This window comes from Catharus ustulatus, chromosome 9, assembly GCF_009819885.2.
Source record: "Catharus ustulatus isolate bCatUst1 chromosome 9, bCatUst1.pri.v2, whole genome shotgun sequence".
NCBI lineage: Eukaryota > Metazoa > Chordata > Aves > Passeriformes > Turdidae > Catharus > Catharus ustulatus.
This window is the reverse complement of record NC_046229.1, coordinates 832,415-1,059,880: the sequence shown is the minus strand read 5'-3', so window position 1 is coordinate 1,059,880 and position 227,466 is coordinate 832,415. Positions and strand designations below refer to the sequence as shown.

General features: G+C 48.4%; 4 protein-coding genes across 14 annotated transcripts; 2 read left to right on the top strand and 2 right to left on the bottom strand.

The window, feature by feature from the left end:
- Window positions 1-3,087: 3,087 nt before the first annotated feature.
- SRSF11 (serine and arginine rich splicing factor 11) lies at window positions 3,088-19,618 on the bottom strand. Its single transcript, XM_033067440.1, is given in 15 exon segments — window positions 3,088-4,263; window positions 4,366-4,504; window positions 5,322-5,417; window positions 5,918-6,007; window positions 6,163-6,294; window positions 6,491-6,572; window positions 7,635-7,731; window positions 7,733-7,762; window positions 8,512-8,562; window positions 10,024-10,116; window positions 11,162-11,203; window positions 11,205-11,272; window positions 15,076-15,209; window positions 19,265-19,417; window positions 19,560-19,618. Coding segments are annotated over 15 exon segments (1,461 nt in total). The 5' UTR covers window positions 19,616-19,618; the 3' UTR covers window positions 3,088-4,065.
- Window positions 19,619-21,722: 2,104 nt separating this feature from the next.
- On the top strand, window positions 21,723-36,531 carry LRRC40 (leucine rich repeat containing 40). The gene is made up of 16 exons (XM_033067556.1): window positions 21,723-21,882; window positions 22,734-22,915; window positions 23,122-23,195; window positions 23,851-23,980; window positions 24,747-24,870; window positions 25,120-25,262; window positions 25,762-25,934; window positions 26,722-26,812; window positions 29,621-29,666; window positions 30,357-30,465; window positions 31,021-31,128; window positions 33,349-33,459; window positions 34,163-34,240; window positions 34,417-34,602; window positions 35,127-35,281; window positions 35,529-36,531. The coding sequence occupies exons 1-15, from the start codon at window positions 21,723-21,725 to the stop codon at window positions 35,230-35,232; spliced, it is 1,821 nt and encodes a 606-aa protein (XP_032923447.1). The 3' UTR covers window positions 35,233-35,281; window positions 35,529-36,531.
- A 6,898-nt stretch (window positions 36,532-43,429) lies between these two features.
- LRRC7 (leucine rich repeat containing 7) lies at window positions 43,430-148,731 on the bottom strand. 11 transcript variants are annotated; one of them, XM_033067555.1, is made up of 26 exons: window positions 148,674-148,731; window positions 101,434-101,636; window positions 97,535-97,652; window positions 96,468-96,546; window positions 94,991-95,080; window positions 94,030-94,086; window positions 90,204-90,267; window positions 84,994-85,068; window positions 84,388-84,532; window positions 83,141-83,213; window positions 80,352-80,481; window positions 79,761-79,876; window positions 73,365-73,434; window positions 71,023-71,122; window positions 70,142-70,266; window positions 65,846-66,048; window positions 62,022-62,118; window positions 60,377-60,488; window positions 60,003-60,183; window positions 57,497-59,177; window positions 55,135-55,284; window positions 51,661-51,780; window positions 48,569-48,787; window positions 47,333-47,425; window positions 46,137-46,211; window positions 43,430-43,905 (listed from the first exon to the last, which is right to left on the bottom strand). In XM_033067555.1, the coding sequence occupies exons 1-26, from the start codon at window positions 148,696-148,698 to the stop codon at window positions 43,798-43,800; spliced, it is 4,509 nt and encodes a 1,502-aa protein (XP_032923446.1). In that variant the 5' UTR covers window positions 148,699-148,731; the 3' UTR covers window positions 43,430-43,797. The 11 variants fall into 11 exon arrangements, 10 of the variants coding, with proteins under 10 accessions (XP_032923446.1, XP_032923437.1, XP_032923438.1 ...); XM_033067546.1 differs by lacking the exon at window positions 62,022-62,118 and having other exon boundaries at window positions 65,848-66,048; XM_033067548.1 differs by lacking the exon at window positions 62,022-62,118 and having other exon boundaries at window positions 43,823-43,905; window positions 46,137-46,194; window positions 65,848-66,048.
- A 69,204-nt stretch (window positions 148,732-217,935) lies between these two features.
- On the top strand, window positions 217,936-226,211 carry LOC117000178 (cystathionine gamma-lyase-like). Its single transcript, XM_033067606.1, has 11 exons — window positions 217,936-218,123; window positions 219,179-219,278; window positions 219,610-219,705; window positions 221,347-221,456; window positions 222,154-222,288; window positions 222,644-222,701; window positions 222,932-223,009; window positions 223,579-223,731; window positions 223,905-224,026; window positions 224,891-224,943; window positions 225,928-226,211. Exons 1-11 carry the CDS (start codon window positions 217,962-217,964, stop codon window positions 226,121-226,123), a joined length of 1,263 nt encoding a protein of 420 aa, XP_032923497.1. The 5' UTR covers window positions 217,936-217,961; the 3' UTR covers window positions 226,124-226,211.
- Window positions 226,212-227,466: the final 1,255 nt, after the last annotated feature.

Genomic DNA, 227,466 nt, shown 5'->3' with positions numbered 1-227,466 from the left:
GGATGTGTGGGAATGGGGAATTACTGGGACAGGGGAGCACTGGGATGTGTGGGAATGGGGAATCTCTGGGACAGGGAGCTCTGGGATGTGTGGGAATAGGGAATCACTGGGGCAGGGGAGCACTGGGACAGGGCAGCTTTGTTGTTAATTCAAACTCAACTCCAAAATAAAACTTTAGGGAAAACAAGCAAAGGGAAATTGCTGCAGTGCTGTGTCAGGGCAGGTGTGGAGCATCCTCTGGGAATGATGGAACTTGTTCTCCCAAGTAATGATGAATTCCTGACATTTTCCACACCTCTGGCATGAGCTGACACTGTCTGTGCTGCTCCTGGGAGCCAGGTGGGACCTCTGGGACAGACTGGGAATGTCCCTGGGGCTGAGCTGGGCTTGGATCAGTGCCTATGGGGCAGCACAGGGCCCTGTCCCCTCCCAGGGGTGCCCTGTCCCTCCCAGGGTCCCTTCAGGATGTTTCATGGAGCTGCAGGACCTGTGCCAGGTGTGGAGCTGGCACCACACAGGCTCCCATCCCTTGGGAATTGCAGTGAAGGGAAGAGCTTCCTCCCCAGGTGAATGTCAGAGCTCCCTTTGCTCAGTGCTCCAGGCAGCATCCATGGGTTTGTGTTTCTTGGCATTTTTGGTTATCCCAAATTCATCCCTGGCTCCGTGGAAGTGTCACTGGGGGCACTGCTGGGTCCCAGGGTGGATCCTGGGCTTGCAACTGGAAAACAAAAAGGGTTTGGGGTGGCCTGCTGTGGGATTGGGGCTCCTGTGGCTCCATCCCCTCTGGCCCAGCCCTGCCCAGAGCCCAGGGCAGATCCTGGGAGTGTTCCTGTGGTTCCTGTGGCCTCTGGCTGCACATCTGGGGGATTTTAACCCCCCAGGACACAGCTGCTCCCTGGGACACTTCTGGGTCTGCTCCTGAGGCTCCTTGTGCCTTGGAATGTGGGCACAGCTTTGGGACTGTCCTTGCTCTGCTTTATCCCAGAAATCCTGGCTGCTCTTCCTGTGGAGCTGAGGGTGGGAATTCCCTGGGTTGTTCCCCAGCTCCCAGGGCAGCCCTGGGGGCCCCTGGAGCTGCTCTCAGGACTTTCCCCTCCTCCTGGGATGTGTTTTTTGCTGTGTGAACATTCCAGGTGAGGAGTTCCCACATGTGGGGACACCTGGGCAGGTTTCCTGATGGAGGCAGTGCAGGAATTGTGTCAGAGGGACCCTGGGCTGAGCCTGTGGATCCCCAGGGGCTGCCCACCTTGAGATCCGTGTTTATCTCCATGTTCTCTCCACTAAGGCTGCTCTTGTCACTGGCTTGTGTTGCATGGACACAGGGAATGTTTGTCCAGGGTGTTCCCAGCCCTGTGTGGAGCAGGGGCTCTGGGAAATTCCTTTTCCAAGCAGGATTGATCCAGCAGAGCCTCACCTCAGCTTTCCCCATTTTCGTGAAGGCCAGGCTGGTGTTGCAGGGTTTGGAGTGAGCACAGATCCATGGGTTGTGTTTGTGCAGCAGCTCCAGCTCATCCCTGGGAATGTTGGGGGGAGCAGGAGCAGGCTCAGCCTGGTGGGGATCACAGCCCAGCCTGGGGCTCCCCTCACACCACATCTTTTTGGTTTTTTTTTTTCTGAGGTTTTTTGTAGCTCTTAAAAGACAACCAGGAATTTTGGTCAACCCAGTTGTCCAAAGGATCCCGTGGGTTGTTTCTGAACCAAACTGTTCCTCTGGTCTTCCACACTCCTGCTCTGCCCTGGCAAAGGGAACTCCCAGGATTTCCTGTCCTGGAGCTGCTGCCCAGCCTCTGCTCTCCCCCCTGCAGTTCCCAGCTCCTGCCTCCAGTCCCTTCATCCCCCAGATGTGTTTGTGCTGGAATCCCAGGGATTCCATTGAGATCTCAACCCCTCTGTTCTTTTTCTGTCTCTGCTCCTGAGTTGTGATTCCTGCCAGGAGAACTGCGTTATTTAATCCGGATTAACCAATTCCTGTAATGCTGCAGTTTCACTTTTCTGTTCCTGACAGTTTGTAACTCCCATGGAAAACAAGCACCTCTCTTGGTTTTCCTGTTGTCTGCTCCCTGGTTTTCTCTCCCCTTCACTCATAGTCACTTTGGGTTGTATCATTTGTTAGAATAAAGACCAAACTATGCTGTTGGATTTGGAAACTGCTCCACCTGTGCAATCCAGGCTTCCCTCTCCTGTCCTGGCACTTCCCAGGACTCGGAGGGGAGGGAGTGAGCTCCTGCTGCTGCGTTCTGCAAGGGCATTTTCTTGGTCATTTTTTAAATAAAATCCTGCATTTTCATTACAGCCTCTTCTCTGCCCTCTGTGAATCCCAGGGTTGGTGGGGAAAGGGAGGGGAGCAGCTCCAGCCTCACCTGGAGCTCAGGGAGCAGCTTGGGAGCAGCTGCTGGGGAGGGAGAGGGGAAAGGAGCCTGGAATTCACGGAGCTGTGTTCAGTCCTTGCAGGGATTTCAGCTCCTCCAGCCAGGAATCCCTTGGAACGAGGGCAGGAGAGTTCTGGGATGGGCACAGAGGTTTGGCCTTGCAGGAGGGTGGGGGGATTTTTGGTTTGGGATTTTCTGTTGGCTTTGAGGGAAACTGTTTGGGTTTTTGGGGTTCTTTTGGGTTTTTGGTTCTTTGGAGGGAGGGCTGGGGACTCTTTGTGGTCGGGGGGAGTTTGGGTTTTTACTTTTTAAACTCAGCCTTGCTCTCCTGCCCCCAGATCAGCCCCTGAGCTCAGAGAGGGAGCAGGGCCCCCTCTGCAGGTGAAGGATTTGCTGATTGAAAATCTGATTCTAAAGGGGCAGGAAAACTTCCAGGAAAGGCTTCAGCCACTGCCAGCTAAAACAAAGATTCCCATAAGTGCAGCTGTGGCCCTGATCTGCTCCAGCTCCAGGCAGGGTCTCCCCAGAGCCTGCTCTTGCTTTTCATCCAGCAGCGCTCCCACAAACCCCCCCACAGGAATTTTAACCCCTTTCTCCCCCAAAAATAAAATAATTCCTTCTTGGCTGTGACATGGAGATGGAAAAGTCCCCTGTAAGGAATGAGGTCAAGTTTTCCAGCAGTGGAAATAAGAGCCAGGAGTTTTCTAGGAAGAGGAGGTGAAGTTTCAGGGTTTTATTATCAAAGTTTTGTAAAACATTTTCCGAAACTGTACATCGACATGGCACAGACTGTCGGCTACTTTTGTCTCTTTACCTGCACAAAAGTAAAAGCTCTGGAGCTGCTGGAACTAAGGAACAGCTTTGGGTAACTACTCTGCAAATACCATGGGATCACCGAGTGCGGGAGGGAGGGGACGGCCGGGACAGGAACACAAATTTATCCGTTTGTACAACTTGAGATCAAGTAAAAAGTACATTATCAATGGACTCGCTTTAAAAACAGACCAAGGTCATTTTAAAATGCACTCCCTGCTGCAGTGGGTGAGCTCCTGAGCCCCCAGCCCTGGCTGAGGCTGCTCCCCCAGCCCTCCCTCACTGGGCACGGGCAGGATTCCCCTCCTGGGCTCAGATCAGACAGAGCCCTCAGGAAGGGCAGGGCACAGAACCCGGGCACAGAACCCTGGGCACAGAACCCTGGGACAGCCAAACAAAACCCCCTGGGAATCCAAACCCAGCACCTGGCTTAAAACCAGAACTAAAGCCAAGAGCACAAAGAGCTGGTGTGATCCAAGGCTGACTCTGGGAGCTGTGCCACCCTCCTGGGGCATTCCCTCAGGACAGAGGGGCTGTGCCACCCTCCTGGGGCAGTCCCTCAGGACAGAGGGGCTGTGCCACCCTCCCCACACTGCCGGGACACTGCTGGCCCTGCTGGCTCAGCCCGGGACGCTCCGGAGGGAGGGAGGGAAGCAGGGAGGGAAGCAGGGAGGGAGGGCCGGCCCCGCCCAGGCTGTGGGAGGGCCGTGGGGCCCGGCCCGGCCCCAGCTGGGCCCCCGGAGCAGGGGAGCCCTGGCTCAAGCTTTGGGTGTGAGTTAGTATCGGGATGGACAGACCATGGAGAGCTCGGAGCTGGATACATCTAGGTTGAGGATTAACAAGTACAGCATAAAGGATCACACTGGAGGGGCTGTGGGTGGGCTCAGTCGCTCATGTCCATGTCCTCCTCGTGGTGGTCATCCCCGTTCACCTTGGACTCCCTGCCCGGATCCCCACTGCCCTTCTCGGCCACGGGCTCCTTCCCTTTGGGGGAGGGAGCATCCGCCACCTTCTTCTCCTCCTTCTTCTCCTTCTCGCTGTCGTAGCCCTGTTCCTCCTCATCGTAGTCCCTTGTGACCTGCTTTGCCAGGGAAAGGGACACGTTAGCACCTCCCCGAGGCCAGGGCAGGGGCAGGGGATGTGGGCAGGGCTGGGAGCAGCTCCGGGGCCCTTTGGAACATACTTTCACATCCTTGTCGCTCTCGGATTTCCGCTCTCGATCCTTCTCCTTGTCTTTGCTCTTCTTTTTCTTGCTCGTTGACCGTTCCCTCTCGTCTCTGCTCCTCTCCTTGTCTTTATCCTTCTTCTTTTCCTTTTTATGCCTATGAGGATCAGCAGGAGGAGGGTGAGGCCCATCACCATCACCCCATTCCAGGGCTGGAACTGTGTCCAGAGCTCACAGCACACCCAAAGGAAAAGGGAAGAGTGCAAGTGGGAAAATTCCCAAAACCCCAACTCAGCTCTGGCTCAAGGACAAAGCCAAGGCTGAGGCAAACAGAGCCCTGGGATCTCCTGAGCTGAAGGGCCCACAGGGAGCATGGACTCCAAACCCTGGACAGCAAGAACAGCTCCAGGGTTTTACAGAGGAGCACCTCGAGTTACCCATCCTGGGACAGGGACACAAAACACCCAGGCCACCCAAAATCAGCTGATTCCTGCTGGGCAGAGCCCAAGGGACTGGAATTGTGGCACATCCTGCCCCTATCACCCCTGGAATTGTGGCACATCCTGCTCCGACCACCACTGGAATTGTGGCACATCCTGGGATTGTGGCACATCCTGCCCCTATTACCCTGGGACCCCTGGAATTGTGGCACATCCTGCCCCTATTACCCTGGGACCCCTGGAATTGTGGCACATCCTGCTCCTGGCACCCCTGGAATTGTGGCACATCCTGCCCCTATTACCCTGGGACCCCTGGAATTGTGGCACATCCTGCTCCTGGCACCCCTGGAATTGTGGCACATCCTGCTCCTACCACCCCTGGCCCTTGGAGCTCCCAGCCAAGCCCAGAGCAGCTCCATCAAAGCAGCAACGATTCCCCCCAAGCAGAATCCCCTGGGAGCCTCCCTGGAGGTCACAATTTGGGAATTTCCCAACCCAGACTCCCATTTTTTATCAGCCAAGTGTTTCCCTGACCTTCTGGGCGACGGGGAGCGGGACATTTTCCGTTTGGGAGACCTTGGCTTTTTCGGGGACCGCGTCCCGCTCCGGCTCCGCCTGCGCCGCCGTTCCCTGCAGGGAGACACAGCAGCTTGGGAAATCACAATTGACTTTTTTAAAGCTACAAATGCATCCCTAACTCCAGCCCCAGCCCTGCTCACAGGGCACTAAAGAGTTGTTAAAACTGCAAGTTAAATTTGATGAAGCTTTTGCCTGGATTTATTCCCTATATCAGGTGGCAGTGACCCTGGAGCATCAAACTGTGACACAGAGCAGGAGAAACTGTTCTGAGCTCAAAGAATTCACCCCAGACACTGCAGAAAAATGCAAATATAGACACAGGTGGTACAGGTGCTGCTGCTGTGCCTGTACCAGATCCATCCACATTGGAATCATGATCCAATGGGATCCAGGCAGGGTTTGGTTGGAAGGGACCTCAAAGCCCAGCTCCTGCCACGGGCAGGGACACCTTCCACAGAGCAGCTGCTCCACCACAACAACATTTTTAATATTTAATACTGAAATGTATCAAACTCTGGGAACAGAGAGCAAGGAAAATCCCATTTCTGTACCTGCTTGTGCTTCTGGATCTTCTGGTTGTGCTGTAGCTTTTGGGGGGAGTTTTAGAACGTTTCTTTTCTTTCTCTTCCTTCTTTTTATCCCTTTTGGTAGAAGAGAGATTGAGTTTAAATCACTCTCAAGCAGCACTTCCTCACCTGCTGTGCAGGGAAGGGATGCAGAGCTGGGAGGGACAGGGGTGGCAGCACAGGGTGGGTGGCAGCACAGGGACAATCCCTGCCCTGCTCAGAGTCAGTACCTGCTCTTGGATGTGCTCCGAGACCTCCTGCTCCTCTCTCTGGAATGGGATCTCCTCCTCCTGGGACTTTTGGATCTCCTCCTGCTCCTGGATTTGGAATGGGACCTTCTCCTTGATCTGCTCCTGGAGCGTCTGAGGGACACAGAGGACATTATGGGATGTTCCCAGGCTGAAAATCCGAGCACAGCTCCACCCACAGCTCCCTGTGCTGCACAGGGGCTCTGCACACCCACAGAATCTTTAAAGCCCCAATTCAAACCCAAGTGTCTTCCCAAGGATGATTTCTGCAGCAGTTTTGGGAGGTGCTTTTGAGGAATTGCCCTCTCACCTGTGTCTGGATGAGGAAGGAGTCCTCCTCCTCCTCGAGCGCGACCTCGACCTCGAATGTCTTCGTTTTTCATCTTTTTTGTCTGAAAAAGGAAAAGTAGAATAAAAACCAATGGTTTGTTTTTGGTTTTTTTTTTTAATATTCAAAAAGATTTTCTAAAGGAAAGGACCTGGGGTTTCATGTAATTGGTATAAATCAACCTGATTTTGCTGTTTGAAATGAAGGCTCATCTCTGATTTTCTTCACAAGACCAAAAGAACCAACAGAGGAACATTTTTGTGACATGAAATAACACTTTTATGCAAAATTGGAGAAGTCAAAATTCAGAAAAAAATTTGAGTCAGTGAAAAGCTGATGGTTGCAGGGCAATGGAAAATCCTGTGAAAATCCCAGAATCTGCCACTTTGTAAGGTCTGAAGAACCTCTCAAATGATTGTTTTGAATTTCCCACACAAAAGCCTCAAGCTAAGCAAGAACCAGAACAGGATCTCTGTTCTTCCCTAGAAATCATCAGGAGGCTCCAGAACTGATGGATATTCTCTATTTTCAGTGTTCAAGCTTCTGCCTCTCAGATGTAGTGGCTCTGACATTTGTGAGAGAGCTGCTGGAGCTGGTTCTGAATTCAAAGCTGCTGAAAGAAGCTCCAGAAAAGAGAATTATTCACAAACTCGCCCAGATGAGAAATGGAGATAAAGGAAAGAATCCTTGAGAAACATCAGCAGGGTGCCAAGTGGTGAGGCCAGGAAATCCAGGAATCTGAGACAGCAGCAGCAACTTCCCTCAGGGAAGCTTGGCTGTTTTACAGCCTTCAAACCTGTGAATTTTGGGCAAATCAACAGATTGATTCCAGCACATTCCTGCAGCACCCACGGAGAATCCACTGCAGGGTGATTAAAAACCAAATAAATGAATTCCCTGCAGACCCCAGGCACCAAGGCAGCACTCTGCAGACCATCAGCTTTTATCATGGGCTGTGTCCAAGCCCCATCCTGGCTGGAATTACCTGGATCCATTCCAGGATGAATGAATTACCTGGCTCATTCCAGGCTGAATTCATTACCTGGCTCATTCCAGGCTGGATTCATTACCTGGCTCATTCCAGGCTGAATGAATTACCTGGCTCATTCCAGGCTGGATTCATTACCTGGCTCTATAGCAGCAGAAATTAAGGACTGTGCTTCTCTGACTCTCTTCATGGCCTCTTCTATTTCTTTACTGGAGGTATCTGATTTCAGACTGGGGGGACACAAGTCCTGCAGCCACATGGTTTCAACCTGGCAAGGCAAAATTCCAGGAGTTCAGGACTGAGGAATCCAAGGGATGCACTGTCACACTGAGCCAGTTCAGGGGCTCAGGGACTCCTGGAATGACTGAGGTTTGGAGGGACATGGAGCCCATCTCATCCAGCCCTGCCATGGGCAGGGAACTTCCCCAGCCCAGGCTGCCCCAAGGCCCTTCCAGGCTGGCAGCAGCTCCAGCAGGACAGGAATTGGGCAATGAACCCCCAGGGATACTCCCATGGACATTCCCAATGGACACTCCCATGGATATTCACAGGGATATCCCCAGGGATACTCCCATGGACATTCCCAATGGATACTCCCATGGATATTCACAGGGATATCCTCATGGATACTCCCAGGGATATTCAGAGGGATATTCCCAGGGATATTCCCCATGGATATTTTCCCCATGGACACTCCCATGGATATTCCCCCCATGGATATTCCCCATGCATATTCCCCATAGATACTCCCAAGGATATCTTCCCCATGAATATCCCCATGGACACTCCCTATGGATATTTTCCCCATGGATATTTTCCCCATGGACACTCCCATGGATACTCCCCATGGATATTTTCCCCATGGACACTCCCATGATTTTCCCCATGGATATTTTCCCCATGGATATTTTCCCCACGGATATTCCCCCTGGATATTCCCCATATTTCCCATGGATATTCCCCCCATGGATTCCCCCCAGCAGTGCCATACAAGGTTTGGGAACACTGGTGCTTACTTTGGATCCACTGTGCTCATCAGTTTTAGGAGCTGATCTGCTGCAAGAGACTGGGAGGGAAAAGTAAAGTTAAAAGAAGGGAGATGGGAGAGCCTTCCCTGGAATGTCCCTCCCAGCTGGAACAGCAGGCAGAGGAAACCCCAGCCACACTGGGATGGAGCTGGGAACATCCCACACTGGGAACATCCCACACTGGGAGGGAACATCCCACACTGGGGGCTCAGGGCTTCCAGTTCCACTGCAGCCAAACCCACCCTGCCCTGGGCAGGACCAGCAGGAAAAACACAAATGGGGAAAACAGAAATGGGGGAAAAACAGAAATGGGGGAAAAACAGAAATGGGGCAAAAAACCACAAATGGGGCAAAAACCACAAATGGGGGGAAAAACACAAACGGGGTAAAACAAAAAAAGAGTAAAAACACAAATGGATAAAACCACAAAATAGATAAAACCACAAAACAGATAAAAATACAAATGGATAAAACTACAAAATGGATTAAAACACAAATGGATAAAGTCAAATAAGGGTAAAAAATACAAATGGATAAAAATAAATCTGGATAAAAAACATAAACAGATAAAAATACAAATGGATAAAAACACTGCTGGGGGTGTGTTGTATCTCTAATTATGCACCAATAAATTTTGTGCACAGGTTATTCCTGTCACTGCAAGAGGGCAGAGCTCTCTCTAAGCTGTCTGTCCACTGAAGACCTCAGCTGGCAACTTATAAACATTTAAATATTCCATGACAAAATGCATTTACAGCTCTTAGGATAATCCAAGTGTTATTGTCATCAGTCACTTCCTGCACCAAGAAAATGTTTAATTCTCACTCATTTTTTTAATAATGAACATAAAGTTCATTTTTAAAATGTTTGTTACAATTGATGGTTGAATGTGCAAAAAATCCTCCATCACCCCAAATTTTACATTTTTCTGATTTGCATTTAAAATTATTTTTTAAAATTTGTTTATTAATTTAACCATCATTTGCTTGTTCTTCCACATGGGAATACATTAAAAAAATTGAAATTATGCAGTAGCAATGCATTAAATTATTGCTGCTTCAAAAGAACATTTGGTTCTTCCCTCTTAATATTTCATCTAGATAAATATAATAAATATATTTATATTTATGTTGCTGTATTTTTATTGATATAAATATACTCAATATTCTATTACTTAGTACTTAAAAGCTTTTTTATTCAGCTGTAACAACTCATGAAGTTTCCTCACATTTTTGACACCTCCAAAATTAAAAATTCAAACTAATTTTATTTGAAGAGCAAGGCAGGTTCATGGCCTGATAATGACACATATTTGAAATATTTCATTGCTATTCCCAAATTATTCCAACACTGAATTTGATATTCAAGCAGATATTTTGTTATTCCAAGCAGAAACAAATCCTGGAGCTTCCAGGCAGTGGCTGTGAACTGACAGAAATGAAACCAATTTTGGAGCAGGGAGGGAGGGCAATAAAGAATATTTTGGGGTCAGGACGTACCTGGGAGTTCAGGTTTGCTCCAGGAAGCCCAAGAGCAGCAAGGGCAGGGTCGAGAGCAGGAGCTCCTAGAGCAGCTAAAGGGACAGCACCAATCTGTGACAGACAAAAACAGTCAGGACACAGGGGCAGGGGAGAGAAAGGAGTAAAGCACTGCAGAAATGGAAGGGAGAGTTGAAAATGAAGTTATTTTCCAGTGCTAAAATGGAAATTCATGCTAAGTTTTTGTGGCTATTTCCCCATTTCTAATTCATTTCAGGGCTGAGGTGGCTGTGGTTTGTGTGAAAAGGCAATTTAACAATATTGCATCCCTGTCCCAAATGTGGTTCAAAAGCTACTGGAGAGCAGAAGGCTCCCTAAAGCTGCTCATTTTGGGCCATTCCAAAAGAGAGGATTGAGGCACACCCCAAACCCAGCACACACTGTTAAATGTGCCAGAAACCCTGAAATGTGTGTGCTGGACACAACAACATTTCCAGCATTTAGAGAGGCAGTTTTTCCAGTGAATGAAATCTTTTGGGTTGCACTTGGTTCTCCCAGCCCCTTCCCTGGGTTTCAAAGGTTAAATTCAGACTTTTCCCTCCTGAGCAGCTCCATGGCCAGGGGCTCCTCCAGCTCAGCAGGAGCTCAGGTGGGTTGGAGTGCAGAATTCGTGAGGCTTTATTGTCATTAATTTGCCTCCTGCACTTTGCTTCTGTGCCCTGGTAAGAGCTGAGCTGTGACTCCAGCTTCTCCCACAATGTGCAATTCTCACTGTTCATCTTCCACATGAATTCCTGTGGGGTCACACAACCAGGCTCCAACTTTCCCCTCAGCTGGAGGATTACTGAAGGGGATCTCACAGCAGCTCCTTGGACTTGAGGAATTTAAAATCTCTGAGATCTCTACTGCTTGTCACATCTGTAAAGCACAGTGGGTCAGAGGGGTGGGAGGCACAGAGGGCCCTGAGAAGCCAGGAAATCAGGAATAGGGAAAGGAGGATATTCCATCCAGTGATTTGTCACTGCTGTGCCCAGCTCCCAGCAGAGCTGTCCCAATCCATCAGGATCCACACACACCACTTCAGAGCTGGGATGAACAGTCAGTGCTGAGAGCAGCAGCAGGAATGGAGTGGGAATGCAGCACAGGACACCCAGCCTACCTGAGAGAGGGGGTTGGGGGTGGGCAGCAGGCCCCCCCCCGGGCAGCAGCCCTGCCACGGCATTAGCTGGGGCCAAGAGAGACAAAGCCTTAGTCTCATCAGGAATGACTCCTGCAGGAAAACAGCCTGGCATTAGAGAGCATCCCAGCCCAGAGGCACCAAATACACAAATACACCCAGCAAAGTCTCCCTGATACACCACCTGAGTTTGTTGAAAGTACTTATGTTGGCTAAAATACAAAGCTTGATGGCTATTAATATTTAGCATTAACTTTTTTTGTCAGAATGCAACTTCAATGGGTGACAATTTGACTGTTCCTTTTTCTCTACAAAAGGTTAAGTTTCTAGAGCAAAAAAAAAATAGCACAATACACACTACTTTGTTGTTAACACTGCCAAGGTTTCATCACCTGTACTCGATTTTTAAGTCATGAACCAAACGTAAGCAAGCACAGTCGGTTCTCCAGGGGTGAGAGTGCTCTCAACTTTCAAAAGCTGTTTTATGAACAACGACTCGTGTCGGCTGCTTCACTACAAAGCACACAGAAAAATCAAGATACACAAGACAAAAAAAGTTGGATTTAGGGGTTAATAATATGGTACAGTTCACTATTGTTTTTTTTTTTTTTTTTTTCTTTTACACCTACCATACAAATTTTGGCAAACTTAAAGAGAAGGGATGGGTGTTTTTGGGTAGGGCTTTTGCTGACGTGGCACATGGAATGCGGTCCCTGCGGCTCTCCGGGAATGCTGGGGGTGTGTCTGTGGCTGGGATACACACAGGGATGCTGGCACATTCCTTACCTGTGCAGTAAAATGCATTTGTTCCAACATGTGCCAGCCTAGAGCACCAACAATGCTGCTGCCACCTGCAGTGGCACAGGGGACTCGTGGCCCAGAGTGTGGCAGCCAGCTGAGCCCAGGGGTGAGTGCGCTGCCTGCTCTGCACACACAGTGCTCAGGACACTGAGGTGTGGAGGGAGTTTTACTCTATCCAACAGCAAAAGCCCTATACAGATGGATTAATTTGTTAATGTGCCCAAGCCCCCAAAATGAGAGTTCAATAAAACAATTTTACTATATAGTTGCAAATACCAGTAGTGTTTCTGTGATACATATTAAGAAACTGCATCTCATCATAAAACATACAATATGTACAGGGCACTTAAGAGAAACTGGATAAGCTGCAGAAGAAAACTGTTGGGTGGTATTTTCAGCAGGGCCTGGTATATAGTTCAGGCTGAACCAGGGAAAAGAACTGTAAAACACAACAACAAAAAAGAAAAACCACTGTTAAATAAAGGTAATGGTTCCTCCCACCTATACTGAGAAGTGCCGATAATCTACACAAATGTACAATACACAGCACTGATATCTGGCTCGTGGCACTGAGCTGGCAGCACTTTAGATACCCAAAGTTATGGAGGGACAGGGGAAAAAGGTCATGGAGGCAAAGGGCAGGAATGCATAAATATATCAACATACCTACAGAGAGATTATGGGGTCATTTGGCATGCAAAATTATGTCTCAAGAGGATATTTATCAATTACAGCTAAACATTTCAAATTAGTGCAACTACAACATTTCTGGCATCTAAATACAAATCCTCAGACTTAGCTCGAGACACCTCATAGAAGATCTGCATCCATTAAAAAAAAATTCATGCATCTGATCCTCTAATTGTTTCTTTAAAAGGTATTTAAATAAACTACAATTTTAAAAAAAGCAATGAGGCCCCTCACCAGTTAATTTTCATGCTTCAAGAGCTTTTTTTACTGCTGCTTTGTTAGAACCATGAAATACTGCATGAATGTGTAGAAATGAAAGAAAAAGAAACAGACAAAAGAAACAAACATTAACCAAAGAACCTACACACCCCCCCCAGCCATCTTTAACCTTAAGAGTTCCTTCCAAATCTAGGAATTAGCCCAGAGAAAATGACAAATACTAAACCTTACCGTAGCCTTTGTGTATAGTTCTATAACACAAAGCAACAGCCAACACCAAAGTGTCTGTGTGAGCTAAAACTTGGGACAGGGGGGGAATGATTGCACTAAACAGATAATAAACATTTGCTTTAGTGACAGGCAATAATCACACAGGTTCATTAGCACAGCAGAAACCAGAGAGGCCCCACTCAGCACAGGCCTGGCTTTAAGCACATCAGCAGTGGCACTGTGGGCTGGGGAAATGCTGCTTCTTGTTGAATTGGCACCCTGGCAGGCTGAATTTTGGGGGGAATGACTCCAGCACAGGGCAGAAATGTGGGATTATCAACCCAGGGGTTGAACATCTCTCTTGTGATGTGCCAAGGCCATCAAATGCTCAACTGTTAAACAACACAAGGTACAGCCCAGGAGTGACTCCTTAAGAGGCCCAGTAAAATATTCTGCTTTAATAATAATTAGATTTTTCTGAAGCACAGCTGCTGGGCAGGTCTCTCTATGTGCCAGGTTTATCCACAGTGGGCAAAGTCAGAGTGACAGAGAGAAAAGTGGGTTTATCCTTGTAGGAAGAGTTAAACACTGGCATTGTCCCCATGGGCCTGGGGAATGTTCCAGCACAATGTCACTGGGCTGGGGCTGTGCTCAGTACCCACACAGGGACAGGAAGCCTTCAGCTCTCTCAAGCAGGGGCAGCAGGAGCAGTAACTCCTCTGCAGAAGGGGTTCTGTGCCCTCAGGAAGCAGCAGGGCTCAGTCACTGCACATTCCTACACTCCAGCAATTAGGTCAAACAGCTTTTTAAGTTTAAGTTTTGTATCTTTTGAGCTTAAGGAATACAAAGATAAGGTAAGACAGCTCCAGCATGACAGATTACAGGTGTGACCCCAGGCCTTGTACCAAACTTAGCACTGTAGTATGACTTAATCTGCAAGATTTTATTCAATTCAACCTTTCCCAGAAGTAAATCAAGAAATGCACAAGTACAATGGAAATCAGTTACTTCTAAAGCAAGTCTAGAAGAGTTTAATAAGACTTCTGTAAGAAGAGGTGTCTTCTCAGCACTTTGCTTTTAAGGTAAGTTCCAAAAACCCTGCTCATTGCCTTTCAAATTACTGTAACACCCTAAAATGTAAAAATAAAAAGAAGAAGAGAAAATGTAGTTAACAAGTGGTTACACCAGGAAAACACTTGGGGACTTGAGTGCTTGCTGGCCTTTAGTTAATGGCTAGAATCCCCTGTAGCTGCAGAGGACCCACTGTTTTTCAGTCATCTGGAAGGGCTTTGCATTTGCCTTCTCCACTACAAAAATCACACACACAAATAACAGAGAGAAGAGTTTATTATTTAGTGAAATTCTATTAAATATATCAAGGATGAACAAGAAAACTTGGAATTAAAAACTAGGACCAGTGCCCATGTGGCACCTCTTGGAAGTTGTCACTTTTGAATTAAAGCAGAATTACTGAAACCCTTGGTATACTGGACTCCACAAGGAGAGTGAGGGCCTTTTTTGGGGATGTTCCCAAATAAATGCAGGGGCAGCATATCCCAAAGGAATGGGAATTCCTCTCCCATGCACTCTCAGGGAGGGAGAAACCATTCTCATGAAGAGAGTGAAAGTGGCAAGCAATTCTTAAGGTGAAATTTCCTTCAAATCTCAACCTGTTTGCATGACAGTCTGGTTGGGAAAACGTCTCCTTGAGACCGACACAGAGCAAAATTTGCGTAGAATTCTGCCTAAAAACGTTCTCATTCTACACTTGCAGACACACAAAACTCTCCTCTTCGATTTGGTGCCACTATGGAAACAAAGGGATCAAATCCAGGGGCCAAAGGCAATATACCAAGGGTTTCCCAATGGCAATCTCTGACAGGTTTGACATAGGACTACTGATAAATTCTGAGCACTAGACAGGAACCAACCACCACCCAAGGGTGGCCCCATAGAACATCAAACAAGTTACAAACCTTCAGCATAGGGAACCACAATGAGGGCTCTGTCAACGAACACAGTGTTTGTCAGGTGCTGGGCCACCACGGCCGAGTCGGGGTCGTGGAACTTTACAAAGCACACGCGCGACGACACCGGCAAGGGGGAGTCACTGCAAGACACAGAGGCAGCACTCAGGGACAGCAGGCAGCCACAGCCAGCCCAAAATCACACCCACTGCTCTGGAGCTGAGCATTAGCTCTGTTATGCACAATAAATAAAAATAAACGAAGGTTGTGTTACGCGCGATAAAGCCGCGAGCGGCCGCCCGAGTGGAAAATCTGCCCTGGCTGGGAGGAAAGCTTGGCTGGAAAAAGAGAAAATGTTACCAAGTGTTTGTCTGTGGTTTCACACTCCCTGCTCCAGGCCCCAAGTGACTGGTGAAGGCAGACTGTGAAATGAGGAGGGTGATGATTACAGGGTTGCTGTGACTGGGGACAGGGGCAGGTAGGGGCAGGGTGTGCTGTGATGCCTGTGCCTGGCAGAGGACAGGGAAAGTTGGGATCCTGGGAAGGAATCCTGGCTGGGATGGTGATGAGGCCCTGGAATAGAATTCCCACAGCAGCTGGGGCTGTCCCTGGATCCCTGCAGTGCCCAAGGCCAGGCTGGAGCAGTGGCACAGTGCAAGGTGTCCCTGCCATGGTGGCACTAAGGGACGAGCTCTGAGGTCACTCCCAACCCAAACCAGTCTGAGATTCTGTTTTGCTTTCAACCCAATCCCACTCTAGCTTCCAGACTAAACTTCTCCATGCTCCCACATCCTGAGGGATGCCCAGTGCTGAGCCCCTGCCTGTCCTGCAGCAGGGAATTTAGGGAGCTCAGGAAGGAATGACAAGCTGAGCACAATAAAGCAGAACTCTCCCCAAGGGAGGTCTGTGCCTGCTCCCAGCTCACAGTAAGTGTCTGTCAATCCACAAACCCAAAACTGACAAGTTTTGAGTCACTTCAAAGAAAAAACCAACCCAGAAATATCTACTTCCTACAACAGGAAAGAATTGTAGAACCACAGCTGCAACTTCCCTAAACCAAACCAAAGTGAAAACCAGGTGCAGTCAACCCAGGCAAGGTTTTCAAGAGCCCCCTGTCCTGGAAGTGGGGCAGATTTTGCTGTAATTGGATGTACAAAGTGAAGGACAGGAAGAAAAACTGTTCTGCAGACAGAACTGGGGACAGAGGAGTTAAAAGCTGCCTGCAGAAGGCCCAGGCAGGGAGTGGAAGCAGCAGCAGGTCCTAAACCCCTTGTTCCTAAGGCAGGCAGGAGGTCCAGACCAGCCAGGGGAGCTCTGAAAACATCACTGATCCTGACTAAAATCTCATTTTCCCACCTGGATTCCAAAGCATAACTCCAAAACATCCCACTTCAAAGGCATGCCAGGTGCAGAGCAGTTTGATCTGGGCTGATCAAGCCTTTCAGCACTGGGGGTTGTCAGAACTCAGGAACAGCTCTGACACAACCACAGATCCAGGCTCTATTTTGGGCACTGCAAATGCCAACAGCTCCCTCACCTTGAGCCCACTGAGCCAAACACACACAACTGCCCCCAGTGTCTGGCAGGCCACACTTAATAACCTTACATTCACCTGATGTGGAAAACTAAACTGGAGCCAGCACATTGCAGCTCCTGAAGCATTAAAATTAGAAACAGCCACTTGCTCCCACAGATTGCAGGCTGAATAAATTGGGAAGTTACTGCAGTGATAAATAAGAAAAAAAAATTGAATCTGTTGGTTCTTTTGTGCCCAGGAATCCACAGCAGGTTGCCAAAATGGTGCCTTTTTTACCCACAAGTAATAATTAATAATAATAAATAAAAAATAATATCAAACCCAAAGAAGTGTTATATAGAAGGTGTTTAACAAAATCACAGTGAAATTGTAAAGGAAAGTAAATCAAGGGGTGATGGCAGAGCTGAAGGAGTTCCTCACCTAAACTGTATAAAAATTACACAGTTCATTACAGAAAAATCAGCATTTTGAAAATGCCAGTGATAACACAGGAATGTGAAGCAGGGCAGATCCTACAGACTCCTCAGCAGATCCTGTTTGCAGCCAGGAGTGCCACTGGGAAAGCTTTGGGATAGATGAGCTTTCCCCCAAAATAATGAACCTAAAATAACAACTGAAAATGTCTTAGGCAATGCTTCTGCAGCCTGACATTTAATTTACATCTGTGCATTGCACTTTTAAAAATGCTATTTCCACTCACTCTCAAATCCAACAAGAACTGGATGTTCTCAACAGCTCCCAAAAAAAAAAACCCCAACAAACCATCATCCATCATTATTCTAATTCACCCAAGACTGAAACATTCAGGAATTGTCTCTCAGCCATGGAATGCTGGGACACACCAGGATTTCCTGGGGCTGGAATACAGGAAACTCAGCAATCCATTCCCTCCACTCTGCAGTTTTATGGAACATAATAAAGATGAGAAGCAGGCAATGGAGGATGGGAAAAGCAGGAGGAGGAGGGGGAGGAAAACTGGAAGAAGTCCCAAATCTGGTTGTGCATTAAAGATGAAGCTGGGATGCACAATAAATGGGAATTAAATAAACTGGGAAAAGGAGGTGGATGAGGGGAGAGAAAGAAAAACAGGAATTTAGAGAAGCTCAGGAGGTCACACAGGATCTGAAGTGCAGGAGAACAAGGAAGTTCTGGAGCAGAGCCAGAGGGACACAGATCAAACACGGAGGTGGAGCAAGGGAAATGGGATTGGTTCCTCCAGTCCAACACCCAAGGAAGAATCCCAGCAGGATCCAGGGTAGAGAGGAACCCAGACCATGGGGAGCATTCACAGGTTAGATTTTATACCCCACATCCCTCCAAAAATGGACACTGTGGGCAGGGAAAAGTCAGGAGCTGGAATGTGAAGGAGAAGGAACAGAAAGAGAACGTGGCACTGCCAGAAAATGTCCCTGTCTTTGGGGTGAGGTGGAACTGGGGGCCCTGCTCACCCCAGGGCAAGGGCAGGAGGCACCAAACGATCTCTGAACACATTAGTTAATGTGTATCTACAGCTACAAAGTTTCACAGGCACAAACCACAGCCAACAACTCCCTGAAAAATGAGACAAAGTGTTCACAGACAGAGCAGGCCAGGAAAGGACTGCACCTGTCCCTGTGAGCTCCTCAGGTCACTCATCCCAGCTGGGAACAAGGAAATCCCTCTGGAACTCTCTCTGGTTTGTGCTAGCAGGGATGGAAGCCTCAATGAGGAAAAAACAAATGTTTTGTCAGAGCTTTTTCCCCTAAAATAAAAAATCCGAGTAATTTTGGGTATTATTGAGTGTGCTCTTGTTTGATTAATCTTCATTGTGGCAGAAAGAAAACCTTTAGCTTATATCAGGAATATGCAAAACACCAAGATATAATGGCAGCAGGTTCTGTAAATCAATCAAACTGAAACCATCAGCACTGCTAACACCCAAGTTTGACAACGTATCACAAAGTATTCTGAAAGCACTATTTGTCTTCATTAGAACTCAACTGTAAGTGAAGATATAAAAACTGGCTTATATTTTTGTTTGTTTGTGGCTATTTGTAAACTGCCAGGGTACCTGAAACTTTATTTTCAGTTATTTACACATTTGAAATGCGCATTATTTGGTTTAAATTGCACAGAATTCCTTGTAAGATGTGCAAATGAGAAATGTGTATTTGTCTCAGTGGTTACCTTGCTGCTCAGCACAGATTTGTTCGCAAGGAACACAAATATTAAATATTAAATATTAAGCGCATTCTTTGTAAATTAGGGGTAAGATGTAACTCTGGCACAAAATTCTTTGTAACAAATGCATTTCCGTACATCTAAAAGTGCTGATCCTGTGGAGGTGGCGCAGACAGCCCAAGCTCAGCGGGCACAACCCTGAACAAACAACTCCGGGAGATAAACGCGAATTCGAGCGGAGCCGCACGTGTCGCTCCACGCCCCGCAGTAATCCCGCAATCCCGTGACCGAGCGGAGCCGCGCACGGAGCAGCAGCTCCGGGGGCCGCAGCCAGAGCCGCCCCCGCAGCCCCGGGCGGGCCGAGCGCGGAGCCGCGGCCGGGCGGATCCGGGGAGCGGCGGCGGGGGCGGCCCGGGCCCGAGAGCCGGGGGGGCGGCGCTGGGCCGCGGGCAGGCCGCGGGGGGAGGGACTGTGGGGAGGCCGGGCCCGGCCCGCACTCACTCGGGGGGGAAGAGGCGCAGCTCCTCGATCTTGCCCAGGAAGCCGAAGAGGGTCCGCATCTGCTCCGAGCTGGCGCTGGGCGAGACGTTGGTGACCTGGATCACGTCGGTGCCGCTGCTGGAGGCCATCGCGCCGCCGCCCGCTCCGCCGGTGCTGCAGCAGACACAGCGGGGGGAGAGGAGCGCGGTGAGGCGCGGGTGGGGCGCTGCGCTACGCCCGGCCCGGTTCGGTTCGGTTCGCTCCCACCCCGCTTGGCCGCCCCCGGCCCGGCCCGGCCCCGCGCGCGCCGCCTCACCAGCCTGCCCGGGCCGCAGTATCCCACAGTGCACCGCGGCGCGCGGCCCCGCGCATGCGCAGCGCCGCCGGACACGCACGGGGACAGAGACGCCCGCGCGCGGGGGCGGCGCCTGCGCAGACGGGGCGCGCTCAGCCCCCCCCCCCCCCCCTCACAGCCCGCGCGCGGGAAACCTGAGGGGGCTCTGAGGGGCCTCCCTCATAATTTTATTATAAATATCGTTTATATTGTTATTTTTAGCAAAATAAATCTTTATAACCACGTAAATATAGCGCTTTCTCATTTATGTATTAGCTTTCGCAAGTTATTAATCATAACGATTTGGATATAGTTCAATTTGTATTCCCTTTAGACTGGTTTTTGATAGAGTATGACCTGTCAGTACTGGAAACTCTCTTTTATCCATTATTAAACTTTAAAAATTTTAAAGCTTTGTTTTTCACAATTTCACAGACCAAAGTCTCATAAAATACACTGTCCAAGTGATTTCTTAGGATTCTAGCTTTTCTATTTTTCATGTATTTGTGTAGTTTCTTAAACTCCCTGTACAGTTTTAGCTGCTGCTTTCCCATTTTGGTCAGATACAACAATTCCTCTGCAGGCCTCACTGCCCCAGGCCTTGAGAAATGTAAATAAAAGTGAGTTGGGAGCAGCAAACTTGGGGTAAATTACTTCATTACCTGAAGCTGTAATTGGGAGATTAACCCTTAATTTTATTCTCACTTTTAATCTTTCATTTTACCGCTTTTTATTCTCTTAGTTTTGTCTGGTCTCTGTTTTCAGGTAGCCCCGGAAAAGGCATCACAAGCAGTGCAATGCTTGGGGTGGGAATTTCTCATTAATTTTATAGAGGGAAAAAAAAATGCTGTTAACATAGCATGAGTCACATTATTTCCCGATTAGTTTGTTGCTCTGTTAATGCTTTTCCCCATAAATGCTCCTGAATGTAAATAAAATAAGCCACATTTATTAATCAAACTGAAGTTCTACTGTATCTGATTCATAAAGTGGGAAGTGCTCACTGTTCTGCATTACCAGATATCACATTTCCACTTACAAAATATCACAGATGCCGTATCTGAATTGCCAAAACCTTATTAAAATTCCAAATTTGGATTTGTCAGCAATGTTCCACGTGGAACTTAGTTCACTTCCAGCAGCACTGAAAGGGAATGAGATAAAACTGACAGTGTTGTTCAGCAGGGCCCTGAGGCACAGAGCACCCTCTGAAGTCCTTAAAACCCATTTTTAAGCACCAGTGTTTTTTTAAATAATCAGTTTAAACACCCAGTATTTTCTGAGTGTTTCTGCCTCCACTGAGAGAGGAGGAAAAAAGAAGAGGGGGAATTAAAGAACACTGCTAAAACTAATGAGGCCAATATCCCCAGTGAAGAGCAAGTGCCTGAAGTGAGTTTCCTGAATCACACACTTGACAAATGTATTTAAACCTCCACTAATTACTTTTCATTCCAATGAAACTGCTCGTAGAAACACTTTTCAGAGAGGGGAGCGTTTGAAACACAACTGTGCTGTTTCAGAGCGAAAGGAGCTAAAATTCAACATCATTTTTCATCGTTTTCCTGTCGCTGGTGCGATGTGCTGATTCCATGCGCTGGTTTAGATGGGATATTGGGAAGGAATTGATGTAAGGCCCTGGAATAAAATTCCCAGAGAAGCTGTGGCTGCCCCTGGATCCCTGGAAGTGCCCAAGGCCAGGCTGGGAGCTGTCTGGGATAGCAGAAAGTGTCCCTGCCATGGCAGGGTTGGAACGAGATGCGCTGTAAAGTCCTCCCAACCCCAAACACCCTGAGATTCTGATCACACTGAAGACCCCCGAGCCCCCCACCAGGCTGCGCACTGGGCTGAGAAGGAAGGAAAAAACAATAAACTGATGGAAAATAAAAACGCCTTTCACTGCTGTTCCTCGCACAGGCCGGGGCTCAGCGCTGCCCCTCAGCGCGGCTCCATTTCGGCAGCGCGGGGCGGGAAATGGCGGCGCCGGGGCTGGGCCGGGCCCGCCCGCGAGCCCCGCCTGTGAGGCGGCACCAGCCCCGCTCCCGGCTCCAGCGGGGCCGCGCCTCGGAACCGATCCCGGCTGGGAACCGGCCCCGACTTGGAACCGATCCCGGCTCGGAACCGATCCCGGCTCGGGCAGTGCCGGGGATGGCGGCGGCTCGGCGGGCTCGGGCGGGCGGTGGCGGTGGCGGTTCGGGGCCGCGGTTCGGGCGGGCGGCGGAGCCGGAGCCGGCGGTGCCGCAGGGGCTGCTGCGGCTGGCGCGGCGCAGCGGGCAGCTCAACCTGGCGGGACGCGGCCTCACCCACGGTGCGTGAGCCCCAGCCCGGGCAGCTCCATCCGCTCGCTATCGACTCGCTCCTGTCTGTTTCTGGCGTGTTTCTGTGGGGTGCTTGTTGTTACCGCTGCAAAAATGTCTCTAGAGCACAGTGGGCTACAGGGATGTGTGTATTTTGTATATATGTAAATATATATATATATATGTCTGTGTGTGTGTGTGTGTATGTATGTATCTATATATATCTATATCTATATCATCTATATATGTAAATATACATATATATTTATGTGTGTGTGTATATGTATGTATCTATATCTATATATCTATATCTATATCTATATATGTAAATATACATATATATATATCTCTGTGTGTGTGTGTATATGTATGTATCTATATCTATATATCTATATCTATATCATCTATATCTATATATGTAAATATACATATATATATCTCTGTGTGTGTATGTATATGTATGTATCTATATATCTATATCTATGTATACATGTGTGTGTATACATATATATGTATATGTATCTATATGTGTGTGTATGTATGCATATATGTATCTATATCTAATATATCTATATCTATAACTATATTTCTATGTGTGTATGTATGCATATATGTATCTATATATCTATATCTGTATTATCTATATCGATATGCATGCTTTTATCTATGCACACACCCATGCCTATTCCTGTATGCACCCTATATATTTACTATATATTTATGTATATACGTGTCACCCCCTAACACAGAAGGGTTGGAGCTAGACCATCCCTCCCCACCCCACTCCATGATTTTATGCCCATTGTCAGCACGCTTGGAGCAAACCCCTGCAGGGTCGAGCTGGGCTGTGTTTGTGCTGCAGTGCCCGAGCACGTGTGGAGGATCAACCTGGACACTCCGGAGGAAGCGCAGCAGAACCTGTCCTTCGGAGCTGCCGATCGCTGGTGGGAGCAGACCGACCTGACCAAGCTGATCCTGGCCTCCAACAAGCTGCAGAGCCTCTCGGAGGACGTGCAGCTGCTGCCTGCCCTCACCGTGCTGGATGTGAGTGCAGGGATCCCTCCGTGCTCTCGTGGTGCTTGTCCTGGATCTTTGTTTTCTGGTTTCCCTGGTGCCTGCAGTGCCAGCACACAGGGGATGGCTTCCCTCTGCCAGAGGGCAGGGATGGATGGCACAGTGGGGAGGAATTCCTGGAAAAACCCCTCCGAGGTACAAATGAGGAGCTCAGTTCTCAAACTTCTCTTTCCCAGGTGCATGACAATCAGCTGACATCACTGCCTTCTGCTTTAGGGCAGCTTGAAAACCTCCAGAAACTCGATGTCAGGTAAGGCCACGTTACAGAACAAACGTGAGAAATGCTGCAGTGACTTCCAGGTGTGAGTGAGAGATGGCAGGATATCAACCCTTCTGTCAAAAAATTAATTCCAGATTACTCACTGTAGAGTATTATTATATATTGCCAGTTTTGGATCAGAACTGGGTTTATTGGAATTGTTTCCACTGATATTCAAAGTCACAATTGCTTGCAAAATGCAAACAGTGATGTTCTGAATAATCATACACAAAATATTTATTTGCATTTATTTGCTTCAGTCAGGCAGTTCTGAGGATAAGACATTTTCAGTCATGAATAATGCACACTGTAAATAACTGTGCAGATCTTGTTTGTGCTGGAAGGTTCAGAATCTTCTCTTTACTGGGGTAATTTTGTAAATTTGTGCACAAGGAGAGGTTATGCCACCACTGTGTGTGTGAAGTACACACACAAAAAACCCTGGGATGTTGTAAATTCAGAGTAGGATTAAAGTCAAATAAATTGAACAAATAAATAAAGATGATTAACCATTCCCAAGTTTTCCTAAGGGGTGGCAGTGTCCTGACCAGCAGGCTGTGTGACACAAACATTCTATGTGCAGTTACATTCCTAACAACTCCTGAGTGTTTTTCCTTTCCCTTTGTGTTCCAAATTTCCACCCCAGCCACAACCAACTGCGGAGCCTTCCCGAGGAGCTGCTGCAGCTGCCGCGGCTGAGGAGCCTCCTGCTGCAGCACAACCAGCTGAGCCAGCTGCCCGAGGGGCTGGGGCAGCTCCTGAGCTTGGAGGAGCTGGTAAAGCACCGATCCAGCCCTGTCTCCTGCTTTGGGAACGAATTTCTCCCTCTTTTCCCACTGCTGCTTCCAAATCCCTGGGGTTCCCTCTGCCAGCCTCGGTGGCAGGGCTTGGTGAATGTTCCACTGTGCTGACAGCAGTTTGTGCATGGTGGGGTTTGGTTTTAGTTTGTGCTGTGTTGGAAAAGACAAGGATTTGACAGGAAGGTTTTACAGATATATAACAGAAAGGTCTTTGAGTGTAGAAGTTGAAGAAGAAATAGAAATGATAGCAAGGTTTGATATGGAAGAAAAGAATTGCTGAGCTGTTTTGCTGGGTAACTAGAGGGCAAAGTGTATGTTAGCATGTGAGTTAGAAAGAGTTTTTGTAACTTAGAACAAAAAATAAATCCACCTCAAACAAATGAATGTTTTTACCAAGCAAAAAAATTTTCACAAGCAAACAGAAATACCTTGTTACAAGTAAAAAAAAAAAATCTCAAAACTTTCCACTACAAAGAAACTAAAGAACAACTTCTAACTTAAACTGTAACATAATAACATTTTATACTTATAAAAAAATAACAACATACAGATAGTAATGTTAACAGTTACAATAAGCTATAAATAGTAGTAAAAGTAATAATTAGTTGCCATGTTTTAAAATACTCTGCAAAAAAACCCAAACAAACAAACAAAACAACAAAAAAACATTGTAACCAAAACTTGCACCAGCAGCGCTCTGGGATGGTTCTGACCCCTCTCATGTCTCTGTTTTATCCTGCAGGATGTGTCCAACAATCAGCTCACAGCCATCCCCAGCAGCTTTGCTCTGCTGGTGAACGTGGTGAGGCTCAGCCTGGCCGGGAACCAGCTCAGGGAGCTGCCTGCAGACCTCAGTGCCATGAGAAGTAATTCACTTTCCTCGGGTTATTAAATGCCAGACAGCCACTGCTGGGCTGATGTTTAGCAGGGTTTTAAAATAGATCTTTAAAGAGTTACTGTTTCCTCAGGAAAATCAGAGTTGTAATTTCTGGAATCTGTTTGGCAAAATGTTGTTGTGTTTGTTTTAAATTAAACCCCAGGGTGATTATGCTGCTGTAGAAAGGAATTTTTATCTTCTCCTCTTTCTGTTTATCACTGGACATTGATTTCCACAGGCTTGAGGCAACTGGATTGTACCAAAAATTACCTGGAAACGGTGCCTCCTAAATTAGCAAGCATGGCATCCCTGGAGCAGCTGTACCTGAGGAAGAACAAACTGCGCTCCTTGCCCGAGTTCCCCTCCTGCAAGCTACTGAAGGTGAGCTTGGGATGGAAATGTGTTTGCTGTCAGCTTTGAAATGATGGCAGCTGCTTTAAACACAAGCTTCTGTGAGGTGCTGTGATCAAAACCAGACAGCTCTGTGTTTAGAACTCTGCTTAATGCATCCCCACGTGCAACTTCTCTTACTGCCCTCATTATTCAACCTTCTGAAAGATGAGTTTGCACATTTGGAAAATAAAAAGTGTTTAGGAGAGGAATGACTGAAAGCTGGATCTAATAATGTTATTTTTTATCTCTGGAAACATTTTCTGGAAAAAATTCACTTTGTATATTACCATTTTTTCTTCATAACTACAGAGCAAACACACTGTTTTTCCTTTTAACATAATCAGGTTATATTTTGTAAGCAGATGGAAGGGAATTTAAGAAGTCCATAATTCTCCACATCATCACACTGATGGCTGCTGATGTCATGATTTAGGAGATAAGTCACAAAGTAATTTCTCCACAGTTGTGGTGCTCTTTGTTCCCTTAGGAATTACACGCTGGGGAGAATCAGATTGAAATGCTGAATGCAGAGAATCTGAAGCAGCTGAGCTCCCTGTGTGTGCTGGAGCTCAGGGACAACAAGATCAAGGCAGTGCCCGAGGAGATCACCCTGCTGCAGAAGCTGGAGAGACTCGACCTGGCCAACAATGACATCAGTAGGTAATAGTGGCACCTGGGCTGGGCTGGGGGTGGCAGCTCCTTCCCCTCCTCCTGGGGGAAGGGAGGGACTCAGTCATGGAAGGGAGGAGCCCTCTGTGTGTTCTGGGATTGCTGTGATCAAAGTGGGGCTTGTGAAATGTTCTGTGTTCTGTGAGGAGCAACTGAAGGGGCTGGAGAATCCCTGAGGGAGCTGGGAAGGGGCTGGAGAATCCCTGAGGGAGCTGGGAAGGGGCTGGAGAATCCCTGAGGGAGCTGGGAAGGGGCTGGAGAATCCCTGAGGGAGCTGCGAAGGGGCTGGAGAATCCCTGAGGGAGCTGGGAAGGGGCTGGAGAATCCCTGAGGGAGCTGGGAAGGCTCAGCCTGGAGAAAAGGAGGCTCAGGGGGGCCCTTGTGGCTCTGCACAAGTCCCTGCCAGGAGGGGACACCGGGGGGATTTGGGATCTGGGGACAGGGACAGGAGCAGAGGGAGCAGCTCAGGGTGGGCAGGGCAGGCTCAGGGTGGGCACAGCAGGAATTTCCCCATGGAAAGGGGGATCAGGGATTGGAAGTGCCCAGGGAGGGTTGGATCCCATCCCTGGAGTGTCCCAGGAATCCCTGGAGGTGGCCCTGAGACAAGGTGAGGATCAAGCACAGCTTGGACTGGATGGTCTGGGGGAGCTTTTCCAACTTCAGTTAATTTGGGAATCTTTTCCCTTGAACCTGAGCTTCAGGATCCTCTCTGAGCAGGCATTGCACATTCTGTAGCAGTTGTTTGGAGCTGCTGTGGGATGTTGTTTCCCCTCTGCAGGTTGCCTTACACCCTGGGGAACCTCCCTCAGCTGAAGTTCCTGGCACTGGAGGGAAATCCTTTGAGAACCATTCGGAGAGACCTGCTGCAAGTGAGCCCTGGGGCTTGGGGGGGTGTGTGTGAACATCTGCACAGGAGGGAGCTGGAGCTGCTGCAGAGGGGCCAGAGGAGGCACCTGGATGAGCAGAGGATGGAGCAGCTCTGCTGGGAGAGCTGGGAATGTTCACCTGGAGAGGAGAAGTTTGGGGTGTGGCCTTGCAGGGCCTGAAGGAGCTGCAGGGAAGATGGAGAGAGACAATTCCCAAGGGATGGAGGGACAGGACACAGGGAATGGCTCCCACTGCCAGAGGGCAGGGCTGGATGGGATCTTGGGCAGGAATTGTCCCCTGGGAGGTGGCACAGGGTGCCCAGAGCAGCTGGGGCTGCCCCTGGATCCCAGGCCAGGCTGGAAATTGGGGTTGGGATCCCTGGGACAGTGGGAGGTGTCCCTGCCATGGCAGGGGTGGAATGAGATGGGATTTAAGGTCTTGTCTTAATTAAGGATCTAGGATTCAGTTGTCCTGTAGGGAGGCAGCAGAGGGAGGGTGTGAGTGGTTCCCAGGAGGAGTCCTTAGGGCAGCAGGGGGGCTGGAGCCTGGGCACCACTCCTGCTGCACAATTCCTGGTGTTTTTTCCTTGGCAGGCCCCTCTCCTACTCTCTGTGCCTTTGCCAGGGTTGTAAAATCAATGTTCCCAGCGTGCTGGGATGCTCCAAAAATAAGCAGGACTGACAGGAGTGTGTTGGAATGCAATGTGTAACATCTGTCAGGAGAGGGAACCCCTCTGTGCCTGGCTGAGGGAGCAGAGTGTGCCCTGAGTTAATGAGCCCTTTGTCCAGAGTGCTCCTGGGAAGAGCCTGAGTCAGGGCTGCAGGAGTTCTGCTCCTCCTGGATTGCTGAGGGTTTGCTGCTTCAGCTGCAATTGTCACTCCTGGGCTGCATTTCCAGCTGGAGCAGAGGGCAGGCACAGGAGCCCAGCAGGCCATGCTCTGTTTGTGCTGCCTGGATCCATCACCAGCACTGTAAATTCATGTGCCTGCAATTTTCTCTGCCTGGCTGGATTTTTTCCACTTGATTTAGAGGAGCAATTGGTGGAGGAGCTTTAGGGCTCCCCAGGCACTGCTTGGAGCAGGTGGATATTGAGATAAAGGGCTGGGCTGAGTGGAGAGGAGCAGCAGATTCTTTTCCTCTCTCCTCCAGCCCTGCCCAGCTCACCTTCTCTTCCCCAGGCCTCTCATTCCAGTCCCAACCTCTTTCCTGGTTCTTGATGAATTTCCAGTTGATTTTCTGGTAAATCCTGGTCTGTTTTTATTAACTTCTGTGCCATTACTGGGCTCTGGATCTTTGCCTTGCTCTCTGCTTTCCTCCCCACATCTGTTACTGACGTTTCAGTTTGACCTTCACCTTCCCCCTTCCCAGCTTGGCTTCCCTTGCCATGCTCAGCCCAGCCCTCTCCCTGCCTGTTTTCTTGGGACAATTCCTTCCTTTCCAGCATCCCCATTCCCTTTTTCCCTCTGTCTTCATCCAGTCTCTCAGGTTGTGTCAGCTGGAATGAGAAATGTTCATTGACATCCAGCACTTTGGGTCAGTCCTTGGTTCTGAAACGTGCAAAATGGGACCCCAAACCTGCAAAATCACACCCCAAACCTGCAAAATCATCTCCCAAACCTACCAAATCACACTCCAAACCTCTAAAATGGTACCACAAACCTGCAAAATCACCCCCCAAACCTGCAAAACCACCCCCAAACCTGAAAAATCATCCCTCAAACCTGCAGAATCACCCCCCAAACCTGCAAAATGGTACCCCAAACCTGCAAAATCATCCCTCAAACCTGCAAAATGGTACCCCAGACCTGCAAAACCACGCCCAAACCTGCAAAATCCCACCCCAAACCTGCCAAATCCCACCCCAAACCTGCCAAATCCCACCCCAAACCTGCCAAATCCTACCCCAAACCTGTAAAATCATCCCCCAAACCTGTAAAACCATCCCTCAAACCTGCAAAATCATCTCCCAAACCTGCAAAATCATCCCTCAAACCTGCTAAATCATCTCTCCAACCTGCAAAGTCATCCCCCAAACCTGCAAAATCCCACCCCAAACCTGCAAAATGGTACCCCAAACCTGCAAAACCCCACCCCAAACCTGCTAAATCATCACCAAACCTCCAAAATCCCACCCCAAACCTGCAAAATCATCTCTCAAACCTGCAGAATCCCGCCCCAAACCTGTAAAACCATCCCCCAAACCTGCAAACCCCCACCCCAAACCTGCAGAATCATCTCTCAAACCTGCAAAATCCCACCCCAAAGCTGCAAACCCCCACCCCAAACCCGCCTTTCCCCCAAAACAAAGAGTGCAGAGGAGATTTGGCTTCACTGCTCCCAGGTTTGTGCAGGTGGCAGCTGTGAGTGACCCCTGCAAGTTGCTGTGAAAGGGCTGAGGGGAATTTTTGGAGCTGTTAAAAACCCTGCAAACTGCCAGGATTTTCCCAGAGTTTATGGTTTGGGCCATAAAAAAAGAAGCAGAACAGTGAGCAGTGAGCTTCAGTGACAAGCTGTGAATGTGTTTCTGCAGCAAATTGGGCTGGAGCTTTTTAAAAGCAAAGTTAAGCTCATTGGAGCTTCTTTACTTGCAAAAAATCTTCACATAAGGAGCTGCAAAAGTGGAGCCTGAGGCTGTGATTGAGGATCAGAAAAATAAAATAAATAATAAAATAAATAAAATGATGAATTACTGAATAAGTTCCCAAGCTGCTGTGGGATTTTCAGTGGGATTTTTAGTCAGGATTGGCATTGTCCCCCCAGCTGCACAAACACTGCTCAGTGACTTAGGCTTTGTTTCTTTTTTTTTAAAGAAAGGCACCCAAGAGCTGCTGAAATATCTGAGAAGCAAAATCCAAGGTATGTTGCTTCCTTCCACTTCATTTTAAGGAGAATATTCTAAGAAATTAAAGGAAATTGGAATATAGACAGGATGGGTGTTTAAATGCAGGTCCCCCAGTTATCCTGCAGTAATAATTTCCTTTACTCAACAGTTTGCTGTGGTGTTTCTGTTTCTTGTTCTAATCCTAAATAGCTAATACTGAATAATAAACATTCTGAATTGAGCTTATTTACAAAACCAGACTCACCCTGCTGAGCTGGATGGGAATTCCCATTCCAGGTGTGCAGCAGCTTTTGGGGAGAAATCAGAAGGGACTTCATAGAGGAGGGTTTGTAAATATTAATGCTTTAACTGGAATTGTGGTCAGATGTGCTGGTGTGGATAAAGCTGCTCTAGGTCATAATTTCCAGTCAGAATTCCTTTTTTTTTGTAGTTGCAGCTGCCACCAGCACATCTCAGTGCTCCCTCCCCTGCTTCACAAAGCCCAGGTCAACCCTTCTCCCTCCTTCACCCTGAAAAACCCAAATCCAAGATGGTGAAAAAGCTTTATCAGGAAATGAGTGAAATAATCTGAAATAGTCTGAAATAATCTGCAATAATCTGATGGTTTTGAGTTGAGGCAGAGCAGGACTGGAGGGGGGTGGTGGCACCTCAGGGTCCCCCCAGAGCAGCTCAGCTGTGTCCCTGCACCCCTCTGGTGTCCCCAGATGAAGCCCCTGGCCCCAATGAGGAACCTCCTGTGACAGCCATGACTCTCCCCAGCCAGTCCAAGGTCAACATCCACGCCATAACCACCCTGAAATTATTGGAGTACAGGTATTTGGGACTTTTATCCATTCCTGGGGTTGTTTTATTTTATTTTATTTTATTTTATTTTATTTTATTTTATTTTATTTTATTTTATTTTATTTTATTTTATCCTATTTTATCCTATTTTATTTTATTTTACTTTATTTTATCCTATTTTATTTTATTTTATCTTATTTTATCCTATTTTATGCTTGTGGGTTTTTCATTTTCCACCAAACCCTGCTGCACGTGGGCATTTCCCCCTTTAATTCCTGGGATGGGCAGGTTTACATTGTGGGGTTTGAATTATTTTTTTTTCTATTATCAGATATTCTGCAGTAGCTCACTGAAGCGCTTTTGGTACCTTTGAAACTCTTGATGATTTTCACTAAATCCCTGTCTGCTCAGTTATTCCTTAAACGAACCTGGAAGGGCTGGGAAAGGGGAAAAAAAATCCAATTTAGTGACAGTGTGGGCATGGGAGCTTTGTGCAGCTGTTAGCTGTGTTCTGCTCGTTATCTCTCCGAAAGAAGGTGGAAATGCTTTGTTAATTAGCCGTTAATTGGTGTCACTCTGTCCCAGTGACAAGCAGGCTGCAGAGATCCCCGAGGCCGTGTTCGATGCCGTGGGCTCCAACCCCGTGGCCACCGTGAACTTCAGCAAGAACCAGCTCAGGGAGATCCCCCCGAGGTGCTGCAGGGAGGGGATTCTGCTGGGATGGGGGGGAATTACAGCTGGGATGGGGGGGAATTCCTGCTGGGATGGGAGGGGATTCCTGCTGGGATGGGAGGGGATTACAGCTGGGATGGGAGGAAATTTCTGCTGGGATGAGAGGGAATTCCCAACTGGGATGGGAGGGAATTCCCAACTGGGATTTGGTACTGCTAGGAGGGAATTCCTGCTGGGATGGGAGGGGATTCCTGCTGGGATGGGAAGGAGTTACAGCTGGGATGGGAGGGAATTCCCAAGTGGGATGGGAGGGGATTCCAACTGGGATTTGGTGCTGCTGGGAGGGCAATTCCTGCTGGGATGAGAGGGCAATTCCAACTGGGATGGGAGGCAAGTCCCAGCTGGGATGGGAGGGCAATTCCAACTGGGATTTGGAACTGCTAGGAGGGAATTCCTGCTGAGATGGGGGGGAATTCCTGCTGGGATGGGAGGGGATTCCAACTGGGATTTGGTACTGCTAGGAGGGAATTCCAACTGGAATGGGAGGGAATTCCCAACTGGGATGGGAGGGAATTCCAGCTGGGATTTGGTACTGCTAGGAGGGAAATCCAACTGGGATGGGAGGAAATTCCAGCTGGGATGGGAGGGCAATTCCAACTGGGATCTGGCACTGCTGGGAGGGAATTCCCAGCTGGGATTTGTTTTCAGCCTTTGTTTTCAGCATCCCTGAGCTGTCTGTGACACAAATCCCAGTGGGAGAGGCACCAGCCCCAGGCAGGGAAAAGCTTTCCCTGGCACTGCTGGGAACAAGCAATCCCTGTGTGGCAGGAGGAAGGTTCCTGTGTCTCTGGGAGCCCCACAACATCACCCACACTGGGTTCTGACAGCTGAGTTTATTCCCAGCTGTGCTGAACAGACAGTGTGGCACACACAGCTCGGAGAGGTGCAATCCCAGAGGGACAGAAAGGTTTCTAGAGACTCAGATTTGGGAAATGCTGCTTGTGCATCCCCTGCTTTGTCACTGTGAGAGGCTGCTGGATTCCCTGGGACGGCTCTGGGGGAGGGTGCAGCTGCTCAGAGCTCAGTGCAGACACGAGTGTTTCTCATTTAATTGCCTTTTGGTTTAGAGATTCTGTTTGAGGGCTTCAGCAGGGAACTTCTGGAGCTGTTAAAAGCTTTTCACCAAAGCAAGTCAGCACAACAAATTACCTTCCACAAGTCAGCACAGCAAATAACCTTCCACAAGTCAGCACAACAAATAACCTTCCACAAGTCAGCACAGCAAATAACCTTCCACAAGTCAGCACAACAAATAACCTTCCACAAGTCAGCACAGATACTCCCAGAGTTTGTAACAGCACTACAGGAGAGCAGAAACAAAAGATGGGGGAAAAAATGGGATTTTTTGTCAGGTTTTTTGGCTGCAGAAGAAGGTGGGTAAGTCTGTGGTGAAACATCTCCAGGGCAGGAGGTGGCAGTGATGTCACCTGTGCTGTGGTCCCTGAAAAAGCTCCTGAGTGCATTTGCTTTGGTAGCAATATTTGTGAGAGGAAATGCAGTCTGATCACTGTGGATAACTGATCTGAGCTTTGCCTTACCCCACTGATTTTCCCAGGGATTATTCCTGGGATTTTCACACAATTTTCCCCGGATTTTCCAGGGATTTCCCCAGGATTTTTCCAGGGATTTTCCCTGGGATTTTTCCAGGGATTTTCCATAGATTTTTTCCAAGGATTTTCCCGGGATTTTCCAGGGATTTTTTGTGGAATTTTCCCCGGAATATTCCATAGATTTATCCCAGGATTTTCCCAGGGATTTTCCCAGGATTATTCTAAGGATTTTCCATAGATTTTCCAAGGATTTTCCATAGATTTTCCCAGGGATTATTCCAGGACTGTTCCGGGGATTTTCCCAGGATTATTCCAAGGATTTTCCAGGGATTTTCCCAGAGATTATTCCAGGGGTTTTCTGAGGATTTTTCCATGGATTTTCCCAGGATTATTCCAGGGATTTTCCATAGATTTTCCCAGGGATTCTCCCAGAATTTTCCAGGGATTTTCCCAGGGATTTTTCCTGGGAAGTGTGAGGCTGGAGGAGCAGCAGCTCTCCCAGGTGACACCCCGTAATCTCCCCAAAACCCCTGCAGAAAAAACACAACATGTCCTTGATTTGTGGAATAAACCAGGTTTTGGATAATTTACAAATCAACCATGGTGAGAGCATCTTCCTTTTGTGCTTCAGGCTCGTGGAGCTGAAGGACTCAGTTTGTGATGTCAGCCTGGGCTTCAACAAAATCTCCTCCATTTCCTCAGGGCTGTGCCTGCTCCAAAAGCTGACCCATCTGGATCTCAGGTTGGTGGTGGTTTTTGCATTTCCTTGCCTTGCCTCCCTAAAAGCAGCCATCTGTTCCAGTGGGATGGCAGCACTGAAATCATCCCTCACTCCCAAAATCCCTCCGTGGCAGAGCTGGAATAGGACAGGGCCTAAATTTGGGCCTTGCTTAAAGAAGACACAAAAAGAAATGGATCAGTTCTGAGCCTTGTGGAGGAGGGATCCTTCTTCAGTCAGAGAAGGGTTTGAGATGTTGCTATTTCAAAACACCCCCCAGAAGGAAACCACACCAAAAAATGCTGGGAATTAGCACAGGGGAGGTGCAGATTTTGCACTGCCAGAAAGAGAGGCAAGAGATGGTTCCTTGTTGTCACTGTGCCTCCTGTGATTCCCCAGAAATGCTCCTGGCATTGTTTAGATCAGGATGAACTCAACTCATTGATTTTGGGGAGCTTTAGAGTGACCTGAGTGATTCACTTTTGGCTCCAGGGTCTGGGCACTTTGGTTTTCTCTGGAAACAAGGAGCTCAATTTCCAGGCAGCTTTGTGCAGCTGGTGGGGGCTTGGGAATCCTTGAGTGTCCTGGCAGAAATGGGGATCCCTGGCACATTCCTGTCCTTGTCATGAGGCAGTGAAGTGGCCTCAGACTTTGAATTGATCTGGGAATTCCCAACCAAAGCCCTGAGTAAGTTTGGTTCTTGTTGTTTGTCTCTCTGTGCTAACAGAAACAACCTTCTGACAGCCTTGCCTGAGGAGATGGAGGCACTGAAAAGGCTGCACACAATAAATCTTGCTTTTAATAGGTGAGCAACTCTTCTGGTTTTTTTTTTAATACAACAATAAAAAGAGCTGGGCTGAATTTGACACAATTTTCCTGTGATGTGAGAGCAAGGAGCCACTTGAAGGAGCTGGGAGCCCCCATGAATGCTCCTCTTTGGAATTCCCTGTTCCTGACTGTCCCTCCTTTCTCCTCCTGAAGGTTTAAGGTGTTCCCCAGTGTCCTGTATCAGCTCCCAGCCCTGGAGACCATCCTGCTCAGCAACAACCAGGTGGGATCCATCGACCCTGTGCAGCTGAAGGGTTTGGACAAGCTGGGAACTCTGGACCTGCAGAACAACGACCTCCTGCAGGTGCCCCCAGAGCTGGGCAACTGTGAGAGCCTCAGGTGGGGGTTTGATGTGTTGGGAACACACTGTCTGTCTCAGTTCTCCAGGGAGTGTTAGCCAGAGGAAAAAGCACCCATGGTTTTTCTCCCTTTTGGGTTTTTCTCTCTGTGGAGCAGCAGTTTTTTCCATAATCTCTTCCCTAATTTCTCAGCATTGCAGGGAGCTGTGGGAGTTGTTTCATCAGTCAGAGCTGGTGTTGAGGGTCTGTGGGCTGTGTGAAGCTCGTGGTGGAGCCCTGGGGGTGCTCCCAGGGAGGCTGGACCAGCCTGAGCCACTCTGCAATTCTGCTTCTGTATTGCAGAAGTTCTCTTCTTGCTCCTGCTGAAGGGGTGGGCTGTGTGCTGCACCCCCACTGATTCCTCAGCACTAACTAAAATTCAGCTGCTGAGAACCAGGGAAGCAAAATCCCAAACTCCTTTAGCAGGACAGAAGAGGAATTTCAGAGGCCTCAGAAATCTGTGTGCAGTGGGTGAGTGTGTGGGTGCAAGGAGTTTTGATCCCAGTAACTAATCCCTGTTTGCAGGAGCCTGCTGCTGGAGGGGAACCCGTTCCGCACGCCCCGCGCCGCCGTGCTGGCCAAGGGCACGGCTGCAGTGCTGGAATACCTGAGGAGCCGCATCCCCTCCTGAGCCTGGGCACCCCTCAGAGCCCTGGGCACCCCTCAGAGCCCTGGGCATCCTTCCTGAGCCCTCCTGAGCCTGGGCATCCCCTCCTGAGCCTGGCCTGGCCAAGGGCACGGCTGCAGTGCTGGAATACCTGAGGAGCCGCATCCCTTCCTGAGCCTGGGCATCCCCTCCTGAGCCTGGGCATCCCCTCCTGAGCCTGGGCATCCCCTCCTGAGCCTGGGCATCCCCTCTGAGCCCTCCTGAGCCTGGCCTGGCCAAGGGCACGGCTGCAGTGCTGGAATACCTGAGGAGCCGCATCCCCTCCTGAGCCTGGGCACCCCTCAGAGCCCTGGGCATCCTTCCTGAGCCCTCCTGAGCCCTGGGCATCCCCTCTGAGCCCTCCTGAGCCTGGCCTGGCCAAGGGCACGGCTGCAGTGCTGGAATACCTGAGGAGCCGCATCCCCTCCTGAGCCTGGGCACCCTTCCTGAGCCCTGGGCATCCCTCAGAGCTCTGGGCATCCTTCCTGAGCCCTGGGCATCCTTCCTGAGCCCTGGGCATTCCTCCTGAGCCTGGGCACCCTTCCTGAGCCCTCCTGAGCCTGGGCATCCTTCCAGAGCCTGGGCATCCCCTCAGAGCCCTGGGCATCCCTCAGAGCCCTGGGCATCCCCTCCTGAGCCCTGGGCATCCCCTCAGAGCCCTGGGCATCCCTCCTGAGCCTGGCCTGGCCTGGGGCATGGCTGCAGTGCTGGAATCCCTGCAGAGCCACATTCCAGCCCCACAGGAGCAGCCAGGTCCCCCCCTGTCCCCCCAGCACCGCTGGCTCCACTGCCTGCATCCTTCTGCTCCTGGCTGGGGCTCTGCCCAGCCTCCAGCCTTTGTTGCAGTGCTCAGAACCCAGCTGGGAAACATTCCCTGCCCTCTGCATGTTCCAGCAGGGATTTGTGCATCCCACACTCTGTTTACACTGCCTGTGACAGGGCAGCAAGGAGAGCTGCCTTCAGCACAGCCAGCTGTTCCCTGCAGCTGGGCTGGCCTTTGGGGACTTGTGGCCATCAAAAATTGGGGCCAAAGGCAGAGGGAACACTTCTGTGCTTTTTGTATCCCTGTTTGGTCTTGTCTCACCCTGGAGTGGCTGTGGTGGAGTGTTTGAGGTGTGAGAGGTGCCCCAGGTGTGTGCAGGGCTCAGCTGAGAGGGGATGGGGCTGGTGCTGCACCCACACAATAAATGTTCCTTGGATTTCTGCCTTGGCTCCTTCGAGCTGTAACTGAGCTTTGGAGATGGGAACAGTGAGAACTTCTCTTGATAAAAACTCTTCCAAATGCTCTGCAGGTCGTGCCTTTAGTGGTAACAGTGCTGTGGGTGGGGAATGTCTCCTTTCCATGGGGAAATTCCTGCCCTGCCCACCCTGAGCTGTTCCCTCTGCTCCTGTCCCTGTCCCCAGATCCCAAATCCCCCCGGTGTCCCCTCCTGGCAGGGACTTGTGCAGAGCCACAAATTCCCCCTGAGCCTCCTTTTCTCCAGGCTGAGCCCCCCCAGCTCCCTCAGGGATTCTCCAGCCCCTTCCCAGCTCCCTCAGGGATTCTCCAGCCCCTTCCCAGCTCCCTCAGGGATTCTCCAGCCCCTTCCCAGCTCCTCAGGGATTCTCCAGCCCCTTTCCAGCTCCCTCAGGGATTCTCCAGCCCCTTCCCAGCTCCATTCTCTGCCCTGGACATGCTCCAGCACCTCAGGGTCTCTCATGGCCACAGTCCTGGAGGTTCTGTAGCACAGCAGGATTTAAAAGAGTTCCACATTAAAATTCCCAGCTTTTCAACGTGTCCAGATGAAATAAAACTCTCTGAGCTCTCCCTCAGCTCTCCAGGTGTGGGAATTCCCTTCCAGCTGGAGCAGGGATGGCTCAGGGGGCTCAGGAGGGGACCAGAACCTCTGGGAAGGAAAATGTGGGGCACTGACCTGTCTGGGAAAGGGGTTTGGGGTGTGGGAATGGGAAGGGAGGATCTGTCCTGTGGGAAGAGGGTGGCAGTGCCTGTGTGCAGTGACAGCAGGGGACAGCAGCTCCAGGGGCACTTGTGCAGCTCCAGGGACACTTGTGCAGCTCCTTGCATGATGGAACTGCTGCCCTCTTTTGTTTCCATAATTTTGTCCTTCCTGCATTTGTCCTTTCATCCATTTATTCCCTGCATTTTCCTTCCATACATTTTGTCCTTCCATCCATTTATTCCATGCTTTTCTCCTTCCATACACTTTGTCCTTTCATCCATTTATTCCCTGCATTTTCCTTCCATACACTTTGTCCTTTCATCCATTTCTTCCATGCATTTTCCTTCCATACACTTTGTCCTTTCATCCATTTTCCATGCTTTTCTCCTTCCCTACATTTGTCCTTCCACACATTTTGTCCTTCCATCCATTTCTTTCATGCCTTTATCCTTCCCTACATTTGTCCTTCTGCTCATTTGCCCCTGAAGTCACCAAACCTGAGTTTCCTTCCCCAAAACCACCAAACCTGAGTTTCCTTCCCCATTCCCATCACTCCTTTTCCACATTTGATGGCTGCAGCTGGGTCAGGGCTCTCCAGTTGGGAATTACCCAATTTTTCCAGGCTCCTTCCCCACCCTCTGAAACCTTCCTGCCAGGAAAAAAAACCCCAAACACCCAAAAGCTTTACAATAAGGTGACGTTTTTATTATTTATACAATAAAGAGACTTTTTAATGTTATTCAAAACACTTTTTTTTTTTTGGAAATACTGAAAAAGGTGGGTACAGCAAAGCCGAAAATGGCTCTGCTGCACTGCACAGCAAAGGTTCAGTCCCTGGGCTCCCTCTGCACAGGAGCTTCTGCAAAATGCAAAATGCAAAATGCAAAATGCAGCAGCCCCCAAATGCACGGGCCAGGCCCTCCAGGGCACGGGGAGGGGACAACCTGCATGTGCCAAGGGACAGGAGCTGATTGCACTCAATCAATAGATTTAAAATAGAATTTTTGAAGTAACCTTTTTGCACATAAAATGAAGCAGCTTTCAAGTTCAGTAAGTCTTTATACTGCAAAAAACATGAAGTACATTCACAATCTATGTTAATAAAGTAGTAAATATTTTCCTCATTCAGCTTTATTTACATGGATACTGGAATTCAACTGAAAAGTACAGTCATCTGGAATATAGCAATCTTTGAACACATACAAAAATGACCATTTCTGTATATAATTTAAGCTCAAAATCACAATTATCTCAAAATATTAATTACAATACAGCCATCTCCATCATAATTAAACATGTCTTTTATAAAATGGTAAAATCTTTACTAAAGGAAGCTGTTGGTTCTGAACTGGATACAGTACTCACAGGTAGAAAACCGAAGTGATGAGCGAGTGCCCTGCCCAGGGAGGGGGAGAGGGAGGGAGGGGACACAGCAAGGTCCCAGTGCCACCTCCTGTGCCACAGGGGTGCCCAGAACCCCGGGAATCCTGACCCATGCCAGGTGTCAGCCAGTCACTTCCACTAAATCAGCTGGAGAGCATTGGCAAAAAGCTTTTTTTTTTTGGGTTTTTATTTTTTTATTTTTTATTTTTTTGGTTAGACATTCCATGATTTGCAAACGGTGCCTTTTGGGATTGGGTGGTGGTGCCACCACAGCTGGGCCTGCCCGTGGCTCCAGGGCCAGGCCAGCTCCCCATGGATCCGTGGATCCCTGTCCTGTCCAAACTGCTGCCCAAAAAGTTGTGGGGCAGGGGATGGGGCTGCCCAGAAAGTTGTGGGGCAGGGGATGGGGCTGCCCAAAAAGCTGTGGGGCAGGGGATGGGGCTGTCCTGCCTGCCCCAGAGGGAAAGGGGAGGGGAGGGCCATGGGCAGGGAGCTCCAGCTGCACAAATATCCCCATTCCCTTTGGGAATTCCAGCTGTGACATCCCACAGGTCACAGAGGCAGCTCTGGGCATCCTCCAGCCCAGCCTGGAGCAGGGAATGTGCCCAGGTGGGGTTGGGATGGCTCCAGAACCTGCTCTGGGCAGGGCCAGGCTCTGCCACCTCCAGGGAAAGAAATCCCAACCCATGCTGAGGTGGGACCGGCTGTGTTTGTTCAAGTCCAGATCCTGCCAGCTGGGTGGTGTCCCCACAGCTCTGTCACCCCCTGTGCCACTGTGGGACCTGTCCCCAAGCCTGTGGGACAGGCTGTGCCTGGCCAGGGGGTCACAGAGCCCCCATTCCCACCCCTCACTGCTGGGAATTAACCCCTGAACCCCCCATTCCCACCCCTCATTGCTGGGAATTAACCCCTGACCCCCTGGGACCCTCCCTGAGCCCTGCCCACAGCTGATCCCTGAGCCCTGCCCACAGCTCATCCACGGCTGGGGCTCCTTCCCCTGGCTTTGCTTTCCCTGTCCTTGCACTGAGCTCTGTGCACACAGGGGCATTGCTGATTGCTGATTTATGTATTGGGAGCATTCCTGATTGCTGATTTCTGTATGGGAGCATTTCTGATTTCTGCACAGGGGCATTTCTGATTGCTGATTTCTGTACTGGCAGCATTTCTGATTTCTGTACAGGGGTATTTCTGATTGCTGATTTATATCCAGGGGTATTTCTGATTGCTGATTGCTGATTTATGTATGGGAGCATTTCTGATTGATCATTTCTGTACTGGCAGCATTGCTGATTTCTGCACAGGGGCATCTCTGATTGCTGATTTCTGTATTGGGAGCATTGCTAATTTATATCCAGGGGTATTTCTGATTGCTGATTTCTGTACAGGGGCATTTCTGATTTCTGTACAGGAGCATTTCTGATTGCTGTACAGGAACATTTCTGATTGCTGTACAGGAACATTTCTGATTGCTGATTTCTGCACAGGGGCATTTCTGATTGCTGATTTCTGCACAGGAACATTTCTGATTGCTGATTTCTGCACAGGGGCATTTCTGATTTCTGACAGGAGCATTTCTGATTTCTGTACAGGATCATTTCTGATTGCTGATTTCTGCACAGGAGCATTTCTGATTTCTGTACAGGATCATTTCTGATTGCTGATTTCTGTCAGGAGCATTTCTGATTGCTGATTTCTGCACAGGAGCATTTCTGATTTCTGTACAGGATCATTTCTGATTGCTGATTTCTGTCAGGAGCATTTCTGATTGCTGATTTCTGTACAGGGGCATTTCTGATTTCTGTACAGGGGCATTTCTGATTTCTGACAAGAGCATTTCTGATTGCTGATTTATGTACAGGAATACTTCTGATTTCTGTCAGGAGCATTTCTGATTGCTGATTTATGTACAGGAATACTTCTGATTTCTGTCAGGAGCATTTCTGATTGCTGATTTCTGTACAGGAATATTTCTGATTTCTGTACAGGATCATTTCTGATTGCTGATTTCTGCACAGGAGCATTTCTGATTTCTGTACAGGATCATTTCTGATTGCTGATTTCTGTCAGGAGCATTTCTGATTGCTGATTTCTGCACAGGAGCATTTCTGATTTCTGTACAGGATCATTTCTGATTGCTGATTTCTGTCAGGAGCATTTCTGATTGCTATTTTCTGTACAGGAGCATTTCTGATTTCTGTACAGGAGCATTTCTGATTACATCAGGTAATTCAATGCTCAATTCCAGCAGGGAGAGGTCACAGCATCCCAGAATGGTTTGGGTGGGAAGGGACCTCAGAGCCCAGCCAGTGCCACTCCTGCCATGGCAGGGACACCTCCCTGTCCCAGCCCCAGTGTCCAGCCTGGCCTTGGGCACTGCAGGGATCCAGGGGCAGCCACAGCTGCTCTGGGAATTCCATCCCAGCCTCTCTCCACCCTCCCAGGGAACAATTCCTGCCCAAAATCCCACCCACCCCTGCCCTCTGGGAATCCATTCCCTGTGTCCTGTCCCTCCATCCTTGTCCCCAGTCCCTCTCCAGCTCTCCTGGATCCCTTCAGGCCCTGGAAGGGTTTTAACCAAGCAACATCTTTACACTCCAAGTGCTCACTACCAAGAGCAAACCAACCCCCTGCACATTTCCTACTCAGATTTTCCCTGGATTTCCTTGGCTCTGCTCTCAGCTGCCCCATTCACCCTCAGCTTTGTCCTGCCTGCTCCCTGTGTGGAGCCCCCTGTCCCCTCCCAGGGCTGGCACTGCCACCAAACACAGATGTGGATGTGTTAAAAAATACCTTGGAAAAGGTGAAACCGGGATTTGAGGATGTTGGGAACAACTGGCTGAGAACTTTCCTGGTTTGCCATCACCTGGGTAGGAGCTGTGAGCTGGCACTGGGAAAATGGGGAATTATTGGGGTGGAGGTTTCCCTGGTGTGCAGCTCCCCAGTCCCACAGCCAGAGAGGGAAAAGGTTTGGGAATTGTTGGAGCATCCCTGGCTGTGCCCGTGGGCTGTGGGGTTTTGGGTGGGAATGGTGCAGGTGCCCCTTGAGCTGCCCCTCAGCCCCTGGCCATGGCTCAAGGGCACTGGGATCCCCTGGAAGGCTTTCCCTGTGTTTTCCCATTTTGCTGGACCCTGGCACCCGCCCTGGGCACAGTCTGGGCTTTGGGATTCTCTGTGGGGAGCAGCCCCAGGATTGGGACATTCCCTGTGCTGGGAATTCCCAACCTGCTGCTCCCTGGGATGTGCCCGCTCTGCACCCAGCCCTTTCCAGGACTCAATCAAGGATCCCAGAGAGCCTCACCCATGGGAAAATCCCGAGCAGAGGGGGGGAATACACAACAATGTCAATGGGGAATCTGAAATGAGAAATCAAAGAGTGAAATTAGCAGCAACAAAAGGAGTTTTACTGCCACCATCACAACCTTCCTCCATCCGTGAGCCAAACCTGCCTGTCCTCGGTGTTCTCCTGCAGTGTGTGCACATGGAATCGAGGGAAGAGCCAAAGCAGAGGGAGCTCACCCACTCCAGAGGGAGTTCATCCACTCCAGAGGGAGCTCACCCACTCCAGAGGGAGTTTTATCCCATTCCAGAAGGAATTCACCCATTCCAGAAGGAGTTTTTATCCCACTCCAGATGGGAGTTCACGCACTCCAGATGGGAATTCACCCTTTCCAGAGGGAATTCACCCATTCTAGATGGGGATTTACCCACTGCAGAGGGAGTTCTCCTATTCCAGAGGGAATTCTCCCATTCCAGATGGGAATTCATCCATTCCAGAAGGAGTTTACCCATTCCAGATGGGAATTCACCCACTCCAGAGGGAGTTTTTACCCCATTCCAGATGGAGTTCACCCGTTCTAGATGGGAATTCACCCTTTCCAGAGGGAATTTACCCATTCCAGAGGGAGTTTTTATCCCACTCCAGAGGGAATTTTTACCCCATTCCAGAGGGAATTCTCCCATTCCAGAAGGAGTTTTTACCTCACTCCAGAGGGAGTACTCCCATTCCAGAGGGAATTCTCCCATTCCAGATGGGAATCCACCCATTCCAGAAGGAGTTTTTACCCCACTGCAGAGGGAGTTTTTATCCCATTCCAGAGGGAGTTTTTATCCCATTCCAGAGGGAGTTTTTACCCCATTCCAGAGTGAGTTCTCCCATTCCAGAGGGAATTCTCCTATTCCAGAGTGAGTTCTCCCATTCCAGAGTGAGTTATCCCATTCCAGAGGGAGTTCTCCCATTCCAGAAGGAATTTTTATCGCACTCAAGAGTGAGTTTTTACCCCATTCCAGAAGGAATTCACCCATTCCAGAGGGAGTTTTTATCCCATTCCAGAGGATTTTTTACCCCACTCCAGAGGGATTTTTAACCCCATTCCAGAGTGAGTTCTCCCATTCCAGAGGGAATTCTCCCATTCCAGAAGGAGTTTTTATCCCCCTCAAGAGTGAGTTTTTACCCCATTCCAGAAGGAGTTTTTATCCCATTCCAGAGGGATTTTTTTACCCCATTCCAGAGGGATTTTTTACCCCACTCCAGAGGGATTTTTTACCCCACTCCAGAGGGAGTTCTCCCTTTCCCACGTGGGTTCCTTGTCCCGAGGTCCCAGAGTTCCAGCTGGAGAAGTCTCTCACCCTGTTCAGTGAATTGTTCCTGATCCCTACGGAGCCAGCTATACACACGGCATATGTACAGGTATTTTCATAAGGCATAGAATATCTTTGCATTGAAAATAAATGAACATTATTAAATTTAATTTAATATATACTTTCTTTGAGGTGTTTATGAAAATATTTTTCTTCTCTATACTTTCGTATGCGACATGATAGAAATATTTCATGGGAAGTACAGGTTAATATATTTCATCTTTATAAAGGCATATACAACTTTGAGGCAGTGTTTCTGATGGACAGCAGAATTCCTAAAGGATTTGTATGTGCTTCTGTGTTCTGAAATCATATGAAATCGACTTTTAAGAAGGAACTTGGTTAAAAAAACGCACCAATGCACAGCCAGAGGCTGACAAGTAAAACTAATACGGAGCCACATGAACAATATATTTATAGAGTTAATTCTTATATTTTCTCCCGATGATTGGTACTAACATAGAGTATTATACATTTGGCACTACTGTTTGCCATTGGTCCAGCAATTGGCAAAAAATTGGTTTCCTATGTATAAATCTGTTTGAACATTAGATCTGGCTAGACATATTTACTATTTATAAAAAAATATTTAGACAGTAAGCTCACGTTGGATAACTAAGTCTACTGTGTTCTGGAAACTCTTCAGTAGGAGCACAGCCTTCTCGTGTTCCAGGTGTACAAAGCTGTGTCCATTGGCCTGCAGCAGGGAAAACACAAGGGAACAACATTTAGTGGCTTTTTTTTTTTTGGGAAAAAAGGGATATTTGGCAATAAAAAAGAGATATGAGGATTTCTGAAGGTTTCTCTCGTCCTCTGTGGGGTGGCTGAAGCTGGGCTGGCTGCTCCAAGGAATGGTTTCATTCCCTCTGGAATAATTCTGTGACTCTGGGGTCTGACCAGGATCTGCTTAAAGCTTGAACACAATAAAATCTCTTCCCTCTGGGAAAGAGGAATTCAAATTCCAGGCAAGGAAAATTCCCAATGCATCAACAGCTGTGCCAGAAGGAGGCAAAAAGGGAACCCTGGAATTCTGCACTGCAGGCTGGGAGGGATCTCAAGGATTTGGAAAATGCAGAAGGAGATCCTGGGTGGGAGATGGAGCAGCTGTGGAAAAGGAGAGCAGGGGACAGGCTCCAGAGAGGAGGATCTGGCTGGAAAATCTGCAGTGAGGAGCTGGGGGCACAAAGGGGGAATGGCCAGGACTGGTCAGCATCTCTGGGAACGACTGGGAGGGAAAAGAAGGAGAAACTTGGTACCCCAAGAATCCACAGAGTTTGACCACCCTGAGGGAAAAATTCCTCCAGCCAGACCCTGCCCTGCCCACCCTGAGCTGTTCCCTCTGCTCCTGTCCCTGTTCCCAGATCCCAAATCCCCCCGGTGTCCCCTCCTGGCAGGGACTTGTGCAGAGCCACAAATTCCCCCTGAGCCTCCTTTTCTCCAGGCTGAGCCCCCCCAGCTCCCTCAGGGATTCTCCAGCCCCTTCCCAGCTCCATTCCCTGCCCTGGACACCCTCCAGCCCCTCAGGTTCAGGTCTGGGGGTGCCCAGCAGTGACCACAGGGGACAATCCCTGCCCTGGCCACTGCCCACCAGCTCTGATCCAAACCAGGCACCCGTGGCCACCAGGGCAAGAAGTTTTTTGGGATAAGAGCTGGAAATCAATATGTAAGTGCCCTAAAGTCACAGCTGGAAATCAGGATGAAAATGTCCTAAACCCACAGCTGGAAATCAGTATGGAAGTGCCCTAAAGCCACAGCTGGAAATCAATATGAAAGTGCCCACAACCCACAGCTGGAAATCAATATCAAAGGCCCATAACCCACAGCTGGAAATCGATATGAAAGTGCCCTAAAGCCACAGCTGGAAATCAATATGGAAGTGCCCTAAACCACAGCTGGAAATGAATATGAAAGTGCCCTAAACCACAGCTGGAAATCAATATGGAAGTGCCCTAAACCACAGCTGGAAATCAATATGGAAGTGCCCTAAACCACAGCTGGAAATCAATATGAAAGTGCCCTAAACCCAGAGCTGGAAATCAATATGAAAGTACCCTAAAGCCACAGCTGGAAATCAATATGAAAGTCCCATAACCCACAGCTGGAAATCAATATGAAAGTGCCCTAAAGCCACAGCTGGAAATCTATATGAAAGTCCCCATAACCCACAGCTGGAAATCCATATGAAAGTGTCCATAACCCACAGCTGGAAATCAATATGAAAGTGCCCTAAACCACAGCTGGAGATCAGTATAAAAGTCCCCATAACCCACAGCTGGAAATCAATATGAGAGTGCCCTAAACCCACAGCTGGAAATCAATATCAAAGCCCCATAACCCACAGCTGGAAATCAATATGAAAGTGTCCATAACCCAGAGCTGGAAATCAATATGGAAGTGCCCTAAACCCACAGCTGGAAATCAATATCAAAGGCCCATAATCCACAGCTGGAAATCAATATGAAAGTGCCCATAACCCACGGCTGGAAGTCAATATGACAGTCCCATAACCCAGAGCTGGAAATCAATATGGAAGCGCCCTAAAGTCACAGCTGGAAATCAATATGGAAGTGCCCATAACCCAGAGCTGGAAATCAATATGAAAATGTCCTAAACCCACAGCTGGAAATCAATATGAAAGTGCCCTAAACCACAGCTGGAAATCAATATGGAAGTGTCTATAACCCACATCTGGAAATCAATATGTAAGTGCCCTAAACCACAGCTGGAAATCAAGATCAAAGCCCCATAACCCACAGCTGGAAATCAATATGAAAATGCTCTAAACCCAGAGCTGGAAATCAATATGAAAGCCCCATAACCCACAGCTGGAAATCAATATGAAAGCCCCATAACCCACATCTGGCATTTCAGTGCTGCTCAAACCCCACCCCTGTGTGCTGAGGCCCCAGGAGCCCCAGGCATCCCTACCTGCAGGATTTTGTCTCCGGGCTGGAGCAGGCTGGAGGCAGGGCCGTCAGGCTGAACCCTAGTAACAAAGATACCCTATAAGTCAGAAGTAACACAGGTTAGGATGCTTGCTCCAAGAACTACATCCCAAAAATCTCCCTACCTGGGGGCTCTGGCTACCCTGGAGGTTTGGGTTAGCACCAAAGTGTTTTATTCTGTTTGCTGTTTGGGGCTGGAGCAGCTTTTCAGCACTCAGCAATAATTGTGGGGCATTTTGAACTAAAATCCCACACAGCAAAGGAAGTCCAGTGTGAACAGGGCAGGAGTGACAGGTAATTAAAGTGGAGCAAGTGTTAATTATTGGAATGATGTGTATCATAATCTGCACAGCAATCTTTGCTTCCTCTAGGAAACACAGCTTTAATTTCCAAATTAATTTCCAAATTGATTTGCCAAACGTTCTCCATATTTATGGAAGCTCTCACTGAAACAGGAACCCGGTATTATCCAAGAACATCAGCTCCAGGAATGTGCCCAAGGCCTCATTTTCCAACAAACTCCATCCATTCCATGGCACCAAACACAAATCCATGGGTGCAAGAGTCCCCTTCCCAATCCTACAGCCCTGGGAGCTGGGACTCACCCCATGCTGGAGTTTTTGAGGCCTCCCTCTATTGCAAATCAATTTATTTTAGATGTGCAGTTCCCAAAATGAAACCTGAGTGTCCCTGCCCACCACCAGGTGTCAGTTTTAGCAGCTGCTGCCATGGGCTCTGGAAGGATCCAGGTATTTCCAGGCTGGTTTTATTTGGCACAGCAGCTGCAAACTCTGGAATTTCAGCCTCCAGGGATGATATTGTACTTCAGGGTTCCCTCTAATTCATTTAGTAAAAGTTTAATTGGGGTCTGAGGCGACTCTCAAATAATCAGAGAGACAATTCTCCAGAAAGCAGCTCCAAAAAATTCTCTTATCCAAGGAAAATGGCCTGACACTCATGGGATTGATTCCCTCATCTTCTTTAACTGGGAAAAAAAAAAAAAAGCAAACAACACTCTGCTAAAACAAACAAACAACAACAACAAAAAACCCAAAAACAAATCCAAGTATGGGGAAAAAAAATCTTTCAATTACACCACCAAGAGGCACAAACATCCCCTCATGTTCTCCACTGTGACCTCTAAAACAAGGAGCAGGGAGAGAGGAATTCCAAACTTACCTTGTCAGAAGGTTTGAATGGATTTCCTTGCCCACTTATTCCACCACTGATACTGAACCCAAGGCCAGGATTCTTCTCTATCCTCACACAAAACTAGGTAGGAAAAAGAGGAATGTCAGCAGATTTTTGCACTGATTTTAATGCTCTCCTTCCAAGCAGGAAGAAACTCTAAAAGATTTGTGAAAGAGAAGTTCAGCCTGGCCAAGCTCTTCACTTGAACATTGGGATAAACCCATCAGTGAGGCTTCATCTGGTGCAATTTTATTTTTCCCAGGAGGAGCCAGATGTGCAGCACCCCTGGGACCAAGGGATAAAATACTCTGGGATCTCTGGAGCAGTGCTGGGATCTGCACTGAGCTCCCACAGGAATCTGTGCTGAGCCTCCTCCTTCAGTCAGAGAGGCCTCAAAGAGCATTGGGGAATTGGATATAAAATAAAAATGAGCTCAGAGAGATTCCTGGCCGTGCCCTGAGCTGGGCTGAGCACATCCTCCCCCAGCAGGTTCTGAACATCAGGGATGTGGGACAGGAGCTGCTCCTGGGGCTCCACCACAGGAGGAAGGGTGAGGGATGGCTCTGCACCTCATGGTCCTCCAGTCCAGCCAGAGCTCTCCCAGTCCAACCAGAGCTCTCCCAAATTCAGCCAGAGCTCTCCCAGTCCAGCCAGAGCTCTCCCAAATTCAGCCAGAGCTCCTCCAGTCCAACCAGAGCTCTCCAGTCAAACCAGAGCTCCCCCAGTCCACCTTATGCTCTCCCAGTCCAACCAGAGCTCCCCCAGTCAAACCAGAGCTCCCCCAGTCAAACCAGAGCTCCCCCAGTCAAACCAGAGCTCTTCCAGTCCAGCCAGAGCTCTCCAATCAAGCCAGAACTCTCCAGTCCAGCCAGAGCTCCTCCAGTCCAGCCAGAGCACTCCCAGTCCACCTCATGCTCCTCCAGTCCAACTAGAGCTCTCCCAGTCCAACCAGAGCTCTTCCAATCTAGCCAAAGCTCCCAGAGTCCAACCACAGCTCTCCAGTCCAAACAGAGCCCTGCCAATCAAACCAGAGTTCTTCCAGTCCAACCAGAGCTCTTCCAAATCCAACCAGAGCTCTTCCAGTCAAACCAGAGCTCTCCCAGTCCAACCAGAGCTCTCCCAGTCCCATCTCCCCTGGGCTGCCCACTGCTCCCCGAGGTTCCCTGTCCCATTTGGCCACTGTGGCAATGTCGGTGTCCGAGCTGCGGTGTCCCCGTGCCTCACCTGCTCCTGGTAGGCGTCGGTGCTGCGCTGGCCCTTGGTCTGGATGAGGCAGCGCTGGGGCTGGGGGGCCCGGGAGCCCTGGGAGGCCGGGATCTGGATGGGCAGGGGGGGCTGGTACTGCTGGATGGTGACTTTGTTCATGCTGCCCTCGTACTGCTGCTCCCGGCTGCGGTGCTGCAGGCTCTGCGACCCCATCAGCGTCTGGATGTGGCTGCCTGCCTGTGGGCGAGCATCCCGTCAGGGACAGCATCCCTGCAGCCTCCAGAGCTGCTGCAGAGCCCCCCTGCCCCAGCACAGCCTCTGGAGCTGGGAAAAGCACCATCCTGACACTTCCCATCACAGCTCCTTGCAGATCAGACCCACACCTTCAGCCTCCCCTTCTCCTCCTCCTCCTCCCCCTGCTGTGCCTGGAGACATCTCTGGGAGCAATGGCTTTTGTTTCCCGTTCTCCAGCAATTCTCCTGCACTCAGGGATCTCTGGCTGCATTTCCAGGAATCCAGGGGCTGCTGCTTCAGCCTTGGAGAAAAGCTGGGAGCAGCAGGAGATCCTTGGGACCACTGCACTCAGCAGGTGCTAGCATGCACTCGTGACTCCCACCTGGTGTCACTCGCTCTGGGACTTCAGGGACAGGCAGGATGGATCTGACCATGAGCCCTGTGATTATCCTGGCTCATCCTGCAGCTCCTCCTCCACCACAGCTTGTCAGGATTCTCCATTCTCCAGCTCTGTGCCCAGAGCAGCCCAGCCCAGCAGCTCCTGACCCACGAGCAGAGCTGGGGCTGGGAGGGGCAGCCAGGAGCTCCAAGGACTGGAATTCAATATCCACCACCACAGAACCACCAGGAATGAGGCACCTTCCCAGGGAGCTCATCAGTGAAAAGCTGGGCCTGTGCAGGGCTGGGCTGGAGCTCAGTCATCCCAGCTTTTTATGACCTGAACATCACTGGGATGAAACTTTAGGATGAAACTCTCCAGAAAAAGGGCAGGAACACCCCAGCCATCCCAGCACTCTGTGCTTTTTATGTTCTGAACATCATTGGGATAAAACCTTGGGATTAAACTTTCCAGGACCAGGACAGGAGCAGTCCAGCCATCCCAGCACTTTGTGCTTTTTATGACCTGAACATCACTGGGATAAAACCTTGGGATGAGACTCTCCAGAAAAAGGGCATGAAGACCCCAGCCATCCCAGCACTTGTGTTTTTTATGTTCTGAACATCACTGGGATGAAATTTGGGATGAGACTCTGCAGGATCAGGGTAGGAGCAGCCCAGCAATCCCAGCACTCGTGCTTTTTATGTTCTGAACATCACTGGGATGAAACTTTAGGATGAAACTCTCCAGAAAAAGGGCATGAAGACCCCAGCCAACCCAGCACTTTGTACTTTTTATGTCCTGAACATCACTGGGATAAAACCTTGAAAACCTTGGGATGAGACTCTGCAGGATCAGGGTAGGAGCAGCCCAGCCATCCCAGCACTTGTGTTTTTTATGTCCTGAACATCACTGGGATAAAACCTTGGGATGAAACTCTCCAGGACCAGGACAGGAGCAGCCCTCCCAGCCCTCTGTGCCCACTGCCCACAGCAGAGGCAGAGCACACAAAGGGGCACCATGAAAACACCGCTCTCAACTCACAGCAATTCCTGCTTCATGCTTTGAAGCACCCCCAGCTGTTGGAACCCAGGTCACTGAGAATTTCAGACTTTCTGTGCTGCCAGGCACTGACCCCCAGGAGAATTCTGCACTTGACCTGAGGAGCTTCCAAAATTAAATTATAGATCTGGGATTGTGGGTGTGCAGCTTGAATAGAAGTGTGTAATATCACATGGTGGAAAACTTAGAGTTTAAAGTTTTAGAAGATAATAATATATTCTAAATATATTCTCATATTCTATATTCTATATAATATTAGAATATAATATTAGAATATCTATTCTATATTATAATATATATACATAGCAATATATATAAAAATCAAGATGGAGGTTTTAGGGCAGAGGTTTGTCCTTCTTCACCTTCCTCTTCATGGGTTTGGGTGATATTTTGTAATTGAACAGAAAATTCTGCATTGCAGGCAGGTGGTTGGTTATTGGGTTAAAAGTAAAAATAATTTAGGTGGCATTTCTTAACTGGCCAGTTTATCCTTAAAGGGCCTTGCAGAGAGAGATGGGCTCCATTTTTAGTTTGTTGGCTTGAAGTGCTGTAGAACTGATGGTTTGTAATAGAGATAAGAGCTAATAAACATCTGAGACTGAACAAGAAATACTGTCTTGAGCATTTAATCTTCTCTGAGAAGAAGAAAATGGAGCTTGACACCCAGGTGTTGCCCAAAGCTGTCCTGCTGCATCAGGGCTGGGCTGGAGCTGTGCCTGGGTCTTGGGTTGCAATACAGGATGTGCCCAAAAGTTTGTATTCTATCACCATGTGTAAAACCAGGTGGGGCAGTGATCCTGATCTCTGTGGATATCTCCTGTTAATGGGCAGCTGTTAAACCAGCTGGGGCAGTGTTCTTTATCTTCTCACAGCCCATCCTCCCTCCAGGAGATCTCTCCTGTTCATGGCCATTGGGTCCCAGTGCATGGCTGATAAAATTCCATCATCCCATGGGGAGATGCTCCAGCCAGGGGAGGAGCCAAGCATTTCCTACCCTGATAAAAACTGAGATTTGGAACATCAGAGCAGCCTTTCCCACTGGATTCCAGAGGAAAACCAGACCCTTCCACATCACCACTGGAGCTCCGGAGGGAAACTGCACCTTGTACAGGAGCACTGCTCCAGCTGAGCCACATCTGTCACTGCAGGAGGATGCAGCCACCATGGGATGGGACTGCTGCCAACACCCTGCCTGACGGGTGTCAGGCTGTACTCTGACTGTGTCAGGGTTTGGGGTTTGTTCTTTGTAGTGCTGTATTTCTATTTTAATTTCCCTAGTAAAGAACTGTTATTCCTATTCCCATATCTTCGCCTGAGAGCCCCTTGATTTCAAAACTATAATAATTTGGAGGGAGGGGGCTTAGATTTCCCATTTCAGTTTTCCTTCCTCAGCAGACAGCTGTCTGTCACACCAGGCCAGCCTGGCCCCCCTTACCTTCTTGGTGACGGTGTCGGGGGGCACGTCCCGCCTGCCCAGCGGGTACGGGGTCCAGGGGCTGCCCACGGCCACCTCGTCCTGCCCGTTGTCCAGGAGGCTGCTCTGCTGCGACGGGGTCTGTTCACAAAGGCAGGGCAGCCTTTAGAAACCAGCACAAACCCTCCATGCTCACGTCACAACAACCCAGCAACTGCACTGCGCTGCGGCACTGCACTGCTGCAATGCGCTGCTGCAATGCGCTGCTGCAATGCACTGCTGCACTGCGCTGCTGCAATGCACTGCTGCACCACCACGCCCTGCCTGCCCCACCCTGGGGCTCTCTGCAAGCAGGAGAGCTCCAGAGGTTTGGGTAGAAATAATGAGAATAATGAATGATGAGAGAGGAGAGAAAATTCATCCAACGGGGCTCGTTACTTTCGGAGAAACGAATTTTGGCGAAATTCCGATATTTAAACAGCCTGGGGGTAATTCTGGCGTTGGGGCTTTCTCACTGCTCATTCCAGCAGCAGGAACTTTTGTAGGAAGGGTTTTTTAGGAAGGATTTCCACCAAGAAATCTGTGTTTTCTGCAGCAAACATCCCCTGCTGGCAGTGCCGAGGTTGTGCTGGCTCCATGTGAACATCCTGGGTCGTGCCAGGGACAATTTTTGGTACAATATTAACCTGGAATTCAATGTTTGCCTCAACATGAATGGTTACAACACACAGGCAAAGTTTCCTCAATGTTCATAATTCACTTTCTGCTCCTGTTCCGTGTTTCTTCCCTGTCATTTTCCCCCTGGTTGTTTCGTTCCTGATTTCAGGATTTTTCCTGCCCCAACCTGAGTTTCCATTATGTGTCTCTCTATTTTCTTGACCATCACTGGGAATTTTGTAAACACCTTTTGGGTGTCAGACTTCCCAAAATTCCAGCATTGTCCTGCCACTGACAGCACCTGGTACAGTGTATTACTGATTAATGGGAATCTGCAAAGGAACAAAAAATATCTGTTCTTTCTCCTGCCATTCCAGGAATTTCTTCTCCAGCTTCAACTAAAAAAAATTTTGGATACACTTCTCTGGATGGATGAAGAATTAATCAAATTTGCTTTGAAATGTGAAAGCTGGTAATTTTTCTATTAAAAACTATTTTTTAAACAGAAGTTAAAAAGTAAATAGAAGGAAATTATGATTTAAATCACCTCTCTGAGGTGAAGTGAAGTGATAAAAGTCCAACCCTGATTATTTGAAAGGAAAGCAAACTTCCATTATAATTATTTCATTATTCAATAAATCTTCCAGTAAAACCATGGAATTTGTGATTTTCCTTCTATTAAAAACCACTAGGAAAAAAATTCCCCTGTTTAAAGCCCAGGATCTTCTTGCAGAGCTTTCTTTATCCCCAATAAAATGGAAAAATGAGCTGTTCCCTGCAGAGCTGTCCTGGGATCCATTTGTGGAGCCCTCTGGGTGCCCTCCCCAGCACATTCCAAAGGGAATCTCTGCTCCCTCCTCGCTGTTCTTCCCAAGGAAAGTGGGAATTCCCTTTCTGGGAATGGGTTGCACCAAACCATGAACTTTTAAAAACTTTTCACTGGGAGCCAGAAGTGGAAAGGATCCCTCTGGAGAGTGCTGAGGGATCTGCAGAGGGGACTTTACACTCCAGAGGGAAAAGGGAAAATGCAGAGAGTGCTCCCAGCTTCCTCCAGAAACAGGGAAATCCTGGGATTGCATTTGCTGCAGCAAAGGGAATTTTTTCCCTTGTAATATTGGGCATTTTCTGAGCTGGGCCAGGCTGCAACCCAGCTCCACTTCCATGAGATCTGGGGAACAGAGGGAAAGCAGCACTTCCCACGTTTTCTACAGGGAGTAGATCGATGTCATGAACATTTTCAAGTAATTAATTGTTAAAGTTGATTTCCTGACAGCCAGAGCTCACTCATTACTCTCTTGAATCCAGGCCACGGGAAGGAGGGAAGAGGAGAGGCAAGGATTAAACTGCTGTGGCCTGGATTCTTTAGGAAACACAAATTCTGTGGAAGGTGTGAAGCAATAAAATTAAACAACACTAAATATACACAGTCATTTTCCAACAGTCATTTCCCCCTGCAGTGATCTTTCCCAACAATCATTTCCCAAACAGTACAGCAAGAGAACAACCCCCCAGTGCAGTTCAGCATCACAGTTTCTATGGATATGGAGCAATGGAATGCTGGTGAAATAGAAAAGCAGAATAAATCCACATCAGACCACACCCCAAAATATATCACAGAGCAGATTCCTGAATTTCCCCAGACATCACCATTTAACATCCACATTCCCCTACAGCCTGAAATCCTGGAAGTGCCATAAAACACCTCACTCCTGACGTGTGGGGGGAACCAGCACCACTCTTTGGGGTTGACACCCAATGGATTTTTCCAGGGACTCGTGACAAGCAGACAAACGAGTTCTTGGGAAGCAAAGACAACACTGGGGTGTCCCTGCCCAGCACACACATCCAGGGGGATCCTCCCACCCCAAAACAGAGCAGCACAGACCGAGAGCAGGACAGGAGCCTGGGGAGACATGGCATGGAGGTGACAGTGGCAAAGGGCTGGCACTGCTCCCTGGGCGCTGCCATCCTGCCCTGCATTCCTGAATTCCAGCAGCAGGAGGAGCAGGGCTGAGCTCTGGGCCAGCTCCTGCTGCTCAGTCATCCTGCTCTCCTCAAATCCTTGGAGCTCTGAAGCTTTGGAAGGCTCCTTTGGGCATTGCTGGCCTGGCTGCTCCAGCCTGGGCGGGTGCCAGGGCCCAGCCTGGCCATTCCCAGCACAGATGATCCCGTTGGGATCTGGGCTCTGCTGCCCTTTAATTACTCACAGAGCTGATTTGTCCCCTCAGCTCCTGTGCCTCCCTGAGAAAGGTCTCAGCATCCCTCCCTGGCACTGGGAATCCTGCAGGAATGGCCCTCTCTGCCTTGTCCTGTGTGCCTGTCCCTTCAAACATTCCTTGGGAATACAGAGTTTGGTATGTCTGTGCTAGTCAATAATATATTGATAATAAATATATGATAAGTAAATAAATAAGGAAAATATTATCTTTTTTTTTAGGTGTTTCTCAAAGTTTAAAAATGGGTTTGGCTGTGGTTACATGACCAAAACCCATCAGGAATTACAGCACACCCAATTAACGCTCAAATATTAAAATCCCTGTCTCCTGCAGCCTGTTTAACATCCCCACACCCGTTTCTCCAGGATCAAACAGCCCCAAGAGCAAATCCCCCACTGAGCAAATGACAGCCCTGGCGTGTGTGAGGAGAGCAGGGGAGCAGGAATGACAGCCAGGGAGCTCCGGAATCCAGAAAGCAAGGCCAGCAAGGGGCAAAGCTGCGCCCCTGCCAGCCCTGCCTTGCGGACTGGGCACGGCAAAAGCACGAGGAAGAGGCAGAAGCTAAACCAGGAGGAAGCAAGGATCATTAATGAACCGGCAGTGCTGGCTAGCCCATACTTACTTTCGGTAGAGGTAGCTCTTGAAGCATTTGGTTTTCAAATTTAGATTTAGGCTGCAAGTTTAAAGTCATGCTTCGGCCGGCATGCATGGCTGAAACCCCTCCAGAGTGCAGCATGCCAAGGCTAACTGTGTGGTGTTTGTAAGCAGCGCTCTGAGTAGAGGAAACAACCACGGGACACATATGAACACACATGCTCAGAATTAAGTCTCACACATACATGGTTAAGTTCACAGAGTTTTAGTTTAAGCCAACAAACAGTACCGAGTATCAATAGCTCCTCCAGGCATGCACTGGTCACACAAAGCGAGTACATTGCTCCTCGTACAGAAATGGGCACCAGAGAGGACTTTCCACGCTGACAGCACATGGGGGGTGGTGGCATCTGCAGTTCACGTGGTACGAGTCTCGCTTTGGCCAAAAAACGGCCGAATTTGGGGTCGGCTGTGCAGCCACAGGTGTGCCTGGCATGGAGGAGCAACCCCTGGGGAAGTCCTGCACCCTCAACACCTGGCTGCCCGCGTGGGACACGGCTCCTGTGTCACCCAGGGGACAGGGACACAACTCCTGTGCTACCCAGGACACAGGGACACGGCTCCTGTGCCACCCAGGGGACAGGGATATGGCTCCTGTGACACCCAGGGGACAGGGACACGGCTCCTGTGTCACCCAGGGGACAGGGACACGGCTCCTGTGCCACCCAGGGACAGGGACATGGCTCCTGTGACACCCAGGGGACAGGGACATGGCTCCTGTGCCACCCAGGACACAGGGACACGGCTCCTGTGCCACCCAGGGGACAGGGACACGGCTCCTGTGCCCACCCAGGGGACAGGGACACGGCTCCTGTGACACCCAGGGGACAGAGACACAGCTCCTGTGCCACCCAGGGGACAGGGACACGGCTCCTGTGTCACCCAGGGGACAGGGACACGGCTCCTGTGCCACCCAGGGACAGGGACATGGCTCCTGTGCCACCCAGGGGACAGGGATATGGCTCCTGTGACACCCAGGGGACAGGGACACGGCTCCTGTGCCACCCAGGGGACAGAGACATGGCTCCTGTGCCCACCCAGGGGACAGGGACACGGCTCCTGTGCCACCCAGGGACAGGGACACTGCTCCTGTGCCCACCTGAGGGACAGGGACACGGCTCCTGTGCCACCCAGGACACAGGGACACGGCTCCTGTGACACCCAGGGGACAGGGGCTGCTCCCACCCCCCCAGCCCAGCTCCTTGGAGCTCTGCACCCAGCAGGAACTGCCTGGCAGGGATCAGGGACCAGTGCCAGCTTTCCAGGGTTAAAACTCCCTTTGTACACGTTGTAAACTGAGTGTAAAGACATTCCTTAAACCATCTGGCAAGGGCTGTTGGCACCAGAAAGGGCACTGGTTTCCCTGGTAGGAGGCAGCTTCCAGTGGGTTTACACAGCACAAGGAGAAGAGCTGAGGGAGGAAAACAGCCTTGGAGTCCCTTTTTAAAGTTTCCCCACTTGATCTTTAAGGATAATTTGATATCATCACATCCGAGCAACTGGAAGGTAAGGAGAATATTAACACCAAACTCAGGAGGCTCTAGCATAAAGCAGTATATGGACACATTTGGCAATGACTTCTTATGCATTTCACCACAGGAATTTGTCACAACCACTTCAGATCACGGAGGAAATCGGACTCATGGATTAGGTCATTAAATAGGCAATGACTGAATCATGCACTAAAGCACCCTTTGGATAGAAGGCAGACCAGCATAACTTCCTACAGCTAAAAGGAGTAATGACCACATTCCCATCAGAACAGAGGATACCCAGGGATATTTCTCAGTTATAGACACTTTTAAACCCCCTGCGCTGACAGTGACACCAGAGCTAAAATACATTTTATTGCTTGTTCTCTTTTTCCTTTATTCCCTTTTACTGCCAAGACACGGCCAGCACCTCTTGGTCATTACTGACCTGGTGGCTCCAGCAGCAATTCCACGAGCAGGGAGAACCTCAGGGTTCTTCCCAATTTTGGGCAGAGCTGCAGGAGCCACCAGTGAGAGGCACTGGGGCAGAGCCTCTGGATTTACCCAGGTTTCAGAATCACCACCCCAGTGACTGCCCCAGGGAATGTCGCCAGTGTGAAGCCTCTGGATCCAGCCAGGAGCCGGAGCCACCACGCTGGTGACCATCCCAAGGGGCATCGCCAGTGAGGAGCCTCTGGATTCGCTGGGATCCCTCGCTCCAGCGGGATCGGTCCCTCTGACACCACGGCAGGAATTTCATCCCTGGGAATTCTGGTGGTCACCACTGCACGTGCAAATCGTTTGACAGAGCGAAACACACAACTAAAGGCATTAATTGCAGAGAAATGCCAAACATACCCTGTCTAACCTTCTAGCTTCTATATGTCTAAGTAGCTGTTGTCTCCAGTCAGCGGGCATTTTAGCACAGCTCTCATTTCCCTTCCCAGGGGGAGGCCTCGGCTTTATATCACTGCTATCGGAAGGCTTGTCGCCATAGTTACCCAAGTTATAGTCTGACGGAATCTTTTCCAGCAGAGCTGCCATGGTGGGCCTCGCTGAGACCGGCCGCGTTTGGGCCGTGCCGTAGCTCTCTGTGCTGTAGCTTCGTGCCGACAGGGGCCTCCTTTGCGTGAGGTTTTTAACTGGGAAGCTCCCAGTCTGGGCTTTCACTTCCTGGTAGGAAGGGTGCTCGTCTTCGTAGCGCCCGTTGCGCTTGAGGAACTGGGCCTCGGGCACGGCCATGCTGCCCTGGCGCTCCGGGGCGCCGCGGAACGGGGCCCGGCCGTACCTGTCCGCCGGGGGCAGCTCCTGGGGCTCGCCCACCCTGCGGAACACGGACATCTCCGCCGAGCTGACCAGCGAGTCCGCCCTGCGCAGGAAGCCAGGCCGCGTGGCCGGGCCGGGGAACGGGGCGGCCGCCGGCTCCTCGCTGACCGAGGGCTGCGAGAAGGAGAACATGGGCTCCACGGGCGCGTAGCCGCGGTAGCCCCGCGGGCTCACCAGCTCCTGGGGCAGGCTCTTGGCCGGCTGGGGCAGGTACTCGGCGTTGAGCTGGAAGGGCGGCAGGAGCCGCTTGTCGGCCGGGAGCTCCACGGCGCCCTGGGGGTTGAAGCTTTGGTCGAACTGATAAACTTTCTTGGTGACCGACGACGCCTTGTGCTGCGGCTGCACCTTGACGCTGCCGTAGGTCAGCAGCTCGTCGTCCAGCATGGGCACGGACTGGCTGCGGGACATGCTGAGCACGCCGTGCTCCGGGCCCAGCAGCTTGTCCACCCTCTCGTGGGGGCCCACGGTGTCGTTCCCGGATGCATAGTTTTCCAGGGGGATGTTGTACACCTTGTACGCACCGATGTCGATCTCGTCGATGCTCTGCGACTTCTTAAACTTGTTCGTTTTTAAATCCCTCATCATCGGGGAGAGCCGCTCCGTGCTCTTGCTGATGGAGATGACGTTTTTGGAAGGGTCGGGGCGACAGTGCATGTGGGAAAAGACGTTTGTGAGGCTCCTGTTAGCGGTGGAGTCGTGATATTCCCACGGAATTCCTGGAGTGAAAGTGCTCGTCATTTCGGGAGACTCCTTGGCGTGATCTTTCCGCTCGGGCAAAGGGCTGGTGTTGGGGGTGCTTTCCAGTTTGGAAGGAAAAGCTGTCCTGTCTTCAAAAGGACTGGGGGTTCTGGTCCAATTTTGCCAAGGGTTGGGAGGAGGCACTTCAGAGTCGTGTGTGTTTCTGAGCGCGGGCTGCTCCAGCTCCAGGGGGATCCCCACGATCCTGTCCTGCCGGATCAGCGGCCGGCGCCCGTGCGCGGAGGAGCTCCTGGATTTGGTGCTCAGCAGGGGGTTGGTGCTGGCGTTCTCTGCCGCGCTCTCCTCGGCCACGAACCCCGTGTTGTCGTAGTGGGAGCTGTCGTTCCAGCTGTCGGCGAAGGCCTCGCTCAGCGGGCGCCGCTCCGGGCGCGCCGGGACGTTCCCGGCCGGAGCCGCTTCCCGCTGGCTCAGCAATGGCTTGGTCTCCAAGGGCTGTGGGAACGACTGGGCCAGCCTGTAAGGACAAGAGAAGGGAACAAGATAAAATGTCCTCTGTCCCAGCACGCCAGCGCTCATCGTCCTTGGGAAGCGGTTCGGCCTTCTCCCGTCTACGCTCTGGGATCGCACTGGGACACTGCAGGGGTTCTCAGCGCTCCATATTCCCACTTGGAATGGCCCCACAAGGATCAGTGAATCCAACCTGCCCCCTCGGTGTTTTTAACACCCACTGAGCTACTCTCAAGCTGTTGGATGCTGTGCCACTGGCACGGGAATGGTGGCAGCAGGTTTCTGCCCTGGAGCACAGACTCCAGCACGACACACACGGAGAAGCTAAGAAGTCACTCAAAGGCCTGGCTGGCTCCATGCTGTGCTCCCAGAAATCCTGCTGGACAGATTTTCCTGCTGTAAAAATAATGGATGAGTGCAGCAGAAGGTTCCCCCCACTTTTTAACCAGAGACACCAGCGGCAGTTTTTGCCCGTTCTCATCCACCATTAACAGGGCAGAGCTGTGCATGGAACGATGAGAGGGCATTTAGGGCAGGCACAGACAGGACAGGCTGGTCCTGGAATGTTTCCAGGGCAGGTTAAGGCTTTCCAAGAACCTTTTGGGAGGTCCAGGGCAGAGGGATCTGGGACAGCTATAATGGGGCACTGGAGGTGGCACAGAGCTGAACCACCAGCTGTGGGATCGTGGAACATGAAGGACAGCCAGCTCTGCACGGCCAACATGAGATAAAAACATGGATTTTTTTTAACCCAAACACCCTAACAGGGTGGCTCTGAGGGCCCAGACAGGATGACAGGGAAGCAGAAGCTGTGTCAGGAAAGATGTCACACCTGTTCCCCCACAAAGAGTTATTCACTGCTTCTTTAGCCGTGGTCTGCAGGGAGCCCATTTTTACGTGCGCGTTGGAGGACCCTGAGGAAGCCTGGGAAGGGGAATAGTCTGAGTAAGTGCCTGAGGAAACGCTGTTATTCAGACAATGGATCTTATCTGCTTCAGACTCATCTGTCGACTCTGAAACAAAACACAGCAAACGCTTTCAGGGGGCGGCACTGGGGAACCAAACACCAGAAAAACACATTTTAAAGTCAAAGCTGTTACTGGCTTGGGTTGGGTTGATGCGTGCACAAATGTCCCTGGTTTACAAGCAGAGGTGGAACGCCCCCATGTCATGATTCCATCTCAAAGGCTGCGAACCCATCAGTACCTTTCTTGTCTTTACCCAGCAGGACGAGTTTGGGGGGGTACAGCGGCGTCTCGGGCATGGAAGGACGGAGCTCCCCTATCCTCATCTCACTGCCAGGATGTCCAAAGGCATCCTGAGGGACACAACAAGGCAGAGTGAGCACAGGGAGCAGGAACACTTCACGCTGCAGCACACAAACCGCTCACAGCCCTCTCCTGGCGATCATTCCAACGCCCCAAACCCGCCAGACGGGCAGTGCAGGAAGTTCTGATTTGTCAGCACAAAGCTCTCATTAATCCTACACAAATCCTCCTCGAAATTAGGGTGATGTGCTCGTTCTGGAAATGTGGACAAACCAGATGGAACTCGCAAGATACGTTCAGGGCCGTGTAAACATTTTTGATGAAGTCAAAATGCTGCCAGTAGGAAGAAATAAACAGGAACTGAGTGTAAACAATTGGTATTTCAGGAGGGAGGACTCCTCGCTCAGTTATTTCTGGTGAGTCCTTCCAGAGATTCAGCTGTCCCTGGAGCTGTACTTAATTAAAATGGCTTTGTCCCTAAGGAGTTTGTGGCTAAATTAAAATGATTTGGACTTAATAAACTTCTTCCTGAGAGTTCAGCACAGCTGACCTTCACACAGGACGTGGGCTGAAAATAACCCCGGTTAAACTGGGGGAGGAAAGTGAGACTCATTCTTAGAAAGAGAAAATTTAAATTAGGACATTTAGGCCCCTAGGGTGGTTAGGAGGGAATGAAGGCACCAGTGGGGATTTTGGGGCTGTCTGATCCCTGCAGAAAGCTCAGAGATGAGGAGGATGAGTGTCTGGGGAGGCAGGGGTGGGTGGCACGGGGGGTCTCTGTACCCTGGCAGGTTTTAAAGGCTCTCCAGTGAGAGGGAAGGCAATAATCAGAGAAACAATTTAATCTGGAGTACCCAAACCAAATCCACATTGCTGGAACGTGTGATGCTACAATGACTTAAAATTTTCCTGTTTTTACTTACAAGGAGGAAACTTTCAAAGGTTTACTGCCCTTAACGACTTTCTGTGGTAACAGAGATTCGCAGAAGCATTTGCCATGTGATTTATCCTTGGAGAATTTAATTCTGTTCACACCAGAGCTGTTTCAAACCCTTTGCATCTGATGTTCTCCTGAAGGCAGGACCTTCCCAGAAGAGGCATCCTCAGTTTAATCAGTTTAATCAGTTTAACTCCTCAGGGCTCAGAGCCAAGGCAGTTCCATGGTGGTTCCCACATGGAGTGACCCCTTCCCCATGCAGAGGATTTCCCTGGTGCTCCACAGGTGCCCAGTGACCCCACAGCCCTCTCCAGTGTGGTGGGACAAACTGGTGGGACAAACTGGTGAACAAGCTGGTGGGACAAACTGGTGGGACAAACTGGTGGGACAAACTGGTGGGACAAGCTGGTGGGACAAGCTGGTGGGACAAACTGGTGAAAAAGCTGGTGGGACAAACTGGTGGGACAAGCTGGTGGGACAAACTGGTGGGACAAGCTGGTGGGACAAACTGGTGAAAAAGCTGGTGGGACAAACTGGTGGGACAAGCTGGTGGGACAAACTGGTGGGACAAACTGGTGCAGCCCCATTGCTGTGGGCAGGGCACAGGGTGAAGTTCTCCACCTGAGCAGCCCAGGTCTGGCTGTACCTCTGAGCTTTGGGCTTTGTCCTCCCTGCCTGGGCCTTCCAGAGGGGATTTCAGGCTGTTCTCAGGGTCAGGCAGGGGCTTCCTGGGGGATTCTTTGGTTTCTTTATCTTGCATCTGGAATCCCAATATTGTGCCATGAAATTTCCAGGAGTTTTAAGCTTTAAGTTCCTCCCTTGCTGGAGGAGAGGGAGACCCAGCAGTTCCATTTTGGACAAGATGGTGAACTTCAGGTGCACAAAGTTCTCTTTTTATAGTATTTTCCTTTTCTTTTCATCCCCCAGCCCAGCTATTAAAAAAAAACCCAATGCACTTTCAAAAGAACTACTCTGGCATTTGTAAATCTGCCATGAATAGTGAAATACGCTGTAAAAACCTCAAATCATGTTCCATTTAATTCCACTCTCTCTAAGAGAACCTTTTTCTTACAAGCTGAACAAGAAAAAGGTCACCAACAGGAAGAAAATTGCAAGGAGAAAGGGAAGAGATAAATGCAATTGTGTTGAGTTGGTGCCTGGAGATTATTCCTCAGGATTTATCCCTCATGATTAGCTGGGGAAGGATGCAGGAAGAGGGCAGAGGTGAGGAGAAAATACCTGCTACAAACCATTAAAACCACTGGCAAGAGAAAAATCACCAAATATTCAGGCTGAGAACACAAGAACATTGCATTATAACCAAGAGGGACAGAATGTTTGGAATGACCACACTCCAGGGCTCAGGGAAGGGATGAGGCAGAGGAATTGTGGAAAAGCAGCACAACTCCCTAAATAATCCTCTGTGGCCAAAACTTCCATCTTTCCAAAAGAGTTAGAATGATGAAGAGGTTTGTTTTAATGGGTGATTCATCAGGACATTGTTTGCTTGTTGTGAGAGGAGGTGAAGGATGGGTTTTACAGTGGATTTGACACTCAGCTCCTCATTCAGCTCCTCATTCCAGATGCTCCTTTCATTATTTAGAAACAGTTTCTGAAGAGACACGTGAGCATTAATTGCAGGGAAAGCCAGAAGAGATCAGAAACCAGTTTATCTGAGGCTGAAAAGTGAGCACTGCACCTGAAATTCAATTACCTGGGATCACAAACTGCCTCCAGCCCTGACATCACAACACACCTGCAACTTCAAAGTGCACTTTAACTCCAGCTTCAGCTCGTCTGCTAATTATCTGCAGAGCAAACGGAGCTTAATTATGTTTTATTTAATGGGTTACAACTGAAATCAGGCCAATATTGTTCACAGACCCATTCACACTTTGCCTGCACTTCCCCTGTGTTTTATCCTGGTGCAGGAAGCCAAGGAGAGGGAAATGGATCTGCACCACCCTGATGGGAGCCAAAAATCCCTCCTGCAGTCTGCAAGGATGAGAACATCCCTTTCCTCTTCTTCAGCTGCTGGAAGAGTTGTGTGGAGCCTTGGGAAATTAAAATCTCAAAAAGTTCCCCCATCTCCAGCACTACAGGAGATGAAATTTTGCTTTTTCTGGGGGGGAATGAGGAGGAAACTGCAGTGCCATTGTTTGGTGGGATTCCTGGTGCTGTAAGGGCATGGCATAGTGTTGGCTTTTTGCAAATATTAGGATAAATGCCATATATAATGTTAAAATAGCTTTTCTGTAGGAATATAAGCTTTTTTTCTTTTCTTCTCATAACAAAAGTTAGACAAAAGTTTTTTTGAAAAGTAGTATGCTTAAACTACCCACTTAATTACAATAACAGCTTGTGAATGTGTGATAAGAACCCTACAAGTGACACAACAATTATCAACACTCACCAGCCACACAAGGCTGGGACCACCACCCAAATTAAAATAATTTAAAAAAAAAAAAAATTGAAAGCACAAGCCAAAAAACACACATGCTCTAAAAAAAGCAGACCAAGGAGTGGTCATGCTGAACAATTCCCAAACAAAGTTTGATTATGCATGAAAAACCATGAATATGCAACAGGTTGATGGATTGTAAAATGTATTTAAGAGAGTGTTCCCTGCAGGCCACAGCCACAAAACACCTGAAACCTCTGCCAGGCCACAGGGATCAAATTCCAGATGGAAACACGAAGGGATAATTAAAACCCACAGGGATAATTGAAACTCACAGGGATAATTAAAACCCACAGAAAGCTGTTGAGAATATTGAAGTTCAAACGATAGATAATACAAAATAAATTCTGTGTGTTCAGCAACAAGAGCAGAATGTCAGGACTCGTGGCCTGAGTCACCAGCTGGTTCAAGGACCAGATTTACACACTGAGAATTTAATGGACAAAAAGGGAACAATGGTGGAATTGGAGATTTCAGATTTAGATGAAAACATGAGCGATTTAACTATTCTAGCTGAAATTAAATATTTAACTTCGATATTTTAGTCCTTCTGAAGCCACTTTGAAGAGAAAGCTTTGGGGGGGGATTTTTTAAGGAATGAAAATGTTTAACTGCAATTAAAACACAGCACTGAGAGAGCAGCCACAGCTGGATGTGCAATATTTGTGCCAAAACCATGGAAAATGAAGGGAGAACAATTCCTGCACACAGGACTGGCCACAGCCAGGGAGATTTCAAGGACAAGAAGTTCATCACAATGTTCAGATAAAGGAGTGAAAAAAAAAGGAAAATATTTTTCTTCATTTATTTCTTTTCAGCATTAAATTCCTGCAGACTTCTCCAAGATTTTAAACTCCCAAAGGGATTTCCCTCATTCCTCAATGGTCTGGTGGGGTAGAGAGACCAAGCCCAGCAGGACTGCAGGATTTAGGAATTCTCCTTTTGGGGGTTAATTTAGGGTGGGATTTGTCCATTCCAGGGAGGAGCTCTCCTGCTGCCTTCATTAACTCATTAAGGGTTAATTGGATTCCTGCTCCCAACAGCAATGCCAGGGGCAGGACAGCAGGGCAGGACAGAGCCCAGTGGTTTTTAACAGATTAAATGGGATGGAAATGGAGCCTGGGTCCATCCTCCTGTCCCCAACCTCACAGGGATAAACCCACAGCAAAATTCCCATCTAGGGAGATTTCAACCCAAAAATTCAGCAGCATTGGGAAAAAAAAAAACCAGCAACTCAGTCTCAACCTAAACCTGAATGCACCCCAATATAAAACCTGATGGGTGAGATGAGGGTCTGAGCTTCCCAGCCCTAAACATCCTTTGGGGGTTCAAAACCACAAAAAACGAGCCTGGAATTTTGGAGAGCAGTGAGAATCCTTTGCAGTACCTCTGTAGGAGGGATGGTGGGCAGGAGGGTCAGGACAGAGATCTCTAAAGCCAGGTCTGGAACTTGTGTTTATTGCAAAGGGCCCTGCCTGGGGCTGCAGCCACAGCTCGGAGCAGGGCAGGGAGAAAACAAAGAGAAATAAAGGAAGGGGTAGGAGGGTGGTGAGAGGAAAAACTGAGTAAGAACTAAGAGCTAAGAGCAAGAACTAAGAGCTCAGAGAGTGAGGTTCCCGTTCCAATACAAGATTTTTTTTTCTGTGTGAATATTCTAATTTCCACTCACCAATCTAACACAAGACACAAATCCTACAGCATTTACACACAGCCTATAAGAATCATTACAATGCCATGCTGTGTTACACTTTAAACCCTAAAAACTTCTCTTCTGCCAAGCCAGCAGGGTCTTCTCTGCCCCTTGGGCTGTCTGCAAGCAGAGGGAATTGTTCACTCCAGAGGGAATAACTTTCATCCACCCATTCTATTGTTTTATTTTATTCAGTAACTAAGGTTTGGTATCTCAGAGATGGCTTTCATTCCAATCTCACTTATAGTTCCCATATTCCCAAAATCTTTTGCCAGGCCATCCTATTTACAAGGTTTTCCTGATCCATCCTTGGCAGCATACCTCCACTGAGATCTCCTTGGGGGTCAGGGGCCACTTGTGCTCGTACTTGTCCTTGCCCGTGGGGTCGCTGTTGGCGGCCGGGGCCGAGTTCTCGGGGCGCACGCCCAGGCTGGGTTTGCTCACCAGGTTCTGCACAGATTTCACCATGTTCTTCAGATCCTCGGGGTAGGGAGTGGGGTAACGCTTGAGGTTGATCTCAACCTGAGCAGCCAGAAAGGGATGGGTTAAAATTATGGGGTAATTGATAAAACATTCGTGTCAGTCGTAAAAGTATTGGATAAACCAAAATACAAAGGTGTGAAGTGAAGCATGGAGGAGAAAATGTGGCTAAATCATCCTGTTTTAAATCTTATGTTATGTTATATGTTATGTTATGTTATGTTATGTATGTTATGTTATGTTATCCCCTGTTATGTTTCTAAATAATTTGTATCTGCTACCAGTTTGTAAAATCACACTTTCCAACAGTCCCATAGATTTTGCAAACTCAGATTCCTGCCTTTGTTCTAGCAATGCTGCCTCTCCACAAAAACCAGAACTTCCCAAATTCTGCCGGTTTTATCTGCCCAGACCAGATGGTATCTGTGGGACTGACTCCCAGGGACTTTACAGATGTTTATTCACCACCACTGCTTGCCTGGCAAAATTATGACAGCAAAAACCCAAAAATTATTGATTACAACAAGAAACCATGCTGTAGGGAGAAGCTGCAAACCAAGGCTGGAGGAGCCTGGAGTGGGCAGTGACCCCTCACATTGTATAAAATAAAACAATTTAATTGTGCTGAATATTGAGAGTTTATGTTTCTCCTTTATAACAATTAGGAGTGGAAGCAGAAATGCAGAATGGAAACAGAATAATCCTGGTTGTGGTACGGGGCTGAGAGCGCTTTCCTCATGGTTTGGGTGATCTGTTTGGGGGAATTTGGAGCTCAGGACTGGAATTTGCTCATCCCCTCTTTGTCAGCACCAAATGTAATCCCAGTGACACAAAAGGGACGGGAATTTATCCCTGCAAGCCCATCTCACCCTGGCAGGGCGTGGGTAGCTCTGCACTTCTGCTGACACATTCCATCAGGCTTTCCCCAGCAATCCTGCTGTAAATGCTGAATTCATTCAGCCACGCTCCGTGCACCCAATTAATCTGAATTATGGATGGCAGCTGAGAGCAGGATCTGATCCTCTGGGAGCCATTTGCTCCTGGAGATGGATAATGCTCACACACAGCCGGGTGTCTGTGACACTTGTGGCACAGGGAAACAGACCCAGAGCTCTCCAGAGAACCCCCAAAACCTGGCTGAGCTTTCCCTGACTGCCAGACCCACAGATTTCCTGGAAAAACCCCACACCTGAACTTCCCAAGTTTCCCAGAAACTTCAAATTCCTGCTGGTGATGAAGGATCTGGAATTTACCACCCAGCAGCTTTTACCTCGTGGTGTAAGGTGAGCTGAGTTTAACAGCTCCCTGCCAGAGCTGCTGGATTTAAATTCCCAACGAGTAGGAAAAATGTAATTTTGGATTCAGCTGGAAATGGTCTGTTCTGCAGGAATATTTCAGAGGCAAAAAGCATGATTGATTTGGTAAATAAAACTGCATCAAGTGCTGGCATCCAGATCCGAAGCAGGAGAGAATAAACATCAGGGAGTAGAACAGAAAATGTTGAAATCTATGAGTGGGACGTCACTTTTAATAAAGAATTCCAACAGAAAGAGATAGATCAAGCCTGGAAGGCAGCACTAAAGCTCTGCTTCAGTCATGGTTGAATTAAATGGTGTTTAGGGGTGATCCTGATCTTCATATTCTGCTAATGGGCATCCATTGAAACCAGGCAGGACATTGTTCTTTATCTCATGGGATATTTCCTGTTAATGGCCATGGTTTATAAACCAGCTGGGGCAGTGTTCTTTATCTCATGGGATATCTCCTGTTCATGGCCATGGTTTATAAACCAGCTGGGGCAGTGTTCTTTATCTCATGGGATATCTCCTGTTCATGGCCATGTTTATAAACCAGGCAGGGCAGTGTTCTTTATCTCATGGGATATCTCCTGTTCATGGCCATGTTTATAAACCAGCTGGGGCAGTGTTCTTTATCTTTTCACAACCCATCCTTCCTCCAGCCAGTCATTTTCTGCTCATGGCCATTGAGTCCCACTGTGGCACTGATAAAATTACTGCATCCCATTGGGAGTTGCTCCAGCCAGGGGGAAGAGCCCAACATTTCTTACCAAGATAAAAACAGAGGTTTTGGGACACTAAGGGAGCCCCTTTCTCCACTGGACTCCAGAGGAAAACCGGATTTCTCCACATCCCCACTGGAGCTCCGGAGGGAAACTGCACCTTGTACAGGAGCACTGCTCCAGCTGAGCCACATCTGTCACTGCAGGAGGATGCAGCCACCATGGGATGGGACTGCTGCCAACACCCTGCCTGACGGGTGTCAGGCTGTGCTCTGACTGTGTCAGGGTTTGGGGTTTGTTCTTTGTAGTGCTGTATTTCTATTTTAATTTCCCTAGTAAAGAACTGTTATTCCTAATTCCCATATCTTTGCCTGAGAGCCCCTTGATTTCAAAATTATAATAATTTGGAGGGAGGGGGTTTACATTCTCCATTTCAAAGAGAAGCTCCTGCCTTTCTCAGCAGACACCTGTCCTCCAAACTTGGACACTCATCCACATCCACCATCCCAGAGGAATTCTGGATTCCCTGCCAATCCCATTCCAGGGCTGCAGCAAAAGCAGCCTGACCCCAAAGAGAGAATTTTCAAAGTTCAAAATCCTCCATGGAAAAAAGCTATTGGACAATGCCAATTATTAAATCTAGTTTAACATTTATCTGGCTGAAAGTTCAGTTTGGTGAGAGATAAAAAGTGAAAACTTCTTCTGCTCATATAAAATGCTGCAGTGTTGGTGGCTGCTGTCTGTTGAGGATTTAAATTTATTTAAATTTGTCCCTTAAAGCCTGGTGAAAAATGTTAAAAAATGTTCCTGTTGAAACCTCCAGCCATGTCACCCCCAGGGAAAATTCTGATAAAAGTTGTGGAACAATAGAAACTTTCCCAGATGTTGTTTTCCATGCATGACCCATAAACCTGCAATTAATGCAGGGTAAAATTCCACTTTAATCTATTTATTGTGAGGTGAAGGCTGCTTTTGGCTTCATTTTCTGTTTCCCTAAAGCAGAAGAGTCCTCTGGGAACAGGAGCTGGAGAGAAATTCCCACCTGGGAAAAATATTGGAAAGAAAAATCGAGAATTTCCACCAAGTTTTCAATGGAATGTTGACTTGCTGTTGACAAGAGAGCTGTTAATTTGAGAAGTAAAATCTGATTTAAATCTCCTCAGATGATTTTCTCTCTGACCCCACATTTTACTTTGGGTGTTCTACCCCAGTCAGAGATTTGCAGGGTTCAGGTGTGGGATAATTCCTTTCTATTATTCAAGACAGAGACATTTCCATGCCCTGCAGAGGTGTCAGGTGTGAAAATCCCCTCCTGACAATGCAGCTGATTGAGGGACTGATGCAGAACTCTGCAGTCACATTCATTTCATAAAACTGGGGGAGGAAATTCATGCTTTGAACTTCATTTTTCACAAGTGATGCCCTCTCCACTGCACATTCCATAAGGCTGCAAAGCCTTTGTTGACTTCTGCTTTGAGAGGAACATGAGACCCCTTGGGGGATTCAGATATTCCTAAAAGATATTTGGTTGGACAATGAAAAAAAAAAAAAAGAAATATAATAAAAAACAAAATAAAAACTAATAAAATTTAATAAAAAGAATAATATATAATAATATATAGTAATATATAATAATATATAATATATAATATATAATATATAATATATAATATATAATATATAATATATAATATATAATATATAATATATAATACATAATACATAATACATAATATATAATACATAATATACTATCTATTATCTATTATATATACTATATAATAGATAATAATATGTAATAATATATAATATAATAATATATAATAATGCATAATAAAATATAATAACATATATAATGTATAATATAATAATACAGTAATAGTAATAGTAATAATAATAATGACAATGATGATGATGATGATGATGATGATGATAATAATAATAATAATAATAATAATAATAATAATAATAATATAAGCTGGACAGTAATTCTGTCTCACTTCCCTTTGGGACAGAGCAGCAATCTGACACAATTAAAACACAAACCCATTTTAAACCTCCAGTTGAACCCTGTCTAAAATAACTGAGTGCCAAAATAAATCCAGCAGTTCTCACCTTGACTTTCCCTGGATTTTCCTCCTCTTCCTTCTTGTCTTCGAACTCAAAGGCCACAGTCATCCTCTGCTGCCTCTGCTCCTCCCACAGGGTGGGGTTGAAGCTGTCACTGTCTGACTGGAAATCTGCAGGGAATGGGGAAGGGAGATGGGGATCACCCAAACTGACTTTTCCTTCTTGGGTGACTGTTAAAAAATGGGAGGGGGGCAATGGGGACATGGAAACCATCCCAGAGTTAGGAATAAAATGGGATGGGAGTGGTGGGGAAGCACCAGCAGGGTTTGGGGCAGCCCTGGAGCAGTGAAAATTTGGGTTTAGTGGAGCTGTGGAGGAGCAAAGTCTCAATCCAGCCAAATTTGGGAGCCCTGAGCCCCCACACCATGGGGGACATCCCCAGCTCAGTTAGTTAGGTGTAAGGTGTGAGTTAGGTTCAGTAAGGTGTTAGTAAGGTGTCAGTAAGGTGTTAGTAAGGTGTCAGTAAGGTGTTAGTAAGGTGTCAGTAAGGTATTAGTGAGGTGTTAGTGAGTTCTCTTCACAGAGTGGTTGGACAAACAATTCCTTCTCAGCTGCAGAATCGAGGACAATTTTTGGTACCCAAAAATCATAAACAGCAGTGAAAGGAAGGGGACAAACAGGAGCTGAGACTTCACAGCCTGGGGCTGTGCTTGGACAATTAACCCAACACATAAATGACCCAAAACTTCTATAAGTGTAAAACACGTGCCCAGGATCCATCCTGGATTTGATCTGGGTGCAGCCCCAGCACTGCCCAAGGTGAATCCTCCCAACAAACACCGAAACCTTCCAATAAACATTACATTGGATACAATAAACCTGTTTTATGCCTTTTGCTGAGCCTGGTGGCTGTGCTGGGGCTTTACCTTCGTCGCTGCGGGGCTGCTGGGGGAACATGTAGTTGGTGAGGACGCGCTGCTTGGTCTCGGGATGCGCCTCGGTCTGCAGCGGGATCAGAGCCTTGGACTGCAGGGATGGAGCACACAGTTACTGGGGTGAACTGGGATTAACTGGGCCCAGCTTCCCCTGCACAGGGAATGCGAGGCTGGCTGTGTTCTGCAGGGAAACAAAAGCTCCCTGTGCTCGCTCCTGGCATTTCCAGGTTGGATTGCGAATCCTGCCTGGGTGTTCCAAAGGGAAAGGGATGCAATGGGGAATGGATGATGCCATTCCCCCAAATCCATCTGCCCCTGGAATGTGCTTTAATAGACAAGGTCTCCTAGACACCAAGGTTGAATGAATTCCTTAGGAATTCTTTCACTCTCCTATCACTTCAGAAGATAATTGGCTAGAAATTAGTTTGTGTAATTGGTCAGTTCACCTTCAGAACTTCTGACTTAGATTGGATGCTGTTCTCTGTATAAATTTCTATTGGTTGTAATTTCAATCCTCCTTGAACCTGTAAATATGACTGTCCCCCTTTGTCTGGGAGATTCCTGCCTGACACCCTTCGCAGGAGATAAAATTCTTGTGGAAAAAGTGGATTAACTGGGTCCAGCTTCCCCTGCACAGGGAATGCGAGGCTGGCTGTGTTCTGCAGGGAAACAAAAGCTCCTGTGCTCGCTCCTGGCATCCCCAGGTTGGACTGGGAATCCTGCCTGGGTGCTCCAAGGGGAAAGGGATGCAATGGGGAATGGATGATGCAATTCCCTCCAAGCTGTCTGCCCCTGGAATGTGCTTTAATGGACAAGGCCTCCCAGACACCAAGGTTGAATGAATTCCTTGGGAATTTGTTCACTCTCCCAACACTTTGGAAGATAATTGGCTAGAAATTAGTTTGTGTAATTGGTCAGTTCACCTTTAGAGCTTCTGACTTAGATTGGATGCTGTTCTCTGTGTAACTTTCTATTGGTTGTAATTTCAATCCTCCTTGAACCTGTAAATATGACTGTCCCCCTTTGTCTGGGGGATTCCAGCCTGACACCCTTCACAGGAAATAAAATTCTTGTGGAAAAAGTGGAAAAACCTGCTGAGAGGTCACTGATGGATATCAGCACTCTCCAGATCTGGTAAAAAACCCACCGGAGACACAAACACAGTTCACAGCCTGGCACTGCACAGTTAAACACCCCTGGGATGCACTTAAACCAGGCCTAACAAAGAGTTAATTAACCATGAGGAGCAAATTCCTGGTGGTTTTCAGTTCACCTGGGAGCAAACCTGCCCAGTGGAGCATTCCCTGAGGATTCCTGCTGGGTTTGGCTTTGCTGGGGATGTTTTGTCTTTGCTTTGCTCTGCCCTGACCCAGGAGCAACTCACAGCCCAGAGAATGGGAATCAACCACAGGAAAATCAAAATGCTGGGAATTATTGTGTATTTAAAGGGCTGGAGGTGTTCTGTGCCTGGCAATGCTGATTTTAAAAATGCAAATCAGAGGGAGGAAAAAAACCCCCAAGAATCCTCATTTAACATTAAAATTTAATAATAATTTTATATTTCCCCCCTCCCCTTTCAGCTTCCACATTTTTGGCTTTGCTCTAAAACTAAATGTACATCTCAGATTATTTTAGGGCTCAGCTGCTGCTGGAGCCGTTGCATTTCTCAGGGTTCCTGTTGCATAATTCGGTTTAAAATAGAATCCCAAAGAATATCTGCTATAAAACAGAGTTTATAAGGAACAAAGAAAGGCACAGAAGGGAATTTTCTCCAAAGCAAGACCCAAAGTCCTCGTGCATCTTTGACTTGTTTGAACTCTCCCTGACTACAGTGAGTTTAAAATGTGCAGGGGTGGGAGAATGAGGGAAAAGGGAAGAGGAGCAGATGGAGCAAAGGGTGGGAAAATAAAGCAGGATAAAAACGAGTTTGGGAACAAACATCCTGAATTTCTACTTCAAAAATACTCCCGTGCTACTTTTGATTTTTATTTACTACTTTGGTGAGGAGGCAGAAGCTGATCCTGGTAAAATAAATCCTGAAAAGGTGAATTTTCCATGGTAAAAAAATGACACCCAGCAGGATTTATGGCTGGATATGGAAACCTGCAGCTGGGCTGGGAGCAAGCCCTTCCAAAATTTCTCTAAATCCTGCATTGAGTGTCAGGGTTCATGGGCAGCCCCTTTCCTAAGGGAAATGAGAATATTTTAATATAAATATATATATGTATTTTTATATATATATAAAATATAATATATTTTTATAATATAATATATATTATTTATATATGATTTATATATTATATATAAAATGGGAATATTTTTAAAGACATTACCTGGTTGTCAGAAAGCCACAAAGCTGCCAGTTCTTTGAGTTTGGTGAAAGTGAAGGGCAAATTCTTCAGTCTGCAAAGGAGAATATTGGGACAAGGTGAATCCTTCATTTCCAAAATAATTTATATAAAGATTTATATGCAGCATGTGTATCACCCTGAAACAGCTAAAATTTTACTGCTTTTTAAAGTCAATTTTACTGAAATGCAATATTTTATCAATATTCCTGTTGTTATTATTACTATTATTATTGTTGTTCCTATTATTTTTTATTTTTATTTTTATTTTTATTTTTATTGCTGTTGTTCCTATTATTATTATTATTCCTGTGATTAATATTCCTCATTAAGAGTTTTATCTGGAAAGTAGAGCTGCTGACATCACATCCTTTGATACTGGGCAGAGACTGAGATATTTTCCTTTGTTTACAGTGTAATAAAATTACACATATAAGACAGAAAAAAGATAAATTCTTGGTCCCAGGGAGGTTCAGAGGAACCTCAGTGTCACTCACAGAGCTCCCCTTATTGGACACTGGAAGTTTGGAATAGAAATATTCCAAGATGACAGAGAATTCATTTTTGTTGGAATGTCAGACCAAAGATTAAAATATTATAAATATTCATAGTGAACCTAAATGACAAAATTAAATGGAGCAGGGGGAAAAAAAAATCAGTATTTTAATGAGACATTTAAACACAATTTCCTAAAAGGGATCTGGGAGTGGGAATGGGAATGGATGGCAGGGTATTTGTGGAATCCTCATTGATGTTTTTCCCATAACTCCTTCTGAACAGGGAGTTGTTATAGAATCATAAATCCAGCATGGGTTGGGTTGGGAGAGAACTTAAATCCCATCCCATGATCCCATGATCCCATGATCCCAATCCCCATCCCATCCCATAAATCCCATCCCATAAATCCCATCCCATAAATCCCATCCCATAAATCCCATCCCATAAATCCCATCCCATCCCATCCCATCCCATTATCCCATCCCATAAATCCCATTATCCCATTATCCCACCCCACTGTTCCTTCCCCCATCCCAGGCTGCTCCATCCTGGCCTTGGACACTTCCAGGGATCCAGGAGCAGCCTCAGCAAATCTGGGAATTCTATTCCAGAGCCTCCCCACCCTCCCACCCCGGAATTCCTGCCCCATTTCCCACCCAACCCTGCTCTTCCCCCTGGCCCAGCCATGGGCTGGGGCTCTCCCAGATTTTGGGAGTTGAAGGAGCTGGGAAGAACCAGAGGAGAACCAGCAAACCCAAATCCTAAACCAGATTTGGGAAAAAATCTGGAGGAAAAGCCCTTTTGAGCCAGACTCAGAGCTGCATCCCAGGGAAGCGATTCCCACGTTCCTGGGCACACAAAAGTCAGGAGTGGGCTGGAATTTGTGTCTGGGAGGGCTGGGATGCTCTGGGAGGGAATCAGAGGGAGCAGAACGTGCCCTGCATTTTTCATTTGCTTTGCCAAGACCCCTGGGTACAACTTTTAAACATCAGACAAAGCCTGGTTTTAAAGAGCCTTTGGGAGGAAAAACCTCAAATTCTGGATTAAAGATGGGGAGCACCCAAAATCATTCTGGGCTTTGAATATTTCCAGCCAAGACAAGCCCCAGCCTCTTTTTTCTAATAGAATTTTCTTGCTTTTAAATTGTGTAGTGCAGGGAAAATTCTTCATCTGTAGCATCTAAATCCCAATTCCTGAGCAGGACAAGGAGGAAACTAAATCCTAATTCCTGATCAGGAGAAGGAGGAAACTAAATCCTAATTCCTGATCAGGAGAAGGAAGGGACTAAATCCTAATTCCTGAGCAGGACAAGGAGGGGACTAAATCCTAATTCCTGAGCAGGACAAGGAGGGGACTAAATCCTAATTCCTGAGCAGGACAGGAAGGAACTAAATCCTAATTCCTGATCAGGACAAGGAAGGGACTAAATCCTAATTCCTGAGCAGGACAAGGAGGGGACTAAATCCTAATTCCTGAGCAGGACAAGGGATGCAGGGTTTGGGGTTTGTGTGGGTTGGTGAGGTCTGAGGAACTTTCCTGACTTCTGTGGGAGTGACAAATTGGGACCCCAGAAGCACAGGCAGAAATGGGGGATTCTCTCAGCTTTTTTAGGGCAGAAATGGGAGGATTCTCTCAGTTCTTTTAAGGCAGAAATGGGGGATTCTCTCAGCTCTTTTAGGACAGAAAGGGGGGATTCTCTCAGTTATTTTAGGGCAGAAATGGGGGGATTCTCTTAGCTTTTTTAGGACAGAAATGGGAGGATTCTCTCAGTTCTTTTAGGACAGAAAGAGAGGTTTCTGTCAGCCCTTTTAGGGACAGAAAGAGGAGGATTCTCTCAGCCCTGTAAGATCAGTAAGGGGGAATTCTCTCGGTTGTTTAGGAACAGAAAGAGGGGATTTTCTCAGCCCTTTAAGAATAGAAATGGGGGGTTCTCTCAGCTCTTAAAAACAGAGAGAAGGGATTCTCTCAGCCCTTTTAAAAACAGAAAGAAGGGATTCTCTCAGATTTTTTAAAAACAGAAAGGGAGGTTTCTCTTGGCTCTTTTAGGAACAGAAAGAAGGGTTTCTCTCAGCCCTTTAAGAATAGAAAGGGGAGTTCCCTCAGCCCTTTTAGGAACAGAAAGAGAGGGATTCTCTCATCCCTTTAAGATCAGAAAGGGAGAATTCTCTCAGCTCTTTAGGAACAGAAAGAGGGGATTTTCTCTGCTCTTTTAGGAGCAGAAAGAGGAGATTCAGCCCTTTCAAGAACGGGATGGGGGGGGCTCTCTCAGCTCTTTAAGAACAAGCTGGAACTAAAAGAAAGGTGACTTACCAGTAACTGAGGCTCTGGGGAAGTGTAGCCCAAAGGGACTTTCTAACAATTCTACCTCTCAATCACAGGGCTCAGACCTGGGAGGACTCTGAGGAGAGAGGAGAAGCAGATGGGAGACAAGGCGTTTGCTGAGGAATTTGGGATTTCCAGACTCCCAAAGGCTGAGCAGACACCCCTGGGAGAAATTTGGGATGAGCTGGAGCTCCCAGAGCTGCTTCTGCACAAAAACCTCACCACATCTGGATCCAGAGCCAAGAGAATCCCACATTCCCTTTGGGAAGGTTTGGAGTTGGGAAGATGAAGGGAGAGAGGAGTCCCAGGGGTGGAGATGAGAATTTTGGGTTCAGTTTGAAGGAATTGCCTTGGGTTAAGTGGAATTCCACCATGGAAGTCTGAAGGAAATCCTGGAATTCTGAGGGCTTCTGGCCAGGTAAGGTCAGCAAGTCCCAACATCCAGGGATGAGGAGAAGACACGGAACAGAGTGAAGGTTTGTAGTGGCAGAGATCAGAGATAAAAATGCACCAGAGAGGGGCTCAGACACTGATTTCCCCTGAGCAGAATGGAATCTGGGATGCCCAACAGCCCCAGCTCCAAAATGCACCAGAAAGGGACTCAGATGCTGATTCCCCCTGAGCAAAACTTTCAAATGCCTGGAGGGAAAGAGCTCTTGGGATCTGCCCCCTCTGCCAGATGCAGGGAAGAGCAGAGAGCCAAAAACTGCTGTGGGAGCACGGGAATGTTCCAGCAGCAAGTGGAGCCCCAGCTCTCTTTAGTGTGGACTCGTCCAAAGGAACAACAGGGATTGCTGGGATGGTGATGAAAGGGAAGCTGGGACCTCAGAAAGTAAAAAAAAAAAAATCATTAAAAAATCTAACATTAAGAAGGTGTCTGAACTTAATCCAAGCTCTTTGGTGCAGAATGTTGGGATCTTTTGGTTTTCATTAAGGTGGGAAGTTCCATGGCAAGAGAATTATCCCAAGGTCTCAGCAGGGCAAGGTTGGAACTCAGTTGGAGCTGGGAGCAGCAGAGGGGGAAAGGTTTGGAAAGATTCACTTCCCAAAGCAGAAGAGCAGAGGAGATGATTCCACCAGGTTTAGAGACAATCAGGCCAGGTTTAAGGGTTGAAGGTGAGGGATCTGGGTCACCAGGCAGTGCTGAGGGGGAGTGGGAAGGGCACAGCTGCCACATCCCATCCCTGGAACAAACAGCATATCCCATCCCTGGAACATCCCATGGAACACCACATTTCATCCCATGGAACATGACATCCCATCCCATGGAACAAACACCACATTCCATCCGATGGAACATCCTATGGAACACCCCATGGAACATCCCATGGAACACCCCACGGAATTTCACATTCCATCCCAAGGAACACCACATCCCACCCCGTGGAACATCCCACAGAACATCCCATGGAGCATCCCATGGAACAAGCACCATATCCCATCCCGTGGAACACCCCATGGAACAAGCACCACATTCCACTCCATGGAACACCACATTCTATCCCATAAAAAAACCCATGGAACACCACATTTCATCCCAAGGAACATCACATCCCATCCCATGGAACAAACACCACATCCCACCCCGTGGAACACCCCATGGAATATCACATCCCATCTTATGGGACACCACATTGCATCCCATGAAGAACCCCATGGAACAAACAGCACATCCCACCTCATGGAACATCCCATGGAACACCCCAAGGAATACCACATTCCATCCCATGGAATATCCCATTCCATCCCAAGGAACACCACATTCCACCCCATGGAATACCCCATGGAATATCACATTCCATCCTATGGGACACCACATTCCATCCCATGGAACACCCCATGGAAAAAACAGCACATCCCACCTCATGGAACATCCCATGGAACACCCCAAGGAATACCACATTCTGTCCCATGGAAAAACACATTCTACCCCATGGAACACCCCATGGAATATCCCATGGAATATCCCATTCCATCCTATGGGACACCACATTCCATCCCATGGAACACCCCAAGGAACATCCCAGGGAACAAACAGCACATCCCACCTCATGGAAAACCCCGTGGAATATCACATCTCATCCTATGGAGCAACACATTCCATCCCATGGAACATCCCATGGAACACCCCATGGAATATCACATTCCTTCCCATGGAACAAACACACATCCCACCCCATGGAACACCCCATGGAATACCACATTCTATCCCATGGAATATCCCATTCCATCCCAAGGAACAGCACATCCCACCCCACATCACTGCCATGCTGGCCCCATCATCCCCTTCCTCCCCAGTGGAAATCCCAATCCTCTCCCAGCTGGGAGCTGGAATTTTACGGGAATCTAGGAGGGTGGGAAGCCCTGAGCTGCCTCCCCATCCGAGCCAGTCCCTACACACCAGTGCTGGAATCAGCAGGAAAATCACTGGGGGGAAAAAATGAGAAAAAAGCCCCAAATACCCCCCAACAGTTTCCTGCTTCCCCAGCTCAAACTCCCAGCACAATTCCGGGTTGGAAAGGGGGCAGTGACCCTGCTCAGGGTGGTTTAACATGTTAGGGAAGGTTCCCTGCATTCCTAACTCCCAAAAAATCATGGATCAGCAGTGCCCCCCTCTCTGTGCCCTCCTTTGTGTCCCCACAGGGCAGAGGAGGGACCAGCACTGGGAACATCCACCTGGAAATCCACTGGATTTGGGACAGGCCCACCCAGGATGGAATTTGTGTCACAGAATTGCGATGCAGGACGGAATGGAACCGAGTTAAGGAATTTTAAACAAAATTCCAGGGGGGTTCTATAATTTATATTTGATGTTCAGCCTGAATCTCAGCAATAAAACGGAGCTGGAAAATCCTTCCCTGATTTTTGCTGAGTGTGGATGGTAATTCCTGGAGAGAAAATGGAATTCACCCCCCACATCTTGCACTACCCAGCAAATCTGTGGTGATACTGCAAATCCCCACATTCCTGGCACATCCACACGGATAAACCTCAAGGAAATTCAGATTTTCCCTGAGAACAGCTCATTTTAAGCATTTTATTTCTCGTCTAAGCACAGTGCTGTGCATAAGGACAAACGAATTGACAAAAGGAAAAGGAAATTAAAAATGTTCCTTGGATTTCAGTGGATGCAGAATAACAAATCCCTGGTTCCTGGTTCCCTGGGTGTCAGCTTTGTAATCATTAAATATTACAAACCTTTAGACAATATCTCAATTTTTTGCATGGAAACAGCAGGAGATAAAAGAAGGAAATGGGTTTGAAGCTATTAAAACACACCAAAATTTTTCCTTATTCAGATTTCTTGAAGTTTTCCTTTGGATGTCAAATGGGCCGAGACCAAACCATAAGGATTAAGAAAAATTGACCAATAGTTTCCTCATAGTTTAAATAAATTAAATTATAATTACACTATTTCAAAACTAGAATTCTGAAGGTAATTTTTTATTTTAAAATATATTTTAGAGGAATATATCTTTGCAAACACTTCAAAGGCAAAGTTTAAATTAAAAAAAAAAAAATCTTAAATTGGCTAAAAAATCCAAAAGCTGTGAACTGTACCTGTTATCACTCAGATTTAACACCCTCAGCTTCTGCATCTGGCCAATCTCATCAGGAAGAAATTCCAGTTTGTTGGAGCGCAGGGACATCACAGTCACGTTCTTACAGCTCCCAATCTGCAGGAATGGAAAAGCCAAAACGATGGAATCCCAAATTTGGGAATGCAGTTTAGAGGGCATGGCATGGAGTTTTTAATATAAAAACAATAAAGAATATAAATAATAATAAAAAATAAATAATAACTAATATAAAACGATAGCGTTTATTATCATGAATAAAGTTTATTATCACTTTTCATCGCAGGAGGTGGCTAAATTGGCTAAATTGAAAGGCACAAGGGGCAGAAAATCCAGAATTCAATCAGGAAATGACATTTTCCCATTGGAACCTCAGGGAATATCTGGGGCTCCTCACAGGGATATCCCCAACTTCCCATGGATTTACTGCTCCGTTTTACCACCGAATATTTGGAATTTTTGCTCTTGCACACCAAGACCATACAACTCCTTGACCTGAGGTGATCTGCCTGCTGGGGCAGGGATGGAATGCCGGAATTCCAGGCTGGAATTGGGCACAGCAGGAGCTGCTCACCTCTCTGGGCAGCTCCGGGAGGAAGTTCTCGTCCACGGCCAGCGTGCGCAGGTTGTGCAGGTACCCGATGGTGGAGGGCAGCGACTCCAGCTCGTTGCAGCTGCAGTCAAATTCCTCCAGCAGGGACAAGCTGCGGTGGGAAACCCCTGGTTAGAGGCTGGGCAGGGACTGGAGCGTGCAATGAACGCCTGTCCCAGGTTACAGTGTACAGATGTGCCCAAAAATCTGGATTTTATCACCAGCTGTTAAACCAGGTGGGACAATGATGCTGATATCTGTGGGAGATCTCCTGTTATGGGCCTTGTTTAAAACCAGCTGGGACAGTGTTATTTATCTCTGTGGGGAGATCTCCTGTTAATGGACCAGCTTTAAAAAAACCAAAAAACAGGTGGGGCAGTGTTCTTTATCTCTGTGAGACAGCTCCTGTTCATGGACCAGCTTTAAAAAAAACCTCAAAAACCAGCTGGGGCAGTGTTCTTTATCTCTGTGGGATATCTCCTGTTAATGGCCATGTGTTAAACCAGCTGGGGCAGTGTTCTTTATCTTTCCCCAGCCCACCCTCCCTCCAGGAGATCTCTCCTGTTCATGGCCATTGGGTCCCAGTGCATGGCTGATAAAATTCCATCATCCCATGGGGAGATGCTCCACCCAGGGGAGGAGCCAAGCATTTCCTACCCAGATAAAATCTGAGATTTGGAACACCAAAGCTGCCCTTACCCACTGGTTTCCAGAGGACAAGAGCTACCAGACCTTTCTACAGGATCAAAACCTCAACAAGACCCCTTCATCTAAACTGCTACCACCACCCTAACAGGGTGTCAGGCTCTGTTCTGACTCTGGCAGTGCTTTTCTTTTATTTTCTACTATTGTATGTATTTTATTTTTTTTTTCCTCTTTTGTCCTATTAAATTGTATTTCTCACTTGGAGTCTCTCACTGGTTTTGCTTTCAAACCAGCAACAAGCAACACCCCCAAACCTCTGGCACCTTCCCACCCCCAGATCCCACAGGGAACACCTCCAGCCTGTCTGTGACTGACCCCTGACTTTTAGGGAATGTTTGACTAAGCCAGGCCTATTGTGCACTCTGAGAGCCACCTCTGAACAGAAATCCCAAAAATTGAGGGTGGAGGTCCCCGGCAGAGCACAGAGTCAGCCTGGAAGTGCTCAGGGGAGGAATCCCAGAGGGAATATTCCCTCCTCCACACTGCCAGCCCCTGTGTGCCACTGACAGGCTCAGGGTGAGGGTTCCACCACTGGAATTTGGGAAAATGAGACCCAGCAGGAATCCATGCAGAGGGATGAGTCAGAGCCGAGCTCTCTGTGCTGTGGGAGGCTCTGCCCTCGTTAGAGGGAATTTTTCACTGTGGAAGTGGCTCCAGCCCAGTGTGGGGATCCCAGGTGATCCCAGCTGCTCTGCAATTCCACCTCACTGCAGTGGAAATGTGATTAAGGCTCCAAGACAAATTCTGAAGAGATATTGGGTTAAAAAATGGGATTTCCCTTCAACTGGAGCAATCCAATAAATTAAAAAAAAAAAGTTTAAAAGGTTTTAGAATTGCTGAAGCTGGATTTAAATCCATCTTTTCACAGCATTCAGATCTTGGAGCCTTCTGAGCTTTGTCTTGGATGGGAATTTGCTGCTCCACAGAGACTTGTGGAGCAAAGCTTTGTCCTTCAGTGATTCCCATCACCAGCTTCTGATGCTCTCCATGAAAATCCCATAAATTTAAACACTCCAGGGGTGACCCAGCCTGGGCCTTCAGTGGCTGGAACAGGTCACAAATATGGATTATTGGTCCCAAATGGCATCACAACAGTGAAATTTTTATTGAAACAGGGCTTGGATGGAGGGAGGTGTCACTGCCCTGGCAGGGTGGGACGGGATAATTCTGGAGGATTTTGGAAGTCGTGGTTTGTAAAGGTTTTCTGAAAATGTTAATTCTTAAGGAGTGCCTCATAAATAATATGGTGCTCAGAAATAACAATGAGAAAACCTGTTAGTTGAAGAAAAGGATTTTTTTTACATAGTAATCAAAATTCCATTTTCCCAAGCAGCTGATCACTGTAACATCAAAGCCACAGGAAAACTATTTCTTGTAAAAAAAAAATCTCCATAAACAGAAGGAAAAACTCTCCTCTTCCAAGTAAATTAGTGAAAGACTATTTTAAAAATAGTAAACTGACTAAATTATTTTCTGTGTGTTTTCAGTGTAAAAAAAGAAGTGTGTGTGAGAAAAAAAAAGTCTAAAGTTTTATTCTGAGTTTTTTTCCTATAGTTTCTAATAATAAAGTTTCTCTTTGTACCATTTAAAGTTAAGCCCACATTACCTTCCTCCTGATCCTATCTCACAACAAAAAAATTCAAATAAATGAACCAAAACCACTACACTTCCCTGCTGAGGTTTCTGTTGTATTTTAGGAACTCTCCATCCCTGTGAGATCCTTCCCTGGCTGTTGCCATGGGAACAGATGGATTTCCCCCAAATTCTTCTACTTTTGCTGCTCTGCTCATCCAAATCCATTCACACTGAAATCTTTGGTTCTCCTCTTGGAAAATTTTATTATATTTTATATGTTACATATATATATTTTTATATTTTATATTATATATTTTAGCTTCTTCCCCCTTGCACTGAAAAATCCCCAGGTTTAAAAGTGCTGCTCCAAATTTAAATGGAAATTATTCCATAATTCAGTGTATTTGTCTGATTTTATATTTGAAAACCCACACTCCTCGAGCAGAGAGGGAAAAGGTATTTTAATTAAAAAAGATGAAACTTGGACTCACTTTCCAATGGCATTGGGCAGGATTGTGAGCTGGTTGTCATCCACTTTCAGAGTTGTGAGTCTCTTCAGCAATCCTGCAGGAAGAAATTGTGGATGAGCAGCTCCCCTGGAGATTTCCTGGGATCCCAGGGTGATCCTGGATTTTAGGAGGTGTCATTCCAATTTATTCCTGCTAAAAGCCCCCTGAAAACCAATCTGGAACAGAAATCCTGGGACTGATGGGAGATGTAGGAGAAAAAGATGGAAAATAGGAGGAGGAGACACCCAATAAGAGTGTCAATAATTAGCAGTGTTAATTAGCAATTCGTGTTGGAATCTGAGTAAATTGATTTAAAATTGAGGAATTTTTCAGTTCCATGTTCAAAGGAAAGGGAAAAGCAAATCAAGGGCTCAGGACTGGGAGGAAATGTCCCAGTGGACACAGGGGTGTCCTCAGCTCCCAGAACATCCACATATCCTAAATAATCCAGGAATTCTGTGCATGCAAAACAGCCAAAATGAAATCAAAATTCCTAGTGTGAATTATTTCCTTTTTATTTCCCTTTTCCACTGTGAACAAGCAGCAATCCCATCATCGCTCTCAGACTGAATTTTGCATTTAAATCAAATTAATTCTGTCCTTCTTGGCTTTAAAGAGCAAAGCAGGTGGGTCAATTCCTTCCAGCCAGGGAATAATTCCTTCCAACCAGGGAATAATTCCTTCCAACCAGGGAATAATTCCTTCCAACCAGGGAATAATTCCTTCCAGCCAGGGAATATTTCCTTCTAACCAGGGAATAATTCCTTCCAGCCAGGGAATAATTCCTTCCAACCAGGGAATAATTCCTTCCAACCAGGGAATAATTCCTTCCAGCCAGGGAATAATTCCTTCTAGCCAGGGAATAATTCCTTCCATCCAGGGAATAATTCCTTCCAAACAGGGAATAATTCCTTCTAACCAGGGAATAATTCCTTCTAACCAGGGAAAGATTCCTTCCAACCAGGGAATAATTCCTTCCAGCCAGGGAATAATTCCTTCTAACTAGGGAATAATTCCTTCCAGCCAGGGAAAAATTCCTTCTAACCAGGAAATATTTCCTTCCAGCCAGGGAATTCTCAATTTACAGGATGGTCCAGACACCATTTCCTGCCTCCTTTGGGATTTAATGGCTTTGCTCCGCAATTACAAAATCCCGTAATTACAAAAAATAAAAAAAAAAAAAAAAAAAAAAAAAGGTGAACTGGAGAGAATCCCTGCTGTTTGCTCACCGATGGAGTCTGGCAGCTGCTGCAGCATGTTGGAGGAGAGGAGGAGATCCTCCAGCCCCTCGCAGCCCGAGATGTCCAGGTCCACGGTCTCGATCCTGTTTTTGGACACATCCAGGTACACGAGCTGTTTTAACTTCCCTATAGACTTAATAGCACGTGAGACAGAGTTACTTGAGCAGATGGAGCTGTTAATTGGAGCGTTAATTAGAGACAAACACACAAATCCAGCTGATCTGGAGTTTCCTCAGCGCCCTCCGCATCGCTCCTCTCCCCGCGGTGGGTTCAGCCTCAAAGGAGCAAAATTAACCCCCCCAAAGTTAATTAATGTGCTTCAGATTAATCCAGCCTGCTGGAATTTGACATTCCTGGGCATGCAGCTGAGGTGTTTCTCCACCTGGACCCAGATCCAAAGGAAATTCCCAATTCCCACCTCCCACCGGGCAGGTGGAGCTTTTCTGTGTCGAACCATCCCATAAATTCTTTAATTAGCAATTAATTAATTATCGACTCTCTGCTCCCACCCGAGGAAATGCACGTGCAGGTGTTCCCTGCCAGGCAGACAGGTCACCAAATCACCCCAAAATTCCCTGAAATAAATGTCCATACCCCAGGTAGCACTTGCAAGGAATTATTGTCCATCCACAACTCCTTCAGGTTCTGGATTTGTTCAAGAACCTCGGGCTGAGGAAAAGAATAAATAATTATGGGCAGTTAATAAAGCAGTGTGTCTTCAGTTAAACAAAAATCAGTGTTTTCTGAAAAAAAATAAAGCTTCCCTCTTCACTTCCCTGTGGTGTTTCATAACCCACCTGAGCTTTCCAGGGGTTTAAGGACAACATTCCCTTCGTGTTATTTAACCATTGGTGGTTTTTATCAGAATTTGGGGAATTTGAGAACCTTTTGCAAAAGAAATGAGCCCAAAGGACACATCCTGGGGAGATTTGAGATCTGCAGTTGGCACAGCCAGGAGTCAGAATGCACAGGAGAGGATGGGCCCTGATAAAACCTGGAATTACAAAACCCAACTTCCATCTGTTTTATTCTCTTCAGCTCTTCAGGGAGCTAAAAAAGGCAATTCCCCAAATCACTGCTCGCTCCTTACAGCTGTGCAATTCCAGAATTACAAATCCAGGTCACAAATATTCCCAGGTTTCCTCAGCAGTGTTTTCCTTTCCCATAAAACACTTTCCACAGCAAAACAATTTGCCTTCACCCTCTCAGGTTGTGGAGATTTTTTTTTTTCAAAGCCTGCCAGAACCTGGTATTAAATGTTCCATGAAATACTCCATGAAATAAATATTCCATTCATTTGGAAGCAGTACAGTTCCCCTGGAATTATTCCAGCACAGGCAGGAACAAATGGACCTGCAGACCCCAAGAGAGACCTCGAGTCATCCCACGTGCTCTGGTTTGGAATGCTGCCGTTCCCAGAAAAATCTGATTTTCCACTCGCCCAGGGAATGGTGGAGAAGCCCCTGATGCCTCATCAGAACAGCACAAAGCTGGTGAACAGAACTCATTCCTTGTTTTCCACACCTCCACATAATGAGTTCCTATTAAAAACTAGTGCTGAGCATTTTAAAGATGATTTATTTTGCCTCTGTTAATTCCTTTGAAATTCTGCTGTCCTCCAATGATTAAAACCACCTCTCATTTCCAGGCTCAATTGATTAATGGTCATTTGATACTATTTGTTCCCGTGCTGATTAATGTTTCTTTATCCCTCTGGAGTGTTCAGGGGCTGAGGTCATTATGGATAATCATAATTTCCCCTCTCAACTTTAATTTGCTCTTCAATCCCTCTCATTAACAGACACCTTTCTTCAAGGCCTGCTCCTGCAGAGCTCACCCTGATGGGGAATTCCTTGGAGGATGGAATTTCCATCACTGTGGAGCACCATGGAACATTCCAGATCCCAAGGAGATGGGTTGGAATTAAAGTGCCATGAAAACCTCGTTTGTGTCTGCTGGAAATGCTTTGGCTCCGGCCTGTTTGGGGGATATTCTCATTTTCCACATAAACTGCTACAATTGGAATAGGGTGGAACAGGAATGGGAATGGGAATGGGAAAGAAAAGGAATAGGAATAGGAATAGGAATAGGAATAGGAATAGGAATAGGAATAGGAATAGGAATAGGAATGGGAATAGGGATAGAATAACATATAATAGCATAGAATATAATATAAAACAAAATATAATAAAATAGAATGGAATAGCAGTAAGAATAGAATATGAACAGGATCAGGAATAGAAATAGGAATAGGAACAGGAACAGGAACAGGAACAGGAATAGGAATAGGAATAGGAATAGGAATAGGAATAGGAATAGGAATAGGAATAGGAATAGGAATAGGAATAGGAATAATAGGAATAGGAATAGGAATAGAAATGGGAATAGGAATAGGAACAAGAATAGGAATAGGAATGGGAATGGGAATAGGAATAGGAATAGGAATGGGAATGGGAATGGGAATGGGAATAGGAATAGGAATAGGGATAGAATAGAGTATAATAGCATAGAATATAATATAAAACAAAATATAATAAAATAGAATGGAATAGCAATAAGACTAGAATATGAACAGGATCAGGAATAGAAATAGGAATAGGAACAGGAACAGGAATAGGGATAGGAACAAGAATAGGAATAGGAATAGGAATAGGAATAGGAATAGGAATAGGAATAGGAATAGGAATAGGAATAGGAACAGGACAAAACATAACAGAACAGAATAGAATAGCAACAGGAATAGAATAGGGATAGGGATGGGAATAGGAAGAGCAATAGGAACAGGAGCAGGGACAGGGACAGGGATAGGGATGGGGATAGGGCAGAAAAGGAACAGGAATAGGAGTAAGAATAGGAATAGGAACAGGAATAAGAACAGGAATAGAATGAAATGTAATAGAACAGAAGAGAACAGCAATAGGAATAGAATAGGAACAGGAATAAGGATAGGAATAAGAATAGGAATAGGAACAGGAACAGGAATAGGGATAGGAACGGGATTTGCTGCCCCTTCCTGTTGGAACCCTGGAAACTGAGAATTTTAAATTTAGGCTTTCTGTGCTGACAGGCACTGACCCCCAAAAAATCACTGTTTTTGACCTGAAGCTGTGGAAAAGGCTTCCAATGTTGAGTAATAAAATTAAAATCACAAGTATATAATTTAAATAAAAGTGTGTAGTATCACATAGCAGGAAATTCAGAATGTAAAGTCTTAGAATATAGCAATAGATAAAAAACAAGATGAAAGTTTTAAGGTGAAAGTTTTGTTTCTTCTTCATAAGTCTAAGTGGTACTTCTGTAATTAAATAAAAAAAATCCTCATTGCTGGTCGTGAGTGATTGGTTATTAAGTTAAAAGTAAAGATAATTTAAGTGTCCATTCTTAATTGAACCATTTACCTTAAAAAACCTCATAGGAAAAAAAAATCTCTAGCTTGTTATCTGAAAGTACTGCAAAACTCATTGTGACATAAATAAAAATTAATAAACATCGAAGTCTGAGCAAAAAATACAATCTCTAGTACATTTAATCACAACCCTAAAAAAAAAAAAAAAAAGAAAAAAAAAAGAAAAAGAAAAAAACAATCCAACAATATCTTCCCTTCCTTGATTACAGCTTGCATCCAGCTGCTATTTAGGGAGCCCCAATTTGCATTGCAGGGTTTGGGAATGCTGCTCCCAGCAGGGTGGATGAGCAGGATGAGTTCATTCTGCCCTTGGACTTTTCCAGCTCCAAGGGAAGGGTCCCAACATTCCCAGGACAGCAGGGAAACGAGGCCAAGCCACAGCACCAACCCCCCTTCCTCAGTAAAAACGAAATTCCTATGGGAACCCAAGCCAGCTTTTCACAATCCATGGAAACATCACCTTTAAATCCATTTTTCCAGGTGTGAGTTAAACTAGAACCGCTTTTCCTGGGACATTCCTGCACACCCCCACTGCTCCTTGGCCTCTTGGCCCCTTTGATTCCTGCATTTTTGGAGCAGCTGCCTGAAAATTGCCTGAGAAATTAATTACAGTAATTCCACGATTATAAGCCGCACTGAGTATAAGCTGCACTTCCAGGTATCAGGAATTTTTCATTCTTTGTCCATACATAAGCCACACCTGATGAGCCACAGGTTACAATACAGAGTGTGATAAAAGGTTTCTGTTCTATCACCATCTGTTGTTGAGGGTGGGGGCAGTGATCCTGATCTCTGTGGGAGATATTCTGCTAATGGGCATCCATTGAAACCAGGCAGGGCATTGTTCTTTATCTCATGGGATATCTCCTGTTCATGGCCATGTTTATAAACCAGCTGGGGCAGTGTTCTTTATCTCATGGGATATCTCCTGTTCATGGCCATGGTTTATAAACCAGCTGGGGCAGTGTTCTTTATCTCATGGGATATCTCCTGTTCATGGCCATGGTTTATAAACCAGCTGGGGCAGTGTTCTTTATCTTTTCACAGCCCATCCTTCCTCCAGCCAGTCATTTTCTGCTCATGGCCATTGAGTCCCACTGTGGCACTGATAAAATTACTGCATCCCATTGGGAGTTGCTCCAGCCAGGGGGAAGAGCCCAACATTTCTTACCAAGATAAAAACAGAGGTTTTGGGACACTAAGGGAGCCCCTTTCTCCACTGGACTCCAGAGGAAAACCGGATTTCTCCACATCCCCACTGGAGCTCCGGAGGGAAACTGCACCTTGTACAGGAGCACTGCTCCAGCTGAGCCACATCTGTCACTGCAGGAGGATGCAGCCACCATGGGATGGGACTGCTGCCAACACCCTGCCTGACGGGTGTCAGGCTGTACTCTGACTGTGTCAGGGTTTGGGGTTTGTTCTTTGTAGTGCTGTATTTCTATTTTAATTTCCCTAGTAAAGAACTGTTATTCCTAATTCCCATATCTTTGCCTGAGAGCCCCTTGATTTCAAAATTACAATAATTTGGAGGGAGGGGGTTTACATTCTCCCTTTCAAAGAGAAGCTCCTGCCTTTCTCAGCAGACACCTGTCCTCCAAACTAAAACAGCAACTTTTCATTCTCTGTCCATATATAAGCCACACCTCATTATAAGCTGCGCTTTGGGTTCGGACCAAAATTTTAGTGAAAATGGTGCAGCTTATAATGGTGAAATTTGGGAATTCTGGCCCTGACAGGAGGGGGGGAGCTGTCCTGATCTGTCCCTGGTGGGATCACAGTGCTGCCATGGAATTCATGGAATATTGTCCAATTCCTCAGACTCTCTGAACTCAGCGAGGATTGAATCCCAATTAAAATTCCAAGCAGCGCTTCTGAAAATTCCACTCTGTTTATCCACGCTGAAGATTTTAATTAGAAATCAGAGTTAAAGCCTCTCTTTTCTGCATGGAATAAATGAGCAGCCTGGAACAGGGTGGGAGTTGCTCCATAAAACAGATGTAGAGACTTTGCTGCAGCTTTTCAGCACCAGGTGACATTTTGGGGTTTGTTTGAAGTGGAATTATCTCAGTTTTAACCAAAGCTACAGGAACCATTCCCTTTAGGGCTGTAATCCCTGATCCTGTCCTTCCATGCAACAGATATCCCGAGAGAATTCCCAAAAGATTTCAAACCTCAGGGAGATTAATTCTGATTTTTGAGTTAGGGACAGAAACTCCTGGAATTACAGAAACTCTGCTGGAATTACAGAGCCCCAGACTGGTTTGGGTTGGAGGGAAATGTGTCCTTTGCCCAAGGCCATGATCCCACAAAACCTTTCCAGTGAAAATGGAATTCCCCATGGACAGAGCATCCAAACCCCCCCAGGTTTCCCAGGAAAATCTGGAGCCTTTCTTACCAGCTCAGAGAACTCATTATTGCCCAGGTCGAGCCTCTCCAGCTGGGTCAGTTTGTGCATTGACCTGGAACACAGCAGGACAGACTTAAAATGAGATTTTAACTCCAAAACGTCAGATTTTGGTGGGGTAAAAATAAAGCTGCATTGATACTGTGGTGGCAAAAAAAGGAAAAAAAGGATTGCACCAGCTTCTGATGCAAAATTCAGCAATATATTCCATCCTTGAGACTTTAACTGAGGGTATTGAACTCAAAAGCCAGCAGCAGGTATTTTCATATCAAAATAAACAAAATCTTGGTAGGTTTTTGCATGTTTGCTCAGGGAAAATGTTACATCAGTAATGAAATATAACAGAAATTGTGGGTTTTTGAGGGAGATTTATGCCTTTGTTGTGGTTTTTTATAAACCACTAAAAGTGTTTGGAGTCTCAAGGCAGGTCCCTGCTCTGAGGTTCAGATTTAGACAAGTTCAAAGTTAATAAATCAATTTTTGCCTTTGTTTCCACGAACAAAACTGGAGCAGGGTTTTATGCCAAGTGCAGAATTTCTCCTTAAGCCCTCCTGGACCAAAGTGAACCAAACTCCACCCTGGGTTTGGGGGTGTGCAGTGAGAAAAGAGGATAAAAATAATGAAATCATTTCACATGAACTGCAAGAGGCAGTTCAGAGGCCTCCTGAGGCAATCAGATCCTAATCAAAAAATTAGCATAGCCTTAATTGCTGTGATCTAAAATATCAACCATTTTATCTCTGCAATTTGTAGCAGAGGTAAAAGTGATTATTGTTGAAATAATGAAATTATCTGTGGCTGGAAACCAGAGCCCTGCTTTAGCATTTCAACCTGGCTGTGCTGGGAGCACTGCTGGGATTTTACTGCCAGAAAATCTCATTTTTCCTTTCTTAAAACAGGGAAATAAACTCCAAAAAACCAGGAATGAAACTCCAGAGGAGCAGGAAATGAACTCCACAGGAACAGGGAAATAAACCCCACAATTCATCATCAATTTTTATTGTAAATTCTTCAAATAACTTGGAAAATCCTCTGGTTTAGGCCACAGAGAAAAATCCTTTTTTCCTAAAGCAAAGCAATGGGAAAATCCCTTATTTCTTAAAGTAAAAAAATGGGAAAATAAGTTTTTCCTAAAGTAAAACAATAGAAAAATCCCTCATTTCTTAAAGCAAAAAAATGGAAAAATCCTTTTTTCCTAAAAAAAAAAAAAAAAAATAAAATTGGAAAATCTTTTATTCCCTAAAGCAAAGCAATGGGAAAAATCCTTTTTTTTTTCCTGACGTAAAACAATGGAAAATCCTTAATTTCATAAAGAAAAACAATGGGAAAAACTTTTATTTCCTGAAGACAAACATTGGAAAATGCTTTATTTCCTAAAAGAAATCAGTGGGAAAATCCCTTTTTTTCTTAAAGCAAAACAATGGGAAAATCCTTTTGTCCTAAAACAAAATAACAGGAAAATCCTTTATTTCCTCAAGTAAAACACTGGAAAATCCCTTATTTCCTAAAGCAAAACAATTGAAAAATCTTTTATCCTGAAGTAAACAATGGGAAAATCCTTTTTTCCTAAACAAACAATGGGAAAATCCTTATTTTCTGACATAAAACAATGGGAAAAATTTTATTTCCTGAAGTAAAACAGTGGGAAATCCTTTATTCCCTAAAGCAAACTAGTGGGAAAAATCCCTTATTTCCTACAGCAAAGCAATGGGAAAATCCTTTTTTCCTACCCCAAAAGAACAGGAAAATCCCATATTTCCTAAAGGAAAACAAAGGGAAATCCCTTATTCCCTAAAGGAAAACAAAGGGAAATCCATATTTCCTAAAGGAAAACAAAAGGAAATTCCTTATTTCATAAAGAAAAACAAAGGGAAATCCATATTTCCTGAAGAAAAACAAAGGGGTGAATTTCCAGCCTCTCTCCCTGAATTTTGGGCTCCAGCTCCAAAACCCCCCAAAGGAAATCTTGGGATTTCAAATATTCAAAGATTCAAATATTGCCAATTCAAATATTTAAATATTTCAAAAACCCGGGGCAGCAAAGCTGGGGGGCAGCGAGTTCCCAAAACCAGAGCTGCTGCTGGAGGAAAAACTGCAAATATTTGTGAATCCAAAGTGTGGCAAACTGGGGAGAAAGTGGAGCAGCAGCTCAAAAAATAGCAGCAGAAAGTGAAATTTTCCCCTAAATTTAGCCCAGCCCTGGACAGATTCTCAGCTGATTTAAATTGTCTCCTCCAGTGACTTCAACCCACTTCAGAAAACCCAAAAAACCCCAAAACCTGTGATTTTTGTCAAGCAGCTTCCTAAAATGGGATTTTTCCTTTTGGACTCCTGAAAGCAATCAGGAATATTCAGAAATATTCCTTAATTTTATTTTTTTTCCCTTTTGGACTCCTGAGAGCAATCAGGAATATTCAGAAATCTTTCTTAATTATTTTATTTTTTCCCCTTTTTTCTTTTTGGACTCCTGAGAGCAATCAGAAATATTCAGAAATCTTAATTTTTTTATTTTTTTTAAATTTTTTTTTTCCCTTTTGGGCACCTGAGAGCAATCAGGAATATTCAGGAATGTCCCTGATTTTTTTATTTTTTATTTTTTTTTTCCTTTTACCTCAGGAAAAATCTTAGATCCCAAATTTCCATTTGGGAATGTCACAATCCTGCCTATTTTTTGAGCACTGCAAATTAACACTGAAATCCTTGGGAAATCCTATTTTTATATTTTTACTTTTTATATTTTTATTTTTACTTTTTTAATTTTAATTTTAATTTTAATTTTTATTTTTATTTTTATTTTTATTTTTATTTTTATTTTTATTTTTATTTTTATTTTTATTTTTATTTATTTTATTTTTATTTTTATTTTCCCACCATCAGGACTCTCCTCTTTGGAAATGATCCACTGGATCAACTTTTTCCCAGCAGGAAAATAATTCCTGCAGCCAAAAAATTCCCAAGATCTGCTGAGGAGCCAGGACTTTGTTGGGAGTGGGTGAGTCAGAGGATGAGAGCAGCAAATCTGGGATTTTCTCCTCCCTGTGAGTCACCAGGTCCCTGCAGGGCTTTGATTTTCCTCTGCACTTTGGGGAGGAATCCCAAAAAGCTTGGGAAGATTTCAGAGATCCTGGAGTTCACTCTTTGAAAATTCCAGATTTTTCCTGAGGTTAAAACAAAACCACACACACACAAAAACAACAAAAAACCCCAAAACAAACAAACAAAAAAAACCCCAAAAAACCCCCAACCAACCAACCAAACCAAAACAAACAAAACCAAAAACCAAAACCATAAATAATTAAAATATCAGATATTTCTCTTAAAATATCAGATATTTAAATGAAAATATCAGATATTAAATTAAAATATATTTCCCTTAAAATATCAGATATTTATGTTAAAATACCAGATAATTAAATTAAAATGTATTTCCCTTAAAGTATCAGATATTTATCTTAAAATATCAGATATTTAAATAATTAAAATATCAGATATTTAAATTAAAATATCATATATTTCTCTTAAAATATCATATATTTAAATTGAAATATCAGATATTTAAATTAAAATGTCAAATTTTGGGTTTTGAGTGACAGCTGATCAACCATTGTCCATCTTCCCTTATATCATGGAATCATTAATTGATTTTTTATTTTTTTGCTAAAACCCTTCAGAAAAATTTCTTTTATACATCCAAAAAAAACCCAAAACAAATTACTCATCACTGAAACATCAGCCCTGCATTGCTACCAATACAAATATTAAATATTTGGCACTTTTGGGACTGCAGGTGAATAAATGGAAATTCCCCAGCACTTACTTTGGTAGAGTTTTCAAGTGGTTTTCTCTTAACTCCAAAATTCGCAATTTGACAAGTCTGGAAATAGGAGAGAAAACAATTAATACATTAAAAAATTCCTGCAGAGTGGCTTGAAATGATTTATTTTCATTTTAAGAAATCTTTTCCATGCAAAATTATCCAGTTGGGGCACAAAAATCAAAGAAAAATAATTCCATGTAATGCCTGCCCTTATCTGAATTCTCCTGACCTTTATCAGGTTCCCCCAGCAATTTTATTTTATGATTATTATTTATTTTATTATTTATTATATATTTTTAAAATTTATTTATTTATTTTATTTTCATTTTTATTTGTGACTCCGGCAAGGCAAACACAGGAAAAGTTGGGAAATTTGGAAGAAATAATAATTAAAAAAACAACAAAAAAAAAAAAACAGGAGGGAAATAACAATGAAGGAATTATTTGGATTTTCCAGGGGAGATACTTGGATTTTCCAATGATATTTGATATTTTCTGGATATTATAATATAATATAATATAATATAATATAATATAATATAATATAATATAACCCCAAATCCCAAATCCCAAACCCCAAATCCCCAAACCCCAAACCTCAAAAACCCAAACCTCAAAACCCAAACCCCAAAATTCCAAATCTGAAATCCCAATCCTCAAACCCCAAATCCCCAAAACCCCAAACCCCAAATCCCCAAACCCCAAATCCCCAAAACCCCAAATCCCCAAATCCTCAAACCCCAAACCCCAAAACCCCAAATCCCCAACCCCAAATCCCAAACCCCAAACCCCATTACCTCCCCACTCTCCTGCTGACCCCATTCTCCCTCTCCCAACCACCCATGGAAACAAGGCTGAAAACCCAAATTTTGGGTTTTTTTTGGTTTTTTTTTGTTTCATTCCAAGGGGAGCCGGCTCAGAGCAGGACCCTGCGCGCCCAGCCAGGGTGACTCATCCTTACCTTCCAAAGTTAGCGGGAAGAAACTCCAAAAAGGCATCATTGAGATAGAGCTGGGTCAGATTTAGAAGTTGTGTGAAGCCATCTGGCAGCCTGAAAAAACAGAGCAACCCTTGCTGCTCACCCCGAGTTGCCATGGAGACAATAACAATGTATATTTAGAACAGAAAGGTGACTTTCTCCCTCACCTACTTCTCCTACCCAAATTCTCCTGAAGAACTCACTTAGCAAGGAATTTGTGCCCATTCCCATTTCTCTGCATTGCCACGCACAGGAAATGCAAATGTCTGGTAATTTTATCTCTTCTTCTCTTCTCTTCTCTTCTCTTCTCTTCTCTTCTCTTCTCTTCTCTTCTCTTCTCTTCTCTTCTCTTCTCTTCTCTTCTCTTCTCTTCTCTTCTCTTCTCTTCTCTTCTCTTCTCTTCTCTTCTCTTCTCTTCTCTTCTCTTCTCTTCTCTTCTCTTCTCTCCTCTCCTCTCCTCTCCTCTCCTCTCCTCTCCTCTCCTCTCCTCTCCTCTCCTCTCCTCTCCTCTCCTCTCCTCTCCTCTCCTCTCCTCTCCTCTCCTCTCCTCTCCTCTCCTCTCCTCTCCTCTCCTCTCCTCTCCTCTCCTCTCCTCTCCTCTCCTCTCCTCTCCTCTCCTCTCCTCTCCTCTCCTCTCCTCTCCTCTCCTCTCCTCTCCTCTCCTCTCCTCTCCTCTCCTCTCCTCTCCTCTCCTCTCCTCTCCTCTCCTCTCCTCTCCTCTCCTCTCCTCTCCTCTCCTCTCCTCTCCTCTCCTCTCCTCTCCTCTCCTCTCCTCTCCTCTCCTCTCCTCTCTTCTCTTTTCCTTCCTTCCTTCCTTCCTTCCTTCCTTCCTTCCTTCCTTCCTTCCTTCCTTCCTTCCTTCCTTCCTTCCTTCCTTCCTTCCTTCCTTCCTTCCTTCCTTCCTTCCTTCCTTCCTTCCTTCCTTCCTTCCTTCCTTCCTTCCTTCCTTCCTTCCTTCCTTCCTTCCTTCCTTCTCTTTTGTCTCTCTTGTCTCTTTTTATTTCTTCTCCTTCTCCTTCTCCTTCTCCTTCTCCTTCTCCTTCTCCTTCTCCTTCTCCTTCTCCTTCTCCTTCTCCTTCTCCTTCTCCTTCTCCTTCTCCTTTTCTCATTCTTTGTCCCTCTCCCTCTTCCTTTCTCTCTCTATTTTATTTTTACACTAAAACAACATTTCACCCTTTCTCCCCTTTGCTCCACTTTGTCAATCCTGGATTCCCAACACATTATTTGTCACTATTTTTGGAAGATTTTGGGAGGAATAAGGAATAAAGGCTGGCAAAGTGTCCAGTGGATCCTCACTGCTGTGCTTAGAGACTGCCCAGCCTGACCAGGACTAACAGAGCTCAGAGCTCAAACCCAGGCTGGGTTTAAAACCCGGATTAATTCATTTAATTCAGATTAACTGGACACAAAGCTCTTAGAGCACATTTTGGAATGAGCAGAAGGAGCTCCTGGTACTCACTTGGACACGGGATTGACGCTGGCTTCGATTATCGTTAAACATTTACAACACTTAATGTTTTCTGGGAAATCTTGGATTCCTAAAAAAAGAATGGAAGGAATATTAGATACACAAAAATGTTTATTAGACACAGAGAAATATCCACACAAAAAGTGCCCAGCCTGCTTTGTTCATACATGCTTCCTTGGGATTTTCAGCTGGAGTTGGAAGGAAACATGGCTTGGAATGATCATCCAAAAGGTGATGCTCAAGCCCTAAAAAAGCCCTAAATAAATATATAAACCCCCAAAATTCTAACTTTTCTGCTAAGGCTTGATTTATAAAAAGTTCTAGAATTAACAGGGACATCATTGGTGCTGAGATTTGTGCCTTCACCCCTTCCCAAACTGCTCTTGTCAATCCCCAGAGTCTCCAGGCCCCCACTGATGGGAAATTTCCCAACATTTCCAGGAGTTCCTAAGCCTTGTTTTTAAAAACAGGCAGAAGCCATCAGAGCACAGAATGCTAAAGAAAAAGTTGATTTTAAAAGGAAAAACAGAGCTGGATTTCTGATTTTTAATGGAAAAAGCAGAGCTGGATTTTTGATTTTTAAAAGGAAAGAACAGAGCTGGATTTCTGATTTTTAATGGAAAAAACAGAGCCAGATTTTTGATTTTTAGAGGTAGAACCAGAGCTGGAGTTCTGATTTTAAAAGGAAAAACAGGGCTGGATTTCCGATTTTTAAAGGAAAAACCAGAGTTGGAGTTCTGATTTTTAAACGAAAAACAGGGTTGGATTTCTGATTTTTAAAGGAAAAACCAGAGTTGGAATTCTGATTTTAAAAGGAAAAAACAGAGATGGATTTCAGTTTTTAAGGGAAAAACCAGAGCTGGATTTCTGATTTTTAAAGGAAAAACCAGAGCTGGATTTCCATGGATCCTCCCCCAAAGCTCCAGGTGGGAAACCCGAAACGGAGCAGGAATTTCTTCCCCATGAGGAGTAAAATCTCCATCCCAGCTCCGGTTTTTTTTCTTTTTTGGGCTCCTGGGACATTTTTTTTTGGGATGCTGAGGATTTGGAGCCCTCACCGTTCTTGCTGATGTCGAGCTCGCGGAGGTTGACCAGGCTGGCGATGGACGTGGGCAGGCTGGACAGGTCGTTGTCGGGGATGCTCAGCTTCCGCAGGGCTTGGCAGTTGAACAGTTGCTGTTCCAGAGGGTTTCATGGAAGAAAAATCCAAATTAAAAAATTCATTTGGGGTGGGCATTGACACACAAACAGGAGGAGGAGGAGAAGGAGAAGAAGGAGAAGAAAAAGAAGAAGAAGATGAAGAGGAAGAAGAAGAAGAAGAAGAAGAAGATGATGAAAAAGAAGGAGAAGGAGAAGAAGAAGAAGAAGAAGAAGAAGAAGAAGGAGAAGAAGAAGAAGAAGAAGAAGAAGATGAAGATGAAGATGAAGAAGAAGAAGGAGAAGATGATGATGATGATGAAGAACTAGAAGAAAAAGAAGAAGAAGAAAAAGAAGAAGAAGAAAAAGAAGAAAAAGAAGAAGAAAAAGAAGAAGAAGAAAAAGAAGAAGATGATGAAAAAGAAGGAGAAGGAGAAGAAGAAGAAGAAGAAGAAGGAGAAGAAGAAGAAGAAGATGATGAAGAAGAAGAAGAAGAAGATGAAGAAGAAGAAGAAGAAGGAGAAGATGATGATGATGAAGAACTAGAAGAAAAAGAAGAAGTAGAAAAAGAAGAAGAAAAAGAAGAAAAAGAAGAAGAAAAAGAAGAAGAAGAAAAAGAAGAAGATGATGAAGAAGATGATGATGAAGAAGAAGAAGAAGAAGAAGAAGAAGAAGAAAAAGAAGAAGAAGAAAAAGAAGAAGAAAAAGAAGAAGTAGAAAAAGAAGAAGATGATGAAGAAGAAAAAGAGGAAGAAGAAGAGGAGGAAGAAGAGAGCTCAGGGATTCCTGAACAGGTTTTCCCCAGCACAAACACCACAAAGCCCCATTTGCCACTCAGAACTCAACCCTCCCAGTGGGATTTTTGGGAAGGCGTTCCCGAAGTCGACAGGGAGAAGGCAAACATGTCATGAGAGGCAGGAATGTTCAAAGGCAGTCAAAACCTGTAAATTCATTGCCATCAATGCCTTGTGGTTTTGGTATCGTCATGTAATTCCTATTTATTGATATGGTTTTAATATCCTCCCATGTAATTAATATTTATTGATATATTTCCTATTTGTCATAAAAATCCCCACATTTTTCTGCCTCCTGGTAAATTGTTTGATTTCATAAATAGATTTCACAGCAGATTTTAAAATGCTGTGACTGCATTCAGATTAAATAATTGTCCTCAAGATCCAGAAATGCTCTGGCATTACCCAATGGATACTTCCTTGAAATCCCTGCCCAAAATTCAGGACTCAATTCGAATTTTTGCACCAAATTCCAATTTTATGGAAGTGGATTCCCAGTTTTCAGCAGGAATTCCTTTGGGAGCTGAGGAAGGCTCAGAATTCAGAGTTCTGTCCCCACCTGGACACACCCAAGGCTTTGGAAGTGCTGGAGGGAGAAGCCCAATTAAAAATCTTCCCCCGGAACGATTTTGCAAAGTGCAGTTGCACCAGAAGGAATATGACACATGGAACGTGGCAATGAGGTCCCAAAATTGCTTTTTTTTCACTCACTGGATGCTTAATATATTTGATATATTTTTATAAATTTAAAAAAATATATTTTAATGAATATAAAATATTTATCTATTTTATATATTATTTTATATATTTTTATTAATATAATATATTAAGATTTTTCCCTGGTTTCCAGAGCCCCCTGGCCATCAGGGTTTTGTGGGAATCATCATTCCCTCTGTCCATGCACAACCTTAATTCCTCTCAGACAAATCCAAGTGATGCCACCGAGCTCTGAGTTACAAAACCAGGGTTTTATTCTGCACCTCTGGGGAGAATTCCATCCCACTCATGTTTTTCTGGATGCTGATTCCAATGACTCCACTCTCATCCAGATCAATTTTCTCTTTATTAGTCATCAATTCACTTGACTCATACAAATAAAGGATTTTCTGCAGCAGGAGAATGAAGTCAAAGGCAAAGTGAATAAAAAGACTTGGCTGGATTTAGCCAGAAAAGAGAGTAAGGAATATAAAATCATCTTGTAAATCCTTAAAAAAACAGAGAAGTACAAGAAACAAAGAACTAAAAATCAGCAGGAAAAGAATCATCATTATAGTACCTAAAATAGAAAGAAAAATAAAAGTAAAACCAGGTAGAATGATTTTAGAGCATCAATAAAATCTAAAATAATTTACTGGGCTCTGGAGTATCACATGGAAGTAGAGCTGGACTTAACTGAGTTGTTTCCTCATTAAATAATAGAACATGATCAAAAGTTTTGATTCAAAAGAATTTTGTAATACCAGGGGCACAGAATATTTGGCAAAGAAAAGAAAATGACCAAAAATCTCCTCTGGAGGAAAATTTTTGAAATCCCATTTACAGAGGGAGGAGAGAATGGTAGAATTGAATGTACAACACAAAAGTTCATGTTAAGTAACACAGTGCCAGTGTCATGGAAAAAAAAAAAAGGCATTTTCTCTCTTGGAATATTAATTCAGTGATTAAAAAAGAGCCTTGAGCTCTGCAGCAGAAACACCTCGAGCAGAAAATTTGATAAAGGAATTATTTCAGCTGTTGAATTCCTGGTAACAATTAATAAAGGCTTAAGACAAAAACGGATGAGAGCTGTTAACACTGCCATTAATCTCCACTTCCACATGGCCAAGATTATGTGAAACTCGATTTACTCTAAATTAAAATGATCACCTCCATCCCAGTGTCAGCATTTTGGACCTCTTCCCTTTGATCCTCATTTTTCCCAGGCAGAGTTCTGGCATCTTGCTCTGATATATTTGTTCTCCATCAAGCCCAAGTCTGAGACACTTGGATCATTCCAAGAAGCCCGACCCAAATATCCCAAAAAATCCCTCACTAAATGAGACACTTCAAAAATTCCTCAGTAGCAGAAGGAAAAGAAGGGAAATATTCTTATTCTTATTCTTATTCTTATTCTTATTCTTATTCTTATTCTTATTCTTATTCTTATTCTTATTCTTATTCTTATTCTTATTCTTATTTTTATGAAAGAGGAGAAGGAGAAGAAGAAGAAGAAGAAGAGGAAGAAGAAGAAAAGAAGAAGAAGAAAGCTGATCCTGTAGGAGAGGAGAGCATTGCGATTCCCAACAATATCCCACAGGGATAAAGGGCTGGTCCTGAAGCAGAAAATTTGGATTCCCAGAAATATCCCACATGGATAAAAAGCTGATCCTGAAGGAGAGGAGAGCATTGGGATTCCCAGGAATTTCCCCAGGGATAAAAAGCTGATCCTGAAGGAGAGAATTGGAATTGCCAGGAATTTCCCCAGGGATAAAAAGCTGATCCTGCAGGAGAGGAGAGCATTGGGATCCCCAGGAATTTCCCCAGGGATAAAAAGCTGATCCTGCAGGAGAGGAGAGCATTGGGATCCCCAGGAATTTCCCCAGGGATAAAAAGCTGATCCTGAAGGAGAGCAGAGCATTGGGATCCCCAGGAATTTCCCCAGGGATAAAAAGGTGATCCTGCAGGAGAGGAGAGCATTGGGATTCCCAGAAATTTCCCCAGGGATAAAAAGCTGATCCTGAAGGAGAGAATTGTAATTCCCAGGAATTTCCCCAGGGATAAAGGGCTGATCCTGCAGGAGAGCTTTGAAAAGTTGGGATAGGAGGATCCCAAGGCAGCGCTGCCTCCTGATCCAGCTCCTGGACACCTCAGGAATTCCTGGTGCCGGGATTCTCTTTTGGAGACTCGCCTTTCCCAGCTGCAGGCTCCCAGCTGCCCCATCCCCTGCTCCTCCAAATCCAAGGAATCCCCCTGGAATCCCCCTGGAATCCCCCTGGAACCCCCAGCCCCAGAACCGCGCTCCATCCCCGCAGGACCCGCGCTGTCACCTTGGGGAGCTCCTCAATCTGGTTGGCATCCAGGTAAAGCTCCTCCAGGGTCCTCTCGAAGTTGAACACCTCCTTGGGCACCTGCTGCAGGCCGCAGTGGGAATAATCCAGCACGGAGACGATCTCCTCCTCGCCGCGGAAGCACCGGCACGGCACCAGGCGCCCGATCAGCTTCCTTTTGCTGGTCATCTCCAAGCAGCATACTGTGGGAAGGGCATGGCAGAGTTGGCTTTTGGGAAATACTGGGATAAATGCCATTTATGTCATGTTAAAATAGCTTTTCTGTAGGAATATAGGTTTTTTTTTCCTTTTCTTCTACTAGCAAAACTTATAGCTAAGGTTTTTTTTAGAGATAGTCTGCTTAAACTACCCAAATAGTTGAGATATCAACCCATGAAATGTGATAAAAACCCTACAACACAACAATTACAACACTCACCAGCTACAAAAAGCCAAAACCAACACCCAAATTAAAAAAATAATAAAAGGAATTAAAAGCTCAAGCCAAAAAACAGGCATGCTCTAAAAATATCAGGATAAATGCTGTATGTGTAATATTATAATAGCTTTTCTGTATGAATATAGTTTTTTTTCCTTTTCTTCTACTAGCAAAACTTATATCTATGTTTTTTTAGAGATAGTCTGCTTAAACTACCCAAATAGTTGAGATAATTTCCATGAAGTGTGATAAAAACCCTACAACACAACAATTACAACACTCACCAACTACAAAAAGCCAAAACCAACACCCGAATTAAAAAATAATAAAAAGAGAATTAAAACCTCAAGCCAAAAAACAGGCATGCTCTAAAAATATCAGGATAAATGCTGTATGTGTAATATTAAAATAGCTTTTCTGTATGAATATAGTTTTTTTTCTTTTCTTCTACTAGCAAAACTTATATCTAAGTTTCTTTTTAGAGATAGTCTGCTTAAACTACCCAAATAGTTGAGATAACAACCCATGAAGTGTGATAAAAACCCTACAACACAACAATTACAGCACTCACCAACTACAAAAAGCCAAAACCAACACCCGAATTAAAAATATAATAAAAAGAGAATTAAAACCTCAAGCCAAAAACCAGGCATGCTCTAAAAAGGCAAACCCAAGGAGTGGCCGTGCTGAACAGCTCCCAAAAAAAGTTTGACTGTGCATGAAAAACTCTGAATATGCAACAAGTAAATGTATTGTAAAATTTATTTAAAGGGGTGTTCCCAAACAGCCGTGTGCTCTTGTCTTTTTATGAAACCTTTTAAATTTTAACAAACCAGAAAAACCCAAACAAGAACAGTCCCTGACCCAATCCTGGCAGGGGACAGGCGCCTGGCTCTGCTTCCCGTGGGAAATGGGAATTATGGATCCCCTGGAGTGGGAATTATGGATCCCCTGGAGTGGGAATTATGGATTTCCTGGAATGGGAATTATGGATTTCCTGGAATGGGAATTATGGATCCCCTGGAGTGGGAATTATGGATTCCTTAGGGTGGGAATTATGGATTTCCTGGAGTGGGAATTGTGGATTCCCTGGAGTGGGAATTATGGATTCCCTGGAGTGGGAATTATGGATCCCCTGGAGTGGGAATTATGGATTCCCTGGAGTGGGAATTATGGATCCCCTGGAGTGGGAATAATGGATTCCTTAGGGTGGGAATTATGGATTCCTTGGAGTGGGAATTATAGATTCCTTGGAGTGGGAATTATGGATTCCCTAGGGTGGGAATTATGGATTCCCTAGGGTGTGAATTATGGATTCCCTGGGGTGGGAATTGTGGATTCCCTGGAATGAGAATTATGGATTCCCTGGAGCGGGAATTGTGGATTCCCTGGGATGGGAATTAGGGATTCCCTGGGGTGGGAATTATGGATTCCCTGGAGTGGGAATTATGGATCCCCTGGGGTGGGAATTATGGATCCCCTGGAATGGGAATTGTGGATTCCCTGGAATGGGAATTATGGATCCCCTGGAGTGGGAATTATGGATTCCCTGGGGTGGGAATTAGGGATTCCCTGGAGTGGGAATTATGGATCCCCTGGAGTGGGAATTATGGATTCCCTGGGGTGGGAATTAGGGATTCCCTGGAGTGGGAATTATGGATCCCCTGGAGTGGGAATTAGGGATTCCCAGGGGTGGGAATTATGGATTCCCTGGAATGGGAATTATGGATCCCCTGGGGTGGGAATTATGGATTCCCTGGAATGGGAATTATGGATTCCCTGGGGTGGGAATTCCCAGCAGAGCTCCCCAGGGGCAGCAGCTGGGGGAGGCAGGGATGGAATTCCGGCTGCAGAGCCATCCCAACCCATTCCTGCTCCAACAGGGGATCGAGCAAAATCCGTTTCCTGCACTAAAATCCACACCCAGGGAGTTTTCCCAACTTTTCCCACCCTCAATCCCAGCGATGCCGACCCTGCCTCATCCCCTAACTCAGTGAGTAACTTTACACACTCCCTGTCCCTGGAGCAACACCTGTGCAGGAAGGAGGGAACGCTCCAAAAGCAGATTTGGAACACACCCTAAATCCATCCTGGACATCTCCAGGAGTTACTGAAACATCCTGGATAAGCCAGGCTGCCCTGAAATGTTTTTAGCACAAAGGCAAGGAGGGCTCAACCTTCAATCTCCCTTTCCCAAACCACTTCCAAGGTTTGGAGTTGTATTTAGGAAAAATAAAACACACTAAATTAGTCCAAATAAAGCAAAATAAGTTTTTTGTAGAAAGCACCAGAATGGAATGGAAGGACCTTGAAAGGAGTAGGATTTCACACCCTGTGGGCTTGTGGTAATTAAACCTTTTATTAATTCCAGCATTATTAATTCCTACCCTGGACTAATTCCAGCTCTGGTAATTACACTTTCCTTCCCCAGATTCTGCTCTCTCCTGATGTTCAGGGATCCTCTCTGTGGTGCTGGTGGCAGAGGAGCCAGCCCTGGCTGAGCTGAGCCAGGACAAAGCAGCTCCATCCCTTCCCTAATTCCTGCAGGGGATTCCTCATCCCACTGCCCCTGCCAACCCCAGAGCTCGGTGCTTTTCCTCCTTTCAGAACCAAAATTCCCCACAGCTGAGCCCTGAGGGGATTGCCCCACATCACCCATCACACAGGGAGATCAGGCCCTGCCAAAGAGCCCAAAAATCAGATTATTTCTTGAGCAAAGGCAGAGAAATGGGGAAAGCAGCATAAAACAACCTGCTCCTTTTCAGCCCCAGCAAGCTCCCATTATCAGCTCCTGCAGTTTATTGTCTTGTAAAGAAACTCCTTCACCTGAGGAAAACAGGGGCTTTATGGAAATCAATTACAGTAAAATCCAATCCCCTCTCAATTCATGGATCTTTTGTGCAGGAAAACGCTGCTCCCTGTTTATCAGGAGCCACAGGAGGAGACATTTCCCTCACCTGCTGGAAAGGCAGAGAAAACTGCTGCAGCCTCACCCAGCAGGTTTAAAATTCCAGCATTCCAAACATCTTGGGACAACAGGACAAAAGACACAACAATTTATATTTATTTTTTTTTTTCATCTCAAAAGCTTTATCCAGTTGGCCTGGAGATGTATCCAGGGATGGATGGGATTTGGGGAAGGAATTCCTGGCTGGGATGGAATTCCCAGAGAAGCTGGAGCTGCCCCTGGATCCCCAAAAGTGTCCCAGGGATGGCGGAAGGGGGTGGGATGGGATGAAATTTAAGATCCCTCCCAACCCCTAGAATTCTGGAATCCTGGGATCTCCAGGGGAGCCAAGCAGGAGTTGTGGAACAGAGGTGGTGAAGATGCTGCCACAAAAAAACTCCAGCTCTCCTCTGTGCAATTAGCAGGATAAATCAATTTTTAATTGGCTGTTTTGCAGGATAAATTAATGATGGATTTAATTTTTTCTCCCAAAAAAGTTTTCCAAGGAATTGTTGATATCTCAGGGAGCTGGGAATAACCAGAGTGAAGAACCAGAGCCAAAATTCAGCCAGGATTAAAGGCAGCAAAGGGTTCTCAGGGACCAACCTGAGCAAACCCCAAACCCCTCCTGCTCCTCCAGTTTCATCCAGAAAACTCCAGGGAATCCCAGGTGCAGGGATCTGGCAGAGCTGGAAATTACTGAGAAATGCTGAAAACCAAGGAAGGGTGGATGGGAGCTGGGATGAGCAGGGAAACATTCCCAGAGGGTTCAGAAAACAGGGATTGTTTCCAGAGCAGCAGGGAATTCTCTCCAGGGATGGTTTCCTGCTCCTGTTTCCTTTCTCTTATCAGCAGCACAATCAACATCAACATGGAATTCCTTCCCAGTGCCCCAACTCAATCTCCAAGAATCCAATCTAAACCTCCCCTTATTTTCCCCCAAAAGATTTATTTGGAGATCAGGAGCCCTTTCTGGAGCCAGGATTCCTGCCAGGTGTTCCTGGGGGCTGCTCCCTCCTCTGACTGGGTTTCCAACACCCCAGAATTCACATTTTCTCTGCCAAAAGAGATTTGATAACAGGGACTGACTGCACTTTAAAATGGAATTAAAGAGGAAAACAACCCTCAAATTTTCTCCAGCCCAAAGCCTTTTCCCCATGGATATTGTCCTGGCACTGGCCAGGCATCCACTTTTATTTCCTTTAATTAATTCTGTGGGCTGCCTGGCTGATTTCCACAGTGTCCAGTTGCAGTCTGGGTCACTGCAATAATTAGGGAACTTCAAAGCTCTGGAATCATCTCCATTTCCAGCACCACACTTCAATTAGAAACACAGCCCTGTTAATAATTCAGGGCTTTGAAGGCACGGAGGAAGGTTCTCTCTGCATTTACAACCACGTGGAACCTCTCGACAACTTTGCCACCTCCTCACCCACATTTTGGCTTTCAGATTTGCTGCTCACCTTTCTGTGAGCTGCAGCTTTGTGGGCACGGGAACTGGGAGGTTTTGGGTTGTGTAACTCTCCCTGCCTCTACCTTGTGTTCTGTATCCCAAACTTTTGTCTCCAGCTGTGATCCCGTCCCTGTGACACGGGAATTGTGTTTATGCAAGCCCTGACGTGAATCCTTGCTGCTGGTTTGCATTTCCTCCCCGTGCTCCCACCCAGGAGAGGTGAGGTGGAATCTGCTCATCCTCTGCCTGGAAAGCAGCATCAAATCTCTGATTTCCCCAGGAGATGCCTGGATGGGAAGGGGCAATCCCAGCCTGGATCCTGCCCTGTGCCAGGTGAGACCTCACCTGAGAGCTGCTGCAGAGAGCCCAGAGCAGGCTCCAGGCTGAGCAGAGGATGGAGAAAGGGGACAGGACACAGGGAAAGGTTTCCCAGTGACAGAGGGCAGGGATAGGTGGGATTTTGGGGAGGGATTCCTGGCTGGCAGGGTGGCACAGTGCCCAGAGCAGCCCCTGCATCCCTGGCAGTGCCCAGGGCCAGGCTGGACATCAGGGTTTGGAGCAGCTGGGATGGAGGGAGGTGTCCCTGCCATGGCAAGGAGCTGGAATCTTTGATATCCCAAAAAACCATCGGAGGGGGTGGTCACAGCACTCAGGGACCTTTTCCAGCCCCAGCAATCCTGGGATTCTCCACTGAAATCACTCCATTTTACCCAGGTTACATTTTCCACACCCTGCAAGAAGCATTTTCTCCCAAATTTAGTCCCTGATCCAGGTGGGGGAAGCAGGGATGTCACTGTTCTGTTCCTGGTTGGAAATGGAAAATCAGGGATTTATTGGGTTGTGTAACAGCCTTCATCAACTTTCCTGACTGATTAAGGAACTCTGGCTCTAAATTCACAACAACAGAATTATCAGGGAGCTTCCACAGGGAATTGGTTTTATCAAAGAGAGGGGTGTGCAATATTATCTGGATTGTTTTCCTGCACAGAAATTCCCAGATAAGCAGCATATCTCCCCCAGAAATGCCTTTTAATGCTGATAATTGAATCCTCTTCATTATGTCCCCGTTACAATGGCCTGCATTCAGGTTCACACTCAGATTGGGCTAATCCTGAAATAAAATAACCAAGCATGAAAAATCAGATTTCAGCTTTTGTCTCCCGGGAATGTTAATGAGGGGAAGATTCCCTGGCTCTGCTGCAGGTCCCTGGAGACCTGAACTCCTGATCTGGGAGAGGTGCAGAAAAAGGGGAAAGAAAATTGAAGATTTATTTCTACCAATTATCAGTTTTGAATGCCCACACCTTACACCTTTGAGATACAAAGGCAAATCTTTATCTTTTCTGATAAGGTGTTTATTGATTCCAAAGATTACTATTGGCCTTGCCTTGAAATTCCCAATTTTCTTCCTGGAAATTCCTTCCTAAAGGAGCTTTTCTGAGTAAATGTTTTTGGATAATCCTAGATGATGATAATGACTCCAATTGCAAAGACATTTTAGCGACAGCAAAAGCAGATTTTTGGGGTTGGTTTGGTTATCAAAAATCTGTGTCCTGTTCCCCCACAGACAATTCAAGGAAAACCCCGGATTCTTTTTATAGAAGTGACAGAATTCCAGTAATTTGCTGCACATTAGTGGCACATGTTGAAAATTAATCATTATGCTGTTAATTGCTGGAAATTCCCTTCCTCTGACAGCTCACCCTGCAGACATTTCAGCAGGAGAGGATCCCAACAAACCAGGGAGATTTCTCTGGGAAAGGAGCTGTCTGGAAATCAGGGAATTTACATTTCTGCTTGGATCTTTGATGTGTCTTTTCTGCGAGGTAATCCCTTGGTTTAGGAGATGATGTGCTGTGAAATTTGGGGTGAAATGGGCTTTACTGGATGCTCTGAGGAGCAGTGGCTGGCACTGCTCTCCAGAGGAGCAGCAGAGAAAATGTCATTTAGCTGCTGAAGGCACCACGGAAACGAGCTGGGATTTCAGCAGGAAACTTCTGGGTTTGTTCCTCACGGGATCCTGCACAATCCCCAATTCCTCACCAGTGGTTTCCATCCCAATCCAGCTGCATTATCCCTAATTTAGCAGCAGGGAAAGGGGGGGAATGGGAGCCCCCAGCTGCAGCCAGGACAGGGAGATTTGGTGAGAGGTGACAGCTCTGAGTGACAGATGTGGAACCTCTGGCACAGGTGTGGAACCACAGAGCCCTGGAATTGTTAAAGTTGGAAAAATTGTTAAAGAACTCACAGGATCTGAGAGTTCTGCTGTCACCCAGCAGCCCTGGCCACGTCCCCAAGTGCCACCTCAACACAGTGACAACTCCAGGGATTCCTGGGACACTCCAGGGATGGGATCCAACCCTCCCTGGGCACTTCCAACCCCTGATCCCCCTTTCCATGGGGAAATTCCTGCTGTGCCCACCCTGAGCCTGCCCTGCCCACCCTGAGCTGTTCCCTCTGCTCCTGTCCCTGTCCCCAGATCCCAAATCCCCCCGGTGTCCCCTCCTGGCAGGGACTTGTGCAGAGCCACAAGGGCCCCCTGAGCCTCCTTTTCTCCAGGCTGAGCCCCCCCAGCTCCCTCAGGGATTCCCCAGCCCCTTCCCAGCCCCCTCAGGGATTCTCCAGCCCCTTCCCAGCCCCCTCAGGGATTCTCCAGCCCCTTCCCAGCCCCATTCCCTGCCCTGGTCACTCTCCATCCCCTCAGGGATCTTTCCTTTCCTCCTGTCCCTCTTGCCCCTCTCCCCTGGGATGGGACATTCCCACTGGGGCAGGCACTGCTGAAGTTCCAAGCAGGAGTTTGAGCTCATTTCTGTGTTTCCCAAACCTCTGGAATGCACACAGCAAAGTGCCTGGAATTTTCCCACTCAGCCACAGAACCTTTTCCTCTCTGAACAAAACTGGGATTTTTGGGCCATGCAGAATTCCAGTTCTGACCCCATGCCCGTTTTCCTGCCAGCCCCCACCACTCCAACAACACCTGGAGAGTTTCTATCCCACGATGTCCCCATCCTTATGGACATTCCCACCATTTCCCAGCTTTCATTTCCCTTCTCTGCTCTTTGTCATTTCTCACCTGGGCCATCCTCTCCTCCCTTCCCCATCCCAATGCTCCTGATTCCCTCTCTCCACACATCCCCTCCCCATTCCAAGCACAGCTCCCACCTCCAGACCCCTCCCCAAACTCTCCACAGCTGCCCTGGCAGTTCTGCACCCCCACAATCCTTTCCTGCCTTTCTGTCCCATGGGATTATCCTTTCTTTGCTGTGGAATTGCCCTCTCCTTTAGGAATTCCTGCAGAAACATTCCACTGACCTGCACAAACACAGATTCAGTTCTTCCCCTCGCTCATTCCCAACTAAAAACTTCTCCCTGCTCACTCCACTCTTTATATTTTAACAAAAAGCACAAAACCTTTTCCTGCCCACCAATTCCTTTGTCCATCCCTTTCCTGGCTGTGGGTGCAGGGCTGGGAGGTGCTTCCATGGCTGTGGATAAATGGGATTCTGGCAATGCCAAAGCCTGTGGTGTGCAGGGAATGTCAGCACAGGGAAACCTCAAAGGCACAACTCCCACAAACAGTGCTCAAATATGAGAAAACCGATTTAACATCAAATCTGGCATTTATCTCCTAAAACACCTCATTATCCAGGAATTCCTGAGCCTGACTCCTCTGTTTTTCAGGGGATAGCATGGAATCCTGGAATGGGAGGGATCCCAAACTGTCCCAGGGTGTCCCAGCCCAGTGTCCAGCCTGGCCTGGGACACTGCCAGGGATCCAGGAGCAGCCACAGGCTGCCCAGACAATATTTTCTCATAAAACACCACCCTGGCAGGTTGTTCCTTGAGCCTGGATTTCATTTCCCCAAGGAAATCTGCGGGTGGCACATCCTCACTTCCTTCCCACATCCCAGTTTTTAATGCTCCTGCTCTTCTGTGGTTTAAACAAGTTTTGTCAGGGTCAGGTCCCCATCAAAGGGAGGTGAATTCAGAACTCAGAATTCAGAATAATTCAGAATTCAGCACAGCCTCTCTGGCTGAAATGAGATCCTCTCCTTGCCTGGCTCTGGAATTGGGAGATTCCAGGGCAGCTCCAGGACAGCTCCTCATTTCCCAAGGAAATTATTGTGCCACAAGTCCTTGGCCTCATAAATCTGAGAAAGCAAAGCCCTGCCAGAGCTGTCCCTGCTTCAGGTGTCCCCAGGAGCAACAACTGAGCCCTTGGATGATCCTCGTGGGTCCCTTCCCACCCAGGGGATTGATCCCACGATTTCATTGTGCGACACAAACCCAGCTCCTTCTAACAATAAAATCAGAACAAATAATCAATATTGAGCAGTTGGTGGCTGTAAACTCCTTCCCCAAATCGAGTTTTCAGCTCAGGTGGTCGCTCACCCCAATATTTCACTGGAGCTCCTCCAGAGCCAGGGGTTTCAGGAATAATGGCCAGGATGTCCAAGGACTCAGGGAAAAGCAGGATGTCTGCTTGGATGCTTGGAGAGCCCCAGGAGAATCTCAGTGAGGCTGGAAAACCCTCCAGGATCCCCAAGCTGTGCCTGATCCCCTCCTTGTCACCAAGTGCCACCTCCAGGGATGGCCCCTGCAGCCCCTCCCAGCCCAGGCCACCCTTTCCATGAGGAAATCCATCAGCAGAGGGCTCCAGAACTGCATCCTCCCGATATCCTGCTCCATGATTAATCTGTCCCAGTTTTTTTTTAGGCAATTAACATGCTGTTCTTCTGGTACAAATGTTCTGTAAAAAAACTCTCACAGCTGAGCTGTCAAACACTGAAATTCAGTGCTTTGGAATGTCAGGTTTTTAACAAAGTCCCGCAGTTTGGAAAGTATAATCAGAACTTTAATGCCCAATTATGCAATCTTTGCAATGACTTTCTCCAGAGAATTTTATGGCTCGTGCTGTAAACTGGGATCAGAGCTGCACCAAATTGTTCCACTCTGGGAATGGAAGGGATGCATCCCTGAGGGAAGGGAGCTGCAGAGCTTTGGGAATTGCAGGTGGGGACAGAACAGCTCTGCCAGACTTTGGCACATCCTTTCCATTCAGCCACAGTGATTTGCTCTGGGATTTTTATTTTATTTTATTTTTTTACTATTTTCCTTGTTTGTCCCAAGCATCCCAACAAAGCAGAGGGATTTTCCTTGTCTCAGCTCGTTTAGTTCAGGCTGAGACTCCTCCCCAGAACAACCCAACAAGTGCTGGATGTCCAGAGCCACAGCCTGGAGCCAGATTAAAAAATCATAAATTTACCATCCACCCACCTGCTGCATCCAGCCTCAGCTGGATCAGGCACTGAGAGCCTCTGGGCTTTTGCTTTTTGGCAGGAAATTATAAATAACCAGCGAATTTCCATTTACAACCTGCTCTGGTGACTCCAGAAAAGGAGTTCAAGCCTGGCCCAAAGGCATGGAGCTGTAATCCAGAGGGAAGGGAAAGAGGGAATTTCCCATCCTGGACTGAATGAGGATTTTATGGGCATTTTCTGTAGCAAGTATCAAATATTGAATTGTTTGGACAACTACAGAGCAAAGCAAAGCCACCCAAATAAAATCACCCGAATAAATCTGCAGGGTTCTGCTGGAATTACAGCCCTTGGAATGTTGTCACAACACCCTCCAAATCCCAGTTTACAAAACCCAATCCTGACAGGAATTGCCAATATTGCAATTTCACCTGTTCCAGAGCCAATCCCTCAGACAGGTGAATTTTATAAAGGTTTAACTCGGTTTTTTGAGCTGCACCAATGGAATATTTCCCAGATCTTTTCCCAGAACCAACCTGAGCAATCCCTGTTTGTCATTCCCACAGTGCAAGCAGAGGAACTGAGGCTTTTCCTGGAGCTTTTCTAAATTCATTGGACAGCTGATGATTCCATCAGTTTATTTCCATTTAAATTATCCCAGCCACCCTTCTACTGACAATGACAAAAAATAAAAATGTGCATCGATGTCCCCACAGCAGCACAGGGTCCCCAACTCCTCCTTGGCATTTGGCAATTCTCTCTGGCTATTGCCAAAACACTTTATGCATTCTTAGATTATATTATGCACATTTTTATTCTATTTTATTCTCGTTTCTATTGAAATATTTCTAAAAGATTGGTGATTTAGCAGTTTTGAGACACTTGGTCACTTCTCAGTGTGTGGATTCTTTTTGGGAGACCTGGAGGGGGCAGTGGGAAGAGCTGCTGAGGGGATGGGGATGTCACCTCCAAAAACCAACAAAACCAACCCAAAACACACTGAATTTTGTCCATTAAAGTCCTCAGAGCTGGGTGACTCCAAGACAACCCTGAAAGTTCTGATTTACTACACACAGTGAGCTCTTACAACTCAGAGATGAGTCTGTTAATATTTAATAAACACATCCCTTCTCGGAGTTCTCCAGTGGCAAAATAAAAATTCAATCCCTCCACACGGCCTTAAAAAGACAAACTCATCCTATCAGGACTTAATTCAGGAGAATCCTAAAACCAGAATTATTTTATTTTATTATTTTATTTTATTTTATTTTATTTTATTTTATTTTATTTTATTTTATTTTATTTTATTTTATTTTATTTTATTTTATTTTATTTTATTTTATTTTATTTTATTTTATTCCTTGACCAGGGAGTCAGGATCCATGGGGGGAATGTGGCTGCTCCATCCTGGCAGTGTCCAAGGGCAGGACAGGGCTTGGAGCAGCCTGGGGCAGTGGAATGTCCCTGCCATGGAATGGGATGGGATTTAAGGTCCCTCCAACCCAAAGAATTCCAGGATTTTGGGTCTGAGCTGTAAGTGCTGCAGGAATTTCAATCCCCACTATTCCCTCCCAGCCTTTACAGTTTTCCAGTGTTGTCACTCCTAACTCTCCTGCAGGAGGAACCAGGAAAAAGTATCCAGAAGCTCCTCTCAGTTTCCCAGCTCAGCTTTGTGGTGAGATTCACTGATTTAAAGGCAGAAAACTGCAAACTGGGAAGGAAAATAAAAAAAGAATCTCACTGTGCTCAGTGTCAGCTGCCTACAGAAAAAAAAAAAAAATTACAGGGATCAGAAAATGAGGACAGGGATCAGAAAAAGAGGGAGAATAAGATCAGACCTCTGGCCACTGTTTGAGAGGAGGGAAAAGAAAGAATTTGGGGTGGGACATGAGAGAATCCAAACAAGAATGAAAAATCAGCAGCAGTCAGGATGATCACAGGGATGTGGAACAGAGAGAGGTGGAAAAAAACCTGGACAAAAGCTGAGGGGGGAACATTCAGTCCATAGAGACAGAAGGCACTGGGAATGCAGCACAGGAATTCAGGGACAGCTGATTTAGGGAATTTGGGGTCACTGGAAGCAGCAGTGACCTCCAGACCCTTCCATCCCCCCCAGAGGAGATCCCAGCTCCATCTGGACCAGCACTGCCCCGAGCCCAGGAGCTGCACACCAACATCTGAACCTCAGCCTCAACCAGGGAAAAACATTTGGAACAGCTTGGAGTGGATCCCATTCCTTCCTCCCACCCAGGAAAACAGATGGCATCGGGAGGATGAACAACATCCCAGCGCTGCCAGGGAATAAAACCAGGGAGCAGCGGAGCAGGCACGGCCAGGGACGGTGCTGGGCACTTCTGGGGCACCACTGCCACCCTTGTCACCTCTGGGGCACCACTGCCACCCTTGTCACCTCTGGGGCACCACTGCCACCCTCCTCACCAGCCCCAGCTCTGGGATTCCTGCTCCTGGCTGCTCCTCCTGGAATGTTCTTGGAGCTCTCCACTTCTTTGGAGCCTCAGGCTATGGAAAACTGGCCTGGATTCATGCAGAGGATATTTATTGATTGATTTATTTATATTTATTGATTGATTTATATTGATTGATTGTTTTATATTTATTTATTGATTTATTTATATTTATCGATTGATTTATATTTATTGATTTATTGATTTATTGATTTATTGATTTATTGATTTATATTTATTGATTGGTTTATTCCTCCTCTTCCTCTGCCAGCAGGCTCGTTTATAGGGATGGAGTGCAGGGAATGGAGACAAGTCCAGCAAAATGTGGGAACTCAGGGGGAGCGCTGAAAACTGTCACAAAGTCACCAGAACCAGAACCTTGGGACCTTTCCTCAACACTGCAGGACCTTTCCTCAACCTTCAGCATCGACCCACAACCTTGAGCATCTATCCTCAACCTTGTAGGATCTATTCTCAGCCTTGTAAGACCTTTCCTCAACACTGCAGGACCTTTCCTCAACCTTGTAGGATCCATCCTCAGCCTTGTAGGATCCATCCTCAGCCTTGTAGGATCCATCCTCAGCCTTGGAGGATCCATCCTCAGCCTTGGAGGATCCATCCTCAGCCTTGTAGGATCCATCCTCAGCCTTGGAGGATCCATCCTCAGCCTTGGAGGATCCATCCTCAGCCTTCTAGGATCCATCCTCAACCTTGTAGGATCCATCCTCAGCCTTGTAGGATCTATACTCAACCTTGTAGGATCTTTCCTCAACCTTGTAGGATCCATCCTCAACCTTGTAGGATCATCCTCAACCTTGTAGGATCCATCCTCAGCCTTGTAGGATCTATCCTCAGCCTTGTAGGATCCATCCTCAACCTTGTAGGATCCATCCTCAACCTTGTAGGATCTATACTCAGCCTTGTAGGATCCATCCTCAGCCTTGTAGGATCCATCCTCAACCTTGTAGGATCTATTCTCAGCCTTATAGGATCCATCCTCAGCCTTGTAGGATCTTTCCTCAACCCTGCAGGACCTTTCCTCAACCTTGTAGGATCCATCCTCAACCTTGTAGGATCCATACTCAACCCTGCAGGACCTTTCCTCTTGGGCTGTGCAAGGAATGAGCAAAGCAAATGCTCTAAAATTGGTTATTTCAGTGATAATTCAGGGGGTTTAACCCTGAGGAAAAGGGGAAAGCAGCAATGAAGTGAGGCAGGAAAGGGTTTCTCTGTTGTCACCCCATTTGAGAGGGTGACAGAGGGGTCAGACCTCAACCCTCCCCAGCAGGACACAGGAAAAAGCCAAGGGAACAGGCACAAGGAGCAGCATTGGGAATTCTGACTAACATCAGGGAAAAAAAAAAAAATCTAATTTCAGTGGCAGATTGCAGAGCGCACAGAAGCTGAGCCCCTCTGCAGGAGGAGCACCAAAGCTGGTTTTAAAGAGAGCTGGAGCCCAGCCTTGCCCATCCCCACCTTCCCAAGGATCTGGGGTAGCCACAGGTTTCCTTGCCCAGGTTCAGCCCGCTGGAAATAGATTTAAGGCAGGGCAGAGTTCACACTGAGCTCTCCTTTCCATCCTTTCATCACAGCCAGTTTCCCCGGAGTAAAAACATTCCCCTTCTCCCAAAAGGTGCAAAAAATATCCCCATTCTTCTGCTCAGCACAAATGGAACAGAAAGACAGCAGCAACCATAGTTACAGAGTCTTTTAGAATACTGAATCTATAAAAAGAGATAAAACTGTATTTTAACCAGCTTGTTCCCTGCTCAGAAACCTGACAACTTGCAGCCTTGAGTGTTTGCTTGGTTTAAACCCTATTTTTCATATTTATTTACAGCACATTCTGGAGCTCTCACTCTCCAAGTTCAAGTTTGAAACAAAGAAAGGAAAAAATAAATTACAGCGCAGTGCATATTTTACATTTGTTGCCTTCCTAGCTGTGAAATTCATTGCTGTTGTTGTGAAATTTAATCCCATTAGTCAGGAAATTGGTGGTTCAGGGGCTCACAGGTTCCATCCTGCTCGACCAGCAGGTGAATTATTTTAAGGAACTACTTTGGGATTCCAACTGTTGGTTATTGACAGCTGCCAAAACCAGGCTGGAAGCGCTTTTGCTTGAAAACTTTTTAAACTGGAGAAATCTTCTGAAAAGGGGGAATGTGTTTGGTGGAATGCTGATCTCACACAGTCAGAAAAAAAATTAATTCAGTAGAATTCAAATAAAGTTCAAAATAAGACAGAATGTTTCACTTGAATTATTTTTGATCCAAGTCATTTCCAGCACATTTTTCCTGGTTTTTTAATCCTCTCCAGTCATGGATTAGTCCCATATTCAGGAAAAGATGAACAATAAAATTCCACAGGTCCTTTCCCTTCATCATTCCCAGCTCCACTGACCCCATCCAGCCCTAAATGTTCTGTGCATCCCAGGAGTGATCCCAAGGAAGCTCCTCAGAGCTGGCTCTGGCATTAAGAGGAGGTACAAGAATGTTAATTCATATATTCCGAGATCTTTGGTATTTTTCTACAAACCAGACATTTCTGCTCACCCACTTGGCCTTAATCCTTAATTTATCCCACAAAAAACAACGGGAATGTTTGCTATGCCAGCAGATAAATATTCAAAACCTCAGGACCCAGACAAGTGCTGCTGTAACCCTGTGGGGTCTCCCTCAAATCCCACAGTTCCCATTCCAAAACTTCCCTGACCCCACAGCCCAGGCAAAGCACAGCCCCAGGGGGTGGTAGGGACAAGATATCCCAGGAACACCCTGCTGGGTTGTGCTGGTTTGAAAGTAAAAATCAGTGGGAGACTCCAAGTGAGAAATACCATTCAATAGGAAAAAAAGAGAAAAATAAAATCAAGTAATACTACAGAAGAAAAAGCACTGCCAGAGTCAGAATAGAGCCTGGCACCCTGCTAGTTAGGGTGGTGCTAGCAGTTTAGATGAAGGGGTTTTGTTGAGGTTTTGATCCTGTAGAAAGGTCTGGTAACTCTTATCCTCTGGAATCCAGTGGGTAAGGGCAGCTTTGGTGTTCCAAATCTCAGATTTTATCTGGGTAGGAAATGCTTGGCTCCTCCCCTGGCTGGAGCATCTCCCCATGGGATGATGGAATTTTATCAGCCATGCACTGGGACTCAATGGCCATGAACAGGAGAGATCTCCTGGAGGGAGGATGGGCTGGGGAAAGATAAAGAACAGTGCCCCAGCTGGTTTATAAAACATGGCAATGAACAGGAGATATCCCACAGAGATAAAGAACAATGCCCCAGCTGGTTTTACAGCTGGCCATTAACAGGAGATATCTCACAGAGATAAAGAACACTGCCCCAGCTGGTTTTACACATGGCCATTAACAGGAGATATCCCACAGAGATCAGGATCACTGCCCCAGCTGGTTTAACAGCTGGTGATAGAATCCAGACTTTTGGGCACATCTGTACATTATAACCTAGGACATGAGTTTATTCCCAGTAGGAATAATTCAGCAGCTCCCTCCTGGCCCCCTGGGCTCTTTGGAAGGTGTGATCAGAACTCCCTGAATTATTTACACCAGACAAGCCATCAGGAGTGGAAAGGATTTGGGAAGAGACAACAGGAAAACAATGTCACAGCCACAGGCAGGAATTACTCAGTGTCAGCTCTGGGTCTGTGAGGATGGAGGGGAATGTTCCAGGGGGGAACAGAGCCTGGGAAATGGAATCCCACCCCAGCTCCTTGCCTGGGAGCCAAAGGATCCTCTCTGGAGAGCTCTCCTGGAATCATGGAATGGTTTGGGATGGAGGGGATCCCAAATTCATCAGGGACACCTGCCACTCTCCCAGGTTGCTCCAAACTCCTTCCAGCCTGGTTTTCATCACCCCCCCCAGCCCCACAGAGCAGAGCTGTGACAGAATTTAATCCATGGAAGCGCTCAGTGTTGGAATTAGAGCTGCCAGTGCTGACCCAGGACTATTAAATTTTAATTTCTGGTGAGTTGCACCGAGTCAAAAATACAAATAAACACTGAGAGAGAGAGAAGTCTGGCAATGCCTGAGATGAGATGGGAGCTGCTGAGCCAGGGCTGCGAGGTGTGTGAGCATCCACTTGGAACAGACGGAATTCTGAGGGAAGGATTTCACTTTGTCACTTCCCATGAGAGCAGAAAAGCGATTATTTAGATGACAAAGAACCTGTCTTCTGGATTTAGAAGATGATTATAGGAGATGTCAGTCTGCCAGAGAAAGAAGTTCCTCCTGGTTTGGAACAAGTTAGTTTTCTTGACATTTTCCTGAGTTAATTTTTTGCTTTTAGGGGATTTTTTCTTAAGAGAAGCCATCAATCTGCAGAGAAAAAGGTAAAACCTGGGAGCTCTGCAGGGGCTGCAGTGAGGCACAAAAATGTTCTTAAGGTCTACTTGGACAGGGTTTGGAGGGGAAGGTGTCCCTTCCATCCCAAGCCATTCCATGATTCCACCAAATTCCTTTATTTTCACAAATCCACCCAATATTTCTCCTGGTTTACACCCATGGGCAGCAGCCCAGCTGTGTCCCACAGATTTCTTGCCTTGGCACACGAGGAGTTCCTCCAACCCTTGCCCAGGGATGTTGATGCACCAATAAAACAGCCTGGCCTGGTTTTAATCCTAGAAAAACCTGGAAAATCCCTGAATTAATGGGATTTTATCAGAGATCAGGGGGGATGCAAACAGAATATTCCCCCCTTCTCCTCCCACTCTGAAATATTCCAAGACAAAACCCAAACTCCCCAGCTCCCCCTTGCAGTGCAGATTTTGCCCTTTCCAAGTGGGAATGTCAGGCTGTGCTGTGACTAAAGATGAGTCACAGCCCAGAGCCCAAATCTGGGCTGGAGTTTGGCATGGAAACGTTTATTGCAGGAGTGCACAAACATTCCTCCCCAAAATCCAAATTGATGTGGAGCAGCCAAACTCCAGCATCCCAAATCATCCCCCCTCGTGTTTAAACAGGTTTAATTGGTTTGGTGTTCTTATTTGTGTGATTGGTAACTCCCAAATGAATTCTGTGTGAATAATTCCCTACATGTTCCATATGAATTTCCCACGTGTTTCATGTGAGAAATTCCCCACATATTCCATGTGATTTTCCAATGTTTTATGTGGATTTCCCACATGTTCCATGTGAAAAATTCCCCACATATTCCATGTGATTTTCCAATGTTTTATGTGGATTTCCCATATGTTCCATGGGAATAATTCCCCACATATTCCATGTGATTTTCCAAAGTTTTATGTGAATTTCCCACATGTTTCATGTGAAAAATTTCCCACATATGCCATGTGATTGTCCAATATTTTATGTGGATTTCCTACATGTTCCATGTGAGAAATTTCCCACATATTCCATGTGAACTTCCAAAGTTTTATGTGGATTTCCCACATGTTCCATGTGAATAATTTCCCACATATTCCATGTGAACTTCTAAAGTTTTATGTGGATTTCCCACATGTTCCATGTGAGAAATTCCCCACATATTCCATGTGATTTTCCAATATTTTATGTGGATTTCCCACATGTTCCATGTGAAAAATTTCCCACATATTCCATGTGATTTTCCAATGTTTTATGTGAATTTCCCATATGTTCTGTAGGAATAATTTCCCACATATTCCATGTGATTTTCCAATGTTTTATGTGGATTTCCTACATTTTCTGTGTGAATTTACAATGTTTAATGAGAATTTCCCACATGTTCCATGTGAGAAAGGAAAGGAAAGGAAAGGAAAGGAAAGGAAAGGAAAGGAAAGGAAAGGAAAGGAAAGGAAAGGAAAGGAAAGGAAAGGAAAGGAAAGGAAAGGAAAGGAAAGGAAAGGAAAGGAAAGGAAAGGAAAGGAAAGGAAAGGAAAGGAAAGGAAAGGAAAGGAAAGGAAAGGAAAGGAAAGGAAAGGAAAGGAAAGGAAAGGAAAGGAAAGGAAAGGAAAGGAAAGGAAAGGAAAGGAAAGGAAAGGAAAGGAAAGGAAAGGAAAGGAAAGGAAAGGAAAGGAAAGGAAAGGAAAGGAAAGGAAAGGAAAGGAAAGGAAAGGAAAGGAAAGGAAAGGAAAGGAAAGGAAAGGAAAGGAAAGGAAAGGAAAGGAAAGGAAAGGAAAGGAAAGGAAAGGAAAGGAAAGGAAAGGAAAGGAAAGGAAAGGAAAGGAAAGGAAAGGAAAGGAAAGGAAAGGAAAGGAAAGGAAAGGAAAGGAAAGGAAAGGAAAGGAAAGGAAAGGAAAGGAAAGGAAAGGAAAGGAAAGGAAAGGAAAGGAAAGGAAAGGAAAGGAAAGGAAAGGAAAGGAAAGGAAAGGAAAGGAAAGGAAAGGAAAGGAAAGGAAAGGAAAGGAAAGGAACAATCCAAAGCCCCCCATCCCAGCAGGCTCCAGTTTGGCTCACAGACAATGGGACATTCCCCAGAAAGGAAAAAAAGGCAAATAAAACATCCCATAATGGACTCTGAACCGATACCCCACCAAAGAAACCTGCAGTGCTTTACATTAAACAGTGATGTGGCTGCACCCAAACACTGCACACAAAAATAACCCCAAATTAAGCACTAATTAGTCCCTCAGATGCCATTAAGAGCGGTGAAAGTCACCACACAGAGCATCCCAGCTGTCCCTGCCCAAACCCTTTTTTTTTTTTACTTTATTTGAGGCTGTGAGCCCCAGAACTGCTGTTCCAAAGCAGAGCTGCAGCGTTCTGAGAGCAGCAGCAGAACAGAGCCTTTGTCTCAGCCCGGGCTGAGCTGATTTTCTCTTGTTTCAGTTGTAAGGGAGCCCAGCACGACGTGTCTGAGCCTTCCCAGCCATGTAGAAAAATGAAATACTCAGTGAACTAATTAGGGGAGCAGATGTTTTTCACACCCATGTGTGAGGCTGCGATAACATTTCTGCACTAATGAAAACAGCCCTTGCTCCCTTTTGCTCCCAAGGTATCCCATATTTTCTGATTCAAACTGTCAGGATGTTTCATTAGAGCAAAACAGGGGGAATTCTGGCCAGGAAAAGATGCAGTGATTTGTGCTGTTTAGGAAGGAGATGAAATAAAGATAATATTTTGAGTTTGAGATCAATGCCATCCATGAGTCGTGTCAAATAATCTCAGATGTCATTGGGACCTTCTAGTGACAAGTAATGGGCTAATTAGAGCAAAAATCAATCTGTTTCACAGAAAAAGAAATGAAACTCAATTCTGACATTTCCCAATGAGAGATCTTCATTTTGGAATTTGCTGTCCAGCCTCAAATTCTGACAGGTTCAGGAATTTGTAAACTGTTGTTTGTGGAGTTCTATTCCCTTTAAAGCAGACTGGGAGGTGCTGCTCAGGAAGTCCCAAGCCCTGAAAATTGTGAGACAGTAAATCTGGGGCTCATCAGGTCACTTCCCTATGCTGGAAATGGTTTTTTTTGGTCTGGATTTTGTTCCTGCTGATCCAAAAGCAAAGAGCTGAAATCGTGGAACACTCTCCAGAAGATGCAGGGCAGAGGAACTGGGTGATCTTTAAGGTCCCTCCCAACTCAAACTATTTTGTGATTGGGAAAACAGAAAACCTTGCAAAACAAAAATTCTAAAAAGCTCCAAAACCCCCCAGGTTTTGACTGACACAACCCCCCCAGCACCCAGATTTTATTTCCAAGGATAAAAAGTTTCTCCCAGCAGCAGAGGCTCTGGAAAGGCTCTTCCCACACCGGTACCTGCTGCCGACTGATCATTTTGTCCCTTCCTAATTGGCTTTGGAACAAACAAACTCATCTGCTCCCTTCCCAAATGCCACAATAACAAAACCCCAAAACAAACCCTGTGACAGATGCAGATCCTGCTCATTGTTTGCTTGCATTTTAATTAACTGCAAGCCAACCTCCTCCAGCAGATTTATATCCTAATAAAGCAGACAAAAGCTTCCTTTTGGAGATGGGAGCACTTGAAGGTTTCATTAACAATTCCGAGCTGATCCAGGCCACGTGTGACCCCGGATTTGGGATTTCCCTCTCCTGGCCAGGGCTGCCTGGGGATAAATGAGCAATTAAATGATAATTTGGGTGGTCAGACCCTGCTGTCAAGTGCACTCCACAATAATTCACTCCAGCAGATCTGCTCTGACATAACCCAGGGTGACATTTGTTTCCAGGGGAATGGGGCAGCCTTGGGAGCCCTTGGAATTCAGAGCTCTCCAGGGAATTCATCCCGGACCATTCCCGGTGGTTTCCTCCTTTTTGCTGGCACTGAGAACGCTGAGCACCCTCCAGGATCACAAAGGCATCCAAGTGAAGAGCAGGACAGGAGGATTTATCAGGGAAAAGCGGGATGAATCCCAGGACACCACTCCCAGAGCTCCCATTCCCAGGTGCTGGCTGCTGGGATGCACAGAGGGCTTTCATGGAGTGCGTTAAAAAAGGGAATAAATTTTAATTAAGTGCAGTTAAAAAGGGCCCAATTTAAAGCAAGTAGGTCAGCACCTGCTTTGAAAAGCTGCTCTGAATGGAGTCGCTGCAGCAGTGCTGGAGCTGGGAGCTTTTCATTTGCACTTTCCACCCCAGCCTGAGCAGCTCCCTTGAAAATGCAGGAAGCAAAGGGAAAGAACCTAAAATGGACCAAAAAAAAGAGAAGGGCTGCACTGTGTGTTCAAAAATGGGAGCTCTGTGCTGTCCCCGAGCCAACCCAGCCGTGCCCTTTAAAGTTGATCATAATAAATAAAAATTTACTTGGCAGCAGGTGAGTTCTGCTGCCTCAAACACCGTGAGCACAACAGGGAGTTCTTACAGCAAATATTTCATGGAATCACATCCCAGAACCCCAGGCTGGGTTGGGTTGGAAGGGACCTTAAATCCCACCCAGGGCAGCCCCATTTTCCCTGAGAATTCCACTCCAGGGCCTCTCAGACAGGAATATCCAATATCCCACTTGTCCCTCTGGCACTGCCCCTTGTCCATGTGAGACCAGAGATAAATTCCATGGATTTTATAGACACACAGCAATAAAACCCTGCCACCCCCAAATCTGTCAATGCCACGAATCAGGGTGGAACAAAACACCAGAGGGAGAGGGGGAAGGAGCCAGCGTGCATCTTAGAGAAATTCTCCAGTAATTTATTTTTAGGAACTCTCTCTCTCTGCTCTTCACCACAAATTAATATTAGGGCCAGCACAATGTCAGAGAAATGCCAGGCAGCAGCCTGCACACCTCCCCTGCCTGGAGCAGGGAGCTCAGGACACAAAACAGATTTCCTTTTGCCTCAGGTCCGTCCTGCAGAGCTGATTCCTGTGCTCTGACCCAGTTCCCATTCCTGTGCCACAGCAGGGCACAGTGTCCCTGTGAGGGTGGCAGCTCCTCTGAGTGTCCCTGGATGTCCCCAGACCCCCTGAGCACCCCAGGAAGGGGGGACAGGAGGAGCCCTCCAACACTTTTCCTCCTGTTCTCTCCAGCAGCTGACAGGGAAAATCCACATTTCACACTTCCAAACCCAGGGGACAAACAGGCAGTGCCCCTCAGCTGGAAATAAAACAGGTCAGGTTTTAAAAAAAAAAAATCACTGGGCTGGCTTCAGGGTGAGCACAAAACTCAAAGCTGGGCTTGGAGAAACAGCTGGAATCCCCTGGAATTTCCCAGCCATGGAGTTTTTAAGTGAGGGCAACACTTTGCCAAAAATACAACTTGCCATGCAAGTATTTTCCTCTGCGAGTTTTGGTTCCTCCAAGTGGGAGGTGTCAAAGTTTTCAGTCAGCTCCAGAAAATCCATTTTAACCTTTCTAGGACAGAACACCTCGTGCAAATGCTCTGGATCCTCCACCAGCCTCTACATCTGCATAGATGGCACCGAAACGCCTCCACTGGGCACTTCTGGGGCACTTTGGGAGGAATTCTGCAGCCTTTATTCCAACCTAAAGGAAGGCAAAAAAAGAGAAAGAGCCCCCAGAATTTCCTTTGGAACTGAAATTCCAGTTGGCTCAGCTGTAGTTTCCAGGCAACCAGATCTCTCCTCGGAGGAGGATGCTCAGGCTGTGGCTCCTGCACCTCCAGGATTCTGCCAGGAGCAGCCACAAGGACAAGAGGAGAAGCAGGGATGTGGGAAGGAGGCAAACTGTGACCCTGAAAATGCAGAGGGATCTGAGAGGAAAAGGGAGAAACCTCCCCAAAGGGAGCTGCAAACCACAGCTCCCGTTTGTTCCTGCACAAGAACAATTGGAGAATTTAAGCTCAGCTCTTGGCAGCTGCCCGAGCCAGGCAGCACCAGACACCCCCAGCCCCACTCAGCCACCTCCCAGGACAAGGCAAAGCCTCAGAGGAGGCACAGAAGAAGAATTGCACAGGGCAGCAATGGATTTATTCAGGGAAGAAAGGCAGCAAGGAAAGCAGAGCTGTCTAAAAGCCCTGTCTGCATTATCCCCCCCAACACTGGCGCTTTGTGCGGCAGCCCCGGGGCAAAAGCGCTCTCAGAAAAGCTTTTAAATAATATTTATAGTGCTGGGGACAATGGTGTTTGAAAGAATCAGCTCGGGGCTGGGCACTGAGAGGGGTGAGGACGCTTTTTGTGTCCCCAAAAAGGAGCTGTGAGCAGTGCCCCAAATAGGCTGCCCTCCCAGCCCGAATTTCCCGTTTTTATGAGCACAGTGTGACCCAGGCTTTAATGATGAGCGTGACGTGAGCCAAGAGCGCTCTGAGAATGGAACTGGGCAGGAAATAAAGTGCAAGGGTACAAAGGATCTGTGCGTGACACGGCCCAGAATTCTCCCACAGGAATGGGGGGAGAGGAGCAATTCAACTTCGGAATTATTCACTGCCACATCTCCCTGCTCTGCACCGGGTCCCAGGATGTTCAGAACTCCCCTGACAACAAAAATACAAAATAAATATAAAATAAATACAAAATAAATACAAAATAAATACAAAATAAATACAAAATAAATACAAAATAAAGACAAAATAAATAAAAATACTAAATACAAAATAAATAAAAATAAATAAAAATACTAAATACAAAATAAATACAAAATAAATACAAAATAAATAAAAATACTAAATACAAAATAAATAAAAAATAAATACAAAATAAATACAAAATAAATAAAAAATAAATACAAAATAAATACAAAATAAATAAAAAATAAATACAAAATAAATAAAAATACTAAATACAAAATAAATAAAAAAAATAAAATAAATAAATAAAAAATAAATAAAAAATAAATACAAAATAAATACAAAATAAATAAAAATACTAAACACAAAAAGGGATTTTTTCCCCCTTGGTCTTCAGTTGCAAAAAAACCTCCAAACTTAAAAAATCCCAACTCGAATCAACAATAAAACAAATTATTCAGAACCAAGCCTAGGGGAAAAAAAAAATCAATCAGACACTTCACGCAGCCAATTTATAAACAATTAAAAGTGTCTGCATATCCTGGAAATTATTCAGCCTGCTTAATTCTGGATATTGTTGCTGTAAAGCAGAGGGGAACGGATGCAGCAGCAGGAATTCAGCAGAGCAGTCCCAGCTTTTCCTGAAGTTTTTATGAGGGAAGGGATAAAACCAAGCAAACAGCACAATCAAATTGTCCACTGAAGGTGGATAAATGACTGAGGAGCTCTTGCTGCAGCTAGCAGCTGTATTTAAACATAAAATCCCGAGTTCTGGTCATTCTTGGCTATAAATATCCCTGAACATGGCCTGAGGAATATTTATTCCCTTTTTTTAATCCCTCTTACCCAGCACCTTCAGTCAGCACCTTGTTAACCCACCAGGACTTCACTGATTTCACTTAAAAACTTCTGGAACCACAGTTACTGGGGTGAAATCCGTGCTCTGGATATCCCAAAAACCATTCCAAGGGCACCCTGAGGAAAACTTTTCCCTTCCTCAGAACACCCAGCAGGCACATCCAGGTGGAATCCACCCTCCACGCCTTGCACAGAACATTTTTGTTGGGAAAAAAATATTCCAAAGGTCCAAAGGCAAAACATTTCCTTGCCAGAACGAACTTTGAAAATTCCCAACCCTGCCTGGCAGCTTTTGGGGATGAGCAAGGCAGGGATCACTTCCAGGTTTGTTGGGAAGGATCAGGATGGGACAGGAAAAAAGGGAACAAACTCTGTGATATCGTGGAATTCCTGCTGAATCAAACACAACCTGCAGGAAAAGCAAAATCCCACTTCATTCCCAACAGGAGCACTCAAAACCTGGGGGGATGTGCAGAATTTAGGGCACCTGGGGGCAGAGAACTCGATGATCTCCAAGGGCTTTTCCAACCTAAACAATTCCATGGTTTTGACCCCAGCAAGGCACTGGAACCTCAGTGCCAGAACAACTGAAATAATTCTGGCTCTGAAGGTTTAAAACCAGCTCTAGGTGAGCTGGGCCTGTGAGATGTCAGAGGTTTGTGTTTTGGGGTGGAACAGTGTCATTCCTGCATTTCCTGCCTTCCCTTGTGGATACCCAAAGGAATTCCCAATGCATTTCCCACCCCGTTATTTCTAAGGCAAACAAATCATTCCAGGCCATCAATCTTGCAAATTGCTCTCTGGAATAAAACCTTTAAACTTTGCTTTTTTCTGTTCTGTGCAAAAAACCGTTCTCCTCGCTGGAGGCAGGGTGATTAAACTCCTAATTACCCAACTTGCACCTAAAAATGTCTTTCAGGAGAACCAAACGTGGTTTTTATGGATGGAGGTTACAGCCCAGTTTGGAAATCTGTCCCTGGGTGTCCATCCTGGAGCTCCCAAGCTGCTAAAAACCGGAGAAAGAGCATAGACACCCTGAAATAATAATCTGGATGCTCACTGAGGTGCTTCAGGCAGAATTCCCATCCCTGCAGCCAGGGAAAAGCAGGATCCTGCTCCTGGAGAGGCACTGGCTACTCCCAATTAAAATCCCTGTAACGCCACGTTTGGAATGAGTAAATGCAATTATACTGGGAGTGGTTTAATTACACTGTGGTGTCTCCCCTAAAAGGGGTTTTAGGGAAGGGTTTTCCTGTTAGTTTGGAGTTTTCTGTCAGGGGATGCTGGAATTATGGGATGGTTGGGTTGGAGGGACATCAAAGCCCACCCAGTGCCACCCCTGCCATGGCAGGGACACTCCCACTGTGCCAGCTGCTCCTGGGACATTCCAGGGGTGGCTCAGGAATTCTGCAGGACTGGCTGCAGGACAGAGGAGTTCTCAGGGAATTCTGCAGCTCTGGCAAGACTTGAGCCACGGTTTCACCTTTTGTGCCCCTCAGAAATCCAAGGAGGAGCTCAGTTGTGCTCAGTGCTTTGGGAAGGAATCCCAAACCCCTGCACATCCACATTCCAGCTGTTCCACAGGGTGTTTCACTCTGCTGGATCAGCACTCCAGGCTGCTCTCTGTTTTCTGCCCCAGATCCTCTCAGGGGTTATTCTGTGTCCAGTGACCTCTTTAAAAACCTGGAAGTTTTCACTTCTCTGTGGGAAACCCCATTTCCCTTAGGAGAGGGTGGAACACAGACCTGGAGCCATTCCTGGAAATTCTTTTGATTTTTTTTATTCTCTCTTGATAATTTTTTAAAAAATTTCTTCTTAGAAAGCAAGAAAGAGACTCCACCCCCTGCTCCAGCTCCATTCACTGTCCCAGTGCTGCTCCCACCCTGGATCCCAGCAGGGATGGGGAATCCCAGCAGGGATGGGGAATCCCAGCAGGAATGAGGGATCCCTGCTCCACACCTCCTTCCTGGACACTTCTCCCTGCAGACATGGATGGGGTTTCCCCTGGAACTGCTCCCATTCCATTCCATTCCATTCCATTCCATTCCATTCCATTCCATTCCATTCCATTCCATTCCATTCCATTCCGCCACCATGGAATCACCACTCCAAGCCCAACAATTCCTGCCACCAAACCCTTCCCTGGGCTGATGAATCCACCCAGGAGAGCCCCTGGCGATGGGAATTGGGCTTTGGATCTGCCCCTGGGATGCTGAGTGCCATTCCTGCTGTGCACAGGTCACAGAATCATGGAATATCCTGAGCTGGGAGGGACCCACCAGGATCATGGAGTGCAGATCCTGGCCCTGCACAGGACAATCCCAAAATCCCACCCTGGGCATCCTTGGATTGCTGTCCAAACTCTCCTGGAGCTGCTCTGGCAGCCTCAGGACCATTCCTGGGGATCTGGGCAGTGCCAGCACCCTCTGGAGTAAAACCTTCCCCAAAATCCAACCCAAGCCTCCCCTGGCCCAGCTCCAGCTGTTCCCACAAGGGAATCACTTGATCCAACATCCAGGATATCCACAGTGCCCAGCTCCACTCCTGCCCAGAGCAATGCCATGGATATTCATTCCCTGGTTTGTGTATGGGTGTGTCATTTGGAACCAGGCTGCCTCCATCCCTGATTTCCATTATTTCCATAGGAAAGGACTCATCCCTGATATCCCTGATTTCCATAGGAAAGAACTCATCCCTGATTTCCACAGGAAAGGACTCATCCCTGATATCCCTGATTTCCATAGGAAAGAACTCATCCCTGATTTCCACAGGAAAGGACTCATCCCTGATATCCCTGATTTCCATAGGAAAGAATTCATCCCTGATTTCCATGATTTCCATAGGAAAGGACTCATCCCTGATATCCCTGATTTCCATAGGAAAGGACTCATGAGTCCCTGATATCCCTGATTTCCATAGGAAAGGACTCATCCCGGATTTCCATAGGAAAGAATTCATCCCTGATTTCCATGATTTCCAGAGGAAAAGACTCAGGCATTGCCCAAGGAGGGCTGGAGCCATTCCCAGCACCCACATCAGGACACAGGGATCTGGGAATGTGGGGCCACAGGGATCTGGGGATGTGGGAATGTGGGATCACAGGGATCACAGGGATCTGGGGATGTGGGAACACAGGGATCACAGGGATCTGGGAATGTGGGATCACAGGGATCTGGGAATGTGGGATCACAGGGATCACAGGGATCTGGGAATGTGGGATCACAGGGATCACAGGGATCTGGGGATGTGGGAACACAGGGATCACAGGGATCTGGGAATGTGGGATCACAGGGATCCGGGAATGTGGGATCACAGGGATCTGGGAATGTGGGATCACAGGGATCTGGGAATGTGGGATCACAGGGACCCTCAGGGATCTGGGGATGTGGGAACACGAATGTGGGATCACAGGGATTTGGGAATGTGGGATCACAGGCACCCTCAGGGACTCTCCAGGAATATCAGCCTCCCCTCAGGTGGAGTGGACGGATTCACCCTCCCACTGACCTGGATCCCAACACCAGAAAGGAGAGATTTTAACTTGCCCCAGGGAGAGGACACAGAGGGCAGGGATGGGCGGGATTTTATTTTATTATTTTTATATTTTTCTATGTTTATTTTTATATTTTTCTATGTTTATTTATGCTCGTGTGTTTGCATATGGAAATATCCCTGGATTTGGGATATTAAGCTGTATTTGCTTGTTTGCATGTTTGAATTTCTGTGTGGTTTGGGTGTTTGTGTATTTATATGTCCGTGTTTGTATTAATAAATGTATGTATTTATCTACTTGTACACGAGCTATTTATAAATGTCTGTGTATATTTATATAAATGTATATTACATAATTATAGTTATTTATTTAGATGTAATTTTGTTTTCAAATGGACCTTTTAGCTAAAAACAATTGGGAAAATGTTTTATGTAACTGAGTCCCTTCAGAATTACAAAGGGGATATATTTTAACATAAATATATTTAAAAATAAAAATATTTTATTTTTATAATATAATTTATATGTAATATAATGTAACTGTATTATAGTATTTATAATATAATATAATATAATATAATATAATATAATATAATATAATATAATATAATATAATATAATATAATATAATATAATATAATATAATATAATATGTGATACAATATATAAGATGTTATGTTATTTAAAAGAAACCTACTTTAAAATATAAATTTGATAATTTTCCATTCATTTTCATAGTAAAAATGTTCTTTTTAAAGTCTGAAATTCCCTTCCTGTGCATCCTCCATGCTTAACTCGGAATGACAGTAATGGGAAGGATAGGAGCCCTTTTTAAGGAGCAGAATGAACACGTTAATTGCTTTTTTTGGTGGGTTTTAGCCCCTGGTGACAACAGCTCTCCTGTCACAAAGGAGATTTATATCCTACAAAATGTGGGGAAGGAAATTTCTCCCAAGAACAACTGGATTTTTTTTTTTCCCCCATCTCTTTCCGTGCTGCTGATTTGCACCAACAGAAACGTTGGGAATTTTCTGGGATATAAATTCACCGGGACTGTCTCAGAGCTCAGGGAGATTCCCATGTGAGAAGCACGAGGCCAATCCCAGGGGCAGCCTTGGAATTCCAGGAAAAATGAAAAAATGGATGGCAGGGCCCACAGGCACCGGGAGAGGCTGGGTCCGAGGGGAAACAGGAGGGATTTGGGTTTTGGGATAGCAGGAGGGATTTGGGGTTTGGGATACCAGGAGAGGTTTGGTTTTAGGGACACCAGGAGAGGTTGGATTTTAGGGATACCAGGAGAGATTTGGTTTTAGGGACACCAGGAAATATTTTATTTTAAGGATAACAGGAGATGTTGGATTTAGGGGTATCAGGAGAGGTTGGATCTTAGGGATACCAGGAGAGGTTTGGTTTTTGGGACACCAGGAGGGGTTTGGTTTTTGGGATACCGGGAGAGTTTGGATTTTAGGGACACCAGGAGAGGTTTGGGTTTTGGGATACCAGGAGAGGTTTGGTTTTTGGGACACCAGGAGGGGTTTGGTTTTTGGGACACCAGGAGGGGTTTGGTTTTTGGGATACCAGGAGAGGTTTGGTTTTTGGGACACCAGGAGAGATTGGATTTTTAGGGATTCCAGGCGAGATTTGGGTTTTGGGATACCAGGAGGGATTTGGTTTTTGGGGTACAGAAGGGTCTGGGTTTTAGGGGCATCAGGAGAGGCTGGAGGAATTCCCAAGGCCAAGGCAGGAGCTGCAGGGAGGATCTGCCAGGAGCAGGGGAAGGCTCTGGAACACCCAGAGCTCCTCATGGAGACACAACTGATCCTGAACAAGGCTAACATTTCTGTTTCCCTCAGTCCTGTCCAGTTCCCTTCCCTCCTGCTGTCACCACAGGTCCCTCACCTCCCAATCCCTGCCCAAACTCAACACTGGGTGTCCAAACAACACCCAGGGCTTCGCTGAGAAAACCCAAAGGATCGTGGCTCCCTGAATTTCCAAAGGCAGGAACACAAGAGCAGAAATGCCAGCAGATCAAGGTGAGTGCCAGCAGCCCTGGGAAGCTGGGAATTGGATGGATTAAACCAGAGATGTCCAAAGGTTTGCTCTGCCAGAGGGATCCAGGAGGGATTTCCCAGTTCCAGCTGCTCCTCACACCTCAGTGCCCAGCACAAATCCACACCTGAGCATCCCAGTCCCAGTGATCCCCCAGGATCCCTCCTCTAGCCCAGGCTGGAATAATGTTCACTAAAGCACAGCTGAACAGCCAGGTTTGAACCCAAATCTAAAGAGGTTAAACCAAATCAGACAAATTTGCATTGAGTTTAACCTCAATGTTTATCTTTGGTTATCCAATTATCTCCTCTGGGGATTTGGGAACAAAGGGTCCAGCCCTTAGGGCAAAGGGATACATAAATAATCCTTCCTTTTCCCTCTCCTTTATCCCAAGAAATCCCAGCAATCAGGCTCGTTTCAGAGCAAGGACTGGCTCTGTGTGCCTGGGGTCCCTCCCTGCCCTCGCTCTCAGCTGTGCAGTGACAAAAAGTAAAATGAGCACATTTCCCTCTCCCTGGAGCTTCCCTGGGATCCCATTCCCATTCCCAGCCCTTCATCAGCAAATTGTTCTGCTTTAAACATCTCCTGCTGCCCTCAGCTCCACCAGAGCACCACAATTCCCCCAAACCCCTGGGCTGGGAGCTGGATAAACTCCTGATCCCTGCTCCTCCTTCCATGGGGACAGCTCCTGGAATTCAGGAGAAAATCATGGAATTGAAGGAAAGCTTGGAATCAGAGGGGTTTATTCCCTGCACCTCCGAATTCCTGAGAGTCACTCCCTAACCCTAACCCTAACCCTGAACAGGAGTGACTGTGTGAGAGAGAAATCCAATTTAATTAACCCAGGACAGCAGCTTTACACCATTTTCCTCCAGATTTTCTCCAGACATCCCAGGAAAGGCAGCAAATCCTTCCCTGGTGCATCAGGAACACCCTGAGCAGCACTGGGGATTTCTCTGCCTTTTTAAAAACAGATTTCCTTATTCTGCAGACCTGGTTCAGGAGATGAGAGCCACCAGAAGAGGGAAAGTGTGAGTTCCCCCAGCCCCAAAATTCACTTTATTCCTGTGATTTAGAGACAGAAAAGTATTTTGTACTTTGCATTTCCCAGCAATGTTTTCCTGACAAGTAAATTACCAGAAAAATTTCAAAATTTCCCAGCTCCCCTTCCCTCCCTGCCGAGTTTGGGTGAATTATTTCCCTTGTAAAGCAGCAAACAGGCTCACCCTGACACTGAGTGCCCACATTTGTAAATAATGGCACTTTTCTCCCTGGTACCACCAGATACTGTCCCTTTTTTACTGCTCCTGATTTATGGGGTGTTAAATCAGCCCTGGGAAAGCAGGGGGTGGCCTGGGGGGGTTTGCAGCCCACAAAAGCCACTCTGGCTGGTTTCCCACATTTTTCAGGAATTTCCCTGCTTCCCAAATTGGATTTGGGAGGGCTCAGGCCAAAGGGGTGCCCTGTTGATCACTGCCAGAATTTTGGGGAGAAATCCAGAAATAAAATTAACTGATCACTCATTGGAGCAGTGGATGTATTGGTGTGTCTGTAGCACTGCATTAATGAGAATTTATGGGAATTTCTGGAGGTTTATTCCAGCAAGAACCATCAGGACAGTCCAGGCCGATGTTCCCTGCAAATCCTTCCTTTCCAAAAATCTTTGGGATTGTGTCTGCAACTCTCTGGAGCTTTTGTGTTCTAAGACAAGGACTAAACTACAACTAAAATAAAAATTTTAAATATATTTAATTTATATTTTAGTTATATACTTAAAAATTTTAAATATATAACTAAAATATAAATTGCACTTGCTTGGCAAAGGGAATTAGAAGGGAGCAGGCAGGAATGGCTGGAGAAAAATGGGATAACAGGAATAGTTGCAGGCCTGGCAGGCTGACACTGATCCTGCACAGGGTAATGGAATCAGCAGCACACAACATTATTTAGGGAGAATTACAGCAGCTTAATCAAATTAATTCCAGTCCACGTGTGCCTCTCAACCTGCAGATTCCTGCAGCTGGGATTAGCGGGATCAGGGATCCCAGAGCTGCTTTTCCAGCTGCACTCAGGAATTGGGGCTCGCACTGGGAAATTCAGGGAAATTGGGATAAAATTTTGGGATAAAAAAACCCAGATTTGGGGATAAAACCTCCAGATTTTGGGATAAAAATCCCAGATTTGGGATAAAAACCCCAGATTTTGGGATAAACACCCAGATTTGGGGATAAAACCCCCAGATTTTGGGATAAAAATCCCAGATTTTGGGATAAAAACCACAGATTTTGGGATAAGAACCCCCAGATTTTGGGGATAAAACCCCATATTTGTGGGATAAAATCCCACATTTGGGGATAAAACCCCATATTTGGGGGATAAAACCCCAGATTGTGGGATAAAAATCCCAGATTTGGGGATAAACCGCCAGATTTTTAGGATAAAACCCCCAGATTTTGGGATAAAACCCCCAGATTTTGGGATAAAAAACCCAGATTTTGGGATAAAAAACCCAGATTTTGGGATAAAACCTCCAGATTTTGGGATAAAAACTCCAGATTTGGGGATAAAACCCCCAGATTTTGGGATAAAAACCCAGATTTGGGGATAAAAACCCCGGATTTTGGGGATAAAACCCTGGATTTTGGGGATAAAACCCTCAGATTTTGGGATAAAAAACCCAGATTTTGGGATAAAAAACCCAGATTTTGGGATAAAAAACCCAGATTTTGGGATAAAAATCCCATTTTGCACAGCTAAAACCTTGTGAAGCTGCAAGGGAAGCTCAGGCTCAGAGGGCACAGGACAGATCAGAGTCAGATCCAGGAGAAAAACAAATAAATATACATTTATACATATACACACAAATATATACACCTGCAGGGGGTCAGAGGTCAGGAAATGTTTCAAAGTGCTTTGTTTCTTCCCAAAGGAGACAGGACAAATAGCAATAACCTTAAAATGCATTTATGTCTGGAAAGGTTTGAAATCTGCAGTAAATCTGAGCTTCCTCAAAGCCTGAGTTTCTGTGCTTTCCAGGAATATGAGAATATCAGAAAAAAATGAGCAAAACCTGAGTACAAATATTCTGATTTTTTTCTCTATGCTATATGTATTGAGATGTGAAAACATCTAGGTAAAAACATATTTAAAAATACGCATCTATATTTATAAATATTTATATTTGTATTGTAAAAATAATATTTATTTTTATATGTATATTTATATTTATAAATATTTATATTCATATTTTAAAAGATGTATTTCTATTGAACTCTGAAACTTTATTTCAGGGCTCCACACAAGGGCAGGTCCTGGCAGATCCCTGGTTTTATGGACACTGCCCAATCCAAGGGAGCCCAGGCTCAGAGGGAATATCCCAAATATTCCACAGCCCCAGCAGGATGAAGGCACTGCTCCCTTCCCTTCCACACAATCCTTCTCAACTCTGAAAATTTTAATTTTTAATCCTTTTATAATCCCTGTATTTCCCTCCCAGAGAGCCACAGGAGCTGCTGACGCATCCCCAACCTTTTTCTTCGAGATTCATCAGCAAAAATAGATCCCACATACAAGAATAGGAAGTTAAATGAATTCACACTCCTGTGATGTAACAAGTTAAATTAAAAACACCGAGGTTTAATAACAAGCCTTTTATGGCCATTTCGCTTTTCCTGCAAGAAAACTTCCTCCTACCAAAACTGGTAAGGATATTTTTAAAAGCTGTGAAACTGGAAGCAGTGCTGGAAACCATCACAGGGAACAAAGCCTTTCAGGGACAGGGTGCTGAGAGTTTTTCTGCATTTTTTGGAGTTCTTACATCACCAATTTGGGGTTCATCCCAAATCCCCAGTGGGGAAGGGACAGGGACCTTCCTTCCCTCGGTGCCACCTCTGCAGGGCTGGGGAATCCTCCAGGAGTTCTCCATGCAGAAATTCCCAGCCTGGGAGTGGGAGCCTCCATTTCAGGGTGAAAAGTCTCAGGATATGCAAACCCCCAGCCCTGGGTTTGATCCATCCCCTTCCCAAACCTCACCCACCCACCCAGCTCAGGCATTGCTCAGCTCACAGCAAGCCAAGGGCATCCTGACCAAACTGGGAAGGGAAAAACCCAAAACAGTATAAATGGAAGTGCCTGGTGATGCCAATGAACATTAAAAAAAAAAACCAAAAAAACAAAACAAAAAAAAAAAATAAACCCAAAAAACTCCAAACCAATCCCCACCAAACTCCAAACCCAACCCCAGCTGCCAAAGCACACAGGCTCCAATTCCTAAAATATTTCAAATATTCAGTGCTTGCACTCCCAGCTCTGAGGTGAGATTTGGGGGGTTCAGGTGAGCTCTGGAGTGGTGCTGGATGGGGATGGGGATGGGTGGGACAGGAATGAGCTGGGACCAGGCTGGGGAGCTGCTCAAACTCAGCCTTTAAACCCCTGCAAAGCCTCCAGGGCTTCCCATGCAGCTCAGACCAGGCTGGGACCTTCCCCCTGCTGAGCTCTGATGCTGCCCCAGCCCAGCAGCCAAGCCTGGCTAATTAACCCTCTCAATTAGCACCAAGGTCTGAAGGAATGGCATTTTTAAGAGCTTGGTGTTTCTAAAGAAAGACAAAATTTTGCCCTCCCAGAAATCATCAAGTTGCTAGAGTAGAATTTTGCTGATGATATTAAATTTAAAATGAGGATTTTAAGATGTCCCACTGGCAGGAGCAGCTGTGGCTGCCCCTGGAATGTCCCAGGGATGAGTTTTTTCCTCCCAACCCAAGCCAGGAAAAGCTGCTCTACCCCAAGGTCAAGGGGAGAAATGCAAGTGCCAGACCCCATGGCAGAGAAATCCCAACATTTATTCCCTGCCATAACTTCTCCCCACATTTATTTTATAGAACACTGAAGAAACAGGAGGAAAGAGCACAAAAACCACCTTGAGAAATTCACATTTCAATGTAAAAACTGAAATTTTGGAGCTGCAGCTGACCCAGGCAATGCTGACCTTCAGCAAGCCCTGCCATTCCTGGATGGAACGCTCTGCCTGCTGCTCCCAGCGTGGAAAATCTCCTGAATGCACTCAAGCAATCCATCAAAACCTGGCACAGCCACCCAGCCCGCTGAGGGGAGGTGCCACCTTGATTTAATCGCTTCAGGAGATGCTGATTATCCCATCCACAGAGCTCTGCTGCTCCCGGCTCCCCTGGGGCTGCTCCAGGCACTGTCCCAGGTGAAATGAGGCTGCAAATGCGAGCAGCAGGAGCCTGGCTGGGAGAGCAGGGAAAGCTGCTGCCCGAGCAGGGGAAGGGAAAGCACCTGCAGGGGACAGGTCCCCTCTGTGGGATCCCAGCACATCCCTCTGGGTGGTTCCAGAGCCAGGCAGGGGGCTCAGGGACCTGGGCGCAGTGCCCAAAGCACCTGTGCCTTTGATTTCTCACCCTGGGAAAAATTACCACCCTTACATGGAGAGTTACAAGTCACAAAAAATAAATAGAATAGAAATTAGATTATTACAAGGTGAAAAAGTAAATTTTAAAGATGTTTATAATAAGAGTCTAGGGTCAGGATGGAGGGACCTGGGTGTGTTCTGTCCTTCTTTCTCCTTCTTCCTGAACCCATCTTTTGGGTGATGTTGGCACTTTTAGATTGGTCTAGAGTAGAACCAGACTAAGTGATAGGTATTGGAAGATAATTGTAAATAATGTTTATGCAGTTTACAGTATAAAATATATAAAAATAAATATATAAATATAAAATATAAAATATAAATATAAAATATAAATATATAAATATAAAAATAAATAAATATAAAATATAAATATAAAAATATATATAAATGTAAATATATAAAAATATAAAATATAAATATATATAAAATATAAGTATAAAATATAAAAATATAAAAAAATATATATAATATATATACACTACCCAGGGTGGGCAGTGTGCCTGGGGCTGAGCTGCTGAACGGACCTGGGCTGGGCAGGGAAAGAACTTGGAGATGAGATAAAATAACTCTGGAAACAACAGAAGAGTCTCAGGCTGGAACACAGAGACTCTAAAACACACCCAGGGGATCAGCTCAGGTTCAGAGACACCACCCACCACACCCTCCTGCCCTGAGGTGACCCTGAGGCCACCAAACACCTCCTGGCTGGCCCCAGCACCAGCGCTGGTCACTCCCAGTGGGGAGAGCTCAAGGTGTTGATATTTGGCTGCTCACACCAATAAATTTATTCCCTGAAATTAGCTGGTCCTCTAAAAAAAAAAAAAGTTTTTCTCCTCAAAGTAAGACATGATGAAGCAGAGCATTCCCTTCCCTCCAGAAATGCCCTTCAGGTTCTGCAGTTTGAAATGGCCCCTGACAAGGAGTCAGATCCAGGAGAAAAACAAATAAATATACATTTATACATATACACACAAATATATACACCTGCAGGGGGTCAGAGGTCAGGAAATGTTTCAATGTGCTTTGTTTCTTCCCAAAGGAGACAGGACAAATAGCAAAAACCTTAAAATGCATTTATGTCTGGAAAGGTTTGAAATCTGCAGTAAATCTGAGCTTTCTCAAAGCCTGAGTTTCTGTGCTTTCCAGGAATATGAAAATATCAAAAAGAAATGAGCAAAACTTGAGTAAAATATTCTGATTTTTTTTCTCTGTGCTATATGTATTGAGATGTGAAAACATCTAGATAAAAACATATTTATATTTAAAAATACACATCTATATTTACAAATCTTTATAGTTATATTTTAAAAGATAGATTTATATTATTTATATTTATACTTTAAAAGATGTATTTCTATTGAACTCTGAACCTTTATTTCAGGGCTCCACACAAGGGCAGGTCCTGGCAGATCCCTGGTTTTATGGACACTGCCCAATCCAAGGATTCCTGTGGAAAAGGATTTTCCTTTCATTTCCAGCTTCCCCACATGCCCTGGAGTTGCCTGAACCTGTTTAAAATTCAGGTTTTGAACTTTTAGATGAGCTGCAGAACTTTGGTTCCAACCACGGGGTTGTGGGATGGGCTGGGTTGGACTCTGCAGATTTTTGGGTGTTTCCCCCTTTTTGGGATTCCCACTTGGATTCTGTGGGATTTTCTGACGGGTCCCTTCCCCCTGAGCATATTCTGGATTCTGTGACAGATCACTGAACTCCAACCCCCAAAGCTCCTCCAGCTCCACCCCAAATTCCCAAATTCCCAAATTCCCAAATTCCTGCACAGAACAAACTCAGCTCAAATTCCCAAATTCCTGCACAGAACAAACTCAGCTCAAATTCCCAAATTCCTGCACAGAACAAACTCAGCTCAAATTCCCAAATTCCCAAATTCCTGCACAGAACAAACTCAGCTCCAGCTCCTTCCTGTGCCCTGCCCTTCACCCCTAAACCTCATCCCAGACTCCAAACAAACCTGGCTTTGGCTCCTCTTGCTGACAAATAAATCACAAACGCTGAAATGCCATCAAATTAAAAATCCTGCTCCAGGAAATCAATTACAGACTCGTTACAGATCTTCCAGGAAACCTGGATTTCTTTCCTGGCCCGCTTCCTCGAAGCAACTTTCATCACAAAGCCCTCATCTCCACAACAATGCCACGATGCAGTTTGCTAATTAGCTTTTCCCACTCCTTAATTAAGAAGAAGTGTTGGTGTTGTATCTGCAGTTGGATGGTGGCAGAAGTCACCACTCTGTTTTATTCCTATTTCAACATTCATTTGCTTTATTTTCTATTTATTTTATTCTTCAATTTCAAAGTCCTGTTGTGATTCCTGTTTTAATTAGCTGGGCTGTAGCTGCTCCAGAGGAAATTTGGGAAGCTTTTAAAAGATAAATATGGATGGAGCTCTCAAGAGAGCTCAAAAGCTGCCCCAGGTCCAGCACCCTCCTGTCCTGCTCTGGGAGCCAGGAAATGACTCTGGGGGGCTCTCCTGACCCCAATTAAATTATCAGGACACCAAGGAGTGGGATTTGACCTTCTGGGTGTTCCAGAGAGCAAGAAAAAGCCGTGGGATAGCTCAGAGTTCAGAGCTGATCAGAAACTCCTGGGCAGAGAGGAGTGAAATTAGGAAAGAAGATAAAAAGTGAGTGTGTTGGGATGTGGGGGTGAGCTGCCCAGGAAACAAATATCCAGCTTAAATATTCAAATAATCAAAGAAAGCTTTTCCCACCCCTGATTCCAGGCTCTCTGTGTGTGTGTGGATCCAGCAGGGAGTGTTCCCCCTCTGGGATGGTGAATTCAAACCAAACCCAGCAGGAGGAACCCAGATTTCCCCAATCCCAGCTCAAACTGACCCAGGGAGGTTTGCCCTGCCTTCACCACCCCATGGATGAGATTCCAGATGTGGGAGCTGCACAGAGGAGACAAATCCTGAGGAACAGAATCCCAGAACTGCTGGGGAAAATCCCTCCAAGGTCACCAAGTCCCACCCTGTCCCCAGCCCAGAGCACTCAGTGCTATCTCCAGGAATTCCTTGGGCACCTCCAGGGAAGGGAACTCCCAATCTCCCTGCAGTGCCACTCTCCTGCCTCCCTATTTTGTATTTCCCACAAAATCAGTTGGATTAAAGGAAAAACTGAAGGAGGAAACCAGAGAGCTGCTTTGTGTGTGGATTTTTCCAGCCCTCCCCACGGACACAGAGTGACCTTGGGGATGAGATTTATCCAAAGTCACCTCTCCAAACCCAAGATGTCTTGGGCAGGGATTAAATCCAGGCTGACACTTTGCCTCACACCTGCTGCTGCTGAATCTGTCCCCCCAAAATAGCAGCTCTGATGAAAGGCAGCTCCTGGAGCTCCATTTTTCACTTGTCCAAGTTCCCACATGGTTGTCATCACAACTGGGAATGTTCATCCAGCAGAGTGAGAATGACATCCTGTTAAAACAGTGCCTTTTCCTGGCAGGATGGAGGCAAGGACAGCCCTGGAAAATGCACAGAAATCCTTGTTTTAAGGGGTTTTTGTGCATGTGCTCCCAGTTTGCAGTGTGGCCTCTTTCCCAGGTATTTCTGCAGGAAATGATATTTCAAAAATTCCTCTCCCAGGTATTTCAGGAATCCTGAAAAATCCTTTGCTAGGGGAAAAAAAAATCCTGAGAAAGACACTGCAGCATCTGCAGCCATGGATCAAGAATTACAGAAACCCCCAAGAAGAATTCTTACAGATCCAGGTGCCCTCACTGAGCTGCTGCTCGAGGCTCATGCAGAACCTCATTCCCAAAATGACACATCCTGGGAGAGCTGGGGACAACGAGGTGTCCCTGCCCAGCAGTGTCCAGTGGGATCCTGAGGGACAACGAGGTGTCCCTGCCCAGCAGTGTCCAGTGGGATCCTGAGGGACAACGAGGTGTCCCTGCCCAGCGGTGTCCAGTGGGATCCTGAGGGACAACGAGGTGTCCCTGCCCAGCGGTGTCCAGTGGGATCCTGAGGTGCCTCAGGCAGAGCATTCCCAGCAGGTCAGGGAATGATCCTGCCCTGTGCCAGCCCTGGAGGCCCCTCTGGGTGCTGTGTCCAGCCCTGGGGACACCTCTGGGTGCTGTGTCCAGCCCTGATCCTGCCCTGTGTCCTCTCCTGATCCTGCCCTGTGCCCTCTCCTGATCCTGCCCACAGCCACCCCATCCTCATTCCCAGCACTCCTTCCCTTCACTCCACTCCTGCTCCCCCACGATCATCACAAATCCCCAAAGGATTTGGGAGCAGAGCCAAGGGGCTGGAGCACCTCGTGCAGCCGTGAGTGATCCTGGCCAAAATCCATTGGGGGGCAATCCCACCCCTCTGTTCTGTGAGCCTGCAGCCTCTCAGCAGGGCTCCCTCAGGACACCCCAAGTGCTCCCAGAACTCCAAAATCCCCCTGTGTGCCACATCCCAGCCCCTGGCACAGGACATCCCCCTGTGTGCCACATCCCAGCCCCTGGCACAGGACACATCCCAGCCCCTGGCACAGGACATCTCTCTGTGTGCCACATCCCAGCCTCTGGCACAGGACACATCCCAGCCCCTGGCACAGGACATCACCCTGTGTGACACATCCCAGCCCCTGGCACAGGACATCCCCCTGTGTGCCACATCCCAGCCCCTGGCACAGGACACATCCCAGCCCCCTGGCACAGGACATCTCTCTGTGTGCCACATCCCAGCCTCTGGCACAGGACATCACCGTGCCGTGCCACATCCCAGCCTCTGGCACAGGACACATCCCAGCCCCTGGCACAGGACATCACCCTGTGTGACACATCCCAGCCCCTGGCACAGGACATCACCGTGCCGTGCCACATCCCAGCCCCTGGCACAGGACATCACCATTCTGTGCCACATCCCAGCCCCTGGCACAGGACATCACCCTGTGTGCCACATCCCAGCCCCCTGGCACAGGACATCACCCTGTGTGCCACATCCCAGCCTCTGGCACAGGACATCACCCTGTGTGCCACATCCCAGCCTCTGGCACAGGACACATCCCAGCCCCTGGCACAGGACATCACCCTGTGTGCCACATCCCAGCCCCTGGCACAGGACATCACCCTGTGTGCCACATCCCAGCTCCTGTCACAGGACATCCCCCTGTGTGCCACATCCCAGCCCCTGGCACAGGACATCACCCTGTGTGCCACATCCCAGCCCCTGGCACAGGACATCCCCCTGTGTGCCACATCCCAGCCCCTGGCACAGGACACATCCCAGCCCCTGGCACAGGACATCACCATGCTGTGCCACATCCCAGCTCCTGGCACAGGACACATCCCAGCCCCTGGCACAGGACATCCCCCTGTGTGACACATCCCAGCTCCTGGCACAGGACATCCCCCTGTGTGCCACATCCCAGCTCCTGGCACAGGACACAGGACATCCCCCTGTGTGCCACATCCCAGCCCCTGGCACAGGACATCCCCCTGTGTGCCACATCCCAGCCCCTGGCACAGGACACATCCCAGCCCCTGGCACAGGACATCCCCCTGTGTGCCACATCCCAGCCCCTGGCACAGGACATCCCCCTGTGTGCCGCATCCCAGCCCCTGGCACAGGACATCACCCTGTGTGCCACATCCCAGCCCCTGGCACAGGACACATCCCAGCCCCTGGCACAGGACATCACCGTGCTGTGCCACATCCCAGCTTTTCCCACAATTGCTGGCTGGAGCAGGGCTGGGAGGTGCAGCAGTGCCACCAACACTGAGGTAGGAGATCCCAGCCAGGGGATGCACAATTCCAGGTGCCCAATTCCCTCAGCTCTGGAAAAGCATCCCCCACCTCCAGGAGCAATTCCTGCCTGGGCTGAGGGCAGGGCAGGGCACACCAGCAAAAGAAGAAAAAGCCCACTGTGAATTTCTGGTTCCTAATCCAGCCTGGAGAGCACCAGCAAGATCAAACTGCGTTAGTGCTGCAGGAGAAAGCACTGATGGATTTAGGGGGGGAAAAAAAATCCCTCTCCATATAAGGGCTGTGAACATTTTCCCACTTAAGACAACGTGTGGGATCATATTCACAGACACAGAAATATGTTCTGTTCCCCAACACCCACGGGCCTGGAACACCGGGCTGAAGTGCTGGCAGGAATCAGAACCATTTGTTAAGTACAAAAAATGTCTCACATAATTAGGGAACTGCTGAAAGCCACCAATTTAGTGCTCAGGCTGGAAAATGTAGGGATATTTCTTGGAACAACAGGCAGAGCTGCCTCGATGCTGCACACACAGCGAGTACCTGGGGTGAAATCAGAGTGCTGCAAAATTCCAGCACCTTCAGGAGGGTGGGACCAGGATCTGCCCAGTCCTGATTTTAATGCTGATTATGAAGTGAGTGCCCCTTTCCCACCTCATCCTCCATCCCAGCCCGGCTCCATCACCATCCCAGCCTGTCCCTCTGCTCCAGGCTGTCCTGCTGGGCATCTCCCAAAGTGTCCAGGGCTGAGGAACCTCCTCAAAGGGCAGCACGAAAAGGCAGCAGCCAAGGGAAGGTGGGAACAGAACCTGTGGAGGTGGCTGGGTGGAGCTGGCTTTTAAAAATTTGGTTAAAGAGCAAGAGGAGCAGAGATTGGAGGGGTTTGATGTGGGCACAGCTGGGGACAGAGCTCCTGGCAGCCACAGCTCAGCTCCTCAACCCTCCAGAAGGGTTTGTCCCCAAAGCCACCAAGGTTTGTTCCTCCCCAAAGCCACCAAGGTGTGTCCCCCCGAGCTCTGTCCCCTCCTGGCAGCAGCTCCTCAAAAGCCATCACTGCCTGATGCAATGGTGCAAAAACCATCATTGTCCCTCCCAAAGCCACCAAGGTGTGTCCCTCCATGGCAGCAGCTCTCAGCCACGCAGGGTTTGTGCCCCCAAGCCACCAAGGTATGTCCCCCAAGCTGTTTCCCCTTCTGCCAGCAGCTCCTCGATCCCCAGAAGGGTTTGTCACTCCCAAAGCCACCAAGGTGTGTCCCCCCAAGCTGGGTCCCCTCCTGGCAGCAGCTCCTCAACCCCCAGAAGGGCTTGTCCCCCACCAAAGCCATCACTGTCTCCACAAAGCCACCAAGGTTTGTTCCCCCACAAAGCCACCAAGGATTGGCACTCCCAAAGCCACCAAGATTTGTTCTCCCCCAAATCCATCATTGTCCTCCCAAAGCCACCAAGGTTTGTCATTCCCAAAGCCACCAAGGTTTGTTCTCCCACAAATCCATCGTTGTCCTCCCAAAGCCACCAAGGTTTGGCACTCCCAAAGCCACCAAGGTTTGTTCCTCTCAAATCCATCATTATCCTCCCAAAGCCACCAAGGTTTGTTCCACTCTAAAGCCACCAAGGTTTGGCACTCCCAAAAGCCAACAAGGTTTATTCTCCTCCAAAGCCACCAAGGTTTGTCATTCCCAAAGCCATCATTGTCCTCCCAAAGCCACCAAGGTTTGTTCTCCCCCAAATCCATCAAGGTTTGGCACTCCCAAAGCCACCAAGGTTTGTTCCCCTCCAAAGCCACCAAGGTTTGGCACTCCCAAAACCACCAAGGTTTGTTCTCCCCCAAATCCATCATTGTCCTCCCAAAAGCCACCAAGGTTTGTTCTCCCCCAAATCCATCACTGTCTTCCCAAAGCCACCAAGGTTTGTCATTCCCAAAGCCACCAAGGTTTGTCACTCCCAAAACCACCAAGATTTGTTCTCCCCCAAATCCATCATTGTCACTCCCAAAGCCACCAAGGTTTGTCATTCCCAAAGCCACCAAGGTTTGTCACTCCCAAAGCCATCAAGGTTTGTTCCTTCCCCAAATCCATCATTATCCTCCCAAAGCCACCAAGGTTTGTTCTCCCCCAAATCCGTCATTATCACTCCCAAAGCCACCAAGATTTGCTCCCCGCAAAGCCATCAAGGTTTGTCACTCCCAAAGCCACCAAGGTTTGTTCTCCCCCAAAGCCACCAAGGTTCGTCCCCCCCCAGAGCCATCCCCGCGTGTCCCCCCCGTGTCCCCTCCCTGTGTCCCCTCCTGGCACAGCTCCTCATCCCCCAGACGGGTTCATCCCCCCCAGAGCCATCCCCCTTGTCCCCCCCGTGTCCCCCCGGCCGTGTCCCCTCGTGCCCGTCCCCGGCACCTCTGCAGAGCAGGGATGGGTTCTGCAGCAGGGACACCAAGCGCCGGCGCCGGCCCCGCTCCCGGCTCCTGCCGTAGCTCAGGGGAGGGGTGAATCCGCTGCCCCGGCGCGTTCCTCGCGGGGGGAATTCGGGAATTCCGCCGTGCCCGTGCCCGTGCCCGTGCCCGTGCCCGTGCCCGTGCCATGCCATCCCTTCCTCCGCCGGCTGCCCTCAGGCCGCCGCAGCGAAAATGGCAAAGCGGCCGGAAAAAAAAAAATAAAAAAGTGCCCAGCAAAGCGGTGCTGTGGAACAATCCAGGGCCGAGAGAGCCGAGATTTAAATCCCGCTGGATCCAGCGCTCCGGGGCAGCTCCGGGCCGGGCTGGGTGGCTGCAGGCTCCGCTGGCAGGAGCGGGGGATGCTCGCCCTGTCCCACGGGGACGATTCCCGAGCTCCCACGGCTGTCCGGAGGCTCCTCAATCCCGGATTTTATCGCTTTCTTCCAACCCGAGCTGCCGAGCATCCAGGATCTCCCAAGGACGTCTTCACATCTCCAGCATCCCCGGAGCAGGAGCGGTGCCTGGAGCTTCACGTGACGCGGAGCCCAGGGCTGGATTCCCGGCCATGGGAATGTGCTCGGCACTCCCAGTCCCACCGGCTGCTCCCAAACCCCGGCTGCAAAAAACTCTGCTGCTCTCCTGCACCCGGCTCCCGCAAATTCGGCTTATTTCTGCCCACTGGCCACTGGTTCCTAGCCTAGAGAAGGTGAAATTTGCTCTCCACAGATTCTCTTGTTTCCAAATTATTTTCCCCAGCAAAATATTCGGGGAGAAAAAAAAAAAGGAAAAAAAAAAAAGAAAAAAAAATGAAAAAAGAAGCAGCGTTTTCCTCCGATGAGCTTAAACTCCTGTAGCTCTAAAGTCATTCACTCCGGATCCAAGGCAGCTAAAGGATGAGCAATGTTCTCCTCCTTATAATGAAAAAGAGCCTTCCTGAGCTTACAGCTTCTTTTCTTCTTTATTCACCAGAACCTGATCCATTAACACGGCATTTGCTCCCCCTTCCCGGAGCGCTGGGATTTAAGGCTCCTTTCTTCCCCTAATTTCGCACTGGGCTCCGGCCGTGGCAGCAGCAGCCTCTCCCCGGGGCTGTCAGAGCTCTCCAGCCTCATTCCCGGCTGCTTCCAGCCATCCCTCCTCATCCCTCCACCTTCCTCCCTTCCCCAACTTCTCCGCAGCTCGCACCAGGAGGGGCGGCTCTGCCCAGTCAAACACGGAGGATTTCTCTGCTCTCGACAAATTGCTGCATTCCCAGGAAAAAAAAAAAAAAAAAAAAAAAACCAGCCCCGAGTTCTGCAAGCCTTGTCCTAGGATTTGATGCAATCTGCAAATGAGAGCCTACGGAAACCACGCTAAAATTAGAGGGAGCTGAGATGAAAACCAAGGACACATCGTGGCTCTTGGAAATCTTTAAATAGGGCTTGGTACCACCTCGAGGAGCTCGGGCTGTGCTGGGCTCGCATCCACCGGAATCCTTAATTGGGATTGGCCCTGGATGTTCCCGGGACAGCTCTGGGGGTGCTGGGGGCGCCTTCCCTCCCCCAGCCCTGTCCCAGCGGGTTTTCCCAGCGCTGGCGATCAGCCCGATGGATTCCCAGCCTGGAGGGGAGCAGCTCCTCCCCCACCTGCTCACAGAGTGTCCCCAGCCCTTTCCCAGGTGGGGACAGCCGGGATGGGAGCCCTGGAGCACGGCCGGGCTCCTGAGAGCTCCAGGGATGGAGCCTCTGCCACCCCCGAGGGCAGGGCAGGACAGGGGGCGGCAGCTGAATTCCAGAGGATAAAATTCCCTGAATTGCAGGAGGGTAAAATTCCCTGAATTGCAGGAGGGTAAAATTCCCTGAATTGCAGGAGGATAAAATCCCCTGAATTGCAGGAGGATAAAATTCCCTGAATTGCAGGAGGATAAAACCCCCTGAATCGCAGGAGGATAAAATTCAGCATTTCTGCAGCCCTGCTGTCCATCAGTCTCCTGTCCCCGATCCCAGGTTTGCCAAGGCACCCCCAGGGGATGGTGCTGGCCCAGGGGACAGCGCAGAGCCGGGGGTGGCTCAGTGGCCACGGGGCTGCCACCACACAGCCCCAGCCTGTCCTGGCAGGGATTTCCGTGTCCTGCTGTGCTTGGGATCCCTGGAGTCTCTGCTTTAGGATCAACGCTCCCAGCAAAGCCTTGTCCAGATGCAGAGACCACAGAGGTGATTAATCTGAATTAATGGTGCTGCTGCCTTGAAATATTGCAGAGATATCAGCCAGGCTTCCTTCTAGAATCCTTTTGGTGGGATTTTAAACTTTTATTTTTGATGCATTGTCGGGAAGCACACTGACAAATTCCTGCAGGTGCAGGAGAGGGGAATTTGCTGCTTCCCAGGGATTCCAGCCCAGCTCTGCAGCCTTTGCTCCTCAGGTCCACCAGGCACCCAGCAATGGGTTTGTTACTCCAGCAACTGTGAAAGCCGCTGTAATCTAACCCCCCCTTTTTTGGGATTTCACATGGGCTGTGTTACAGAAGCACGGAGCAAAGCTCCTCCTCTGTGAGGTAATTAAAAAATAAAAGCGCTGCTTTATGCAAGGAAAAGTTTTACAGATGGGATACAGGCCGAGGTTAAAGTTCGCAGGGACACCAGGGTAGCACGGCACAGCGAGGTGTTGGACGATAAAATTATTGAATTTCGGAACAATCGCGGTAATTACCGGTGTTGGGAGGGTGAGGAGCCCTCCTCTCACTGCGGCTGCACCAGAGGAAGCTCGGTGACCTCCGCGAGGGCCCCTTCCCTCTCCACACCCACACCCCCGAACCGAGACCACGGGAGCGCTCCCAAAACCGAGCCCCGCTCCTTCCCGAGGTGCACACTGCACCCCCGACACGCCGGCTCTGCCATCAGCTGCTCCTGCTCCTTCCCCAAGTCCTGCACTTCCCCGAAGTGGCTGCAATCTGCGCCGCGAGGTTGCCATGGCGAGCATCCCTCCCTCCCTCCTCCTCCTCCTCCGTGAGGAGCTGAGCGAGCAGATGCGGAGCAGCAAAACCCACCGGGTTAAGGCACTCGTGGAATGGTGAGGGGAACGCTCTGGATTTCAGCTGTTCCTGAGGAATATTCTCAGTGGAACACCTGAGGTTAGAGACACCCACCAGCGGCACGTGGCCGGAGTTTTTAGCTGGAAATCACGGATGGACAGGAGCGAAAGGAAGGGATTTAGGCGGAGTGAGGGGCACGGCACAAATACCCATCGGATCGTTGCTGTTTCCCAAAAAAAACCCCAAGGAACTTTCAACAGGGCTCTCCTGTCCGTGACCCTCCCTGAGAAAACGAGCAGAGCCAGCCCGGTGCCCTCGGCACCCGCTGTCCCTGGGCAGCGACACGGACACACGGACACGGACACACGGACACGGACACGGACACGGACACAGGGAGCGCAGGCTCCGAGCGCCACGGGCCCGCTGCTCCGTGCCCAGCCTCCCCCGAGCCCCCCAGCGCGGGGATGAGCCGGTGCCCATCTCCCCGCTGCCCCCCAGCCCTGGCACCCCGGCCGGGCACCCTCCGGCCTGGAGCGGGGCTGGACACGGGCCCGAGGGAGCGCGGCAGGCGCAGGGAGCCTCCTCCGCACCTCCCCGCGCCTCCACGGAGGGCGCAGAATTTTCCAGGAGCTGCGCCGAGCCCGACCCCCGCGGCAGGCAGGCTCCGGAGCTGTCACGGCGCCGCGGGGGCTGCGCGGGGGCGGCGGCTCGGAGCGCGGAGCGTGCCCGGGGCTGCGCTCCTTTGTCCTCGGCGGAGCCTCCCCGCGCTCCCTCCCCGCGCCCGGGGGGCGTGGGCGGCCCGGGCATCCCCGGGGGGCTGCGCGCCCCTCCCGCCCCGGCCCCGCGTACTCACGGTGCAGGCGGGAGCGCGCGTCCATGCGCGGCCGAGCCGCGGTGCGGGGGCTGCGCGGGCGCCGCCGGGGGCTGCCCGCGGCTGTCCCGCCGCCCGCCCCGCCGCGCCGCGGAGCCCAGGGCCGGGCCCGCTCCGCCTCCGCGGGCGGCGCCCAGACACAAAGCGGCGGCGGCGGCGGCGGCGGGGCGGGTCCGGTCCCGCTGCGCGCCCGCGCTGCGCTCCGCGGCGGCGCAGGGGCGGTGCGGGGGGGAGGGACGCGGCCGCGCCCCCTCCGCGGGGCGGTGCGGGGAGGGAGGGTGCGGTGCGGGGATGTGCGGGGGATGCGCGGGGGATGCGCGGAGGATGCACCGCGGGGGATGTGCGGGGGATGCGCGGAGGATGTGCGGAGGATGCTGAGCGGGGATGCGCGGAGGATACTCCGGGGGAGATGCGCGGGGGATGCGCGGGGATGTGCGGAGGATGTTGAAAGGGGATGCGCGGGGGATGCACCGCGGGGGATGCACGGGGATGCGCGGGGGATGCGCGGGGATGTGCGGAGGATGCACCGCGGGGGATGCTCGCGGGCAGGTGCGATGCGCAGCGGTGCGGGGATGTGCGGAGGATGCACCGCGGGGGATGCGCTCCAGGCAGCGGTGATGCGGAGCGGTGCGGAGCGCTGCGCGCAGGCGGGGCCGCCCCATCCCCGCCCGGTCCCGTCCCGATCGGGCGCCCCGCGGGCGGAGCGTCCCCGCAGCATCCCCGGTCCCCCAGGCACGGGCTGGGACAGCTCCGAGCCCCGCACCGCCCCTGTCCCACGGCAGGAGCGATTTCCTCACCCCGGCCGAGGTGCAGGCTCGCAGCCCCTGCGCTGGTGACAGCTCAGTGTCCCCTGCGGGCTGCGGTGTCCCAGGCCAAGGGCTAAAACCGCGGGGGTCGTGGGGAACCCCCGGCAAGGGCATCGGGCTCGGGGCTGAGGGTGTCCCGACTGTCCCGTCTGTCCTGTCTGTCCTGTCTGTCCCGACTGTCCCGTCTGTCCTGTCTGTCCTGTCTGTCCTGTCTGTCCCGTCTGTCCCGTCTGCCCTGTCTATCCCGTCTGTCCTGTCTATCCTGGCTGTCCCGGCTGTCCCTCCATCCCCGGGAGGTCCCTCCCAACCCAACACATTCTGTGCTTCCATGAAGCCCTGGAGGGTTCCCAGGGTTGTTCCAGGTCACACACAGACACAGGGCAGGGCGGGACATCCAGCTGTGTGTCCTGCTCTGTGCAGGGTGAGGTCAGCACTCAGTGATGTCACAGCTCTGTGCTGGGTGAGGTCAGCACTCAGAGATGTCACAGCTCTGTGCAGGGTGAGGTCACACCTCAGAGATGTCACAGCTCTGTGCAGGGTCAGCACTCAGAGATGTCACAGCTCTGTGGTGAGGTCAGCATTCAGAGATGTCACAGCTCTGTGGTGAGGTCAGCACTCAGTGATGTCACAGCTCTGTGCTGGGTGAGGTCACACCTCAGAGATGTCACAGCTCTGTGCTGGGTGAGGTCAGCACTCAGAGATGTCACAGCTCTGTGCAGGGTGAGGTCACACCTCAGTGATGTCACAGCTCTGTGCTGAGTGATGTCACACCTCACTTTTCCAGCTCTGTGCAGGGTCAGGTCAGCACTCAGTGACATCACAGCTCTGTGCTGGGTGAGGTCACACCTCGGTGATGTCACAGCTCTGTGCAGGGTGAGGTCACAGCTCTGTGCAGGGTGAGGTCACACCTCAGTGATGTCACAGCTCTGTGCAGGGTCAGGTCACACCTCAGTGATGTCACAGCTCTGTGCAGGGTCAGCACTCAGAGATGTCACAGCTCTGTGCAGGGTGAGGTCAGCACTCAGAGATGTCACAGCTCTGTGCAGGGTGAGGTCAGCACTCAGTGATGTCACAGCTCTGTGCAGGGTGAGGTCACACCTCACTTTTCCATCTCTGCAGGGTGAGGTCAGCACCTCCCTCTTCCAGCTCTGGGGAATCTGCCTGGCAGCAGAGCTGGAGGAGGATCACAGGAGGGTTTGTGCCAGCAGTGAGCTCCCAGCCCTGCTCCCCCTGGCACTGTGACCTCTCCTCTGCCTGCTGCTGTGGAGGAATTCCTGCTCTGGGGATGCTCCCACTCTGCCCATCTCCGAGTGGGAAATCAAATCAGGCCCAGAAAAATTTAGCTCCACCAAGATTTTTGCAGTGCTCAGAGAGCCCATCCCCTGGTTTGATGCTGCCCAGAGCAGCTGTGGCTGCCCCTGCATCCCTGGGAATGTCCAAGCCAGGCTGGACACTTGGAGCACCCTGGGATGGTGGGAGGTGTCCCTGCCATGGCAGGGGTGGGATGAGATTTAGGGTCCCTCCCAACCCAGCCCAGTGATTCTGATCTCAGGGGTGACATGGGGGGTGTCCAGGATCAGCTTCAGGGAGGCAGGAGATGGAAATTTGTCTCCCAGGAGTTCCACAGTAGGACAAGAGGGGAATTTTTTGTTACAGCTGAGAGTTCTTCCCTTTCCTGGTGTTCCTGAAAAGCGCCAAGATTCTGAAGGGCACGAAGGAACCGGAAAACCCCTGGAAAAATCAAGTCCTTATGTACAAATAGAGATTTTCTTTTTGGAAATGCAAGTGTGGAGAGGGAGAAACTCAGGGATGTGCAGAGGGATCTGCAGAGGGACAGGGGGGCTGGGAATGAAACCCCCCAAGGCAGGAGCTGGGAAGGGCAAGGCTGGAGCTGTGGAACTGAAATCCTCAATTCCCAGCACACCTCAGCAGCGCTCCCGTGGAGACAGGAAATGCAAGGCCAACAAATGCAAGGCCAGAATGGTGAGAAATGTGGATGCCAGCACATCCCTGAGCTCTGCTGATGCAGAACTGCAGCTGATCAGGGGAACAAGTGGAACTAAGCCGGGCTTTACCACTGCTCTGCCATGCATTTCCCTGCTAAGCTCCTATAAAAAACCCTTTCCTGCTGTGGGCCTGGATAAGGCAAGGCTTAGAGTAATGAAATTCCTGCAGCAAATTTCCCAGGAAAGCTGGATGTGTTCCCTGAAAGCATTCTGCAGGTTTGGGCTCAGAAGGGTCTGCTCAAGCTGGGAAGGTGGGGGGTAAATCAAAGCATCACATAAATAACCCTGAAATAAAGATGTTTTTATTCCCCATTTTTTAAAAGTCTGGAGAGAAGGAGCAGTTTTAAGGACTCAGCTCTGTCTATTCAGTAAATGGTGGAGCTGCACAGCTTGGGACATTTTCCCTTTAGAATTACCAATATATTTTTTTTCCCCTCTGGTTTCACCAAGTCCTCTCAATTTCTACTTGACGAATTCCCAGCCAAAGCTGATCTCCATTTCTGGAGCCTTTCCTTGTGGGATTGAGGGGAGGGGATGAGGCACAGCCCCAGACACAGGAGGGGTTCAGGTCACCTTCTGTGGGTGGTGACAAAGAGCCCAGGAAAGGGGGACAGTGCTGGGGCAGAGGGACCTGGCAGGCTCTGCCCAAAAAGGTCAAAAGGTTTGGGAACTGTGATTGAGGCAGAATTTAGGGGATGAAAAACAAGGATGGAAAAGGAAGGGAAATCTTCATGGAAACCCAGAAAGCAGCAGGGTCCTGCCCTCCCTCCCCATTCCCAGAGGGATATTTGGGATAATTGTCATTATCCATGAGGGATTGTGGAGCTGGATGACACTGGAATAACTGGGATATTTGAATCCCTGCACTGAGGGCAATTTGGGAAAAAGTTCATTCTTCTGGAGTGATGACATCATCAGGTTGGACCTGCAAACTCTTAAAACTGGAACAACTCATTTCTTCTTTTAACACTGAAATGATTCCATTTCTGTCATCTGGAAGCACTTTAAAAACCTGCTGTAAAATGTATTAGCCAGGGACGTTAAACTGCTCCCTCTTCTCTCTCTCATCAAAAGGACAAAGGAATTTGGGAGAGAAGCTGGGACAATCCTGCTCTGCTCTGGGATGGTGGGAGGTGTCCCTGCCGGAACGAGATGAGATTTAAAATCACAATCTGGGATTCTGTGATTCCACGGGGCCACTGGGGTGTTCAGGGCTGGCCACAGGGGTCAGGAACGTTGCCAGAAGAATCCCTGATCCAATTTCCGAGCTCTGACGATCAGCTGGAGCACAAAACCCTTCCCTCCTCCTCCAGCTCCTCCCTGGCGCAGCTGAGCTCTCCAGGTCTACAGAAAGTATTTAAATCTCAGCTTCCAGCCTCGCACAGCTGCCTCTCGAGCACACAATTCCCTCCGAGCTGCCACAACCCAGGCACGGCTCTCCCGGTGGGAGCTGCCCGTCTGAAGAGCAGCTGAAGGGCACCGCGCTGGGTTTGGTGCAGAGCCCTGCAGCCGGCAGGGCTGGGGGCTGCTCGGTTTGTGCACAGCCCCTGCTCCGAGCACACGGCCGAGGGAAGGGAATTCTCCTCCCTGCCGTGCTGCAGCGGGCTGCACTCTGCAGCAGCGTGTGGCAAACCCACCTGGCAGGGAGCGCAGAGGGAGCGAGCCCTCTCCGTGCTCTGCTCATCCCCTCCTGGCATCCCCTGCCCTTCCACCGCCACGAAATTCCTCTGAAATTCCTCTGAAATTCCTCTGAGATTCCTCTGAAATTCCTCTGAAATTCCTCTGAAATTCCTCTGAGATTCCTCTGAAATTCCTCTGAAATTCCTCTGAGATTCCTCTGAAATTCCTCTGAGATTCTTCTGAAATTCCTCTGAGATTCTTCTGAAATTCCTCCGAAATTCCTCTGAAATTCCTCTGAAATTCCTCTGAAATCCCTCTGAGATTCCTCTGAAATTCCTCTGAAATTCCTCTGAGATTCCTCTGAAATTCCTCCGAGATTCCTCTGAAATTCCTCTGAAATTCCTCTGAAACTCCTCTGAAATTCCTCCAAAATTCCTCTGAAATTCCTCTGAAATTCCTCTGAGATTCCTCTGAAATTCCTCTGAAATTCCTCTGAAATTCCTCCGAAATTCCTCTGAAATTCCTCTGAGATTCCTCTGAAATTCCTCCGAAATTCCTCCGAAATTCCTCTGAAATCCCTCTGAAATCCCTCTGAAATTCCTCTGAAATTCCTCTGAAATTCCTCTGAAATTCCTCTGAAATCCCTCTGAGATTCCTCTGAAATTCCTCTGAAATTCCTCTGAGATTCCTCTGAAATTCCTCCGAGATTCCTCTGAAATTCCTCTGAAATTCAATCCCGGGCCATGGGGCTGGGCTGGGAGGGAGGGGGAGCTGCAGCCACGGGCAGCCCCCAGCCCCAGAGCATCAATCCCAATGGGAAAGGGAAAAGAGGGATCAGCGACCCTCCTGTGCCAGATGTGCCAGATGTGGCCATGGCAGGGGCCGTGCCAGGCTCTGCTGGGCTTTGTGCTGCCCACAGGGAGTGCCTGCGTGGGATTTTAGGGATCTGGAGCACAAGGGAGTGCCTGGGTGGGATTTTAGGGATCTGGAACACAAGGCAGTGCCTGGGTGGGATTTTATGGATCTGGAACATTTCTGAGGTCCCTTCCCACCTGGAGCATTCCAGGATTCTGTGCCCAGCCTCGTGCTGGTGTTCCAGGAGCTTCGTGTACAGGGAGGAGCTGCTGGGACAGTGGTGGCACCAAGGACAGCTCTGGGACACCAAGGACAGCTCAGGACACCAAGGACAGCTCCAAGACACCAAGGACAGCTCGGGGGTACCAAGGACAGCTTGGGGACACCAAGGACAACTCTGGGGACATCCAGGACAGCTCGGGGGCACTAAGGATAGCTCTGGGGCACCAAGGACAGCTCAGGACACCAAGGACAGCTCGGGGACACCAAGGACAGCTCCAAGGCACCAAGGACAGCTCAGGACATCAAGGACAGCTCTGGGGACACCAAGGACAGCTCTGGGACACCAAGGACAGCTCTGGGGACACCAAGGACAGCTCAGGGACACCAAGGACAGCTCAGGACACCAAGGACAGCTCTGGGGACATCAAGGACAGCTCAGGACACCAAGGACAGCTCAGGACACCAAGGACAGCTCTGGGACACCAAGGACAGCTTGGGGACACCAAGGACAGCTCAGGGACACCAAGGACAACTCTGGGGACACCAAGGACAGCTCAGGGACACCAAGGACAGTTCGGGGACACCAAGGACAGCTCTGGGGACACCAAGGACAGTTTGGGGGCATCAAGGACAGCTCCAAGGCACCAAGGACAGCTCGGGGGTACCAAGAACAGCTCTGGGGGCATCAAGGACAGCTTGGGGACACCAAGGACAGCTCTGGGGACATCAAGGACAGGTCAGGACACCAAGGACAACTCTGGGGACACCAAGGACAGCTCTGGGGACACCAAGGACAGTTCGGGGGCACCAAGGACAGCTCAGGGGACACCAAGGACAGCTCTGGGGACACCAAGGACAGTTCGGGGACACCAAGGACAGCTCCGGGGGCAGTGTCACATCCAGGAGTGACCATCCCCTGACGGGAATGACCAACCCCGGCTGATCCAGCTGTCTCCTCCCCTGCCGTGGTCCCTCTGGCTTTAACCCCCCTGGAGATGCCCTTGCCAGGCTCAGGGCTGTGCCCACGGCTCACCTGCCATCATTTCCCTTTCTGCACCTGCTTTCCTGCCATGCTCTGACAATCCCCAGCTCTCCAGCAGCCCCAAATCCTCCCTGGCACTCCGGGTGCTGGCACCTCGGCGGGTTTCCCCTCTGGGGGTGGTTCTGGGGGAGCTGCCGTGCCCAGGTGGCTCCGTGGGCAGGGCAGAGGAGCCGAGCAGAGGCAGCTGCAGCCTGGCAGGGCTCCCACAGCAGCGTCACTGGGAGAGCTCAAAAATAAGCCAGCATCTCCTTCTGCTGCGTGGCTCCCTTCTGATGAGCACTGTGCAGCAGGAGGGGGTTGGTGGCACACAGAGAAGGCTTTGCTGTCCCCAAACCCCCAGCCCTGGTTTGGGTTCTGTTCACCAAAACAGGGATTTGGGCACGGATTTAATGCCACACTTTGGGCACAGGTTCAATGCCATATTCCTCACAGGAATGATAAAACCCACGAGGACAGGTGGTGGTGGCACAAGGCTTCAGGGACTTGGCTTCAGCCCTGGGCTCTCCTTTTTTCCCTCCTTGTGTTCCCGAGGGATTTCCAGGAGTTTTTCTGCTGTGTCCTTGAGAAAGGGAAGGAATAATCAACGCTAGGCCTGGGTAGAGGGAATTCTGCTGCAAAGCCCGGGGAAATGAATGAAATTCCATGACCTTCAGTGGATGGATAAATGATCCCATTTGTCCTGATCTTTTCCATGAGAGAAGACCCCATGGGCAGGAGGTGGCCTCAGCCATCCCCTGTGGGATCCAGGCAGTGGGAAAGTGAGTGATGCTCCCAAATCCACGGGGCGTGCAAAAGCTGCTTCCCAAATCAGAGTATGGATACTCCTGCAAATGTATGGTAGCAGAAATAATGTTGGGGGTTTGCTCCAAGCTGAAGGAGGGCAGGGATGGGGGGGATATTGGGAAGGAATTCCTGGAGGGTGGGGAGGGGTCGGCACAGGGTGCCCAGAGCAGCTGTGGCTGCCCCTGGATCCCAAGGCCAGGCCGGACATTGGGGCTGGGACACCCTGGGACAGTGGGAGGTGTCCCCATGGCAGGGGTGGGATTTGGGATTTGGGATTCTGGGGTTTCTTTCCAGAGTGGCTCTGGGGTGGAAGCAGATCCCCTAAGGGAGGAGGCTCCCCTGGAGATCCCCTGCTCCTGCTGCCCACACACAGCTCCCTCCACACCCTCCTTCCCCACAAACCCACCCGTGGCTGCCCAGGACCATCCCACCCCTCCCAGGGACATCCCACCTCTCCCCTGACCATCCCACCCCTCCCCTGACCCTCCCACCCCTCCCCTGACCATCCCGTCCCTCCCAGACCATGCCACCCCTCCCCTGACCATCCCACCCCTCCCCTGACCCTCCCACCCCTCCCCTGACCATCCCGTCCCTCCCTGACCATTCCACCCCTCCCCTGACCATCCCACCCCTCCTCAGACCATCCCACCCCTCCCAGGACCATCCCACCCCTCCTCAGACCATCCCACCCCTTCCCTGACCATCCCACCCCTCCCAGGACCATCCCACCCCTCCCTTGACCATCCCACCCCTCCCTGACCATCCCACCCCTCCCAGGACCATCCCACCCCTCCCAGGACCATCCCACCCCTCCCTTGACCATCCCACCCTTCCCAGGACCATCCCAACCCTCTCCCGACCATCCCACCTCTCCCCTGACCATCTCACCCCTCCCCTGACCATCCCACCCCTCTCAGGACCATCCCACCCCTGCCAGGACCATCCCACCTCTCAATTGACCATCCCACCCCTCCCCTGACCATCCCACCCTTCCCAGGACCATCCCACCCCTCCCTTGACCATCTCACCCCTCCCCTGACTATCCCACCCCTGCCAGGACCATCCCACCCTCCCCTGACCATCCCACCCCTCCCAGGGACAGCTCCAGGAGCTCTCCACGAGCTGAGGACTGCACACATTTCACAGCTTGGGCTTTCCCTCCCCCAGCTGGAAGTGCTGCAGGTTGGTGTGGGCAGCTCCTGGCCCTGGTCCCACCCTGATCCCAGCCCAGCTCCCGCCATCCCCACGGCCCCATCCTGCTGGGTTTGGTGCCTGTTGGATCAGAGGCTGAGCAAACTCCCGTTTTTTGGTCTCTTACCCTCCAACATTTAAAAATAGAGCTGTTACTAAGCAATGGCAGCGAGGAGCAAGCCAAGCCTATTGAGGAACATTCCTGGGAACAGGTATTTTTCCCAGCCCCAGTGCTGTAAACATTGTGGGATGAGGAATTGTGAATCAGAGCCTTCCCTCCCTCCCATCCCCACTGCTGCTCTCCCATTACCCCCCAAAATCAGCACCAGCAACGTGAGGAGCTTCATGGTTTCACTCTGGCTTGGTTTGCAGGTCAGATTTTCCAGATTTTCCACACATCTTCCCAAAAAAATAAAGAAAAAAAAAGAAAAGAAGTGGGATGATGGAGAGGGGGCAGGGGTCCAAGCACTGCCAAGGCCACCCTGTGTCCCCAAGTGCCACATCCACAGGGCTTTGGAATCCCTCCAGGCATGGGGACTCTACCCATCCTCTGCTCCTCCAGCTCAGCATCCCTGAACAAAGCCAAGGGCAGCACTGGCTGACAAGGGGAATTTATGGGATTAATTAAAAATGGGCAGAAATTGGGAAAATAGCCCTAATTTTCCTACTTGGGGTTCAAATCCTTGTTGGCCCCAGCAGCTCTCCTGAATCCCTCATGGGTTTATGGCAGCAGGAATCTTCACAGTGGGTTTTTAGGACTGGATTTGGGATGAAGTCTCTTCTGACAGGATTAGAATAGGGCAGAAATTCTCATTAAATACAAGCAGTGACATTTTCAATTAAGCAAGAGGAAGAAAGCAGCAGAGAATTGATAGGCCTGCTGCAGAAAATGGGGGAAACGTGATAAAAAATGGGAAGATGCAGCTGGAGAAGGCTGGGTATTAAAAACCACACTCATCCATTGAAATGATCCAGAGGAATGATGGATTTGTCCCTGCTCCAGGCTCTTTTGTGTCAAAATAATTGGGAATGCAGCAGTGGGGAGGCAGAGCTTGGCTTTCCCCACCGTGGGCATGGGGAGGCTCAGCCCGTCCCAGCAGCTCTTTGGGATTGCAGAGCTCCCCTCAGTTTTAGCAGCAGGATTTCAGAGTTTCTGGCCCTCTGTTGAATGGAGGATTTGGGATTTGAGGCTGGAATTAGGGCGCTTCAGGAGCCACACGTGCAGGGCTGGGAGGCAGCGAGGTGTGCTGGCTCTGTGTGCTCCTTGGGTTTGGAACTCATGGAATTACTGAATGGAGTGAAGTGAGGAAAACTGGGATGAGCAAATCATTCCCAAATCCAATCCTGCCACACAGGGATGGGGCTTTTGTCCTGGGAATTCCCTGAGTTCAGCTCAGAGGGGATGGTGTGAACACCCTTAACCCTTCTGTCTGCTCCAGAATTTGGAACAGGGAATGGCAGGAGGACAGGGAAGGGGTCAGCTCCTTGTCCAAACCGTTCTGCTTCCCAAGAAACTGCTGAGGGATGAGCCAGAGCCCGAGGGTGGAACAGGAGCCAGGGGGTTGGGAAAGCAGGGGTGGGGATGCTCCTCAGGAAAACAAGCAAGGAAAGGATTCCAAAGGATCTACCACGCTGGATTTCACATCCCTGCACAGCTCAGCTCCTTCCTACCCAGTCCAGGTTCCATTTATCCCAGTGCTGGAATCCTGCTCTGCCCCAGGAGCACGGGTGTGCCCCCACATTCCCCTTTAACCCCCACATTCCCCTTTAATTCCCACATTCCCCTTTAACCCCACATTTCCCTTTAACCCCCACATTCCCCTTTAATTCCCACATTCCCCTTTAATTCCCACATTCCCCTTTAACCCCCAAATTCCCCTTTAATTCCCACATTCCCCTTTAACCCCCACATTCCCCTTTAACCCCACATTCTCCTTTAACCCCCACATTCCCCTTTAACCCCACATTCCCCTTTAACCCCAAATTCCCCTTTAATCCCCACATTCCCCTTTAACCCCCAAATTCCCCTTTAATTCCCAAATTCCCCTTTAATTCCCACATTCCCCTTTAATCCCCAAATTCCCCTTTAACCCCACATTCCCCTTTAACCCCACATTCCCCTTTAATTCCAGCATCCAGGAGCTCCTCTGGGGTCCAGGGGGCTGCTCTGAGTTGTGGATTCTGCCCAGCTCTGCTCTTTCCCTGCTTGCCCAAAGTAAATTTGAATTCCCCCACAAAGAGACTAAAACTCATTTTCCTCTGTCACTGCTCCCAAATTCCTTCACATCCCAAATGCAGCTGGAGGAGCTGGGAGGAGCTGCCTTCTCCTCCCCAGCAGATCCCAGTTCACGTTTTTGTGCTCAGATGCTTCAAGGCTTGAACTCGCTGATCCTGGAGGTCTTTTCCACCCCACAGAATTCTGTGCTCCTGCTTTCTCTCCAGCTGCCTTCGCTGAATTTTTCATTGTCCTTGCAAGGCTCCAGAGCTGCTGGCAGGGTTGGGGCTGGGTTATGGGATGTGGCTGCTCCCTGCTGAGGTCAGGAGAAGGTTTTGGGGGGGATCCCCGTCTCCCTTGGCTCATCCCCATCCATCCATGGTGCTCCCCTTCCTGAGGCTCCCTGGATTTTCCTTCCCCCTCCACAGAAGACTCAGCCCTCCATAATTTATAGCCAACCTTTCTTGTCCACACTCTAGGACAGGCACTGCGAAAAAAAACCCTAAAAAATTTATTTTCTCCAGGAAAAAATAGCAAGTGGCTGTGGAAGGAGCTGGTGCCTGCATCAGCCACTCCCTGTTCCCAGCTGGAGCTGAGCCAAGGCAGGGGATGTGGCTGGGGAGCACCAGGAGCCTCAATTTCCACCCCCTTTTTATGTTTATCCAGCCCTTTTATAGAATTCCATCCTGGGCTCTGCATCCTCTGACAGGGAGGGAATCCCTGAGCTGAGGGGATCCAGCAAGGCTCCCCCATCCTGCTGGGAATGGGGAGGATCCAGCCTGGGCAGGGCACAGCCTTCCCACAGGGCTCCCAAAATTCCATTTCCATGGGACAGAATCACAGAATCCTGGATGGATTTCTGCTGGAACGTCCCATCCCATCCCATCCCATCCCATCCCATCCCATCCCATCCCATCCCATCCCATCCCATCCCATCCCATCCCATCCCATCCCATCCCATCCCAGTGATCCCATCCCATCCCATCCCATCCCATCCCATCCCATCCCATCCCATCCCATCCCATCCCATCCCATCCCATCCCATCCCATCCCATCCCATAAATCCCATCCCATCCCATCCCATAAATCCCATCCCATAAATCCCATCCCATCCCATCCCTGTATCCCATCCCATCCCTGTATCCCATCCCATCCCATCCCTGTATCCCATCCCATCCCATCCCATCCCATCCCATCCCATCCCATCCCATCCCATCCCATCCCATCCCATCCCATCCCATCCCATCCCATCCCTGTATCCCATCCCATCCCATCCCATCCCATCCCATCCCATCCCATCCCATTGATCCCATCCCATCCCATCCCATCCCATCCCATCCCATCCCATCCCATCCCATCCCATCCCATCCCATCCCATCCCATCCCATCCCATCCCATCCCATCCCATTGATCCCATCCCATCCCATCCCATTGATCCCATCCCATCCCACCCTGCCATGACAGGGACTCCTCCCACAGCCCCAGGCTGCTCCAGGTCCCATCCAGCCTGGCCTTGGGATCCAGGGGCAGCTGCTCTGGCCCCTCCCAGCCAGGAATTCCTTCCCCAATCCCACCCAGCCCTGCCCTCTGGCAGTGGGATCCATTCCCCCATTCCCTGTGTCCTGTCCCTCCATCCCTCGTCCCTCAGCTCTCCTGGAGCTGCTTCAGGGGAAACCTCAGGGCCTGAATCTCAAAACTCCAAAGTGAAGGGATCCAGCACACATTTGGAGCAGGAGGATTTGTTTCCACACACATGAAAGTTCCCAAAATGACTTTTCCATCCCTTTGTTTTGCACGGAGAGGGCAGGAGCTGCCCAGTGCAGAGGATTTCTGTGGGCTGAACCGGGAGATTCCCAGCACAGCTCCTGCGGCGGGATGTGATCCAAGCCCAGGACCAACCTGAGTCTCCGCTTGTTTTTCGCCTTCAGCTGGTGCTGAAGGAGCTGCAGGGAAGTGGGTTTGTTAAAATTCAGCTCAGCCCATCCTCCCTGACAACCGAGGGAGCCGGGGAGGCTGGGAGAGCTCCGCGCCGCTGAATCATCGGCTCAGGAGAGGCTCCTGCCCTGGGAACGGCAGGGAAGGGACAGGGACAGCCACAGCTGCTCCTCCTGAGCACGGCAGGGCAGGGGGAATTCCTGCTGGGAATTCCTGCTGGGAATTCCTGCTCTCCCCCCAGTCCCACCTAAGGCAGGGGCTGCAGGGAATTCCTCTCATGTCCGTGCTTGGACAGGCCAAGGGAGGGATTTGGGTCCAAACCCCAGGGAAGGAATTGCAGCAGCAACTCCCTTCAGAACATGATGGGATAATGGGATGGGATGGGATTGATGGGATGGGATGGGATGGGATGGGATGGGATTGATGGGATGGGATCAATGGGATGGAATCAATGGGATAGGATGGGATCACTGGGATGGGATGGGATGGGATAATGGGATGGGATCAATGGGATAGGATGGGATGGGATCAGTGGGATGGGATGGGATTTATGGGATGAGATGGGATCAGTGGGATGGGATCAGTGGGATGGGATGGGATGGGGTGGGATGGAATTGATGGGATGGGATGGGATGGGATGGGATCAGCGGGATAGGATGGGATCAATGGGATGGGATGGGATCAATGGGATGGGATGGGATCAATGGGATGAGATGGTCCATGGTGGAAAAGATGGAATGCTCAAGGATAAGCATGTGTCCCTGCCCCTGTGGGTCTGCTCCCACTCCACATCCCTGGAATGTCCAAGGCCAGCTTGGATGGAGTTTGGAGCAGCCTGGGACAGTGGGAGCTGCCCCTGCCCATGGCATGGGTGGGACAAGATGAGCTTTAAGGTCCTTCCCAGTTCCAGCCCATTCTGGGATTCTGGGATCCCTGCAGTGCAAACGGTGCTTCCCAATACTTTGAAGGCTGGAATGTTTCACATTTTCCACGTTGAATATTTGAACAAATCTTTAATCCCAGCAGGTTGGTTGTGTGTGAACATCCAAGGAAAATCCATGGCTTAGCAAACAAACATATGGAAAGAAGGCTTTGGAGAAGTTTTTCCTGATAAATTACATTTATTAATTTCTTTCCAACTCCTCCGGTTTCCTTATGGATTCAAGAGGTGCTGATGAGGCAGAAAGTGCTGGGAAAGGAGCAGTGGGATTTGCACAAGGTCCTGGTTGCTCCTGCAGGGAAGGAGGATGGAGGGTGGCCCTGGGGTGATGTGCTCAGGGATATTTTGGACCCCGAAGCCAGAAAGGCCAGGAATGGGCTCAAGCACCCGGCCCTTGGCTCGCTGTAAATCCATTACCTCATCCTGGCCTAAAAATAACCACTCCAAATTATTCTGAGCTCTGCACAGGCTTCTGCTTCCTCCTCACACTTAGTCATAAACCCTTTAATCAATATTAATGCTGTCAGCCCGGGCACGTTCCTGCCTGGTGCAGAGCAGCCCAGCCTGGAGCTGATCTCCAGGGAAAGCGGCTCCAGGTGGGATCCTGCCCTGGATGGAGCCTGTGGGGCTGTTCCTTGGCTTTTGCTGTGGAAAAATCTCTTTTTTCCCTTCCCTTCCCACAGTAATTCCTGTCACACGGCACTGGGACACCTCTCCCTCACGGGACAGAATCCTGAGGATCCAGCTCCCACCTCAAACCAAGTTGGGAAGAGTTTGTTCAAACCCCTGGAAAAGTTTAGGAATCCTCTGTGGCCATGGAGGTGGGAGGTCAGATTTGTGATGCATTACACAGGGATTGATTCCTTCCCAAATTCCTCATGGTTTCCTGGCTCTGAATCACAAACTGGTACCTGCCCCACTCCCCTGATCCACCAGTGAGGGTTTAACACCACTATTAATAATTATTAATTATTCATGGAGTGCTTGTGCACTTAAGGAAATGAATGGCCTGGGACTGGCTGAGTGGCAGTGTTGGATTTCCAGTGGTTATCTCCCAATTAATTGGGAGATGCTTTCCATGCTCAAAAGCAAAGAGTGCATCACATTAATCTTTGATGGGAAAAAAAATTCCAGAGATCAATTTCCCATTAATATTAAACCGGCTGTGAATAAACATCCCATTAAAACGGAACTGGATTGTTCGTGTGGGCACATCTGCTCTGTTTGCTTTGCTGCCAGCCCTCTGGAATGAGAGCAGGGAACTGCATTCAGCAGAGGGAGCTGGGCTCCCTCATCCCGGAGATCCCTGCTCCAGGGGGGCAAAGAAACCTGGGATGGGTTGGGTGGGAGAGACCTTGAATCCCTTGAAGTCATTCCAGCTCCAGGCCATGGCCAGGGAAATCTTCCACTGAATCAGGAGGAATTCCTGCCCAAAATCCCAAATCCCACCCAGCCCTGCTCTCTGGGAATCCATTGCCTGTGTCCTGTCCCTCCATCCTTGTCCCCAGTCCCTGTCCTGCTCTCCTGGATCCCTCCAGGCCCTGCCAGGGGCTCTGAGCTCTCCCTGGAATGTTTTCCCAGCAGCAGAACCCGAACAGCTGCAGTCCCAGAGATCTGAGGGATGGAGGGAGCAGCAGGAGAAATCCGGGGGGTTTCAGGACTCCAGGAGCTGGGATTGCAGAGAGGCAAAAATCCCATCCCACATCCTGACAAGGAAAACTTTCCTCTTCCCAGAAATCCAACCCAAACCTCCCCAGGCTTTTCCCTCTTGTCCCTGGGAGCAGAGCCCGGTCCCCACCAGCTCCTCCTGACCCTGTTTTGGGGCTTTTTGGGATACTGGGAATGATTCCCTGGGAACCAGAGCAATCCGGAGCACAAAGAAGGAATCGTGCCCAGCCCCTGCCCTTGGCACTGCTGGGATGAGCTGGCTCGGGAGCTCTGCATGATAATGGGAAAATTAGAGACAGGGAGAGATCTCCAAAATAATTCAGGGGTGAGGAGCAGCACAGGAGTGGGCAGGAGCTGCTGATCCATGCTGGGAATCGCTGCAGGTGAGGCATCACCAGGAGTGATAAATTGGGGGATGTGAAGAGGAGGAGAGGAGGAAAAACCTTTGGAAGGATGAAATAACGAGTCAAGGAGGGCGCTGCTTGGCCTCCCCTGCCCCGGGGATGGAGGAGCTGAGGGATGGGTGTCAGGAGTGCAGCCCTGCAGAGGCTGGGATGGGTCTGAGTCACCCAGCACCGAGCGGCTGGGATGGAGACAAAGCTCGAGGAGAAGATGGATGAGGGCTGGTGGAGCTCGGAGAAGGGGAAGAGCCCAAATCCAGCAACAAAAAACAATCCAGAGGGAGCTGCAGAGCTGCAGCTGGTGGCAGAGCTGTCACAGCTGGGGTTACTGGGGGTTACTGGGGGTTACTGGGGTTACTGGGCAGTGCCCACAGTGTTAGCTACAAACAGAACCCAGGGTGAGTGTGTGCAGGGGATTCATTGCAGAGCTCTGGGATCAGGGCACAAACCCAAACCTGACCCCACATGGATTCCAGAGGGACAGGTGTTTATTCCCTTTTGTTATGGAGCTATATAATAATTATTAAACCCCATTGTTCTGTTGTACACACTGATCTGATCCAAGCAGGGATTGCTGTGATTTCCATCAGCTCCCCAAACATCCTTTCTCATGGTTCTTGTCACCATTGCATCGCTTCTCATGGTTCTTGTTACCATTAAACAATAATATATTCAATTACCAAACAATTATTACATTTACCAATCACATTATTGATCACATGATGATCACACAGGTGCAGTTTCACCTGATCCAATAAAGACAAAGCCCAACATTCATTCCCAGGCCTGGTTCCCTTTCCCAACCTTTCTCTGCACCCTGAATCTGTTGTGTACAATTCCATGATTTTAGATCCATTTTTAACCCTTTGCTGTCATCAGCACAGGGAATGGTTTGGCTGGGAGGGACCTTCCAGCTCCTCTCTGTGCCAGGGGCACTCCCTGGTGTCCAACACCCCTGGGCACCCTGCTCCAGTGTCCCCATCCCTCTGGGAACTGGGGAAGCACCGCCTGCCCTTCCCCATCAAATTGCTTGGGATCCAAAAGGAATTTAAGGCCAAGCACTCCAAAAAATGTGCATTTCTTCCCAGTGGGCACGAGGAGCTGGGGAATTAAATCCTTCCTTGGGAAGAGCAGCAGTGGTGGCAGAGGTTAAAAAAAAAAAATTACTAAAAAAATCAGTGATTGGCGTAAAATGGGAGCAGCATCAAAATGTGAGGTTAAGGACAGAACCAGGGAAAGAATTTAGAGGGGGAAAAAATAACTTTATAGAGCATGGGAAGTATAAAAACTGGGAGTGAGTAAAGGAGAGCAAAGGCCAGGGTGTCACCAACCCCCCTGGGCACGAGTCCAGCGTGTTCCAGGAGCAAAGGGATGGAGGGAAGGAGGATCCTGCAGGTTCCAGGTGCTTTGGCCGAGATTTAGATGTGTGGAAGTTCTCACAAGTAGGGCAGGATCAAACAGAGCCCTGCAGGTGAGCAGGAGCGAGCCATGGCCCAGCCCAGGCTGCTGGGGAAGGAGCAAAATTTCCCTTCAGCAGTGAAAAATCAGCTGGGGTGGGTAAAGGCTGGGTTATTCTGGTTTTATCCGGCATGAGGATTTGGGATTTTGGAGATAATTTTCATTAAAAGCTTCTGACTTTTTCCCCCTTTTTGAATTTTTTTTTTTTGAATTTTTTTATTTTACATTAAATTACTTGCCAAGCTTTATTTTTAAACCTGTGGAACCCACGCAAACCGAATTTAAAAAGAATTTTTAAAATAGGTCTCTATAAAAATTATTTTTGTATATTATCAATTGTACATATAATTACATATTATATAATTATAGATTTATGTATAATGACGTATATATAAATATATGAGTATAAAATATATACATATATTAATATTAAAATATAAAATATGTAAATAGATAAGTATATAAGTATATTTATATATAAATATATTTATATATTTATATATAAATATATAAATTTATAAATAGATAAATACATAAATAGATAAATACATAAATAGATAAATATATATTTATAATACTTTTTATTATATTCATATTTTAATACATTTTTCCCCATCCCATCTGGAAAGCCCCCCTTGCACTCACTCCATGAGCCACGTTCCCCATGACAGGGAATGAACCTAGCTCCTTACTCAATCCAAGGAAACTTAAATTAAGCTGGAAAAAATTTGGAGGAGAGCAGCTTCTATATTTGTACAGCAACGAGTGGTGCAAACACGAGGCTGAGGTTCTGCTGGTGTAAAACTGAGCAGATATTTCTAATTTTGTGAACAGTCCAGAGAGTTTCTGCAGGGAAATTTCCTGTAGGGGCTTGTGCCTAAAAACATCCGTGTGATCCATGCAGGAATTCTGTGAGTTTGGGAATTTGCTCCACACTCACTCGGAGTCCTGGTTTTAATCCAGCCCAAACTCCTGGTTTTAATCCAGTCCCAAGATCCTGGTTTTAATCCAGTCCCAAACTCCTGGTTTTAATCCAGCCCCATCTCCTGGTTTTAATCCAGCCCCAAGCTCCTGGTTTTAATCCAGCCCCATCTCCTGGTTTTAATCCAGCCCCATCTCCTGGTTTTAATCCAGCCCCATCTCCTGGTTTTAATCCAGCCCCAAACTCCTGGTTTTAATCCAGTCCCATCTCCTGGTTTTAATCCAGCCCCAAGATCCTGCTTTTAATCCAGCCCCAAACTCCTGGTTTTAATCCACCCCAAGATCCTGGTTTTAATTCAGCCCCAAATTCCCAAACTCCCAAACTCCCAAACTCCCAAACTCCCAAACTCCTCTCCTCTCCTCTCCTCTCCTCTCCTCTCCTCTCCTCTCCTCTCCTCTCCTCTCCTCTCCTCTCCTCTCCTCTCCTCTCCTCTCCTCTCCTCTCCTCTCCTCTCCTCTCCTCTCCTCTCCTCTCCTCTCCTCTCCTCTCCTCTCCTCTCCTCTCCTCTCCTCTCCTCTCCTCTCCTCTCCTCTCCTCTCCTCTCCTCTCCTCTCCTCTCCTCCTTTGCTTATCTGTGAGATAAGGAATTTTTTCCCTTATCAGAGCGTGTTTTATCCTGCAGGACGCGGTGCCTCCCGCCAGGGATAAATCAATGTTACTGCGATGCTCTGACCCACATTTTATGTAGATGATGTCTCTGGTGCTGATAACGAGCACAGAAACCGGGAGGTATGAGCGCTTCCCCGGCAATATTTCCCTCCCTAGGATGCCACGGAGCATTGCGGGAACAAGACGGATTTTCTTTAATTTCTGTGAGACATTTCCATTGTAAAAAACTACCAGGGCACAACTCTTTTTTTTTTCCTTTTTAAATTTTTTTTTTAAGTGGTTGTAAAGTGCTCATGAATTTACAGACAAAAACATGGATTGGAAAAAATAACAACGGGGAGCCACTTTGTCCTTTGAGTTTTTGAATTATTCCTGTTCCATCCCCGGGGTTCCAGAGCCTCATTCCCAGCTGGAATGTGGCACTCCCGAATTTAGGGGGAGTTTGGAGTGGATCCATCAGCACTCCCCTAAAAATCAGCTGCCATAAAACCGGGGTTGTCCCAAAGAAATTCTCCCTTTTCCATCAATCCCTTCTCTGGATGTCACCAGGGAAGAGGTTCTGGATCTGCCACGTGCCTGAAACACCAAAGGGAGAAATTCCCTGGAGATAAGAGAGAGGATCCCATGGAGGATCCCGATCCTCTGGGCTGTTCCCCACTCTGGTGGAGCAATAATTGTCAATAACTGTCAATAATTGTCAATAACTGTCAATATTTGTCAATAATTGTCAATAACTGTCAATAACTGTCAATAATTGTCTATAATTGTCAATAACTGTCAATAACTGTCAATAATTGTCAATAATTGTCAATAACTGTCAATAACTGTCAATAATTGTCAATAATTATCAATAATTGTCAATAACTGTCAATAACTGTCAATAATAGTCAATAACAGTCAATAACAGTCAATAACAGTCAATAATTGTCAATAACCATCAATAATTGTCAATAATTGTCAATAACTCTCAATAACTATCAATAATTGTCAATAATTGTCAATAACTGTCAATAATTGTCAATAATTGTCCCCTGCCCATCCCCACCAGTCCCAGCTCCTTCCCTCCCCTCGTTCATTGAGGCTTCTCCCAAAATAAACAATTTTTTCTTACTCCAAGGGAGTTTTCTCTCTCTCTCTCTTTTTTTTTTTAATCAGTCATTTATTAAAATGTATCAAGAATAATTATCATTTCTTCAGAGCGGTTTCAAGCCTCCCATCTCTAATTACTCCAGTCTCCCATCTCTAATTACTGCTGGCCTGCTTTAAGTAACTCCCGGCCCCTCGGGGCGTCCCGTGCCCTGCTGTGAGGATTTCTGCTGTCCCAGCAGACCCTGACCCTTCATTCACTGCCTACCCAAATTCTGGAGGCTCTCCCTGGATTTTCTTTCTTTAATTAAAGGATGCTGGAGCCCAGGAGGGGCTGGAGCTCCTCTGCCCCCAGACCCCATTTCTGTTTCACCTGTGGGGTCCCCAACAAACCCCAGACGCTTCAAATGCTCTGAAATGATGCAAAAACCATTCAGTGTTCACTAAAACCTCCCAGCTCTTTCTGTCTCACCCTTCTCTTGAGCAATTTAAGCATCTCTGACAAGAATTTCTGGGAGCCTCTCCTCGATCAGGGTTTAATCCAGGAGCAAGAGATGAGAAGGAGATTTGGGTCAAGGCCTGCAGGAATTACACTCATTCCATCAGAGCCCAGGGAACAGGGCACAGTTCAGCTTCTCCAGCCCTCACCCCAGCAGCAGAGGCTCTCTGGGGTTAAAGAATCAGATTTATAAACTCCATACAATAATTCCATCAAATAAACCCGAGCTTCAAAGCCTCACTCAGCTCCATCGAACCGATGCAAACCAGAACCCAGCTCGAGTCATCTTTTCCATTTTACAGGCGAGCCTGGAGTAGGGAGAGGAGCCCCATTTCCTGCATAAATTATTGGCTGGGAAATATTCCCTGCCTTTCCTCCTGGCTCCTCTCCAGGAATTCGATTTTATTGGTGCTGAGGTCAGACAGAGCCTTTGCTGGCCTTGGGCAGGAGCTGCTCCACTCCCCTCAGCTGGAGGGGTAGGGAGGGGAGCAGAAATCTCCTTTCCATCTCTTTCCATTCCTTTCCATCCCTTTCCATCCCTTTGCATCCCTGGACATGGATCCAGAGCATGGAGAGGCAGCAAAAATCTCCTTTCCATCCCTTTCCATCCCTTTCCATCCTTGGACATCAATCCAGAGCCTGGAGGGGAAGAGAGGGGCAGCAGAAATTTCCTTTCCATCTCTTTCCATTCCTTTCCATCCCTTTCCAACTCTTTCCATCCCTTTTCCATCCCTGGACATGGATCCAGGGCATGGAGAGGCAGCAGAAATCTCCTTTCCATCCATTTCCATGCATTTCCATCCCTTCCATCCCTGGACATCAATCCAGAGCCTGCAGGGGAAGAGAGGGGCAGCAGAAATCTCCTTTCCATTCTTTTCCATTCCTTCCATCCCTTTCCATCCCTTTCCATCCCTTTCCATGGATCCAGAGCATGGAGAGGCAGCAGAAATCTCCTTTCCATCCATTTCCATCCCTTCCATCCTTGGACATCAATCCAGAGCCTGGAGGGGAAGAGAGGGGAAGCAGAAATCTCCTTTCCATCCCTTTCCATCCCTTTCCATCCCTTTCCACCCCTTTCCATCCCTGGACATGGATCCAGAGCCTCCAGGGGCAGTGATTTGGGGTCAGGGCACCCCACAAACCTCTGCTGGTCCCGAGGATTCCTGGAAGTGAAATCCGGTTTGGATTTTGGGATTTTGGATTTTGGATTTTGGATTTGGGATTTGGGATTTTGGATTTGGGATTCGGGATTTTGGATTTGGGATTTGGGATTTTGGATTTGGGATTTTGGATTTTGGATTTTGGATTTGGGATTTGGGATTTGGGATTTTGGATTTTGGGTTTTGGGTTTTGGATTTTGGATTTTGGATTTTGGATTTGGGATTTGGGATTTTGGATTTTGGATTTTGGATTTTGGATTTTGGATTTTGGATTTGGGATTTTGGATTTTGGAGTGCACCAGCCCCACCTGCAGAGGGTTTCCTTGGCTTCCAGGAGAGTCCCAGGGTTTAGGGGGACTCCTGGGATGGTTTGGGTGGGAAGGGACACCTTCCCCTATCCCAAACCCCATCCTTGGACACTCCCAGGGGTCCAGGGCAGCTTCCCTGAGCAGCCTGAGCCCTTCCACGCAATTCCCAGCGATGGAAGCACCCAGCACTCCCAGAACATCCCACAGAGCTTCTGAGCAGCTCCGGGAGCCCAGAGCCAGCCTGTGTGTCTGCAGCCCGGGTCTGGGGTCTGGGAGAGCTCTGAGCAGCCCCTGAGGGGTTTCCATCGAGGCTTTTCCCCTCCAGCCTCAGGGAATGCTCCATGGCTGGGATGGGAGCAGAGATCCGGCACAGGGGAATCCCCAGCACAATTCTGGCTCCTCTCAGTGCCCCAGAATAACCCCAAGGGGAGATGCTGAGGAATGACCTGCCAAAAGAAATTTCCACCTTGGAGCTCCGAGGGCAAAGTCTGAGCAGCTGGAATTCCATTTTTTTCCTTTCCTCCACCCCTGCAGCCCCCCCAGCATCCAGGGCCGGGCAGAGGGAGGTGAAATCCTCACCCACCCTGGCCCCTCCCCTTGCAGTTGGAATTTTTGGTGTTTCTGTGCTTTTATCAGAGCTTTTCTGTGCTTTTAGCAGAGGGTGCTTGTGCTGTTTACTGTCACTGTGAGAAGTGGGAAAAGTCAGGGAAGCAATTTTCACCTCCTAATAACTTCTCCCTGTCATGGACTCGAGGCTTGAGTATTTTTTGACAACCCAGGGCCAAATTACTGGCTGCCACAGGGTCAGAAAGCTCGCCAGGCTTCAGGGGAGCTGCAGCAATTCACGCGGGCTGAAAAACGTGTCAGGAAATCTTTGCAGCCAATTTGGGGAAAGCAGAGGTTTGAGCAAGTGAGAAACAGCAGATGCTGCAAACCCAAAATGTCAGTGCCCTTCAGCAGCTCTGGTCACCAACCCTGGTGGCAGAAACCAGCTGGGATTGAGGGAAACAGCCCAAAGCAGCTCCAGCCATCCAGGGGCCACGTCCACAGAGCTCTGAAATCCCTCAAGAGTGGAGGGCAGCTGTGCCAGGGCTGCACAACCTTTCCATGAAGGAATTTCCCAATATCCAACCTAAACCTGCCCTGCCCACCCTGAGCTGTTCCCTCTGCTCCTGTCCCTGTCCCCAGATCCCAAATCCCCCCGGTGTCCCCTCCTGGCAGGGACTTGTGCAGAGCCAGAAATTCCCCCTGAGCCTCCTTTTCTCCAGGCTGAGCCCCCCCAGCTCCCTCAGGGATTCTCCAGCCCCTTCCCAGCTCCCTCAGGGATTCTCCAACCCCTTCCCAATCCCCTCAGGGATTTTCCATCCCCTTCCCAGCTCCCTCAGGGATTCTCCAGCCCCTTCCCAGTTCCCTCAGGGACTCTCCAGCCCCTTCCCAGCTCCCTCATCTTCCTCAGGACAAACCATCCCCTCTTCCCAACCTCATAAACCAAACCAACAAAGCCACACTTTGCTCACCAGATCTGGCTCTAAAACTTCCAAACAAGGTCAAAAACAACCCCTGAGCAGAGGATCTGGGGACATGGGACAAAGGGTGTGACCAACAGACAAAATCTCCAAATTCTGTGTTGGTAGCAGGGACAGGAAGAAGAGGATGAAGCAGCACAAGCTGCTGCCACTTCCAGAAGTTTAGGAGCTCTGAGGGCTCCTCCTCTCTCCAAAATTTCCCCTTGTTGTTGTCACCACTCCTGACTGTAACCTTGGGATTTTACAGCACCAACAAAAAAACAATGTCCAAGTGACAGCTTTGCACTGAGCTCATGGATTGGAGCGTGGTGGAATTGTGGAGGTTGGGAAAAATCTTGAGAACATCCAACATCCAACCCCCATCACCCAGCTCAGGGCTGGGCAAACCTCTTGTGGTTCACAGCTTGCCAAGGGCCTCCAGGGCTGTCCCCAGGCCCTGCAGCACAGGCTGGGTGGGAGGAAGGGACAGCAGGAGCGAGGCAGCGCCGGCGCGGCTGCGCCTGTCACAGTGTGTGAGTCACGGCATTTTCCAGGCTGCCACGGGAGTTTCCATGGCTGGCAGCAGGAATTGGAGCCTTCTGCTCCGAGGAACCACCAAACGTGGGCTGCAGATCCGTGGGACAAACGTGGCACTGCAGTGCAGCCCTGCAGAGACTGATCTGAGTTCAGAACGCAGCAGGGAACAGCTCCAGAAAATAATTCCCAAATCCTGCTGCATCAGAATGAATCCATTATGAGGGATGATGGATGGATGGATGGATGATGGATGGATGGATGGATGATGGATGGATGATGGATGGATGATGGATGGATGATGGATGATGGATGGATGGATGATGGATGGATGGATGCATGGATGGATGGATGGATGATGGATGATGGATGGATGGATGGATGATGGATGGATGGATGGATGATGGATGATGGATGGATGATGGATGATGGATGGATGATGGATGGATGATGGATGGATGGATGATGGATGATGGATGGATGATGGATGATGGATGGATGGATGATGGATGGATGGATGATGGATGGATGATGGATGGATGATGGATGGATGGATGATGGATGGATGGATGATGGATGGATGGATGATGGATGGATGGATGGATGATGGATGATGGATGGATGGATGATGGATGGATGATGGATGGATGATGGATGGATGGATGGATGATGGATGGATGATGGATGGATGATGGATGGATGATGGATGATGGATGGATGATGGATGGAATGGATGGATGGATGGATGGATGGATGATGGATGGATGGATGGATGGATGATGGATGGATGGATGGATGGATGATGGATGGATGGATGATGGATGGATGATGGATGGATGGATGAATGGATAATGGATGGATGGATGGATGGATGGATGATGGATGGATGATGGATGGATGATGGATGGATGATGGATGGATAGATGATGGATGGATTGATGGATGATGGATGGATGGATGAATGGATGATGATGGATGATGGATGGATGGATGATGGATGGATGGATGGATGGATGGATGGATGGATGGATGATGGATGATGGATGGATGGATGGATGGATGATGGATGATGGATGGATGATGGATGATGGATGATGGATGATGGATGGATGGATGATGGATGATGGATGGATGGATGATGGATGGATGATGGATGATGGATGATGGATGATGGATGATGGATGATGGATGGATGATGGATGGATGATGGATGGATGATGGATGGGTAATGGATGGATGGATGATGGATGGATGGATGATGGATGATGGATGGATGATGGATGGATGATGGATGATGGATGGTGGATGGATGATGGATGGATGATGGATGATGGATGATGGATGATGGATGATGGATGATGGATGATGGATGATGGATGGATGATGGATGGATGATGGATGGGTAATGGATGGATGGATGATGGATGGATGGATGGATGATGGATGATGGATGGATGATGGATGGATGATGGATGATGGATGGTGGATGGATGATGGATGATGGATGGATGGATGATGGATGATGGATAGATGGATGGATGATGGATGGATGATGGATGGATGATGGATGGGTAATGGATGGATGGATGATGGATGGATGGATGATGGATGGATGGATGGATGATGGATGGATGGATGATGGATGGATGATGGATGATGGATGATGGATGATGGATGATGGATGATGGATGGATGGATGGATGATGGATGGATGATGGATGGATGGATGATGGATGATGGATGATGGATGGATGGATGATGGATGATGGATGGATGAAGAGATGGAAAGATGGAGATCCTCACCATCCAGCCCTTCCATTGGATGCCTCACATTCACTCCCCAAGTGGAGCCTTCTCCTCACAGCCCAGCCACTCAAATTCCAACTTTCCAAGGAAAGACACAGTTCCTTCACTCCATTTTTCTCAGGAATGACAAAAATCTCTGTTCTTACCCAGCCAGGGGGAAGGGGGACGAGTCAGTCTGGGTAGCATTGACCTTTTTCCTTCCGGAGATGGGATTTTAACAAGTTTATCCTCTTTTAACCCATTTTATCCAGCTTAACCCATGGAAATATCACTGTTTTTAAACCCCCAGGTATTTATTGTTTCCTGGGGAATGCGGTTAGTGGGGAAGGGTGGTGCCAGGCTGGGCAGGGATGGGAGCAGAGCTTTGTACCAAACACAACCTCCCCAAACCATCCAACAACAGCAGCCACCAGCCAGGAGTTCAGCCAGGCCTGGGGGGGAAGTTAAGCCTGGCCTGCACTCCCTGGGGCTTTGGCCTCAGTCTAATTCCTTAATCTGCTTTGCTGAGGGCCAGCAAATAAATAAAGGGAGAAACTCTCCAGGCAGGGGGGATGAGGAACACCTGGTTTCCCTGGAGCCACCTGCAGGTCCCCAGCCTCCCTTCCAGAACCAAACTTCATCACCAATTAACGCTCATTAACTCTCCCTGCTCTTTCCTGCAACACAATTGCACACAATTCCTTGTTTGGGTTTTACTCACCCAGCCCGGCGTGGGGACTGTTTTAGCATCCAGAATTTATGGCATCTTTCCATCCCTCCGAGAGCAAATGAAGAATTTGATGACAAATTCACCAATTAAGTGGGAGCAACTCAATTGACTCCAGTGGAGTTCCACTGCCTCATTCCTGCTAATTCCATTAGGCAGCCCTGGATGACATTTATAGAGACAGACCTTGGCCTCCCTCCCTTAACTGGGGTATGGAAGCATCCCAAAAAGCCTCTGGAGGTGGGAAACACTCCTGGCTTTCTCTCCCAAGCAAATTTAGCACCTTCTAAAGGCCACTGGCAGGTTTACTCCTTATTTTTAACACATTTTTTGAACAGCAGAAAACACAGATTTTGAGCTAACAGTATTTTCCTTAAATAAAAAAAAAGAAAAAGGGAATATTATTCCCTTAAATTCTTGCATTTCTTGCATTTTAAAGGAGCTCTTCCAAGCTACAAGGCTGTGACAATGGAAATTCTAAGTTATTTTCATTTTTTAAAGAATTCTTCTGTTCTCCCTGGGATGCCCTGGAAATTCTGCTTGGTCCCTCAGTCCTGCTGCCCCTGCAGCTGCTTTTTCCTGGCAGACTCCAAAGCAGAATAAATGTGGTTTTTAACTCATTTGCAATAAGACTTCATAACTTCATTAAGCAGAAACCAAATTATGTGAGTTTCACTGGAAATCAATTGGAACAGACGAGGCTGCAGCAAAAACCTTTGTGGGTCCATCCTAAAAAGAACTGTATTCCTAAAAATGCCACTGGGATCTCTCCAAATCCAGGGATGGCCTGAACTGAACACCTCATCCTGCTGCCCTGTGCTCTCCTACGGGAAAAAGCAGCAGAATCCCAAAAATCTGAAATTCCTGTTGGGAGCTGAGCATCCCATGGACAAGGGAGCCTGGATCCAGGAGCAGCCAGGGATGGACAGGGAATATTCAAGGTGAGCTCAGGGTGTTGGCATCCCTGACATCAGGAGCAAAGGAGCAAACCCACAAAAAAAACCAGGAATGTGAGCCAGCTCTCACAGGCACTCTGAGAAATAATAAAGAAATCTTAAAGGAATTATTGCTCCAAGGGGAAATTTCCCCTTCCCTTTCCCCCTTTCCCTGCCCATGGGAATTCCTGTCTGGGGATGGATTTTATCCTTAACATGGGACAAGTGGAGCCAGTGGAGCAGCAAATGCCCCCCAGAATTCTTCATACAAAGCAAATCTGCTCATTAACCAATTCCAACCAGCAGGAATAAAATGAATCATGGAAAAATCTGATCACAGAAGGAAAATTCTGCTTTTCCGGCTGCATCCGGGCCACACAATTAAGGATATTGGGAGGGATGAATAATTTGATTGGTTTTCTTTGCAGTTTGAGCTGGCACAGAGACAGAAATCCAGGAGAGCCCCCAGACTCCCCAACATTCCCATGAAACCCCCCTGGGCAGCCTGAGACGCTGATCCATCCATGGCTGTAATTCCCAAAGCTGGGAATGGGGCAGGGAAGGTCCCATGGCCAGGATTCCATTTCCAGGCTCAGCCCAGCCCAGCTCCAGCTGGGATCCACACCTGGGCACGGGCTCCAGGCTGGCATCCCTGGAGTGAGAGCTGCCAGGGAAGCAATTCCAGCGTTATTAATAACTCCTGGAGCATGTGGAAGTGGGAGCCGTGGAGACGTGCTGTTTCCACAGAAACTGGAGGCACTGGGGGTGGGATTCTCCCAGCTCAGGCACGACCTCGAGCTGCCTCCCCTCACCCTTGATCTCCATAAACACAAATAAAACCTCCCCAGCCCGACCAGGGAGGAGGAGAGGGCGGAATTCAGCATTACCCACACTGGGGAAAAAAGTCTGGAATGTTCTTCCTGTGTGATCCAGCACAGGGGTTCAGCTCTGGGCTGTACCTGTGGGCTCTTCTGCCTTCCAGGGTTATTCCCACACATCCGCATCCCAGGAATCTGAGCAGCAGCAGCTCAGCATGGACATTCCCAGCTGCTTCCCCTCCTCGAGCCACGTGGGAGCTGGAGGATTTGGGAAAGATGGATCAGGAAAACCTTATAAATAGGATGGCCTGGCAAAATATTCTGAGAATATGGAAACTATAAGTGAGATTGGAATGAAAGCCATCTCTGAGATACCAAACCTTAGTTACTAAATAACTAGAATAATAACTAGGATGGCTGGCTGAAAGTTATTCCCTCTGGAGTGAACAATTCCCTCTGCTTGCAGACAGCCCAAGGCTCAGAGAAGACCCTGCTGGCTTGGCAGAAGAGAAGTTTTTAGGGTTTAAAGTGTAACACAGCATGGCAATGTAATGATTCTTATAGGCTGTGTGTAAATGCTGTAGGATTTGTGTCTTGTGTTAGATTGGTGAGTGGAAATTAGAATATTCAACAGAGAAAAATAAATTATTGTATTGTAACGGGAACGTCGCTCTCTGAACTTTTCCTCTCAGCTCTCTCTCTCACCACCCTCCTGCCCCTTCCTTTATTTCTCTTTGCTTTCTCCCTGCCCTGCTCTGAGCTGTGGCTGCAGCCCCAGGCAGGGCCCTTTGCAATAAACACAAGTTCTAGACCTGGCTTTAGAGATCTCTGTCCTGACCCTCCTGCCCACCATCCCTCCCACAGCCCCCTGCACTGGAGGGTTTGGGGAATGCTCAGGGATCAGCAGGAAGGAGATCTGTCCCCTGGAAAAGCAGGGTCACAAAGGAGAGGGGGTGGATGGCACAGGATGTGGATGCTGGGGATGGGACAGGGAGTGAAACCATTCCAGAGAGAGCCCTTGGGCATCCTTCCATTGGGGAAAGGCACTTCTGGAGTGGGGGCTCCCAAGGAAAGAGGCTGATGAATTCCTGGACAGTGTGAGGGTGGATGAACAGGACTGGGACCAGTCTGGAATCTCCCGTTTTCCTGCTTTGCTTTCACATAAATCAAACTCCTCGTGAGGGGAGGGCAAGCAGCTCAGGAGGGCTGGAATGACAGAAGATGTGGAGCTACACCCAATAAATCCCAATTTTAAATTAAATTCCACTTTTAAACCAGACTCCAGCCACCACTTTAGCTGGGAAGGGAGCAGACAACCAGATCCTCACTGTTCCCACATGGAATAAATCATGGCCTGACTCTTCCACATCTCCCCCAGATTCCACAGCCAGGCCATTCCCAGTCCCATCCCAATCCCAACCCCAATCCCAATCCCAATCCCAATCCCAATCCCAATCCCAATCCCAATCCCAATCCCAATCCCAGTCCCAGTCCCAGTCCCATCCCAATCCCAATCCCAATCCCAATCCCAATCCCAATCCCAATCCCAGTCCCAGTCCCAGTCCCATCCCAATCCCAATCCCAATCCCAGTCCCAGTCCCAGTCCCATCCCAATCCCAATCCCAATCCCAATCCCAATCCCAATCCCAATCCCAATCCCAATCCCAATCCCAATCCCAGTCCCAGTCCCATCCCAATCCCAATCCCAATCCCAATCCCATCTCAATCCCAATGATTTCTCCTTCTCTGTGACTGCTGGCGCAAATTCCAGTCAGGATTTACTCAAGGAAAGGGCTCCTGAGCCGTGGTGGAGCATGGAGCCCTGAGGGATGGAGCTTGTTTGGCAGAACAAATGTTCCTCTGCATTTTTTGTGTCTGGGAATTAACAAAGTCAGGTTCATTTAGGAGCAATAATCAGGAATATTGGCGCTTTGTCCTGAGGATTTGGATGTGGAACAGCTTTTCCCATCAAAGTGGGATCTGCTCCAGCAAAGCTGCCCCGACTCTGGGGACTGCTGGGAAAAACACCTGGGGGAGAAAATGTGGATAAATCCATTTTGGTGCCTGGGAGGGCTCCAAGGAGGCAGCTTTGCATCCCAAGTTCCTGCTGGAAAAGATCTGGGAGATATCCCTGCCCAGGGAATGAAATGGCTTTAAGGTCCTTCCCAAACCAGTCAGGGATATTCTGGGATTCTCCAAAACCCAGCCCTGCTGCTGCCCTGCTCCTGCTGAGCAGCCCCTCACCCCCAGCTTTTCCATCTTTTCTGTCCAATCCAGCTGGAGATCCTTGCCTGCTCTCCTGGGCAGATGTAAAGGATGTTTGGCACTCAGCAGATTCCTCCCTCTGGATGTTGGCCAGAGCCTCCAGGTTTTTATGAACAGATATCAGCAGGGAATTGGGATAAATTTATTCCCTGAGTGGTTCAACCTTGGAAGGGCTGCTCAGGGAGGAGCTGGAGTCACCATCCCTGCCCAAAAACCAGCTGGATGTGGCACTTTGGGATATGGTTCAGTGGTTTGATTTATCTGGGAGAAATTTTCCAACTTTAACAGTTCTGTGGCATTCCACTGCTTTTGGGAAGGGCTTAAATCCTAAATTACTGTAAATTCTCTCTGTGGCTGAATGGAGGAGGAATCCTTGGGCAGGACAGGGATGGAAGGAAGAGTTTTGGCATTTGATCCGAGCAGGATCAGCTCCCAACACAATGTTTAGGCCCGGACTTAGCTGGGCTGGACTTAGCTGGGCTGGACTGCTGTCCCAGCAAAGCACTGGAGATGGGAAGGGAAAAGCCAAAGCAGGAGCACCCCTGGGCTCTGGGGAGCATTCCCAGAGGATTTCCAGGCTCTGCAGGGATGGGTGAATTCCAGGGGAACTCTCCTTGCAGCAGGATGGATGCTGCAGCACAACACTGGCACCACTTATGCTAATTAAATTGGAAGAGTTCGTTAGGTAAATGGTAATTGCTCTAATACACTCTGAAGGAACTGTGAACCACAAGAGCTGATTTCAGGAAAATCACAGATCCCCTGTTCCCGACAACCTTCAGGCAGCTGTGTCAGGATTGATGTGAGGAGCAGCATTTCCAAAACCTGAGCTCTGCAGAGCTCTTTAACACATCCCAGCTTTCCTTTTCTCTGTGGATGTTTCACTGCCCCAGTCCCACGGGTTGGAGAAGATCAACACCAGCGACTCCAGCCCCTGGTGACACCTGCAGGACCTGGCAGCGCTGTGGGAATGGCTGGATGGCCTTGGAGGGCTTTTCCAAACGAATGATCTTTGTGTTTTGCTCAGGAGCTGAGCACATTTTTATCCCCACAGCTGTGGTGAAGATGTTTATTTGTGCTGCTGTGGCACTCCAAGCTCCAGCTCTGGACTGGGATCCAATTATGTCAAGTGTTCCTGGATTTAACGAGGGATGGTGGAGCAGGGGGAGCGGTGGAGCCAGAGCTGATACCCAGAGGAGCTGGAACAGAGGCTGGACAGAGTTCAGAGAATCAAAATGGAATTTATTGATATTTATATCAAAGGCCACACCCTGGCAGTGCCAGTGCCACAGTCACAGGTGGCTCCAGGATGGAAGCACAAGAGAGCTTGGTCAGGAGATCTCACATTTTTACAGGTTTTAGTCCATTTGTATACAGAAATCAACTGTCCAATTAATAGCCTCAAATAATGAAGTTGAAAATCATCATCCTCCTTGCCTGCTCTCCTCTTTTCACCTTGTTCATGCTCAGGGCCTGAAGTTTGGAGAGCTTTTCCCTGAGTCCCAGCTGGAATGGGATTATTTTGTCCTTACCACCCTGTGAAAAGATCCTGGGGACCCTTAACATAAAAATAAAGCTACACTCCCAAGCAGAACAGACAGAACTTGAGGCAGCTCCTCACGGAAGAGCTGCAGCTCCTGTTGGAATGGGAAGGATTGAAATTCCTCCTGCCATTAGCACAGGACACAGGAATGACACCCTGGGTGCACCCAGCACGCAGCCAGGCAGCTGCAGGAGCAGCAGTGACCAGGAGAAAAAAAAAACATTCAAAGGCACAAAAGCAATTATTAAAATGTAAAGGCTTGAAAGAAAAAAAAATGACATTCTAAAAAAATAAAAAGGAACAAAAACGTGAGCCAGGACAAGTTACAATAAAAACAGCTCAGGGGGAAATGCCTTTGGAACCAAATCGGGCACATTAAGCCCTTGGAAAACATCAGGAATATTCACCTTGCTCTCTGCAATTATTTGCAAGTTTAGAGCTGAGGTTTCTCACTGCGAGTTCATCTCCTTCAGTGCTTAATGAGATAATTCTAAGCTCTAAAAGCTGCCAGAAAATTGGTACGAGGGACTTTTCTGCACTTTGGTTCACAAATACTCACAAAGGCATAAAACTGAGTTTGGAGCTGCTGCTATCCAGTGTTCCCCATGGCTGGGCACTCAGGGTTAATTAATTCCCAACTGGAGAGCTCCGTGGCAAAGTGCAGGGCTGGTGTGAACAACTTTGCAAATTCCACCAAAAATGAAGTGCTGGGAACAAACCCATGAGTTTATTTTAACCTCTCTGGTGTGAGATGCCATTTGCTGCCACCACACTCCTGCAGAATGATTCACCAGCAGACTGGCTGTGCCAAGGAGGGCTCGGGCTCCCGGGAAAGAAGTGGCTGCTTTTCCAAGCCCTCTGCAATGTGTGGGGTGGAGATGCTGCTCAGCCCTCAGGAGGAGCCAAGGAAATGCAGATCCTTGCCCAGGGGAGGGTTGCAGGCAGATAAAGGAATAAAAGGAATTTTCTGATCCGGCCTGGGGTTATCATGGGGACAGGAGCAGCTCCCTGGGTCCCAAATCCAGGGATGAGCTCCAGGATCCAGCACAGAGGTGGGGAACCAGGTTTGGTGGACACCTCACCAGGGACTCAACTCCCACCTGGGGCAGGGTGTGGCTCAGTCCCCACGTCTGGGACATCTCAGGAGGAATTTCTTCACTGAAGGGTGCTCAGGTATCGGAAAGGGAGGAGGGGGTGGAGTCCCCATCCCTGGAGGTGTCCAGGGCAGGGCTGGAGGTGACACTGGGGACAAACTCTGGGCTGGGGACAGGGTGGGGTCAGGCACAGCTTGGCCTCGGTGATCCTGGAGTTCTTTTCCAACCTCAGTGATCCTGGAGTTCTTTTCCAGCCTCAGTGATCCTGGAGTTCTTTTCCAGCCTCAGTGATGCGGGGATTCTGTGACTGGGACGTTGCACAGGTGTCCCCATCCCTGCCGCTGCTTTCCCTGCCACCAGCTGGGGATTGTGCTGAGATCCATGACTTCTCCTTGGTAAAACTGGCTCCAGCCTGTCCCAGGAGCGTGCAGGGAGAAGGGAACACCAGGAAAGCTCCCCTGGGCACAGCGCTGGTCCATTCCTGCATTAAAATCATCCAGGGATGTGTCTGCAGCAGGCACAAACTTTGGGTTTAGCCTCAATTCATCCCCTCACTGCAGCAGAATTCCACAATTATCACAGCAGAGAGGACAGAAATCCCTGCTGGGCAGCTCAGACACAAACCCAGGGTGCTGGAGGTGCTTTTCCCCTTCCCACCCTGGTGCAGAGCTGGCTCTGCCCGTGAAGCCCAGGACGGGCTTGGCTGAGCTGCTCCTGGGAGACTTGGGGCTATTCTTAGCCCAGGGAAGGAACGATGCTGTCACAACAAGAACAGGGAATAAAGGAGCTAAAAAAGGAGCTGGGGATGACTTCACTGGCAGTTTGCCTCACAGGTTCATATTCACGTTGCAAAAATATTTTTTTACTTGCCTTGTCGGCCTATCGATCCGAAAGAATCGAATCGATAGCAAAAAGAATCAAATCCAATTAAACTTAATCAACTCTCTGGGATCTGGGAAAGTGGCATTTCAGGGAGGAGGGGAGAAATCCATAGGTATTGGATTCTGAAGGCTTGGAGGTTGTGAATTTGGACACGTGCAGATGTTCCTGCTGCTTTCCCTGGAGAAGCAGTGTCAGGCAGGGTGAGGACTGGGGACCACTGGGATCACTGGGATTGCTGGGATCACTGGGACCACTGGGATCACTGGGATCACTGGGATCACTGGGATTGCTGGGATCACTGGGATCACTATCACTGGGATCACTGGAGTCACTGGGATCGCTGGGATCACTGGGATCGCTGGGATCGCTGGGATCGCTGGCAACCACTGGATCACTGGATCACTGGGATAACTATAGCTGAATCACTGGGATCACTGGATCACTGGGATCACTGGATCACTGGGATCGCTGGGATCACCATCACTGAATCACTGGGGTCACTGGGATCACTGGGATCACTGGATCACTGGGATCCCTGGGATCACTATCACTGAATCACTGGGGTCACTATAACACTGGATCACTGGGATCACTGGGATCACTATCACTGAATCACTGGGGTCACTGAATCACTGGAACCACTGGGATCACTGGGATCCCTGGGATCACTGGAGCACTGGAGCACTGGGATCACTGGGATCACTGGATCACTGGATCCATCCCCCAGCAGCTCACCCAGCCAAGCCCTGCCTGCCCCTGGGAGCTGCAGCATTCCAGCTGTGCATCCCATGGAGCCACAGAGTCCTTGAGGCTGGAAAAGAGCTCCAAGACCATCGATTCCAACTGGATTTGTTGATGTTTCTGACAAAACCCAGAGCAAAGACTTCCCTTGGTGTTCCCAGGAGCTGTGTCCTGCACACCCAGCAGATCCCAAGATCCCTGGCTGTGGAGCAGAGCTGGAGAGAAAATCCAGCCAGTAACTGCTGCAGCTCACCAGGGATCATCAAACACACCCAGAGATTCCTTCCTCAGGGTTCCCAGCAATATTGGAATCCCTCCCTAACGAGGGGAACTGCTGACACCACACAGGGCTTGGAAACTTTCAGAAAAATGAGTTACAGGAACATGAAGCCAAAAGTTGAAACAAATCCCAACCAAATCTTGGGGATAAGAGAAAAGTCCTTTAAGTTTTCCTTCCTCTCCACATGTCCCACATGCCCTCTCCTGCTGGTGACAGCTCAGCTCAGAGCAGCCACTTCTGGAGGAGCAAAAATAGGCCACACTTAGTTAAGAGCAATTTAAACATGACCTTGCTCCTGGTGCAAATGAAATCAAATCCTTTCAGAAATCTGCTAACTGCTGGTGAGTGACTCTGGGGAAAAGCTGACATCTCCCAGCCTAACCTATTTTTGAGTCTAGACATGCCAGATGTGTCCTGCCTCTGGTTCCTTGAGTTATTTTCTGCTATTCAGGGATGTATTACAGCATCTGTGACAAGCCACAATGGATGAGATCAGTGAAATTCCGGGACTCTCCACATGATTTATGGATATTAGCCAGGCTCTCTTAAGTGATTTACTCTCATCCAACCTGCTGCTCAGGGCTGAGTCCTGTAGCCCCAGCAGCTGTTTTCCAGGGAAAAGGCTGCTCCCTGCATCCCCACAGCCCAGAATCACAGAATATCCCAAATGGAAAAGTATCCACAGGGATCACTGAGCTGTTTTCCAGGGAAAAGGCTGTTCCCTGCATCCCCACAGCCCAGAATCACAGAATTTCCCAAATGGAAAAGGATCCACAGGGATCACTGAGCTGTTTTCCAGGGAAAAGGCTGTTCCCTGCATCCCCACAGCACAGAATCAGGGAATTTCCCAAATGGAAAGGGATCCACAGGGATCACTGAGCTGTTTTCCAGGGAAAAGGCTGTTCCCTGCATCCCCACAGCCCAGAATCACAGAATATCCCAAATGGGAAGGGATCCACAGGGATCACTGAGCTGTTTTCCAGGGAAAAGGCTGCTCCCTGCATCCCCACAGCCCAGAATCACAGAATATCCCAAATGGGAAGGAATCCACAGGGATCACTGAGCTGTTTTCCAGGGAAAAGGCTGTTCCCTGCATCCCCACAGCACATTCACAGAATTTCCCAAATGGAAAAGGATCCACAGGGATCACCAGAGTTCATCTCCAGCACCCTCAACACAAAAGAAATAAATCCAAAAGTGACTTTGGATAAACAAGACCCTTGAACATCTTTGTGCAGAAATGTGAGCAAGAAAGAGAAGAGGATGATGTGTCATGAAACAGAGGCAGTTTTGGATATTCCAAGTGGTTTCCCCAAAAAACTCCAATTAGAGACTACAACTGCCTTGGAAATGTGCTGAATTTGGTTCTTGGCACTTGCAATAATTAGGAATTACATCCTTGGCTGCTCTTCCAGCTCTGCATTAGCAAAGGGATCCGGGTGGTGCTGGGGAGGGAGCACCAAGGGGGAGGGAGCCAGGGTCCTGCAGAGGGGACACAAATCCTGCAGAGGGGACACAAATCCTGCAGAGGGGACACAAACCTCCTGTCCCTGCAGAGGGGACACACAAATCCCCCTGTCCCTGCAGAGGGGATACAAATCCTGCAGAGGGGACACAAATCCTGTAGAGGGACACCAATCCTGCAGAGGGGACACACATCTCCTGTCCCTGAAGAGGGGACACAAAATTCCCCTGTCCCTGCAGGGGACACAAATCTTTCTGTCCCTGCATAGGGGACACACAAATCCCCCTGTCCTTGCAGAGGGAACACAAATCCCCCTGTCCCTACAAAAGGAACACAAATCCCCCTGTCCCTGTAGAGGGGACACACAAATCCCCCTGTCCTTGCAGAGGGGACACACGAATTACCCTGTTCCTGCACACACAGATCTCTTGTCCCTACAAAGGGGACACAAATCTCCTGTCCCTGCACACACAAACCTCGTCCCTGCCTCGCTTCCTTCACGCCTGATGGGTTCTCCAATACTCACCAATAAATTACCTAATGAGAAATTATTTAATAGACTGAGCACAATTTATCAGCATGACCTGCTGAGGGTAAATCAAGTTAAATCCCAGCCCAGGCCCTTCCCACTGACAGCACCCCTCAAATTTGAGACAAACATTGGGCTCAGGAAGGGCTGCAAGAAGCTGTTCATAATTCAGGCACTCCAGCCCAAAGTATGGACTTGGGTGCTGCAATTCCATCTGTTTAACATAAATATTCTGTATAAATTAATTACAAGTAAAGGTCTCCCTTCATGGGGATGGGCTCAGGCTTCAATTAGGACCAGAACACATTCAGAAGAAAAAAATATTCTGCCTTCATTTGCTTCGAAGATTTGTGAGGAAAACAGGAGATGTGTTACATGGTTATTCCCTTTAAAAGTAATTTTCCAGCCAAAATATCAAAAATGGACTTATAAGGTATTTCTCTTGTTCAAAGGCAAGAAGGACAAACCTGAGCCAGCCTGGTACAGAGAGAAAAAAAGCATTTCCATGTTCCTAATGCAATTTTTCTGTTCAAGTTTTTTTTATTAAAACAGGTCACAATTTTAATGGAGAATTATTGTTGGTTTTGGTTTTTTTAAGAAAGGTTCATGTTAGAGCTGTTGTATGAGGTTTATCCCAAACCTCATGCAGGGAGCTCAGTGCCTGTTCCTGGGCACTCCTGCAGTGTCTCACACAGCTGGGAACGCCACAAACACAGGGATAACAAAGCACAGCACTCATGGAAATGCAGAATGGGCAGCAGGACCCTCCTGCCCACTTTAATTTTTATTTAATTCCAAATGGCAGGAGCAGGAGCAGGAGTGAGGCAGGCCCAGGCCCAGGCCCTGCCAGGGGGACTTCATTTCCCTCTTTCCCTGATTACAAATAAATCCCTTTTTAAAACTGGGAATGCCACAAACACAGGGATAACAAAGCACAGCCCCATCAGTGCAGAATGGGCAGCAGGACCCTCCTGCCCACATTATTTTTATTTAATTCCAAATGGGCAGGAGCAGGAGTGAGGCAGGCCCAGGTCCAGACCCAGGCCAGGCGGGACCTCATTTCCCTCTCTCCCTGATTACAAATAAATCCCCTTTTAAAACGACTGCCAGATCTGGTTTTGCTCTTGGTTTTTAATCATCCTTTTAATCCCCCCGAGCGCCTCGGGGCCTCTTTGGTTCGGGATGGACGAGGAGGCCACAGGAGCCTTGAAGGAGACACAAATCCAGGTCCTCCATGGGGAGCAGATTTACATCTGGATAAAGACAGAGCCCCTGGGCACAAACAACACCCCCATTTTCCATTGGAACTCCACCCTGGAACCCCAAGGACACAGCTCCACACCTCACTGTGCCAGCCCTGGGGTGAGGGACAGGAAAAAGAGGCCATGGGGAATTCCTGCCCTCAGCAGTGCTCTGTGAAAAACCAGGCTCACTTGTGGACTTTAAAAGGTTTAATACAAGACAATAAGAGACAAACAATAAAGTGAAATGTTTTAATGGCTGGGTGCTTGGCATTCAGCATTCAGAGCACCCTGGTCTTTTGGAGACACCCCCTAAACTCATCAGCACATTGCATATTCATAGACCCATCATACATTTTCCAACTTTTCCACAAACTATTTTCCATATTCCAGGAACTGTTTTACATGGCCACTCCTTAAGTCTGCCTTTTTAGAGCGTGCATGTTTCTGGGAGTCTGGAGTGGATCCCAGGAAATCCCTGGATGGAGTCAGGGATCCTCACCCTCGCCTCCTGCTGCCCCTCAGCACAGACACACCTCACACATTCCTCACAAAACGCCTCTGCTGGGCACTAGGAACAGGTGGAATCCAGACACAGCAGCTTAGGCTGTTCCCAGAGGGCAGAGCCTGATCCCTGATCCAGAATTTGTGCTGGGAATGATCTCCCCTCACAGCCCGAGCAGCAAACAGAGGTGATGGAATTTGTGCATCCCAGTGGAAGCAGCCAAACGTGCTCAGCATCCCTCAGCACAATCCCCTGGAAGGGAAAGGGAAGCTTCAGGTGAGAAAAGCCATGGGTGATTCCTGCCAGCCAGCCAGAAGCCCACAGACTTTTATTTTTATAAACCTGGGGGAAAATGAAAGCCTTGGTAGAGCTGGAAGGAATGTAAAATCCAGGTGATGCCTCCCTTCAGTCTAAACCCACAACCAAAACTCTCTCCACTGGGATTAATCCCCAGGGCTGTTTGCAGGGATTTCACCTTTCAGGCAGCTCTGAGAGCTCACAGGGAATGATCTGGGAAGGTTCTGGACCACCTAACCCTCGCCATGGGATCCCAGAATCCCAGACTGGTTTGGGTTGGAGGGGTGCTTAAAGCTCATCCTGTTCCACTGTTCCATGGCAGGGACACTTTCCGTGACCCCAGGGTGTCCCAGCCCTGTCCAGCCTGACCTTGGGCACTGCCAGGGATCCAGGGGCAGCCACAGCTCCCAGGGAACAATTCCCAATATCCCACCCATCCCTGCCCTGGCATGGGAAGCCATTCCCTGCATCCTATCCCTCCGTCCCTTGTCCAAAGTTTGGCACCAATCACTACAGAAGGAGCAAAGGAATCTGCTCAAAAGAAACAAAATCAGAATTTCCTCTGAACACCTGTCCATGGGAGATGTCTGGGGCTGAGCAACCCAACAGATTCCCCTCCAAAGTCCCCATGGATGTTTTTTATTTCCTTCTGATTGAAATGAGAAGTTTCCCCCATGGCAACATTTCAGTCCAGGTTGGTTCAGATGAAGTTTCCAGGAGGAAATTAGGACAATTCCCCAATAAACCCCAGCTCTGCTCCTGCTTCCCAGCAATCTCTTCCCAAGGAAAAACCTGCCACTTTTAGCTGCACAGAAACAAATCTGGGTTCAAGTTTTGACCTCGCTCGCTGTGAACAAACCCTCCTGGGGCTGTGCTCCAGTGCCTGAGGCTGCTATTCCTGCTGGGCTGAAATTCGGGAGTGACACTGGAGCCAGGAACAGCTGCAGGACTGAGCTCCCTGCCGGGGCTTTCCTGCACTCCCAGCCACGGATGGGGCTGCTGAAGAGGTGGAAGTGAGAAGAGAAATCTTGGGTGCTCACGGCTGGGTTCAGAGGCAGAGAGAGCTGCCAGGAAAACGGGCTGTGCTCCCCAAGGGATTGGGTGTGGAACCACCCGATGGAAACCAGCCCCAGCACCCCAGGGTGTCACCTCTGTGTCCGGAATTTCCTCTGGTTATGGATCTGAGCTGGATCTGGGATCCGTGTCCCTCCACCCATGGAGCCCATCCCACGCCCCCATCCAAGGGCAGGATGCACAGGGAGCTCCAGAATGTTCCAGCACCTTCAGAGGTGGATCTGCTGCTGGTCTGGAGCTGCAGGTCGGGCTCTGAGCCGTGGGGACAGTCCAGGACACATCCCAGTGCCTCCCTCTGGATTCACACCCAGCAGCCACAGCTTCCAGCACCAGCTCATTCCACTGCAATTTCCAAGGGCAACCCAGATCTCCTGGCCCTGCCATTCCTAAATTTGGCACATTAACAGTCCCCATCATTTTTAAAATACAGCTTAGAAACACCAGCATGCCAAAACCATGGAGGATCTCACAGCAAGAGGCAAATTTCCTGACAAAACTGACACCTCCCCAAAATGTCACCTCCTGGATCCCTTGGCCAGGACCAGCCACCCCTTCCCTCCTTTTCCTGGCATCCCACACCCTCCTGTCCTCAGGGATGCTGAGGATGAGGCTCACAGCTCTGCCAAACCCTATTCCCATGGGATGTGCTCCACTGAAGTTATCAAAGAGAATAAACCCCACACCTTTAAAGGCAAAATGCTGAGGTTCTCTACAGGGGGGTTTTCAAAGCTGCTTCCCTTCAAATTCCTTTTGTGTGAAAAACCTTGCAAAGATTTTTTTTTTTTTTTTAACCATCCCAAACAAAACGTTGTCCCAGATTTTAGACCAGTTTCCTTGTGGGAAGCCCTAGAAACAATGGCCATGCTCAAACCAGAGCCTGGCTGCAGGAGTGGGGTCTCTGCTGGCCAGGATGAACTCCCAGGAGAGCAGATGTGGATCCCTCAGTGCTGCATCCAGGGAAGGAACCACGTTTTCCCTGAGGAATTCCCAGTGCCCCACCTTGGGGAGCAAATTCAGGCCCCTCTCTGGTATTCCCAAGCCTGTGCCCACAGCTGGGGCACATTTGGGGCACATTTGGGGCACAGCTGGGACACAGCTGGGGCTTTGTACCATCTCCCCACTCCAAAGTGTCCCAGCACCACCCTGGGGAATGCCACATCCACTTTTCTCATGGATAACCCGACCAAACCAGCCCAGCTCACCCCGACCTGAGACATTGGCAGATTTTATTCCCAGCCCAGCAGATGGAAACTGGGAAAAATCCTTTAGCCTGAAATAAAAGCAGTGCATCCTGCAAACCCCAGAGCTCCCCAGGGCTGGTTCCAGACTTTGGGAATGCAGAGAGCCCAGCACCAGCCTGGCACTAATTCTCATCCTCCATGCTTAAATCATCAGCTCTGCCCATTTGGCTCCCAGAGAAATTGTTGATTTAACGGAACTGGAGGTGCTCAGCACATTCCAAACATAAATCCCAGATTGTTTTGCACCAAAGCGGGATGAGTGAGGTCTGTGGGGGCCTGTGCAGCTCCTCCTGCTCTGCAGCAGGTGATAAACATTGCTAATTAAAATAGTTTATAATTGTCTCTGAAAGGTTAAAAATGCTGGAGCACAAAATTTGGACTTTTCCTGACTAAACTGTACTTTTCTCCCCCGGCTCCCCGGGCTGTCTCCATGGCTACCAGGAGATTGCTGGGCTGCCTGTGCCAGCTAATTGATTTCCAGGAAGGAATGATTAATAAAGAACAACAGAGTCTCCTCCTTGGCAGGGCACCTCTCCCAGCAGCCTCTTCCTTTTCCCCTGGGAGTGCCATAAATCCCAGCCCCAGAAACACCTGGGATGCTCCCCAGGGATAAAATGGATGAGGATCCTTCACTGGGGACGGCTGCTGCATTTGAGAAGGGAATTATGGCTGAGATAAAAGAGATTGGAGCCCAGCCCCGTGCTCTCCCCATTAATCCGTCACACTCGCCTTGCCATGGATTAAATTGCATTCCTGGAAAGCAGAGCCCTGGGTGTCAAAGCAGCCCAGAGAGAAAATGATTGTCCTCTGCTTCCTCCCAGAGCCTGCAGGCAGCCAGGCGAGGAGGGACAGCGGCACCCTCATCCTGGCATCCCTGAGCCCTGCAATTCCTCAGTCCTGGCACCCCTGAGCCCTGCAGTTCCTGCATCCTGGCACCCTGAGCCCTGCAGTTCCTGCATCCTGACATCCCTGAACTCTGCAATTCCTCAATCCTGCAATTCCTGAACTCTGCGATTCCTGCATCCTGTAATTCCTGAGCCCTGCAGCTCCTGCATCCTGACATCCCTGAGCCCTGCAATTCCTCAATCCTGGCACCTCTGAGCCCTGCAGTTCCTGAACCATGCAACTCCTGAACTCTGCAATTCCTCAAACCTGTAATTCCTGAACTCTGCAATTCCTGAACCCTGTAACTCCTGAACTCTGCAATTCCTGCATCCTGACATTCCTGAACCCTGCAATTCCTGAATCCTGACATCCCTGAACCCTGCAATTCCTGCATCCTGACATTCCTGAACCTGCAATTCCTGAATCCTGACATCCCTGAACCCTGCAATTCCTGAGCCCTGCAGTTCCTGCATCCTGCAGTTCCTGAACTCAGCAATTCCTGAACCCTGCCACCCCTGAACTCTGCAATTCCTCAATCCTGCAATTCCTGAACTCTGCAATTCCTGCATCCTGACATCCCTGAGCCCTGCAGTTCCTGAACTCTGCAATTCCTGCATCCTGTAATTCCTGAACTCTGCAATTCCTGAATCCTGGCACCCCTGAGCCCTGCAATTCCTGCACCCTGCCATCCCTGAACTCTGCAATTCAGGAACTGGAACTTGACCCTTATTTCCTTTTCACCCACCACAAAAGGGAAATAAAGAGGAAAAATCAGGATGTGTTTGTTGTCACACTTCAGCCTGTTCATTTTGCTGCCCAGGCACTGGCTGGATCCTGACGTGCTCAGGATGGATTTATCCCCAGACCTGGCAGACTGGGAGGGTCAGGGCAGAGGCAGCTCTGCCATCTCCAATTCACCTTTTTTATCTGTTCATCATCCACAGGCTGCCAAAACCTTCCCGTGCCCGCTCTCAGCCCCTCCTCCAGCAGCTCTGGGCTTTCCCTTGGATTTCCTCAGAGCTTGGAGGGTTCAGAACTCCCCTTGGAGCCCTCTGAGAACCCCTCATCACTGCTGGGACTCAGGCACAGCAGCAGCACTGAAGGTTTTCAATTAATCAAGCTCTGCCAGGAAAGGAAAACCCAACCAACATGACACAGACCTGGGGATCTTGTACAGGCACAGCGAAGCAGTTTTGCTTTAATTCGATTTTCTGCAGCTCCAGGGATGCTGGGGGGCCCTTCCAGTCTGTGCTGTGACACAAGGAAACAAAGCAGCTCCACGCTCCCGTCTCGGTAATGAGAACAGAGGAGTTCCAAACAGCGATTCCCCTCCCCACAGCCCCTGGAACACGGGATAAATGGGATGTTAAACACGCAGGGATTTGGGATTTCTGAATGGCCCCAGGTTCAGACACTGCTCAGCTCCAGCACAGCCCCTGCCTTTCATCCACAGATAATCAAAGGACATTTCACATGCTGAGGGACACCTCCCCACATCCCAGGCTGCTCCAAACCTGTCCAGCCCGGCCTGGGACACTGCCAGGGATCCACTCTGGACAGCCTGGGCTGGGCTTTGAGCCCTGGCTCAGGGTGAGGAGCTCCCTCCAGGGAGTGCCCTGGGCGGGCTGGGGGTGAGCCCGGGCTCTGGGAGGGTGCCCCAGGCTCTGGGAGCATCCCTGGGGTCACCAGGGCCATCCCCTGACCAGGACAGTCCCAAATCCCTCCCAGAGCTGCTCCCATGCCCAGCAGTGCCTGCAGTGGAGCAGGGCTGGGAAGGGGCTGGCTCCCAGCTGCCCCACTTCAATGCTGTTTTTTTGAGAGCGTTCAAAAAAATCTGGGACTGTGGCTGAATCCCTGAGACTTCCCCACATCCAGGATGCCACCACCCCAACCCAGCACTGCTGACCCTCAGCTGTGCTGGCATTATTTTGCTTTAAAACTACAAAAAACCCCCTAATTTTAATATATTCGAGGAAAGCTGTAACTAAATTTCCAGAGCTCCCACGTACGAGGGTGTCTATTCAAGTGAGACAAAGTTTTGCAATTCAAAACCCATTCCTTCCCCAAATTCCTTCCCAAACCCCTCAAGCAGTGGCCACATCCCTGCAGCACTGCAGAGCTCCAGTGCAGAATCACTGTCCATTTGGAATTAAATCACTTGCAGTCATTACATCTTCCCATTTTATCCCTCAAAAGGAACCAAATTTGGATCAGACTCGTTATGGACAAGCTCCAAGTGTGCTGAGGTTTGTGTTGCCTCTCTGGAGGTGGCAGTTTCTCAGCCCTGGAGTGGCAGATGAAGAGCATAACCTTGTTGAGGAGGTTTTTGGGCAGGTTTTAAATAGCCTGGCAGGAATGCAGCCCTGCAGCTCCTGAATACCAATGCACAGCTCTGCCCCTCCCCAGGCTCAGCAGGGCCCCAGGGCCCAGCACCTTCCCATCCAGCTAAAATCACATTTCAACCCACTCAAATTTACCCAGATTAATCAAATTCTTTGCCTATTTTTTATTTCAAAATTAAAGAAAGCTGTGGTTGCCTAAAATAACCCCAGGAAAGGCAGCTGTGCAGCAGCCTCTCATTTTCCCATTTTCTTTGGTATAATCATGAAGTCCCAGACTGGTTTGGGTTAGAAAGGACCCTAAAATTGATTTATTCCACCCCTGCCATGGTAGGGACACCTTCCACTGTCCCAGGCTGCTCCAAACCTGTTCCTGGACACTTCCAGGGATCCAGGGGCAGCCAGAGCTGCTCTGGGAATTCCATCCCAGCCCCTTCCACCCTCCCAGGGAACAATTCCTGCCAGGAATGGAGCTCAGTGCTCAGGCAAAGATATGGGAATTAGGAATAACAGTTCTGTACTAGGGAAATTAAAATAGAAATACAGCACTACAAAGAACAAACCCCAAACCCTGACACAGTCAGAGTACAGCCTGACACCCGTCAGGCAGGGTGTTGGCAGCAGTCCCATCCCATGGTGGCTGCATCCTCCTGCAGTGACAGATGTGGCTCAGTTGGAGCAGTGCTCCTGTACAAGGTGCAGTTTCCCTCCGGAGCTCCAGTGGGGATGTGGAGAAATCCGGTTTTCCTCTGGAGTCCAGTGGAGAAAGGGGCTCCCTTAGTGTCCCAAAACCTCTGTTTTTATCTTGGTAAGAAATGTTGGGCTCTTCCCCCTGGCTGGAGCAACTCCCAATGGGATGCAGTAATTTTATCAGTGCCACAGTGGGACTCAATGGCCATGAGCAGAAAATGACTGCCTGGAGGAAGGATGGGTTGTGAAAAGATAAAGAACAATGCCCTGCCTGGTTTATAAACCATGGCCATGAACAGGAGATATCCCATGAGATAAAGAACACTGCCCCAGCTGGTTTATAAACCATGGCCATGAACAGGAGATATCCCATGAGATAAAGAACACTGCCCCAGCTGGTTTATAAACCATGGCCATGAACAGGAGATATCCCATGAGATAAAGAACACTGCCCCAGCTGGTTTATAAACCATGGCCATTAACAGGAGATATCCCATGAGATAAAGAACACTGCCCCAGCTGGTTTATAAACATGGCCATGAACAGGAGATATCCCATGAGATAAAGAACACTGCCCTGCCTGGTTTCAATGGATGCCCATTAGCAGAATATCTCCCACAGAGATCAGGATCACTGCCCCACCTGGTTTATTAAATATGGCCATGAACAGGAGATTCCCCTTTGGAAATAAAGAACTCTGCCCCACCTGGTCTCAAGGGATGGTGATAGAACAGATAATTTTGATCACATCCTGTATTGTAACCCCAGACAGATGTGCAGGGTGGCCTGAACCCCTCCTTTCGTGATCTTTAATCACATTAATTGATCTATTTGTTTACACCTAATATCTGCTCCCGAAAAATGAAAGTTTCTATTCTGAGGAAGCCCTGGAGCGCTGCATCAGAGCTCTCCTGAAAACAGAGCCCTCCTTGTTTGAGGTGTCACAAGGATTTGAAAAACACAATTTCTCCTCTCCCTGCAGAGCCCAGCAGCCTTCAGGCCACACCACCCAACACCCCCCACTCTGCTCTGTGCTGGTCGAATAAAAACACTCAGCTTGAACGGGAAACAAAAAAATGACATTTTTTCACCTGCTGGTTGTCCCCCAGCCAGATAAACCCTCCAGAGCTCTTCCTTGGGAGACAAGAGAAATAACAACAATAATCCAAAGCAACAATTCCATTCTTTCCATTTAATCAGCTCAGTTTTACCCTCAGAGCCTCCCCAGACAAGCACTGGGGCTTTTAATGGATGCTTAAGATGTCAAAGCCGTGTATTTTTAATTAAAACACCGGGTTTGACATCCTGGGTGATCCACTACCCACACATCTGACTAATACGCTGTCTCCAGACCAGCTGAAGAGATAAAACTGGCAAAAATAATAAAAGCAGCTTTTTGTTTGTTTGTTTAAATCCGAGCACAAAAGAGCTTTAGCTAAAGCTGGGCACTAAGCACCCATTGCTGGTGTCCCCACTGGGGCTGCTCTCGTGGCCTTGCCCCAGCAGGAATTGTGAAATGAAGAAATTGCAGCAGGAAAATGCAGATTCTGCTTCTCCCTGGGCAGCTCAGGGCCTGTGTGAAACACAACTCTGCCCGATTGCAGTGTGCAGAACAAACATCTCTGAGTGCAGGGATCGAATTAAAATTAAAATTACAGAAATCAAAGTGCATTAAACCACACAGACATGAGGCAGAAGTGTGAGCTTCAGTTTTAAGTAACTAGGAATATTTATTAAGTCACACAGATATGAAGCAGAAGTCCAAGTCTGAAGTAAGAATAGGTTTTAAGTGCCTTAAGAAAGTAAAAAGCCTCAGAAAGTAAAGAGCAAGCCTGGGTGAGAGTGCACAAACCTAGCTTGAGAAATAATGAAAACAATTAACAATAAATAAAAATAATAATTAAACAAATAATATTTAAATAATTAAATAAATAATTAAATAATAGAAACAATAATTAAATAATTAAATAATATAAATATAGATAATTATTAAATAATAACAATTAAATATTAATAGTATATAAATAAATATATAGATAAATAAATAATGAAAAAATAAATAATAGTAAGCACATTGCTCACACTCCTCAGATAGAACAGATAGAAGTTTTTTGTGGGAACAGATGGAGCTACATGCACAAGTTATGTGTAAGAATTCACATTTGTGGGAATAGATTTGTGGGAATAGATTTGTGGGAATAGATGAAGCGACATGCACAAGTTATGTGTAAGAATTCACATTGCTCTCATCCTACAGAACCAGAATTCTAGGAGAGCAACAATCATGGGTGAGTAGGAAATGGAAATTTCCTCCATTAGGAGGGAAAATCCCATTTGTTTCATCAGTAGAACATTTTTAATCCGGGAAAAAAATAAATAAAAATCAAGGGCTGCAGTAACAGATGAAGTTATGGGGGGAAGGTGGAAAACCAGGATATCATTTATGGATCCCTGGGCTGTCCCAAGCACAGTTAATTTGTTTAATTAACTTCACACTCAGCTGCCACAGTAACACAGGCTGTGTTACAGGTCTGACAGCTCTGAGGGGTGAAATATTTATTGGGCACCCCAAAACCCATCCCACAGACCAGGGGTGACCAAGGGGAGCTGAAATCCCCACAGCCAGGAGGTGCAAGGGACAATTCTCCAGCAGGGGATGCCCAGGGAGATGGGATTTTCCTCTGCTGGATTTTTAATCAAGACTGGGGTTGGGGAATTCCCTCCTGGGAGGATGCTGCTGTGCCCATCCCAACACAATTCTCACTGCAGCAAGGAAATCAGGAACTCAGTTTGTCCCACTGAACACAATTCCTTTTGTTATTAAAGCCCACAATTACTTCTGTTTCTTTCTCATGACTGAGGAATTGTCTAATAAGATTTTTACTCATGGTTAAATCAAGGAAAAAAGAGATTTCGACAACAGAGGAGCTGAAAAGCAATTTTTTTATTCTGCTGAAAAGCATTTTAGGGCCCTGGAGCTGCTGCAGGGCTGGAGCCAGGCTGGGAGAGCTGGGGGTGCTCACCTGGACAGGAATTAAAGAAAATTCAATGTTTTGAGGTGCCACCATTGTCCATAATAATTTGTGTGACCAGGAATGGAGAATTCCCAAATATCTGACGGGAACAACTACCTGGGATGCATCACTCAGGAAAACAAGGGGAAAGAACTGGAATTAATTACGTTAAAGAGGAGTTGCCAAGTATTTAAAACCCCCTTTTGCCTGAATTTGTTCCTTTATGTGGGCTTGAGAGACTGTCTGGGATGGTTTTGCTTGATTTGTTCCTTCTTTTATCCTTAAAATATCAGGAATGCCAATATTAGCCCGGTTCTCAACATAAGTCTTGAATTCTTTTTAAGCCAAGCCTTAAGGAGAGATGTTGGATTTTCAGCAAAGCCTTCCCTCCTCTGAAATGTTAATCAGCATCTGAAGTGGAGAAATTAGGGAAAAAAGGCAAAAAGCAGCAAACCTTGATATTTCCCTCTCAACTCCCCTTTCAAGTGCAGAGCTTTCACTGCCTTTCTTCCTGGAACTTTATCTGCTCACATTTTCTCAGCTTTTTGTAGATCAGACACCTCAGAGGTTTCAAATAAATACAGTTCAGCCCCTGAAAGTCTCTTTTCAGGTATCAATATCTGCCCCATTATCTGCTCTCATTCCAGGCAGCTGACAGAGCCCTGCCTCAGATATTCAGAAGTTAAATAAGCCAGAGAACACAATTCTCATTTTCCCCAGGATTTTTCTCCATGACCATTTGCTCCCAGCCTCTGCACCCTCAGTTCTTGGGAATTCCCACCTGGGAGTGCTGGGGCTCCAGGCTGTGATCTGCCTTTTCCAGGGACAGGGCAGCTCCTTATCCAGCCTCAAACCTCACTGTGGGACTTCCCAGCAGCAGCAGAACAAAAACCAGGATCGGACTTCAAAATATCTGGAGGGCGAAAATTTCTGGTTCCTCTGCAGAGCCCCAGGCTGGGGATGAGCAGCAGCAGAGTCCTGGGGTTGGGAAGATGCTGCTCCCCCTTGGAGCTTCCCAGGGAAAGTTTTCCTCTGGGGAGCTCCTGGTGTGAAGGTTGTGAGTTTGATCTCACACAGGGCAGCGCTGTGGGAGGGATTTTCTTTTTTTTTTAGGGTCGGGATGGAATTTTGTGTTCAGTCTCAGATGTTTATTAGCTCTTATCTCTATTACAAACCATCAGTTCTGCAGCACTTCAAACCAACAATCTAAAAATGGAGCCCATCTCTCTCTACAAGGCACTTTAAGGATAAACTGTCCAGTTAAGAAAAGCCACCTAAATTATTTTTACTTTTAACCCAATAACCAACCACCTGTGGCCTGCAATGCAGAATTTTCTGTTCAATTACAAAATATCACCCAAACCCATGAAGAGGAAGGTGAAGAAGGACAAACCTCTGCCCTAAAATCTCCATCATGATTTATATATATTGCTGTATAGATATTAGAATACAGAATAGATATTCTAATATTATATTATAATACAATATTCTATAGAATATAGAATATGAGAATATATTTAGAATATATTATTATCTTCTAAAACCTTAAACTCTAAATGTGATATTACACACTTCTATTCAAGCTGCACACCCACAATCCCAGATCTATAATTGAATTTTGGAAGCTCCTCAGGTCAAATGCAGAGTTCTCCTGGGGGTCAGTGCCTGGCAGCACAGAAAGTCTGAAATTCTCAGTGATCAGGGTTCCAACACATCAGGACAGGATTCCTGCAGCTGGGGGGACAGGACACGGGATGGACACAGGGCCAGAGGGCAGGGATGGATGTAATTGGGGCAGGAATTGTTCCCTGTAAGGGCTGGATGGGATTTGGGCAGGAATTGTTCCCTGCAGGGTGGGCAGGGATGGATGGGATTGGGGCAGGAATTGTTCCCTGTAGGGTGGGCAGGAATGGATGGGATTGGGGCAGGAATTGTTCCCTGTGGGATGGGCAGGGCTGGGTGGGATTGGGGCAGGAATTGTTCCCTGTGGGATGGGCAGGGATGGATGGGATTGGGGCAGGAATTGTTCCCTGTGGGATGGGCAGGGCTGGGTGGGATTGGGGCAGGAATTGTTCCCTGTGGGATGGGCAGGGATGGATGGGATTGGGGCAGGAATTGTTCCCTGTGGGATGGGCAGCCCTGGCACAGCTGTGGCTGCCCTGGATCCCTGCAGTGTCCCAGGTCAGGTTGGACATTGGGTTGGGACACTCTGGGACAGTGGAGGTGTCCCTGCCATGAACACTTTGAGGTCCCTTCCCACCCAAAGCATTCCAGGACTCCACAGTCTCAGGGCCCTGCAGCCCATCCATCATTCCCTGCTTGGCACATCCCCAAATCCCTTTTCCCTGGGGTTTCTGTGCATGCACAGCCTGGATCCCGAGCTCCCCCCACTGCCACATCCCACCCCAAACCCAAATCCCCCCAGATGTTTTTCCCCCAGGACAGAGGCAGAGCCTGGCTGTGCTCTGGGTCACTCCTCATTGATGGCTCAGGCCTGGATTAAGTGTGGAGATTATTGAAATGTGCTGGTGCTCAATTAATATTTCATTGCTGCTGGCTCCTGTGTGGGCTGCCTGCTCTCCTGGAGTGCTCCAGCACCATGGAAACGTTGGGAGAGATTTTCCCTTAATTGCATGAATGGTTGACAGACAACAGCACAGCACCATGGAATTAAGCCCCGGTGGCTGAGGAATTCTCAAGGGCTGCTGCTGGTGGTTTAATTTTATTTTTAACGCTGGCAACATCTGCTCTTGTCCAGGAGAATTTGGGAAGGCTTTAGTGTGAGCAGGGAACGAATCTGTGTGACAGGGAGTGTGTAATTACCAACTGCAACTCACACAGGTGAGCCCTTGGAACTCAGGGAGAATTTCAGACAGGAAAGAAAACAAATAAATAAAAATTCAAAGATTTTAAAATTTAAATTTTTAATTTTTTTTTTTAATTTAAAAAGTGATCAAAAAGTAATGAAATGCTCCTTTTTGTACTTTCATGGCAAGTTTAATTCCACAAATAACCATCCCTTGGCTTCAGGACTGCCAAGTGGCTGAGCACCGTTACCCAAACCCACTGCCAGCTCCCTCTAAATCAGCTTTTTGTATTTCTCAGGTTAAAACTGCTCTGTGTGCTGCAGGACAGAGCCCTGACAGTCCCTGAGCACCATCAGAAATGCAGGAGGGTTTTGTGAGCAGGGTTTGTGCTGCATGATTCACCACAGACTCCTTGGGATGCAGATTATCCAAACACAGCAGGGAGCACTGCAGGAATTTCACTGAACTGCACAAACTTTTTGCTGTTTTATAAAAGCAGAGCTTTGAGTCTTACATCCCCAAAGCTGTGGCTGAGGTTAGCCTCAAATTAAATATTAATTTAAATCGATTTCAGACCCATTTACTGCTAAGGGCCCAGTCTCCTCTAAAGTTTGTTTTGGCAATTTAAACCTCACAAGCTCCAAACTCTTACCAAAATAACTCCCTGATCATTTTAAACAGAGCTGGGAGATCACTTGGCCATGGGCTTGCATGTCTCAGTCTCTGCCAGAACTCTCAAGGAGCCCTTATTTAAAAAGAAAATTATATTAATTGCATTTATCATTATTATCATTAATGTGCCACTGCAAACTGCCAGTGACATTTGTTTTGGTTTGTTTTTAATATGTTTAAATGAGCTGGAATTGAGCCCAATGCCAAGATTGAACTGAGGTATTGCTGAAATCCTGAAAAATTCCAGTTCTGAGCTGAGACTAAATTGTCTCTGTGATTTTAAAGCACACAGCAGTAAAGCTGGATTTACTCCCAGTGTTCAAAACCCAGGTCTGAGCTCCAAGCTGGCCTTGAGCAGTCCCAGGGGCACAGTGAGTCCATCCTGGGGCTCCATTTCCTCTCCAGGAGCACAGAGAATCCTGATCCCAAACCTGCAGGAACTCAACTGCCCAAATTTCTCCTACAAAGGAAACTTCAAAGCAGTGCCAGCTCTCACTGGTGCTGAGATCAGGACCAAGTGATGATAAACCCAGCACTAAGTCCTGGGGTTTTAACAGCCTCATCCAGCTGGGATTCACAGCTGGGATTTCAGGGGAGCTTCCTCAGCTCGTTTGCACAACCCCACTCTGCAAAGATCACAGAATCTGGGATCCCTGAGGCTGCAAAAGCTCCCCCAGCCCATGGAGTCCCTGCCCAATCCTACCCTGTCCCCAGAACCCTGAGTGTCACCTCCAGGGATTCCTGGGACACTCCAGGGATGGGATCCAACCCTCCCTGGGCACTTCCAACCCCTGATCCCCCTTTCCATGGGGAAATTCCTGCTGTGCCCACCCTGAGCCTGCCCTGCCCACCCTGAGCTGTTCCCTCTGCTCCTGTGCCTGTCCCCAGATCCCAAATCCCCCGGTGTCCCCTCCTGGCAGGGACTTGTGCAGAGCCAGAAATTCCCCCTGAGCCTCCTTTTCTCCAGGCTGAGCCCCCAGCTCCCTCAGGATTCTCCAGCCCCTTCCCAGCTCCCTCAGGATTCTCCAGCCCCTTCCCAGCTCCCTCAGGGATTCTCCAGCCCCTCCCAGCTCCCTCAGGGATTCTCCAGCCCCTTCCCAGCTCCCTCAGGGATTCTCCAGCCCCTTCCCAGCCCCTCAGGAATTCTCCAGCCCCCTCCCAGCCCCATTCCCTGCCCTGGGCTCACTCCACCCCCAGGGTCTTTCATGAAGGGCTCACCCAATCCAGGAGCCAGTGGCCTCTCGCCCCCCAGGCTCGTGTCCAGTTGCTCTCACCAGTATCCCCAGTTTCCATTCCTCTTTCCCTGGAGCATTGCAGGGGTTGTTGTCACATTCCAGGGGTTGTTGTCACACTCCAGGGGTTGTTGCCACACCAGGGGTTGTCACCAAGGGCAGGACCCAGCCCCTGGCCCTGCTGACCCCACCTGGCCAGGTGTCCCTGCAGAGCCTCCTGCACCTCCTGGCAGATCCAAATCCCACCCAAACCATGGACAAGCCCTGCCTGGGGTGGTGAGCAGCCCCTGGACACCCTGACAGGGATTTATTCCCCAGATCGCCCTGCAAAGCCCCTTTCCCTGGGATTTGCCCTGGTGGGGAGCTGGGCACATTTCCCCGAGCTCAGTCACGTTCCCAGCAGTGCATTACTACACCCTGGCACTGCTCGCTCTGAGAACAGAGCCAGGCTAAAATTAGAGGTGTTGCGAGTGCGTTATCGGGGAAAAAAAAATAAAATTGGCTGAAAAGAATGGATCTGAGCTAATTCTGGATGGGGCTGCTTGTATTTCCTGTCAGGGAGATTGCTCAGCAGCGAGCACTGGCTCTGCTGCAGGAGCCTCTCCTGAGGAAAGGTTTGGGGTTTCATTAGTGCTCCCATTCCAGCTGAGGTGCAGCACATTGCCTCTCATTCTGCACCAGGAGGAAAGCTGTGCTGAGCCGTTTAACCCCAGTTCAGGCTGGGATGGGAGCTGGGAGCTCCTGGGCAGCGAGGACACGACCTCCATCCTCACAGCCCCTGTGCCTCTAACGAGCACGGACAGGAGGTCACTGCTCATGAATATTCACAGAAACAGGAGCTGGGGCACTGCCAGGCCATGGCTCTGCCAGCCGGCTGCAGCAGGGCAGTGTGGCAGGGGGAGGCACAGGGCTGAGGGGACAGCAGGCAGGCTGCAGGGAGGGACACAGACATTGGGAAGACCAAAATGGACACAGAGATATGGAGACACCAAAATGGTCACACAGCTATTGGAACCCAAATGAACACACAGATATTGGGAACAAACATGGACACAGATATTGGAGAACACCAAAATGGACACGCAGATATTGGGATACAAACATGGACACACAGATATTGGAGACACCAAACATGTCACACAGTTATTGGAACCCAAAATGGTCACACTTTTATTGGGAACACAAACATGACACACAGTTATTGGGAACCAAACAGGAACCAAAGATAGACAATTATTGGGAACCCAAAATGGACACACAGTTATTGGGAACAAACATAGACACACAGATATTGGGAATCCCAAAATGGACACAGATATTGGGAACACAAACATGGACACAGCTATTGGAGCACCAAAATGGACACAGTTATTGGGAACCCAAAATGGACACACAGCTATTGGGAATACAAACATGGACACACAGATATTGGAATCCCAAAATGGACACAGATTTGGGAACACAAACATGGACACACAGATATTGGGAACCCAACAGGAACCAACATGGACACACAGTTATTTGGAACCCCAAACATGAACACACAGTTATTGGGAACACAAACATGAACACACAGATATTGGGAACCCCAAAAGGACACACAGATATTGGAGACAGCAAACATGGACACACAGATATTGGGAACACAAACATGGACACAGTTATTGGGAACACAGCCATGGACACACAGATATGGGAACACCAAAAGGGACACAGCTATTGGGAATACAAACATGGACACACAGATATTGGGAACACAAACATGAACCAACATGGTCACACAGTTATTGGAAACCCTAAAGAGGAACCAAACATGGTCACACAGTTATTGAGAACTCCCAAATGGTCACACAGTTATTGGGAACACAAACATGGACACACATTATTGGGAACACAAACATGAACCAAACATGGACACACAGATATTGGGAACACCAAAAGGGACACAGCTATTGGGAGCACAGCCATGGACACACAGATATTGGAATCCCAAAACGGACACAGATATTGGGAACACACAACATGAACAACATTTATTGGGAACACCAAACAGGAACCAAACATGGACACAGCTATTGGGAACGCCAAAATGGATACACAGATATTGGAACCCCAAAAAGGACACACAGATATTGGAGACAGCAAACATGGACACACAGATATTGGGAACACAAATGGACACACTTTTATTGGGAACACAGCCATGGACACACAGATATTGGAATCCCAAAATGGACATAGATATTGAGAACACAACATGAACACACATTTATTGGGAACACAAACATGAACCAAACATGGTCACAGTTATTGGGAACCCCCAACATGGATCACAGTTATTGGGAATACAAACATGGCACACATTTATTGGGAACACCAAACAGGAACCAAACATGGACACAGTTTTGGGAACCCCAAAATGGACACACAGATATTGGGAACACAAACATGGACACACAGATATTGGGAACCCCAAAAAGGACACACAGCTATTGGAGACACCAAAATGGACACACAGATATTGGGAATACAACATGGACACACTTTTATTGGAACACAGCCATGGCACACAGATATTTGGAACACAAACATGAACACACATTATTGGAACACAGACATGAACCAACATGGACACAGTTACTTGGAACCCCAAATGGACATACAGATATTGGGAACACAAACATGGACACACATTTATTGGGAACACAGACATGGACACAGTTATTGGGAACCCCAAAGAGGAACCAAACATGGACACACAGCTATTGGAAATACCAAATAGGGGCCAGACATGGACACACAGCTATTGGGAACCCCAAAATGGTCACACAGTTATTGGGAACACAAACATGGACACACAGTTATTGGGAATACAAATATGGACACACATTTATTGGGAACACCAAACATGAACCAAACATGGTCACACAGATATTGGGAACACCAAAATGGACACACAGCTATTGGAACACAAATATGGACACAGTTATTGGGACCCCAAAGAGAACCAAACATGGACACAGTTATTTGGAACCCCAAAATGGACACACAGTTATTGGGAACACAAACATGGACACAGTTATTGGGAACACAAACATGGACACACAGCTATTGGGAACCCAACAGGAACCAAAATGGATACACTTATTGAGAACCCCAAAATGGTCACAGATATTGGGAACCCCAAACATGGACACACAGTTATTGGAACACCAAAATGGACACACTGCTATTGGGAACACAAACATGGACACACAAATATTGGGAACACAAACATGGACACACTTTTATTGGGAACACAAACATGAACCAAACATGGACACACAGTTATTGGGAACCCCAAAATGGTCACACAGCTATTGGGAACACAAACATGGACACATGGGAACCCCAAATGGACACACAGTAATTGGGAACCCCAAACATGGACGCACTTTTATTGAGAACCCCAAAATGGACACACAGCTATTGGGAACACAAACATGAACACACTTTTATTGTGAACACCAACCAGAGCCCATCCTGTGCTGTCCTCTGGCCCAGCTCCCACTCCCCCCACACCCCCTGGATGATTTTCCTCCTTCCAGAGCTCTCTCATTATTCCAACATTCTCCCTCTCCCAATTTCCCACAGAGAGCCAAGCCCTTCTCCTCCTCAGCAGCTGCCTCTGGAATTCCTTCCTGCTCTCAGTTAATGGTCAGGCAAGTCTCTGGGTCTATCAAAAATCTGCTCTGCTGAAACGAAGAACTTTTAAAAAGTCTATTTAAATCAAATAACCTCCTCTTGCATGAAGGTCATTTTTAACAACAACTCTAACAATTTTAGAACAGCATCTCCTCCTTTTCAGCCAGGGAATATTTATTTTAAAAATCTGTTGGCTAAAAACTGAATAGTCGAAATTGATAGGAAGGACACCAGCTGATAACAGTGTACAGTGACCTAGAAAAAATTCAAATTACTGCCATTTCTGTCCACAGCTTACAAGCAAACCAAGTACAAAAACTTGACGAAGTTGAAGTGCACAGAGTGAATTCCAACCTGCTCAGAGTAAATGGAACTGCAGGGCTGCTGAGGGGCAGAGCTGCACTGACAGGTGCCTGATGGAGCAGAGCTCTCAGAGCCTGCTCTGCCCCCCAACACTGAACCTCCCCAGAACTGCCCTTTCTGAAATGCATTTTGGAATTAAATTCCACAGAATCGAACTGATTGCACAGCCCCAAGTGCACAAGGCTACACAAGAACCAGGAATATTCCAGGACGATTGTGGGATCTTGGGATGGGTTCAGAGGGACCCCAAATCCCCTCCAGTGCCACCCCTGCCATGGGGACACCTCCCACTGTCCCAGGGTGTCCCAGCCCCAGTGTCCAGCCTGGCCTGGGACACTGCAGGGATCCAGGGGATGCTCTGGGAATTCCATCCCAGCCAGGAATTCCATCCCAGCCAGGAATTCCATCCGAAATCCCACCCACCCTGCCCTCTGGGAATCCATTCCCTGTGTCCTGTCCCTCCATCCCTGTCCCCAGTCCCTCTCCTGGATCCCTCCAGGCCCTGCGGGGCTCTGAGCTCTCCCTGGATCCTCCTCCTCTCCCAGCCTGGCTCCATCCCTCTGACCATCCTGGTGCCTCCTCTGGAGCTGCTCCAACAGCTCCATGTCCTTCCCGAGCTGGGGAGCAGTCATCAGGCAGTGTAATTAAATTTAATTGAAGTGTGCCTGATTTCCTTCCCTGGGGCCACGGGGTGAGGAAGAGGAGGCACCAAACCCCTCTTTATCTCCTGGCACAGCTGCTCTGGGCCCTGCCTGGCTGCTCCTGTCCTTGCTGGGCACCAGGAGGGACACAGGGGTGGCTCTGCCTCCTCTGCCATTTCTGCTGCTCAGGGCAGATCCATTCCCAGGCAGGACAAAACCCAGAGCATCTCAAGGTCAGGTTTTAGCAATCCAAGTGGCCCTAAAACCAATCCAGGGCACGCCTCAGCTCCCAGAGCCAGACTGACAGGATGGAGGAGCCCATCCCACACCTCTCATCCTGTCTGTTCCCCTCTGAGCTGGGTTTTCCTTTGCTTTGAGGTCTTTTGGTTCCGTTTTGGGTTGGTTTTTGTTCAGTTCCCACTCAAGCTCCTGCTCTAATCCCAGCCTGCCCAGGACTCCTGGATCTCAGGGATGTTTCAGTGACCTTTCCCCACAGCCTCTGGCTACTCCCCAGACTCCTAGGAAGGATTTCACAGCATTCCAGAGGCTGCAGGGTACGTGGCCAAGGAGATGTGGCCTGGATCAGGAGCTCAGGGGTCACACACAGCAGCTCCAAGCTCTGTCTGCTCCTTGGGATCCCTGCTTGAGCCCTCTCCCTGAGCAGGCAGGCTCCCAGACAAGACATTTTTGGATTTAAACCTCTGCCAACGGGAATCTGGAATGATCCGTGCCTTATAAGAGACCCTACAACCACCTTCTCACAAACAGAGCTGCAATTTTATAAAATGATACCCAAGGACTCCAAGGGCTCCTGAGTTCTCCTGGGAAGAAGCTCCCCTCATGTTACCCCGTGGGGACAAAGCAGAACTAAAGCACCAAATCCAGGGAAATTGCAGATTCCAAAGAGCTGCATCCCCCAAAGCCAGCCCTTCCCAACCTCCAGCTGCTGCTCCAAACTTCTGGGGATCAGGAAAACAACACCACCACCGTGTGGCCGGGATCAGGGACAGAACCCAGGTGTAAGTGTGTGACATTGTTGGCTTTTTGCAAATATTAGAATGAATGCTGTATGTATAATGTTAAAATAGCTTTTCTGTATAAATATAAGCTTTTTTCCCCTTTTTTTTCTAATAGCAAAAGTTAAACATAAGGTTTTTAAATAGTATGCTTAAACTACCCACTTAATTAAAATAACAGCCCATAAACGTGTAATAAAAACCCTACAGCTACACAACAATTATCAACACTCACCAGCTACAAAAGGCTGGGACCACCACGAAATTTTAAAAAATAAAAAAAAAAAAATTAAAACCACAAGCCAAAAAACATGCATGTTCTAAAAAAACAAACCCAAAAAGAAGCCATGCTAAACAGTTCCCAAAAAAAGTTTAACTATACATAAAAAACTATAAATATTAACAGGTTAATATATTGTAAAATGTATTTTGAAAAGCATTCCCAAAGGAGCCTCGTGCTCTTAGCAGCTTGCCAAGCACCATTTTAACAGTCTACTTTATGTTTGTCTCCTATTGTTGTTTTATTAAACCTTTTAAATTTTACCAAAAAAATAAAATATGTTTCTCACACAGGGAAGGAGGGCTGGCTCCCTTCCTGCAGCAGATTCCCAAATCCAAGCAAGGATATCCAAGCAAGGATAGATGCAGATCAATGCAGGATAATCGTGCTGCAGGATTTTCCTGTGCAGAGCAGGATGTCCCACCCCAAACTCAGGCCATGGATCTGTGCCTGCTCTCACTGGGCTGCTGGAGCTGTTCCCAATCTTCCTTTTCCAGGTTTTACTGGGTTCAAACCCATGGTGTGTGGGTGGCTTTGGGGAAGGGGAACCTCCACTGCCAAACAAACCCAGGGGAAGCGTGAGGCTGGAGCAGGGATGGGTCCCTGGGGATGCAGAATTCCAGACTGGGCTGGGCTGGGTTGGGACCTTAAATCCCTTAAATCCCATTCCAAGGGCAGGGTCACCTTCCACCCTCCAGCCTGGCCTTGGACATTCCAGGGGCAGCCACAGCTTCCCTGGGAATTCAGTTCCAGGCCCTCCCCAGTGTCCCAGCAGGAATTCCTTCCCCACATCCCACCTACCCCTGCCCTCTGGCACTGGGAAACCATTCCCTGGGTCCTGCCCTCTCTGCCCTCTCCCCTTTTTAAAGCCCCAGTTGTTTGGATTTTTCCCCCTTTTCCCAGGCAGCCAGGTAAAACCAGAATATTTCCAGAGCTTTCCCTCAAATGGCATTCCATGGGCAGGATGGGATGCACAGCTCACAGGGAATTAGGGAAGCAAACAGAAAATTAAAGCTCCCAGACATCTGCAGGAGCCTGCTGCATCTGGAAAGTCCATGCACTGATCCCAAGAACAAAGTGCTTCGTGTTGCTTCATGTCCATTCTCCTCCTGCTTTTCCAAGCTGTTTGGATCTTCCAAACTTTTTGAGTAGCTCAAGAGAAAACTGAATTTCCTTCTTTTTTTTTTTTTTTTTTTCCCCAACAGTGCAGCCTCAGCCATGGAGCAACAGCGGAAACAGCAGCAGGAACATCCCAAGGATTGTGTGAATGCAGAACCTGCTCACCACAGCTGGAGTCCTGCAGGAAATCTAGGAATAACCTGGGAAAAGTCTCAGTAACTATTTAGTTGCATTTCCTAGTGAACCACATCAGGCACCTTAAAGGCAAATTTTCTAAAGCAGCATAGACCAGAACTCTGCATCCCAAGTACAGCTATTAAATAATCACAGCAAGCTTTCATTTGTTGTTACCATGACTTGCACCTTCCCTTCTAAAAATTAACTCAGGAATGGATGTCACACAATCCCAGAGTCACATCCTATTTATCCCAACTCCCAGGAAAAAATCTGATTTATCCCCACGGAGCTGCCTGCTTTCCCTCTATTTCTTTTTTCCTAGGAAAGTAAAAAAATGCCTCAGACTTCCTGGATGGATAATTGAGGCATTTCCAACTTTTCAGTCCATCCTGAAATTTCTAAGAGCAAAAACCTCAGCACAGGCAAGGACAGCAACAGGCACTGAGAAGTCCATAGAATATCCAAATAGCAGCTTTTTAAATACAAAAATTGTAACTAAAATTAATAAATGTGGATAAATAGCCAGGGAATTTCCTCCTGATTGATCCAGGTAGGTGTGAGGGGCAGGATCCCACACCACAGAAGGAAGGGCTCCCAGCACAGTGAATATTTCACCTTTATTATTCCTCCAAACCCACAAAAAGCAACCTCAGCTGAATCTCCCACTACACCACACTTAACATCCACTATTTAATTAAATCTGAAGCCAAATGACTGGAGGGGCGGAAGCACAAGTTAATGAACATATCATGACACAGCACACAGAAACCCTGGGACAGGGGCATGAATAACAACCCCAAGGCAAAGCAAAAAGCTTCGTTTAGGACTGGCTCAAGGAGCTGGATTAATGAGGAGTGGTGAAGCCAGGACTGCTCATGTCTCTCCCTCCAGCCAGGGATTCACACACTTTAGCTCAGATCAATATTAACCTCGGCTAGAGCAGCTCAAATCCATATTTTCTGTCATTTTCTGCTCAGCACCTTTGAATCTCACGAAAAATAAAGCAGGTTTTCATCAGACCTCCATCCACCAGGATGGCTGCGAGCAGGGGTTGTTAATTATAGATTAAACATTCCTGCAAGCCTTTGAAACCAACCCAAAGAAACCAAGCTCAGGATTTCTGAGCACCCAAAGATCACACAGCTTCACACACATTTTAATTGTTGCAATAGATTGAACACCACATGAATTTTCTCCTGCAAAATTCTCTTGTGCACAATCACCCAATAGTAAATTAATGTTTGTGTCACACCTACTACAGCTCCATGTTTTGTTACACAAAACCCTCTCCTCCCCTTGAGAGGAGTTTTTTCTTTTATATTCACTAATAATAAATAGCAGGCTGTGAATTGATTATTATTTCTACACTAAATGTCCCAAACATTCCTCCTCACTGTATTTATTCAGCTCAGGATTTTACACTGTAAAAGGTTATTTACATCCTTCAGGTAATAAAGGCAGATAAATTCAATGCCTACAAGGTTAAGGGATTTACAGACATAAAAATTGTCATTTTATTCATGACTTCAAGGGTTTTCTTTATGATTTTACAAAGCAGCTGCACATTCATTTGGTTTTGTAAAACTCTATAGAAGAGCTACCAAGAAATTTGTGTGAGGGGAACAGAACTAAGAGCAGTGAGTGAATTAAAGAATATTCCCCCACCTGGCATCACCCTCTCCAGCATTTACCAGCAGTCCTGGTCAGGTTCCAGAGGGCTGGAATCTGGCCAATGTGACACAAAAAGGGTGGAAGGAGGATTTTAGCAATTATAGACAGCCAGCCTGACCTGGTAAGGAAATGGAACAGTTTATATTCAGTGTCATCATGCAGAATTGACAGGCTGTAAAGGGGTTAGTTGTATTATTTAATTGTGGTTTGTGGTTTGGGTTTTTTTGTTTGTTTGTTTTTTGTTTGTTTTTTTTGTTTGGTTTTGTTTTGTTGGTTTGTTTTTTTGGTTTTTTTTGGGGGGGTGTTTGTTTTTATTTAGAGTTACAATTAAAACCGCAAAGGACATGATGGGGTTTTTTTTGTGTTTGGAGTTAGTTGTTGATTAAATTTTATTGTAACACTTTTGGCCACTTTAGCACCTTGAGTGCTGTGTCCAGTTCTGTCCCCTCAGTTTAGGGGGCACGTTGAGATGCTTGAGTGTGGAAACAAGTCTCAAGCTGCACCAAGGGAAATACAGGATGGATATTAGGAAAAAAAAATGTACAGAAATGGTGATCAAGTATTGGAATGGTCAGCCCAGGGAGGTGATGGAATCACCATCCCTGGATGTGTTTAAAAAACCTGGATGTGGCACTGGGTGCCGTGGTCTGGGTGAGGTGTTGGGATTGGTTGGACTCGATCTTGGAGATCTCTTCCAACACAGGGATTCTGGGATTGATTCTGGGATTCTGGGATTGATTCTGGGATTCTGGGATTGATTCTGGGATTCTGTGATTGATTTTGTGATTCTGGGATTCTGGGATTGTGTGATTCTGTAATTCTGGGATTCTGGAATTCTGGAATTCTGGGATTCTGGAATTCTGTGACTCTGGGATTCTGGGATTTTGTGATTCTGGGATTCTGGGATTGATTCTGGAATTCTGGGATTTTGTGATTCTGGGATTTTGTGGTTTTGGGATTCTGGGATTCTGGAATTCTGGGATTCTGGAATTCTGGGATTCTGGGATTCTGGAATTACATGGTTCTGGGATTCTGGGATTCTGGAATTCTGGGATTTTGTGATTCTGGGATTTCATTATTCTGGGATTTTGTGATTCTGGATTTTGTGACTCTGGGATTCCATGGTTCTGGGATTGATTTTGTGATTGATTCTGGGATTCTGTGACTCTGGTATTCCATGGTTCTGAGATTCTGGGATTGATTCTGTGATTGATTCTGTGATTCTGTGATTCCATTATTCTGTGATTCTGGGATTCCGTGATTCTGGGATTCTGGAATTACATGGTTCTGGGATTCTGTGACTCTGTGATTCTGGGATTGATTCTGTATTCTGTGATGGATTTGCACTGTGGGGATCACTCCTTGGAGGGCTTTGTCCACCTGTGGACGAGGACACGGAAAACCAAACCACTCTTGCTGTGCCTTTGGGAATCCCAGCCTGGGTTCCTGGGGCTCTCCCTGCTGCTGCTGGGCTGCTCTCCAGGCTGGGCAGGGTGTGCTGGGCACAGCCTGGGCTCTCCCTGCTGCTGCTGGGCTGCTCTCCAGGCTGGGCAGGGTGTGCTGGGCACAGCCTGGGCTCTCCCTGGCCATGGCTGGGCTGCTCTCCAGGCTGGGCAGGGTGTGCTGGGCACAGCCTGGGCTCTCCCTGCTGCTGCTGGGCTGCTCTCCAGGCTGGGCAGGGTGTGCTGGGCACAGCCTGGGCTCTCCCTGCTGCTGCTGGGCTGCTCTCCAGGCTGGGCAGGGTGTGCTGGGCACAGCCTGGGCTCTCCCTGGCCGTGGCTGGGCCAGGAGCTGTGTGGGAGCCGTGGGCACCCCGGGAATGCGATCCCAGCTCTCCAGCAGAGCTCAGTGTCTCTCCTGCTGCTGCAGGGTTTGGGGCACAAGGGCTGGTTCCTGTGCTGCTCCCAGCTCCTCCTCTCCTCACCATCAGCTCAGCTCACACACACGATGGGGCTCAGATGCAGCGGCCGCATCTCCGGCAGCTCCCCTGGCTCTGCGGTGAAGCCGGGTTTGGGTACAGCACGTGCCTGATTGGGGTTTTTGGTGTTTGCAGGAGATGTAAGGGAGCATGGCCAGGCTGAGGCTCCTGCAGGGCTTGGCCACAGGCAGTGGCAGGATGCACTGACAGGATGAATGGGGATGTTTGTTTGTGACAAAAGAACGGTGAGGGCACAGATAAACAGGAACATGGCCCAAAGCAACACAGCACTCAGACTTAATAGCACTTAAGTTATACCCTAAACCTAACAATTAACACAGGAACAACACTTATAACTGATTTAACTTCCAGCTCAATCCTGAGAATGGAACAGAGGAATGACAACATCTCTGAACTGAACTGAGGAAGTCAAAGTGAACTGGACAGCTTCACAAAGAACAGCGCTTGGCAGCATTTCGCTTGGCTTCTAAGTCATGCCTTAGCCTCGCTCACAGGCCTAACTTAGTGAGATACTTGAGGAACTCAAAGGCCTCAGAGAGCAGCATTTCTGCCAGCTTTGCCAGAGCACCGGCACTGGTGTGTGCACAGACAGCCAGGGTGAGGTACCTGTGAGGAATTCCCCTCGAGGGCAGGGAAATGCTCACTCCGGATGCTTTTGCATCTCCCCAGCAGGGCAGCCTTCGAGGAGCGAGAGGGTCAGCCCAGGATGCATCATTTCTGAAGTTTAGGAAGGATATTGAGATGCTTGAGTGCACCCAGAGGAGGCAACAAGGCTGGGGAGGGATCTGGAACACAAACTCTGTGAGGGGTCTGGAACACAAACCTGTGAGGGGCTGGGACACAAACCTGTGAGGGGCTGGAACACAAACCTGTGAGTGCAGGAACACAAACCTGTGAGGGGTCTGGAACACAAACCCTGTGAGGGGCTGGAACACAAACCTGTGAGGGGCTGGAACACAAACCTGTGAGGGGCTGGAACACAAACCTGTGAGGGGCTGGAACACAAACTCTGTGAGGGGCTGGAACACAAACCTGTGAGGGGCTGGAACACAAACCTGTGAGGGGCTGGAACACAAACCTGTGAGTGCAGGAACACAAACCTGTGAGTGCTGGAACACAAACCTGTGAGTGCAGGAACACAAACCTGTGAGTGCTGGAACACAAACCTGTGAGTGCAGGAACACAAACCTGTGAGTGCAGGAACACAAACCCTGTGAGGGGCTGGAACACAAACCTGTGAGGGGCTGGAACACAAACCTGTGAGTGCAGGAACACAAACCTGTGAGTGCTGGACACAAACTCTGTGAGTGCAGGAACACAAACCTGTGAGGGGCTGGAACACAAACCTGTGAGTGCTGGAACACAAACCTGTGAGTGCAGGAACACAAACCTGTGAGGGGCTGGAACACAAAACCTGTGAGTGCTGGAACACAAACCTGTGAGTGCAGGAACACAAACCTGTGAGTGCTGGACACAAACTCTGTGAGGGGTCTGGAACACAAACCTGTGAGTGCAGGAACACAAACCTGTGAGTGCAGGAACACAAACCTGTGAGTGCAGGAACACAAACCTATGAGTGCTGGAACACAAACCTGTGAGGGGCTGGAACACAAACCTGTGAGGGGCTGGAACACAAACCTGTGAGTGCAGGAACACAAACCTATGAGTGCAGGAACACAAACCTGTGAGGGGCTGGAACACAAACCTGTGAGGGGTCTGGAACACAAACCTGTGAGTGCAGGAACACAAAACCTGTGAGTGCAGGAACACAAACCTGTGAGGGGCTGGAACACAAACCTGTGAGTGCAGGAACACAAACCTGTGAGGGGCTGGAACACAAACCTGTGAGGGGCTGGAGCACAAACCCTGTGAGGAACAACTGAGAGAGCTGGGGTTGTTTATCCTGGAGAAAAGGAGACTCAGAGGTGATCTTGTCACTCTTACAGCTCCCTGAAAGGTGCCTGTGCTCAGCTGGGGTTGGTCTCTCTCCAGGCAGCACTGACAGAAGGAGAGGACACAGCCTCAAGCTGTGCCAAGGGAAATATAGGTTGGATACTAGGAAAAAGTTATTTACAGAAAGGGTGATCAAATATTGGAATGGTCTGGCCAGGGAGGTGGTGCAGTCACCATCCCTGGATGTGTTAAAAGTCTGGATGTGGCACTGGGTGCCGTGGTCTGGATGAGGTGTAGGGATTGGTTGGACTCGATCTTGGAGATCTCTTCCAACCACCTGATTGTGTGTGTGATTGTGTGTGTGATTGTGTGTGTGTGATTGTGTGTGGGATTGTGTGTGTGATTGTGTGTGGGATTGTGTGTGTGTGATTGTGTGTGTGTGATTGTGTGTGTGATTGTGTGTGTGTGATTGTGTGTGTGTGATTGTGTGTGTGTGATTGTGTGTGTGTGATTGTGTGTGATTGTGTGTGTGTGATTTGGTGTGTGATTGTGTGTGTGATTGTGTGTGACTGATTCTCTGTGTGATTCTGTCTGACTGTGTGTGACTGTGTGTGATTCTGTGTGGGACTGTGTGTGATTGTGTGTGACTGTGTGTGACTGTTTCTCTGTGTGATTCTGTGTGTGACTGTGACTGTGTTTGTGACTGTGTGATTGTGTGTGACTGTGTGTGTGACTGATTCTCTGTGTGATTCTGTGTGATTCTGTGTGTGACTCTGTGTGTGATTGTGTGTGTGACTGTGTGTGACTGATTCTCTGTGTGATTCTGTGTGACTGTGTGTGTGACTGTGTGTGACTGTTTCTCTGTGTGATTCTGTGTGTGACTGTGACTGTGTTTGTGACTGTGTGTGATTCTGTGTGTGACTCTATGTGTGATTCTGCATGTGATATTTTTTGGGGCTCCCCCAAGTGCAGCAGAAGGAGAGTTCCCAGCTCAGAGGGGCCCTGCTCAGAGGGAGGTGCTGGCCCAGGACAGCTCCAAGGGGTTCCTTTTGTCTGTAGGGCCCCAAGAGAGGGGCTTCAGTCCAGCAATGCTTCATCCTGGCCACACTTCCACTGCAAGTGTGCCAATGGGCATGTTGCGCTGTTTGTGCAAGAGAATCAGCTCCAGGGCTGCTCCTCAAGGAACCAGGAGCTCGTGGGGCAGCACCAGTGCCTGGGAGCAGGGTTTGAGATCAGCTCCAGAGGAGCTGAGCTCAGGGGCTGTTGGCCAGCGAGGCCCAACGAGCATTTCTGAGATGATGGTATGGCCTGGAAAAGGGGGATGCACCCCCACAACCCACCTGGTGACTAAAGCTGCTTCTGCTCCACAGAGTGCCTGTGTGCTCTCCTCTGGCCTCTGTGCCTACAAATGGAGATTTGATTATGTTCCAGTTATAAACCGTGGGACATTTTCGATCAGGTTACATTTTTATGGCTTCTCTGAATGTGATGGAACAATGTTATATGTGTGAGGAGGTTTGCTGGTATCCACACTCCAACAATAAGGAGCAGAATAAGACAAAACCCCGCAAAATTAAAAGAGGATGAAACATCAGATCTGGAATTCCTCTCGTGGTTAGTGACCACCTGAACAAAACATGCCACTGCTGATGTTCTCCATTTCCTCCCATCTTTCCAAGACATGGTGTGTTTTCCTGTTTCCTGATGAACACTGCTTAGAGCTCTGTGTCCATCACTTCAGCTGACAGGGGTCATGCTGCAGGAATTTTTTGACCAGTGCCAAGTTTGTTCTAATAGGAGTGAGCAATAAACCTTGATGGGATATGTACGTAGATTGCAGTAATTCAGGGACTGTGGCAGGAGTGGAATTGTTGAAGTTGCATCCCCTGTTTGTTACAAACACAGCTGTTTGAGTGACTTATTCTGCAGTGGTGTGGTATGTGAGTATGGGATCACAAATTGTCCCCATACAAACACAGTCCTTTCCACACAGTTTCAGGAATTTCATCAGATGTATTTCAAAATTATCAACGTTCTGCTCAGTGTCCAGGCAAATTTTTTGGGCCTTCATAGTGCTACTTGCACCAATAACTCCCAGTTATTCTCACATGATGCACGCAGCTAGAATTTGCCACTTATCTGAGATTTCACTTGCAGTGAACTTTGCCTCTGCCAAATTCACGTTATTAGGTGGAATTCCTAGATTTTTGTACAATTATCGCTGCCTTCATTAGCAATGGTCCTTGAAATGCATTCAGGCTCCAATGTGGGCACAGCTGTTACCAGAGTGACCACTGCAGACAGGAAAAGAGAGGGTGTCCCTCCCATGGGTCAGGCTTGGTGATGCTCATGTCCAGTCTGGTTCAGGCTGCTGCTGATTTCTTCTGTGAGGAGAACTTCATCTTCAGTGGAGATGTGTTGCCAACATTCCCAGCATCAGTTTCTGACAAGGAAAAATAAAACCGATCTCGGGGGAGGATTGCCTGGACAGGCTCCCCCAATGGAAAGGAAGGACAAATCCACCAGGCACCGACTCTGTGTTCTGTCCCACCCCTGCCAGTAGCTTCCCTAGCAAACAGAGCACAAGGCTGATGAGCTTCTGCCTTCCCCACATGCTATCTGGATTTTATTCAGCTTTTGACTCCTGCTTTTGGGAAGGACAAGGTGTCCTTGCTGCTCCTCCTGGGAGCCTGTTGTTGTTGATGTCTGCATGTTTGGAGGATTTCCTCCCTGATTGTTGTTGCCTCGTTTGAGAGCTGCATCAATTAAGCTCTGAAGAGCACTAATAGGCTGACGCTCATGCCTGCCTTATGTGTTTGGGATCCGAGGCCATTTGTCGGGCATGATTTATGGGACTGTGCATTAGCACTGCCCAGGGGAGCATTTCCCCAGGGTTTAAGGCTGCTGCTCCACCTCTGACTAATCGTGCACTGAAGGCATCTCTCATCTTCATCTCCGGTGGCTTCACCTGGCTTGGGTACCCGGGTTTGGGTAGGGCACGTGTCCCCCTAATTGGTGTTTTTGGCGTGTTTACAGGAGCTGTAATGGGAGCAGAGCCAGGCTGGCGGCGAAATGGCTCGGAGAGCCCATTCCCAGATTTAATGGCTGTGGGCAGAGCCTCTCCCTGCCCTCAGATTGACCAGCCCAGGACGCCACCCTGCTGTTACCGAATCACTGCGGGTCGGGAAGATAACACAAAACCAGCAGGCCACACCACGTGCCTGTTGTCCGTGCCACCCTTCGGGTCAGCCGTGCGCTGCCCGGGTCACTCCCGGCTATCCCGGTTATTCCCGGTAAAGGCGCCCCCGCATCCAGGGAAGGCCCGGGACCGGCCCCTCACAGCGCTGCGCGCGGGCGCCCCCCAGCGGCCGGGCCCCGCCCCGCCGGCAGCCAATGGGAGAGCGCCGGGACCCCACCCCGCCGGCGCCGCAGCCAATAGGAAAGCGCGAGGGCCCCGCCCCGCCGGCAGCCAATGGGAGGGCGCGGGAGCCGCGCCTCGCCGGCTCCACAGCCAATCAGAATGCGCGAAGGCCCCGCCCCGCCGAGCCCGCGGTGCCGCTAAATGCGGCCCGGGCTGAGGGCCGGGCACGGAGCCATCGCCATGGACCAGCACAGCTGCTCTGGTTTCCTGCCGCCTTTCCCTCACTTCGCCACCCAAGCCATCCACTACGCTCAGGAGCCCGAGCAGTGGAACTCCAGAGCTGTGGTGCCGCCCATCACACTCTCCACCAGCTTCAAGCAGGAGGACCCCGAGGTTGAACAGGTGAGTGCGGCCACCACGGGGACAGCGAGTGGCCCGCGGGGACAGCGAGCCCCGCTCCGGCCCCGGCGTGTCCCGGCCGCGGGTCCGGGCAGGGCAGCGAGCTCCCCTGCGGGTGTTTCCCCACGTGGCAGCTCCCGGGCGAACGCGAGCATCCCGTTCCGCGGGCAGCGGGGCTCTGGCCCGGCAGGCGCTGCCATCTCCTCCCTGCGGACATTGCAGAGCCGCCTGCCCGCGGGGCCGTGCCCTGCGCTCCGGGAAGGCCCTGCCGAGCGGCGATGGGCCCGGAGGAGCCGCTGGGCTCCAGCCTGGGGGGCTGGGAGGGGCAGGGGAGGGATGAGGTTGGGATGGTTCGCTGTGACAGCGGGGGAAGGGGAGCAGGGACACCCAGTGCCCCCGGGCTCGCAGCGATGCTGCTGCAGGGGCTGCCCCGAGCCCGCCATCTGGGAGGCTCTTCCTGCCCTTCTGCCCCCCGGGGAAAAGGGACGCGTGCATGAGTTTGTTTTTGCCTCGTTACATTTTTCCATAGTTTGTATTAAAGCTGAGGTACTGAGCCATTGCCAGAAGAATGCTTGGGCTTTCAAGAACTGGTGGTGAGGAATCGTCAAGTGCCTGTGGCACCCCTTAAACAGGATGTGATGCAGATGGACACACGTTTTCCTTGAGAATTCTCTCCAGAGAGGCTGTGGAGTCTCCCTCACTGGAGATGCCCAGAACTGTCTGGACAGATCCCGTGCTCTGGGATGGCCCTGCTGGGCAGGGAGTGGGACCTGGGCACCCTCATGGTCCCTTCCAGCCTGACCCAGCCTGGCATTGAGGGTGGCAGGACTGTGCAGCCCAGCACCTTTTCTCCCTCAGAGCCCACAGGTGGGTGTCTGGGCAGGAGCAGGAGTTTGGCTCCTTGCCCCAGGGCACCCCAGGCCCCTTTCTGTGGTGGGGATGCCCAGCTGGATGCTGTGCCAGGAACCTTCCTGCTGCTCTGGGAGGAGCTGGCTGCCCTCAGCCAGGGCTCTTTAGGAAATCCTCTGTCTAATGCTTGTTCCCTGTTCCCACCCCAGCCTTACGTGTACACCCGCTATGGGAACCCAAGCCGACACATCCTGGAGGAGGTCGTGGGCACCCTCGATGGAGCTGGAGGTCAACGACACCTGATGGATTGTGCAAACCTGGCTGCTGCTGATGGAGCCAAATACTGTGAGCACCTCGTGGGCTGGGCACTGGGGCTTGGAGCAGCCTGGCACAGAGGGAGGTGTCCCTGCCCATGGCAGGGGGTGGCACTGGGTGGGCTTTGGGGTCCCTCTACCCCAGAGCATTCCAGGATTCTGTGCCAGGGCTCTGGCTGGCTCTGTGCTGTGCAGGCTCCTGCTGTCACTGGCTCCACGTTCCCAGTGAGGCAGTGACAGAACAGGTTCTTTTCAGAGGCAAAGCGAGGAAGGCCAAGGCAAGTCTGACTTGAGTCACGTCAAACACTGACTCCTTTCTCTTCCAGGCTTGGCTTATTCCTCTGGAGTGGGAGCAATTCTGAACATCTGTCACCTCCTGAAGTCAGGAGACAAAATTGTCTGCACACAGGATGTCTATGCAGGTGGGTACAGCAGCCTGTGGCTTCAGTCTTCACTGTGCAAGGATCAGACCTGTCTGATCTCAGGAGCTCTGAATGTCACATGTAGGACCTCACTGTAGTTTGGAGCCTTTTCTCTTTGTGAGAACACAGATCCCTCCTGTCTGATCTGGATGTTGAAATATTCTGTTGGCACAGCACGGAGGTTTAGAAAAACATAACAGAAATGCATGTTAGACTGAGGGGAAATGGCAACACCTTTGTGTTTGTTTGCAGAGCAGGACCCTCTGCAGCCCAAGGCAGCAGCACTCCCCAGTGTCTGGTGTTTCTCTGTCCCTTCCCAAGGTTTGGCCCTTTCCCAGCCAGCATTTGGTCTGGGCTGTTCCAAACAACAATTCCACAATTCCTTCTGTTGTCCCCATGTCCTCTGAACCCCTCAGTGCTGTCCTGGCCCACTCTGTGGTGTTGATACTGCTCTGTGTTTCTCAGTCCCCTCCTGCAGGTGCACCCAGCTCTGCAGGGTCCCTCAGCAGGGTGAGCTCAGTGCCACTCCCAGCCAGCCTGGCTGTCCCTGCTGTGCCATGTGTCCCTGCAGGGTCCCTGTGTCCCTGCCCAGCAGAGCTGTCCCTGCCCAGCCCCTCAGATCCAGCCTGGCTGTTGGCCAGGGGGGTTCCAGAGCCCAGCCACTGGTGGCTGTGCCCAGGCAGTGGCTGGGAATGAAGGAATCCCCTTTGCCCTCCCTGGGAGTGGTGGCTGCTGCCAGGAGCTCCCTGGGCTTGTGCACATCCAATGCAAACACACACATTTGCTTTTCATATCACACTGCCCTGCCAGGTGAGCTCCAGAGTGCAGCTGGATCCTGGGAACAGCAGGAATCTCTGCTGCTCTCACTCCAGGCCTGTCCCCAGCACTCAGTTAAGCAGAGGCATTAAGGCAGAGCAGGGGCTCAGTCCCTCATTCCCAGGGGCTCAGGCTGGCTCTGGCAGGCAAAGCCCCTTCCCATTAAAGCCTCAGGGCTGGTTTCTGCAGGGGTGAATTTCATTCTTTCTCCTCTGGTTTGGTTTGTTATAAAGAAAGGGTTTCTCTCAGAAGAGCCACCCAAAGATCACTCAGATATTTCCTTCAGCTCACAGAATCCTGCTCCATGTTCCATCCCTTCCTGCTCCAATGGAAAACTCAGTTCCTGGGGACAACCTTGGCCAAAGGACCCAATCAATAATTGTTAATCCAGGCAATATTTCCTGGCAGTGAGTGCTGCACCTCCACTGATCACCTGCTGCTGCTGGATCCTTTCAGTCTTCCCAGGGAAAGGCTTCAAAGGCAGGAAGGAATAATTTTTAATGGAGTGATGGGAAACAGCAGCTGGACTGTTCCCCTTGGTTCTTCTTCTCTGTTTAATTTCCTGGTCATAAACCCCACACTGATTTCAAGTACTTATAAACCACTCTGATGCCATATTCCCATTATTGCTATTTCATGATCTTTAAATCCACAACAATCTTTAAACTTTGTAAATAAAGAAAATATAAATGTGCCATTGATGGTGTGCAGCATAAAGCTGTGCCCTCCTGACTGAGCCTGGATGATGCAAGAGGCTGGAGAGCAGGGAAAGAGTTAAGGAAGTTGTTTCATTTTGTGATTTTTTTTTTGTTTTATTTTTTTTAGGCACAAGAGAAATACTCAATGAAATGGAAAAGAAGTATAATTTGCAAGTGAAGTATGTTGACTGCACAAAACCAAAATGCCTGGAAGCTGCAATTACACCAGAGACCAAGGTAAGGGTGAGGGAGTGGATTTTGAAGGGATGTTAAATTGTTTTATCCTTGCTCCTGTTGAGTTTGGGGGGTGTGTTGAGCTGAGGGCTGGCAGCTTGGGGACACAGTTGGATCCACCATATCCCACTGGAAAACATCCTAAGGAGGGCAAAAAACCCTGGAGAGAGAAAGGAGGGAAAAGGGAAAAGGTGAGGAAGAGCAGAGGGAACACCAAGCTCAGAGCTGGAGGTGCTCCATGGCACTGGGTGGGTGATCCCTGCTCCAGGGGAGGGAACTCAGCTGGGAAAGGCTCTGGGAACAGGCTCTGTGTCCTGTCTGTGTCCTTCTCCAGCTGGGAAAGGCTCTGGGAACAGGCTCTGTGTCCTGTCTGTGTCCTTCTCCAGCTGGGAAAGGCTCTGGGAACAGGCTGTGTCCTGGCTCTGTCCCTCTCCAAGGCTCTGTCCCTCTCCAAGGCTCTGTCCCTCTCCAAGGCTCTCTCCTGGCTGTGTCCTGGCTCTGCCCTTCCCAGCTGGGATGCCCTGGCATGCACAAGCCCAGCTGCAGGGAAACCTCCCTGAGCCTGGAGGAGCTGCAGCCTCCCCTGGCTCTGGCACTGCCCAAACCCCACAGGGAGCTGCCCCCACTGGACACCCAGAGCCCTGGGGACTCAGCCAGCACTGGGAACTCTCTGACCTGCAGTTTTTTTGGCTTTGTGCAGCTGGTTTGGCTGGAGAGCCCCTCCAACCCCACGATGAAGGTGCTTGACATCAGGGCCTGTGCAGAGGCAGTACATGGAATCAGAAAAGATCTGCTGGTGGCAGTGGACAACAGCTTCATGTCTCCATATTTCCAGGTGTGTGGAAAAAGGACAGGACTGCACTTTACAGGGTAAATGCCAATATTTGTCCCTCAGCTGAGCAGTAGAAGTATTTTTTCCCAGCTGTGCACTGGATGTTGGATGTGCTCAATCTCTTCTCTCCCTGTGGGAGTTGGGGCAGTGCTTTTAAATCACATTTTCTTGTGCTCACCCTGAATTCAGAGTGCTCCCTGCACTGCTGCTTTCAGCACCTGTTCTGTTGTCATCCTCAGGTTCCTGTGTTTGTTTCTGCACTGATCTTTCCTGTGTAAGCTCACAGCCCTTTGGAACAGCTGGGAATGAACCTGAGTGCACCCAAACTTGAATTGATGTTATTTTCCTTTTGTTTCAGCGTCCTTTATCCCTGGGGGCTGATATTTCTATGTCTTCTGGAACCAAATACATCAATGGTGAGTGTGAGAGCTCAGCACCTCCTTAGGGCAGGGTTAGGTGGGGACTGGGGAGGAATTCCTGGCTGGGAGGGTGGGGAGGCCCCTGGATCCCTGACAGTGTCCAAGGCCAGGCTGGACCCTGGGGCTTGGGGCAGCCTGGGATGGTGGGAGGTGTCCCTGGGGGTTTGTGGCAGCACCCTGGAGCAGCTGCAGTGGCTGATCCCATCCTTGTCCCCTGTCATTTGTAGGGCACAGTGATGTTCTGATGGGCCTGGTCTCTGTGAACAGCAAAGAACTCTATGAGAAGCTCAAATTCCTGCAGAAGTGTAAGTGCAGCTGGGGAATTGCTGACAGGAATCCTGTTCACATCCACAGCTCCTGCTGGGGAGGGTGTGCATGCACACAGGGGGGAAATCTGCCTGGGAATATAAATTAACAGAATGGGAAAGCTCAATTAGAAAAAGTCCCATAAAATGAGAGACATTGGTCTCCACTCCCAAGCTCTTCAGGAGAGCACTGGGGCACATCCTGAAACCACTGAGGTGCCCACCTGCAGTTAGGGGGGTTTGGAACTCACCCCTCAGGATGTGCCCAGTGCAGAATTTTCTTATCTCTGATGATTCCAAGCATTTGCCAGACTCTCCATTGTCAGGAATAAATTCCTGCCCTCTGCCTGCAGCAGTGAAGGTGCCCTGTGTCCCATAAATGTAATCCTTGAGGCCTGAGCCTGTTAATTGGGCTCATTAATTGGTTCCCAGTGTGGGAGATGAGGAACAGAGATTGTCTCTGGTGTCTTCCCACTCATTCCAGCCACAGAACTGCTGGAGATGAGGGCATGTTTGGCTTTGCTGAATGCAAAACACCAGTGTTGTGGAATTCCTTCCTATCCCCACAGACCTGGGAGCTGTCCCCTCTCCCTTTGACTGTTACATGTGCAACCGGGGGCTCAAGACTCTGCACATCCGGATGAAGCTGCACTTCCAGAACGGCCTGGCCGTGGCCAAGTTCCTGAAAGGTCATCCCAGGGTGCAGCAGGTCCTGTATCCAGGTGGGTGGACAGGGCTGGGGAACATCCCAGGGGAGGGATTTGGGGACATCCCAGGGGAGGGATTTGGGAGCTGTGGTGCCCCAAGACTGGGGCTGGGTCACTCAGGTGAGGCTGAGCTGCCCCAGCTCTGCTCTGGAATTCACTGGGAATTCTCCCACCCCTCCCCATTCCAGGGCTGCCTTCCCACCCTCAGTACGAGGTGACACGGAAGCAGTGCACGGGCGTTTCGGGGATGCTCAGCTTCTACATCAAAGGGAACGAACAAACTGTCTTTGCCTTCCTCAAGAACTTGAAGGTAAAACAAAGGCAATAAAATCACCCTCAGAGGGCAGTTCCAGCTCCCTCTGAGGGGAGAATGGAAGTGGCTTTTCTTGCCCAGCCCTGTGGGTGTGCCCCACTGTGAATTTGGGATCTTTTGTCCCTGGGGGTTCATGAGAGGGAACAAAGGGAGGCTCAGCCCCTTGGCAGGGTTTGTTTGCTGCCAAGGTGAGGCGTGTCCAGCCCAGCCCGGGAGCTGCTGCTCACTCAGGGCTCTCTGCAGGGCTGGGCACTGGGGCTGCTGCAGCTCTGCTGCAATATTGCAGATGCCCTCAGGAGGGAAAGCCTCTGAGGCAGGGCCTGACTCGTGGGGCACAGAGGGAGCCCCTGGCTCTGGGAATGCTTGGTTGGCTCCAGCCAAGGGCCCATCCAGCCAAGGCCATCCCAGGGATCCAGGGGCAGGATGAGCCTGTTCTGAATCTCAGCTCTTACCTGCCAAATGTGCACTTTGTTCCCTAATTACAGTAATTTCATGGCTATAAGGTGCACCCTTTTGGCTAAAATTTTCCCCTGAACCCGGAAGTGCGCCTTATAGTCCGGTGTACCTTATGGTCGTGAAATTACTGTACACCTAATACAGTTCATAATATAAAAGTCAATACAGAAAAATTTAGGAGAAAATGTCCCTGAACTTTCCTCCATGTCCTTGAAGAGGTGCCAGCCCCGAGGCTGCTCCAGCAGGGTTTGGACAGAGCTGCCAGGGATGCTCAGGGTGGGATTGTTGGGGGGTCTGTGAGGGCCAGGAGCTGGATCAGTGATCCCTGAGGGCACTTCCCACTCAGGGTATTCCCTGATTCTGTGAATCCTCTGCATCCATAACCTCCTTCCCTCTCTCCCATAGGTGTTCACCGTGGGTTTCAGTCTGGGTGGCTTCGAGAGCCTGGCATCACATCCGTGAGTTCACCCTTCCATCCTCAGAGCCTCCCAAAGCTGCACAAAACACCACAACATTCCCACAGAATTCCCACAGCTTTCCAGCCCCCAAAGCTGTTTTACCTTTAGCAAAACTCAGGGACTGTTGTGCTGCACAAAGCCATTGGAGATTCCAGGCTGAGGCACAGTTGGTGTCCATGAGGACAATCCCAGAAGCTGCTGAGTGTTGGGAGAAGGAGCAGCTGGGATTGAGGAATGCTCTGCTCCCTGCTCACACCAGGGGCACGGGCACTGTGTGCACCCAGCTGCCTCTGGCTCCCTGGCAGCACCTCCTGGGGGCGTCTGAAACTGCTCCTGACAGGATTTGCATGGAATTGCAGTGTTTTACTAAAAGCCAATTTGCTTTTTTAAAAGGTACATGGAAATTATTGACTGTGTTTAAGTGTTAAATCATTTCACTTCTTGGTTTCACATCAAATCTTGAACCCCTCCAGCAGGTGAGAGGAGCTGGTGCCAGTGACTGAGCACCTGGGGAAATCCCTTCTTGCCTGTATCCTCTGTAGCTGGGGAGAATAAACCCTCCAGAGTCACCTGGGACAGCAGGAGAAGGGATCTGAGAAACCAGAGGTGAAACCAGGAGATTTTATACTGGAGGATGCACATTCCCCACATGCAGAGTTTACAGCCCCTCTGTAGAATAAAAAAGGAATAACTCAGGAGGGAAGAGGAATGGGATTTTCTCCTTTTTCAAATCCAGATTTTAAAGCTTCCACTTCTTCTTAATCCTTTGTATTTTGGAAACACAAGCTGGAGATGCAATTCCCTGCCTTGTGAGCATTGCCATCATTGCCAGGAGCTCTCTGCATCTGTGGGGTCACACGAGTGGCACAGAGGAGGTGTCAGCTCCTGCTGCCATTGCAGGGGTGCTGCCAGGGAGCCAGCTGGGCTGGTTTCACCAGTCAAAGTCCCAAATTGCTGGGATTAAGATGTTTTTGTTCCCTGCAGGGCCACCATGAGCCACGCCTCACTGTCTGCCGAGGACAAGGAACGTCTGGGAATCAGTGACACCCTGATCCGCCTCTCGGTGGGGCTGGAGGACGAGCAGGATTTGCTCCAAGACCTGGATCAGGCCCTGAAGGCTGCGGTGAGTGGGGAGTTCCCCTCCAAAAACAATCCCCACCCAGCCTTTCCCTCGGGCTGAGCCTGCAGCTCCTCCCACAGGGACCCTGGGCTGTGGATTTAAAGTTTCTGATTGCAGCCCTGCTCAGGCACAGCTCCCGTGGGTTCAGGAGCAGTTGGGATGTCCCTGGGGTTGCAGTGCTGGGAATGTCCCTGCTCAGCTCAGGCTGAGGGAGACTCACTCAGGGCTCAGGGTGGGCTCCAGATTTGTCAGGGCAGAGTTTGAATCATTATTGGAAAGATTTGTTCTGTATTTTCTCTTTTTGTGTGTGTGGGGTTGTTTTTTATTGGGGGGAACATTAGGATTTTTTTTTACAAGAGGGATAATTTTCATCAGTACCTCCATGTATTTCTTTACCAGCAGGAAGACAAACCCTGTTGTCTGTGTCCTTCTCTATGGTATGTTGTGTTATTCCTTATGTTGTCCCCTCCTATCCCAGCTGTCTATCTTATCTTAACCCTGCCCCTTGTTCTCCACTGTTCCCTGTCAATCCTCTTGTGTCCCAAACCCCTGCCTGGAAATCCCCCCAGTCTTTGAGGCCCCATTGGTTTCTTTGAGCTGTTCCCCTCCCCTGTGACTCCCTGTTGGTTTAAATATTTTAAACCCCACTTTATACTCCTCCCCATCCTCTCTATCTCTGTTAAGAGATTTGTGCCATCCCCTAAATCCTGCCCTGTATAAAAGTCCCTACACAGGAGGGGTCAGGGTCTTTTGTCCCTGGACCTTTGGTGTTATGGAGCTTTCTTTGGAACCCACACAGGGGTTGTTGGTGGCTGAGGGGTCCTTGCTGTGACCCAAACTTCCCATGGAGGGGGTCCCACAGGGGCCACAGCCTGCTGGGGGGGGTCCCACAGGGGCCACAGCCTGCTGGGGGCTCCTGGCTGCCAGATAAACCTCACCAAGCTGCAGCCAGGAAAGTAGGGATGTACCAAGGGGCCAGGCCAGTGGGTTGCCAAGGATTACCATGGATATTAAGGCATCTGGAAGCTCTTGGGGTAGCTCACCATGACAAGGAGGATGTGCCACAGAAGGAGCATCTCTGCAGGAGCGATGAGCTAAAATAATCCCAGCCTGCTGTAGGGCCATCCCTGCAGGGCAGAGCCATGGGCAGAGCTGTGGCAGGTTCCTCTGCCTGCCCTGCCTCCACACTCCTCCTCCTCCTCATCCCCACCGTGTGCCTGACCCCAGCTGCTGCCACAGAGCCTCTGCCCCACTGTGCTGCTGTGGGGACCTGGTGGGATTCCAGCTCTGCCTCAAAAATCTAATGCTGAAATAAATTATGGGAATAAAAATGTGTGGTTGGTAGAGGGGCAGAGCACAATGATCCCTCCCTTTCCTTCCTGCAGTTGTCACGAACCTTGATG

What these genes read in the sequence shown, in the direction of transcription:
- LRRC40 (XM_033067556.1), top strand. Translation starts at nt 21,723, where the DNA reads ATGGCGGCGGCTCGGCGGGCTCGGGCGGGCGGTGGCGGTGGCGGTTCG. An exon ending in AGACCTCAGTGCCATGAGAA is followed by an intron (nt 24,871 to 25,119) that starts GTAATTCACTTT and finishes TGATTTCCACAG; the next exon opens with GCTTGAGGCAACTGGATTGT. An exon ending in CCTCCTGCAAGCTACTGAAG is followed by an intron (nt 25,263 to 25,761) that starts GTGAGCTTGGGA and finishes TTGTTCCCTTAG; the next exon opens with GAATTACACGCTGGGGAGAA.
- LRRC7 (XM_033067555.1), bottom strand. Translation starts at nt 148,698, where the DNA reads ATGGACGCGCGCTCCCGCCTGCACC. An exon ending in GCTCGACATCAGCAAGAACG is followed by an intron (nt 96,547 to 97,534) that starts GTGAGGGCTCCA and finishes TTCTTTTTTTAG; the next exon opens with GAATCCAAGATTTCCCAGAA. An exon ending in AAGAGCTACCTCTACCGAAA is followed by an intron (nt 51,781 to 55,134) that starts GTAAGTATGGGC and finishes CTTTGTGAACAG; the next exon opens with ACCCCGTCGCAGCAGAGCAG.
- LOC117000178 (XM_033067606.1), top strand. Translation starts at nt 217,962, where the DNA reads ATGGACCAGCACAGCTGCTCTGGTTTCCTGCCGCCTTTCCCTCACTTC. An exon ending in TCAACGACACCTGATGGATT is followed by an intron (nt 219,279 to 219,609) that starts GTGCAAACCTGG and finishes TTTCTCTTCCAG; the next exon opens with GCTTGGCTTATTCCTCTGGA. An exon ending in TGGAACCAAATACATCAATG is followed by an intron (nt 222,702 to 222,931) that starts GTGAGTGTGAGA and finishes TGTCATTTGTAG; the next exon opens with GGCACAGTGATGTTCTGATG.